At 36.3% G+C, this 243,793-nt stretch overlaps 12 protein-coding genes across 18 annotated transcripts; 7 read left to right on the forward strand and 5 right to left on the reverse strand.

The window, feature by feature from the left end:
* The first annotated feature begins 45,631 nt into the window (after nucleotides 1-45,631).
* LOC135118752 (mannose-1-phosphate guanyltransferase alpha-like) lies at nucleotides 45,632-52,995 on the forward strand. Its single transcript, XM_064041550.1, is given in 12 exon segments — nucleotides 45,632-45,792; nucleotides 46,523-46,666; nucleotides 46,669-46,720; nucleotides 47,185-47,249; nucleotides 47,252-47,352; nucleotides 47,976-48,187; nucleotides 48,459-48,555; nucleotides 48,954-49,074; nucleotides 49,077-49,114; nucleotides 49,602-49,722; nucleotides 50,208-50,351; nucleotides 50,782-52,995. Coding segments are annotated over 12 exon segments (1,236 nt in total). The 5' UTR covers nucleotides 45,632-45,752; the 3' UTR covers nucleotides 50,883-52,995.
* A 4,573-nt stretch (nucleotides 52,996-57,568) lies between these two features.
* Nucleotides 57,569-83,989, forward strand: LOC110377640 (facilitated trehalose transporter Tret1). Its single transcript, XM_021336592.3, has 8 exons — nucleotides 57,569-57,776; nucleotides 71,779-72,008; nucleotides 76,617-76,786; nucleotides 78,376-78,529; nucleotides 79,826-79,958; nucleotides 80,481-80,710; nucleotides 81,103-81,297; nucleotides 81,691-83,989. The coding sequence occupies exons 1-8, from the start codon at nucleotides 57,665-57,667 to the stop codon at nucleotides 81,946-81,948; spliced, it is 1,482 nt and encodes a 493-aa protein (XP_021192267.3). The 5' UTR covers nucleotides 57,569-57,664; the 3' UTR covers nucleotides 81,949-83,989.
* Nucleotides 83,990-88,535: 4,546 nt separating this feature from the next.
* Nucleotides 88,536-89,534, reverse strand: LOC135118788 (uncharacterized). The gene has a single exon (XM_064041660.1). The coding sequence runs from the start codon at nucleotides 89,532-89,534 to the stop codon at nucleotides 88,536-88,538; it is 999 nt and encodes a 332-aa protein (XP_063897730.1).
* A 3,165-nt stretch (nucleotides 89,535-92,699) lies between these two features.
* On the forward strand, nucleotides 92,700-130,969 carry LOC110377625 (facilitated trehalose transporter Tret1). Its single transcript, XM_021336570.3, has 9 exons — nucleotides 92,700-93,235; nucleotides 106,282-106,436; nucleotides 119,052-119,281; nucleotides 120,490-120,606; nucleotides 122,252-122,458; nucleotides 123,289-123,421; nucleotides 127,779-128,008; nucleotides 128,790-128,984; nucleotides 129,419-130,969. Exons 2-9 carry the CDS (start codon nucleotides 106,355-106,357, stop codon nucleotides 129,701-129,703), a joined length of 1,479 nt encoding a protein of 492 aa, XP_021192245.1. The 5' UTR covers nucleotides 92,700-93,235; nucleotides 106,282-106,354; the 3' UTR covers nucleotides 129,704-130,969.
* Nucleotides 130,970-131,539: 570 nt separating this feature from the next.
* On the forward strand, nucleotides 131,540-137,839 carry LOC110377627 (trypsin 3A1). Its single transcript, XM_021336572.3, has 7 exons — nucleotides 131,540-131,666; nucleotides 132,055-132,346; nucleotides 132,877-133,058; nucleotides 133,610-133,707; nucleotides 135,677-135,844; nucleotides 136,934-137,052; nucleotides 137,622-137,839. The coding sequence occupies exons 1-7, from the start codon at nucleotides 131,546-131,548 to the stop codon at nucleotides 137,809-137,811; spliced, it is 1,170 nt and encodes a 389-aa protein (XP_021192247.3). The 5' UTR covers nucleotides 131,540-131,545; the 3' UTR covers nucleotides 137,812-137,839.
* A 2,041-nt stretch (nucleotides 137,840-139,880) lies between these two features.
* Nucleotides 139,881-154,009, forward strand: LOC110377626 (facilitated trehalose transporter Tret1). The gene is made up of 7 exons (XM_021336571.3): nucleotides 139,881-140,192; nucleotides 141,865-142,094; nucleotides 143,188-143,511; nucleotides 145,789-145,921; nucleotides 147,221-147,438; nucleotides 150,317-150,502; nucleotides 152,321-154,009. Exons 1-7 carry the CDS (start codon nucleotides 140,135-140,137, stop codon nucleotides 152,555-152,557), a joined length of 1,386 nt encoding a protein of 461 aa, XP_021192246.3. The 5' UTR covers nucleotides 139,881-140,134; the 3' UTR covers nucleotides 152,558-154,009.
* Pds5 (precocious dissociation of sisters 5) lies at nucleotides 153,423-194,474 on the reverse strand. Of its 5 annotated transcripts, XM_049845934.2 has the most exons (21): nucleotides 194,029-194,141; nucleotides 189,454-189,476; nucleotides 187,114-187,203; nucleotides 173,604-173,798; nucleotides 171,673-171,863; nucleotides 169,460-169,667; nucleotides 166,773-167,819; nucleotides 165,874-166,051; nucleotides 165,052-165,240; nucleotides 164,485-164,578; nucleotides 164,044-164,227; nucleotides 163,222-163,443; nucleotides 162,659-162,796; nucleotides 162,401-162,460; nucleotides 161,164-161,323; nucleotides 160,349-160,467; nucleotides 159,676-159,819; nucleotides 159,078-159,242; nucleotides 158,352-158,450; nucleotides 157,737-157,823; nucleotides 153,423-157,279 (listed from the first exon to the last, which is right to left on the reverse strand). In XM_049845934.2, the coding sequence occupies exons 3-21, from the start codon at nucleotides 187,192-187,194 to the stop codon at nucleotides 157,178-157,180; spliced, it is 3,663 nt and encodes a 1,220-aa protein (XP_049701891.2). In that variant the 5' UTR covers nucleotides 187,195-187,203; nucleotides 189,454-189,476; nucleotides 194,029-194,141; the 3' UTR covers nucleotides 153,423-157,177. The 5 variants fall into 5 exon arrangements, with proteins under 5 accessions (XP_049701891.2, XP_049701892.1, XP_049701890.2 ...); XM_049845935.2 differs by lacking the exons at nucleotides 189,454-189,476; nucleotides 194,029-194,141 and adding an exon at nucleotides 194,212-194,474 and having other exon boundaries at nucleotides 157,788-157,823; XM_049845933.2 differs by lacking the exons at nucleotides 189,454-189,476; nucleotides 194,029-194,141 and adding an exon at nucleotides 194,212-194,474.
* A 338-nt stretch (nucleotides 194,475-194,812) lies between these two features.
* LOC110377637 (retinaldehyde-binding protein 1) lies at nucleotides 194,813-218,912 on the reverse strand. Of its 3 annotated transcripts, none has more exons than XM_021336586.3 (6): nucleotides 218,691-218,912; nucleotides 198,333-198,600; nucleotides 197,329-197,550; nucleotides 196,809-197,002; nucleotides 196,311-196,427; nucleotides 194,813-195,812 (listed from the first exon to the last, which is right to left on the reverse strand). In XM_021336586.3, the coding sequence occupies exons 2-6, from the start codon at nucleotides 198,592-198,594 to the stop codon at nucleotides 195,570-195,572; spliced, it is 1,038 nt and encodes a 345-aa protein (XP_021192261.3). In that variant the 5' UTR covers nucleotides 198,595-198,600; nucleotides 218,691-218,912; the 3' UTR covers nucleotides 194,813-195,569. The 3 variants fall into 3 exon arrangements, with proteins under 3 accessions (XP_021192261.3, XP_063897587.1, XP_063897588.1); XM_064041517.1 differs by lacking the exon at nucleotides 218,691-218,912 and adding an exon at nucleotides 209,795-209,956; XM_064041518.1 differs by lacking the exon at nucleotides 218,691-218,912 and adding an exon at nucleotides 209,791-209,956.
* A 2,436-nt stretch (nucleotides 218,913-221,348) lies between these two features.
* On the forward strand, nucleotides 221,349-223,423 carry LOC110377624 (NADH dehydrogenase [ubiquinone] 1 beta subcomplex subunit 9). The gene is made up of 3 exons (XM_021336569.3): nucleotides 221,349-221,508; nucleotides 222,092-222,234; nucleotides 223,181-223,423. Exons 1-3 carry the CDS (start codon nucleotides 221,357-221,359, stop codon nucleotides 223,372-223,374), a joined length of 489 nt encoding a protein of 162 aa, XP_021192244.2. The 5' UTR covers nucleotides 221,349-221,356; the 3' UTR covers nucleotides 223,375-223,423.
* Nucleotides 223,424-223,691: 268 nt separating this feature from the next.
* Nucleotides 223,692-228,266, reverse strand: Der-1 (Derlin-1). Its single transcript, XM_064041357.1, has 5 exons — nucleotides 227,875-228,266; nucleotides 227,069-227,272; nucleotides 226,533-226,681; nucleotides 225,791-225,901; nucleotides 223,692-225,274 (listed from the first exon to the last, which is right to left on the reverse strand). The coding sequence occupies exons 1-5, from the start codon at nucleotides 228,025-228,027 to the stop codon at nucleotides 225,139-225,141; spliced, it is 753 nt and encodes a 250-aa protein (XP_063897427.1). The 5' UTR covers nucleotides 228,028-228,266; the 3' UTR covers nucleotides 223,692-225,138.
* A 236-nt stretch (nucleotides 228,267-228,502) lies between these two features.
* On the forward strand, nucleotides 228,503-232,746 carry LOC110377630 (probable enoyl-CoA hydratase). The gene is made up of 6 exons (XM_064041356.1): nucleotides 228,503-228,749; nucleotides 229,045-229,277; nucleotides 230,742-230,892; nucleotides 231,342-231,491; nucleotides 231,854-232,051; nucleotides 232,413-232,746. Exons 1-6 carry the CDS (start codon nucleotides 228,587-228,589, stop codon nucleotides 232,541-232,543), a joined length of 1,026 nt encoding a protein of 341 aa, XP_063897426.1. The 5' UTR covers nucleotides 228,503-228,586; the 3' UTR covers nucleotides 232,544-232,746.
* Nucleotides 232,747-233,074: 328 nt separating this feature from the next.
* On the reverse strand, nucleotides 233,075-236,509 carry LOC110377629 (proteasome subunit beta type-5). The gene is made up of 6 exons (XM_021336573.3): nucleotides 236,278-236,509; nucleotides 236,093-236,194; nucleotides 235,571-235,670; nucleotides 234,749-234,942; nucleotides 233,695-233,833; nucleotides 233,075-233,275 (listed from the first exon to the last, which is right to left on the reverse strand). Exons 1-6 carry the CDS (start codon nucleotides 236,419-236,421, stop codon nucleotides 233,112-233,114), a joined length of 843 nt encoding a protein of 280 aa, XP_021192248.3. The 5' UTR covers nucleotides 236,422-236,509; the 3' UTR covers nucleotides 233,075-233,111.
* Nucleotides 236,510-243,793: the final 7,284 nt, after the last annotated feature.

The following is a 243,793-nucleotide window of genomic DNA, read 5'->3' on the forward strand; positions in this document are numbered from 1 at the left end:
GTTTATGTAGTACAAAAACTAGACGAGATAGAAAATAAAATGAATAGAGTTGCTATTGTGATGAAAAGTTGCGACGTTATCGCGTCTCGAAATTATAATAAATTTTGTTGGCTTAGACTAGTTCACCAACCGGAGACGGTCCGAGCTTTCATCTTTACCATTCAGTCATGCTCTGTAAATGTACTTTACGTAATTGATATGGAAGCAACTACATGTTCAAGATGTTCTAAGAAATTACTATAAGCGACTTACGAAGGGTTTTACGTTAGTAATTTTATCGTAGGTCGTTAAATGAGCACTATTTGTATTCTTGTTGGTTCGTTTTGGTTACACGCTCTAAGCCTAGAGAAGAATGGCTTGAAGCAATCAGTTTAAGTATGCGTACCTATTGTTATTTTTGTGCTAAGTAAACCTACGTGGGGAAGCAAGCATTATTCAAATTCGGTTAAGCACCTACTAGTAGTAGATTATCTAATAAAAAAACAAACGTCGGGATGGATTTTGTTAAACACGACCGAATAAAACATTTATAAACATGTGATAACGTCGCACAGAGAAGGTGGAATAAGAAAACATACTTAGCCAACAACAAATCAAAATTGGGGCAAGGCCAGGACCGCACAAAAATAAATACCTATTGCAATTTCATTGCTGCGGTTTTATGCCGTTTCTATTGAATGGTATAAAAGCGCCTTTAACCATTTAAATCCCTAGCAACGATTACTTCAAACGAAATCCTACACCAAGTAAGCTAAAAAATAAACTAAAGAGCTAAAACGTCGAGTTACTCGATAACTGCGATACGTATGGCTTCACCCCAGTACTACGAAACAGAAGGTTTTTAATCTCCTTTGTGGGACTTGCATCCAAAGCAACCGACCCTGTTTACCTGTGCCCTGTGCCCCAGTTTCAGCCACACCAATGAACTTAGCAGGAATCCGTAGTAAGGATTTGTTGAATTTTATATGGGGTGACCTGTAAATATGTATATAGTCAAACCAAGCGTAACTAAAACTAATTTGAATAAGTAATTTAGAAAATAAGTTAGGTACGTTAAAGAAGATAAAGTATCCTGAAGGTTCCTAAAAAAGTATTATGCTATATCTGACATAAGGCAAGGCTATTCAAGAATGCTTCTGTACATCTATAAATGGTAAACATTTGCAGCGAAGGCTTCGAAAAAACCATAACGGGAGAGAAAATGGTAAACTTCTAAAAAAAATATATAGATATAGTTCATTTTTAGGTTTTGTTTTCTGAATGTTTGTTCGCTGCAGTATGATAAGCTAAAATTATTTAACTGGCTTTCATGAAACGTTTAATGTGATTTCTATAAAGAAATTTTTTTATTAAGTTCTTAAATTACAGCATACACTTAAACAAATTTTATTCTAGGTACTGAAATTGATCGAAAAAGATGTCTGCCCAAAGACTTATAACTTTGTCCACTTCCAAAAATAATCCTGTATTCACCTACATTCGTGCGAAGCCAGGTTCGATTACTAGTTCATTTTAAAAGAACAATGATGTTCTAATGGAAATGTCAAAAGCAGAAACATTTAGCTATAGGTACCGAGATGTAAGTTCTTTTCATTAATATTGTATTGTTCCAATAATTGAACACAGAAATGGAATCGGAAAAATATATTTTTCATTCGAAAAAAATTTGGATGGATTTTGCTGAATGATTTTTAATGATTTCTTTCTATAAATAGGCACTTTTATTCCTTGGTAATTTTCTGCCAAACTAGATAGGAAATAAAATCGCGCTTAATCTTAGCAGACAAAGGCACTAGTCCGCCTGAATATTTGCTTTGACAGCTGATTATGATGTGTAAGTATTTTATGCTATGTAGCCGGCATATAACTTGGCGAGGATTTGGGACCTTTAACAAGTTTGAGCTCCCACATAGTGCACTAAATAATACAAAAAAGTGGTGCCTGTTATTGCCTGTGCATTATTCTATGGTTATGGACATCATTTATTGGCGATTATGTTTGCTTGAAAAAAATAGGACCTGTTTTCGTCTTACGATTCATGCCAAGTTACGTGCTGGGAACTATACTAGCGACTTGCCACTGGAACTGTTTACGGCAGCTGGATTAAACTAATACTAAAATTCAAATCGAACAAATCGGGTAATTCTTTAGATTAATTTGTTTGCTTTTTAACGACGCCAAAATCATCAAATGACCCTCCCGCTGTGGGTTAGCAGCGGAAAGAGTGTCAGACTCTTACTGACTAAAACCGTCGTGTTCCGTCGTAGGCCTTTTACGTGTGTACCAGGGCCGCGGTAACTTTTCAAACAATCTCGTAGCCCACAAATTAAGCAACTAAAAGAACAAACTCTACAGCTTTAACGGTTTAGTATAAACTTTGAATAATTAATATTCATAGAAATATATGTATGCCATAGGTATGTAGAGGATCCATATTTTATACCATAAGCTTATCAATGAGTGACATTTGCAATTCACAGATCGATATTATGATATCTACTTAATAGCAAGATTATTTTGTTGCTGACATTTTATATAGGTCACAGCTTATCTGATTAATAGGATTTCATTATTGATATTGTGGATCGAAAACTCTGTTAAACTATGCTTCAAAATATACATTTTAGATTTAAACAGAGACATTTAAATAATCCTTTTATGCAAAAGTTTAGGACCCCACACAACAAACTTTTAATCGGCTGATAGTTTTAGTGGTCTGTGAGCCAACCAGAGGTAACTAAATTTTTGGATCGTTATAACCTTAAACCTAAACGTGTGTTTGACGCTCATTCTTTTCTGTATAAAAGAGCCCTGCAATGGGACAATAAAAAGGCTGATGATGAAAATACTATCCATCAATTAGGCTCATTTAGCGGGGTAAGGAACAGGACAAATGTCTTTATCGGAAATTGACATAATCCAACTGAATAAACAAAAAAAAAATACGTCTAAAATCCTCCAGGGAATACAGGATGAATCTCTTATAGGTCTTAAGAATATCGTGTTCAGGTAAAACAACATTGTAAGATAGGCACATAAAGGTAAGCTTGAAGAAATATTTGTTTTGCTGGAACCGGCTTAGGATCTCCTTAGTGGGAACTGGAAGGAGCTCTAGGGAAATAAGGAGAAGGCTGAATACCTGGCCATCTATATGTAAGTATATCTACGGTAATATTTTTGAAGTAGATTCTGTTCATTTGTTCAGAAATTGAAGTTGAATTTTTGAAATAGAACAAGGTCTATCTTGTCTAGATTGTAAGAATTTACGAATTCTTTCTGTTTTCCCAAAGGGTTTGTGGAAGAAATATGATGTCTTTGAAAATTGAAAACTACTCTGTATCAGTTGGTACAGACCCAATTTTGCTAAGGACTGCCCGAACTGCTGAATAAAGGTATTACCTATCTATATATCTACGAGTATGTTTGTAACAATAGCTACCTACATAACACTACCCCATAAAGAAAATTGGTGGAAATTCTAATAATGATTTCCACCAAAAATGATTGATGATATGTCGCGAAACTATGGGGGTGACTTATGAATACAAGTAGACTATACAATGACCATTTTATCAAGACCCATCTCTGCATTTCAAACCCTTGAAAGCAGGGATCAAGACATATTGAATGTCAACTATATGATGACCTATCTACCTGTGCCAAATGTTTGTAGAGAGAGGTCAAGATACGTTGGTTTTTGGTATATTCGGCCTTGTGAAAACTTATTATGTAGAGGAGATTCCGGGGTCACGGCTTAACGGTCAATGACCTTGCTCAGCTAGGGAGGGTAGGTGTCTATTAATAAACGATTTTACCTCATTTTTCGTAGAATACACAGATTTATATTGCTTACGAACTCGGTAAGGTATTCTTTTATTAGGTGCGGAGCTCATTTTGTTTGTTTGACAAGTTAATTTATTTTTTGGGCGAAATAACAGGGCTCTATATTATTTTTTACACTATTTATGTACACCTAGGCCAGTGTTTAAGTGATGTAAAAGCCAACATGACAACTTGAAGAAATGTACATAGATAGGGAAAAATACTTCTATTTTTTGAACGCTCAATTCTCAGAAACTACTATAGTGATTTGAAAAATATTTTCAGTGAAAGACAGCCTATTTACCTAAAAGGCTACATGCATGCTACAGTTTCATTTAGAACGATTTCCCGCGGTTTCACCCGCGTCCCGTAAGAAACCCGTACCGGGATAAAATGTAGCCTATGTTACTCTCGAAGACTGTAACTTTCTATCAGTGAAATAATTTTTCAAATCGGTTGAGTAGTATCATAGTTTTTAGGATAAATGAAATAAAAAAACGTTTCTTCTATAGTATATTAGTATAGATTTTTTGCAGCCACTGCACGTGCTATTAACAGTTGCAGTTTGCTTCAAAGTCACAGCAAAATATTTTCTTCAACTCCGCAAAAACAAATGACTGCTGCCTTACTGCATAGGGCCTAACGAGACAGTTTTGTAGTATTGTTGGTTATAATTAAAGAGCCGGATTCTGAAGACAAAGGTGCCATTGAAGACGTGGACTTTTCATTGGGAACCTCTTTTGTCTCAGGTGGGAACGGCTCTGACGTTGAATACGATTCTTGCAGGGTGCAGTTTTGAATATACTTTGTATTATTGTGGTTTGTTTGGTTAGGGTTTAGATCATTATTTTAATTAAAATAAAGCTTCATATTTCTTCTTATAAGTGAAAATCCATTCCTAACGACGAAGTGTCTACGCAGCGAGAAGGATTCAAACTTTTAAGGACTAAAACCTATGTGTACTTTTTCAATTATATAAGTACCTAGATAGATAGATAGATAGATAGATATAAGATAGATAGATATAACATTTATTCAGACAAACGACAAGACACCATAAAGATACACAATAAGAAATAAAACAAAACAAGAAGTGGGTAGAAAGACAAACATAAAATACAAAAATTAACGGCGTGGTGCAGTGTCTTACGCTTGCACCGAATGGGAGTCCAGCTCAGCATGTGTCAGGTAGAATACCTGACGCTGGTATTCTGCTGGATCCCGAAAATGACGCACGGACGTCGAGTAGATGATTGGTGTGTGCTGTGTGTATTTGAAATAAGTGTTTTATGTTCTGTGTGTGTTGTGTTTGAATATGAACTATGTATGATTAATAATGCAGTGCAAAAATGTGTAATTATGCAATCTGCCAGTACTAGTTTTGTCAGAGTACAAGTCAGCCGGAACACGGCAACGAAACAGCATCACGGCAGGTACCTGCTACCGCTAGATTATGGAGGTATTTGAAATCGTCATACCTAGTTTTTTTTGTGATGTAATAAGGAACTTTCGTAAGTGTGTTCTAAAGGTACCAAGTGTTTTGAGATTTCTTATTGGCGGGGGAATATTGTTCTAGCATTTAGTAGCAGCGTACCTAAAACTGCCTCTGAAGGCCGCAGTGCTGTGCGGTTCCGTGGAGAGTTGCTGTGAGCATTGTCGTACCGGGCGATCTCTCTTAGTAGCAATAAAGCTGAGTTTATTATACAAATAGGATGGCTCTTTGTACTTTGTAACCCCAAAGAGTAGGCAAGCCAAGTGCAACTTGCGGCGCGACTTCATCTTAAGGATGGAGTGTTCATTGATAAAGGGAGTGACGTGAGTTCTTGGTGGTATTTTGAAGCAGAATCTGGCGCAGGCATTTTGCACTCTCTGGATCAGGCGTTCCGTTCGTGCCAGCAATCGAGGACCGTAAACAGTGTCTGCATAGTTAAGGTTAGAAAGCACAAGTGACTCAACCAGCTGCACACGCAATTCCTCCGACAAAAAAGGCCTTATTTTATAAAGGATTTTAAGCCGGTAGAAACACGTGCGCACCGACTTTGCCACGTGTGCCTCATACCTCAACTCCGCATCCATGGTCAGACCCAGATTACGTGCTTCATTAACTCGGTCAACCGACTCACCCATGAGTACAACGTCTATTGTAGACGGCAGGGCACTAATCTGACATTTTGTACCAAATATCATGTACTTAGTTTTGGCGGGATTAAGTACCAAGCCGTTGACCTCTGCCCAACTTGCTATCCTATTAAGGTCTTCGTTCAAATCTCTCAGAGCGTTTAAATGTTCGCCAGGAACAAACGAGACGTAAACTTGTACATCATCAGCGTAAATGTGATACCTACACCGCTCCAGCGAGTTTACGATGTCAGCACAGTATAAAATGAAGATCAGGGGGCCCAGTATTGAGCCCTGCGGAACTCCTCTATTGACGGGAGTAAGTGACGAGGTCAGGGTTGACCCATTGCTCAGTCGCACTTCAACACGCTGCTGCCGATTGCTAAGATAGCTCCTAAACAATTTTATAGCATTATCGTCAAATCCGTAATACTTTAGTTTGCTAAGAAGCAACTCAATATTAATGCAGTCAAAGGCACGCGAAAAATCTAGCAAAACCAGAATTGTGCACATGCCCTTGTCCTGTGCAGATAGGATGTTATCCGTCACATCCAGCAGAGCGGTCGAAGTGCCACGTTGTTTACGAAAGCCTGACTGCAACTCCGGAAGCATATTGTTTGCATCCAAATACTGCGACAGCTGCTGAAAGATTGCTTTTTCAGCAATTTTGGATAGGCATGGCAATATGCTTATGGGCCTGAGATCTTTGAGTTCCGTCGGGTTGTTTATTTTTGGGAGGGGTCTAACACAAGCAATTTTCCAGATGTCAGGGAACGTTGCAGAGGCAATCGACTTATTAACAATATCTGTGATTATTTTTCCGACCCAAATATCGACCAATAGAATTGCACCATTCGACGTCACGTGGTACAACCTACATGGTATTATACTGAAAATTTTTTGAATATTTTCTCTGGTCGTTGCTACGTCAAACTGACAGGTTGTGGCCGACATTTGGGACGGAAAAATAATCTCCCGAATACCACACGAGCTTCATAATTATCTGGCATTTCCCTCAAGGTTCCCTGCAAACAAATAAAGTCGTCAAGTTAGAAAATACCCGATAATTTTGAAGCTCTTGTGGTATTATAAGTGATAACTTCTATTGTATGCGGAAATGTCAGTTTAAGCATGTCAAGTGTTATTCCGTCACAACCCTCAGCATTCGATTTCAACTGACCAAAATATCGCAAAACCTGTTCGGTACTCACCGGGTGTAGTGAGAAACTCGCCTCACTAAAGCGGTGAGATTCAAAGAAGGTACTTACAGTTGCATTTAAGTTTGGATTACCAGGAACATTCAAAAAATTTAAATTTATTTGATCAGGGTCTCTAAAGTGAACTGGAAGGTCATTGAGTGGTTTAGGTGGCAATATAGTACTTTTCAAATTTTTCCATAGTGTTTTTGGGTCGTTAATTTTGTTATTTATGTTTTGTTTAAAATATGCAACTTTTTCATAAAATAAGGAACTGGACACGAGTGATTTTAATTGTTTGTAATATACCTTCTTTGATTCCGACTTAGTTGTACGATACTTGGCGAGGGCCTCGTTACGCAGATGCATCATGAACTTTATCGTATCTGTTATCCATGGGTATGAGTGGTCTTTGATCAAGCAAGTCTTGACTGGAGCATACTCATCGAAAACAGACACGACATTCCGGTTCAGTGCATCGACCATGTCATTTACATTTGATAAGTCACGAATGATTTCCCAGTTTAAACGCGCCAAGCAATCATCGAAACTTTCCATATTAATTTTTGAAATTGGTCTGAAAGCCACCGTGTGAGGTTTATACTTACTACGCTTTATATTAAGTGTGCAATTTACCAATGCGTGACCATGTATTGAACCGAATGGTTCAACACAGACAGATATGTTGTTTATGGTAGTGCAAACAAGGTCGATTAGCGTCTGACTATGATCCGTGAAATGGGTGGGGGAGTCAACTAATTGCTTAAGGTTCAAGCAATTTAAAAATTCACTGACTTTCCGAGTTTGGCAACTGGTGATCAACATATTAACATTAAAATCGCCAAGCAGTATATAGTGGTCACATTTTGCTAGTGAACTGATGGTGTCGGTAATTGAATCTAAGAAGAGGTCCAAATCAGAGCGAGGGGGACGATACGCTGTTCCTATAGCGAGTTTGACTCCATTCAAAGACAGGGTAATCCACATTTGTTCGATAGACTCGTATCTGGGGTCAGTTGGTGTAGAACAGGCGCGGACAGTCAGACCGCGCTTGATGTAAAAACCCACACCACCGCCACGACCCCCGCGCACAGTCGCAGGTCGCGGCGTGTGACGCAGACGGTAGCCCGGCACCGTGGGCGCGCGACCCTCCTCGCCCGCTCGTAACCAGGTCTCATTGACTGCGAATATATCGAATGAATGACTTACCACTGACGCCACAAAGTCATCGTGCTTCGTACCGAGGGAACCCACGTTTAACAAACCAACTTTTAAATATTTATCATGCATTTATAACACAGTGTTTTGTTGTTAAAAACAAAATCTAAGAGACGGCAGTAACTTTTCAAACAAGACCGTACTTAGTATTTTTTTTTATAAATATACGGAAGCATACATTTATGGTTATTGTCCCATTGAACGAGAGGAACTCAAAGACATTGGCTGGTTGGTTCACCCGTGTCATATAGGAACTATTTCGTTCACTCGGATAGAAGATAGCCTATGTATAGATTCCCAACAGTGTTTTTCTTTTTAATCCGTCCATTGATTCCTAAGATAGCGCGTCCAAGCCAATGAACTTCAGATATATAATATTAGTTAATATATAACTCTATTACACAAATATTAGTTGAGAGAAGATATTCGTGTAATACCCCAGAGACAATAAATGTTCATTATATATAATTAGTGGAGTCAGAAAAGCCGTAGAGACTATTTTCTTAGCAGAACATTTAATTATACCGACCAATGAAGCTAAAGAAAAGCTACTACAGACAAGTTTATTCTCTGTTAAAAGACTACTTTTACGTTTAATATCAATTAGCTTTCGACTATAACTTCGTTTGTGTGAAATAATTACTAAGTTAAATAAAGGTAGTAATGATACTTACTTTGTTTCCCGAAAGAAATATTTGTATTATCTGGATAAGAACTAGCCTATCCTTGTGTCCAAAGTACCATCTGTTTTCGTGCAGCCGTTTTGCGTGAAAGCCTTACAAACAATCAATTTCGATTTTGCATTTAAAATATACATACTTACAACACTAAATACACCTTCATCTCTATCTGATTTTTCAGTAAAAATGTGGACGTCGTTAAAACGTCTTTGACTCTTTTTAGTTTTTAACGACTTCCCACAAATTATATTCTACATTCAGATGTTTGTATTTCTTAAGTCTTTACTTCTTGAGAACGCAATAAGATTACACGAAATATGAATATTCGTCACCTAAACATGAACCATAAAGCCATGTTATGAATAAAACAAAACACTACACGTAAGTCTAACTAGTCTAAGCAAGTATTATATTCTCCTTACAAGGATCCTTCATGATCTTCGAATATCTCATCCTTGAGAGGTCGATCCATGTTTACACAGGTTCAGAGATCAAGCTGTTGATGTTGGCACGTGTTTATGTTAAAAATGCACGTGCTGTTATATTGTAAGTAATTTAACCTAATACATACCTAATGCTATAGCAAAGGATTCGGTTTCATGTTTGTTTTGGATAGATCTATTCTAATATTGTGCTGAAAAGTTTGTTCACTTCCTAATCTCAAGAACTTCTGTTCAGATTCACAAAACCTTTCATCGAAGAAAACGTAAAAGCTTTTGCACGTAAAAGCGGTTGAAACCACTGACGGAAGCTTGATTTCATATAACTTCCAAAACAAACATGAATCTGATCTACTAACATAATAACATCGTGATTTGTTCTTGTATTTATTTTCTTAGCCAAATATTCCTATAGGTGTACCCACTTGCATCTAGCTCTCGATTTCTAAAAGGCACACACTCGAGCATTCATTCGGAAAAGTGCACCACGTAAGAACTTCGCTATTGAAAATGGTTTATCCACTTCGCCGTGTTTGTACAAGATATTTTTATTGGAAAAACTTGCTGAAAAGGTCCTTAAATACTATTTTTTTATGTTGATTGGCAAATAGTAAAGTCACTCTATCTTATGCTGCATTTTCATACGGTGACACAAGTATGAAAATCCGTGCAGTATTTTTTGAGTTAACAGACAGGCAGAGGACTTTGATTTACAATACGTAGTAATGCCAATAATATATTGCAATTGCCATTACAAATTGGTGATGAATAAATCACACACGACACGTGCAGCCATGCAATCAAATATTCTAGGAAAAACCACAGAGATAAACGATGGAACTACGCAGAGGTAGAAACCACAGTTTTATACGAAATTGCCGCTTTTAGGTCCACATTAAATAAGTCACTACTACGGTTTTATTTATTTATTTTAAAAGAGAATCATCATATCAGAAACAAATTCTAAAATTAAAAATAACATAAAATTACTTAAATAATGGTTACGTTCATTATACTTATCTCGAGAGACGACTCCCGGTCACCGCAGACGTGGGTCTGCGGGCGGAGAGCTTTGAGTGACTCATCATCCTTCTGTTTCTTAAAAAGACTGCAAGCCATGCGCCCCTCAAAGACCAGTCAGCAAACTCAGCAGGCACTTATAGGCGAAGCCTACCAGAGCTGCGGTGTTGTTCGAAAGAGTTACCGCGGCCCTGGTAGGTACACAAAGGTCTCCAAAACTCCAGAAGGAATATGCACTAAGATGACTATATCTGAAAAAAAAAGTATAAGGTCCAAAGTAAGTATGGTATATTCCTTATATTTTCCACCCTTACCTTTCCCATAAAAATACAATTTCAATAACATCTAATGGTGTCTCCCCAGGAATAACAATCATGACCAACATATAATTTGTTATGAAAGAACGCAATCAGAACGGGTCCCACTGCGTAATATCATGAAAATCACATCAATTTTTATGTATTTTTTCATGGGTGTATTGCGGAAGACAGGCTGGACATACAAATTATTACCTGTCGACCTAGTGGTATTGATAAAACGTCATATTTTACGTACTTCCTTATATTTTAATTGCGTAAAACGTGTGTATGCGTATCGATTTCAATTATTGTTTTCAAGGAAGGATTTAATTTACTGAATAAATTAAAACTATGAAGCTAAAAGTAGTAAATGATGCAAGAAGATTTTTTGTTATGTATGAAATAGTGTTAGAAATAAGTACTACATAGTATAAAAATGAGTAGCCAGTTTTGACATACTTTTGCCTAACTTATTATTTTCATAATATTAAATACTTACTTTAACCTAAAGTCAGTCATAACTAGCCAACAGACTTAAAATGAAAACAAATCCTCCTCTTTTTGAAATAATTTCTAATTTATTAACATTGCAAAATTTCATTTGTTAAAACGTTAGTATGGTATTAATGATTATGCCCTTTTATATTAAATTTAATGCTGAATATGAGGCGAGATATGAAGAATCATCATTGTATTTTTAGACCTAATTGTAACCATATTTCAAGCAAATTCTAATTCTAATTCAGAAATCCGAAAAAAATTAAAACAACCAGCAGTCCAAAAGATAAATAAACTTACTTCTATCACCAACAAAACAATGTAGGTATCTGTCTGTCGTATTACATTATGACACCTGTTGGCAGGACTCCACTCAATTATATTTTATTGTCACCGCTTTTATTTCGCACTACATGTGTCAGAAAGTCTGACAACTAGTTCTGTTGGGTATCATGTTATGTTGACTTGTGGAGGTCAGTTAGGCAGTATGATTGGAAAGCTCGTGATTTTATAAATTTGCGTCTTGTTAAATTGTTTTCTGTTCTATACATGGGTGATAATACTTAGTCTATATTTTAGTAGTTACCACGGGACGCGGGTAAAACCGCAGGAAACAGCTCGAGCAACACTATAAAAATGAAAATATTTAAGTGTGTATTTTTGTTACTTCTTTACACGCAAACTGTTGAACGGGATTTGATGAAACTTATCAGTAACATAGCTTATTGCAGTCATATAATAAACAGGCTTTCTATCCGGGTGCGGGAAGTAATACCTTCAGAAAGCGGCTGAAACCGCTGGCTAAATCTAGTAAGAAAATAAGTCACCAAAATAAAGTCATCTAAAACGCCTCTACCTTAATTGGTAGCACTTTTATGAATAAATGGAACCTTTTTGGCGTTTCTCCCGAAAGTCCGGGGGAGCATATTATAAAGGCTAACAGGCAGTTTACAGGTGGAGTGTCAGTGTAAACGAATGCCGAGTAATTGCCGTGACACTAGTGCTGGGCTAGATGTTTCGCGAAATTCGAAATTCGGTATTGCGAATTCTGTTTTCGAAGTTTTGGTATTTTTATTTTTAGATGTGTCAGATTTTGGTTGTAACGAATTAGTACGTTATTTTTATATGGATGATGCTGCCGTGGTCTTTAGCAATTTACTTACCTGCTATTTATTTTTAGTTAACTACATTTGTTATGATTTCTCTAGAATTGTTGTTCGCAGTTTTGTACATTCTATTCGCAGATTTTATATTATTTATTGATTTTAGAATTTTCGTGGTTATGTCGGACATGTTATCTTTTGAGTTTTGAGGTCTTACTGCCTATCTTTACAGTCATTGCTCTTTGTGTCAAATACAAAAGTTGGAAAATACCACTCTTCCTTGTCCCATCCCTAAGTTGCCACAAAAAGTCCATTAAAATCCAACATAACATGGCAGGCCCACTTCTCAGAAATTAAATCTGTTTGCAATAAATTAAGTAATTGTTTTACCGAAGTTGCGAGGGTCCCGGATTAAGCGTTGTTAAAAATATTGACACGACAAATATTTAACTTTGTTAACCCAATGTTTCTTTATTACTTTAACTTATTTATTTATGTACTCACCTATGGATTTTCTGTAGGTAATAAGTAAAAACAGTGTTTTTGATAGTACATAATTAACTTTTTACATACTTACCGTCAGTTACACAAAGCTCCATTAAAGTTAAAGCTTCTTTTAATCTATTGCTGACTCTTTCGTTGTCAACAAGATAAAAAGTCTCAGCGATAGATTTAATGAAGCTTTGTGCAACTGGCGATTAGTCTGATATTGGTCGAATTATCGGAGACAACTATTGCGCTAATTGAAATTATTTGGGCTATTGATTAAGAAATAATATGAAGTGTAGTTAGTTAGCGTAGTGTTTTCCTGAGAGCGAGATAGTAAAATTGTTCACGAACAAAACATGTACAGGATCAACGCGAGGCCACAGAAACAAAGTGCATAATTTTAGAAATATTCGCATGCAATTTGTTACTGTTCGCAAAGCAAATATACCAGATGCAACATTTGTGTGGAATCTGGTTTTAATAATACGCCTGCAGTTATATCTAGATGCAGCTAGCGTATCAACGATATAAAAATATTATGTTTATTTTACGACGGCCTCTGTCGGTTTTCTAACAGACACAGAGTAAAATATGCAGTGTGACATTTTATCGGAACCTTAAGTTTTTACCAAATTGCACCTATATCTTTTTCACACAAGCACACTTTGGTATATTATAAACTTGAAATGGATGTAGGTATGTTTTGTAACTCTTTGTGTAAAAACTACATATGAATGAAACTAGGTAGTAATGATGCTTATCATATATTTTTTAAGTAAATTATTAGCTAAACAATTTTTTAACGACCAGTTTGAGCAATGACACCAAAATACAAGAGTGTATGTGCGACAGATTTTAACTCTGAGAGTAGACCAATCGACCAAATGTATGCGCTAAAATCTCTGACTGTTTAAAAGGGCTGTTAGTTACAAAATAAATTGTGGGTTGACTCGTTTTCGAAGACTAAATAATTTTTTCTACTGCATTTCTTACTCTGCGACAGTGTCATCAAGATTTTTTAATATGAAGAAATTGTTGCATTTCTAGAACCCGGCTGGCGGCGTTTTGCTTATGAATCTGACATTTTACAATATTATGTTTTTACTACCAGCTTACCGTGGCTTCGACTGCATTCTGGAAAAAACTAGGTTATGCACCCGGATATAAAATATTAATAACCTAGTCGAGTTTATAAACTACACCAATTTCATACTTGGTTAAAAAGTGGTCAAAATCTCAAAATAATTGGTTCAGCACACTGACAATTACTTTCTAATATATAATCTTACAGTGGCGAGGCGTCCTTATAAGCCGATTCCCATCGGCTTCCCTTTCGAATTTCAAGAAAGAAGCATAGGTATAAGTTATAATATAGGTAGGTATAGGTATAATTAATATACTGCCACACTCAGAATGGATACTTAAATTAGTCCTAATGAGTTCTTAACTAATTATCATTAAATCTGTTAATGAACGATACATCCCAGAGACGAAATTTAAGGGTTCATTAGTTAATGACAGCTTTAAGTATCCGTAGGGCAGAGTATCGTCAAATTGTCTTTGATAATGCTTATCGATAAACGAAAGGTGTAGCCGCACCTTAAAATGTGAAATTATTAAGTAGCAAAAACTGTTATTTAAATACATTAAAACCTTGTATATCAACAATAGAAATAAGAATTTGTTAATTTCGGCATCGTTTTTACGTAAAACACCTATTTTCATGTAAATGATATAAAGTACATGGAAACTTTTTTCTGGTATCACTGTCAATATTGTACTGTCAGTGTCAAGGTTACGTTTAAAATTCTTGTTCCGTTAACCGTCAGGAAAGAAAAGTGTGTGGAAAAATGTGATAAGCTCTGAAATAAATAGCTTTATCTTAACATATTATCATGGTAAGTTTCGTTTCTATGTACATAAGTAGCTGCACATATGTATTTGAGATATTTAACTTGTGCTTGTTTCATTTTAGGAGTCTTCAGGAACAAGAGCCCCATGCAAACGTGTGGCTGATTTCACGGCGGACGAAAAAGCTTTGTTAGCACAATTAGTTAAAAAGAGACCAATCGTGGAATCTTAAATAACAGATGGCAAGTCAGTCGCCAAGAAACAAGCAGCATGGGATAGTATAACACAGGAAATCAATCAGGAATCAATCACCAACTTCCAGACTACGGGCTGCTTTGTGAAAGTTTAAGAAAACTCAAAAAGCGATTTCGGCCCGACCTCCGACCGGCCTCGAGCACAGCAGCCGCGCTTGCGACCACTAGATCAACGAGGAAGTCAAATAAACTTTGTACTACATAATTGGCCTCTTGTTCAACAATTAAAAAAGTATTCCTCTTATTTTATGGATTTTTATTTATTAAAAATTATATTAGGTATGAGAAAAATCTATCAACTATAGATTGTCGCACCAAAAATCCATTGCTGTTGGTTGTGCTTTCACGCCTTTCACTCAGGACAACATCATCATTCTCAATATGAGGAGATTCCCAGTTCTTTGGAACCAAATCATCAACCTGTAAAGAAATATTATGCAATGTCGCACAAGCACATATAACAGCCACAACTGTATCCATCTTAATGCCCATGCCAAGTTGGAGACAAGGAAACCTTCTTTCCAAATGCCAAAGCATCTTTCCACAGTATTCCACATTATATTTTATTGGCTTCTGTTGTAGTTTTCTTGTGCAGTTGAATTTGGTGATAAAAACGGTGTCAGTAGCACATTGCTAACTGCATACCCGCTGTCCCCTAAAATTATACCTTTTAACACACCAGTATTCAGTCTTTGTTTACTTGCACTGCTGTTATAAATAAAACTATCATGGGTACTGCCAGGCCACCGGGCTACTAGATCATAACATTCCAAGTTTGTCCCAGTGACTGCTTGAACATTGATAGAAAAATATCCTTTTATATTCCTATAGACTTCTAATGTTACTCCTCCTGGGCTTCTTATTTGGCCCCACTACTCTAAACCTTCTGGTATAGTCTACGAAATCAATAAAGTCAAGCAAATCACTCATCTTTACTTTATTGTTAAAACATTCCCATTCCTGAGACTTTTTAAAATATTTTATTTACTTTTATAACCTTAAACATAAATGTCAAAATCAATCATTAGAAAGTTAAGTAAAGGTTTTGCTTTACTTAACTTTAATTGTCATTAAGGGATGCTAACGGATCATTAATTGTCTCTGAGAGTGAGCTTTTTTAAATCTTTACTAAGGAGCCACTTAAGTAACCATTAACTGACTCTGAGTGTGGCAGATCATTTAAACCACACAATTTAAATATGTAGGTATAACAAAACGCCTACCACCGTAAAAATTGTCTATAAATTACTTGAAACATTTTGCTCCTACTAAACAAGCCGCGGCTTCCTCCTCCATACAAAACTACGCTTGCGTGACGTCATCCACGCCGCGCCGCGCGATGTTCGCGGCATAAGGGCGAGCGGTAAGCCGGCTCACGGAGCGGGTTCCAGCCAATCAAAACTCGCGAGTGAACGAGAAAGAACGCGTCAAGAGTAGAGTAGCTATATCTGTCTACGCGCGAGTCTCAAATATGTAAACAAACAAATCAGACAAATTCACTCTCATTCTTCTTATTTTAGATAATACCAATAACAATTTGTTCTTTGTACTACTTAATTGAATTTATTAGTGTGTGTATCATTTAGAAATAACATAGTTCGTGTGTGTACAATATTTTATGTTAGTTTAAGTGTTTTAGTTACATTATGTCAACATAGATGGCGTTGTGCATTTTTATGCAAATCCTGAATCGCGGTGTTAAGATTCTCCGCGATTTAATGACCCTACTTGGGAATTGATAATTTTTGTGTTCACCACAGTGATGCCAGATGGGGGGGATTCCCCCCAAATTTGGGTGTATTTTCTGTCCACGGGGGATTTTTTGGGGGGTGAAATCATTTGGGGGGTGAAATCATTTGGGGGGAACAGCGGGGGGATAAAAAATTGGCTTGGAGGGAATTGGAGGATTTTTCGAAAAAGTTTTATGACTGAACGCAACCAAATTACTTTTTTACTACTTAATTTGAACGCACCATAGAACCACACAAAAACATACACACAGTACCACAATAATGCTGCGTGCGGAGAACGACGATGAACGATGATACTATATATTTATTTTACAGAAGAGCTGTTCTCTTAGAGAGAAATTCAAAGAAATAAATATTCTGACTGTTGCTTTTCAATACATTTTTGAAAATTTAATCTACGTTCGTAAAAACATATCTAACTTTGTTCAAATGTGATTATGACGATGTTCATAGCAAAAATACTAGGAATAAACATAATCTTGCTGTACATGCTACTCGCCTCCACAGAGTAACCAACTCGTTCATGGGTCAATGTATACGCTTTTACAATAAACTTCCCAAAGCTTTCCAATTAAATATTTTTTTAAATTACTGGGGGTTTTTTCTCAAAAGACTAACATTTTGGGGGGATTTTTGGTGAGAGTTGGGGAGAATGCTAGATCACCATCTGGCAACACTGGTTCACCAAGTACATAATTTTGATTAAGTAGTTGGCAGTATCATTACTCCCTACTAATCCCCGCAATCGCACTGTGACCTGGTACTCACTCTCAGTACAAGTACAGTGTGTGTAGTGAAAAAAATAGAGGGACCTACGTTGAAATGAGTTATTTTGATACGCCGACAGTTTGCATCAGGTTTCTTTTTAGTGTACCTACTTTTAAAACTTAATTAGAACATGTTCAAACTATCAGTCTAGTCAGTGCTAAAAGGTGGACTGAGAAATTACCTCCATTATCTCTCTCCCCATCCCTGAGTACTCCCCCCCCCAGTTTTTTTTTGCTGCGGCTTCCCTATTTCATTAAACCACCCTTCGCCACTGTAATCTTACCTATATGTATGTCTGTACCACACCACGAGACTGTAAAGTTCCGGATTTTTGGGAGGCGAACATGGGGCACAAGTCAAAACGCTGAAGACCTTTTGAGATAACTTTAATGAAATGATGATACAAAACCGACGATCATTCCTGCGAAATGTTTCCTCGTCATTATATTACTAGATTTAGGATTATTTCAACAGTTTTTAAAAGACTAAAGTAGGAAGGTAAAGCCAGCATATAATAATATAGGTACAATACACATTTTCTTTGAGATCCTCGTCCAGTACTAGCTATCAGCTATCGAAAGCGATGCAAACTAAATATTTGTGCACCACACAGCTCAGTCGCGATGTTTGTGCATCACAGATTGCTGTTTGCGATATCTCGCATGATAGCTATGCAAGGAATAAAAACTTGTATATTGAGGTTTACTTCTTGATAACTGGGTAACAGCTCGGCTTTTATCAATAGATCATACTTAACATTTTTCATTTTCATTCAATACCACGTAATACACTTTCTCAGGTCGTGGACTGTGTGTGCAACAAAGAAATCTGTTCAGTATTTTTTATTTGAAAGTTACTTATTTATATTCTAGAATTGAATCTGCATACTTGAGAGACTGGTGCTTTAACTACTTCTTTACCAATTTCTTTTAAATCGGTTCAGTAGTTTTTACGTAAAAGTCCACCAGAAAAGCTGCCTCACCCGATGGTATATAAACGTAGACTTAAAATGAAACCAACTAAACTCCAGCTAATTTTCCCATTACACTCAATTAACAACAAATTGGGTTCTTCTCAAAAAACTTATTAAAGTACCAAATCACCAATACGTTAAAAACTTCGATTGCTTCGTACTAAGAAAAGTTACGATCAGCAAGTTTCTCGACCTTTCAACAATTTTTGAAAAGCAAATATACTTACTTAATCATAAAGTTAGCCGTTTAAGTTCAATGGCATTCATCATGTAAGGTTGGCAGACGAAATTATTTACTGACTAGCTGTTGCCTGTGGTTCCACTCTCATTTTAGACAGTATTTTTCACACACTATCCAGTCTATATCCCCAAGTTTGTCTCTGAAATGAGACTAATCTATCTAATATAAAGCTGAAGACTTTCTTCGTTTGTTTGAACGAACTAGTCTCAATAACTACCGGACCAATGTAAAAAAAATGTTTCAGCGTAAGATTAGTGCATTCAAACAAACAGACTCTACAGTTTGACAATTCACTATATAAGTGTACTTACCTAGATTTGATTAGGGAATACAAAATGCTAAAATATTGCAAAACTAAGTAAGTACATACCTAACTAATTAGCCCTTCATCTTTAGTTTAACTTAACTTGAAACTTCAAAGACTGTCATTCATAACAGAACAATAAGTTTGTCAGAAGAATAAACAGACAAACTGACAGACAGATAAACCTGCCTCACCAAGTGACATCCCTAGACATAATTCATTACACTTGATATTTTTCCAATAGAAGTTTCGTCAACTTTTGATAGAATATTAATCTTATTTAACATCTGATTACAGAGCTAAACATTTAACGTTTATTGTTAAAGTTAATTACTTACTTGTTTTCTTCTTAGAAGTTTCAAAAGTCCTTTAATAACAGGGTTTTATTATGTAGAAGAGCCGCATTGAGCAAGCGTGGTGATTAATGCTCAATCCTTCTCCGTGTGAGAGGAGGCCGCAGCCCAGCAGTGAGATGATAAAAACGCTGTAACAGTATTATGTAGATGAGTTTTTCTCAGGGTTTTCCCGCTCTTCATGACTTGAGATTAAATTAATAATTGTACCAAGTGATTCAAAATAAACATTAAAATATGGTGTACAGGCTGTCATTTGAAAATTGACAGTAGTTAGAGTCGGAAGCTAGAAAGTCAGTTTTTTTCTTAATATAATTTTATTATAGATCACATAAATCCCACCCGCACCAAGATGTGATGTGCACTCTTAAATCTTGCAAAAAACCTAATGAGAGTTCGTACAGCAGTTTTAAGTTTATCGCACACATACAAACAGACGTGTCAGAGGCCTTTGTGTTAATATTATGATATACGGAGAAAAATATAACTTATTTTACAAATCGTTAAAGCCCTAATTAAATCCAAACTAATATTATAAATGCGAAAGTAACTCTGTCTGTCTGTCTGTCTGTCTGTCTGTCTGTCTTTCTGTCTGTCTGTCTGTCTTTTCTTCACGCCTAAACTAATGAACCGATTTGTGTGAAATTTGGTACAGACATAGTTTGAAACTTGAGAAAGGACATAGGATAGTTTTTATTACAAAAAAAAATAATAAAAATAAAATTATTCCGGCCATATAGCGCCATCTATTGGTCAAATCAAAAATCTGCTGGTAGTCACTATTCCACGCGAACGAAGTTGCGGGCAAAAGCTAGTATTTTAATAAAACTAATGAAGGTACTATCTGGTTACTTTTAACATTTATTTAAATGTCAGTGTTTTTAACATTTAAAAATTTAATTATTTTCAGGGATAAAGTATCACAGGCTAACGAATTAATTATGAACTAAAAAGATATTACAATGATCTGTTGCTATTAATTTTAATAGCTTAGTTGAAATAGTTTTGAAGGATCGCTAAACCCAAAAGGCCCAGTAATTCCTGGGGCGCGATTCTACTAATTTTACTTAAGCGACATACGATTCACGTTCGACCTAGATCCAATCCCGACTCAATTACGATTGAAGCGCATTCTGCTATTTTTCTTTGAAATAAACGTTTTATCCTTTTCTGTCACTGAATAATGAATCACTTTGTCTGCAAATGATTCACGATTGCAATATGATTGTAGAGCAACCTACCGAATAGACCAAAATAACCAAAATAAATGGCAGACTGGCAGAGGCAAACCAATCGAATGTCATTGGAATACGATTAGTCTTATATTAGTAGCAGAAAGCCCGATATGGTTAAAAATGCTATTGCGATTCAATTTCTATTCAATGTTGACATTATTAACTTAGGAGAATCGGGCCCCAGAACGTGGAATAATTATGATGAAAAATTCTTCTTCTTCCTCCTGCAACGTTCCCATGAAAAATGATGATGCTTTATTTATTAATTACAATTCGCAAAAATAAATTAAAACTGATTAAACATACATTAAGACGAGATGTAATTAACATTCAATGTGCCAGATTACAGCATACGTGTTTGCCAGAGAATGGGGCGTTGCTTTCCAAAGAGTATAAATTAAATTTTCACGGCACGCCATTCGGAAAATCCTTTCAGAGCTCCGGGCCTGGCTAATGGATGTATTTTAAAAGTAATTAAAAATGTGTTTTAAATAGTATTTCGATTTCGAGTTGATTTTAAATGTTGAATTCGAGTTTGTTTTGGAGTTTTAGATTTGTTATGTAAAGTCAAAGTCGTTAGAGAAAACTTATACAAATGCATGTTGAGAAACTATGGATCTGCGCAATTATTTAATTCTGTTAAAGTTGTATATAAATACAATGTAAGTAAGTAATAGTAAAAATTAAGTAACCTCTACATTAAGCTTAAAACTTTTAACATTAGTATGGTTTGGTTATTTAATTTTATCTAGGTATTTTTCTCTTCAAAAACGTACATACATCTAGGATAATGTAATTATCAAAATCTTTAAACCAAATGGCATAAAATTACTTTGTTCATGTTGAAATTAATATAACTTACACAAACAACAAGCGTTTACATTTATAAAAAAATCTTGCAAACTCCGCTGCCGCTGGCAGATAGTTTTATTTTATTAGATAAATCGACAAAAAGTAAAACAAAATAAAACAACAGCATAAGCTGTTTTACATATAGAAATAACACTTTGTTCAATACAAGTCTAATAAAAATCCACATTTATGTAACAAATCCGTAAAATTGGATATAAAATTGAAAGCTTATACGAAAAACTAGCGTGAAAATATTATTCAAATCAATCATATTGAGATGTGAAAGCGGTCACCAAATCATACAGAATCCTTTGCAGACACGTCAATAGATATTACGAGGGTCTGGGGCCGACCCGGCTTACAAGTTGGACATACATGGTCTAAAATTGGCCCAATGTTGGTGACCCTTGAGTAAGTAGAGTACCTACTCTTTATGAAAAGTTGGACAAGCATGGTCTAACGTTTGGCCAACGTTAGTGACACTTGGGTAAGCTGAGCAATGTTTACGAGAACGTTTGACAAGCATGATCTAATATTGGGCCAATGTTGGTTCTTTGCTACATAGAGCACTGTTTACAAAGGGACTTTTTGTACAGTCATGAAGTATAGATGTGATACCGTTGAACTGAATCCAAGAAGGAGTTTATAAATTCGGATAATCTATGGTCATTTATATCTGTGGTCATTTACTACTTACCGATTTTAAAAAAATCTTCATTTGTTTGTAAAGGTATAGGGTCTGATAATGGAAGCCCGGATAAGTCGAGGTACATATATCTGTTTTAACATATTCAGATACAAAGCATCGCAGCTTTATCCGAATTAAAATCAGCAAGTACAAACGTAATGTAAAACCTTGCTCGCGTATTACCAAATAAAAACATGATCGAATGAATTTCATTTGCAAACAGACCGACATTGAGTTAGGCGGGGATTATGAAAATCGCATGGAATATGTAGGACATTGTCGCTAACATTGTAAGCCGGGAGCCGGGATGAATATCTTAAAGCCTTGTTCAGACTACGCGTCCTAAGAACACATCGCGGTTACACTATTTTGGGTTGTGTTGCCGCTGGCCTAACCATATTGCAGACACCAACATAGTTGGGAAAATCCTGAGAAGATGATGATGATAAATAAAAAAATAGATGATGATAGCTAAACCATAATCAACGTTAAATTTGCCGCTCATTTGTCAAATGAGCGATTTGGCAAGTGGATATAATTCGGTTATTGTTATTTATATGTAGTAAGTTAAATAGTGAAACCCACTCTATATGCACTTCGCACCAAACTTGTTGGCGTCTTGGAACAGGGTGAGGGTCGCTATGTAGAATCCAATTTCAGGTATCAGCGGGTGGCGGAGGTTTTCAATTAATATGGGCGACATTCACGATATTGTGTGTGCTGCAAGGCGCCACTTTGGGGAGAATCATTTGAATACGCGAACTCTTTACCTACATTGTACGCGATCATTTTAACGCTCCGTCCGAACAAGACTTTACTGTCATCGTTAAAAGACCTTTTCGGGCATTATTAAATGAATATCAAATAACGGACGCTTTTTAAGGTTTCTGTGGCAAGTTACTGAAGCCTTAGAACATTGAACTTTATTAAATGATCTTGCTTTGTCTTCGTAGTAGAAAATTACAGTGTTTTGTTTTGTTTAGATTATTTTTATTTATCTTAAAACGCATTTGTATCGCTACTTTCAATTTCAAAGTTATGTTCATGAATCAAATTCTGTTTTGTGTAAGTAATTATGTGAATTTGATCATTTTTGAACAGTTTAATTTCGATAAAACCATTCACAGGTTGTATGCAATATATTAAGGTTTCAATTGATATAAATGGAATTTGATGCGAAACAAATAAATAGATTTACTAATAAATGTGTTTGATGTGTCCGTCTTTCAGCTGAAATCGTATTCAGTAATGGACAAACAGACCTGCATGCACGTGTTATCTTGTGCACGTGTAAAATAAGTTGATTCTGTGTTGTGGGCGACGTTTAACGTGCTATTTGCTATTTCTGTATAAATAAACTCTATGGGGTTCCTGCATTTTCTTGGTAGAGTATTTATTTTTCATTTTGATGAACTGTTATGAGCAATATTAAATTTAATGAGAATTTAAATAGGAAGTTAAGTTACATAGACGAGAGGAGACGTTATAGGTACCTATATAATAAAGATAAAATAATTTTAGTGTGTTTGTTTGTACCTAAAGCTTCCGAAACTACTGAACCGATTTGAAAAATACTTTCTCTGTTGGAAAGCTACACTCTTGCAAAGTAACACAGGCTATATATCATCCCGATTCCCGGTGAAAACCCGCGTCCCGTGGGAAAATGGCTGGTCTTACAAAAGCCTTTTAAAAACACAATGAAATAATATTTTCAAATCAGAACTCAATTCCTACGTGACCCATTTGGTTAAGTAAATAAATCAATGACGTGAATGTATGACAACTGAAACCGTTTGCTTATTCATAATTTGTTATAATCGGATAAGTCGGTAAGCCTTTGCCGAATCCGGGATTAATGGAATCGGTACCTATTGGATTTAACAAATGTTCGCTTTCAAGTTACCTATATGTACATTGAAAATACTTGTGTTTGGGAAATTAATATATTACTGTTATGATGAATATGTTATAGATTCGGCTCAGAATATGTCGTGGAATTGGCGCAAAAAGAAAATGTATAAATGAGGTTCTCAGTTCGACTGTGTATGTAAGTTTGTGCGTGATTATCTCGCGTTTGGCTGAACAGATTCTGATGCGGTTTTCAGTGTAGTATATGTCAGACGTATGAGGTAGGTATTGGCTGATGGATATGCGCATGGAGAATGGGCCTCATGTGAAATTAGATGTCAAAGGTCTAAGACTAATTCTACCTTAAACGGAGCACCAATAGGAGCACGGCTGTTATTAAACCACCAGTACTTCAATAACGTATCATTAGATAGTCTTCAAACATTCTACTATTATAACAATTATTACACTACTAAAGCACAAAGGGGCTAAACACCAATGAGCCACGAGCCACGAGACACGTGTAACTTATGAAATGCGCTGTAATTCTGGCGTAATACTTATTTACCAATTTGATATATAACATGGAGGAAGGAAAGATGAGCGGAGATGCCATAAGGCGGGTAGGTCAGGCACTTTCTCGTAGGTCAAAACTACTGTACGGTAACGGTAACTGTCATGAACCTTAACTCAATGGTAATAAGTACGATTTTCCTATAAAACTGTTCCCACTGGCCTGAAGTTGAGTGTACGTTGGGCGTGAACTAATAAACTAACAAAGCATTCAGATTCCTTGAGACATCTGTCAAAGATAAGTCTTGATTGATTGGTGATTTCTTTTTTTTAATGTTCGGGTCCCAAACAAAGTGTATGAGGGTGCAGCCAGTAAAATTTGTCGTCCCCCGAACACCCGCATTTTAGCGACGTTAAATTGTTATTGGATATTCCATTATGACATCTCCACACGTCATTTTGTTCTCCATGCTATGTACGGTGTAAGTTTTCCCATTCCCCGAAAATAAGATGGTGAATTTTCCCGCGATATTCGAAAATCCCACGCACATTTCCCGGTATTCTGCTATCGATCCCGCGGTGCAACACTAGTGTAATTGCTTCCTGCTTTGATTTCACGAAACCATAGCGTATTGTGTTTGTCGTAGAGTGAGAATGATTTAGACTTGTCGATCTTATAATAAAGGGAATTTTAGTGCCATTTATTTGGGGTTTGTTTACTGCGGTTTTCAATAACCGACCCATTCGTGGTTGAACGATTGCAATTTGTATTGACATTTGCTTTATATAAATTATGTATAATCTTTAGAATTAGTCCCAAAACAACAGATGACTCGGTTATTGAAATCCATAGTTAATGATTTACACCATGACGGCTTGGCACCAAATGGAAGGGGATGAAATAAACTATTGCTGCATTGTGTAAAAGACAATATGGCTGATTAGACTGCCGTTTGTAAGATGATATCAAACAGAGTTTGAAAGGAGAAGACTTGCTGAAACAATACTTTTAGGTTATAAATAGGTGTAATGAATTCAATTTATAATTAACAAATATCAGTTCGTTCTCTCAGAAAAAAAATACCAATAATACTTAGGTTCTCTATAGCATTAGTTCTATCCCTCTTCAAAATACGTACATATTTATAACTTCATAACTCTGCGGTGTTCCCCAGTAATATTTGGTGTGAGAATAATGAAATGCGTGGCCTTTGTTATGAATGAATATTGGTGCTGCTGTCACTATTGTACTAGCCATGAATGTACTGACAATATCTATGATTAATTACCTATCTATCTACATATATTTGCCTACTATTAGTGGAATTCTATAACCGATCTTTTGTTCATTTGCGATTGACTAATTGATTTTGCCACTAACTCTATATGTATAAATTATTTCAAATTTTAATCATTTATAGACATGTTATAAAAATCTATCGTTTTTAATACTGTTGCGGATTTGTGTAAACGAAAACAATTGAAAAAGCATAATTCTTCGAATTTTAACTAGGCCAGTACATTTAAAATAAAACAATTTAATTAAAGCATAAAGGAATTTCTTTAATAAAATTGCTAAAAAAATACACGGGCCAGCAATACAATGTATGTAAACAAAATGCCTAGGAATTCTTCATGACCTGAACCCGATAACACCCGAACATTGCCGAATTTTCCCGAAGCTATCGGGAACGGTTTGTTCGTGCATGTCTCCTTGACACTACAAATGTCAGGGATGCTACCCTTGGCATTAATGTAGTTGCAATCGTTTCGAAATATACTCGTATGTCCATCGAGTTATCCATAAATAGTACATACACATATTTATTTGTAATTTGCATGCATACTTTTCGGGAAAATTTTTCGTATTAATTAAACATATGAGATACTTGTAAATAAAATTTTCTAACGATTCATTTTCGTGCTTCATTCTACTTTTTTTTCTAAATTCAAATATTAAGGTATTTTACACTTGAATTCAGTATCTCTAATCCGCATTCGATATTCAAAGCATAGGATTGAAAACGTTGATTATTCTAAATCTGGCTTTGAATAAATATTTCACATACATGTGGCCAATTGAGCTACTTCGCAATATTGTAAATCGGTTGGAAATTAAGCCCTTATCTGTGTGGTTTGGTCAAGTTTCAACATAAACAAGTATTATAATGATGTTTAGACCTTTTTGTTTGTAAATAATATTATGTAAAATGTACTATCGTCCTCGGTTTCTCTCTGTTCGAAAGTTATTATAAACTACAAAGTTGGTAACCATGAAATGAAATGATGAATTATCAAAATGAATTTGGCAGTAACAGGTGCGGGAAGTAGTTAGCTCAGGAAGCCATCGAAATCCTTATTGGAATCTAGTCTAAATAATACAAGTAGCGACTGACTGCTAACCACACAGCATATCAAAATGTACAATACGGATACCAACATCACACCACAGTGGGCTGGCTATTTTCGTACCAAAAAGACCGAAAACCGCGTTTAAAATTCACCAGCCACTTAAAGAAACTACCCGCGTCATCCGTCACGTAATTAATGATTAATACAAAGGTACAAAGGGAGGACAATTAATTTTAATGTTTACAAAGAGATTGTTTGAATGCTAGCGTGTAAGAAAGGGTGCTGGGTTCGAAAGCGTTGCGTTTTGTTCTCAATTTAAGCTACTTTTACCCTGCTCCTAATCGTATCTTAGTTACAGTTGCACAGGTCGGTCGATCACAGGTTAAGAGTAAGTGGGTTGGCTTTACGTGGTCCGTCCGTGGATGGGTGACCATCTACGTTACAGCGTTTAGCTCAGGGTTTTGAAATACAATGTTATAATGGGACGGCTGTTACTGGTATCTTTGGCAGTCGTTACAGGAAGTTATGAGCCAGAAAGTCTGGCAACCAGTCTTACCAAGTGTACCTACACGGCTGCAGCCGGGGTAACTGGTTTGAGGAGGTCAGATAGGCAGTTGCTGCAGCTAAAACAGTGGTACCTACTCAGCTGCATCCAATAAGCCTCCTGAAAGCCGACCAGAACTAAGAAAAGCCATCACTTAAAGTTTGACATTTTGACGGCAAACACAAAATAAATAGCATAAGATCACAGTAACCACAACATTATTTCATAAGATTACCACAAATTACACAAGGAAACATGAAAAAAGGCGGACTGACCTTTAGCTAACCACTGCACTCCGTGGGAGCTAATGGAATTCTCTCATTACACGATATTATTCACTTAGCTATAGCTTCTTATTTATTTTATATTTAACGGCATATTACGCCACCATATTGGATTCTAAGAAAGAAACTCGTAAAGTTTACTTGGCGACTGGCGTTGTGTTATAGAGAATTTAATACTATAAAGTTTCTAAAACTGTACGGGAATAATCTTTGGATCTTCTGGATCAATTTTGAAAAATCTTGGTTTAAAACTTAATTTATTTTAATAACTTTAGATGCACTTTCACACTCGCGGATCTCCTCCCTGTTTGTACAGTAAAGTTGTACGGTGTACAAACAATTGACAAATACTGTTTGAAACGAACAGTTGAAATCGCACCATAGATTTCTTGCCGGAAAATCAGCTAACGAGAAAATGGTCTATGACATTTTTGAAGTATTTTTGAAACGCTAAAAGATTTGACTAGGTATATTTTTTGCAGCTTACGCATATGCATGCTACATCCTATATACTTAGGTATCGTGGAAAATAATAAAATAAATAATAAAATTAGGAAATGCAATCTTTTGCCAAGATATATAACCAACCTAATTTCAATAAACCGAACAACCAATAAATATGCTTTACACAAACAATAAAGTAACTTACAAACTGGACTGATAGTTACATACAGCGTCTGTTTACACTGTCCTGCCCTTTGCTGGGAACAGTTAACTCACACACAACTACATATGTGCAATGTACAGTCGCAGTTTATTACAAAACCAAGTCAATAATGATACTTAAATAGCTCTACGTTATATATATATATGTATAGGACTTTCTACTCTACTCAAATACGTGTTTCATCATCATCATCATCATCTAAGCCATAGGACGTCTACTGCTGAACATAGGCCTCCCCCTTAGATCTCCACAGATACCTGTGACCTTTATAAGGTCGTCTGTCCACCTTGTTGGTGTATACGTGTTTAACAGATTAAAACTGCTTAAAGTAATGGTTTATTAATAGATTAAGTAATTGTTGATTGATTCTTAAGCCACATTTACTTTTAAACTCGTAAATCGATACCATTTGTACGATCGGAAATTAGTTGCAAGTACAAAGAACATAAAATTCGTCAAACAAAAGAGTTACAATATTGTGAAAATTCAATTGATACAATTAACTATAGTTAAGACACTTTATATTGATTTCATTAAACTCAATTTCTGAGAAATCACGCACTTACAAGAGAAAATTACTTTCGATTAACTTCCCAGTTCCGGGAATTAAAATTACCGTATCTGATGTTTAACCCAATATTCATTTATTACTTATTTAATACTAGCTGTTGTCCGCGACTTATATACTGCTTATATACTAATATACTGCGTGAGCAATATAGAATTTCCAATTTCGTTTATTTAATCATTCATTGCTCAACCCCCGTAGGTGATAGCGTGATAATATGTAGCCTATGTGTTGAACCGGCCCCCAGGTAATAGTCATGCAAAATTTGTTTTAAATCCATGCAGTACTTTTTGTGTTTATCCGGGAAAAACATACAGGATTATGGATCACCCCCAAGTATTCTTTTAAAAATATTCAATGTACAGTTTTGACTTTCCTTTCATTTTATTATATGTATAGATCACAAACGTTTTCCAAGAAGTGGTAGTCTACGGATTTGTCGATTTGACATTCCCACATTCTGCAAATTGTAAATGTTATGAATGTAATGAATTATCCAAATTGTACAGTACAAAGAGCATTGTTACTGAATCATTCAATTTTGCTTCTAAAATGAAACACCAAAGAATCTACATTTTAATCATGAATACTTATATGGCTCGTAATATGTCTAATGAGTTTTAAACAATTGTTTTTCTTTAAAGAGTGTCTATGGAGTTTCTTGCCAGTTCTTCTCCATGAGACCCACTCTTTGGAACCGTGCAACTAGCTTGACGTTTCGAAAGAACTGTCATAGGCCTATTTGAAATAAAAAAATACTGACTTTACACTTGAGTTGAAGCTAATAAACGCATAGATTAAATGAACACATCCTTTTATCACCATTCCATAATTTCAGTGCCAAAAATCGGTGTTACCCACCCAAAATCCGTCAAAGCTACGCTCAAAATCCATGTAGCAATGTAAAATCGTACTAACGTCCATTTTCAATTCCGCAATACCACGTCCTAGCCGGATATATTCCATGTTACATACGAATGGAGCTCTCAAATCCTCTTACGGATTCAGCCGATGGTCCGATAGGTCATACATCGGTTTATTTTAGCAGGGAAATAATATGTGACGGGTGTAACGGTTTCGTGTCTATGAAAGACAGGCTTGTTGGAAAGGACTAGTGTTGCAATGTTTGAATAGGAATTATTTTATGCAGATAATATAAAGTATGTTCTTCAGCATACGTGGAGCCTATGTATTATTATTTAATTTTGAGTTTACTTCGATGATTATTCTCAACATATTACAGTAGGAAATAACGATAGAAAGATCACCCGCAAACCTGACATTTACGTGCTTTCCGATGGTATGTATCAATCACTAACTTCCAGATTCCTGCTGCTTTGTGAAAGTTTCTTTAAACCCGATAGGATTTCAGTCCAACCTGGGAATCGAACCCCAGATCCCGTGCACAGTTGCCGCGCTATGCGACTCTTAGACCAACGAGGCAGACATTACAGTTATTTCTAAGAAAAATTGACGTGATATTTTAATAAAAGGTCACAAAAGTGACACATTCCCCAACTTCAATTCACCGTCAAAGACCAACTTAATTACAGGCCAAATTATTTTGCTCCAAGGCACTCTCTAAACAAAATATATCAATTAAAATGTTAACTGGTTGGGTCTCTATTAATTCAATTATTTTGGGCCTTTATCGAAGTCTCTGGTTTTGAGGTACCTATGTGTACCTCCTACGTACCACAGAATAAAGATGTACAGTTGTGAAGGTACGTACTAACGTTCGTAAAAATGTCACTCACACACACATGTGCGTTGACGAGCTTTTACTGTGCTGTCAGCAGGTACTTACAGAGTGTCGTGCATTGAGCACACGAGTGTGTAAGTGACATTGTTACGGGTGTTATTTATTTATTTAACTTAATGCAATTCTACAATTACAAAGGCGGACTTAATGCCTTAGGCATTCTCTTCAGTCAACCTTAGGGATGCGTGTAGTGATGCAGAGATAACGTGGTAGGTGCATTAATTACTTAAAAAGACATGTATAAGACAATTAAAGAATAACAAAATTGGATACTAAATAATACTACACACATTAAACATACAAATTATATATTATAATGGTGATTCTTCTAGCAATTTATTAAACAAAATCTTCCGTACGGCATTTTTAAATGACTGCCTGCTTGCTGGTGGGCTTCCTGATTTCTATGGTGTTAGTACGTAGCTTCATAACTGTTGAGAAGACAGTATATTTAAACTGTGCTACATACATAAGGTTAGGAAACTAGGAAAGGGTGGAACTGTTTTAGACAATGAAAGGCAAACTCCTTTGTAGTGGAAGGTGAAGAATAAGGTTCGTGATTCTGAGTTCGTAATTAATTTTGATGTTTGTTTGGTTGGTCTTTTGGAGGTACGTAAGTGTTCTATTTTTAGGGTTCCGTATCCAAAGGGTAAAACGGGACCCTATTGTTTTCGCTCCTCTGTCCGTCCGTCCGTCTGTCACCAGGCTGTATCTCATGATAGTAAGTGAGCTGAAATTTTCACAGATAAAGTATTGTTGTTGCCGCTATAACAACAAATACTGAAAACTAGAACTAAATAAATATTTTGGGGGCTCCCATGCAATAAACGTGTTTTTTGTTCGTTTTTTAAATAATGGTACGGAACCCTTCATGCTCGAGTCCGACTCGCACTTGGCCGGTTTTTTACGTATACGTAACTTCAAACAATGTTCTATATTTAAATCATATTGTCACTATCATTTCTTGCGTGCATTACCTAGTCAAGATAGGCTGTCTACAAACATAACAACTAAATGGAAACTTCTTGGAAAACTTTACTTAATCATAATTAAGCAGTTAGGTACCCTTGATATATCACAATATTAATTACTTAGTGCCATAAAAGTGGCAGTTATTTCTTTTTACACAAATTATGGTTATAATGGTATAGTTTTCGAATATTATTTAAAACTTTTACCACAGACCATTAGATACATTTTATTTTTACTTTTTCTCACCAAAGAGACCGAATCAGTGAACAGTAATAATATCTACATAAAAATAAATTTACCGTGAAAGGAAAAGTACACATAAAACCAATCTCCCTATCCGATCTAAACTCATAAAATCCTAGGAATACACGCAGATATAGGTGGGTAGGTACATTAAGACGTGGCTAAAGGTACTATCTCACTAAAGCGCTCATCTATACATATAATAAATCTGTAGAAAAGTAATTTTTGTACATTGAAGAAATTGACAAAAAAAATAGCCAGCATGTTAAAGGATAACTAACAGAACCCATTTCCATCATTTTTGTCATTTTTGTCTGTTTGTCTGTTTATCTGTTTGTTTGTTCGGGATTTACGTAAAATCTACGAATTCAATGCAGACAATGCTTATATACAAAAATTCTACGTAACTTGGGGTATTACTTAGTTTTTGCTTCATCGAAATCGATTCACTCTATCAAAAGATATGATTAATTTTGTGAATTCAATATGTAAAATATTACGACACGCAACCTGTTTGTCAAAACTGTACATTTGAATGTTGTACTTATATTAGTTGATCGGCCTATTATTAACCTTTACACAGAAAATCACACCTTCATAAGTAACTTGGGAAGAAAAAAAAAATGAAAATTTCGTTTAGCCAAGGTTAAAGTAGCTCCATCTGTGGTAATCTGTGTTAAATAAAATACATGAAATTTGTCAAAGGAGAGAGGTGGTAAATGACAATAAATTACCATACATTCTTTATAGAGGATTATTATTTCAACAGATGGAGTTGTGTATTTTCCGTAATTCACCATATTTTAACACGCAGTGTAATTTTTCGATAGACATTTCAATAGAGTTTGTCAGTTTGCCGTGCCACATCAAAATCCAATTATAATTATTACCTTGATGAAAGGAAAATTAATAGTTCTCAGCCAAATTTAAAACGGTGCCATCTAAATTATTTTTTGAACATTATGTCAACAATTAATTATCATTTAAAGTTACAGATGGAGTTCATATCAGGATTTTTTCATAAACATAGTTTAGCTTATCTTCCACTAATGTGGTGGCCTTAAAACAAATTACTTTGAGTGAGTAGTATTAAGTAGACCTTAATTATTTTTCTGATGCAAAATATGTAAACTTAATCCTAGAAGAAAGGAGGATCTGTCTCTCGCAAGCGCTGCTAAGCGTGAGGTAGGTAGGTAATGTAGGATTCTGTAGCTTTAAGAACAAACCCAAATACAAAGTGCAGATACGAAATGGGAGCTTTCTCGATTTAATACCATACACACGTAAAATGCTTTATGCGTCTGAAAACGTACAAATTGCGCGTCGCATACCAGAGACATGCTTACTTTCAACTTCTGATCGCAAATACACTGGTCACGATTACGAACAGTCTCAGTAAGACCCGAGCCAAGTCTAAAAACACCTTTATATAAAACTACGTTTGATGTCATTCAATCACAAAGACAGAATTGTTTTCTGTTGCAAATCCTATCCATCTGTATCATATCCTAATCCAGCATGCATTGCAGGTGTGCATTGCACAAAAACCAATGGTATCCTATTCGAGAAGTCAAAAGAGTCGACCTGCCAACGTCAGCTTCTGCGCTAAGCAAGTGTTCTTAATAGTACCATCAGAATTACATTCATCGTTGAATGAGGTGAATAAATTTTCAGAAACCACAATAACAGTAGGAGCCAAAGCATATGATCGCTTCATAGAGCTCTGATTGGCCCCAGGTGACCAAGTTAGGTCTGATTTGTTCGTTCATCAGATCTTTGAAAGTGTTTCGGTGGATACTTACTGTCGTCCTGTGTGACACAAAATATGGTATATAAACGTCCTCCGCAAGAGCGAAATTTTCCCGGTGTGCGGTAGTGACGCACAGTATACAACACTTATGTTACTTTCGATTTGCTGGCTCCACCAAGAAATGACAAATTGCAAGCGTACATTTTGAAAATCTTGGCAAAACTGCAGGTTTCAAGTACGAACACATGAAGTGGACTCTCACAGATACGTACATTTTGCCTATTCGTAAACTAATGCAAACATTTCGGTGGAGTCCCGGCTTAGGCCTCCCACATTAGGCGTGCGCGATCCTCGGGCGTGTGAGTAGCGCGGGCGCCGCGCGTGCGTCGCGTTTTGCTGCACGCGCCGCTCTCCTTGACGTTTAACTGCTAAGGCGTTTAGCGGGCGGCGGGGATAGCGGGCGAAGGGGTAAGAACGCAACTCGAGCGCCGCGAGCGCGTCGCTTGCACTCTTCACACATGCCGCAGGGCAGCAAAACGCGACGTTCATACAGCGTGCTCGCGACGCCCGCGCTACTCACACGCCCGAGGATCGCGCACGCCTAATGGGGTCAGCCTTACCATAGTGAGTAAGTGCACAGAAAATCCCCGTCATACAAGTGTTTCTCCCCAGTAGTGAAACTATCCTAACCCTATGCGCCTGCTGATGATGATGACTCATTTTATCATCCATCCAGCTATTCCCCAACTATGTTGGTGTTGCCTTCCAGTCACCGAATCTGTTTGAGTACCAATATTTTACTTGGAGCGTTTACCTATCTACCTATCTTCAATCCAGTTTCACTACACTAGACGATATCCATGGTGAAACTGACAGACTTTCTGGCTTCTGATTAATCGCAGCAGCTGCAGAAAATGTACAAATGACAGCTTTGTCAGACTCAAAGCATATAGACATAGATCTGTGAAAATTACTTACGCACCATACGTAATAATTTTCCAAATTGGCTGACTAGATCCAGAGATATTCACAACGTCACAAACTTTACTTCTTTTGTTTAGATAAATGGTCACATCCACAACACAACCTTGATCAATGAATCTATGCTACTGCTAAGTGCTAATCCTAATTATACTGTCACGTGAAAGAATGCACCTACGGGATAAGTAGTATTTTGACTATTCTATATTGCCTACGCAGACGAAGTTGCGGGCAACAGCTAGTCTGTAATAAGTATTAAGCACTAGCCGTTTTCCCGCGGTTTCACCCTCGTTCCGTGGCAACTACTGTCCGCACAGGGATAAAATATAGCCCATCTTACTTCCTTAGAGTGTAGCTTTCCAACATCAAGGTCATAAATACATTTTTAGTTCAGCTTGTTCACACGTAAGTTTAGATTTTTCATTCGACTTCCTAAAAAGGAGTAGGTTTTCAATTCGTCGGGGACTTTGTTTTCATCTTACCAAAGCGGGTGAGCCAAACTTGTGTGTGTAATATACGTACATGCATATCTTCTTCGTACGACTCTGCTACTTGACCACTACTAAGCGGCTTCGAGATTACGTATGCAAAGACAACTTGCATATGTACAGTCAAATTTCTCCAATAGATTTTCAACCTTATCACAATAACTTAAGATTTATGTTCGATTAGTAAAATTTGTCAGGTTCATATAGGTCTGGCGTCTGTACTTACATTTAAAGACACAGCTCACCCGCATTCATAAGACGAAAGATATATCCCAGTGAACAAACACCTTTGATGTTCAGATCCCTCCGGTTTGACTATTTCAGTCTAGACGGATAGTTGTCTAGACGTTAAAGCAGACTGATTCATATCGTGTTACAGCGTCGGTTTTATTTAGATGTCGCTTTGTTTGAAGATTATGTTGGGTAAGTCGTTAGTAGGTATGTGTTTTTGTTTTGTGGTAGATTTGTTATAAAAGGTAGTTTCAGCCCAAGGTTTCACCGGCGTGTTCTAGAATTATGTATACTTACCTAAAATAAAATTTTAAATTGTTTTGTAAAGGAAGGGATATATGTTGTAGGGATGTATGTTTATGCATATAAAAAGACATAGGTAAGTATTTCAGAACTAACTTTAGATTTTAAGTACCTATGATTTATTTGTGTCAATAGAAAAATGTATAACTACCTACAACTTCTTTTTTTTAAACATTTTCCTCCTCACCTGTCTTTTTATTTGGGTTGATCAAAAAGTAAGTAGGTACTGAACGGATTTTCATGCAAGCCGGGTAGGATAGCGAGTATAAAAAAATATAAAGGAAAGAATGGACGGAGATTGCGGTAAAAATGTTGTATAAGCTCCTTGGAAGGTTAATTAGCAGTACCAACCTATTATGAGGTCAACGAACCAGATCAGAACCGGAAAATCCCAAAAAAATAAGTAAGCATGACCAATTATAGGAATAAGGTGTAAGTACTTACGTCATGTTTCACTAGGAAGATGATGGGTCTTCAATTTTGAATTTTCTTGTCAGATGTACTTATTTAGTTACTAAATAAAACGATACCCCGCGTACCTGTCACCCAGCAACCGTTATGGATTACTGAAGATTCAGAGACCTTCAGCCAAATATTCTTACCAATTGAATGTTTAAATATAATATTTTCAAGATGGTAAACTGCTCGAATCTTTTTACGATCACAAGCAACTATTAGTTACTTAAAACTGTAGCTGAGTTTGTATCTAGCCTAACAATGACACGCCATGAATATTTGACAGTTCACGCTAAGTTACAATGGAAGCGCATTACATGTACAAGGGACATCCATTTACAAGCCAACTTAAATGTTAAGTCACTCTCCTATTTACTTGTAACTTAGAGCGTTTAACCAACATAAACAGGAAACAGTAGTGCTGTGCCCTTTCCTCTGCCAAAGGTATGTCACATAGGTACACTACACGTATGATGAAGCGTCGACATTCTTTAACCTGCTAAGTCTGTTTTGATGCAGTTTACAGGAGAAATGAATGATTTAGCAATAAAAAATCTGAAAGTCCTGTTGATTTCTATGATTTTTCTTTATTTAGCAGCATAACTACGTATACACACACATCAAACATGCTTGTAAAATTTTGTCATCATCATCATCATCTCAGCCATAGGACGTCCACTGCTGAACATAGGCCTCCCCCTTAGATCTCCACAGATACCTGTTGGAGGCGACCTGCATCCAGCGTCTTCCGGCTACCTTTATATGTAAAGTCGTCTGTATTTGTATTGTATTTTGCCATGTGTATGCGAAAACATGCAAACAAAAATGCATGACTGAGCTTTCACTAAATAGGTATAGGTTGGGCTATCTCACGCTAACAGGCTGACTTTGTCATATAGAGACATATGCTCATAATGGATCCTGATGGTTGAATGCTCCAAGACTTACACAGTTTGGTCACTTAGTGGCGACATTGAATATAAGTTTGAACGTTATTAATCTTTGCAAAGGATTCAAAGTTGAAAGTCATTGGTTTTGAAATTAGTTTTAAAGGGTAAGTAGGTATATTGATGTTCTTGTGGTTCGAAGATGGTTAAAGATAGACTACACGAGGATGTATTTCTAAAGCTAGTAGATACGTAACCAGTTAAGTATTTACGAAATGTGTTTCTTAAAATAATTACCTAAAATGAAGTAACTCGGACTAATTGTCTGCCTATCACGCTATAACTGATTCAAATGTTTGGTACACATACTGTCCTACGAGGGCCGGAGAAAGGACAGAGGCAAATTTTTAACCAGTTGAGGGAAGTAGTTGTCTCGTGCCACAAACGGAAGCTCGGAGACCAGACAGTGTTGCTATAGCTTCAATCTAATAATTTATAAGCTGTTGTGCCAAAAAATTGCCATGTCCCAAGACGCTCTGGGCACTCATTACACCTAAACCTAACAAAAAATATAGGTATCTTTAACTTTAAAAAAAAGCAACTTAGTACCTTACCTACTGGGAATTAAAGGTTGCCAAGGCTTCGTCTCGGCCAGACTTTCAGCATTAGCATTTGAATGTCTGGACTGAAAACTAATATTTTTTGCTGCTCGGGTAAAAGTTTTCATCCTGCGAAACTTTGCCGTCATGGAGAGTCGAGGGGAATAAGTAAAGTTTTGCTGTAGATGCAGTTATTTTAATTTCGGTATACATTGTGGTTATATTGGTGGGACTATTAAATGGCGAATTAAGGGGATTGAAAATACTTAGTGCCAAAGTGAGCTTAAAAAAGTATTATATGCAACTTTTTCACAAAGTCGAATTTTCCGCGCGACACCGCTCAGCTCGTATGGGCGATGTCCTCTATTCCAAAAATTCGTCAATAGTTAATGATTTCAGTAATAGTCATAAAACGCTTACTTAGGTAAAACCCAAGAAGATATTTCTACATACAAAACAACTAAATAAATAAAATAAAAATAAAACTAAAATGACCCCAGCGCCACAAGCACTCAATAATATTAGTTCTGTCTATTAACCAGAGGTACCAGGCAAACATGATTCCGCAGCGTCCAAGCCACAATCAAATTAGCAAACGGCAGAGCCACTTACCGGCCACTTCAAGTAGACCCCGACCACTGCACATCGGTCTAAATTACCCCTAATAGAAAGAAAGAAAACCATTTATTTACACACACAAATGACGCAGAAAACAAACACACACAAATACAAACAAATAAATCTAGGGACAAAACAAACAGTAAACCAAAAGAAAAAAAGCGCTGCAGCTGCGTCACTTATGCGCGAAAAGGGTGGGTCCAGTATAAATTTATTAACACAGAAAAATATATTTCTACATAAAAATAAACTAAAATGACCCATTACCCTACAAGCACTCAATAATATTAGTTCTGTCTATTAACCAGAGCACAGTGATTCACTCTAAGGCCATAAATCGAAAAATGTCATTAGCTTATCCTCATTAGATCTACTTACTAAGTGATTAACAAGTTAAGAAACTTCCGAAAACTCTAAATATCAGTGTCATAAGGTCAACTTATTATTCACTTTTGTGCATCGGAAGTAAGCGCATCTCGAGTCGAATTATCGCAACGTGTGAGTCATCAAAACTTAACACTTTGTTTTTGAGTGTCACTATTCCAAATCAAGTGTTTATGGTGATAGTATGGAGGTCCAAGACCAAGGTATGTACTTCTAATATCAACTACTTTTTATTTATTTTAATGCGTTTAATATTTTATTTTATTTTTTATTGAAGGTAGCGTTTTTGTAGATTTGTTTAGTATACTTTGATTTCATTTGGACCTATAACTTTTGCTGCTCAGTGCTGCACTTGAGGCAAATGTTTTCGAATAAAGAGGATGTTCTTATAAAACCATGTAAGTTTCATCTGCATCTTTCTGCCCTTCTTGGGTTAAAGGAGTGTCAAAGTATGCATGTCCATAGTAAAGAAAAAACTTTATATTTTAAGTTCAGCTTTCATGTTGTTTTAGGTAAAGTTTTCAAATGTTCTGTTTCGAGGACGACTATTTTTGACATTTAGCACTCTAAAGAGGGTAGTCCAAATGAAAAATGCAACATGTCCTGAGTACTTTGACAGAAACATCGTGCCTTTCGGATGACATCGAAAATATCAAACTAGAGACTTTAAGTAATAAAATTATGAATGTATGTAAACGAATTTCTCATTATTGGGCAAAATCAAATCGTAGTAGGTCTAAGTTTATAGAGAAATATTCAGATTGGCTGAATGCAGTTGAAAATATTGATGTAGAGCGAATTGAGTAACATGTATCTCAGAGTCTGACAAAGTTGAACCATCCACTTCTTCATTCAGATCCCTTCCTAACAGGTTTACGAAAGTTACCTGTCAAAACAAAAGGTGTACTATCAAAATTTGTACTAGATTTGTTATCTGTTTGTAGTAAATACTTTTGAGCTTGAATGTATTCTGGTATATTTTGTGTTTTGTGTGTATTTGCAAAAAAGGTTGTTTATGTATTTTTGTTGTTTTATTTTATTCCTTTATGGTTGTTTTTAATATAAATAACCATTATTTATATAGATTTTTCATTAAAAGTCGCAGTATGACATGTTCTAGGTTTATCGTCTAAAACAAAATTACAGTGAGACACTTTTACACCTAAATAGTATGATATTTTTTTTAAATGAATGTGGTTATGTTTTAATTTTAATAATTTACACTTATCTTAACATATTTCAACGTGTAAAATAAATTAATCAAAAGTATTTGTGAGTTTCGTATTTATGGCCGCCTTTGTATGGAACGTGAATCACTGTGCAGAGGTACCAGCTACCAGGGAAACATGATTCCGTAGCGACCAAGCCACAATCAAATTAGCAAACGGCAGAGCCCCTTACCGACCACTTCAAGTAGACCCCGACCACTGCACGTCGTTCTAAATTGCCCCCTAATGGGATAAAGCATAAATTTATGAATACAGAAAAAGATACATATTTCCAGATAAAAATAAACTAAAATGACACACAACCCTACAAGCACTCAATAATATTAGTTCTGTCTATTAACCAGAGGTACCAGGCAAACATGATTCCGTAGCGTCCAAGCCACAATCAAATTAGCAAACGGCAGAGCCACTTACCGGCCACTTCAAGTAGACCCCGACCACTGCACGTCGTTCTAAATTGCCCCCTAATGGGGTCCAGCATAAATTTATTATTATGGCTCTTCATTGGGTGGTTGATAATGTCAAGGATGCGTTTTGTTTATGTTTAAAATAAATAAAACCGTTTAAAAAGCTGATTTTGTTTTTAAAAGAGGTTTTGCTGTTGGAGAATTTTCTATTGTAGCTGTTTTTTGGGATTAAAGATTCATTTGGGTTGTGGAATTTTTGCTTTGAGTGTGCCTAAAAGACTGCTACGATTTATGGCATTTAGGGTTTCGTTAAAAACGCACTAAGTATATCTTCTTCTTCTTGGCGAGATGATGGCAATTAATTTAAAATTTTAGTTGCCCAGTATGTCGCCACTCACACGGCATTTTCAGTGGCGGCAAATAAATAGGTCTTTCAATGTGTTCAGGCACTACATAAAAATGAGGTAGTCCTATAAAGACTTTAAATCGTTTTCTAGTCTTGAATCAAAATAATACAAGTAGTTTTCTTACAATGTCTTTTATATACTTAGAGAAGAAGGTCAGAAAATAACTCAGTGAGAGGAAAACAAACTCATTGGCAAACTTAGTTCGAATTTATTGCAAGTTTAGGTGTCCATAAATTGTCACGGTCCTCCGTTATCTTCACCCCTTTTTACTCTTCTGAGGTTCTATAACAAACAAGGTTACACTATTTTGTTTTACAAAGAAATATGAATGACAAAGCATCAGTGTACGTATTTTCTTTAATAGGAGGCAGGATTGTACGGTCTGATCGATTTTGATGAAAAAATGAAATAATAAAAGTGTGCCTTCCTGAAAAAATAATATGACTTTATTTTAGTTCATTTTAGGATTAACGGCAATACAAATTACAAAATAAAATCTCATTTAATGTCGAAGTAACCGTCACGATTATGAAACATTTCAATGTACATGTGTTTGAGTATAATTTTGGTCGTTTTGATGAACATTTGTTGCCACTTGATATCAATCTACACCCAATTGTTCAACTCCCGATATCAGAGGAGTAAAACAATCTCCTGGCTTGAGCACCGGAGCGAAAGCTAGATTAGTTTAAACTATCGAGTTAACTCAACTGAACCAGAAACTGAGTTAGTAATGAGATGAGATCCGACGCGGCCTTGGTTACATTTTACTGTAAGTTTAGTTTAGATATTCATCTAGTTTATGACCTTATTCTATTTTGTCTATCTGTGCTTCAGGGAATGCTCTATAATAATTGTCGTAGTTTGTTCCTTTTATATTATCACTCAGTAAGTACATTAAAAGTATATTTATTTCTGTACCTGAAAGTTGATGATCTTGTATTTTTTTTTAATCATACACATTCGGGGAGGATTTTTGGAAGAACTAGGTTTGGCTTGAAGGTACAGGAGGTGCCTCCCTACGAGATCAAATCCAGAACGTATAAATTGCAAACATCTTTTTAGGAGACTAGAAGCATAGAACAACGAAAGGAACCTCCTCCTTTTTGAGAAGTCGGTTAAAAATAGACCAAATACCTTATTTCCTGGTCGATATAATCCATATTCCATGGGCCGATATTTCGTTCGTTGTCAGGGCGTAATAACGAACGGTCGACAGTTCAGATATTTTATGAGGTCATAAAATTCAAAGCCCACATTATAGGATCGTACATTCGTACAACCTGACCTCTTTTGTATTGGCATTATTTTGTTATGTTGGTCTTCCAATGCTGGTGCCAATATTGGTGAAGCTTGGTGCCGATGTATAGAAATCTCTGATGGAAACACAGTCATGTTGGTTGCGCCAAATAGGTAACTTGGATTCTACTGTAAAGTTATTTTATTTTTTACTAAGACATAATTAATAACACTTATTTATTACTCTATTTACTAAGTTAAAATGCTTACTTCCTAGCTTTTAACAGCGGTCGATAAGTCAACATCTGAAGATTTAGATTGGGTACCTTTACCCAATTTTCTTTTTTTTTCTATTTGTTCCCCTTGTAGGAGTGAAAAACTTGTCTAGTATCCAAAGCCTCAACCTTAACCGTCTCGAGGAAATTAACGATACATATTTTTTCCAATAAGTATTTTATGTCAAGGATTCCATAATTTTCCAAATTCAAATCACAAATAGTTTCATACCATAAAGTTTTCTCAGCAGTATTTTCCAAGACTGAAGACAAGATCGAGTCCTTCAAGTCGAAACAATTTCCTCGGCACGGCGCCATGTTTCTACAAAGTACGACGAAGTTTATAATTTCATTTTGGTGTCTGTTGCACTTTCTGTAATGCAATCAAGTGCAGTGATATTATACGTAGATACAATAGATGTTGATTCACTTCTATTTACTGAGCGAGTTCGCTTGGGAATTTGTAGGTAAAGATAGTTCAACTCAGATTTGCGCGCGGCCCTATGTGTGCGTCGGCTTGTAAATATACAACTTTCATTCGTGTGACAGTGATGTCGTCCGAGGATGACGTGTTCTTATCGCTTTTTGTTATGGGTACAGTCGTTTACAAAAATGTCTAGTTCTTCACGGAGAAAATGTTTCAGGAGTCAGGTAGCGTTTCAAAAAATGAAACATTCAAAGCTTTTTATTATAACATTTTACAGTTTTTCATTATTTTCTCATACGTCTTTTCAAATTGACATTGACAGTGTCTAATAAATAAATGACGTGAAATATCTAAGATGAATTAAATACTCCTTACATATTTTCTAGCTCGGGGTACGCGGACAATAAATAAAAGTGTGGACTAAGAATGTAAAAAAACGTAATCGTGTATAATAATGTAAACAAAATGTGTGGGGAATTTTAAAAAATTATATTACTTCGCATAATGTCGACCAAAATAAGACGGAAATAATGAAACTCATAAATGAACGTTTAAATCAAATTGATTAAGGGATGTGGGGTAATACTTGTCGACATGTACAAAAGAATAAAAAAGAATACTATAGACATTTTGACATGGAGTCAGAATTTATAATTCACCTTGGAAAGTAGCGAATCCAAAATTCATCATTTGATTTTTCAAGTAGCGATTCAGAATCGTTATAAAAAGATTAACACTAAATTACGTTATAACTATTTTTCTTAAACACCTGTATACAACCCCGAAATAACTGTATTTGTACCTGACTGTACCTCTTGTCACGCACACAAAGTCACTGTATATGTACAAGGATTACCCACACAAAAGGCCGCGCGCACGACTGAGTTGAACTTACTATATGTATGTAGTTATAAAGTTTGCTCCTGTGTTGATTTATTATGTCCTTGTATAATAATACTATGTATGAATATCTATACATATATTTAACTGCCATACAGTTTGATTACAGATAATAATGGCGTCCAAGCCGTCAGCCACGGCGACTGTTCTCATATAAGATCAGCCAACTGTGTAGATCATACCATGTGTAGGTAGTGCACGAGGTGCACTCACTATTCCTTTACTCTCATAGCCCGATGGGACTTCAATCCGACACTACCGGAGAGAAATCAAGCGCAGGACCGCTTCGATGCACGGGCGTATCAATCAATCACAAACTGACATGAGCTGTCTTGTGAAAGTTTCTAAAATCCACAAAGCTACTTCGGTCTGACCCAGGTATTGAACCCGAGACCTCGTGACAACTAGACCAACGAGTCAGTTGATTAAAGATAATGATAGATGAAATTTTCAGCGCTAATATTTGTTCAACCGTAAATGTGGTTTGATGGTTGCATAGAACCAATTGATATAATGAGCGTTTCCAATAACTAGTGCAGGGAAAATCAACAGTTTGTGATGTCGGTATAATGTGGCTTTACATACATTAGCTTTTGTTCGTTCGTTCGATACCTATGTAGGTATATGCAAGTAGGTATTGAATTTGATACCATTTTCATTGCATGTTATGAAACTGTCCTGTCGCGTCGGTCTGTTCCCGATAAATCCAAAAAGTACTGAATAGATTTTCGTATGAATAGGTACAGTTTTCACATTTTCTGACTTCACAAACTGATTCCTGAAGAAGATTTAGTTGTAGGTATACCTATAATGCTATTGTGGAAACAATCTAGGTGCATTCCTTTAACCAACAGAATAGTCTGAAGAGCTCTAAGCTCTCTCTATCTACGTTTTTGAACTCCAAACCTTACCTTACCTACATAACAGGTACCTACATATTTTTGGGAATTAGCCTAAATAATAGGCAGTAACATATCATCTTGTATAAAACCCACATTACATATTTGTATACAGGACTTATCTGGCTGTCAAAACATACAAACAGTTAAAAGGATTACGCCCACGCTTGTTTTAAAATGTTTGGATAATACTAGATTCAGCCACCGACTTCACTCGCAGGTGAATTAACAACTTTGTTCACTATTACTCTACAGTTTCAAGGGTTACCGCTGTCCTGGTACCTACACTAAAGGCTCAAGAAGGAATATGGTGGGTTTTAGTCAGTAAGAGTCTGACACTCCCTCAAGCTGCACTCACAGTGGGAGGGGTTAATTGATGATTGTTTCAGGCTGAAAATAAACAATGGTTTCTTCTCATAGGTTGTATTCAAGAATGTTCGAGCGGGTTGTTTTATATTCCTGATTCAGATGTGACATGCAAACATAGATAAGTATATAGGTAGATTGATCATTAGATTACGTAAACATTGTTATGACCCTAATCAACATACAATTTAATCTATGTTAACTGCTATTGTAGGTACAAATATGATTCGTTAATCTCAGCTTTACTGCATGTTACAATTTTGACGCGGATTTTAGCCAGATACCTGTAACTGTGTGGCATAAAACCTAAATCCAGAACAGCGAACAGAAGTGGAATAAATTGTGAGAGATCGCACGGATGTATTTTAATTTGAAAATATTTGTTTGGTTGGATAGGTCAACCTCGGCTTAATACCTTTTTTTACAAATAACAAAAAGCTATGTGAGGTATTTTTTATTTGGGATTGGGAGATGAGCTAAGTGGACTTACTTTTGGTAGGAACATACCTACCTACTTATAAAACCGAAACGATTTTTCTATAAAAGTCATGTAGATGTAAGACTTCTTTTATTATCCAAGTCACATATTGCAATGCCTGAAAGGCCTGGAAGGCAGCATCAACATTGTTAATAAGATTCATTGAATTCTGTAACAAACTCGTGCTGACAAACTTACGAGCCTGAACCTACTCATGTATGGTGATACGTATATGAAAGTGGTTGTCTTTCCACAAAAATCATCTTAACACAATAAATCATCCACAAACTAAAATAATAATTGTCTAGTAGTGCTCAAAAACCATGTTTTCAAAATAAAAAACTTAAACTCCTGAAGACATAGACCTGTCAAATATGTCAATTGAATTTGACATTAAAAACTGACGTGTTGTTTGTTGTGTACGCTACGCATAGAAAACTTAGATAAAAACTCTAAATAAATAACAACGATTTAGCTACAAAGCATTTACTCATTATTTAGCTATACCAAGAAGTGTTAACAATGCTGAAAGCAGTAATTCTTATTGGAGGGCCGCAAAAAGGTAAAATATCTTGCTTACAGTCGACGTCACCGGCGTTTCTTATCTATAAAATTGTTTTCTATAATTTATTACGTATATTAGTTCATTCTATAAATAAGAAATTGTATATCTAAGTATGGTTACGCTACAAACTTGCGTGAACTACTGATATTTCTGTAGAAATTATTGTTTGCTAGTGTGAAGGTTATACAAATATTAAGACAACATCACTTTAAGAATTACGGCAAAAATACACGAAATAATTCATTTCTAGACCTTTAGTAGATGAGTAGGGACTTAAAGGCAACATGCAGGCCCCCTAGGGGGTTCCTCCAATGATTTAATAGTTCCTTTTTAAATGATATAGCTCAATGACTCATTTGTATACAGTTGTTCATCAAGGATGTGTGATTATTTAATCTAATAAATCTTATCGTAAGTACCGACTATAAAACTATACTGACTGGAGTTCTATTAATTAACTATCTACCAATTTTTTTTCTTGTGTTATCTGCCTGGCCTTTTCCCAAGTTATGTTGGATTTGGCTTCCACTCTAACTGGAATCAGCTGTGTTTTACATCAAGCTACTGCCTATCTGACCTCCTCAACCCAGTTACCCAGGCAACCCAATACCCATTTGTATTGGTTGCCAACATTGATCAATTTCTTAGAAACACCTCACATAACCTGCAATTTCTTGAGTTAACTCATCTGGATATAATCCTTAAAAAAATATATCTTTTATTCCAGGAACCCGCTTCCGCCCCCTCTCTCTGGACACACCAAAGCCACTGTTCCCCATAGCAGGATTTCCACTGATCCAGCATCATATAGAAGCATGTGCCAAGCTGGAGGCGTGCAAGGAGATCCTGATCATCGAGCATACACCACAAACACTATGGCACAGTTTGTCTCTGATATGCAGAAGGAGTATCATGTTATTATCAGGTATATAAATAAAAAATACTGGCACGACAACAGCAAAGTATTGTAGTTAATATTTTATGACCAATAATTTGTTGACAATAAAAAAAGTGTGCAAATAATTTGCACACTTTTTAGTTTAAGAAATGATAAATGATATAAAAGGCAAAATTAGTTATTAAAAGTTACTAAAAATATAGTCTATCTTCCATATTTTTTAAAATAATTTATTTTACAAATTGGTTCAGGTGTTCTTAAACACAGCTGTGCTTATTTTTGTAATCCTTAGTAATATTATACACAAATGAAGGCAGGTTGTTTATAAATAGATGTTTTAAAAATAGAGTTGACACTATTTGAGCCTATTAAATATTTCTACAAATCTGTAAATCATCTTAAGTACTTGTTCCCTATTTTTCCAACATCATAAGTACTTATTTATTTCATTATTTTTCCAAAAAATATACAGGCTTCTTAATAACTTACAGATACCTGCAAGAGTTCACACCTTTGGGCACAGGTGGTGGTCTGTACCACTTCAGGGATCAAGTGCGTGCGGCAATCCTTCTGCATTCTTCCTGTTGAACGGAGATGTCTGCGCTGACTTCCCGCTCAAAGAGTTGTGGCATTTCCATGAAGAGAGGTCTAATGCTTTGGTAAGCATTTATTTATTTAAACACTCAATAGAGAAAAACAACAGGAAATAAATAATTAAGGTTAAGATTAACACTCAATAGAGAAAAACAACAGGAAATAAATAATTTACAAAGGTTAAGGTTATTTCTAAATAAATCTCTTCTATCCAATGGTATTATGTAAATATTGTCACTTTAGACTGTGTATTTTAATTGTCAATTAATATAGAATGGCTGGATTTCACATTCATAAAACCAGGGTGATATTATCAATATTTTGATACATTCTGGAGGCCATTGTAATTAATTCAGGACAAGCCATTGTCATCAATGGGATGAGAATGTAGAATGTCTATCTTGTTTACAATAAAAATGCAAAACTATAGATTTAAGTGATAATAAACCACATACTGCTAATTCAACCAAACCATCAGTCTAACCAAGGGGTATTGGGTTGCCCGGGTAACTGGGTTGAGGAGGTCAGATAGGGCAGTCGCTCCTTGTAAAGCACTGGTACACTGGTACTCAGCTACATCCGGTTAGACTGGAAGCCGACCCCAACATAGTTGGGCTTGGAGGATGATACTGACCTGCTAATTCAATTTAAAGATTTCAAAATATCAAAAATGAAATGGTTCTTTCAGGTAACAATAATGGGCACTGAAGCGACCCGCCAGCAATCCGTCCACTACGGTTGCATGGTACGCGAGGGTAGCACCAAGTCAGTCACCCACTATGTGGAGAAACCCAACAGTTATGTGTCCACGCTCATCAACTGTGGCGTCTATGTGTGTTCCTTGCAAGTGTTTCATACTATGGCGGACTCGTTTCAGAAGAAACAGGATGTTTTTTATAGGTACATATTTATATCACTTTATTCACATTCACTATTTTGACCATGTAACTATATTATGATATGTTCTTGCTTATAATGAACTCCCCGCACTCTACTCCCAAAGTCAAAGTATTTATTTGCACATGAATACAGTAGGTTCATTAGTTGTTACAAAATTAATTCAGATATACTTTTTTCAACTGTCATCTTATTCATATTGATTATTATTTATTTTCATAGTGTAAAAGCCGTTATTAGGTAATAGTAAAAAAAAAATACTGTAATGTTTTAGTGGTAACGGCCAGACCAGTGCTCACCCTGGATACATGTCATTTGAGCAAGATGTGTTGATGCAGCTCGCAGGAACTAACAAGTTATATGCTATGCAGGTAACTATCATTTATTTATTTACACAATTTTGTACCTACTTTAGTACAGTATTAGAAACTAATAAGCACAAATGTAGTGGGTTCTGGCTGTCATTTGAACATCATTGGCAGTTGTTACGGGTAGTCAGAAGGCAGAAATTTTGAGTCAGGGAAACTGAGTCTTACCAAGGAGTATTGTGTTGCCCAGATGACTGGGTTGAGGAGGTCGGATAGGCAATTATTGTCCATGTTACATTGGCACTCAGTTGCATCCGACTCAAAGTCAAACCCAAAATTAAGAAAAGGCTAGGGAGATTTTGATTAGATCAATGAGAAAGAACTTGGTTCAAGTGATTTTCTCAGTACATGTACATACCTAAGAAATTAGTTAACTACTAATATTTCCTATTTATTTTTAGATAACAAACTGGTGGTCACAAGTAAAGACAGCGGGCTCGGCTATCTACGCGAACCGTCACTACTTGGAGCTGCACCGCGACCGCGTGTCTAAGGACAAGCCCTGCACCATACTGCCCGATGTTTTGTACACCCTACTGCCGTTGTTGACTCTACTGCTGTGGTAAGAATATTGTTATCCCTAAAAATTTCATCATCATCATCATCTCAGCCATAGGACGTCCACTGCCGAACACAGGCCTCCCCCTTAGATCTCCACAGATACCTGTTGGAACTAACCTAACAATTTAGATGTTAAAATCATTTCTAGGGCTGCCGTTTCTCCCGTAAGACTGTTGGAGGTTGGTGCGGAATTAGGTATTATTATTGCTTTTGTGAACATGTTATCTAATGAAATTCTAATTTCTCAATTTTTATAGGAATCAGACCCTAACTTTATCGGCCTACTGTTTGCGGCGCGAGGCGATTAAGTTTTGATTCCGATTAGTGAGCGTTCCAATGGAGTTTCATATAAATGATACTGAAAGGCTCAAGTTGATACGGTGACACTTCTCCGAGTGCATATGTGACCCCAAAAGCACATGTGATAGCGCAGCAATTATATTCCACGTATTGCCTTTTCTAATATTAATATGACTGCTATCCCACAGATTGGTCCCAACGTGTCCATTGGTGCGGGAGTGACGATAAAAGCAGGCGTGAGGATAAAGGAGTCTATCGTACTGAACAATGCTACGGTGCACGAACATGCACTCGTCATGTATTCTGTTGGTAAGTCTACTGAGTTTAATTAATCACCTAACAAACCCATTTTAACCTCTAACGCAAAAAGAGGGTTTTGATCCCTATAAACCCATCCCTAATCCCTAGTCACCTTATTGCGATGTTTTTGCTAATGTATTTTCTTAAACCATATGAAATTGCTAGAATGACTGCTACTAATGTAACAACGTCTATATTATACGTGCTCTCCTAGACTCCTAGGCCTACAATTTGGGCAAAGAGATGCCCGTTTAAAAATAAACAAGATAATAAATTCTACGTTATTTACTTGATTTATTATTACCATTTTCCGTATTCGTTTTGCTATATGTATAAGAATTTCACACTGAGCTAACTGTAAAACAAGTTGTTTTAAACAACTGAAAAACTGTATGTTAATCATTAGCTATTAGTCAGAATAGTCAGTCTGCTCGATATATTTTTACAAGCCCAACCATATATCTCATTATTAATTAATATCCAACTCGGCACAGTCGGCCAAGAAGCGTCAGTAGGCGAATGGTCCCGAGTAGAAGGGACCCCGTCAGACCCTGACCCTAACAAGCCCTTCGCGAAGATGGATAACACGCCACTGTTCAACAGCGATGGCAGGCTCAACCCTTCTATTACTATATTGGGTAAGTTGTATCAACAAGTACTTGCCTTTTTAATAATTACAATGTAATAATTAGTAAAGTTATTTAAGAAATATAACCGACTGCATCAAAACAGATGTAAACAAGTCGATCAATCGTTGTTATATAGAGCACTTATTAGCTAGTTGCTAAAATGTTAGAAGACGACAAAAAATATAAAATACCTACTTAACTCCCCATGCGATATTATGGTTTTTCGATTCTTTTTTTTATTTATAATGTTTAAATTTATTCATAATGTGGCCCCCAAAATTGGCTCGATTTTTATTTGTATATGCTACTTCTAATCAGCTACACTATCTCCGGGTGACTTTATTTATTCGGATACGATAACCAGAGCCGGAGACCACGAATTTTTTTTTCCATAATAGCAGTCGTTATCATCTCCTTATGTATTAATTTTGACAACCAGGTGCGGGAGTCGTGGTGCCAGCCGAGACCATCCTTCTAAACTCCATAGTGTTGCCACACAAACATCTATCAAGGAGTTTCAAGCACGAAATCATATTATAGTTCCTGAACTGGCAACACCGCGCAAGCTTTAATACAGATACAAAATGTTTTGGCTTAGATAGACTTTTAATATAATAACGAAATATTGTGAAGCCTAAGATTTTATACATTTATAATTTTTAAATATGTAATTAGCGTTAGTTGTAAAATAAGAAATTGAATGAAAATATTTTTATTTAGTACCAATTGCTTACATAAAGCTACTCCAATTTGTAATCTCCCATTCAACATTGAAGCTTATACTTGAGAGATAAGGATGAAGATCCATTGTCGATATTTAACAAATTGTAGTAGCTTGATATGCTGCCCTCTTTACATCACACAGAGTTTATATGTATAACTAAATTGACACTTACGTTGAACCTACATTTATCAGAGCGGAACTAAAAAACAAATATTTAGAATTATCTACATCGAATCTTGTAATACCTCACACTCTTACCACGTTTAATCACCCTATTCGGCTGTTTTATTATATCCCTAGTCGACAGGTGTAAGGCCCAGAGTTGACCTAATTGGATTGGACCAGAAAAGTTATAAAAAACAATACCTAAAATTCCGTTCTTATTCAAATATCTTGTCTCTGGCCAGTGAGTAGTATACCTGAGCGGAGGAATTCTATTGGTTAGGGTATATCTACACGGTGCATGTAGCTGCAGCAAGTTAACATGCGCAAGTGACAAGAGCACGCGGGTGGGTATTTTGCTTTGGTACATGCGCGAGTCGCTGGACCCTCGCGTTTTTAAAATGCATGTACATGTAACCTGCGTATGTGCCTCGACATGCGCAAGCTACTTGCACCCTGTAGATGTACCCTTATTTATTCTGTGCAAATTAGTAATTCTCGTTCTTTATTATTTATTAGGTTTATGTATGTATATCTTACTGATAAAAAGTCCCTTAATTTATAACACGCGATACTTTTGGCGTTATCATTTCCTTTCATTAGTATGTATCAATATAATTGTACGTTTAACTTAACTAAATGTTTGATTCGAAGGTTGACAGTTTTTTACAGGGTTTTACACGAAAAAAAAGATGTATGTATCATTATGTTCCACTTACATCTGTTTTCTTTTATTCTTGTGCAAAATATTGTCTTGATTGAACGTGAAAATCACCGAGCTAGCTTGATTTGAAAAAATCTTTCAGTTAAATACCCCATATGTTGAAGAAAGTTTAGGATGGGATACTTTTCCTTTATCCGGGTGTGCGGATTTGTTCACACGGGACACGGGTGTGAATGTTGGCGGAAGTTAGTTATCAATAAAATATTCCACAAAATTCTGAATTTTCGCTGACATTGAGCCCTGCATTCACTTTCGACCATTTTAATTTTATCTTTGAATTTGTACAAGTCCAGCCAGTTTTGTTTTTAGCTATGTTTTATACGTAAAACCTTCGTTTCCGCTGTTTCCTTATTCCGGTCGCCTTTCTGGCTAAGTGTTACTTTTAATGTTATATTATGTAACTGTTTGGTACTATTGTCGCTAAAATGATTGATATAATAATATGTATATTTTTGAGAATAACTAAAGTCATCTTTATTATAAAACTGGGTTTGCTTAAGCACATCTAGCTACTTTGGAGATTACTAAAAAACACTGTATTTTCATCAGAACTCAGAGCGTGTGCAAAATTTCATCCTAATCGAAGACCGGGAAGTGGGTCAAATTAAGATTCCATGATTTTCTTACATAGGTACATAGTTACAAGTGAAGCTAACATAAGCGTGTTTATGTTAATAAAGAAAATCTATTGAAATTTGACAGATTGTAGTTGCCTGAAGAATCTAATAATTTGGACTTTCTTCAATATCCCTTTAAGCCGCTATAATGATTGAAAACCAAAGCTTCCAATAGTGTTAAAACATTAGATATATAGTTATACATTATATACATACTTATATTGTGACGACAATATTTGGTAAGCTGCTATTCTCTGATATTTTTTTTGCCGATTTTGATTCAAATGTTCGACCAAATAAGGAGTAACAGAAGCACATTATTTTGTTAAACATATTTGTAATATTTATGTATTTAAGATATATGTAAATAAATGTAATGTATAGTTCTAAGTTTTGATGGTGCTTCGAATAAACTGATTGAGCACATTTATGATTTTTATTTAATTATATGGTTCAAATGATTTATATCGTCAAAATCTAGGTGTAAATCTACAGAATTGTTGGAATAAGTAATAGGGCTTGGTAGTTTTATACGTTTATTTAATACTTTGCTATTAAAAGTATAAAAATATGGGCCTGTGCATCGATTTATACACATAATAAGTATACCTACATGTGTACCTAATTTCATAAGGTTGCTAAACTTAGGCACTAGGTACTTAGCATTAATTCACAATTCTGCAAACAGTTTTTCCTATTTTTATAGCTGAGAGCTAAAATGACGAAGTTCTAACAACTATGATAGTCACGCAACTAACGTGATCTATGACGTGTGATGACATCAGGAAATCGTGATATCTTTTGATCTAATTGTCACCTAATTTGATAGGTTTTGGCCATCACGCACTCACGCTTTTACCTTTGTTGCAAAGATTTATTCTTTACAATACGTGAAATTCAGTGACTGTAATATTAAATGGTGGAGGAATTCGTGATGACGAGATGACGGTCCAGGTGAGTACGCTCCTTGTAAAACACTGGTACTCAGCTTGATCCGGTTAGACTGAAAGTCGATTCCAACATAGTTAGAAAGGACTCGGCAGATGATGGAGTCTCCAAAAAGTGTTGGAAATAAGCATTACATAGAGAATCTATTCTGAAACGTTTGTGATAACAATTGAGTTATCACACTTTCAGTCATTATTTTTCACAAAATTCTAGCCTTTAATTAATTTATATACCTACTATAGCTAATTGGTTTATGAGTAACACACAATATTTGCGCACTAACTTATAGTGCGGTTACGGATTAAACCGTGTCTCTCTATGGAATGTTCACGGTTAACTTATAATTTGCATTTTCAAGTGCAAACCGTGTACTTAATTAATTTCTAAATGAAGGTGAACTTTTATGCCCAACTGTAAAATAGTTTGAATAAAAAAATAAGCCCGTCAAAATAACTTATGGAATTCAAAAGTAAATTATGTCCTAAAATACTAAAAATATATATAAATGAGTAGTTATCCAACCAGATTTTAGAAGACTGCTTTCACTAGGCACGTGATAAGGAAAATTTAGAAAAATAATAGTTCATAATTGAGTTATTATACTCCGACAATCATTGTCATTAAATATGATAAAATATTAGCTTTTGTGTTAATTAATGTTAAGTACAAAAAAATCTTTCTCAAACTATCTCTTAAATCTAGATGTCGCATAGAGCGATTGCTGTGCACCAGTTCTCGGGTTCGATTCCCGGGTAAGGTCGAAATCGCTTTGTTTGTTTCAGAAACTTTCACAAAGTAGCCCGGAGAATGGAAGTTGGTAATTGATACACCCGTGCCTTGGAGAGCACGTTAATGTCGGTCCTGCGCCTGATCTCCGGTTTCCGTCCCATCTTGCCATCCCATAATATCCCATCATGTGAACAGCCACCGTGCTACCAATTGTCTTGGACATGATACCGAAGAAGGTAGGTACCTAAGTATCGAAAACTTTGATTAATTTTAGGGAAATTGTATGCAGTCGACTGTGCCATCACAAATAAGTCATCTTAATATCCTATAATGTGGTCATTGAACTGAAAGCGAAAATAAAAAAAATCCACAAGAAATAGGTAGGTAAATAAAATGTTTAAGTAAATAAAACATTATAAGACAATTCCCTGCCAAAATAATCTACGATAAACCGCTGAAAATACCTACAGTATCGAAACTAATTGAATAATTATTTCCGACACAGAATACTTACTTACTAAAATTAATTTACTGTGTAAAAAAAGGTTCCCAACATAAGTAAATTAGCATCAGGGCCGCGCCGCCCCTGTGTGCGAAGTGTGCGGCGCACACAGGCGCCAAGACAATCGGGGCGCCGCGCCGCCACTGCCACCTAAATTATTTTTGTTACCTATATGATTGTTTTTTGTAGTGGAGTATCGACAAGTAAGTACAATACGCGCAACATAGGCCTTGTAAACTACAAAACATCTATAACGCTTATTGAACAAGTCTCTCAATATTTAATGTTTATTATTATTCACGTTTATGGTTTCATTTTACGTTTAGGGTTTTAGTTTACATTCCTTACGAGCTCAACGTTAAAACGGCGGCAGTTCTTTGAACCAGAATAATACTACGAACCAGAATAATTCTATATAAATAATACTACGATCCGTTGCGTGCGATACGTCCGTTGCGTACGATACCGACAAGTGGACGCTTAGCTTTAACAAACAATTTTAAAAAATTCGCGCTCGCTACGCTCGCGGCTGTTCACTTGTCAGTGCCTACCGTTCATTCTAAAACCCAAAGTCCCAAAACTCAAAAATTTTCGCGCTCGCTACGCTCGCGGCTGTTCGCTTGTCAGTATAGTTCTTTCTAACATGATTAGAGTACTTTCATGTCCCTAAAGTCAAAAATTTTCGCGCTCGCTGCGCTCGCGGCTGTTCGCTTGTCGGTACCGTTCCTTCTAACATGATTAGAGTACTTTTATGTCCCAAAACTCAAAAATTTTCGCGCTCGCTGCGCTCGCGACTGCACCTTGCACCGTTCTTTAATATACAAGTTTAGGTGCTTTAGTGACCCAAAGCTCCAAAATTTTTGCGCTCGCTACGCTCTGCTTTATTTTCCACTTCTTTTATTTTTTCAATCCTTTTTTAGCCGAACCTAGAAGGTAGCGCCGATTGTAAGTCCTTTTATTAACAAGAAAATAACTCCTAGCTCACAACAGACTTTTCACGTAGAACAAAGGGCCTCGCATAGACCTGCCGCACGTAGCCTCGCAATGGCTAGGGCCGCCGCTGACTGGAGAACATTTATTTCAGTCAAATTTAACAATTAAAAATATTCATTTAAAAATTAAATTCGTTTTATTGATATTCGTTAAAAAAGAGGCGCTTCATAGGTTTCGCACACAGGCGCTGCCGGGGGTCGGCGCGGCCCTGATTAGCATCTTAATTTGTATAGACTAACATTAATATTATAAACATAACAAATAAAACTGGAAACCTAAATACTTGAGCAAGGTTGACGATACTCATAATTAGGTAGGTAGGTAAATGCGTCAAAACAAAAACCAGTCTAGAAAAAATCTGACTGACGACCCACTTATTATAATACCTACTTATACTTTATACCTACTTTATGTAGGGATTTCCAAACAAAAGACGTACAATAAATCGAAAAATAAAATATACAGAACTACAAATATAATGAAAATTAGGTATAACACTATCGTAGAAAAACCTAAATCTGAAAAGCTTCCTTATCGCTGTCAACTGGGAGCGTTCCCATGAGGCTGGAAGCATTAAGTAGGGAGATGTTCCCAAAACGGGTAAGCTAAGGGAAGATGTTAAATAAAATAACCAAGAACATTACATGCGACTTGTATTTGTACTCATAGGGTTGTTTATATAATAAACTTTGGAAAACATAAGATAGTCTTAGTAATCTTCTTCAAAATTCAGAAAAAAATCAAAAAAATAAACCCCTTCGAAATACCCGCTTTGCCCTCGGGGGTCCTAAAACGGGTAGCGCCTTTGGGCAAAGCAGGTAATGAATGAATATATGTGATAAATGAATTAGAAAACTTATCTTAGCCTCCTGTTATCCAGGAAATCTTTATCGTTAATTAGTCTCCTTAATTATGTTAAACAGTTTTCTTATTTTGATCAGTCTAGATCACTTTTATACTTTATTAAATGTTACATTTGAAATTATAATCCTACCAGCAGATAATTTTGTAAAAAATCAGAGAAAACATATTTTAATTTCTTTTTCACGCTGTTCCTGTACTTCTTCAGCTCTCTGTGGCTTCCTTTGTCTTCGATTAGCTTTCTGTGGGATCAATTGAGGAAGTGGCCCCTTATTTCAAATCGGGTAGTCACCCGTTATGCCCCTACCCGTTTTGCCCAAAAGCACGTTTTAAATTTCAACTACCTTAACCTTAAAATAGTAAACGAGGAGTACACTAAGTATTCACAATTAATAAGCATATAACATGCAAAATGATAATACAAAACTGCGAAAACCGTATCTTGCACCATATTTGAGTAGTCAGCACTAGCATAATCCGATTTTTTTTAATAAACTCTGCAAAAAACTTTTTTTACATCTAATCTCGAAAACGCTCGTTCTAGGCGCGCGAGCCAACTGACCCTGATCGGCGGGGTGGTAGTGCACCGCTCTACACTCACAGGTTCACACTAAGACCTATAATATACGAATGGCAAAGCCTACCCGTTTTAGGAAGGGTACCCGTTTTAGGAACATCTCCCCTACCTCGGACGGCCATGCTAATCCTTTGTCTACATTTTTGTCCAAGGTAATAGCCAGTCTTTTGGTCACAAGAAGCGTCAAACAACCGCCAAATATAAAAATACTATTACCACTAACAAGATACTTACCCACCTTCCTAAAATAAAAATAAAAAATCGTAACCCGCCAAAACGGTGACGCCATTTTCTTTCAATCAACACAATGAATACAACCCAACCAAAGTCATTTATTTACGTTAAAATTATCGAAGTTACGATTTAAAAGTTTGTAAATAATTGTATCATATTCTAGTTTGAAGTGTCGTGTAAATAAAACATTGATTGTTGTGAATCCGATCGCTGCTGGCAGTTCGTGCAAAGCCTTCGTCGTGCTAGGCTGTATGCGTTCCAGACCTGTGTCAAACAGTGTGTTTTTTAAAATGAATTTCTTAATAACGAGAATAACATGGATGAATGGGACGAGGATAAATCAATATTTTTTCGCTACAATTAGTGAGTAGTTTTTTTTTATTTTATTTTTTATTTTTAGGGTATTTTTTTCTATTAGTAAAGAAATAAAAATTAACTGTGTTGTGAATCATAGCAGGTACAATAATTAAAATTGTTGAAAAATAAAATAAAAAATAAAAGGATAGTATCGCGAAGCTAAAATAAATAAAATCTAAAGTTTTTGGAAGTCTTACCTATCGAAATTAAAATTTTCAAATGCACTCAAGTCCAAAAATATTCAAAAATTCAAAAAATACGCTAACATTGACGTCAGCATGTTTTAAACGTGATCTATTAAAACCCGAGCATGCAGAAATAAATGCAATTGACATTTTAAACAATTTAAAATTCGACACTAAGTTCGTTGTAAGAATACTAATAAGTTTTTATCTTTGAAATACTTATCTAATACTTACTTAAATTTTAAAATACCTGAACTCGTATTCATATGATTACCTGCAGGTCGAAAAACACTCGAAAAACAACTTATTTTAAGAGGGTATTTAAGGTATTCTCCTACTTATAAGATATCTTTATTTAAATTACTTAATTTACCTACTTGTGGGCAAAAGTATTTTCACTAAAATAGAAGTTTTTTATCCTTTATGATTGAAGTCCATTTCCATTGACAACATAAAAGTTTTCTTAAAACAACTGTTAACTTTGATACTTGAAAGTAAAAAGTCATAGTATTCAATTGTTTTAAGAAAAGTGACGTTTATTGTTGGACAACAAATGAATCTTACCTTTTTATATTGCACTCTATTATTTTTATATTATTTCAAACAGAATCTTATCAATGCAAGGTTTTACACCATGCAAAATAACAATCGATATTTATCCATTATGATTCAAACAAATGAATCTTAATATTTCATTATTATTTTTTATCAAAACAAAGGTATGAACTTGTCATATTTACGTTTAAGACAACCGGACACTCACAAATACTTTTGTACGCAAATATAAATAGAAAACAATAAAATATTTACAAAAGGAAAGGTATACGATAAGAATTGTAATACCCGATACAATAAAAATCGAAGTATCGATGAATGAAGTCGAACGGAAAAACAGTTTTATGAATTTCTCATTCAGAGCAGTGGTTTATCTTAGGCACCTTTGTTTTAAGACTACAACTTAAAATTGGAATATGTGAGAAAATTTGAACTCGTCTAACAGTAAACGTTGTGATTAACGCTCACTCCTCTGTATGAGGAAGTATCCTGCAGTGAGAAAATACAAAAGGATACTAGACTTATGATGAAATTCGTTGAAAACTAAGCTCAATGATGATTTATCAAAAGTTATGCCTATGTGTTCACAATTTTCTGCCTGAATTTGATATTTATTTCAAGGTTTTTAAGTGTGTTATGGTAGATATCCAGAAGTTTGCTAAATGCTTCGCAACTTTTTTTTATCGCACATGTGTTCCCGAATTAAAAAAAACTGCCGTTTATACAATTAGGTACATCATTTTGAAAATAATAACTTAATTCTACATATTAATATAAGTATTTGATGACAAAAATACCAGTGTAACTAGTAGTAAATACATATTAAAATATTATAAATTATACAAAACTTTTTGTTTAAAAATGACATTAAAACTAATTATGTAGAGGTACTAAAATTACTTGCTTCCTTATTCACTTATAACTTTACGAAAAATTACCAACATGTTGGTGGATTATGTAACAATATTCAGATTATATTTAAATAAAATAAGAATACATTTTGATTACGTGAATAATTTAGAATAAAAATAGTGGCGAAAAACCCAAAAACAATAGGAAAGTTTTCGGTCTGCAAGTTTTTATTGAACTTTGAACTGCATAATTTTTCCTTTTATTAATCCTTTTCAATTTTATGCATTTTTAGTATTTACTAATTTTATAAAGTATATGTACGTATTAGAGCGATTTGAAAAAATCTCTTATTGAGAGAAATAGTCCATTTATCGAAAAAATTTAACAACTTTTTATGCGAGTGCACGGAAGCCAGATTCTTATGATTTAAAAAAAATCATACGTGTAAAAATCAAACTAATCAGCCCAGTTTCACATCACTTAAAAGTCTGAAACGATATAAATTCATGAGCGCTCTGTAATCAGTAGTTCATTAATAGCTTGCTTTAATTGCTTGCTAACATAACCTGAGTTCAAGAGTACGATCAAGTTCACGGCAGAATAAGTACGGTAGAACATTACCGAAGGTTTTAACTTGTCTATACTATACTTACCTACTAATATTCAGAGGTGAAAAGTTGGTTAGTTTGAGACTTTTCAGGGAGCAATCTGTGGATCTAGGTACTAGTCCAATTTAGAAATTCTTTTTGCCAAAATAAAGTATATTTTAGGAGGATTTCTTATCCGTGTACGGGAAGTGGTTCTCTCGGGACGCAGAGAAAAATACGGGAAGAATTTGCTTGCTTGCTTGCTTAAATGCGCCAAAGTCAGGAGCTACTGGTCCGATTTGCAAAATTTTTGCAGTATTGGATAGCCCATTTATCGAAGAAAGCTCAAATTGCTTCTGTAAATGCTCAAAGTGCTCCCAACGGGAGGCAGACTTAACGTTTGGACGGTTGGAAGCTTATACTTTACATATATCCATCCAAGGAATTTAACTATAAGTGGAATGGATCGCCATGCTTACGGAAATAAGATGCCATGGCCTTTTATAGTAGTTTATTTAAACCATGAATTACTTAACTAGATTGATTTCTATGTAAATATAGGTAAATAAGGAAGATTTAAAGACCCTGTAAAGTATAGGGTCCTTGACTTAACTGACACAAATAAACATTACTTTAGCTAGGTTAAGAACAATATGTCTTAAATTGATTTAACTGCTCGTATAAAGCTAATTAAAAAACAATAGAAAATCAATTGTTTCGCGTACATCTAGGTACGCTTCTACTTAATTGCTCATAAGTGCTGAGTAAATTAAACTTAGTTTAAAAAGGCAAAAGTGTAGGTAGGTAAGCTTAAAAAATATATAAAAGAAAGACTTGATCCCTTGACAGTTTTCAAAAAGGTTGTACTTGTCATACTACTACGTATAGGTAAAGTCGTAATATTAGTCCTGTATGGTTTTTCAATCAAAAGATCATCGGTACCCTCGCTACTGCATTTTACCGATCACGTGCCGTTTCCGCGAACACACTCAAACCAGTTACAAAAGACTCGCAAACTAGCGAAAACCTTACAGACCTCAATATTATAATGTAGGTCAATAATTAACTGGTTTAAAAATGCCTGTCTTCGAATTTCTTCGCATAATGTCTTCATTAATCGTAAAATATCGTACTATCTTCTATCAAGTGAAAGTTTTTGATAATCATAGTTTGTTTTATGGGGAATTCTTTATAGTATGTCATCTATGGTTTATTTATAGAGTTAATGTAAACAAATGTCCGGGGTTAATGACCTTGGTTTTCGAGTGTCAAAGTCTGGTTTCGTTTTGTTTTCTCTTTTTTTTTGTTTTTGCTCTCTAAGATATACGATAAAAAAATGAAGGAAATTAAAGTTACCTACACTATTTCTTATCATCAGGGACTAGAGTAACTGGTAGGTAAATAGTCGTCTATATTTACCAAATGTTAAGACGTTTCTAGACATGTAAGTCTTATTTTTGGAAATATTTTACCTCTTCTTTTCTTACCAGGTACCTAGCAGGTGTCTATTTGTTTGTCATTTTAGCTTGGTTTTTCTCACTGCATTAATATATTATTAAAACGAGTTCATCGCACTAACTAAACGTAAAATCAAAAATATCCGATGGCGCCAATTTGCAGGGACCTTTCCTTATCAAACCAAACAGGTTTCAAACTTTATTTATTGTCTTTGACCAGTTTTTTGTGCAATAAACTGGCACGAGTTGATTTTATAACGCATTTTTTTGGAAATCTGACGTTGTTTTTATATTTTCAAAAAATGTTGAGAACACCTGCTTGGGAGGCAAATGATAAAATAGAAAAACCAGATGATTATATGTTTTTTAATTCACTCGAAATGTTATTTATATAGTCATACCTAATATTAAATTGGTAGAATCTAAAATACAAATAGTCCCATTGTAATAATTGTCACACTTCCTCGTTAGATAAACGAATGTTGAGTAGACGTGAAAAATGACGAAAGCTATAATATTGATAACTTAAATAAAACGTCACTGAGGTCATAGAGGGTCATATTTTTTTTTAGTACTTTAGACTTTGGACAAACTTGCTACACTTGCCAAAATTTTTGTCAGCTAATAAAAGTTTGCCTTTGGTTTAAAGGACTTATTCGTTATCTAGATTTTGATTGACTACTGAACTTGATAGATTGGCTACTGAACTCCAACAGTAATTTTGAACTTCAGATAATATTTTATGTAAGTTCTAGAATGTTTAGCCAAACTGCTCTTTTTCAGGTGTAAGCTACTATCATGATGATTAATTACACAAAAAAAAACAGTAAACGTTAGGAAAAAAAGATAACATAGAAAAAACAATGTTGATATGAAAATTACGGAAAACTACAAGAAATCGCTGAACATACATGGGGGTGATTCGGATACCCCATAGCCTAGAGCTTCAAAAATTTTCTTTTGGACGCCTATGGTTGGGCCACCCTGTATTTTGGTAGTTGATTTTTACGGGATTTGTACCCTGTAACTGCATTAAATCACATTCATACTTCTACGATCTTGTACTCAACGATTGTACTTTACTGTTCAATTCGTAAACAATTGCCACTCGATACCAGTGGAAACGCATTCCGCAAGGCAACGCATCAACAAACGTGGAATGAATCGTGTATCCGTGCTGTTGCTGCAACAAATATTCAAATAAGTCGAAAGAAATTAAACACTTGTATATAATACTGCTACGTATAACTTAAGTATTAATACTTACTATACTTAGCATGAATAACTTGCTAAGTAGCCTGCATCCCATACAAACTTGCCAATTTCATCGCACACCCGGATAAAAAGTAGCCTATAGCCCCACTTATTATGGAATATCTGTTACTGTTACAGTCTTTGTATCGTCCCACCGCTGGGCACAGGCCTCCTCTCACATGGAGAAGGACTATCTATCATTGAAATAACAATCGAACAAAAGGTGCATGAGTTAAAAGTAGAAAATTGAAAGAAATTAAACTTATTCCATTCTGTTGTCTGTACCAAATGTTAAGCCGGCCTTAGATGTACGGGATATACCTAATATGCTATGTCGTATTTGTGGAAATATTTTACCTCTTCTTTTCCTACAAGCAGGTGCCGAATGTAATTTTTACTGTTTCGATTTTGTTTTGTTTTTTGACTCTACGCTTTAATCCAGCATAATAGTAGGCTAAACGTTGGATTAACTCCGTGTTTATTTATAAATGTTACTTTAAATAAAGTGAGTTTTTTTGAGTGCAGTCTGTCCATCTCCACTGCTGGGCTGCGGCCTCCTCTCACTTGGAGAAGGATTGAGCATTAATCACCACGCTTGCTCAATGCGGGTTGGTGCTTTCAGACTTTACAGTCCAGGTTTCCTCAAGATGTTTTCCTTCACCTTTTTATCAGCCATTGGTGTCCAAGAAACAGCTTGTCCATCTATTGAGTAATATTACTTATTTATCGTAAAATCGCGTGTCAAAACCAAACTTTATAGTGCATTCGTGATCTCTCACAATATCTGTCATTTTAAAAGCAGTATTTATACCTATTTTTTCATAATTTTCTCATCCTTTAAGTACGATAGTAGCCAACTATAATGCTATTAGTCAGTGGATCATTAGGTACGGTTATCATTGAAAATTGTTTGGTTAACTATTGCATTTTCGAACTACAGTTAGGGATTATAAAAGGCTTATTAAACAATTATTAAAATTGACTGTCGTTACGGAAATTGGATGTGCAGTTTATTCATTGGTAGGTACTCATTTGACTATCAGTAAACTGCCATTTAAAAGTCCTATTCATGGAGAACAAAATGACTAGCGGAGATGACATAATGCAAAATCTCTTAAGAATGTGGGTGTTCGGGGGCGCCTTCTATGGAAACCACCCCTGTTTTTCAAAATAAAATCACCAATCAATCAAGATTAATCTCTGACAGATTGGTTTTGATTTGACCCGAACGTCTGCTTAGTTCTAGTAATTGATCACGCCTACCGTACGTTGCCTGACCTACAAGGAGATTTTAACGTTATGACAACTCCCGCTAGTCATTTGTTTTCCATGGTGAAACCGCTGGCAGGAGCCAGAATGATATATTTAAGGGCAGTTAGGTACCATGTGACAGACGACCTTATAAAGGTCGCCGGAAGACGCTGGATGCAGGTCGCTTCCAACAGGTATCTGTGGAGATCAAAGGGGGAGGCCTATGTTCAGCAGTGGATGTCCTATGGCTGAGATGATGATGATGATGAGGTACCATGGTTTTCCTCAATTATAATAACATAGCATTAAAGTATAAGGGAGGTCAAAACAGGTTTAAGGTGCGTCATGGCTTAAATCGTCCATGACAGTCAACTTGCATAAAAATACGGTTTAAAAATCGTAAACAAAGTTGTTTTTTGTTTTATTTTGAATGCAAGCTATCACGTGAGAAAAACCCTGCATAACAATTTTATTGTGAACGACATGATATGTAACGCATCCAGTCCTTTTAAACTGGCTTGATCCTACTAGCTTGCGTAGTAGCTGACACATAGGTAAATCGAATTTGTTTTCTCAAAGAAACGAATGAACAAATGGCGCTACAATGCTCAATCCATCTCCGTATAAGAGGAGCCAGCAGTGGGACGATAAAAAGGTTAAAAACAGGAAACAAACTTGCTCAAATGGAACTATAATTTAAGAAAAATTTGCACTGTGGGTTGTTCTTATGAGTATGTATACGAGTATTCGCTTACATGCATACATGTAGGTTCCTATTACGTTTCTAAAAACATGACTTCCTGAACGAGGACTTTTAATAAATTCATAGAAACTAATCTAGTTTTCACAAAGCAGTAAGGTAATCGCCATTCTAACCAAGGTTTGCTCTTTTACCATAAGAAAGTCCACAACAGTATTATCTTCACTTCTACCAAAAAACTTAACCTCAATACTTATCAGTTACCTTTTTACAAAGTACCCTGTTTTACCAGTATGAATGAACAGTTTCACGACAAAACGTCTTAACATCAACTAGTTTGAAGTAATTAAGTCCCCATTCATTAATATCTAGTTGTACAGCAATTCCAGTTTGTCTGATGTAGGGAGAACAAAATGACTAGCGGAGGTGCCATAGCGGACAATTTCCGAAGAAAGTCATCATCCTCCGAGCCTTTTTCCCAACTATTTTGGTGTCGGCTTCCAGTCTAATCGGATTCAGCTGAGTACCAGTGCTTTACAAGAAGCGACTGCCTACCTGACCTCCTCAACCCAGTTACCCGGGCAACCCAATACCCCTTGGTTAGACTGGTGTCAGACTAACTGACACCGCCTTGTATTGACCCGCCCATTTTTTGTAATACCAAAAATCGTTGACAGAATTCCTAGTTAATTCACTCATAAGTGATCGTTTAGGTCATGCCCATCACACGTATTTGGACCTAGATGAAGGTCTACCTGCAATAATGGCATCTCCACTCATTTTTCCTACCTTCGTGGTCTGATGTCAGGTGGCATTCCTAGCTACAGTTTATTTTTAGCTTCGAAGATAATCAGCCGATTGCAACGAGATGGGATTAAAATAGTTTGAACTTACAAGGTTGGTAACTAAGCAGGTGCATTAGAGGCTGTATGTTAGATTGTCTCTGTCTGATAAAAAAAAATTAAGACCATAATGAAATGTCATTATTATTTACCTAAATATGGAATCTTCTTTTTTGGATTTCGTTTACTTAAATAAGCTTCTAAGTTATCAAAAACGTTTTTGTTTGATTTGGGTTTTATTTTTCCTTAATTTTTAATCAGGACTACCTACCTATTTCCAGTTTCAAAAACCAAAACAAAGTAATCATTTAGTTAGGTTCTTTATAAGACTGACGAAGGATTAATTTATTTTTATTGAACATAGTCGTGTTACCGCGGATTTACCCGCGTCCCGTGAGAACTACTGCCCGCACCGGGATAAAATATAGCCTATGTTACTCGCAGATAATACAGCTTTTTAATGGTGAAAGAATATTTAAAATCGGTCCAGTAGTTTTTGAGTTTATCCATTACAACCAAACAAACAAAGTTTTCCTCTTTATAATATTAGTATCTGCTCCCCGTGGTCCCACCCGCGTCCCGTGGGAACTTTGTGCTCCTGTATAAAATGTCAAATGGCTAAGTTCAGAAATGTAATCTAGTTTTTTTTTTTGTGAAAAAGTCATCATAAGTTACTCAACTCACTGTTGAGATTACTTACTAAGTGAACATTATCTCAGTTAAGATCGGCATTGAACTTGAACTGATGCCAACTTGTGTATTTCTAGATTATAACTACGTTTCCTGTATTTTGTATGTATATGCGTAATACCGTGAGATAAATAAGTTGACGTTACGTTACACTGTCAGCTCAAAAACTACGTAACTGATTTGTTTTAATTTCTTATTTTAATACTGGATTTCCAAGGAAAAAGTCTCTGTGTTATTACCGATAATTCAGTAATTTTAACGACTACCATTTAATTAGTTCTGAAGAAATTTATGTAGGTATGTTCATAAATTATTAAGAATAACACAGTTAATATTACTAGCTGAGGTTACTAGATAATTAGTATTTTTTATTACATACCTGCATCCAGCGTCTTCCGGCGTCCTTTATAAGGTCGTCTGTCCACCTTGTTGGTGGACGTCCTACGCTGCGCTTGCTAGTCCGTGGTCTCCACTCCAGCACTTTTCGTCCCCATCGGCCATTCGCTCTGCGAGCAATATGGCCTGCCCATTGCCACTTCAACTTGCTAATCCGTATCTATCACTTCAGGTATCTGTGAAGATCTAAGGGGGAGGCCTATGTTCAGCAGTGGACGTCCTATGGCTGAGATGATGATGATGATTACATACCTACCTGATTTTATAGATTATCCACAATATATTTATCTTTAAAAAGAATATGATATATTCGCGTTATGAGACACGTTCTATTACGTCGACACGTTATTCTAAAATTATGACTTTTTAGAAAAAAAAAAATGTGTATATTACCCTTTTTTTACTAAAGATGATTCATAGCTAATTGCATTGATCTTCGATCTAAAAATCAATGAATAAAAATATTCGTGAAAAATCACCGGCGCCTGCGTCGTGCCCAGTCGTAAAATTAACATGCTTATATAAAACTAGTTACAATGTTATGTCATATTTATAAAGATTCTATTTATACATACATACTGTAGATAAAGAAAGAATATATACAGAAGTTCAACGAAGAGGGATACTCAATAGCTTCCGGGTATGTGTGGTATGTCTGTTCCTCTTTGTTTATTGTTAACCGAACCATTTTCAATTGTCAAGTCACCGTTTGTTTAGCGGGGCCCAGTAGGGCCAAGGCCTTCTTGGGCTGAGGGTTGTTCGAAAGAGATACCGCGGCCCTGGCACATAAAAGGCCTACGACGGAACACGACGGTTTTTGGTCAGTAAGAGTAAGAGTATGACACTCCCTCGCCGCTGCTAACCCACAGCGGGCGACGACGTCAAAAATCATCATTTGGTGATTTTAAACGTCGCCGCGTCGTTAATAAAAAAGTCATCGATTGTTATTGTTATAGTATAATTTTATTACAGAAAAACTAAGTTACATTAAACAATTAATAAGTCATCATCAGCCTATAGCAGTCCACTGCTGGACATAGGCCTCTCCAAGTGCACGCCACTGAGATCGATTTTCGGCTTCTCGCATCCAGCTCCTGCCAGCCGCCTTGCGCAAGTCATCACTCCACCGTGCCTGAGGACGTCCTACACTACGTTTGCCGAGGCGTGGTCTCCACTCTAGAACGCGTTTACCCCAACGGTTATCGGTTCTTCGGCTAATATGGCCAGCCCACTGCCACTTCAGCTTGCTGATTCGGTGGGCTATGTCGATGACCTTGGTTCTCTGACGGATTACCTCATTTCTGATGCGATCCCTCAGAGAAATGCCGAGCATAGCCCTTTCCATAGCCCGCTGAGCGACTTTAAACTTGTGAACCAGCCGTACCGACAGTGTCCACGTTTCGGCTCCGTAAGTCATGACAGGTAGGACGCACTGATTGAAGACTTTTGTCTTTAGGCACTGTGGGATCGACGATGTTAGGACTCGACGTAGCTTCCCAAATGCAGCCCAACCCAACTGAATTCTCCTATTCACCTCGTCCTCAAAGTTGTTTCTACCTAACTGCAATGTCTGCCCAAGGTATACATATTTCCGAACAACTTCGAGAACGGCGCCGTGTATCGCAATCGGTTCCGGTAGAACATGTTCATTGAACATGACCTTGGTTTTGTCCAAGTTCATCCGTAGGCCAATGCGTAGAGAAGATTCAGCCAGGTCGTTCAGCATCTGTTGTAGGTCCTGCAGCGTTTCCGCCATGATGACGATATCGTCAGCAAATCGCAAGTGAGAGATGTGTTCACCATTGATGTTGATGCCGCGTCCTTTCCAGTTCAGCGTCTTGAACATATCCTCCATTGCATTAGTGAACAGTTTCGGGGAAATAACATCCCCTTGTCTCACTCCTCGATGCAACGGTATGGGCCTTGTTTGCTGATTCTGTACTTGGACGGACATTGTAGCGGCTTCGTAGAGACATCTCATCACTTGGATGTATCGCCAATCTACTTGACAACGCTGCAGGGACTCCAGAACAGACCAGATTTCAACCGAGTCAAAGGCCTTCTCATAGTCCACAAATGCTAGACACAGGGGCTGATTATACTCTTCGGTCTTCTGTATAATCTGCCGCACTGTGTGGATGTGGTCTATGGTGCCGTATCCGCTCCGAAATCCAGCCTGCTCCGGTGGTTGGAATTCGTCGAGTCTTTGCGCAAGTCGGTTCGTGATCACTCTTGAGAACAGCTTATAGACGTGGCTTAGGAGGGAAATGGGTCGATAGTTCTTCAGCTGGGTTTTGTCTCCCTTTTTGAAGAACAGGACGACAACACTCCTACTCCACGCCTCTGGAGTTCTCCTTCAAACAGGACGGCATTAAAAGCTTCTGGAGCTCCACCAGTAAGGGTTTCCTCCTGCTTTTAATAGCTCTGTTGTAATGCCATCCTCGCCAGGGCTTTTCCATTTTGAGCTGTCTCAGAGCGATCTCGATTTCGCCACTGCTGACTTCTGGCAGGTCTTCGGTGAAATGGCGTGTTAATGTGGCTCTAGAATCCTCATTTCCGGGATCAGGTCGAGATGCATGCGATGCGTATAACCGGCTATAGAAATTTTCCACTTCCGAAAGGACTGCCGGCACCGAAGAAACGACTTCTCCACTTGTTGTGGTCAGCTTCGTCAAGTGGCTTCTTCCAAGAGATTGTACGAACACCTTTGACCCCCGATTCAGCTCAATTGCTCTTTCAATGGCAAGAGTATTGGAGCACCGGAGGTCGCGTCGTACGTGCTTGTTGATCTCTTGGTTTAGAGCCCGCTTAGCTGACGAAGTGACAGGCGGGTTTTCACGTCGTTTCTTCATAAGCCCTAATGTCTCTTCCGAAAGCTTTGATTTCTTGCCCTTACGCTGCATGTTACAGAATCTCGAACCTTCCTCCCTGAGGATCCGAACCACATATTCGTGGTTCTGGTTAACGTCTGTTGTGGTTTCCACGGCGGCAAATTGGTTCTCCAAATTTAACTGGAACGTTTCAGATCCTGTCATGGTTTGGAGCAGTGTTGGTCGGAGCCTGGCCTTCATCAGACGGAAACGTTCGGCCTTGAAGTTGATATTCAAAGAGCCTCGGACAAGTCGGTGATCGCTCCCGGTATTAAACCTATTGATCACAGAGACGTCTCTGAATATATGCTTCTTGTTCGTCATGATGAAGTCAATCTCATTTTTAGTCATAGTGTCGGGGCTTTGCCACGTCCACTTCCTTTGGGGCTGCTTTTGAAAAGGAGTTCATCAAAAGAGCCCTCGCGTTCGAGGAAGTTGACGAGCATTTGCCCCCTATGATTCCTGCTTCCAAATCCATGGGATCCTACTGCCGATTCGCCGCAAATCTGAACTCCCACTTTAGCGTTAAAGTCCCCCATGACAACGGTGTAGTGGGTCTTTGTAGTGAAGTGGAGGGCCCTTGATATATCATCAAACATATCCTCCACTTCATCGTCTGAATGTGTCGAGGTCGGTGCGTACACTTGCACTACCTTGAGGCTATACCTGTCGGTGAGCTTTATGATAAGGTACGCTACCCTGTTCGACACACTAGACACCTCCACAACGTTATCAGCTAGGGACTTATTAACCAGAAACCCAACGCCACCTTGGGATTGTTGGTCTCCCTCTCGGAAGTACATTAGGTGACCTGATTCGAGGGTTATGGTGTCCTCCCCCTCTCTTCGAACTTCACATAACCCTAATATGTGCCACCTAATCTTCCCAAGTTCCACCTCGAGTTGCGCCAGATGCGAGTCAAGCCGTAGCGTGCGGCCGTTGTACGTCGCAAGAGTCAGTTTATTTTGGTGGCCTCCCGTAACCCGGAGATTCTTCGCACCCCCTGTCCCACCGTAACCACGGTCGCCACCGTGACCGGGAATAGCGGGACTGCCGGGAACTAGGGGCCGTGGCTTTTTTGTGCTGCTCATGGAGGTATTTAGCCTACTGCTATCACGCTGGCCAGACGGGTTGATAGAGGGTTTTTTTCCGAGTTTTCCTTCTCTCGCACTGGTGTTCGGTGCATTTTTTTTTACTCCATTAGTCAACTTCTACGACACCCACTGGAAGAAGGGGTAGCGACATGTGTATTCTTAAGCCGTCGCTACACGGCCGGTCAATTAATAAGTCAATTTAATTTATTTAAAGTCTTATCGAAATGAACACAGACATACCTAAACAGCGAGAATCTTTCCTTGATGTCTAGTGTAGATGAAACGATTTGAATGTAGGTACGGTAGACTGCACATCAGTGGTAACTGTCATGCCTCTCAACTCAATAGTTAATTAGTACGATTTTTCTATAAAACTGTTACCACTGACCTGAAGGTGACTGTACCTAGACTAGATAAATAGGGGAATAGGAAACCCCTCAATATTCTTATATCTACAGCTGGATCTTCTGCTAATATTTTTATCAACTGCTTAGTGCAACCTCGCGACCTTCTGCACACAAACTAATTTGAATTCTGGTTCCATTCATAGTTAAATAAACAACTCTGATATTAATATGTAATTGTTCTCATAACTGGTTAAGATGCTCATAAAATTTAGGTTTTACTATATTTTTTTGAAGGTACCTAATTCAACTTAATTACGCTGGAAAATATTGAGAATGGACGTTCAATCATGGGCTACATATGTACGGTAGACCGCACATCAGTGGTAACTGTTATGCACCTTAAATCAATAGTAATAAGTACGATTTTCCTATAAAACTGTTACCACTGACCTGAAGTTGACTGTACATAATAGTACCTGTACCAAAATAAAATCTGAAACGATGATTTGGGATTTCATCAATTCATTAAAAATATTGTGGACTGTCATCGTCAGATTGTAAAAGTAGACTAGTTTAATTCCACTATCAGAAAACGGTCTACTCTGATAATATACAGCAGCTAATATAACCCATGTCCTATCAAAACTACCTACTTATAATTAAAATTCTGCATCGGAAATCCTGCCTATGTAAAGATCGTAATAACACGTGAGTTTAGTTATCGGCACGGATATTGAGCTCTCGGCGGAAGAGTGAGGATCGCTTTGCGCGCTGTACACATAAGGCAATAAACCAATAAATCGCTTCTGCGCAGGTGAAGGTCAGGGCTCAATATCCCTACCGATGATTATAATAAGCCTTCGAAGATTCACAAAAATGCATACTCCATTCTTATCTACAACTAAATAAATGTTCCATTTGTCCACAGTCACCATCCCGCTGCTAAGCTTCGGCATGGTACAAGGCTGGTTGTCCCCCATGATATCAGTCCTACAATCAGCCGATGGACCGTCTCCGGAGCCCTATACCAGCTCCGACATATCCTGGATGGCTTCAGTCACATATATCACGGCCATCATCTTCGGAGCTCCCATGGGGTATCTGACTGACCGGTTTGGGAGGAAACTTATGACGCTCGTCACAACGCTGTCGTTAATTGTGAGTTTTTTGTTTTTATTTATACTTTTTATTTATAATTGCTAGTCAAGAGAAGTTCAATGTGGAGGTAATCATCCGTTGTGTTCCGCTGAATTCAGGGCAGCAAAGGTATGTAACCTAACCAGAAGCAGCTGCGTACGAATCTACCAGTGTTTTACATGGAGCGACTATCTATCTGACCTTCTACAGTCAGTTAACTAGGCAACCCGATACCCCCTTTTTTAACGACGTCAAAAATCATCAAATGACCCCTCCCGTTGTGGGTTAGCAGCGGTGAGGGAGTGTCAGACTCTTACTGACTAAAAACCGTCGTGTTCCGTCGTAGGCCTTTTATATACCAGGGCCGCGGTATCTCTTTCGAACAACCCGCAGCCCGTCCCTCCCATCCACATGCCACACCTCGCCAAGACTTGCTTTGCTTAACCTTAGACTTGAACTACGTCTGTTATTTAGCTCCAAGCTCCAAACCTTGACAAATTACAAGATTAAAAAACTTAGCTGGTTTATCGTCGCTTGCGCAGCGATAAGAGCGAATATTAATGAATTAAAATTATACGGTGCGCGAACACAATTGACGCGCATTACAAACACGTTAATTTTTGTATGCCAAAGCTAATTTGTGATTAGACGTATCCGATACGATTAGTATGGAAGGAATTTTAATGCAATCAATGAATTTTAATTGAATCTGCAGTATAGTGAATCAACCAAGTAGGTAACTATGTTATCTCAGGCTTCTTTCGTTACGACTTCGCAACGAGATATTTTTTTCTGATGACTGAGGTAAATTACCGTACAGTTTCATCAAGATCTGTTAAGAACTTTTTTGTTTGAAATAGTAACAAACATTCAAAATTAGGCATAGGTATTCGTGTGTTACCACTACATAAAACAACATAGAATTGTGTTACAAACTTTTGCAACGCAAAATATTAATCGTTTGGTTTTTCCATACGCGTCCACAAGAGGTTAATTACAGAGAGACTTCGTTTGAAAATAAATAATTACAGTCAAATTAAATACTACTACTACCTAAGAACGATGAATCCGGATTCTGTTTAAAAAATCGGCTTCACCTAAAAACAAATTTTGCACGGGATAATTCGAGAAGTTTAGAGTGCACACTGCTAAATTTTAGTAGATCGATAGTTGGTTTGAGCTCATAAATCAGTAGGAAGATAAATGCTAGTATGCACATTACAATCAAGTACTTAGCCGATATCAGACCAACTGAAAACTTTGATTGGAATCAGTATTCTCTTTAAAATAAAGTTTGCTAACCATTTAACGAATACTTTGGCGATTTGGCCCTTTGCTCGTGTACCCACAGAAAATAGATAAATATAAAGCAATACTTAAATTAAGAACGATCTTCCATTATGAATAGACATAAGTAATTAAATATAGATATTAAAGAAGGGATTCAAAACAAAATGACTTTTAAAGAATAGACGTGGGCGCTGCCCACATCTTTCTCGTCATCTTCTTAAATTTTCAAACCAACTTCATTATATTTGTATGATCCTTTTCAATACCAAATCCACATGTGTTAATGTTATGAATGTTATCAACACGACCTGTTTTATTGCTATTCATTTTAATAACAATAAAAATTACGTGAGCTACACAATGTCTAAGCACAAAGATAGTTACAACTAATTTGAATGTATATGCTTTATCTTTTATGAACTTGATTAAAATAGGAAAAATACATCTAGTTTGTACTTTATTTAGGTAGTTTTGGATTCTAAATTTTGTTTGAAGTTTTGGTGGGTTCAGTTGATATACAGAATAGCTTTAGCAGTTAGGTAGATAATATATAGAATAGCTTTAGCAGTATAGATTCGTCCGCGTCGCTCTCTTGGTTCAAAAGTAGCCTTATAGCCTAGCTGTCCTCGATGGATTGGCCTAGTAGTTCCTAAAATTGTTTTTTTATTTATTAAATACTAGCCGTTTTTCCGAGGTGTTAGCCACGTCCCGTGGTAACTACCTACTGCTCGTACCGGGATAAAATATAGCCTATGTTACTCGTGGATAATGTAGCTTTCGAATGGTGAAAGAATTTTTTAAAACTGTCCAGTAGTTTTTGAGCCTATTCATTACAACCAAACAAACAAACAAAGTTTTCCTCTTTATAATATTAGTAGATATAGATTTCTTTCATTTTGATCCCTAGAAATTCTTTTACCTTTTTCTTCGAGATTCTAATAATTTCTCAAGCATTTTTCCATGTATTTATTATATCTTTTACATTCTTTTCTTTCCACTTATTCTACAAATAGCTCAGTCTATCAGTCGTATGTAAATCTAAATATAAGCAAAGGAACTTAACAGCACGTAGTTCGATACCGTTGTCCGTTGACGTAAAATTGGTCCTTTTGTTTTACTATCAGTAGTATTAACAAGGTTAGGTTTGTGTTAAAGAAAGAAAATTGTTAATAGCTACGCTATCTATTAATAATGCGGGTGAACATTGTTACTAATTATACATATATGTTTATTTATTTCAACTAATCTACTACTAAATACTAAAGTACTAACTAACTATAGTAAAGAGGATTTTTTTGGTTTGTTTGTAACCTAATGGCTCCGAAACTACTAGATCGATTTGATAAATTCTTTCACCCATCCCGGTGCGCGAAAATGGCTGGTTTAATACAGATCTATAAAAAGTCTAACTAAATCCATGTGTACCTAGTACCTATGTTTTCTCTTGAACTATATCTAATGATATAAACTAACGGGCTATTTGCTTGAACATGCCAATTTCAGGAACTACTGTTTCAATGTGAAAAAAGATTTCAGTATTACATAGCTTATTTATTGAGAACTGCTATAGAGTAATTTCATTCGGGTGCATTGCAGTAGTTCCCTTTAGAATTTTGTGAAACCGCGGAGAACCACTACTTTTAATTATAGGTAACGTCACATTATTAGGATAGTCTAGATAGACTAAAATTTCACACAATTATGTAGGTACCTATCGTATATATTTACTAAAATCACGTCATCTTATTTAACTGATTTAAAACGTCTACTGTTTATCCTAACAATAAGCTACTAACCTAACTGAATAAAAGCATTATGTCATAAAATGTTGATCTTTTCTATAATAAATGTGTTAACTGTATCTGATTTGGTATTCAATACATTTTGGAAATGTAAAGTAGATACTTAGTCATTACCATTACGATAGGTGTCAAATTATTGCACCGTGTTATTTAATGTTGACAAAATCACGGGACAGAATAGTGACGTAGACTTTAGATAATGAATTACGATACTACTAAATTTTAAATGCAAAAGCTAAGGCAGGTTACACTTGTACACTTTCACGCTAAGAGGGGTACTAACATTACAAACTTTTTAGTCGGCCGATATTTTTTTTGGTCTTATAAATCAGTATGAAGATGAACGGTAATATCTCAAAGATTAGCCGATTTAGCGATTTTTCGATTTAGTCGGTATCAACACGACTGAAAACTTTGTACCTATGGAAGCGCTAAAGCTACTAATACTGCACAGATTTTGATGATAAGTATTTCGCAGTAATTAACTTATGTATCAGAAAAACATAGGCTAGATTTTATCGATGTGTGGGAAAAGTTCTCTCGGTATACGGATTAAACGTTTTTAAACTTTTAGATTTTAGATACAAAGGTACAGTAGATAGTTTACATACCTACATAGCAAAAGATAGGTGCAGATAATATTATGATACAAAAATATTTTGGTCACATTCTTAAGAGTCAATGACTGCAATCATTTATTAGCCTTCTTTTTGGTACCAGTCACGGTCAGGTAGCGTAAACCACATAATATGCATATTTATTGACCTTGACCTATTAAATAAATACATAAATTAATTCTTTAGTTGTTGGTGCTGTTTTTGTTTGCTGATGATGATCACTCCTTCCCGCTGCTTCTCATAAGTGGGACTCAAAATGATCAGCCAGTTTTTCTCTAAAATCATTCGTGATGTGACCAAAAGCAGCCTTAGTTTTAATTAAAAAATTGGTCATTTGACTTACTTCTCTAGATTCTGGCTGTTAAATAGAAGACCGGTCTTTTCTACTTTTGGGCAGTCTAGGTCAGATGCTAATGTTACCATAAAATACTCAACCACATCTAGCCTTTCCGCATTCTTGTACCTTTTCTTTAGCTAATTAGTCTAAAACCAGCTTTGCTTCACAATGTCAAAGGCCTTTGTTAAGTCCAAACACGGAATTGTAAAGATTCTGTCTCAGTTAGCCCTAAGTAGTGTTTAGAAGTAATTGCTAGTATTATTCAAATCTCATCAAGCGTAGGGTGCTGAAAAAAGGTAAGTGTATTGAACTCAACAGTTTCCTTCCTTCCTACGTTTACTAGTATTGTCCGATATTTTTTCGTCTCCCTTTTGGGTGCCTGTTTTATTGTTATTGTTTTTTGTCTTGTGTTTGAAAGCTATTTCGCTTTTTACGTTCACTTGTTTTTTGCGATTTTCTTTACTCAATTTATGAATGAAAGTCATGGCCATTTACAATATTAAATCATAATCAAACTCGTAAAAACAGCTTCTGGCTTAGAACCTTCTTGCTCACCTAATAATTTATTTTCTTCTATTTTCAGATCTACTGGCAGATCAAGCTCCTTTGCCTGGAACCCTGGGCCCTGATCTTAGCTCGTGCAGTGGCTGGCATACCTTGCTCGTCATGCTACATAGTCCTGCCTATCTACTTGAAGGAGATCAGCGATATTGACCTGAGAGGAGCCCTGGGATCTTTGCTGATTTTAAATAGGTGAGTTTGGACTTTCAAACCTGAAATAAAAAGAACACATAGTTTCAATGGACCCATATTATGTAGGTACATACAATCATAATTGTGATCATAATTCGAAAAGGTAACCAGATATAGTTTTAAAGTTTATAAAACATGAAAACGATTCTTATACCGCTAAATTACCATGACGTTGATGAAGTTAGTTTAATTTGAATAAAAATAAAACTAAATTGATGATTGTTTGTCTGTTTTATTTACTGCTTTTATTATTCGTATTTTGAAACTTTGACATAGAAAAGTGTTGGAACTGACAGAAAGTATGACAAATGAAGTTGAGGGGAGCAGATGGGTCATAAATAATATATAAACGATATTGAACAATCAATGATCCAGAATATTCTGTCCTACACCTAGGACACATTCACGACTCAATGATTTACCGACAAGAGGATAATGTATGTCTTGTATATTAATTAATTAAGTCACATGATTCAATTAATATCGCATTTTGTTACCGTGTTTTCCTAGACGACCACTGACGTAACTAAAGATTGCTAATTGCTTATTATATCTATGAATTATAATGAGATTATACCAACATTTTTTCTAGAAGTATTCAATAATCATAACTATAACATGACTAAGAAATATCTAAGCTTATATCATGAAGCTGAAGTGTTTATTTGTTTGTTTGATCGCGCTAGTCGCAGAAACAACATAATATTTATATAAATAGGGGTGCTGCGTCCTCGGGTTCGATTCCCGGGTCGGACCGAAATCGCTTTGTGGCTTTTAGACACTTTAGGAGCCTGGAAGTTGATGATACACCCTTGCATCGGAGAGCACGTAAATTTAGGTCCTGCGCCTGATCACTCTCCGGTCGTGTCGGATCGGATGGTCTTCCCATCGGGCTATGAGAATGAAGGAATAGTGAGTGCACCTGTGTTTGCGCTAATCTCCTTATATGAGAACAGCCGCCGTAGCCGATAAATCGGCTAGGAGCACATCAAATAGATAGGGAATACTAAGAATAAAGATATAATAAAGATCACAGTACAGATAATAGGTAAACAAACACATTATTATGCGAACAGTTCAATGAACATACTTGACCAGGCTCTGTTACGTAATGACCTCCGCACCGCTTTTAGAATAATCATTAGATTGCACTGCTCTTTTACTATACAGTACTATCTATTTTGTTTATCTATTTCAAAAAATCTGAAGAGTCTCCAAGTCCTAAAGATATATCAGTATATGAGCCCAAACTTTGTGAGTGTATGCATCTATGTTTGTCTTTTTTAAGCGCAAAGAATTGGATGGATTTTTATATAGAGAAGAAATTCTTAAAAAATCTAGGAAGGCTACTTATTATCCGGACGCCAAGTTAATTCCCAAAGAACTCTGGTAAAACCGCTGAAGGAAGAAAGTAATATTATAAAGCTTGAGAGTTTATTTGTTGGTTTGAACGCGCTAAACTCAAGACCTACTAGACCATTTTGAAAAATTATTTCTTTCGTTTCCAATTATCAAGAAAATTTCTAACGAGGTTCTGATGAAACCGCTTTCGGAAGGCTTTTTATAACTAAGAACCGATATTGTTCCAGAAACATCGGCTACTTAATGAGCTACATCTGCGCAGACGTGCTGAGCGTGAACACCATGCTGTGGCTAGGCCTGCTGGTGCCTACCGTCACGTTCTTCATCTTCCTCGCCATGCCGGAGACTCCTGAGTACCTTGTGAAACAGGGGAAAGTTGATGTGAGTTGTACTACGTACATACTAGTTTCTAAGGTGTTTATTTGCACCTAGAGGAGTATTTTAAAAAATAAACTGGAAGAAAGGTTTCTGGAGGAAAGCTTTTCCCAATTTTGTTGGGGTCAGCTTCCAGTGTGACCGGGTGCATCTGAGTAAAAGTGTTTATATGGAGCAAATGAGCTTTGTGACCTACTCAATGCAGTGACCTGGATAACACGATATGTCGAGCAAGACTGGCTATCAGACTTTCTCGCTTCTGACTACCTTTAATTACTATCAAAGATGTTTAAGTGAAAGCTGGGACCCACTAACGTGTCTTCCAAAACTGAGGAATTCCTCATGATAGGATGGTCACTCATTCCTGAATCGACTGCGCCAAGCGTTACTTAACCTTATGTTCGATCGTCACATTCAGCTATTATTTAGCCACGTGCTCCTCTAAATAATAAGATATTCAATGGTTTGGTGATACAAGCATTTTGACTAAGAATTCATTGTTCAAACTCCGCGTAGGTGCCTTTGTAGTTAAGTAACATCCTTCACATAAATATTACTTCGATAATAACCATATGAATCACCATTCTAAGCTATTCTCAAGTTTATCGATATTACTATTATTGTTTTACAATGTATCGATAAAAGCATTTGCATAAGAAAACATATCTTACGGAACTGAATAATATGCATTTAAATTAGTTTTTTACTATCTGATTTGTGATGAGCCAAGTTCCGATAAAGCGAGGAAGCTGTCGATGTGTTGTGATACTTTATTACTATGTAAAACAATATAAATAAATTTTGCATTGCAATGGAAATTGATTTTATAAAAGCATGTAACTGACCTTAATAGTAATGCGGTTAAAGAAGCTTTATCATAATCATCATCCGCCTAGCCTTTTCCCAACTATGTTGGGGTTGTCTTCCAATCTAACCAGATGCAGCTGAGTACCTACCAGTGTTTTACAAGAACAGACTGGCTCTCTGACCTCCTCAACCCAGCTAACCGGGCAACACAATACCCCTTCATAAGACTGGTTGTCAGACTTTCTAGCTTCTACCCGTAACGACTGCCAAAGACATTTATGGCCTTACTACAAAAACTTAAACCCCTGTTTTACACTTGTCAAAAAAAATTTTGGCTGCAAAATGAACCATATGTCAACGTCATAATTTGAAATTTTTTTAGACAAAGCGTAAACTGACGTTTAAAAGTTTTTGTGGTAAGACGGTTAATGACTGGGACCCAAAAGTGTATCGTGCCTTACAAAACCTTTAAAATATAAATCCTTAATGTTTCAGGAAGCTAAGACCGTGCTAGCATGGCTTCGAGGAGTGAACGTAGTAGATCGAGGAGTTGAACAGGATATCGAGAGCATCGTCCGGGTTGAGAAGCAGACGCAGGCCGACTCGCAGTCCGTTTGGAAAATTATAAGTAAGTCTTATTAATATTTGCAGGCCCAAATAAAGTAGACCTCCGATAAAGTGTGCATAGTATAGGTATATAAACTTCATATTGTGAGTTTGTACATGCATTGAAAAAGCAATAGCAACATTTTGTTGTGCGTAACGATATTATTGCTATTATTTTTAACCGGCACGGAACACGGCAAACTTTTGATCTGCCTGTTGTCTGATTTTGCTCACAATCCATGGAGTTCTTTGGTAGTGTCAACATTACAATGATCAAGTATCCGGTTTGTATTAGATCTGGTGAATGGTTGAAAGCAATAATGGGTAAAGGTTAGAGAATTGGTGACTGAATTCAATACAGACTCCTTAGGGTCTGACTTAGTCCACACAATGTACCCAGAATAACTCCTGCTAATGCTGCTGCCATAATATTGTCACAACTTTGGCAAAAACATTTTACATACACACTTTGATTTGAGAGGCCATTTATTTCTGCACCAAGTTACAAAACATACGCCTAATAATTCCTATCTTTCTCCCACAGTGCAAGACAAGCCAACATTCAAGGCCTTCATCATCACTCTCATCATCAAAATCACACAACAATTCGATGGCTACCTGATAGTGCTGATCTTCGCTGGCGTGGTCTTCGAGAGGGCCTCAGAGTCCATCAGCCTCAAGCTGAGTCCCAACAAGCAGGTCATGATGATAGGAGTCGTTCAGTTGCTGGGGTCTATCGTCGCTACTTGTATTGTTGAGAAGACTGGTAGAAAGGTGAGTTTTGACGGAGCTGAAGGTTTACTTTTTGAGTATTTTGGACATCATTTTGATTTGAATTTGATTCTTCTAAATCATGAAGAAACGAGAATGGTCATGAGGCAGTAATTAACAAAAATAAAGAATATTGTTCTGGCGAGAAATCATCATTTGCCTAGTTTTTTTATTCCATTTAAGGAATGAATCTTAAAAATTAATGTAATCCTGATTGTAACAAAAGGCTTAAAAGATCATGGACTGATGACTGTAAAGATGCTTACTTTCAAGCTTATGACTTAAAAAACAACTCCGAAATATTTTGGAAGATCTGAAGACAAAGATGTTACCTTACATTGGATGCCTTTCTCACAAAACCCACAAGTTCCTAATACCTCTTTTTCTCATTCCAGCTTCTTCTAGTAACAACATCCTTCGCGGTCGGCGTGGGTATGCTGATCCTGTCAGCTTGGTTCTACATGACGTCATCAGGCATGTGGCTGCCGGGCTGGCTGCCGGTCCTCGCCATGTGTATGTGCATCTTCGCTGATGCTGCAGGGTTCCAGCCTATATCGTATATTATTATTACGGATCTTTTTACTTTCCAGGTAAGTGATTTTTCTTTATGATATGGTAATAATGGCGTGAGGTTTGCTTAGTGCCTTAGTTTTATGTGAATTTCAAATGCCAATAAAGAGGTTCGTTAGGTACTTCGAAGAAATGCCAAGATTCAACCCTTCATCTACTATTCAATCATTTAGACTCTGCCTTTTGACATCTTTACAAATGTCTCTATCTTATATTAGGGTCGTCTTATGGCAGCAATTTTAATACAGAAATCTCCAAATGACAGCCGAAAACAGCAAGAGGTCTCGCAAAAAAATGACTACATGAATGCCCCAGTAAATGCTCAAATTCAGCGAACGATCTCCTGCAAAACCTTCTCCATTTAAAACACTCAGTTCTAGTTAATACTAATTAATATATTTTCTCCCTTCCAGCTCCGCGGCACAGTATCAGCATTCGCGAACGTCTGTGCAAAAATGAGCAACTTCGTTCAAACGAAATGGTTCACCATCCTCTGCGAACTCATCGGCATCCACTGGACCTTCCTATTCTTCGCTGCCGTCTGCTTTATAGCTTGCTTCTACAGCGTCATCTACTTCCCTGAGACCAGGCAGAAGACCATTGATGAAATATACTCCAAGCTCTCAGGTAAGGCGAAGAAGGATGATAGTAGGATTGAATCAGTTCCTTAGTAGTAGCTTTAGATGTTTCGTGTAGTTTTGCCTTTGGTTGTCCAAAAGCAGCTCAGTGTAGACTGTAGTTGTTTTTATATGCAGATTGAAAGGAAATTGAGAAAAGGATAAGTCCCTGTCGTCTAGTAAATCGATCTCTTTCTCTGGGTCTTCTGCATTAATATTTGTGTCATAATGAGTTTACATTATGACAGTACTTCCAAATTGCCAAAATTTTCTCATAATGTGGTTTTATCGATCTTTCTAATATGGAACCATATTGTGATCCACTTTTATTAAGTTTTCTCTGGGATTATCAAAAATTAAAGGCCCAAAATATACTGTAGTAATGGGTCCAAAATAATCTTTGGCTAATAAAGAATCTTAGAAATGGTGCCTTAGAATCCGTCCAGTGTTTTTAAATATAAACCCAAAAGACGAAATGTCTATGGAAGTTTTTTGTTTTAATTAATTGTTGTGATTTTGTAATGAATTTATTTATATTGTGTATTCTAATTATAATTGTATTAAGGTCTTTGTATGTGTGTCTGTGTGTAAGTGTTATTATATTTCTTGAATACACTGAGTGTATTCAGTAGGTATGTTTGTTTGTGTGTTCGATCGTATTGAATATCTTCTAGTGTCATTATTAGTAATTAAGACACTTTGTGTGTGTCCAGCAAGAATGATTATTCAAAACTTAAAATGTCTCAAATAAGTCTATTTAAGTCTTCGTAAGGCCATTCCGCGTTCGCTTTTAATCCATGACAGTTGGTTTAGTATTGTTTGTTTGCTTGGTCATCATTTGCTTCTTGTGTGTTTTCCATTTATTCGTCAGTAACAGCTGAACTTACAATAGCTTCTTCATCGTCCACTTCTGCTAAAATATGGTCTTCAAAGCCACCTCCTAAGTTTGAATCCTCAAAATTAAATGCAGCGTCTTTTGATTGAATATTATTATAATCAACAAACTGCTCACTAAAGTAAAAATGCAGTTCGTGTATTAAATATTGGTCCTTGATTTTAGCTGTTGGTACGGCAAAACAACCTTGTTTTGTAAGTCCTAATTAAGTTATTCACATTAATTATAGCTATAACGTCTTCCGTATTGTAAAAAATTAAGGACTTTCCAAATGTCAATTGAAAGAACAGTACAGAACAGAACAGTGAGTAGTTTCATGATGTTCCTCCGTGATAAAAAAATCCAAGAAAGGACAGTCAATTTATTAAATAAGCAGGCAGGTCATAAAACAGTTTTCACTATTCCTATTTGGTCATCCTTTCTGGTTGTAGTACCTACATTGGAAATCAGATATACGCGAGACAAATTGATGTTCTATAATTGTTCTGTAATTAGCGACATACAAAGTGATCATGTTTAAAAAAATAGAAGGGTGATCAAAAATAATTATTGTCTTATTTAAGCAGTTGACTGTCTTTCTTACTGTGTATAAAAATTGATATTGTTTGAATATTTTTATGTACTTTGATGAGATGTGATGATGCATAATTACATTGTTAGCAATTAACAATTATTTTTTGTAAAATAAATTAATGATTTGAATCATGTCTAAATAATTTTACGAATACTTGAATGTCGCAATCTGCACTAAGATACCAATTCTTTGAAAGTATTGTATTCGTTATTTATTTTCAATTACAATTTTCGATTGAAAATAATGTTTATTATTTTTACATTCTTCATAACAACTGACATGACCGACCACACACTATTTTATTTTTCTGATCTGACATTATTTGAAATCTATAATATTGCTGGAAAATTCCGACAGGAGGCGCTGTATGTAATGACGTCAATTTTGCCGTTAAAGCAAAACAAAAACACAAATTAGTTCTTAACATTTTCACTAGATGGCGTTAGTCACTTTAGAATTAAGTTTGACAGGCTTCTAACAAGAACGCCAGTATATTATGATGATGCGTTTTGAAAACGCACAAATATAATTTAAAAATAAAATGTAAATATGTGATAATGATAATAATTTTAAAATAATATATTGTAAGATCAAGACTTGTTATTAATAAACAGTTATCAAATGAGTGTTATTCTTTTAATTCGTTGGTATCAATCTAAGTATTCTTTAGTCTTCTCCATTACATAAAAGTAGTATTAGTATATACATATTAATAAGTGGTTCTGAAACTTTTCACATAAAAACTTTTTTATTGCTTTAAAACGAGAGAACCATCCGTAAGTATTTCTGTTATTGAAACCAGGCCCTATTCAACAAAATAATACGACGCCTTCGTAAAATGTAGTTTCAAAACTACTATGAACAAACTATTGCTCGTTATAACATCTATATTGGTAAGGTTTATAAACATCTATATTCAAAAATTATGAAAGCGGGAAGCTTTCTAGAATTGCTCTGTCCACGGGCCCCTCATAACATAATTTGGGTTTATTTTTGTCAGTAAGCGTCTTTAAAGTCGAGCTTAAAAAAACTGAGCACGGAATGCAACGCAATAGCTCCACATTGCGCAAGACGGCTGGCAGGAGCTGGATGCGAGAAGCCGAAAGTCGATCTCAGTGGCGTGCACTTGGAGAGGTCTGTGTCCAGCAGTGGACTGCGATAGGCTGATGATGATCATGATGAGCTCCACATTGATTGATCAACAAGCAATGCAAGAGACTACATTCTATACCTACTATAGATCATGTAGGAAAACGGTAAGTATTTTTATCCAAAGGGAGATAAAGCAGTTTTAAACATTAAAATCTTGTTCACCACTTTCTATGTTATACCTACTTCTATAATGATAGAATAAATAATCCAAACTATCTCAACCACTAAGAAGTTTGTTTACTGCAACACGTTACACAATGTGAGATACCGTCTGCCATCAATGCCACCCATGGTATTGCTACATAAGCCTCTTACATCACTTGATCTCACACGTTACCTATGTAATGCTGCCAACAAACAGTTTTGTAATCAGAATCACAATCAAACACGAATATTAGAACTTGAACTAAGTCAGTTTTGTGAATTTGGAATCACATATGTTTGGACTTTAAAAGTGACTGTGATCCTTGAGTTTATTTCAGTGGTTCTACTGAAGGTAGTCAAATAGGAAATACTGAAAAATTGACGTATTAAAATGTTGTTCACAACCTTTTTATTTATTTATTTATTTATTTATTTATTTAGGGATAAAAAACAGTTACATAATAAAAACTTATCGGATAAATTATATTAAAACTAAGTTAACAATCATGCAACCCATACCATTATCCACAAGTTAACAAAAGAAAAGAAAAAGAAAGTATGAAAACTGATTACACTGACAAAATTAAACAGTAAAAATGAAGTATATAAAAGTACTTAGTAGTTAGTAGTTAGTAGATTTGCGGTTGATTAGCCTATAATTACAATTTCAGACAAAAGTTTAACAGCTTTAATTTTAAACTGATTATGAGCCAGATTAAATATGTCAAGTTGTGTGAAATGCGAGTTATATATGTCCGCAAGACGGCGAAGAGGCACACGCACTCCAGCATTCGTTTTGCAGGACTCCAGATAAAACAGATGAAAGGCGCGCACTCTGCGCCGGATGACAGTTCTGGGTACCGTATAACATAATTTGTTGGTTAAATCAGTACAGTCGAATCTATTGTTACACAAACCATGTAGCATCATAACAGACAAAAACATTCGCCTGTGCTGTAGGCTCAAAATATTATATTTTTCTAATAATTGTGTGTATGAAATTTTTGAGTGATAACACCTATAGTTCATAGAACGCAGAAACTTTTTCTGCACCATTTCTAAACCAGAAATATACTTTTCGTACAAAGGATTCCAGATGGGAGAAGCGTATTCTAACTGAGATCTAATTAATGTTTTGTAAAGCAGTAAGAACGTAGAGGGACGCACAAAGTCACGAGAGGATCTCATGACAAAACCGAACATCTGAAATGCTTTATTTATTATTGCATCATGGTGAGCGTCAAAGTGTAGACAGGAATCAAGTATTACACCCAAATCACGTACAGATCGCACAGTCTTAAGGGGTACGTCGTTAATGGAATAAATGTGGTTGATTTTATTTTTGTTCTTAGTGAAGGAAATAGCATGACATTTTGGGAGACTAAGAAAGAGCTTATTAATAGTACAATAAGTGTGCAACCTGTTTAGGTCATCTTGAAGTAGTAAGCAATCTTCTATAGTTTTACAAGGATAATAGATTTTAATGTCATCTGCGTACATTAGAAAACGAGAGTTGACGAAACATTGTTTAATGTCATTTATAAATAAGTTAAAGAGAAGAGGACCCAAAATGGATCCTTGTGGAACTCCAGACGTAACAGTTACAACCTCAGATTCATAACCATTAACGACGACTTTCTGGGTTCTGTTAAAAATATAAGACATAAACCAGCGCAGTAAGTTACCGCGTATTCCGTTGAAGGCTATTTTATCCAATAGTATTTTATGATCCACCTTATCGAAAGCCTTCTGAAAGTCTGTGTACACGGCGTCTACTTGAATTCGTTGATCCATGTGTTCAAATAAATCATTAGTGAAAACCATGAGGTTTGTTGTGGTGGAACGACGTTTAACAAATCCATGTTGCTCAAGGATAATATGTTGATGAATATGAGGATATAATGATCCGTGCACCAGTCTCTCGAAAACCTTAGACAAGGTAGAAAGTATTGAGATAGGGCGGTAGTTCTCCACATTACTTTTATCGCCACTTTTGTAGACTGGAGTAATAAAGGCTTTTTTCCAGACAGCGGGAAAAACACCTTCTCGTAGACATTTATTAAATATTATGTACAGGGGTGTGCAGAGGCTTTCATATAGTTTAATGAAGAAACTAGGTGGCAATCCATCGGGCCCAGCTCCTTTGGAAGGATCTAGCGACTTTAAAGACACACTTATGGCATCTTCAGTCAGGTGAATGTCTGATATGCTTGATACATGATCCAAGCACGCAGTAGGTGGCTGCCAAGTATTTGGATTAAAAGAAGAGGGTTCGTAGACGGAACAGAAGTAGGTTGAGAATAAGTTGCAGATATTAGTGGGGTCGTCGGAGGTAATAGTTCTAAAGCACATGTTGGAGGGTAGTTTGGCCTTGCACTTTCTAGCTGATATAAAAGACCAGAAGTACTTAACATTTTGGGAATGTTGTTTTCAACAGATTCCATATACTTCCGGTAGCATCTAGCACAATGATTGTGGAACAAATTGCGATAGTTGGAGAAGGTTAAATAGTCTGAGAGATTACTATAGATCTTCCATCTGACCCATGCACGTTCTTTTTTCTTTAAAATACGTATCAAAGATGGAGAGAACCATACCGGATAGTTAGCGTTTTAATGCGAGTTAACGGAACGTGCAGTTTTACAATGCCGTATACTGTTTCATAAAAGGTATTGACAGCTTCCTCAGAGGATAGGTGGGAAAGTGTTTTAACCCAGTTGATTTTATCTAGCACAAGCTTTATTTCATCAGTATTTGCTTTATGGAAATTGTATCTTTGGACGGAGTGATATTTCATGGGAGCAAATAGCATTCCCAGACTAGTCAATGTACAGAAAGGAGGATGGTGGCTGTCGGGGTCTAGTAGAGTATTACAGGATATTGTCTGGCAATCTACGTTAGAAATGAGCAAATCCAGTATTCGACCTAATTTGTTTTTAGTGGCGTTGTATTGAGTACCATTAACCAGCCCCATAAAATTTAATAAGCCGCGCCCAATCGAACTTGAAGCTTGAGCAATAGCATAACCATCTTGGTCTGACCAGTCCATATCCGGGATGTTAAAATCTCCAAGAAAGAAATATGAGTCACAGGTGGTGTCATTAGCCAGATCTTGTAGCATGTCGAAGTACTGTAAATATGTGTCTTCTTGTGTTCGTGGCGGTATGTATGTGGCACTAATAATGTGGTGTGAGTTTTGTCGTGCTGAAGGCAACTGTATCGCAATCTGTTCCACTTCAGAGTGGACAAAGTGTGTCATTATTTTGGTGGGTCGCAGCTCACGAAGGACGGCCACTAAAACGCCTCCCCCCTCGCGTTTTTTAGTCGCTAAGCGGTCGCGGTCAAGTCTGAAGACGATGTAACGGTTGTCAATAAACTCACTGTCCTCAATGCTAGGAATAAGCCAGGTTTCCGTCAACACAATGACGTCATAAGAGCATGATAATATATTCATATAAAGAGTATGTAACTTTGTGCGTATTCCTCTACAATTCTGGTAATATATCACGATATTATTTAAAGCCATTATATAATAAAAAACAATAAATCTGTATAACATATAACAATTTTATACACTGTGATGGTGCACATCTTAATATAATTATAAAGGAACAATCCAGCAAACTATTAAAATGAAAACAGGACCGAACTATAAAACAGAAAATGTACTGATTTATCCTTTGTACATACGGGTAAAAGTTTTTAACTACTACACAGTCGCTTACTGATGACATAAGGTAAACAATTTCACAGTACGATAACAAAAAATCAAATAAACAAAAGTATAATAATCTTAATATGTAGGCGCGGATTAGTACTTCTGAAAAAATTGAAAATAACAGGCAAAGGCGATATGTCCAGCAACCATTAAAATATCTAAAGTTCCTTAGCATCAGTATCAGTAGGGGTTTTCTTGCCACTAACAATTTTACCCAGATCAACATTAGAACGTATCGCAAATGCAGAGGTTCCATCTTGCTTGCGCACAAGTATCGTAGCATTTCGTACCCAAACATATTTAAAACCACATTCATTAGCGAGCTTTCTTGCCTCACGAAATAACGCTTTATTTTTCAATGTCAGATGTTCATTTAAGTAAATTGAAGTCAAAGCGCCTGATATTCCTATTTGGTCGGTCTTAATGCATTTACTTTTTCGGTAGGCGCTCAGTAAGTTGTCACGAGTTAACAGTGATTTAAATTTTACTATAATATTTTTGGGCTTGTTGTCATTCTGATGTGCATGCGGGACTCTGTGGATAGCGACAATGTCATTTTGTGACACAGGAAATTTTACTGCATTGCCTATCGCCTCGATAATTGTGAACAAGTTCTCATTCCGCTTCTCAGGCAAGTTACAGACTTCGACATTACATAGCCGCGCCTGTTGTTCCATCGAGTCGATCTTCGCCTCAAGTTTGGTTATCGTCGGACCACTGCTGATGTTGATCATGTCGTTTATGCGCTTCTCACATTCCTTATGTTCCTTTTCTAATCTTTCAACACGTTCCCTCATGTCTTCATAACTTTTATTGAAAAACTGAATTGTTTTCTCAATCTCTGTATTGGTCTTTTGAATACTGAGGCCCTGTTGTTTAAGCTCAGAAACTTCAGCAACCAGTTTATTCAAGATGATATCTTGGTCGGATTTCCACGAAAGCAGCATATTTTTCAAATCTATAAACTTGTCCGGTTCCGTCCAGCTGTCATCACCTCGAAAACGTTTGTTACTTGGTCTTGTAGTAATGTTGCCTAAATCATGGGAACTAGATTCCGATGCCACGACGACAGGTGAGAGATCAGGTTCCGACTGCGTTTCCAATAGTGCACAATTGCCGGGTGAGCTTTGCGGAGGCGAGCGCATCATGCGGGGCATGTTGGTTATGTGTGCGAAAAAGCAACTACTCAATAAAGCACACTGACAGACGTGGATACGCCTTAGCAAAGGATAGCAGTTAGGTATTTCAAGCGCTTAACCAAGTGCACTGGTGGTCGAGTTCAGACACACACCGCCTCACGTTCAACGGACCCAGGTTCGAAATACATAGGTATATCATTTATTGGTCATTCTAGATTTTTGTTTGTTGAGTAAAATAGATGTTTGGTGCTAAAATTACACAAGGCAGGTATACAAAACTACTATTAATGGAAAATTTCAAGATACAAATTGCCAACCTTAGCACGTGAAGGACCCTGCGGTTTGTGCTGATGAATATTTGGGATATTTAAAGAGAAATGGTTTGTTGCAGTTGTCTCTTGTTTTCGCTAGATACAAAATTGTGTTCCCACAGATACTAGGCCGGCCATACACGGACCGAGCGGTCGAGCTTGTCGTGTACCTATGTATGTGCATCCATAGAACTCTGCAGTTCTCTGTGCAGTCGACAGCTTCAAGCGGTCCGTGTATTGTCGGCCTTATTGTTTACAGTCTGATACATATCAGCCGCTATTTTCTTTGTTTTTTGTGTTCAAAATGTCACCAGAAACAAGTTCTGTGTTTACACAAAGATTATTTTGATAGGCAGCTTCACGCGTAGTCCTAATCAAAGACTGTAAAACTATATATTTTATGGTCCTAATACAAAGTAAATTAAGAATCATGCTTCTGTAAACTAGATAAGATAATTTGGAGAAAATGTAAATTACGGCAATTGAAAAACTAGTTATTACTCTGAAGAAAAAGACTTGGGATTCCCTCAGAAGTGTCGACAAATCTTTTCTATAAGAATTAGTTACTAACCGAGTTTTTTAATCAAAGCAATAGGCAAATGGTTTCGTATAAGATACTGCACTATATATATGTGATAGAATAATTTGTTCCCACAGTTCTAGAAAAACAACTTTTGGTTGTTCAAACTGAACGATTTTTCCGCTCCGAGATTGGCTGCAAAACACTATCATGCGTAAGGCATTTTAGATGGGTAAGCTAATAAGTGAATTGTACATCGTTTATGTGTCTGACTGATTAAGGTCAAGTAGGTGTGGCTTGCACCAGTTTTACCTCTGTCCCGGCCCTCGAAAAATGCTTTTTCCAATAAACGGGCTACCTAACACTGAAAGAATTTTCCAAATCGGACCGACAGGTCCTTACATTAGCTCCTTCAAAGAAACAAACTCTTCAGCTTTATAACATAAGTACCTACTTGTCGAATAAATAGTAAGTAAGACCGACAAAGACCATAACTGCACAAGGCTGGTACAAGGATATCTGAGATCAGACGTCGAGTTTACAAAGACCACAACCTTCAAAAACCATCATACATACAAGTTTAGTCCTCTTCACACTTAACAAGAGGATATTATGCAGACGAGGAAGGAAATAGGAACAATTTAATATAATTCCTAGCCGTCTTCCTGTAAGGAATTTGTGAATTATTGTTTTGTTTGATTGCCTGGTTATTCGTGAACTTATATCCTTTGTGACTTAGAAAAACAAAGTGTACGAGTTTTTTTAGGTTTTTCGAATGGCATATGATATGGCTCAGCTCAAATTAGTATTGAGATTACTTGTATTGCAGTGACATTTTAAACTGCGCTTCGTAAAATACTTCTAGGCAGGTAGTTAATATTTTCAGTTTCATTTTGTCATGATTATTCGAAAGAATTACACCAGCTCAGAAGCCAAAGGGTTGCAAAATTAACATTTGTGGGTTCAGGGCAGTTTTGTACGAAACCACTGCACCCACAGCTTGTGAAATTACTTGATTGTGTTTTGGTAAAATAATAGTCGCAAAGCGCAGAATGTTGGCCATACAAGATCATTCATATAGTCAAATCGCCAAGAATCGGCTTGATCAGCTAAAATTTGTACCGTGTATGGGCGTGGTTTATCATAGCTGTCATAACTGTGATTGGACGACAGGAAGGATCAGGTAGGTATAACATATACCTTTAGATACATAATTAAAAAAATAATAACTATCTTAGTAATGAATACTTAATATAATATTCCACAAGCATTGAGACAATAACATAAAATCAAAGATTTTTGCCAAAATTGCGTATTTTAAGGTAAACAATATTTACTTTAGAGTTTATGTTACGCATCTTAAATTATTTACATTGTAATAAACATTACTTGCTGACAAGAGTACCTACCTATTTAAAGTTACATACATAATAGGTAAGTTATAGAATTTATCGCACTATATATTTGTAGTCTTTTAGACTAAAATGTGAAGTTACTTGGTGAGTATGTATAAGTAACTAGACCTCCATTTGATCACCACCGATCGCCAAGAAGAAAGAAGAAGAAGTAAGTATGCTTACGAAAAGCCCCGTCCTCCTCCTCAAATGCAGCCTACAGAGTCTTGTAACCAGAATATAAAAAAAGATAATGTAAAGAATTTCGAGCGAAACAGTTTGCAGCTTGTACTTATAATAAAGAGAGTAGCTTATGCCAGGGGTTTCACTGGCTTTCAGTGGGAATTTTTCAATCGATATATGGGCTGTTTAAAACTGAAAGATTTTTTCAACCGGACCAGTAGTTCCTGAGATTAGCGCGTTACAGCCAACAAACAAACTTAAGTTTTATAATGTTAGTATAGATTAATTAGCTAGATAAAGCACTACTGACAAACTTGCCATGTGAAAGCAAGATGATCTTCTTCTTAGAATACTAACTCAATCCTTCCCTTGTTGCTAGAGGTTTTATCTGGATCCCGAATGAACAAATTTTCACCCGGATAAGAAACAGCCCAGTGGGCTATTCTGATGTATCTATAAGCAGTGTTGTTCTAAATTATCTGTAATTTTTTGATCCAAATAATATTTCATTTCATCAAAAAGAAAAAAATATCGTTAAAATAAAAATTTCGGTAGCTTCATCATATTTAAGTTGCACGCAAAAAGTCTAACTAATGTTTTACGTTTACCGCATCCTGTACTATGAAGTAGATATTATAATATAACCTTTATTCTATTTACCCATGAAAAACAACTCATAGGCGTTGTATCACACATACTTTACCCTATTTTACGCGAGCTTTTGCAAACTTTTTTTTATTTTTATTTGTTTACATAGTTGATTTAAAAGTGACAGAACGTAGCATTTTGTTCAGTGCGCGGACAATGTTCGCGAACGACGCACGCGCTCCGCTACCGCGATTCAAATATCGAACTCAGTAACGGGAAGCGAAACTTTTTTAAAACTTTAAATTTCGAATCTCAGATTTTAAAAGAGTGTGTGATTTTTTTTTCTTTATTTAAAAGTTTTTGTGGCTGCGTACTTAACAGTTTTTTAACGTTACATGTTATTTTAATTTGACTTACTTATTAATCTAAATTTGACATACGTAAAAATAACCAAGTGACTAAATACAAATTTAATATTATTAAAAAAAGAAGGTACTTACTTAAAAATTATTGACAAAAATATTTAAAACTTATGCTTAACAATTTTAAGATTATTTAAACATTTATAAGCACATTTAAAAAGTGATATATAACTGTGATATTAAAAATTTTGTGACCAAACTACAAAGTGGTTTAAAAATTTTAAAAATAAAATAAAAAATATTTAAAAAACTGTGAATGTGCCAGTATCAAGTGGAACTTTCGTGAACCCTTAGTGAAATCGTAAGTTGTTGCTTGTACTACATTTCAACGATGTCATTATAAATCAGTTTTATACGTTTCTTGAATAGAGATCGCCTTTGATATTCTATCTCCTTGGTAGTAATAGTACGCCATAGACAATTTATGTGTTTATTTTCAATTCAAACTTGGAATGTTCATTCAACTTTTTAAAGAAGGACTGCGTAAAAAATTTCGTGTTACTGTTTTTTTTTTCAAATGAATGGGTCTCGTGTTGATACAAGGAGGTAGGTAAAATAAAAAGTTCCATGGCGTGAAAGTTTTGTTTGTATTTTGAAAGTTAATTAATCAAGCCTACACAGATTTGGTAATTAGTTAGTGGAGTCAGTGGAGTGTTCCATGACCTGGATTAGATTACTTTCAAGTCAATAAGTTATCATATTACTTATGTATTTTACTGAAATGGTAGTTGGGTTTACATACAAATCTGTCTTAGCTGGGTTTCTTTCTATACTTATGTAAGTACCTAAATGTTTTCTAGCTGTAGCTTCATACATAGGTAGTAAGTATAATAATGTATTTGTAATGTATCATTAACATGGTGGTAGGTGCTAGGTATACCGTTAAGACTTCATAGCTTCATACCTACCTGGTCTAAGTGGTCTATGGTTTAAGTAATTTAGTTTTACTCATAGGTATGCGTTAATTTTAATACTGTATTGCAGATTAGTTAAATTCATTGTAAACTTTTATATTCACAGAAAACGTACTTAATAATGTGAGGAGAACATAGGTTTTATAGGTATTATTTACGCGAATTGAAACGATATGAATTTTTATGTTTCCTTTGGATATTTTATATTTCCTTTTGATAAGGAACTTATTTTTCTTTATTTTCTAGAAATCTCTTGCTTTCTTTTCAGTTTATGCATTTTTTACTTAGGTATGTAAAATATCGAATAAGTCTGTGGACTGACCATTTAATTTAACCTTTAGCGCAGCTGTTCAAATACTTACCATCAATTTATTATAGATCTGCAATTAGTCATTATAAGGCTTGACTCTATAGGTACTTTGAATAACGAAAATAATCCACTGAAATAAATAAAATATTACACCTACCTACTAAAATAAAATTGTTTACAAACAATAAACTAAACACATAGGTACCTAGGTACGTAAGTAAAAAAAATGGAGAGCAAGTAAAACCCCTGATCAAATCTCCGCAATAGTAAAAATAACTATAACCGTCACTCTTGTTACGTAAATAAACAAACTAACTAACCAGTTATATTCCAATGAAGAAAAAAATAGCAATAAATAACTAACAATTCTAACGAACATACAAAATTAATAGCGGTAACTTCCATTGATTTTCGCTAACAGTTAACATTCCATTGCTCTGTTACTGAGAACTAAGTCAATTCTTGGACATATAAAACAGCAATGAAAGAAATTCATTCCATGATATCTAAGAGCATTAAACCAATCGGAGACGCCATTGCCACCCATGTCTCAACGAATAGTGATACGAAAATACGTGAGAGATTCAAAAGTGTCTCGGTTGTTTCCTGATATACATAGATTAACCGTTAAAAGAGTAAAAAAAGAACTTTTAAAAATATATGTTTATGACAAACAACTTTTACAAAGATTACCTAATGATCGGGTCCTGTAGCGTTTGTTGCGTGGCTTCAACTATTTGTGTAAATTAGCAGACTTCTGGCTGGCGTAAATCAGTACGAGTACAAATCTTTTCTAGTTGGCTAAATGCTCTAAGAATAATATATAGGTGTTACGTTTATTAGAAACGCGGAAAATTTTATGTATTTGTACACAACTGAATGTATTAGCAAAAAAAACTTACACAACTTGTTTATGGTCTATCGTACCATAGACGTGGATAGAGTGACGTATATTACCAGGGATGACGATCGAAAAATAATTTAAGTCATTTGCAGATCGCAAAAAATTTAAATTGTGACCTATTTCATTTAGTGACTAGTTTTCTCTAGTGGTTTCTCTCTCCTTTGGGCCAGAAATAGCTTCCTCAGCAAATGACTCAATACTATGTAAAATATTGTTTTATTTTGGTCTTGGTACCTAAGATTAATAAGTCCAAGCAAACCGTACCATTGACACTATTGCTCTTAAACAGATGAACCGATTTGGACGGGGTATTTTAAATTGGAAGCTGATTTCCCAACGGAAGTTCTTAGATACGTTTCATCAAAATCGACGTAGCCGTTTTAAACTTACTTATTAGCTGTTTTGCCAACAACGGTATGGATAGGCAAAATAGCAGATACCGTACATATTTCGCGTTTGAATTCGTTCTGCAAAATGGTAATTAAAGAAAGCTTTTACTAATCTAACAATCCTATTAAGTCACAAAACGCCATAATTAAGGAAATTCGAATATCTGTAATACATAATTAGTAATATTTCTAGGTTTTTCTACTTCCCAGAAATAATTGAATAATCTTCGCAACGAACTCATTGAGAAATGTCAAGGTTTAGCAATAAAACTGAGATAAGCAAGAAGATAAATGACGGCACAAGCTCTGAATTACATTATTACTATTAGATCAATTTTAATGATTAATGACTGTGTTTCGGATGGCACCGGCTGTCATTGAACATCCTTGGCAGTCGTTACGGGTAGTCAGAAGCCAGTAAGTCTGACACCAGTATAACCATGGGGTATTGGGTTACCCGAGCAACTGGGTTGAGGGGGCAGTCGCTCCTTGTAAAGAACTGGTATTTAGCTACATTCGGTTAGACTGGAAGCCGACCCCAACATAGTTGGGAAAAAGGCTCGGAGGATATTAGATCAATTTTAAATAAAATTATTTACCTAGTTAACTTATCAAGCTGATGAGTGTGTGAGCACGCTTATCTCGGGAACTACCAGTCTTATTTGGATGTAACTTGTTCGTATCATTCTTGAGTAATTTCAAGTTTATCAATCACTAGCTCTTTTCCCGCGATTTCACCGGCATCTTGTGGGAACTTCTTCCCGTAACTGGACAAAATATGACCTATGATACTCGGGAACAGGCCTCGCCTCCAAGAGGTATCTGTGGAGATCAAGGGGGAGGCCTATGTTCAGCAGTAGACGTACTATGGCTGAGATGATGATGATCATGTGTCGGGGACAGTATAGCTTCCCAACAGTGGAAGAATTTTCAGTGTGTGAATTTTCAGTGAATTATCAAATATATTCAGTGGTTTCGGAGCCGGTTTCCTCTTTATTATATTACAATAGAATTATACATTAGTATAAATAGATATTCCACTTATACTAAGCTTGTTCTTAGAAGCTTAGAATTCTGAGCACATTTTAGAGACTAGAGTAGATTTCCTTCCTTATTTATATAACTTAACTACAAAGAAAAAGTACTTGTAATGACGAGTTTAAGTATGTAATTAAACTTATAATTAATCACTAACTGAAGCAATGTTAGATACTTTAAGGGTGATTCATATTTTTTCTGTGAAAGTTATCTAAAGTGAATTCTCAAAACTAAAGTAAGTGAGGTAGTTAACTAGTTTTAAAAATCATGCGAGTTTTAATTATGAATAGTTTTCACAGTTTTCTTCCATACAAATCTACGCTTTTAAATGATATTTTATTTTCCTCTTTAAAAGCTTCAATTTATTTTAGGAACTCACGTTTTCTTCATGGTCTAAAATAGATTATTAGAATTTTATTTACTTTAAAGACCCCAAGTACTTATAGTTAAAGCTCTACAAGGTTTTTCGTTCATGATCTAGAAATGTACCTACCTGCTTATAGGGACTAAAGTCTGAAATCACCAACCCGCATTGAGCAAGCGTGGTGAATAACGCTCAATCCTTCTCCGTGTGAGAGGAGGCCGCAGCCCAGCAGTGGGACGATAAAAAGGCTGAATATGATCTAGGGACGTTCCATTGTTCAAAAAACAAAATAGCAAATAATACTGGCCGTCAATATTTGAGGTCGAATGTCTGATTAATGTCAACCACCCAGAGCTATTTATATTTCGTCTGTTCTATCTTTAAAATTGTCTAAATTGTTTTTATTTTAAGAACAGTGTCATTCCAAATATGAATGTCGAGTTTACACAAGTTATTATCGCGGGTAGACAGAGATACAGTCGGAATTAATGAGTACCTATTTGTTTACTTGAAAATGTTTTCAGAATCATTCGTCAATTTGCTGTGAATTCATTGAACTACTGACGGACTATTTGACTCTGTGAAAAATAAATAATAAACACCTACCTTTAAGTAGGTATGTTATTTTGCCATTTGGTATGGAACATACCTAAAGCACTTTATAAATAGCGCTGTTACCTATTAAGGGCTATATTTTTGTCACGTTTATTAAATTAAACTTTTTGTGTCAGAAAAACCATCTTTGTCCTTCTAACTTTTCTATGCTCCAAACAAAATTCTTTAAAACCATTCATACAAGCATAACTTCATAATTATTATATTACAAGTAAAACGACTCTGTTTTGGTCACTGTTCGCTGTTTACATTCCAACTACCTACCAGACATTCTACCTTCATTGATACGTACCTCTGCTACCTATAGAGCTAGCTACACTCATTCATAACCATTGCGTTATTATGTCAATTCAAATTAACTGTGTCAAAGCCAAACATTGTATGCGCCCAGATGCGGTACAAGAAGGTACAAAGTCCAATCTTTATTGATTCCCAAAACTCCCAGACATTTTATTAAAAAGGGACCCTACTAAGAACATTTGTAAAGCCCCATTATAATATTGACAAAGCAAAATTCAAACCTTTCAAATTCAAAAAGGAACACACTTTTTTTTAATGCAGGTGACACCTGCTTCTTAAGAATTCTTCCCGGCGTTCTTTTTTCGAACAAACCTGTTAATGGATTAATAGGATTATAATGTTGGCTAACCTGTTTTTATTTCGTCTTAAAATTATAGGCCTTGTGTTGAAATGGAACATGGATATAAAATGGTAAAGTAAGCTAGGTATAAAATTCCAATATATAGGTAGTCAAAGGGACTCAATGTATGAATGTTAAAAGACTTTTTTTACATTCAGTTTCTTCTAAAATGTCAACAAAGTAGGTACCTATTTAAAATTAAATAGATTGGTATGACGCATAGACATAAACGTTAAGTTTTTTCCACGAAATACATATTAACACTGACAACAAAAAAACCGTGTTAACAATATAATAGCCATCAACAATTCAGCAAAAAATGCATAATGTGACAAATTAAGTACCTACCTATGCTGTAATTTAGTCATAATAAAACAAAAAAATCTTTGCATGACGATCGAGTCATCTGCTTAGTCTTTTCCCAACTAAGTATGTTAGAGTCTAGTATTATGCTTCCAATCTAATCGGATGCAGCTGTGTACCAGTGTTTTACAAGGAGCGACTGCCTATCTGACCTCCTCAATCCAGTTACCCGGGCATAAGGATGTTCGTATGCAGGTATCTTTCCTATATTCAAACCGAGAGCATCTATCTATCTCTCTATCTACGCTATGATTCGGATGCTGCACTAAGTACATACGAGGGTAATCTGTCATCTGCTACCAAGATAAGGCGGCTGATAACACTCATTATGTGTAACAGATAGTCAAGGTGAAGATTAAGTCTGAGTACTTAGTTTATAGTTATATGTTCAACAGTCATTTGATAAATAAGAATTAATATAAGTAAGTACCTCTAAATACCCCAACGTTTCTTCTAACTTCTTTGAAACTTAAGTTCTTGTTGAAAGAGTTTCCTTATGTATGAATCATGATTAAACAGTACTTCAAATTGTCAGAATTCTGCTTTTAGTCGTTTCGCACACTGCGTTAATGTATCTCGATATCAATCAATTTGTATTTGAAGTACCTAGTAAATGTAAGCAAGAGGAGGTTTTCTAATTTGATTACAATTCAAAACCACTTTAAATGTAATATACCTAAAGATGTATTTTTTTATGTCTCTTTCAACTAAAATCTTGAAACTACTTTTTAACTCCATAAATTAACTGTCAGAATCCTATCTATAAAACAATCGCAGATACCTCTTAACAGTAATTATTGTTATTACAATAGTACCTACTTACTAATAAATATGGATAATAAAGGAACGTGTCTTACCTCAACAATTCATATTATTACTTATCACCTATTTACATGCATTAGAACAATTACATATTTTAATGTTAATGAGTGTATTAATCATCTTAGTTACACTGCATGACAATACACGATCACATACACACGTTTTATAATCTATACTGATATAATAAAGAAGAAACATTTCTTGTTTGTTTGTAACCTAAATGAAAGCTTCGAAACTACTGAACGAAAAAACATTTCACACTTGGAAAGCTATACTCTTCCCGAGTAACATAGGCTATATTTTATCCGTCTACGGAAAGTAGTTATCACAGGACGCTGGTAATACAAGGGGAAACGGTTAGTAATCCATACTTCTAAACTAATATTAATATTATAAAGATAAAACATATTTCATTTGCTTGTCTCCCAAAGCATGCGAAACTACTGAAATGATTTTAAAAACCATTTCACTGCCACACTACACTATCCCCGAGAAACATAAGCTCTGTTTTAACCGTCTGCGGGCAATAGGTCCCACGAGACTCGAGTGCAGTCACTGGGAAACAGCTAAGTAGTTATTTATCACTACTCACTACTTTCTCGATAAATGGGCTATCTAACTCTGGAAGAATTTTTCAAATCGGACCAGTAGTTCCTGAGATTAGCGCGTTCAAACAAACAAACTCTTCAGCTTTATAATATTAGTATAGATTATACTACACCAACCATAAAACGTAAGGTGCAAAAATATAACCGCCGTTAAAAGAGACAGGTATGACCAGTCGTAAATCTCTCGATACCATCGATATATTCGATGAATTGTGTTCAATCGATTTTATTTGACTTCCAGTATCGATTATGACCATATCGAGATGTATTGTTGGTTTTTATGGGAGTTTCTTTTACTGTGTGTATTTTATTCGTAAATTATTTTATTAGTAAGTACTGTATTGTTTAGTTTTTAAACGGTTTTATATTAGTAGGTAATAAATGTGATTGCTGTGTTCCGATTTAATTGAGAGCGCATAACGAACTTTTCCCGTAAAATAATATAGGTATAGTTACCGGCACGGATATTGAGCTCTCGGCGGAAGAGTGGGGATCGCTTTGCGCACTGTACACATAAGGTAATAAACCAATAAATCGCTTCGGCGCAGGTGAAGGTCAGGGCTCAATATCCGTGCCGATAACTATACTGACTGATGTAATTATGCAACCTCTGTTGGCAATCTAATAAATAAATAAATAGGGTATATGTTTTCTAAAGGTGCTTATTTAATATTTTATTTATTTATTTAACAATTTATGTACACAGTGAAAATATAAAAGAAGTAGACATAGTATAAAAAATAGTACAAAGGTACTGCTTATTTCTAAATTCGAAATTTCTTCCAGCAGACCCGTAGTAGGAGAGTTAGAATAAAGAGAAGTAGATAGACTGTGTAAAAGGACATAGTAAAGATATATAAATTATACACATATATATAGGTATATATAAAGCAAAAGGTAATACATACATACAAAAATACATATTTTATAAAATCTCTATGAAGAAGAGGAGGACAAATAGTAGCTTTTGAGTTTCTGTTTAAAAGTAGCAACAGTTTGACAGCTCCTTAATTCAGGCGGCAGCGAATTCCACAACCGTACTGCGTTTACTGTGAAGGAGAAGGAATAAAAGTCAGTGGAATGGGAGGGGATTTTAAGGAGAGATTTGAGATGCGTTCTACAGAGCGCATCAGGCGAGCGAACAAATGAAAAGCGTTCTCGCAGATAGGAAGGAGTTTTGGGATTAAAAAGGATATTAAAAAGAAGACACAAAATGCGAGTGTTCCTGCGAAGACGAATAGGGAGCCACTTGAGTTCTTTGCGAAAATGAGAAACATGATCATATTTTTTGAGATTGAAAACAAAACGAATACATAAATTTTGCAACCGCTCAAGCTTATTTAAGAGCTCCTCTGTGGCATCCAAATAACAGGCATCAGCGTAGTCTATGATGGGTTGAATGAGAGTCTGAGCAAGAGAGATTTTGGTTTTCAAGGGCAAAAAGTACTGGAGGCATTTCAGAGTGTGAAAGGTGAAGTGCACCTTGCGACTGACTTCATTGACCTGCGCAGACCATGATTAATGATAAATATTTTGATAAACGTTAGTAGAAAGAAAATGCAAATATCTTTCGACGTGTCAAAAAAACATTCTAATGTGAAAGAGGTGGCTGCCAAAATAATGGAATAGAAAGACACTTTACGATCCCAAATAAAATGAGAATAGAACACAAACAAGAAGCATTTATATATCACTAAAATTCGCATCTTCAGAATTTTAGCACATTTACAAGGAAAACAAAACAATAATGATCAATATTACCATTAACCTAAGAACCACACCATGCGTAGCCATCATTTTAAAATTATATTCTGGAATAATTTACCTTCCTCGTGAGTAAAAACGTGTCGCATAGGAATATCTTTGTTTACATACATATGTACTCGGCATTATATCGAGTGCGAACCGCTTTGTAACAATGGCACGTTCCTTCTGATAACATAAGTCATTTCCACTATAAGTCTAAATAAATATATTCTATGATACCTTTCTCGGTACGTCCGTGGATAGGTGACCATCTTGTTTTAACGAGTTCTTCCGTATTTCGGAAGGCACGGTAAACTGTAGGCCTCGGCTGTCATTGAACATCTTTGGCTGTCGTCACGGGTAGTCATAAGGCAGAAAGTAAGTTTTGCCAATGGGTATCGGGTTACGTGTGTAACTGAGTTGAGGAGGTCGGATAGACAGTCGCTCTATGTAAAACACTGGTACCCAGCTGAACGCATTGAGAAGAGAAGCACCCAACATTTTTGGGAAGGAGGTAGGCAAACTGATTGATGATTGTGCTAATATTAAGAATGCAAAATCAATTAAATACTAACAATAAAATAAGATGCAAAATCAGTAGTGGAATGTTTTAAGTGAGGTAGAATTTACATAGTAAGATAAGGCATACACAAAGGCTATTTGGCTTTACCCTGGTAGACAGAAGACTCCGGAAAGAAAAAAGGTCTTTTTTAGTCCATATAAGTCTGATACTCCGTCCCGTTACACCCACATCAGGACATCGGAACATCTGATAGTTGTAATTGGATGAAGCCAAAAAAAATCTATACTATAGCCTATAATACAAAAACCGCATCACGTTGCGAGGTGGCAAGCTCTCACAAAAACATGGACAATATATCGATACATACGATCAATGAACACAAGACACTTATGATATATCAGTTAGCTCCAATCAATCTGACTGGTTCGATCGAGTCCTAGCAAGGTCAAGCAGATTTGTTCCGAGTTTCGACCATATGATCATATGCATACCTTATGGTAAGACCACAGATAAATTAAATATGTACTACGTAATTATGATAATTTTAAAGACAGAATTAAATAAAGTAGATATAAGTGTTAGCTTTTATAGAAAAATACTGAAAAAACTTTTTACATGAGTACGGCATGTTAGAATAAGCGTGATATTAATAAATGGATTTAGGATATAAAATAAAGGAAGAGGAAGTATCCCTTTATCAAGTATTAACACCACAAACTTAAACATACATTAGAAAACTGAGGTGGTCAATGAAATACAAGGAACTCTAAAAATAATATCAAGGCAAGCTAATTTTCTATCTCAGTTCCCTTGAAAGTCTCAAGAACTACTAATTAGCCGACCTACATTCGAAATTCGAAGAACATTTCAAAATAAGAACACTTTATTTTTCAAACGTTTGTAATGCGACCTCTTTTACAACTCTGTGCTCTATTATCTATTGCCAAGTGAGATGCGATGATTATCATACTCCTTAGACGTGATTTGCGCATGTATCTAGTGCTCTATGATTAATTGCTTTTAAATTGTTATCTAACCGGCATGTTGTAAGCAAATGTTGAGAAAATGCCGTGACTCATCGCTGGAATGCTGAAAACAATGATTGACATTGATTTGAATGGGCGCGTGTGATTGGCTGTTGAGAAGACGTGCGTATCTTTCACATTGCGCGTTGTAATTTTGTGATGTTGTCACATAAGTTCGTTGTCTGTTTTCGGTGATTTGAAAAACGAACCCATGTGCTTTTTTTAACGTTGATATTTTTTCGTACCTTTTTTAATTTATTTATTTATTTATTGGGACTCGTCTTTGTTGTAAAGTTTACTTTTAAAACTATACCTAATTATACAAATCTGTAGAGAGAAATATCACAAATGGTTGAAATGGTAATATCTCGCAGATCTAGACCCAAGGCTGGAAACAGAGAGAAAAGATATCTTCAGACTTTATAATAACTTCCAAATCACTCCTCATCAAAATCTGGCAAATGCTATCCCATTTTTTTCTCAAATATATGTACACCATAATAAAATTAATTAACACATTTTCAAATGCTCGCCTTATCTCTCCTTGTATCATTTTGCGTACACGTCTCAGATATAATGAGTTCCGACGTGACCTCTAACATTGGTTCGTACTAGACAGATGATAAGCTTTTAACATCGTGTGTACTTGAAATCTAAAGATTAGAGATTTCTAATAAAATTAGTGTGATTTTAACTAAGTTTAAGAAAATTATTTATAATATAAAAACTAGTAGGTATATTCTTTGTTTTAAAGAGTAGCTGTGTTTAGGCGTTAAACTGTGAAATTACAGAACTCTGCTGGTCTGAAATGAAGTACTATAGTGACTGCTGTAACAGTCAAAATAAGCTGTGAGACGCGCATGCGTGAGGCATCTTATCAAATGGATGGCTTCATAGATGAGAACTGTAAGATTTTGTTACGTACATTTTATGTATCGTGAAATCTCTAGCAGCCTTCAGAGCGGCATAGTTATGAGCTGTAGAATACCTCTAATTATTTTATGGATATTATAGGTACCAATGATCCTTTTTGGAGAACGACAGAAAGATGTATTATGTAATCGACATCAAACTATTAAGTTTTCAATTTCATTGTGCTTAGCCTTTTCCTAACTATGTTGGGGTCGGCTTCCAGTCTTACCGGATGCAACTGCGAAATATTTTCGTTTTAATTCACATTCCTTTGTTTCTAAGTTTAACGCATGCTTTATCAAATCCAGTTTTTACCAGTTAACAATATAATCAAATGCAGTCTGTATGACATTATTATCTCAATAGCTGCATAAAATATAATGCATTAACGTGTAGTGAGCGGCGTGTCACTTAGTTAGACCTTGATCAAAATTGGCTTAGCAAGGATTTATGGGGCTTAGAATGTACTACCTGGTTCCTTTGACAACAAAGACTGGTTATAACTGTACTTTGTAGTAGATACTTTAAAGTTATGGGGATAAAGTTTGGAATACTAAAACTGGATTAATGCTTTCGGGGACGATAGTGTGTGATTTATTTGTTTTGTCAAAAATGAGCTTTATGTTAGCCCTAGCTTCCGTCTGCAGTTTCTCCTGCGTTGTATGGGAACTACTCCGCGCACCTAGATAAAAGGTAGCCTTTCTCGATAAACAGTCTATCCAACACTGAAAGATCTTTTCTAATCTGATTAGAAGCTCCTGAGATTAGACCGTTCAGGCAAGCAAACAAACATTCAAACTTTGGAATGGAAACTTTTGCTATAATGACCATTGTTCAAGTTCCACCACCATACCAAGCCATCATTAAAGGTCACTTTTGGCCGCAATGCAGTCACTGATGACATCAATTTTTGCATTGTGCACACAACATGGCGATCAAAGTGTTAAATTAGCCATTAAGTACACAATAGTTGCATGTCGATTCTTTTCATACCACATCATTTGATCACTATTTACTCATATACCTAAGAGCTCCCGTACACTGCAAACTTTTAGTCGGCCGATAGTTTGTTTGGGCTCATAAATCAGTATGAAGATGAATGATAGTACGCACATTACAAAGATCTGCCGTCTTACCACAAAAACTTTTTAACGTCAGTTTAAGCCTTGTCTAAAAAAATGACAAATTATGACGTTGACATATGGTTCATTTTGGAGCCACATTTTTTTTAGACAAGTGTAAAACAGTGTTTAAAGTTTTTGTAGTAAGCCACTGGTGTTTAGCCGGTACCAGACCGACTGCAAACTTTGGTTGCAATCGAGACTTGCTTAGAGATTTTTGTTTGCTATCCATCATCGGGTCAACTTTCGGCCAACGATTTAGTCTAAAGTGTGCGGGTATTCAAAGTACAATTAGAGGTCATAAAACTACTCTAAAACAATGAACACATTGTTAAAATGATCTAATTGTACGCAAGCCGCTGACCGCTTGCTAATTTAATTTTGACAGCCCATAATAGAACGGAAACGGAAAATTATCAAACTAGTCATCTCGTTATGTTTTGTGTTCATTTGCATGGTTGAATGTGGTCCTAATATGGTACCCATGTTAAATAGAAGACCTTCATTTGTTTATAATGAAGGATTGTGACGAAATGTGGGTCACACGGAAGGACGTATTGGGTAGTGGTGAAACCTGACTAATAGACGTCCAACTACACGCATAATTGTCATATGGTTTAATGCTCAAAACTGAGGCAAAACCAGCAGATGAATTATTTAAAAACATTTCGGACACAATAAATCTGAAACTACATTTTTATTTATTCATATTTGTGACACCATAAAATTATTGAAGCTGTTTGTAAAGTCAGGTTTACGAGAAGTTTAATAACAAAACAGTACCTACGAGTACCTAGAAAGTCGCTGCAAAGCTAGAACACAAATACTAAGTATTTACAACTATTCAAAATTAATGAATCCCATATTTTTTTTTTTATTTTTTTTATTTAAGAACGAAACAGCAGCTATTTATTTGACTAGGATTTTTTTTGCTATTACTTTATAAGTTATTGACTACTAACAATGTGGATAAATGTAATCTGAAGAGAAACTTTTTATTTATTATGTACCTATCTATTAATTATTTACAAAAATCCTTTCTTCCCTCCACAGTACCTTCACCCAAAGAATGCACGCCTGACCACAGTCTTTCCTAACTCCGTCAGCGCAGAGGCGCGCGCGCACCATGCTGGGGGTTCTGCCCGTCAAGTGGGTCGCCAGGCTCAAGCATGGAGGAGTGGTCAACCAGTTCATCATGGCTACCATGGGTGAGTTAGAAATCTTTATTCAGTTATTGTTAATATTGATGGTAGGTATATGAAGATTGTAAAGTATTATAAAAAGAGATGATCCAGTTGACATAATGAAAGAAAGAAGTGTTTTAGACAAGGGGGTTTAAGTTACCCTAGAAGATCAAAATGTTTGTACCTATAGTTCCATAAAAATCCATAAAATATTATGGATGTTTCCTAAAATATGACACTCTTTTTATACTAACATCGCTCCCCAGCACCGAGAGTAGGGGCAAATTCCAGTTCGTTGAGACGTTGTTCAGCAGTAGACAGTTTTCCGCTGTGACGACAACATAACTTACCACTATTGTAGCGGAGATATTATGAATAAGAACTAATAAGATTTTTATAAGCACAGCCCATGTTCTTTACAACCGCTTTTACTGTCATTCATACAAACAAAGTTCCTCAGTAGCCAAAACAAGAGACAGTCTACAAAAATTAACCCATAAAATAGCTTCATACCACCACAGCAGCACATACAAACAAAGCCACACAAAGATATTATCACCTGTACCTATTGACATAGGTCGCAGCAACAGCACATTCTCCTTACTCGACAACATTCCGATAATACTTACATACCTACCTCTATATACATATATACGTACCTATAAAGTTTTCTGAGATGTGTATAGTGACGTCATAGTCTCTGGAAACGTTACTGTCACGTATGTTTTGATAGTGATAGTTTTGTTACTGCTCTGTGTTAGTGTTACATAAAAATAACAGAATATGCCGAAAACCGATCTCAGTGGCGTGCACTTGCAGAGGCCTATCTCCAGCAGTGGACTGCGATAGGCTGATGATGATGATGATGACGATGCCTAACGCAGATCACAGTGACATCGAGATCTATTTTCGGTCAATGGGTCTGTTCTTGAAAGAGATTAGCCAGCTGTGCCGGACATATTTAAATATTTATAGTATAAATATATATATAAAAGCCTTATGCACACGCGCTGATGCAGGGCAAAATACAACTAGTAGACGTAAAAGCCATGTAAAACAAAAGTTCAATAGTATTTTCAACAATAAATGACACATTACATAAGTATTCCATACACTGGCTTTGTCATCTTTACAGTTTTCACAAAAGGCCTTGTAGTAGATTTAGAACCCGGATAATCCGTGTCGAAATACTCTTTCACCATTGCCACGGGCAAAAGCCAATTAGTGCCACAAATTGTTGTCAATAACACCGAGGCAATTATTTACACGTGATCGAGTACCGTCGTACGCACCGACTGCAAACTTTTAGTCGGCCGATAGTTGGTTGGGGCTCATAAGTCAGTATGAAGATGAATGGTAGTGCGCACATTACACAGATCAGAGGCGCGATTCTACTTATTTGACTTAAGCGACATACGATTCACATACGACTCCAATCACGACTTAATTAAGATTGAAGCGTATGTGGCATTGCGCTATTTTGTCTTTTAAATAAACGTTTTTATCCGTTTGTGTGATTCAATAATAAATCATAATATATATTGTCTGCAAATTATTTACGTTTGCAATATGATTGTAGAGCAAACTACATGGCTAACCTATCGCAAATAGACCAAATGGCAGACCAATCGCAAACCAATCGAATGTCACTGGAATACGATTGGTCGACTCAATTTCTATTCAATTTTTACATCATAAACTTAGCAGAATCGGGCCCCAGGTATTTAGCCCGTACTCGACCGACTGAAAACTTTGGATGGAATAGATGTTCTTTAAAGATTTTTTTTGTCAGCTATTGGGTCAACTATCGGCCAACTTTTTAATCTTCAGTGTGCGGGTATTCTTAATTGACACGAGTTGTAAAATGTCGTACAAATGGAGTTCGAAAAAAACTGTTCATGATAATGTGTTGTGTACCTATGTGACATAGATTTGATTGATTGACAGATTATTGCGGAAATTTTTTTTACGTAGTTTAGTCTATGGAATGTTTTCATTTTTTCTACCGAGTTACCTATGCTACTTTAAATATCGGTTGAGCATAGGTACCTACGGGAAATCTGTATCTGCGCATGAAAATTATGTGATTTTATATGGTTATTAGGAGTTAACTACGAGTTACCTATGTTGCTTTAAATATCGACTGAGGATAGGTATGGGTAATCTATAGATATCTACTCATGAAAATTATATAATTTGTTATGGTTATGAGGAGTTAAGATTCGTTTCTATGTAACAAAAGCACCTAGAAGGTACCTGCTGGGGTTATTTCAATAACTCCTAATTAGGTGCTGAGTTATGTTGAAGTATCAAGTAAACTCTTAATTATTTTAGGCTACATTTTTTTCTGATTAAGGGAAGTTGTTCCCCAGGAACACTAGTAACTGCTCGACTTTCTTTAAAGAATGGTTGTAAACTAAGCTCTACTTGCACTCACAGTACTTTAATTACTAAACTTACCAATTGCGCTATGCAATGGCGAGATCATAATTTAAATTAGGCCTCCAATTCTTAAGATAAGATTACATAAACAAACTTTCTCTTTTCTACTACAGTCACACATGTGCTTACACGTGATATTATGTAACAAAGCCTCTTTGAACATTCCCAGAAACAGTGATCTTTCTATTATTTTCAGTCCTGTGACTTGACACTTTATAGGACATAATATGAGACCTTTTTTAAATTCGTTTTTCATGTAGGTATACTAATTAAATAAAAAGGATTTTTTTTTGTTTGTGAAAGGTTCCGAAACCAGATTGAAAAATAATTGAACTTTTGGAAAGCTACAGTCTTCCTGAGTAACATAGGCTATATTTTAAGCCGTTACAGCCCACGGGACGCGGGTGAATCAGCGGGAAAACAGCTAGTTAAAAATATTAGTACTCAAAATGGACTAATGGACCCTGACCACAGGACACTAACAACACTTACATAGAAACCAATAGCAACAGTAATAAAATTATGACGCAACTAATTAAAAATGACGTAATTCTGAAACTCTGACGGTAGTGTCTGACTTCTGACATCCCGATAAAGATCCCTGATAAAGTTTACACGAGTAGTTTCATGTAGGTAATTAAAAAAAGGCGTGCCAAGTTAAATTAGTTGATTAGACTCTAATTTATACATATATTTACCTACTTAGCTTTAACTTCAGCCACAACATTTCGCGCACCCGGATAACGAGTCTCTGTAGATAAATGGGCTAAAATTCATAACATTTTTTCAAATCAGACCGGGAACCGGGGTAGATCGGGAACTACTGTTCCCGAGATGAGATGAGATTAAAACACCAATCAATCAAGTCCAATCTTTGACCGAACGCCTCATTAGTTCTAGTAACTAATTTCATCTGCAGTACGTTGCTTGGCCTACCTTCCTTATGGCATCTCCGCTATCTTTCCATCTTCTGTGGGTACACAATACCCCTAAAGTGATATGTTACTCACTCTTCATAGCTTAAGACTTCTGAAAACCTCAATACAGTCAAGATGGTCTGTTTAATGTTTCCTACATAAAAAAACTGAGGTAAAAACCGAACTCCAACCTGCAGTTAAAATAATAACAGTGATTATTATAAATAGGTAAGTACTTAACCTGTAAACTTTGAGTTAAATTGTACAATTACTTTGTATGTAAATTGTCTCAGCGACAACTATTATAGTTAAGTTGAAAAAACAAACGTTTTAAACTTAATTTTGTATGTAATTTGGTAGTATTTAATGGCTGTAAAAAATGCCATATTTTGCAGATTTGTTTAAGACTAAGCATTTCCGCAAGCTATAACTGTAGACTGAACAAAGCGTACTATCATTTATCTTGATACTGGTTTATAAGCCCAAACAAACTAATCTCTGACTGAAAAGTTGGCTGTGTAGGTACTCTAAGAGAGAATTGGCAAGAAACTGATGTCGATCATATGAATAGATGTCTTCATCACTGTGACTCATTTATACAAGCTACTGTTCACTATGAAGGACCCTCTCAGTAACGCCAAAAAAAGTGTGAAGGAACCAGAGCTTAATGAAAACAACCACAATCACGTGTAGTAAAACAATAGTGGTTATGGCGGACTTATTGGCAGCGCATGGTGCGATCAATGCTTTTCCTTATCATCAGCATCATCTAGCAAGCCTTTTCCAAACAATTTTGTTAGTAGGTACTCGGTTTCAGATCTAACCGTATGCAACTGAGTACTTTATGCTTTACATCGAACGACTACCTATCTGACATGCTCATCCCGGGCATTCCCGGGCAACCCCATCTCTTTTCTAAGACTGACTTCAAGATGTTCAAATGACATCCAGGCGCAAGCGATGCTGAACCATACGATAGATCCACATGTGGGACATTTACTTCCACGAACTCTTCAAGAGATTTTCCTCTAATCAGTGGTAGGTTAAGATGGCAATAGCTCCTAGTAAACCACTGGTACTCAGCTACATCCGGTTAGACTGGAAGCCGACCCCAACTTAGTTAGGAAAAGGTTCGGGAGATGATAATGGTAGGTCAAGATGTAAGCATACCATTGGTGGTATTCGCCAATGTTTAGCAACAACTAAGATAGTAAATTAACAGTGTAGTTTGAACTCGCTTGACCTCCCCGATGTCACCGCGTGTATGAGGGAACCAGTTCTCAGCTTTCGAGAGAACTGACTCATGCGCAGGTTTTGCAACATTTTGTATACAATTTGTTTGTATTTGCATGTTGTTAATAATATACTTATATTTAGCACATAGTTACTGAAAGTATTGCTAAGTCATAGATGTTGTCAGGATTTTAACTGCCTCCATAATTCTTATAAAATCTTATAAACCATGTCAGCCCGTGAATTTTCGATTATTTGTTAATTACTTGTATGGCAATATTGGTACGGAATCCCATGTTAGAATGAGAAAAATGGGGACAGAGGGAACACGCAGGGACCTCTTGAGAAATAAGAAACTTATGACCAGCGATTATTCCTTACTTAGTATAGGTCTACATTTTTATAACTGCAAGGATATACATTGTTCTTGCCGTTCACCCAAATGTAAAAATGCGAACTATAGACCAAACGAACATAGTATCATTTTCACATAGCATTTTGCCAAAAATCTCTGTGATGTAAACAGAGCATTCTTTCATTGTTTGTATTAGATGGGAAATTAATTTTACTCATTGGTGTGGTTAGTGCATTCTTTACAAGCACCTACTATGCATATGGCTAAGAAGCACGTGCAACGTAAGCCCCTCGAGTAACGTGGGCGCAATAAATATCGGACCAAGATATGCCACGACAGCTACAGTCTATGATTAATTAATTATAACCACTTAACTGTCGTATAGAGTAATTGCAATATCGCCAGTTATAATCACCAGATCCTAGATAATGTGGATCTGGAACGCACATCTTGTTGGACGCACGTGACATGGCTATCGTGCATGTGGCTTCAGAAGGAAGGAATTTAATTTTAGGCAAACATTATGCGCAAAAGCAAGAGAAAAAAACTATATAAGATTTGAGCTGAAACTGTTAAAAACTAAAAAAAAAGACTATTTAAGATTTTTGCTGAAACTGTTAAAACTAAAAAAAAAATGAGACTTTATAAAAAGCACAAAGCAAATATTCACGCTGATGATTTTAAATGATTTTACATCGATGATTTAATATCATGAGGCGTTAGTAATGTTATTATCAGAAATATTTTTCCTATTATAGACAATTATTGATTTTAATTAGAGTTCCCGCACACTGCAAACTTTTAGTCGGCCATATTTTAATCGAGCTTTTTTTGCCATCAAGGAATATTTCAACAAGATGGTTTAAATGATTCGGTTCACCTTGCACGCTTAACTTTAGGAAATAATAAAAATAATAGTTCAAGTTTTAACCTGTTGGTCTAGTCATCTAGCTGGAGCATGCCTATGGACAATCATAAGGTATGCATATGATCATATGGTCGAAACTCGGAACAAATCTGCTTGACCTTGCTAGGACTCGATCGAACCAGTCACATTGATTGGAGCTAACTGATATATCATAAGTGTCTTGTGTTCATTGATCGTACATATCGATATATTGTCCATGTTTTTGTTAGAACTTGCCACCTCGCAACGTGATGCGGTTTTCGTTCCAGCTTGGAATTTAACCAATATTAAGGTTTATTTTTGGCTTCCTTTAAATTGAATTTAAATTAGGTATAATTGTCCTTTTTTTGTCATTGTAAACCATCAGATGACTCTGTATTCCGTTGTGGGTACACGTGAGGGAGTGACACTTCCGACAAAAACCCACCTTTCTTCTGTAAATGCCTTTTCTTACCGTAAGTGTCTTGCTTGTGTTCATTGTCTACAAATCGATATATTGTCGATGTTTTTGTGAGAACTTGCCACATCACTGCTAGATGTTGTAGGTTTATCCGCCATTGTTTTGAAAGCTTATTGCGCCATTTGTATGTGGTAGAGAGAAGATTGCGCCATTTCTGTTTACTGATACCTACGTAGGAAGATAAATTGAGTCTAAAAGCTCTTGACTTGATGGTTTTGTTATGTAAAAACTACATCTTTGGATAAAATAATTAAGCGTATTGAATGATTATTTTTGAAATATTTTTTTTTACGATTTTGTAAATGTTGGAGAAGATTGGGAATAGTTTTACTTTATTTCGGTGCGTTATATTTCCTACATACCCATAAATTCCCTCGTAGCGGTAGTAAACAACTTTTTAGAACAGTTATTTTAGAATCTGATATATGTATTTTATTAAATCTTTTAGTGCTAATTTTTAAAAAAAGTGTCAGATAAATACTAGATAACTGCGTCTGGTCCATTAAATAACAGAGCTACATGCTATGTTTTTGCTGTGTCACACACACAAAAAACTATTGTCAGACAATCACTGATTGTCAACAATTGTTTTATCGTCTCTCTGCAGTTTGCACCGGTTTATAATGATACAGGATACAGACATCATAAAAGAGTTAACATCAGTTGTCTATGATGTGTTTTAAGAACAGAATCATTATTATCTAGATGTAGGTACTTTATGGTGTAGTACGAATATATTCCATTTTTATTTGTGTCGATCAGTTTTCTCGCACTTTCTCTGGATATTAAACGTGATCTCGGGCTCGGGCCATTTTTTTTACGCTTTTATGGTAACCTCGATTCCAATTAATTTAGATTTAGCGATTGGTTAAACTCTAGTGTCAGTCATAGAATATTTTTCTTACCGTAAGACCCAGTACCATAGATTATACACTAATACTCCCAGTACCATCAAAAGTAAGTAAAGCTCTGACTGCTCTCCTTTATCACGTCTGTAGGCACCAGTGAAACCGCTGAAGTACCCACCAACAAATCTAAAAACTACACGTGTGAATATTTTCCTTCAATTACAATAATAATCTTCATAAAATCATATGTTAACGATGGGTCTTATTTTACTAAGTAACTACAAAATAATGGGCATACAATTATTCTGGGAACCATTCGAACTTCTTTTGTTTTGTCATCAGTGACTTAGCTATTGCAATTATTTGTAAGTGGCCACTTACGAACGAACATAGCTATTAATCACCTATATTTTATATAACATGGTAATTATGTGTTAGATCGTATGTACGAGTATAATAACTTACGTAAATCTTAGTTCAAAAACTAAAACATTACTTACCTATAAACTAAAATAAAAACTTATTCTTTAATACTGGTACTGGCTTATAAAAGCACATGAGTTTACATTATTTGTTTTGCCTTACTTATAAACGTGAACTAATAATAAGTAATACTTAAGGCTCTATGTAGTGATTAGTTAAAATGTTGCATAGAAGGTGATTAGAGATTTTTGTAAGTAAGGGGGTTAACGTATTTTGGTCGGTAGAAATAAAAGCATCCCAGAAATAATTTAGAAGTGGCATAATATTTATTGTTTCTCATGAGGGTAAAGCTCACATTTACCAACCATAATAGAAGTCTTAGCTCCAGACTAGCTGTCTAGGTGGTAATCAAAAGCGCAGCAATTTTTAAATGTATAAGTAGCTTAAAAAGACCCATTTAATTGCCGGTGTAAAAAATATCTAAATTCATTCTACACGTGAAGTCTTGAAGTATTCCATAGATAATACATAGTTACCCCGGGTACTACCGGGGTAAGCTACTAGTTAATCTCAATTTACGTATAAAGGTCACTTCTGCATCAATAACCTTTAAATGCGGAAGTGAACGTTCATAAAATTCTTAATAAACGATGAATCATTTGTGCCGATAACAATAAAATAAATACTAGAGATAACTCACGCAGTTCAAATTCTTCATTAAAATAAAAAAGCTACATCTTGCATGAGTCAGACATTATGGCATCTCAAGGCAGTATACTCAAACAGTATGCTCATTTGCATATTTTCGGTCTACCACAATGCAAAAGGTTCGTAGGTAACACTGCAAATATTTAAATGAGTAATTCAATTATCTAATAACTAGCTAGTTGCACCCGCTTTCTGACAAAACTACTTTTCGCATCCATATAAACGCTTAAGCTAAGCATCTTCCAATTTTCATCAAAATCCACTCTGCAGTTTTAGCGTGAAAGTAACACTCATACATACCTTTCATACAAACATTCACGTTTATTATATTTGTAGTATTATTTTTTTGTTTCTTCGGCATGAGACATAAGTTCCATAGAAACAACTAAGTACTTAGTACCTACAGTTTTACCATTCGCTCCTATTTTATAGAAAATTTTACAAATTAAATAACAAGCTAGTACCTCTTAGATCTTCACAAAACTAGATAAACATTATATAAACCATTCTACAGTCTCATAAATAAGATTTCACTCCAGTACTCGCACGCTATTAGGAAATATCATTGAGGATTCAAATCACGCCTAACATTGTGAGGACCCCTAATTTATATTCACTGACGGACGGACGGACAGACAAACTTGCTTAGATTTATATACTGGAAGTGAAGTGGTAATTTTTGGCTATGGTTTGGATTAATTACGAGGCTTTAAAAGTATAACTCTACCAATTGGCGAGTGTCATTATATATCAGCTTGCATCCCACGTTTCACTCCTTTGCGCACCCGGATAAAAGCAGTCTACAGTAGCCTTCCTTGTTAAATGACCTATCAAATATTGAGGTAGGCAGTTTTGCAAATCGATCCAGTAGTTGCTGAGATTAACGCTTTGAAGCAAAGAAAAAAATCTTCAGCTTTATAGTATTAAGTAAGTAAAAATTATCTACCATCGTCAACACGGATTTGAGAAGAATAGAACAGCACATCATATTCAGAATTGTTACTAATGTTGCTGACCTTTATAGTTCAAAGTACCCACATGGATTTCTGAGAAACATCTCATCAGGAAGTTCCTTCTACATCCGAAGTATTTGCGGAAGTAAGTTCCAATGAACGTCACTGTACCTTGGTCTTTAAATGGTCATGGTGTAAAGACGAACTCTCTATTAGTTAGCCCGTTAGTCCTGTGCCTGATCTCTCTCGAAAGTTGTCGAATTGCCATCGGGATGTAAGGAAAGGAATAGAGAATACACCTGTCTGCTCAAAACTTATGCACTACAGCCACTACAGGTATTGTATAGGTTGAGCAACGTTACCACGATTGCGTAATTGTCACTCCCCCTCCCTCACACCCCCTCGAAGCAGTAAAAGAAAAATATTTTTTCTTCTCAATCAAAAGATATACTTACTACCCATTGCATACTTTTCAACTACTTAATACTAGATGACTTCTTGACAAAACTTAGTACTTCTTAAATATTGTCCCTAACTAGTAGTCTCCACTTATTCAAAGACATCGTAGATGCAAATACATATACATAGAAACAAATTACAATCGTCTGTACGTCACACGGTCCAAAACATGGCGATCATAAAGTTTTATTGGTTTTTTATCAATGGCCGCTGCTTGTTATGCAAACTGATATGGAGTGTAATTCATTCCTTTTTCTATTGTTTGTATGTACATATGTTTGGATATCTTGAAGCATTGTATTAGAGATCTTTTTAATTGCTTTCTAAAGATTTCCATTAGTCTATAATTCTTTATCAAGTTTGCAGGTTTGAGAAAACCAGTTTATCTTGGCTCTATAAGTCTTAATTCGAAGCACAATTTAAATATGGAACATAACCAGCAAAGCGTGGAAACTTTTTTCAATATTTAGAAATCATTTCAAAACTGTTCCATTCCTGATTTGAATTTGGTAGTCCTTACAATGTTTTCAATCTATGACCAGCCAGCTACAAAAAAGGTTCTATATACCAACCTCGAACCTCCATAGTCTATACTTAGGTTTACTAAGTATGTCCTAAGTATTTCAATGTACCAGGTGTAAGAGAAACACGACTGGCAAGCGAGGCTCATTATTATTTAAACTAGCTGTAATATTTATAAGTTTAGCGAATGACATAGTTAGCTTATACTAACAGCTTGCTTGTAATGGCTGACTGGAATTATTAATGTTCTTGGGAACCAATTATTTTGATACTCTATGATAAGTACTTGCTCGTTTGAAGGAGCTTAGGCTAGGATAGGCTTTGAACCTTAGTGATAAACGTAGAAACTTGTTATCAATCCTAGGAAAAATAATGTAGGTACCTATATAGGCTCGGAAAATGGCGACCACAGCAATTTTTATACAATTTAGATTACCTTCCTCAAAGAAAATCATTGGAAAATTCTTCCAGTAGTCAAAATGCAATGATTATTCACCTCTTTATTTAAAACCGGTTTAATTAAATCGAAACAAATTAACTAAGTACCTATTTATAATGATCTGATTAATTTCCTCTGCATAATTTCCACATTTTCCTTAAACTCATAAATATTAACGACTCAATAACAATTATATGTATTAAGTTCATTAATATTTAGATTGCCCATCAATAATAATGTCATTAGACTGCACACACACTGCAAACTTTCAGTCGGCCGATAGTTTGTTTGGGCTCATAAATCAGTAAGAAGATGTATGGTAGTACGCACATTACAAAGATCAGGATATTTAGCCGGTATCGGACCGTCTGAAAACTTAGACAACAGACCCGTGTCGGCGGAGCTCGTTGTTCCACGCGCTCTTCAAAGACATATCAGCAACCCCAGTGGGGCCTAGCAGGGCCAGGGCCTGTCGGGGCTGCGGCATTGTTCGAAATAGTTACCGCGGCTCTGGTATATAAAAGGCCTACAAAGGAACATGATGGGTTTTAGTCAGTAAGAGTCTGACACTCCCTCACGCTACTAACCCACAGCGGGAGGAGTCATTTGATGATTTCCCATAAAAAAATGGTATCAAGATTTTTTTTTAATTTTTGTCAGGTCAACTATCGGCCGACTATTTAGTCTGTAGTTTGCGGGTTAAGCAAGCATGCACTCTACATGTGGCCAAGTTCGAGTTGTATGCATAAACACAGGTTTCTGTGCAGTTATTGAATGGTTCGTACAATAATATTATGATAATACTGTACTGATTAGCACGCCATTACATAATCATAGCGGAATGGCTTTGTATTCATAAATATTACAAGCTTGTGAATAAGCGTAAAGAATTTACTTTCTTTCTATTGATAAACCTAGGCTTAGTTATAACAGTGAATGAATAAAATTAAAATACGATATCTTAAAACTGCAAATTGTTTTATATTGCTTGATGATGAAAGTATTGCCCTCTAAATAAAAGGTCACTGAAATATTTTTATTACATCGAGTTCAACTTTTTCAATAATACAAAGAATAGATCAATTTCTAAATTAGGAGTCCATTACATTACAGATTTATGCACATAGAGATATGCTATTTTAGACATTTTCATTTTCAAGTTTTTGCTTTTTATTTCTGATTTTTATAGATTTTCGCCTTGATAGTGCAAAAAAAACACTACTAAACCTTTTGCGCACTATATTTTGCGGTTTGACGTACCTAACCCATATAATTTATAATATGTACCAACAAATGCAGATTAAACTATAAATCAATGCAATCGATATCAATCAATATGTATGACTTATGTACAACCAGTACCATGTAATTATAACCTTATATTAATATAAATTTTAACCAGGTATTATATGCAATGTTAATGACTTAATGTATCGTGCGTCAATACAAACCGGATTATTATTATTATTTCGTCTGTGGTTAGCAACTGTTACCTCTGACTCCATGATGCCATAGGTCTTTGGAAGGCAAATCTATACTAATATTATAAGAGGAAAACTTTGTTAGTAATGAAAAGGCTCAAAAACTATTGAACCGATTTTAAAAACTCTTTCACTATTCGTAAGCTACATTAACATAGGCTATAGTTTATCCCGGCGCCGGCAGCAGTTCCCACGGGACGCAGGTGATACCGCGGGAAATAGGCTAGTAGTAAATAAAGCTGAACGGTAGAAAGTGCTCATTTCAGGAACCACTGAAAAAAATTAATGTTGGATAGCACTTATTGGAAAGTAAGGCTACTTGCTTTTTACCCACTTTTTATCCGGATGTGCGAAGTAGTTTCCACGGGACATAGGTCAACCTGTATCTATTACATAAAATAGCTAATCTCCTAAACCCATATACCTAAAAACCTTACCTAGCACCCTATTCTTTGCCTAATCATTTAAACCTACTTATCTTCTTTGTTACAGTCACCATCCCCGCCCTAAACTTCGGCATGCTAATGGGCTGGCAGTCGCCTATGACACCCATCCTGCAATCCAAGGATGGGCCAGCACCGGAACCCATCAGCGATGAGACCATATCCTGGATGGCAGCCATAACGTTCATGCCGCCGATATTCTGCGGGTTCATGGTGGGAGACCTGGCTGATCGGTGGGGGAGGAAGTTCACTACGCTGTTGACTGCGCTGATGCTTGTGGTAAGTTTGTGAAATTATATTTTTAAACTTAATTAATAGAGAGTCAATTATTTAAAACATTTCCATTCGGGTAACATTCACTTTGGGCGTAGGATATTTATTATCTACATATATAATAGAAAGTCGTGTTAGTTACACATTTTATAACTCAAGATTGGCAGAATCGCTTAAGCTGGAAATTAAAGGGGAGATAGCTTAGACCCGGGAGAAGGACATGGGATAGTTTTTGTCACCTTTTCCCACGGGATGTGGATAATATCGCGGGATATGGATAATAAACAGCTACATGTCATTTATTTATTTATTTATTTAAGAAAGGAACACCAACAGCTTCTGTGTACAAATTAACAAAATAGGAGGTTTTAGGTAGTAAAGGGCTTACACAGTCGCCAATCATACAGTCTTAGATGATTTTTTAGCATTTGAATTATTTTTAGAACCTTTACTTTGGAGTTAGCTTTCTGCCAAAATTGAAATCATGAAAAAAAATTTAAACATATATAATAACGATGATAAAATGAATTTATTAAATGAATTGCACTCCGATATAAACTGTAAACACACTCGAACTACTTAACCAAAAAGCGGTTTCAACCACTCGATGCAGATATGATCTGTAAGCGGCAGATATTGTTTGCGGCTGAACCAATTGTCGCTCGTTGAGACAATCTGCTGTTTTAGGTTAGAGCACTTCGATCAACTATCATATGATGTACTAATCCTTATAATTATTATTAGCCTGGTCAAACGCTGTCAAACTGATTTTAACTTTAATGCTTACACGTTAGGGCTTATACTGATGCGTGGGAAATATAATGTAGCATCCAACAGCTGTATTAGAAAAAGTGCAGTGGTGACTCACTAATCAATACCATTAACGAATGAGCAACGGGTTATTTAGTGTACTTAATGCTAAGGAACCAAGAATTTCACTAATCAGAAAATCGGAATTTTAAGGCAAGGTCTAGACTAAATCCTGCCGGTGCTGCATAATTCCGCAACAATTTTTCGAAAGAGTTTCCGCGGCCCTGGAACACAAAAAGCCAGCACGAAACATAGATCTATAGATAACAACACGCTTAGAACAGTCACAATACTTATTAGGGAAGACTGCCCTTGCAATATAACCTGAAAAGGCTCTTTAAAAAAGTCAACGATATCACCTCCAAAGCTTCTTGCACCTAACTAAAAGCCTTTTCCTTCAACAGATCAGCTGGACAATAACCCTGTGCTCGCTGGCTCCGTGGGCACTGATCACATCGCGTGCTGTGGCTGGGCTGGCCTGCGCTGGATGCTATGTCGTCATACCACTGTACTTGAAGGAGGTAAGTTGTGCACTAACCTTTTTTTGATGCATGAGTAGAGACACGTTACAAATTATTTTAGATATAAAAAACTACATGAAGATGCAAATATGGGTCACTGGCACTCAATACGGTAGTCGCTCAGCACAATGCTGCGACCCTGGGCAAAACAGAGCCCAGACAGATTGTATGTTTCCGTATCCCAAAGTGTAAAATGGAACCCAATTCTTCTCTCTCCTAAAACTTCGGTGTCCACCCGTCTGTCATCAGGCTGTACATCTTGAACCGAGATAGTTGGACAGTTTACCTAAATTTTCACTGATAATGCATTATTGTTGCCGCTTTAAAAACAAATAGGTACTGAAAACTCAGTTTAAGTAATTATTTTACCACGTCTGAACTGCTCCATGAGCATAAAATCACACGAAATATATCTCTCGTAATTTACAATAGAAGTTAAATTACTCAGTGACTGAGTAATAAAGTAATTAAATTAAAGATGTCAAATAATATACATTCTTTTTTATTGAAAAACTGAATTTATAGGTCTCTTATAGGTAAACAATCTCGCTAGAACAATGGTTTTATGACAGATCAGAAAAATGGCTCTATTCATTTAAATAGTCATCGAGGAATATCCTCTCATTGTCACCTGACATTTATTAACTTTAATACTTACTAAAGTAAGACAGGTAATTCAATTAATAATAATTACCTATTGTTGTATTAATGCGAACTCAATTCTCTCTATGACAGGTTAACGATGTGTCATTAGCCTTTTCAGTGATTTCAGAAAAAGGCTTATTAAGATGGCGGAAAATAATGAGCCACGTGACAATGTAAATTTTATTTATTGTTTAATGATGATAGTAGTAATCTTTGCATTGTCTTTTGGCATTTATAACTTCCATAATCTATGATGCAAGGAAATATATTATAAAAATTCTAGAGAAATCTTTTTATTTGTCTTAAAAGCTCCTAAACTACTGAACCGATTTCAAGAATTCTTTCGCTATTGGGAAGCTACATTATCTCCGAGTGACAAAGGGTATATTTTGTCCGGGTACGGGAAGTTGGTCAGTACAATTTTCGCTGTAGGAAACTGACACTATTGGAAATTCTGAATGCTTGTCTGACGTCTAAGGAAAGTTATGACGTGTATAAACCTAGTTTGTTTGTTTGTTCAGGTTTGCAGTCCACCTGCTTTAGTCAAACAATCACTGCATTCCACATATGGAATGCTGAACTGTCAACCTGTTGTGACAGTTCATGGAAAATGGGATTAGTCAGTTTATGATGCTAAATAACTTTTATTAAAATACAAGGGCCCTGATTGATTAAAGATTAATTGATTGACTGCTCTTAACAATGGATTTCATAGTTTTGCAGTAGGAATCTTGCAGTAGGAATCTCCAAAAAAATGGCCTTTCCGTGCTATAAGCTTTTTGAGCAAAATTTTGACATGTTAAGAAAATGTAATTTTTGAAAGAGTTGCGAAAATCTATGAGAATAGGGTGATTACAGAACCATGGCAATACGGACAGTAGCTCAATTTTATTCAGTTAAATTTACTCCACTCATAACTAAAAGAAAACCTCACACACCTACTCCTAAAAAATACCAATTCAATCAGGACCACAATCTAACCACTTCATTTCTCCAACAGATAGCATCGGACAACATCCGTGGCGCCCTCGGTTCCCTCTTCATCCTCTCCCAGAACCTGGGCTACCTGGTGGTCTACGTGGCTGGAGACCTGCTGTCCTTCGCAGCAGTTCTGTGGCTCTGCACTGCGGTACCGGCCATCTTCCTCGTGGCCTTCATTGCTATGCCAGAGACGCCCGTGTTCTTGGTGAAGCAGGGGAAGATTAAGGTAAGGGGTTGGCGAATTTGGATGTTTTCTTGTGGTGGTATTAAGTGATATAGGCTGAAGTTCGCCGACAACATAAAAGACAGCTTTCTTAGTGCTTACTATGTTTAGTTCAGATTTCAAATTTAAGAAAAGCGGAAATTAAGATATTGGTGTCCTTGTGCTTTAGAGTTGACGAAATAATGTTTTTTATCGCTTGTAAACTTTGGCACATTATTTATTATAAAGTGAATAATCGTTATTATTAGCTCACTTTAGACCACAGTTATTTTCAACCTTTTCATTACTTCTATGATCTGTGTGGGATATTCCAATAATCATCTAGGTGACTTAAATATATGATTAAAATAATATATTCATGCGGGTCGCTTTGAGTAAGTACTTATAATGAAGCGGGATTTCCGAACGAAGCCACTTTCCCCGGTGCAGTGGAAAGTCCAGATATCAATTACGTCTTTTTAGTACATAGGATATGAAAACATTTTAATCATTATCTTTCCTTGACGCTTACATATGATAACTATTGCTTATGCTAAGAGTTTTACCAGAGTCCGCGACACGACTCAAGTCCAACGGAAAATTGTCGACCTTTATTATTTTTGCATCTAATTGGCATCTCGACTCCCCTGGGTAATTTAATAAAAATGCTATTGAAAATATAATTACTTACTTAGCAATAAGCACAAGCTAGGACTTCATTTCTGGCCTTTTAAGAAATAAGTTGCTTCTAGAATATAAACAGAAGTTCGTCCAAATAAACTTAACTTAGAACTTTACCTACTTACTTCTGCATTTAATAAAAAATGATGATAAAATCTTCAATATCCTTACAGGAGGCCCGTGCAGCGCTAGCCTGGCTTCGGAACACCACCACCGATGACAAAGATTTGGAGGAAGCTATTCAGCAGCTCGAGAGGGAAGAGGAACACGCCAGGAGTATGAAGAAAGCCACTTGGAAGAGCATAGGTAAGCTACAGTCTTAAGGAATATGAAAAATTTTGTTTCACAGCTATGTCTGAAAAACAATATTAAACAATATTAAAACTTAAACATCTATTGAACGCTTGTCTAAAATAAATATGGCTGCAAATCGGACCTTATTCCAATGTCATAATCCGACATTCTCGTCATAATCTGCCATTTCTTTGACGAGTGTTCAACAGACGTTTAGAAGTTTATGTGGTAGGACGGCATATGTTTAAACTGTATGATATGTAACTGCGATCAATAGTAGCATATTCACCGACAACATAAACGTCCGTTTTCAGTTAAACAATGACTGCTTACTTCGAAAATGAAATGTGAAAAAATCATCAATAGCAAACAGTGTTTAATATTGTCAGTGAAGTTCGGCTTACAGTCATAAAATATGCATAGCTGTATCACTAGGTGGTATAGAAAAACAGGACGAGACGGCGTTAAGAAGGTGATAACTGAGGCCATGCTAATATTAACCCAGGTTCGTAGGGATTTTACTGAGCCTGGTCGAGGTTGACAAAAGGCAACAGTCACTGCACGTAAGATCAAAATCTTAGTCACCTGTAAACCACAAGATAGTAATTACATCTCAGGAAGAACATGACCACAACAAGTTCCCCGCTTACGTTCGTGTTAAATGGCGAAATTGTTAATACCTGTATCCTTAGGTATATGACGCAAAACTGTGAATGAAATCAGGAACTATTGTTTATTTTATGAATGGGCGCAGGTAAGTTACTGACGTACAAATCGGCCAGGAAGGAACCTAGGTACATGTAAAGTCACCAGTGTTTTAACAGACTTCCCAAAGAGTTTCTCAATTGATTTATGCATTTACCAAAATTTACAATAATCCAGTCAAAACCTGTTGGTATATAATATAGGTGATGATGTTTACGTTGTCAGTGAACATAGGCCTTATAAGGAACATTCTAGAATTCTAAATAATCAACCGGTCGCCCGGTCGGTGAAGACAGGCTTCATTTAGAAGCCTTGTAATGAAATATTATGCGGTCACAGATTATAAATGGATGCAAGCTTCACTGCAGATTGTAAGCCCTTTTGGAATAATTCGAGTGTGCCTTGATTGGGATCAGGTTTTGATCGTATATAGAGTGTTGTTTTTGAAAAATTTTATATTGAAAATAGAAGCTATGAAGAAAATGGTTGGTGCCTACTAAAAATTTGAAAGCTATATAGAAATATACACAAATAATAAAACATTAAGAAGGGATTGAGCAATACGATTATGTTGAATGTAATTCAAAACACTAACATAATAGTGTTTTGAATACCTAAGGAAGCATATTTACGATAGTATCGTAACACTTGAAATCAATACTTTCACACAAACAAACAAAAAAAACAGACTGATTTTTAAAGATACATCAAATTAAAAAGTTACATGAGGAAATGACGATACAAAACACGAGCTAAACATTTCCAACAGCTGTGTTGAATGTTGACACAAAAAGGTTGCAACATAACGCAGCTCGTCGCGTGCCACAGACTATTAAGCAAGATGGCGGTAAATATATCCCGCCAAGTGAGAGCACTTCCAAGAAATACAGCCTCCAGGGGATATGCGTCATTCAAGAACCGGCTTTTTGTAATTTGTAGGGTTTTTTTTTTCAAAATTATGGACCGTGATATGGTTTTGTTAGTCATGATTGAAATATTTTTTTGGGGTCATCATCTACTTATAGTATTTGAAGGTTGGAGGGTTTGTTTTGTTTGAACGCGCTAAACAAAGGAAAAATTTGAAATATTTTTAGGGGCAGATAGACCATTTATTAAGGAAGGCTTAATTTTATCTGGATGCGTGAAGTATTTTCTAAGGGACGCAGCTGAAACTGTTGGTAACAGCCAGCGTATATTAGTCAACCCAACAGGACAACTACACCTTGAAAATTTTGGAAATGCATAAGTTTGAGTTTTTCCTAAATATTAAAATTATATAAAAAAAAAATTCCTTTATGGGAAGTCGGATAAAACAATGACCATCGGATGGTAACTTTACGCGTAGGTTCCTTCCCGGTAGATTTTTATGTACCTACGTCAATTATAATTTACCTGCGTCCATTCATAAAATAAACAATAGTTTCTGACGGAGTTTTGCTTCATTTAATGTAAGGATACAGGTACCTATACCTTCCTTGATAAATGACCTTTCCTAATTTCAACAGGAGTAATAAAATTATATAGGATATTTGCTTCTAAAACAAGAGGTACCTAACTAGACCCTTATTTTCCCGCTTGTAATTAGAATAAGTAAAATGGCAATCCCAGCAATTAATCAATTTTATTACCATGTACATTTATCATACACGAAGAAATAATAATTCATAATTATTAATATAAGACATGCAAATAAGAAAACGGTGCGTGAAACTGGTCGCAAGGCGTTCGGGGCTTTTCCCGCCATTTGCCGACACTTGAGCGGTTATTATTTTATGACAGTTACCATGTTTTGGTTATAACTAAAACGTGATATTAAGGAAGGAAAGATTTAGTCTATGTATATGTATGATTTTAAAGAACTTGGATAAATTAAGCTTTTGTTTCTTTTCTATGAAGTTATTGAATAATAGGTATCTTGAGTTATCCTTAAGTGTCTATTATTTTGTAATTTTATTAAAAAGAAGCGCTTTTACTTAGGGCATATTAACCACATTTACGAGTACCTACATTCACGTTTTTGTCTGTACTTTGGTTACGACTAATCTCTGAAATGTCTGGACCGATTTTGGCAAAACTTTCACTAGCAGATGGCAAAGAGTAACTTAAGCTTCTAACTTATCCGGGCATTATAAATAGTTTCATCAAGACACGGGTTAAAGAAAAAAATAGTTAGTTCCCTTCAAGACGAATGAAGCAATGAAGCCGCGGAAATCAGCCAGTTCTGTATTTGAAAAGAATTTAAACGATTTTATTTAAATCACAGATCATAGAAAGCTATTAATCGAATCGTATTTCTTTTTTATTATGCCTTCATTCTGAATTCAAAAATACGTAAACAAGAATATAAAAACAAAATACTAAATGTCTATCAACGAAAGATGTTCCAGTTTCAAACCGGTCAATATGTGCAAAAAAACATTTGAAATATGATGTTTTTGCTACGATTTCGTATCCAATTAGGATTTCTTTAAATTAATTAAAAATCTCTCAACGTGTACCTATTTATATTTTTTTGCTATTTTACGTACGTATTTTACAGACTAACCACAAGATGTTTTACAATTACTTACAAGAAAAGATTTCCTTGTGAATTAATTTATTTAAATCTCTTCTAGCTAACATGTAATATTGTGATATTGTATCTATAATTAATTGGTAAATCATATGTACTCATATAATTTACAAATTATATAAATATTTATAAAATTCGCGTCTTTTATTTTCCCTTAAAAAATCCGTTTATTTTTGTCTTATGCTTTGACACCCTAAACTTGTTTAAATGCAAATTGATATAAACACAATTCAAACTTAGAGCTGATCTTCAAATATCATATATTGGCTGGTTGCTTAAAAAACACAGGCCGAAAAACAACTAATAAAGTAAAATTCCATATTATCATTATATTCTTTCTCTAGGCCATCTCACACGTGATAAACCCGTGAAACATGAATATACGATTAGAATTCCAAGAAATACATAAAATTAAGCAAAAAATACGCCAAATCAAGTTCTGACATAAACAAAGTTATTGCTATTCACTCAGTTCTGAGAAGTGGCTTGTTTTTTAACATCCATCTTGTAGGGGGACTTACCCAAATAAATGCAGTATACTGAGTACCAGGTCTTTTGAAATGTTGTGTTTAGATCATCATTTTGTTTACACACTTTGAGTCAGCCCATAGTTTGATCGGGCTCATAAATCTGTATATTGCAACGGTATCCAGCCCATTACAGACCATCAAAATTATAAAGAGTGTGATTATCTTCAAAATAAACTACCAGCCAATTGTTAGCTAACAGTTTAATCTTCAGTGTACATTAGAGCCTTGCACATTCATCAGCGGCGTAAAACACAACTTTAGCTGAAAAACCATGGGGCTGCGGGTTGTTCGAAAGAGATACCGCGGCCCTGGTACATAAAACCCCTATGACGGAATACGACGGTTTTTAGCCAGTAAGAGTCTGACACTCCCTCACCGCTGCTAACCCACAGCGGGAGGGGCCAAAAATCATCAAATGACCACTCCCGCTGTGGGTTAGCAGCTGTGAGGGAGTTCCGTCATAGGCCTTTTATGTACCAGGGTCGAAAAAGCTGAAAAAACATTGCCACTGCATAATCTATAAACACCCACACAATAATCATTCCTCCTTCTGTCTTCACAGTGAAAGACAAGACCACCTTCAAAGCGTTCCGGATCTCCCTCAACGTGATGCTCTCCCAAGAGACCTGTGGGTATCTCGTAGTCCTCATGTACGCCGGCTCCATCTTCGAGCAGGCTTCAGAGTCTATCAGCCTGAAGCTCAGTCCTAACAAGCAGACTATTGTGGTGGGAGCCATTCAGTTGCTTGGCAGTATTGTAGCAAGCTGTATTGTTGAACAGACTGGGAGGAAGGTGAGATTTGAACACATAGTTTTGATGATAGTACTATTGTTAAGTCATGCTTGGGATTTCGTTCTAGTTAGCTTTTGGTCATAGCTTTTACATCTAGGAAAGATGAAATAGAAAAAAGCATTACATTACAATTTCAGATTCATAGACAGGGCAAAGATATTTAAGTTTCACTTTTAATCAGTGAGTTCTGACTCAAAAAATGATAAGTCAGCATTAAGAACACACTAGGTACAATACCCGTTAATACTCTAGTAGACCAAATTGATATCAATGCTCGTGGTCTAATAATAAACATTTGATCAGCTGTAGATACAAAAAATGCAACCCTTGCTACAGGTACCTTGCTACAGGTACAGATAGTAATGGACTGAGTATGATTTTTAATGATACCACGTTGATATTCGAGAGATTTGTAACCCGAGCGTAATAGTGTTGTGTCTTCGAAGTAGCAGACATAACAAATTCTTATTGCATTCAAAGTCTGGTCAGGAAGTGAATTTTGAAAACTTTTTAAGAAACAAATAAGTAATTTAATAGAACGAACCATGAAATCTAATCTAGGAAATAGGTTTCTTTGTAATGGCAATTAGGTCACAAATCAGAAAAACAACTAAAAACTAAGACAAGAAATGCTTTACATATTTTTTCAACAATCCGCAAATTTCTCGGTGAAAAAAAGAACTGCTGTCACAAACTCCCAAGCCTTCTCAAGTATTCTCTTTCTCCAGTTTACATAATCTTCTTCCAACATAAGCTATAACAAACCCTCATTTTCTTCCAGTGGCTTCTAGCAGGCACGTCTTTCGCCACCGGCCTCTCAATGCTGGCCCTAGGCGCGTGGTTCTACATCACCTCCATGAACATCTGGCTGCCGGGCTGGCTGCCAGTCCTCGCTATGTGCCTGTGTATCTTCGCTGATGCTGCAGGGTACCAGCCCGTGCCATATGTTATTACTTCGGAGCTGTTCTCCTTCCAGGTAAGGATATATGACTTAAAATCTGTGTAGGATGTTCATAATTTTTCGCGTCATGGGACGGTTTGAATTTGGACTTCGAAATAATTTTATTTAATTAGTATTAGTTTTTATATAATCATTATTAGTAGTAGGTATAATTCTTAAAGTTTTTGAGTTTGCAATGCTTTTTTCCAGTTATCAATTAAAGCATGGGACTGATTCTAGGAAACTACACTTATTCTTGAGTAACCTGTTTTGTCAACGATATTTATGCAAATATCATTGACATGGATCGTTCCATGTAAATCTAATAAAACACCCAACTTTTTATTGTGCCCCCTTTTAACTTTTCTAACTATGCGGAAAAAAGTTTCCAGTACATTCTAAACTGCTTCAATAGCTGTTATTTTCTCAGTTTCCTAATCAACCATCTAACAACCAATTCTCTCTTCCAGCACCGAGGCATGGTGACTTCCTTCGTGAGCTCAGTGGACGCTCTCAGCGACTTCCTCCAAACGAAAGCCTACGACCCCCTCCTCAAACTCCTGGGGATCCACTGGGTCTTCATCATGTTTTCCATGGTTTGCTTCCTGGGTACCTTCTACACCGTCATGTGGGTTCCTGAGACGAAGGACAAGACTGTGGAAGAGATATACGCTCTTCTAGAAGATGGGAGAAAGAAGGAGAAGAGGAAAGGGAAAGAGGATGTGGAGAATGGGAAAGAGATGAGTAGGTTATAAGTTTTTTGGTAGGCTTGTCGAATTGAAGGGCGCCACAGTCCTGTAATGATGACCTTTATGTTTGTAACTCTACGTTTACATTTAGACATCACTTTTGCAGCCAGATCGGATTTTTGCAGGATACGTTTTACTTAGTCGCAATGTAATAAATATGTGAAATTTATAAGAGATTGAAATGAGTCTATGAAGATCTGTTTATTACTGTATCCTGCAAAAATCTGATTTCGTTTAGTTTATGTCCCGTTTGAACGTAGCAGAGGTGACAAAAAATGATTGAGAATCCGTAAAAAAATATCTCAGTTTTTCCTTTTTTTCCTTGAATGTAAAATTGTGTGACTTTCATTATAATCGACGAAGGTCCATTTTCACTGATAACGTAAACGACTGTTTTTCTTAAAGCAACTGTTTTCTTAGCAGAGAGAGCCTGAAAATTACATTAAATTGAGCGTTAAAATAAACAGCTTGAGAAAAACTGACATTTATGTTGTTAGCGAATTTGGGCTCTGATTGTAATCTTATTATATGACGTAAGCTTGAAATATAAAATAATTAAGGCCTGACTATATTTACCACTTAACTAACCTATGTAAAAAATTGCATTGTAAAATTAAACAGAAAATTAATTAAAAGTAATAACAATCTGACAATTTTAAAGAATAACAACAATACATAATAATATTAAGATTGTATACACTTACATTCATAGTACAAAAAAAATGTTAAATTGTAACACACTCTAAACTAAAAACTAAAAATGCAATTTAATTAAAAACAACACAATTTAACAATGTATTTACTTAATTAACTTATGCTTATACAAAATATTGTAGTATTTATGAAATCGACAATTTTTATTAATTTTGCAGTGATTTAAGTACCTAATTTTATATCTTATTTTTTAGTCTTCCACTCTTATATAGTAACGTTTGACTCTTTCTATGACTTGACGCGGCGTGACTTCAATTCGACAAGCGTTATTACATCAAAAATGTACAGAAAATACATTATTATAAACAAAAGACAATAACACAATTGTAACAATGAATTTTCTGAACATTCCAATTTCAGTAAGAACCAATCCTTCTGCAAACGATTTTGTACTTTAAACTCAACTAAATAAAGTGCATTATCGATTGCAGGATGGTCGTAATACGTGCCTCCCGACTACCGATTGTGATATTATGACGAATTAATAATGTTTAATGTTTTGGTATTATTAGTATAAGATGTCTAAATGACGTTAAAAAAATAATTTATATCAAATGGCCCTTGGGTTTTATTTAACTATCCCAACTGAAAAATATAGATAAGTGAGTGACCTGCATACCTTTCAATGTACCTGATATTGTCTATTTAAGCTATAGTATGGGGAAACACCTATTTAGGATAAGTATCTAAGAAAATAGGAAACACAGCAGTAGACACAACAGATTTTTATAGGAAAACTTAACCACATAAAAAAACAACTTTTAGAAATTCTACTATATCTATGAATGATGGCGATAACCCTACTTCCTAATAATTTTATTTACATTGAGATACACATTCGGAACTCAAAAGTTGGTAAATGACCATGTTCCATTTGATCCACTCTTCGAGGGGCACTTTAAAAGCACCCTGTATAATACATACCCTATAAGCACCCACAAAGACTTATTATAGGTAGGTACTATTTGTGGTACTAGGATTGTTAAACGACAGAAAGTATATTACCAAGATTGTAATCTCTACATCCGGTACTCTAAACATTTCACAATTTTAAATAAAACATAAAATAACAATTCCACAATAATGGTTCAAAAGCCATAAAATTTATATAGTTATATATCCATACATAGATGTATGTACGTAGGACGTAGCTTTAGTAATAATTATAAAATGTGGAATAATATTTATTTATATTTATTAGTTTTAACTATAGCTTATGCGAAATCGGGCGTAGTTGGAAGCGATGTTTCTGTTGGTAAGTTAGAAGGTTATAAAATGTTTAGACAACATTAACAACATTTGTACAAAGTATGTACCTACTGTCGTTTAACCACAACCAAGTAAAAAGCAACCCCTCGAATTCTGTTCCTTTATAAGAGCCCTCCAAATTAACCACATCATCTGTAAGAACTAACCAGTCACTAGTATTGTACATAAACCGACCCATCTGACCTTCTCAACCCATGTGATCCGGGCAATCCTCAATCTCTTCGATAGCCATCTTATATTTATATGGGTATGCTTGAACAGATTTCATATGTAAATTTATTTCTTTCCTCTCGACTTCCTTCATTGAGTGTGCACAAAAATAATAAATCAGAAAAATAATCGTAAAACTCCTCTTGATTATTCTTCCACCCAAGATCTTCGCCTCGGCACAGACGATGACATGCCACAACTGCTCAACGAGGATGGTCGTCGCCACCACCACCGCAAGCATCATCGGAAACCAGCGGGAGGGGCTCTGCGCATACGGAATGAACATCAGACCTTCATCACAGAGCCGAAGACTAACCTTAGAATAAGGGGGGGTAACGCTACGGATACCAAGAACTTTCCTTATATGGCTGCTGTCATTATAAATGGGAGGTTGTGGTGTGCGGGCACTATTGTCGATGTGAACTGGGTTGTGACTGCTGCTCATTGTTTGAATTAGTAAGTATTTGTCTGTTTGACATAGCGAATAATAGCTTATTTATGCCTTATTTAACTATATATAAATAGAAGCACCTAAAGTTAAACCTCTGATAAATCACAAGATCTGCCTTCTTAAGCTGCACTTTTGGTAGAGGTATGTACGAGGCTAAGACATGATTGCACTGATAAATTACAAGGTCCGTTTAATTAAGCTGAACTTTTGATAGATATGTAAGAGACTAAGTCATGACTGCAAGAAAATGCTACCTTCTGGATTCATAAATAAGATACAAACTGTAATTTCTGGTAGACTTATAGTAAAACATGGTCTATGTAACTTACTCCGAATTCCTCTCTTCGGATTGGTAAACGTAGTAGGACGTCCATCAACGAGATAGTTGAATCTGAAACAAGGTCGCACCTAAGCATTATTAAGTTCCGACCGTAACCTTTGGAAATCAATATGAAAGTCCTGTGTCATGGACATCCCACTTTTAAGGACCTTCTTGGTAACGATATGTACCTACTAACTTATAGTCTTCCTCCAGCGTTCTCCACGTATCTCCCCTCAAGACCCTGGGGCAGTACGTGAAGGTGCGCGTGGGCAGCGCTCGCCCCCACGAGGGTGGCACGCTAGTGGACGTCGTGGGGGCAGTGAGGCACCCCAAGTTTGAGGAGGAACCCGTCCCCCACGCCGATGTGGCACTGTTGAAACTTTCTGAGAATCTCGGTAAGGACACTTTAGAACATACTTTGAATAGTATACATGGATAATAGTCATATTATAAAGCTGAACATTGTATGTGTTTGAACGCGCTCTCAGGACGAAACATGATTTCAATGTCAGATAGACCCTTTATGGAGAAAGGCTTAAGCTTTTTATATATAATAATGATATAATAATGCCTCTTACCTACACTTAATTACCTTAAAATGATTGGTCAGCTTCAGATCAAAATAAATGAGCACAGAGATTTGATTCATGCAATATTTAATTTTTTCATCAAAAACACGTAGGTATCAAAATATTGCAAAGGAAGGGCGCATAAAATGCGGAACGATTGACGAATGATTTAAATATTTGTTCCTGATTATCTGTGGATATTTTTCGAACCACAGGCGAATCGTCTAAAGTACTAAACAGTCCTCTCTTCGTCTACGTTCTGTAATACGGATGACAGAACTATCCTAATTATCGTAACAAACCAAGATGTTTTTAAGTCTGGTTTAAACCACTACTCGCGGCAGTTTTCATAATAAGGTGGAGTATGTTTGTTGTAGAATTCCACAGACAAGTGAATCTTCTGAAGATCTACGAGGGCATCAAGGAACCGTTTGCGCAGAGCTTCATCGTCGTCACGGGCTGGGGAGCTACCAGGGTAATACTAAGCACAGTTTACACAAAGCCATCACTGGCTGCCAAGAAGACTGGCAGCCAGCGTTGACTTGGTATAGTTATCGGCACGAATCTTGAGCTCTGACCTACATCTGCGCAGAAGTAATTTATTAGGTCCCTTTTGTGGTATGAAGTGAGCTGGGGCGGGCTAAAGCGGTGATTGGCGTCATAGCCGTCACTCGGGATTGGTTCTTTGCTAATAAATCTCTTCTGTGCAGATGTAGGTCAGAGCTCAAGATTCGTGCCGATAACTATATTTGCCTAGTGTAAACAGTTTTTCAAGCTTAGCCAGTGCTGGCCGAAAACGCTGGTGACAAGAGCTCTCGTCTATTTTTCTAGTCATTGACCAACGATGGTTTGTCTGCAGGAATGTCACCATGGGCGTAGCCACAGTGGGGCAAGCTGGGGCACTTGCCCCACCCTGGGCCCTTGCTCTGACTTATAAGGTGTCTGATTAAACAATGTTTTTTTTACTAACTCTAACTAACAACATCGACAATCATATGTACTATCCGTAAGTAATTGCACAAAAAAAAAATGTCGACTTTGGAAAGAGCGCGATCAAAACAAAATGCACGCTCGAGTTCCCGAACGTGTGCGGTGCGCGCGTCATTTGAAAGCGAGCCGTATTCCCTAAAAGAATAGGTACTATGTGGCGTAGCGAGCCGAGCCGTCCTTCTAATCCAAAAAATAATGTATTGAAGGAGATGGAACTGGTAGAAGTGATCAAAATTTCGGAAATGCAATTTTATCCTAGTGTAAAAACCGCGCTCGCTATTTTGCTTGCCCAGCCATGTACGACCTGTACAATAGAACGATCGTTTAGCACAGTGGTTCTTAACCGGTCCGCGGACCACTAGTGGTCCCTGGAGGCATTCCAAGTAGTCCGCGGAGCTTAGTTGCGTGACGTTGCTATACGTTATCTAACTTTATTTTTATCGACTTATCTATGCAAGCGAGGGGGTTTTCGTATGGACGTATATCGGGTATATCGTACCTAGTCCAACATTCATGAAAATGTATATTTGGGCGACATTTTACGTAGATTTTGGTTTTGAGTCTTAAAAAATGATTAAAATTTCGCGCTCGCTTCGCTCGCGTATTCAAAAACTATATTTTTTTGTATTTGTCAAGAAATAAAAAGTTAAGTACGTTTGGGCTAAATTTTACGTAATATTTGATTTAGTCCGATAAAAATTGCGCGCTCGCTTCGCTCGCGTATTTAGCAACTATATGCCTTTATTTTTGCATTTGTCAACAAACAGAAAGTTGAGTACGTTTAGGCTAAATTTTACGTAATATTTGGTTTAGTCCGATAAAAATTGCGCGCTCGCGTATTCAGAAACTATATACCCTTATTTTTGCATTTGTCAACAAACAAAAAGTTGAGTACGTTTAGGCTAAATTTTACGTAATATTAGGTTTAAGTCCGATAAAAATTTCGTTTTCGTAATTTTTTTTTCTTTATTTGCATTTGCTTATCTGTACCAAAAATTCAGAAATGAGTAAAGAGAATGCAGTCACAAAAATCTCATTAAATTAAAATCTGTAACTTTTAGTTTTTTGCTAAATATTAAAGAAATGGCTCAAGATACAAAAAATCGGAGGGTCGCCTCCCCTGGGGGATAGGTTGACTGCTGCCCCACCCTGAGCCCAAAGCTGGCTACGCCCATGAATGTCACCAGGCTTCGAAAAGATTTTAGTAATTATACAATACGGCAGTCATATCATGCCACATTTATGAAATAATTTTTAAAGTGTCTTTTGTATCGTCCAGAAACAGTTTGTACGCAGTGTATGTTTGGAGCCCAGGTACGTATAGCCAATAGCCAAATTACCTATGCTGAAAAATGGGATTTTCGGCGTGATTAAAAAAATAATCATGACCTTAGAAAAAACTTATGACTCCTACTCAACATAAAAAACTTGGAACTCACTGTTCATCATCCCAGGGCACAGACACAGCATTCAGAGAGTACACACCAGACCTGATGACGGCGCGTCTGAAGGTGCGCTCCCACCACTACTGCGTGGACGCGTACCAGCTCGTCAACGGCTTCCAGTTCACGCCTGACTTCTTCTGCGCTTCTCTCAGGAACGGGACTAGGGATGCTTGCTTGGTAAGCTGGTGTTCAAAATATTATTCTATTATATTAATATATTAAATGTTAATAAAAGTTTGATACAACATACATAACATAACAGTTTGGAACATAACATTTGATATGAAGGAGAGGAAAGCAAAATAAATTATAGGAACCGCGTGAAATGGCTGTTGACTTAGCATGTTCAATTATGGAGGTAGAATTCCGTGGGTCGCGGCTTACGCAGCCGCGCGCGGCTTACGACAGTCGTCGGCCGCGCGCGACAATAGTCAACCTATGAAAATGTATGGCGCCGCTGCCGAGGCTCGCGACAGTCGCGCGCGGCCGACGAATTTCGTAAGCCGCGCGCGGCATTGTGTTGAAATTAGTAGATTTTGTTCGTCCGCTCCCTCTAGTCGAAGTGCTAATTGATATCCTTGAAGAAGAAGAGGATGACGTATTGCTGTGGCTGTACTATGAAAATAGATTACCAATCGACCCTATTTTTAAAAAGTAGAAATGATGAAGGATACTACCCAATACTGATTCAAAAGCATTTGTATTGTAATGAAAACAAAAGGAACTTTTGCCGACTAAATAAAAAACAATTCAATTCTGGTTTTACTAAAATTATATAGATGTTACTAAGCGCTAGACCATGTTGAGATGCATATGGCCGCGCGCGGCTTACGAAATTCGTCGGCCGCGCGCGACTGTCGCGGACCTCGGCAACGGTGCCATACATTTTCATAGGTTGACTATTGTCGCGCGCGGCCGACGACTGTCGTAAGCCGCGCGCGGCTGTCGTAGCCGCTATCCACGGAATTCTACCTTAAACAATAAGGCATACTCTCAGCAACGTCTGATGGAATAATAATTATCCACTGGGTTAGTTACATTAGGCACATAGCAGGTTCACAACTTTATATGCTGTAGTTTTCTAAGATTTGGAAACTGATCACCGCTCTAAAATTCTTTCATCTAAAACCAACGTTAAAATCAACTACTTACAAAAACAAAACACAATCGGCCTATCTAAAAGGTAACAGCAATACACATACGAAAGCCCACCTAACAAGAAACAATATATCTAAACATATTTCTCACACAACACGTTGCTATCAGTTCGACGCAGGCGCACCGGCTGTACAACAGAACCGGCTAATGGGCATCATGAGCTTCGGTCCTGAGCGATGCGGCCATGAGTATCAGCCTGCGGTCTTCGTCAAGGCTTTCTACTTCAGGTAAACTGAATCTACGAATATTTGGAGTCATTTTTTCAGGTTCTGGGATCAGTTTATCAAATGCTGTATTGGTTGCAAAAGTTATATATATGTCAGGTACTCAGAGAGTGTTCAGTTTGGTCATTAAGAATTAGCATCGTTATATTATAGTTATCATTAGCATAAATTAGGTACTTACCTAATTAGTAAAAATGTTAAAGCCATTAGCTTTCGAATTCTAAACACTGTGTATTTTGATATCTCTTAGTACTATTATCAAAAATATTACAAAGTACTATTTTTTAATGTGATATCATGATGATTAACGCTCAATTTTTCTCCGTGTGAGAGGAGGCCTGTGCCCAGCAGTGGGACGATAAAAAGGCTGTAATTACCGTGATGTTCGTAACTGATACTGAAATAACGAACAATATGTAAGTGGGTAGACGACCATATAAAGGTCGCCGGAAGACGCTGGATGCAGGTCGCCTCCAACGAGTATTTTGGAGATCTAAGGGGGAGGCCTATGTTCAGCAGTGGACGTCCTATGGCTGAGATGATGATGATATAAGTTTTTGTTAATGACACAGAGACTTCGTGAAAGCAACGATAGCATCGTACAAGACGACAGCTGAGCTGGTGGACGCCATCCAGGAGATCCACCCTGAGATAGTACCGCAGATGCCTCACGAGGGTCTGCACGTGGACTTGCCGCAGAAGATGCTGGATGACATGCACGCGATGGACACCGTCACCAAGCCGGACTCCAGGCACGACTGAGAGATGGTGTCTTAATAAAGAGTTGTTTCTGGAAGTTTCTTTATTTCAATTTCGTTTTCTGAATTTCACATATAAGTTTGCCCATTTAATGTATTTAATAAAAGATACATTCAAAGCCAAAAAAAAATATTAAAATTAGCACTTTTTCATGTCTTTTCGGCACTCCCAAAAACGCACCTCTATCTATTCTGGCTGGAAAGAAGAGACGGCGATGAACTTCCCAAATAAAAACTTGAACTGGTATTTAATTCGAATCGATTTTCTTCTGTTATCAAGAATTTTATACATAATCAGCTGTCTGTCCGTTTTTTTGATTTTGGTTACTAGAACCAGTAGACCAGAACAAACATTTGTGTGCGTCACAGTAACGTAAGGTACATACGAGATTTACATATTTGATGCACTACCAACACCACTAACTCATGATGACGCCTAACTTCTCCTGTCAATATTAACTTCATCTTTTATCACATAAACAATATAGAAGATAGTCACGTAACTCTAATCAAAGTTAGTAATATAGTAGTAGCATCCGTTTGCAGAGGAGATAAGATCTGATATCTAGACGCCACCGTGCCGTTCTCGTACAGGCAGCATCCAAAGTCCATTGGCAGTATCAAAATTGCAAAATACAAATAAAAATATGTGTACTATAAAGCAAAATAACTTAGACATCAAAGTATGCTTCAGCGAACACAGATTTTGCATACTGTATATTTTGAGACTTCAGTCAGGTACTTTGTAATTTAAATGGACTTTTGTCAGCTGCAAGCATCCAGACAGGGCCCCCCCCCCTGTCTGGATGCAACACCGTCGCTTAGAAGATACCACAGGATAGTCACCAAAGACCGGGTATTATATATACCCATTAAGTCAGGGTAAGAAAAAAAGTGACTTTTGTTGGTGATCGTACTTTCCTTCATCGGCCCAGGTATGTAAGTGCTTCCAGTATATTGTACCGGTTAGGTTACAGTTCCAGAACTTCCTGAGTTAAACATTGAACGACTGCATAACGGACTTCATAAGACTTGTTGTTGGTACTTGGTAGTTGTTATAATTTCTGGCTTCTATGTGTCTTGTAAAAAGTTCAAAGATTTACTAACGAGAGTTGAGAACCGCGTGCTTTTTAAGGCTCTAACTTTTTGTGAACTGTAAACAGTAAGCTGCAAAAAATGCCGGTGAATGCCACATCTACGTCATGGTACAAAGTCTAATAAATTTTTGTGCTCTGGTACTTGTACCATTGCAGATGTTTATTTATTCAACATGTATGTAATTATAACTCCATCTTCGAAAATTCTTTCCCTAGGTTATTCTAATGATTGGGCAATCAAAAACCCCCGTACCGGGATTTTCTAATACTTGCCAAATCAATCGACCAAAATTACAAAGAAGCTGTGAAAAGGATTTCAGGTTTTTCCGCTTGAGGTTACCTGAATAAGTAAATATTTAAAACATTTCACAAAGAAACCCATAGAAATTATTACCGGGCACGGTTCCGTACTAGGGACTTTCAAGAAAATCTGCATCCAAAATTAATTCAATCTGACTCCCAGGAGCCCTCACGATAAGAAACTCCCATCTAACAATATGTAGATCTATACCTTTATACATGCCTACTATCTATTGTCTTGATCAATCGTAGTCAAGCAGGCGCCAATTCCTGGAACAATCGAATTAATTCCAATAACTGCCAATACAAACAGGAAAACTAGCCATTGATATCAATGAAGACATCTAATATGGCACCAACATATCATGTACGGAATCATTCATGTCTTCTGTGAAATCAAAGGGAAACCCACTGATCGAATGCATTACTACCAATATTAGGTCCTCCCCTAAACAAACACAAATAACCTTTATGTTCAACCTTTCAAGGTCTATAATCGCTTAAATCATTACCTAAGAACGGTCAACGAAATCGGTCAGCCGGTACGACGCCAAAACTTCAGAGCGCATGATAAAATGTATGGCACGTGATTTTCAATTCTATTCCTGGGTATTAGGGATCATTTAAGGAAAACTGATGGGTATGACATAACGTTGTGTCCGCATAACTGTTAGCGTACACATGCTCATGATTATAGGTTATAAAAAGTAGTCGCTTGACAGACGTCAATTGAAACGCAAGCGCACCAAGAATAATCGCGAAATTTTGACATTTTCAATGAAAACGTGAACCGCGAAATACGAAAAGTGATAACAGAACATCGAATTCTGTCATGAATCTATTTTTAGTGATAGTGTCTAAAAAATAACCTACAAGCGACTTTGTTTTTTTTTCGTAATACCTGACACGGCGCCCGGAATATATTCAGCCATGGACCGGCGGAAAAACGAAAGTAGTTCGAAAAAGCAGATATTGACTGCTTTAGTTGGTGAGTTTATTTCAAGGGTATATTAATTAAAATATGTATTACTATTATTGTATTGTTTGAAGAATGTCTGGTTGTAATGGGTGTCACGTTCAACTGACGTATTCTACCGATGCCATAGGCTGCAATTGCTTACCTACAATGTCAAAAGTAAACCGACCAATGACAGAGCAATGCAGTCAGAATATTTTAATTATAATTAGGATTGCACTTTAGATGCACTGTGCAACATAACACCGTTGTAAATGGAATGTAAACAATTATTTATTTAGAAACTTTGAATCAGCTGAGCTTAACGTATAAACAAGTAGATTATTTATTTACTTACAACTAACACATTTATTTAGAAAGGTACTATATAGGTAATATCAAGTTATACAGATAGTCTAGGACAGGAAAATTACAATATTAAAATAATTACAGAAATACCTAATGATCAAAACTAAAATCGTAAATCATGAAAGCCTAACGTTAATATAACATAACGTTCTACCAGGAAATAATTAACTATGTAGGTAGATGCTTCCATTTTAAAAACATTTTTACCATGCTAGAAAGGTACATTTCTACCTAGCCCTTTGCAAAATCACCATGTAGCCGTTACATACTTTACAATTTACGTCCAATCACTGTGTAAGCAATAACCTTTCAAAATTTAACACCTTCCTATTAGGCTTTCTATTCTATACTGAAAACAATATAGATATTGCAATTTGAACATATCTGACAATATTTGCGTAAAAAGAAGGCCGAAACAATGGTTTAAAAGATCTCTTAACTACTTTCATGTATAACCATGCTATCATCTTAAATAACTATGAATTGAAATTGCAACAGTAGTTAATTTAAACCGGTATCGAACTGGGAGCCATCCTCAAAAATACATAAACCAAAAACATTAAAAATAGGTAAGTATAAAATAAAGAAAAAGGTATCTGTTGGTAAAAAAAAGCATCTCCAACAAGCTTTTCTTTTTTTGTAATATCTTACGACCTTGCTGAAGGATTGAAGAACCGAAGTAAATAAATATTCATTGAAATTAAATGAAAAGTTAAACAACACAGCAATTACCAGAATAAATAAACAATTTATTGTAAAAGGCATACATGTCACTATTAATTATCAACTATATAAGATATTTTATTTCATGAAAACTGAAATAAATGCAAGTCACGCCACTGAATCATAAGCAAACGCAATATTTTCAGTAGTTGCAGCATAGTTCCGCGTAATTTATCATGAAAACAATAATAATTGCACAGCTATGTTACACCATTTTAACAACTTTAATGGAAGAATTAATTAAAACTAAAATAATACCTACTACAATAGTACCGACCCCGTGATTAAAGCTCAATCCTTCTCCGTGTGAGAGGAGTCCTATGCCTAGCAGTGGGACGATAAAAACGCTGATGACCATGATAGTACCAATGTTTTTCGAGATAATAATATGTTGGAAGGAAAAGCACAAATCTTTTTAACCCAAGATTCAAAAAAAGGATTATGTGTGTGTCTACCGCACCTTGTCTCTTAAACGGCTGACCTATTTGGATGCGGATTGTAAGCTGTTTTGTCAACAAGGACAGCTTAGCATTGATAAATACGTTAAAAGCAGATACCTAAGTAGAAATGTATCCCTAACATTTTTAACTCAGCCTCTTTAAAATTCTTCCAGCAACCATCCCAACGTTCACATACGGCATCCAGATCGGCTGGCTATCTCCCATGGGCCCACTGCTCAAGTCTGCATCAACGCCTGCTCAAGCGCCGCTCACTGATAGCGACATCTCGTGGATGGCCGCCACACTACCGCTCGCCGCCATTACTGGGATCCCGTTCTTTAGTTACGCGTCTGATCATATTGGGAGGAAGATCTGTGTGATATTGGTGTCATTGTTGTCTTGTGTAAGTATTTATTTTATGTCAAAACTGTAGACAATTTATGCAAGAAAAGATTTGAAAGTCCAGTGCTTTCACACTAGTGGATTTTCCGTTTGGCTTTTCCGAACGGATCTCACGCGCGTCACAGTAAACATTTGACAACCACTGGTTAAAAAGCTGAAACGGGAAAACATGAGACAGGTTTTTCTCGCTCGGAATGTGTCGCGCGTAAAATAAACGCGGAAAATCCGCTGGCGTGAATGAAAGCAATGTTACTGCTGTTTCATCCGCACCCCATCGAAAGTACTTTAGGCACCTGGATAAAAGTAGCCTCTAGTTTCTCTATCGATAAATAAAAATCTGCTAAAACATGTAATTGGTTTCTAGTTACTTGTAGCTTAAGTAGTTTTTGTAAAACTGTTTGTTTTCCGAATAAAATAAAATAAAAAATCTCAAACAACGAAAAAAAAACAAATCGGAAAAGTGACTACTGCTTTTAAGCAAACCAACAAACTCTTCAACTTTATAATATGTATAAGTGTAGATAAATGAAAATACCTATACACATACGACGTGGACGATAAAACGTAATCTGCTGCATCGAATATTGTCTAAGTAAATACAAAGAACTAAGCCTTACGTAGATCTTCTAAGCATACTTACATACATAAGTACTACGTAGATAAATATTTGTTTTACATAATAAATGTTCGACAAACTTGTTTTCGCAGAAGATAGTCGGAAGGCCATGTACTTGAATATTGTAGGTGTTTCTAATAATGAGTATCGTTTAAGAAATTGGCTAATTAGAAGGTAATTTATGATGCATCGATGCTTGAGTGCTATACCCTACAAATAGTACCTATAATACAATTTGTATGAGACTAGATTGTATTTTGTCTTAACATGAGCTATGCTTGCAGAAGCGTTTTGAAATCCTAAAACTTTAAAGACCTATGGGTATTATAGGGCATTGGGCGGTGATGCTTCAAATGGTGCCATATTTTAACGAGAAGGCAAATCAATAAGTAATTGACGTTTTAGTAACCTAACAAAAAGTATCTAAGTAATTTAATACAGTAGTTATAATCTAAATAAATCTGTTCTCCCATTACAGATATCATGGACAATAAAACTAACAGCGATCATGCCATCAGCGCTCATCGCAGCGAGAGCAATAGCCGGCCTCGCGGCAGGGGGGTGCTTCGTAGTCGTGCCAGTCTACGTCAAGGAAATCTCCGAAGACACACTACGAGGGGCCTTGGGGTCCCTGAACATGACTGTGTGTAAACTAGGGGTCATATTCGTGTATGCCGTCGGAATGGCCGTCTCGTATCAAGTGAATCAAGCTGTGTATTTGGCGGTGGCGTGCGCACATGTGGTCGTGTTTTGTTTTATGCCGGAGTCGCCGAATTATTTGTTGAAGATTGGGCAGGAGAAGGTAAATACTGGGTTTATGTTTTATTTTAGAGGTCTTTCAAATTCATAAATTAACGAATATCTAAAGATTTATTGGTATTCTTTCAGCGTATTTACAGTATATACATGGCTAGTACGCAAGCGTGTGAAACTAGTCGCGAATAGATTGGAATTCACTTTTTATACAAAGTCTTCCGATGTATACAGCAGCAGTACGCAAATACTCGCATATATTTTGTAGTGGCCAAAGTAACTTGCTTTGTTCCATACTATACAGTGCTAGTCCGCATGCAAACTAATCGTGTACACAATGGAATAGGCGCGAAAAACTTTACGATTCCAATCTATTCGCGAGCAGTTGCATGCTGCCATTTTGATTAAAACACGACCTAGCATTTAATGTTAATTTAAATATTAATAATGCTCGTAAATTCAATTTCTTTTTGTATATTTTTTAAACAAGTTGATTTTTTATGGGAAATATAAGTGCAGCCACAAAATTATTTATTGAACACATGATTAAGCTTCTAATTTTACAACATTATTTATACATTGTCATCTAATTTACTAACTTTGCCATTTATAACCTTCAATTAAAAAACATTGTATTAAAAATTGAAGTTAGTGACGAAAACGAATCGCTGCGAAACCGACTCCACGTAGTCTTGTCTGCCCTACCCCTAGAGTGCAATTCAAAACCGCGTAGGCGCGGAGGGGCGAGGCGGCCTGCGAGCTGAGCCGCAGGTAGTTTTAACGCTCGCCGCCGCGGCTGAGTCTGGCCGGCAGAGCCGGCCAGCAAGCCGAAGCTGCGGTGGTGAGCGTGAAAACCATCTGCGACGATAAGCTCGCATGGGACCGCCGGAGCCCCGCAGCACCGGAGCCGTGACAGCAGCTATGCTTGTTGCATGTTGCTTGCTTACATTTTAAACGTACTGAGTTAAAAAAAACCGGCCAAGTGCGAGTCGGACTCGTGCACGAAGGGTTCCGTAAATTACAGTTAAATCAACCTATCTCAAAAACTATAAGAGATACTTTGATCAAACCAAAAATCCTTGAAAGAGTTAATTAGCATGCATCACCTCTATTTTTTTTAGAATTTTATACCCCGTAGTTATAAAAATAGAGGGGGGGGGACATACTTTTTACGACTTTGAGAGCTGATATCTCAAAAACCGTTCACTTTAAGAAAAATGTTTTTTAGAAAACTTTATATCATTTTAAAAGACCTTTCCATTGATACCCCACACGGGTATGTACATCGAAAAAAAAAATTTCATCCCTCAGTTACATGTATGGGGGGCCCCACCCCCAATTCTTTTTTTTACTATTTAGTGTCATATTTTTGTAGCGGTTCATACAACACATATTCCCATCAAATTTCATCACTGTAGTACTTATAGTTTCCGAGTAAATCGGCTGTGACAGACGGACAGACGGACAGACGGACAGACGGACAGACGGACAGTCGGACAGACGGACAGACGGACATGACGAAACTATAAGGGTTCCGTTTTTGCCATTTTGGCTACGGAACCCTAAAAAATTGGAAGCTAATTAAATATATTTTATGGTGTCATTTAATAGTATTTTAGAAGTTTACTGTTAGAATGCATGCTACAAATTTAGAAAATATGCTAAAAAAAATACAGCCGAATTGAGAACCTCCTCCTTTTTTTGAAGTCGGTTGAAAATAACCATCATGCTGAGTTGTATTTAGAGTGGTTTACTTAGAAGATACTAGTGGCTAAGATAGTATTATTTAGATGCTCGTTAATTGTGGCTGACTTAGTAATTTAGAAGGCAACATACATTTTTGGGGGCGAATAATGATATCAAAAAGAAGCCTGTTTAATTAGCACCCTAATAAACAAACCGAGATTTAAAAGTCTTTTTTATTTAATGCTTTACCTAATATAAATTTTGTATAGTTAAATTTGACCGTGTATAAATTGGAATGATGCATGTGCACGTCTAAGCTACGAATTATACTCGAGCAGTACGCAAAATTCGTGTATACTTTGAAATCACAAATTAAAAAACAGCATTACAAAATATCAGCGAGCAGTTTCCTATGGATGCGTTTTGGCTATGTACACTCTGTAAATACGCATTCTTTCATGAGAAAATTTAGACAACACCAGTCACTAGAGGTTTATAACAATAACAAAACATAACAATAGCCATATAGAGGTAGATTAGATAACAAAAGCGTATTTTACACAAGATGTACTCATAAAATATTTAATTCGAAAACACGCATCCTCTTTTCCAAACCTCAAATACTCCGACGTTGTTCCAGAAAGCTGCCAAAACAATATCCTGGCTGCGGAGCCTGAACAAGAACCACAAGGTGGTGGTGGAAGAGATCCTCAAGCTGAAGGAGGAACAGCGCCAGTTCGAGGAGACCTCCCGGGTGTCACTGCTCAGTGTGGGTAAAGTACGAACACAAGCAAAGGCCAAAACAGTATTACTTTGGCTGAAGATAATAATGTGCCATTAGACAATAATAAGATACAGGTTGAATAAAATATGACATAAATTGTCGTAGATAGAGCTAAGTGAAAAAGAAAAATTAAGAAAGCTGACCCCACCATTATGTGACATACAGCAGGTATAGCAGGAAAGCAAGAAACAAAATAAGAAGATAACAAAAGCGAAGATATTAGGAGTTGTTTGAGTTCCTCTTTCTGGTAACAAACATAAGGGCGTAAACACACTTTCAAAACATGACGCCACACCAAGTCCAATACTGAACACATGAGGGTACTAACCTCTACCATACATTTAGTAGGTTCACAGTCATATAGACTAATCGCTATGTGATCATATGCGACACTACGGGTTTACATACAGTTGAGGTAGATCGACGTGGCGTCGCGTTTTAATAGTATGTTTCCACCCTTACGTTTATCATCAGGAAGAGAAACCAAACAACTCCTCACATCAGTCTCATATCTTCTTATTGTCTAATACCACATAATTATCTCCAGTTAAAGGCCTATTGTTTTCCTAACTACGTTATAAAACTTAGTACTCAAGACTCTTGCAATAAAATGAACAAACATACTGGCTAATGGCTTAATTGTTCTTCGCACATTTGATTAGACTGGTAATATAATCTCGTCGTTAAGATTAACTCTTGCCAATCTGTGTTGAGGTATCTGACCATACAACATGGCAGAAAATTCTAAAGATTAGGTGTAGAAATAGAACAATAGTATATTATTTCCATGAAGTACAGAAGCCGACCACTACATATGTATGTAGCTCGAAAAAGGTTCGGGGCATGATGATGAAGTACAGAAGCCATCACGTCAAGATTGTTCAATCTGTAAAATATTCCCAACCAACATTGAATCTTATACTTTGGAGAAAAAGTTTAAAATCTTTAAAGACATTTGTCAGATTGTATTAGGTTGTTGTGCTAGGGATTTTTACTTATTAAATCGACGCATACATAAGGACCATTTTTACAAGTCGTTACGGGTAGTCAGAAGCCAGAAAGTCTGACACCAGTCTAACCAAGGGGTATCGGGTTGCCCGGGTTACTGGGTTGAGGAGGTCAGATAGGCAGTCGCTTCTTGTAAAGCACTGGTACTCAGCTGAATCCGGTTAGACTGGAAGCCGACCCCAACGTGATTGGGAAAAGGCTCGGAGGATGATGATGACATAAGGACCATTTTTCTCCCTAAATTAATAGCAACTTAAATAACTCCTTACTTACTCCACAGTCCGCGACCGCACGACATTCTCGGCGCTACGCATGACGCTGGTCCTCATGGCGATGCAAACGCTCTCCGGGTGCTTCGCCCTCATGAACTATGCAGCTGATGTGTTCCACCGCGCCGGCACTCAGTGGAGCCCTAACACGCTCGCGCTGGCGGTGGGCTCACTGCAGTTGGCGGGGTCTTTCTTTACAACTGTCTCTATTGAGAAGTTTGGGAGGAAGGTAAGATACATTTTTCGTTGCGGTACAATTTTTGTAACTTATAGTTAGTTACCTACCTGTTTGAACATAAGTGTTATCTATACTAATATTATAAAGCTGAAGAGTTTGTTTGTTTGTTTGTTTGTTGGAACGCGCTAATCTCAGGAACTACCTACTGGTCCGATTTGGAAAATTCTTTCAGTGTTAGATAGCCCATTTACCGAGGAAGGCTATAGGCGACTTTTTATCCGGGTTCGTGCAGAGGTTTCCACGGGATGCGCTTGAAACCGCTGGCAGAAGCTAGTTACATATATGTATTATAAACACACATAACGAAATTCCGGTATGTCTATAATGTCTAGACGATATGGTGGTAATTGTACCTATAACAATGACCACGCCTTTTTAAATTAACGTAGGTACTCTTAAAAAGTAAATAAATTAGTTAAGAATACATGATATCAAAGTTGGGTTCAATAAAGATCAAGTCAATAAAAACGTGATTACTAAAAAGAACTTTAATACAGGGAAACAATTAACTAGCTAGTTTATTTATAAAATCTGTCCAAGGACAAAAGCCGTTTTCATCTGTGTTACACCACTTTAATCGTATTAATACAATTTCTGGAGGATATTCCAAAGACAATTTAGTCCCAAGCCTTAGCTGTGACCAGCTTGGATATACATGTTCTACTTTCAAATAATCTTTTGTACCATCCGTCCATCTTTGAAACACGAAACTCCCGCCAATCGGGTACTTTTCAAACTGATTTGGTAAAACTACTTCTTCAAACCCTAAGTTATTTGCAATAGAGTTCATATTATAATCATGACCGATCATCAGCACCAGCTTAGCTATTTTGTCAACGTTCTTAAACGTATCACTCAAATACTTCATGAGAGGCCCTCCGATATCTTTCGCCACCGTTGTATATCGTATGTAGTGGTCCTGTCGCGTAATTTCAGTCAATAACTGCCATTTTTCTGGTGTCGTAACTTGTCCCCACGCAATGTTTTGTAAAGGTAGACCATCATAGTAACTCATTGTGAAAGAATCTAATACAGAGTTGGTAATAAACAGTGGTCCTTCGACCCACATTTCCTTACCAACTGAGTAACTTATTGTGTTATTAGCTGTGCTCAAGTCGCATATCCCGTCATTCTTGCAAATGTCCGAACTTTCAATCTCCAAAATCTTATTCATTTCCCTAAAAGCTGGTATCAGTTTATGGATGCGTTCCTGTAGTTTCCTACTCACTTCTTGAACCACTTTTTCTCTATACTCCTCAGTGGTGTTACGTATAATAGGTGTGAACATAGGATCGGAGCCTGATATGTTTCTATGGTGAACAGGCACGTTGCAGCCTTTGAACATGGAGTCGAGAAAGGCCCGCGCGGTCGCCTTGGTCCTGTTGATTGAGTTCGTGAACGCATACACTGTGTCCTCACCTGGACAGCCTTCAGGAAGAAACTGTTCCTGGTCAAACCACTGTCGGAAATATTCTCCGATGTACCCTTCTAAATGGGCTCCTTTAGGGGTCAAATCTCCCCTCTGACCTCTCCACACTGGCCAGGTTTTAGCCGTAAATCGCGGAAGGAATTCACCCAAAGGATACCGCACATTATGCCGACCGAATATCAAAACTTGTTTCAATTTCAACTTCGTCACATCTAAACCTTCACATAAAATGAACAATAAAACTAAAAATTGTAACTTCGGCACCATTTTTATCAACTTTTGTTTATAGTTCGAGCACTTGGTTCGTAATATTTTTATTCTTAATTTCAGTAGTAGGTAGTTCACATGTCTGGAGGTTAAACAAGACTAGTTTATCTTTAATATGAATTTGGCACGGTAGGCAAACTTGTTGTTCAATAGCGTGACTTTAGATCTTAGATATTATGTATTATAATTATTGGGAAGCCAGTTGGACCGGATCGTTAGAGTAAGACGATACTGATTGGTGACTAATGAAACTGGTTACCGCCTAAAATACGATTAACTATTGTTCAATGATTTTCCGCCAATTCACACGCAATACAAAGTTTTAATTCCATCCACGCGATGCATTATCTTCTTTGAGTTAATTAGGTACGTTTCACAGTGAAAAATGGAAACTGAAGAATACACACAGTAAAAGACTAGACATCTATACTAATATTATAAAGCTGAAGAGTTTGTTTGTTTGAACGCGCTAATCTCAGGAACTACTGGTCCGATTTGAAAATTTATTTCTGTTTTAGATAGCCGATTTATCGAGGAAGGCTATAGGCTACTTTTTATCCCGGTACGGGAAGTAGTTCCCACGGGATGCGGGTGAAACCGCTGGCAGAAGCTAGTTCTACATAATTAGGTAGTTTGAGTAGACACTTGTTCAAATCTTGATAGGAGTTGATAGGAGATTTTATGTAAAATATCAGTTTAAAAATAAAATGCGACTAAAAAATCAATGTAAATATAGTAATAACAGTTAATCATTTAGAGCATTACTTAATACTTTGATATGTACCTATTAGCGTAAAAAAATTACCTTTAGTTAAGAGCCTATTCAAATGAAGAATGGAGTATTCCTACTACCGTTTCATTGTCTTATTAGTTACGTCAATATAATTATAAATATTAATAACTATTGATTAGGTATATTGATTTGAAATTGAACTAATCACAAAGCAATTTTTCTAATATAATCATCGGCACGAATCTTGAGCGCTGACCTTCACCTGCGCAGAAGTAATTTATTTGGTCCCTTTTGAGGTATGAAGTGAGGCGCGGGGGCGCTGTAAAGCGGTGATTGGCCTGCAGCGCATCGCGTCATAGCCGTCACTCGGGATTGGTTCTTTGCGATTCGACGGTAAAAAAATGCCTGGAATGTCCTAAAATACCATTATTTGCTTTCAGATACCCCTAGCCTGCAGTTCCCTAGTGGTATCAATATGTATGACAACCTTAGCCACTTGTTTCTTACTGGGTAGCGGCGTGGCTAGCTGGCTGCCGGTCGTGGCAGTGTGCGTCTGCATACTGGCCTATGGGGCTGGACTGGCCCCGGTACCTATGGTTATAATGGCCGAGGTTTTTACGTTTCAAGTAAGTTTGAGACTTTTAACGAATTTTTCGAAGATTAATAAAATACTGACTTACAGCCAGTAAGTTTCTTCATCAAAAGTAAAACCCAAAGTAATGTTATAAAGTAAAAGTAACGGTCAAATTCGTTTTTTCAAGGCTAAAGTAACAGCAAAACTAATAGATAAAATCGTGAAAAAACTAATTTGACCGTTAGGTACTTTTACTTTATGACATTACTTTGGCTTTTACTTTTGATGAAGAAACTGGCTGTTAATGATCTTTAATGAAATGATTTAAGAAAATCAATAAAACATTTATAGTAGGTACCTATTTAAAGAACAATTCGATAAATAAATAGGTGTGCATCTATTATAATTGGACATACTAAAACAGTACCTAACGCAACATTGCATGATAATAATGTAGCATATAATTGTACCTATAACATTGAGCTGTAAGGAAGTTCTGTTTGGTGAATTATATTTCATGTCAGTCCAATAACCTGCTTTTTTACTGACAGAGCCTTCCGCAAATTATCCGAAATTATTTATTTCTGAAGATGTAAATCACTAGCTGTTTCCCACGGTTTCACTTACTTCAAACGGGACTTCACAGAAAAAATATAGCTTATGTTGTTAAGGGATAGTCTAGCTTCCCAACAAAAAGTGAAATATTTTTTCAAATCGGTCCAGTAGTCAGTAGTTTCGGAGTCTTTAAAGTACAAACAAAATTAATTTTATTTTTAACCGACTTCCCAAAAAGGAGGAGGTTATCAATTCGGCCGGTGTTTTTTTTTTTTTTTTCTATGTTTGTACATCGATTACTCCGAGGTTTATAGACCGATTTACGTGATTCTTTTTTTGTTCGACTCTGAATAGCTGCCAGTTGGTCCCATAGTCATCAGGTCAGGATCTGATGATGGAAACCCTGAGAAATCGAGGGCAACCTTCGAAAGTTGTAGGCATACATAGGGTAAAAACTTGACACTCAGGTGTACGCCTAAGGGTCAATTCCCACTGAAAGAGCAGCGGCCGGCAGCGGCCGTAATTGCAAGGGATTGAGCGCGAGCGCGGCGGGCCGCGCGGCGCCGCACCGCGCCGCGCTCTTACATTTTCCGTGCTCTTACGGCCGCTGCCGGCCGCTGCTCTTTCAGTGGGAATTGACCCTAAAAGCACTATTCAACAGTGAAGATTTGGAGCTGATCTGATGATGGAAACCAGAGAGGGTCGAGGGAACTCGACAACTGAATATGTAAACTACCTCGTGTTTGGGCTTAAATTATTTGTATCGACAAGACCTTTGCAACAGTGCCGGTTTGGAGCTGACCTGATGATAGAGACCAGAGAAAGTCGAGGGAACTCGACAACTGAATATGTAAACTACCTCGTATTTGGGCTTAAATAATTTGTATTGACAAGACCTTTGCAACAGTGAAGGTTTGGAGCTGACCTGATGATGGAGACCAGAGAAAGTCGAGGGAACTCGACCACTGAATATGTAAAATACCTCGTATTTGGACTTATATTCTTTGTATTTATGAGAACTTCCCACTTGTATGGATAGTGACAACGATTCGTATCACTGAAAAGCTTTAAATAAATAAAAACTTTTTTACAAAAAAATTAAACCGGCAAAATAAACTTAGTAACATCCATTAGACACCGACTTCTAGGCCGATGCACCTAAAAATAGTTGTTTTTTTTGCTTTTTAGTGTTTTGGGAAGTCGGTTTAATTTTTTTGTAAAAAAGTTTTTATTGTTATACATAGTATAATTGAGCATAGAAATATAGATGACCAATTTCAGCAAAATATTCAAAAAAACACTCGCCTAATTCCAGGTGCGCGCACGCATGGCAGGAGCATCAATGGCGTTTTCATTCTTCTGCAGCTCAATGACAGTTCTCTTCTACACGCCCATAGCCAACCAGTTCGGGGCTTACGTCGTGTTCTATACTTTCGCGGCTGTCACTCTATTTGGGGTGGTCTACACTGTATTATGGGTACCAGAAACTAAAGGAAAAAGCTTGGAAGAGATACAGAAGTATTGGAAAAAGACTGAACCTGTTTTTGTATGATTACCTTCCCTTGAATTTTTCTTGTAGACTTTGTTGAAAGGTGTAAATACATTCCTTATTTGAAAGTCCTTGGTTGGCCCAAGCGTGTTGTAGGTATTATGAAAATTTTTATGATTTTGTAAAAAAAAAATGATGGTGTGTGTGAAGGTTGAGAAAATATCATAGTAGGCCAGTCATTATTTCCTTGTACCTCACTCCTTGTATCTCATAATTCTTTTTCGTTATTTTTTTAAATATGAATATGTTAGTCCATTTTTAATATGTATGGGTATTAAATAATTCTAAAAGTATTAAAGAATTAGGTAAACTACACTTACCAGTATTTTGGAGTACAAAAGAACTTTAATTGGATAAGAATAGAAAGATAAAGTACCTAAGTACTTGCTAATTATTAAATTAACCTTTTGAACGCCAATGTCGGCTATAGCCGACATGAGCAAGCGTGCCCTGTGCGCCAACGACGGCTATACTCGACAAAAAACAGGTCGCAGAAAAATACAAAATAAACCTATTAAATCATTACTTTTATGTATTTTTTAGTAGATATTTAATTAAGATTTTCGGGCTTGGCGTACAGGGCATAGGAATACCGATATGGCGTGGCGGTGAAAAGGTTAAAATAATGCAATCTCATTAAACTGGTTATTATAATGTAAATTATGAAGTTACTATAATATGAATTTATTTATTTGTAAAAATGTAGTTCTTACAGATAAGATTGAATATATCGATTCCTAGTATTTTTTATACACATATAATATCAGTTTTGTAAATATAGAATTGTATGGTGTTTGGGATGAGAGGATGAACTTTGTATATTGTAATGTTATGGGTTAACTAAGACTAATAAAATGAAAAACTTGCGTATAATAAATGTATGTCTATTTATTGTTATCAGTGAATACGAACTAAACCTCTTAGCATAAAGGTTGTGACAGGTAAACCAAATGGAACTTTTCAAATGGAAAACCACCAAGAAATGTGTTTATTATTTATTTTTGATACATAACTACAGAGAATCACTGCGACAGTGGAGCGAGCGCTGTGTCGCTAATATTTTCCGTTTTTGGTACACCTTAAATTAAATTTTATGAATAAAAAAGTTATGAATTAATGCCGGTCTTGCACGAATGTTCTGGACATCGGAGCGGGGTGAGCGAACCCTATAGTAACTAATCAAATAAATGGTACATGTCTTTACTTAGAATAAATAAACTATTCAATATGTCCTTATCATCAGATCATACAGGGTAAATGTATTTCAAAAATCTGTGACCTTATTGACCTCAAGTTATCAAGCAGACGGAGCGCGTGTGTAGCTACAGGGTTCAATCTCCGATAAAAACCTACAATTGATATTTAGAATAATATCACGAAAAATTAAATTATTTTAGTTGACGAATACCTAAATTAATAGGCCGGTATCTGAGATACGTCACACGTAAATAAAAATACAAAAGGCATATAATTGTTCAATATTTGATTGAGTTTTGTGTCAACGTAATTTAAAACATAATCTAGAATTTTGTTGATAAAAAAACGTGTTATAAACAGTCGTATCTCAGAGACAGGACAAAATCGACAACACACATAATTATAACCTTAAAATTAGCCGCTACGATGACCACAGACTAACCGAATATGTCCAACTGTCATTACAAGATACTGCAGTCAACATTCGTCCTCTTTCGAGGTCCAAACTATACATTAATCATAATAATGAAAAAATAAGAGACGCTCATCGACCAGCCGAAATGAAAATTATAACTAAAAACAACGAAAAAACAAACATCAAGATATTAAACTTATCGATTAAAATCTATAATACAGACTCATTATCTCTATTCTTAGATCGTTTTAGTTTTTCAATCCTGGATAAGTCCGATCAGTTTTAAACACCACAGCTTACCGGCTGTATTTTCGATGATACGATTTTAGGAGCATATTATAAGACCTATTAACATTATTTTTAACTTAATCAATTACCAAATGTATCAAGTGTAAATAGGTCTTTTAATAGCTATTTATTCTTAGTTTCGGTTTTTATTATCAGTCACATAATAAAGAATTGACTGCCTATTATTGTTCCTTTCATTTTGCCAATACTACCCAAACATTTATGTATATTGGGAAAGAAAAGAGAAAAGCAAATTAGGAACTCTGAAAGGACTTTAAATAAATATCATAGCGATAAATAGAATTTATTATTGATGAAAAATATTAGTTTTTTTATGCATGACGTGATAAATATTATGCGAAGGCCATTAGAAAATTTTATTGAGCAATTTATTAAGAAAATTATATGCATAAACACTTAGGTATATTGCAAATGAGCTGTCAGATTTTATTTATGTGTTCAATAATTACATATTTCATTGTTAGTGAACGTCATGTTTTTTTATTGCACTAATTATGCCTCGATTCATTATTTGTGCATGTATAATAATTTGAAGGGCACTAACTTTGTAAATATTTATAGTGTTGATTTACCTGGATTTTACAATTCTGAAAACAGCTTTTGTAGAATTAGAATGCTGTTATGCGAATCGATCTAGCTTTTCAGTTATTTGCAGATCATATTTGTCGTTGGTTTTATATTGCCATTTGAAAAATGTCTACCTGAGGACTTGATTCTTAACCAAGAGGCAATGATTTGTAAAATATATGTTTTATGTTTGAAAATCGTTCATAATAATGAATATTTACATTTCCATGATAACTTGTTTTATGCAAATGGTCGTGGCATGAGATATTGAAAAAATTAAAGATGATGTAAAACTGGAAAATATTTTAAACATAGAATAAATTTGCAATTAGTTGAACACCAAGATTTATTGGTATGGACTACTATTTCTTTTCCGAATCTACGACTTATTTTACAGGAAAAAAATAATTACTGAAGACTTGAAAAACAACGAAGCTAGTTTTTATGAAAGGAACAGACACCCACAATTAAATTAATCCCACGCCAAGGCCACAATATTATACCCGATTTAATGGCACTTTCCTTCAACGATATTCACACCACTTAGCCACTACAAAACAAACCTTATTCCTAAAGAAATAAAGTTTATTTCACAATGGTGAAATGGCTAATATATTCCTACAATAACGCCAAGTGAAGTATTAATATTGAATGAGTAACGAACGATAAGTTTCCATTCACTCGTTCAATGGTTAGGTGTAAATACGAGTAGCCAGTCTTCATAAGGTTAGCTTATAACATACATGACTCGAGTTTTGTCCTAGTTTTTTGTCTGAACACTCAGATATTATGACGATATCAATCTCTTTTCATCTCTCTCCGGTGGTGTCGGATTGTCATCCCGTCGGTCTATGAGAGTGCACCTGTGTCTGCGCAAATGCTTGTGCACTATAATGTATCCTGCGCAGCTGACTGATCTCCGTAGAGAGAACGCCGTCATTATTATTACGACTTAGTCTTATCAACATTTTCCACCTTCATAATCTCTTTCTCTCTGTCTGTGTAATTCTGTACGTGAAAAGGCCTTTCCACATACAAATTATTGTATGAGAGAAAAGCCAGCAGAAAGCAAAAACTGTGTATAATATCTGAGTGTAAAGAACTAAGGTAGCAGTTGAATGTTGAATACCTATAAATTGTGTTAATAAATAATGAACTTGATTTACAAAAATGTTAGTTTAGTTTATGCCTCATAAAAAATTCTTAATTGGCAACACTTCTAGAAAATGGCAAGGTTTGTATGGGAAAAAATACCGACGTTAGAAATATATCTAAGCTGTCAATCTAGTATGAACCCTATCAATCTCAGAATAGACTTCCAAATACAAAAATCCATTAGAATCTTATTTTTGTTTGACATTTCAAATGTCAAGGAAGTCAGGCCTGAAAGTATTAGATTATAATGCTTAATGAGTATGAATTTAGGTATAGCAACGCAACTACTACCTCGTTGAGAATTGTCGATATAATAAAACGTCCATTTAACACTTTAAATGAGATTTGTATATTGATGAGTTGTCTACAAAGATTCAAGTGCCAACATTGACGATAGATAACCGTGACAGTACAAATGTTATTATCAACTATGTATTGAACTTTATACAAATGTAATTCATTAATTCAAGGGAGCTACATGGTTTAATTAATTTATTATATTTATATTAGGCTTATAGACCTCATAGTTCTATTCACCATAAAAATACAAACAGCAATTCAATATACATTTTGCTGCAGACATCGTAAGACACACATTTTACTTAAAACAAACAATATAACCAAAAAGACTAACCTAACATCAGCTTAATCAACTGTCAAATTCAACTGACAGCTGAATACAAACGTCAAAATCGATTGACAGTTTCATTTTTTCTTATTCATACAAATGTGAGTTTACTTTTTAAATTTCGTACATCTTATAGCTGGTTCTGACCAGCCAGCATGACGTCAAGAAGCTTATTGAAATGACTGGAGACCTACGTAAAGACCACATTTGTGGACATTCAGCCAAGATTTTTGGAACGAAATCTTTCTTTTTTTGGTCTGTAGTCGTTTCTAGAAGTTTCTTTCGTCGTAGGTATGGTTATCTATCGCTATGCTAGTACTTACTCGCTGGAAGTTCCAGCGGACGGCGGGTCTCAGTCGGTGACCGCGCGTTTCGCTTGAGGCTCTTCTAGCTCCGTTTCAGGGGGGTTCTCTAGGCCTGGTAGCTGGATCTGTGTGTCTGACGCTTCTGAAGGCTGGAGGAGAAAATCAGGTTTAGTTTGTGGAAATAAGCTGGGAGTACTGTATTGTGGTATGAGGTTGACAACTAAGAAGCCTTAAGAAATTAAAAAAATATGAAAATTATTTATCAATAAATTGATATTCGCGTCCACACTCGTAACAATAACAAGTGGTGTTACAAGAACCTATCTATTAACTTTCAAAAGCATTGCGTTTAGTGCACTTTTAATGGAAGTTTTTATTCAATTTGTACTAAAACTGCGGGACTCGGTACACGATATAAGCTATTTTACAAAAACTACACGTGACTCGCAAATACTGCGTTCACGAAAAATCCGTTAATTTAAACGAACACGAGTAACATTTATCTGTAACTGTTTTTAAAACTGATTCAAAGCCATAAAAAATAAAGGAATGGGTCTGTATGTGTGTTTATCGTCAAAATAAAGATTCAAATATATAAATACTTACATCAGTTATCATATATGTGATATCTAATATACTATTTTCTACTGTGTTTACCTTAGCATCAATACTCCCCGATCGTCCAACGGTATGCTTGGAAAACATCGTACAAGTAAATACATATACTATGTAGCTTAGTAAATATACATTATAAAGCAAACAGAGACAAACGGGGATAGCAATGTAAGTAAAACCTGCTATTTTAGGTACATTTCGATGGTGTATGTGTACTTGGAATATATTGTAATAGTTATTTATCAATGGTGCGTACTTGAACCCGAATGATGTTTTATATAAATGAGACAAATATATTGGAGTTTATACCTGTGTTCTTCATTATTTCTAAGTATATTAGTTAGAAAAGGGCTCCAATTAGTACATGACAGATTACAATGCTAAATGGAGCCAGTGCCTGAGACATAAGCTCTCCTTTTAAGGTAAAAAGAAATACAATCATCCGAATTTCGAACCTCCTCCTTATTCAGTTAAAATCCCTTTTTTATCGACCATGCTTTGCAACTTTTTATAAGGTTCAAATACACACACAGACAGCTGTTTGCCAACACATACAAGCACATTACATATCATTATAATACATAGTTATACTGTATGAGTGCTCACCTCAACATCGTTAGCGTTCTCTCGCTCGGGCAGCGGACGCGGTCGCTTCTTCAGCCGCGTGTTGTTGCCTTCCGTCGCCGCCTGGCGTTTCGGTTGGAACTAGGGGGAAAATAGGAGTAAAATTTAGTATTTGTTGGGAATTTCATAGGTAATTTTAGAGTTACCAGACAACATAAACGTCAATTTTCTTAAAACAACCGTATACTATAGTCAATTGTTTTAAAAAATGGGCGTTTGTATTGTCTGAATTTGTCTGTGAATATGGGTCGAAGTTCGTAATGGCTTCCGCAAGTGGATTCTTGTGAAACTGAAACTGCTTCACGCACCAGTACAAAAAGTAGTCCGTAACTTTCCTCAATTGTAGGCTATCTGATAGGTGTATAGTGATAGGATTAGAAGTCCCTGCAATCAGCGCGTTCAATTGCGGACTGCACAGGAGAAAGACTGACCCATTCAAAACCACCATATTCATGGAAGAGGTCGTATCTACGGTATCCGGTATTATAAACCGTCCCCAACATAGCAGGGACCCAATATAAAGGCATCCCCACACGTACCTGTAGTTCAGTAAGTTCAATGATTCCGCAATTGCGGATGGTGTATGACGAAGCACAAGACTTTGACCAATCCAAAACCATCGTATAGATAGACGGAAAAGGTCGTATTTACAGTATCCTATATTACGTATACTGTATCGCATATAGTAGCGACGTTCTCCAAACGTACCTGCAGCTCAGGCGGCAGGAAGATGCGCGTGTTGACGAAGTAGTCGGACTGCGGCGCGAAGTACATGCGCGGGATGCGCGCGTCCGACGGGAACTCGCGCAGCTCGAACGACGACGACCGCGCCCAGATCACCGACATCGCCAGGTCGCATACTGCCCACAGTTTCTGTACGGAGAAAGAAGATTTATTAAATAAACACCAGAAAAAAACATACAAAGAATAATTTTAAATTTCAAAGCACATATATTATAACATTAACTTTTAGAGAATGACTTTCGTTTTAATTTCGCGAGACAACAAATTGAAAGAAAAAAAAGATAACTTATTTATTTTCATCATCATCATCATGAGACTTGAATGCAAAATGCAATTCAACCAACACATATGCACATTATGCACATACAGAAAAAATTACACCATCTAAACCTCGTGCATATGCATAAAAGTTGACATGCCATAGAATGTCATGTAACGTTTCGAGTATATGGTTCGAGGTTGCATAAAATAGCATATGCATGAGAGTAGCATGCCATTTTTCCCCTACGTAACACGAGACAAAATCCTACACTGACTATAGAAGTTTTAAAGCTATACGTACATAATTGACAGTATCATCGTCCTCGTTGAGCGCGTCCTTGTGCGTCTTCATGCGGTCCACGAGGCTCTTGTAGAAGCCGTAGCAGTAGAAGTCGTTGCGCGTGATCAGCGGCTCCAGGATGAACCACAGGCAGTTCTTTACGATCTGCGGAGGAAAAAATTGTATTATTGAATGGTATTTAACAAAATAATTATCCTCTTTAATGAAGAGTAAAAACGTCATTATTGATGTGGTAAATTTAAAAATGAGGATTCGTGTGCACATCATTATTCACTACGCTTTTTGCGCCAAACCTAAATCATTGACAGAACATTCCTCTGCAAACATTTGAAAGGATAAAATTGCAACAACACTCCCAATTATCTTGATTATTTATTTTATTATGGTAAGCGGGGGGCGGTCCAGGCAGCTGTCATAACGAGGACCATGGGAGTGTCATTAACGAGCTGAGCTGCCTGTAGTATATTGGGCTAGGTTTCCGAACACAAACTATATGTTACCTTTTTTTTATGGTTAATCATGAAATGACTCCTCCCCTTCCGCTGTGGGTTAGCAGCGGTGAGGGAGTGACAGACACTAACTAAAACCCATCATGTACCTCCGTAGGCCTATTATGTACCAGGGCCGCGGTATCTCTTTCGAACAATCCCGCAGCTGGGGAGCTATGTGTTACCTTGAGCTGCGCGACGCTGTCGTAGGCGGTGAAGGCGGGGTCGTGGGTCAGGATGGGCACGGCGAACACCAGCATGTAGTCCGGCAGGATGTGCGGCAGCTGGCTTACTGCTCGCTCCACTATGAATGATAAACATACGTTAATATACAAACAATTTAGTATCGATTGATGATAACGGTTATATAACAAAAATAAGGCAGTCTATTTTATGCAGAACTTACACTTATAACAGGAATAAATCGTGTTGGCCTTGTGGGTAAAGAACCAACCTCTCAAGTATGAGGGCGTTTGTATGTTCTTTTTAAGTATATTGTTTTGGATGGCACGTTAAACTGTAGGTCCCGGCTATCATTGAACACCCTTGACAGCTTTAACGGGTAAGCAGAAGTCAGCAAGTCTGCCACCAGTCATAACCAAGTGGTGGTTGCCTGGGCAACTGGGTAGAGGAGGTCAGATAGGCAGTCACTCCTTGTAAAACACTGGAACTCAGTTGCATCCGGTTAGATTGGAAGCCGACCCCAACATAAATGGGAAAAGGCTCAGGAGATGATGAGTTATACCCACTAGGAGGTAAATATATTTATTGTGTTATCTAGTTGTGCATTTAGTATTATTTTTTAATCTTTTTATACACAAGTTATTTTGAAGTTCATTTTTGTTTTGTTTTTGTGTTAGATGTAAGTTTAGTTTTATTCATATTGTATGTGTAGGTATTGTGTAATAAGTGTGGACACCACTATTGAATTAGGCAAAACTGTAATGTTAGTGTGTATGTTTAAATAAATAAGTGTGTCTCTTCTTGTATCTGTAGTTACCTTTAGTGCCGACGGTGATGTTCCGCACGTACTCGCGGCGCCGCACGACGTCGGCCAGCATGTACTGCCGCACCACGCTGCGGATGCGCCGGTCCGGCTCGCGGCCCGCCAGCGCGTACATGCCCATGAAGTCCAGCGGCAGGCACTTGTTGGGGATGCCCTGGGAAGATGATAAACAGTTAAAAAAGTTCGCGATACGAGATAGCATCGTGTTCGATTCATTAGGAGGGTTGTGAAAGAAAGATACATGTATAGTCGCGGCACCACGTCACACATGTGTCGTCGTGTCGTGTGGGAATAAAAAAACTAGCAGAGATAACATAACGCAAGAATCTTCTAACAAAGTAGCGCGCCAAAATACGGATGTGGAACGTTACTGGCTCCGCCGTTGTACGCCTTCTTTCATCGATATATATGTACTACGTACTAGATAGAACGTTCCGAACAAAAAGCTTACCACACTGAACTGCACTGCAGACTATGCAGTGCCCAAAATGGCAAATCAGAGCGATTTTGACACCTGCGTCAGATGGATGTCTATGAAACGACAATTATAAAATAGAAAATACATATCACGGTATAAACTTACACATATAAACTATTCGAGAGTCAAGTTAGTAAAATTACACGCTGTTCATGCTATTACAACGCTTGTATATCATACTTTTCATTTATAATTCAATTTTACAAATATGCATTAATTTGTTCCCGCCCGCCATCTTAAATTATGGATTAAGAAAATCGTGCAGAAACAGATGTGCCATAAAACTGGCAGTAGGTAAAATATCAATGAAAACAGACTTCACTTTGTCATGGTATGTATGTTGTTACTTTCAAGAAAAAATAATTAAATTCGCGAAAATTTGTGATAGCCCTCTTAAGAAAAAAAACATCGTAACTAATATTAAAAACTCTAAAAATAAGTTCCTGGTTTTAATATATTACATGATTTTGCATTCAATTAGATATAAATAAACTTTTTGATATATTACATGATTTTGAATTCACTTAGATATAAACTTTTTGAGTAATGAAAAATGTAGGCAAAATACGAGCGACACTTCAGCAATTAACATCAATGAGGATGACTACATGTCACAATACGTCAACGAGATGTCAACAGACGACATAAGCGGGTAAATTATTTGTATGGATGTTCTTGTCTATCGCTAGAATATATGTCAATGCCTTCTTTAGACATCATGCATTACAATTTGTAAAATTAATTAAAACATACCTTTGACAATCCCTTGTGTAATTTTGTAGCGAAAGCTTCTCTGACTTGAGGTACGTCATCCTGAAACAAAAAAATAAAAATTAAGTAACACGCCTTCGACTCCTTCAAATAAAAATCCATACCCTGCATAACATCTTATAATTTTAAATTAAGGTATTTTGATATTTCCTTTTCCTTTATAACTTCATCTACTTAATATTTTATGTATCTGACCGATTTATTTGCAAGAATATTAATGAAACTTAAGTAAATACGTACAATCATCAAATGCGACAGGTTATAGAACTGTTCGGCGGTGAACTGGTCGCCGACGCCCTTCTGTTCGCAGATCTTCAGCATCGCGGCGCCGGCTGCCAGCCGGAGGTGCGCCATCTCAGCTTTCGATAGACGGTTTTGCTGGAAGGGAGAAATATAATAAGTTTTTGAAACAGTTTGTTGATTATTTAGCTATTTTCAATAATGCCTAATGTTAATATATAAATTGTAACTTTTCATGCAGTTGATAAATGACAAAAATATTATGTAACAAAATGGTTACAAACTTATAAATTGAAAACAAGGATGACATAACTAAATGTAGACAGTTCGAAATCCAGAGAGAAGCAGATGCTTTAACAGCCCACAGCTACCATAATACGTGACCAAAAATAAATGTACCACCCTATAAGCAATCTAAGAAACTATCACCGAACAAGCGTCACTTGCTTATATTTCCAGTAAAACTAAATGGTACATTTCATGTTTATTCAGTAATTTATAACCATTGTATCTAACTCCTATATTAATTCACAACATTAGCCCATTTTATACTACAAACAGACCTGTAACAAATCTCCTTTATGCACGATAAAAGCATTCAACATCCTGAAAGTCTTCTGCGCGGACAGTTCATCCTTCTTCAACCCTAACAGCCAGCGAGCCATGCACTTGAGTCCTTCTAGCTTGCAGCGCGTCTCTTCCGGGAGCTGGTCTTCCGGGCACCAGGGCTCGTCGGGCACTGAGGAACTGCCTCCACCTTCGCGGACTAGTAGCTCTTTTACGATCTGGAACAAGTTGGTACATGTTTATAGTGTTGTTATTTACAAAAGTATATGTATAAATGGATAATGATGAGGTTAAATAAGTGAGATTTATAACAACAAATCTATATATAGAAACAAAATGGACTCGTCTATGATTCATTGTGGTTTATGGCAAAGGTCAAGATCACATTTTTACACATCAGCTTCTTTGTGTTCCCCAGGTAAAAAGCCTGAGGAGGCCAGATAGGCAATTGCTGCATGAAACACCTTTATGTACTTGGTAAAAGGCTCCGGTCGTGTCGGATTGCAGTCCGATCGAACTATAAAAGTCAGGGAATAGTAAGTGCACCTGTGTCTGCGCAAATGCTTGTGCACTGTAACATGTCCTGTGCAGCTGGCTGATCTCCTTAGAACAGCCGCCGTCGGCAACCATTGGTATGGAGTATCTTCATGATTATATATACACATGTATATTACATTTCCGGAGACGATATTCTCCAGTACCTCCGTGAGGGTCTGTACACGTGGATTGTGGACTACATAAATTGCTGGAAACGATGTTCTTGATACCTTCAGGACAGCGTCGCCAGTACCGTCCGCGAGGGTCCGTGCAGTACATACCTTCCTGGAGACGATGTTCTTGATGTGCACGGGGAAGTTGTCGGGCAGGTTGTGCGCCACGTGGCCGAGCGTCACGATGGCGGTGCGGTAGTGCTCCGAGTGCGGCGACAGCGTCGCCTTCAGCGTCTCCAGGATCTCCGTGAAGATCTGCGTACGCTGTTCTGGTACGTTCACGAATAGACATCTGTGGACAATACGTTTAGTTAAATAGTTAAACCCACTATGGTTTAATGAAAAACACCTCGCTTCTGTATCAATATCTTCTTATCATCTTTAAAAAAAATGCACCACGCATCTATCATCAATCTAGTACCAATTTGCTTACAGACCTTTGTATAGACTGAAATATTCGTAGTGATTCAAGCCAGCAACTAAAATGGTCATATGTGCCCTTAAATTTCTGTAAAAATACATAACTCTGTATGATGATAGGTTTGTTACCTGACTGCATTCTTGGCTTGTTTTGGTGTGCCGACCTCTGCGTACGCTTTACATAGGGTGATCAGCCGCGGGAACAAAGCCGGACACGCTTCACCTGCAGATTAACATTTTATTGAAAAAATATTCGCTACTTTCTTGTAGTCACTTAAACTATGAGATATCCTGTAATTTTGGCAAGAAGGCACATTTTATTAAAATTGGGGTAATTGGGTGAAATTACGAGAAATAACTTTAATATGTAAGTTCTAGCTTCTACATGCGGTTTGAGTATTTGACCCACATCTAGAAAGAGCTACTACTATCCACAACCGTACATAATTTAGCAGTATAATTTATGAGAAAATCTGGGGGTCTAGACTATCTGTGTACCATTAGAATCAGTTCAGCTTAAGCATGAATCTTCATTCTTCAGTCTTGCCATCCTTAGCTACAATCATCTTACTGACTATTGTCTTTTCTGTACTGTCTTGTATTGTCTGTTCTGTCTATCTAGGCAGCAAGTTACTTTCGCATTTATTATATTGGTAAGTATAGTACAATTTGAGCGAGAGTAAAAGCGATACATACTGAGCGGCCTATATTTCCCGAGGAAGGTGAGCGCGGCGAGTATATGCGGCGCCACCGTCTCGTCATCTAACTCCAGTAGTGACGTCAGTCGGTTCAGGATGTCTTCGTGTAGGAAGTGGGAGGGGAACACGAAGGACAACATCACGAGGAGTTTCAGACCACGTTCTGCTGCTTTCTTCTCGTCGATACCTGGGAAATTGAGGCTGATTTGATATGGTGTTTATCAACATTATCACTACATAGTATAAAACAAAGTCGCTGTTTCTGTCACTATATCCCTATGTATGCTTAAATCTTTAAAATAACGCAACGGATTTGGATGCGGTTTTTTTAAATAGACAGAGTGATTGAAGAGGAAGGTTTATATGTATAACTAGCTTCCGCCCGCGGTTTCACCCGCGTTCCGTAGCCGGATGCTGACAAAAACAACCTATCCTAAAACCTTCTCCCGGGTCTAATTCACCTCCCCTCTAATATTCAGCCAAATTGGTTAAGCCGTTTTCATGTTATGTCGTGACAACGTAAAGCGGGTTTCATTTTTATATATATAGAAGATAATAGTATGTATTTAAATTCAGCATTGCGCCCGTGCAAAGCCGGGGCGGATCGCTAGTTTTATGTTTAGTAAATCACTCGTTGGCGTTCTCATAGTCACAAGGTGACAACATTTACGGCCGAATACTGGAATGCCGCTTAACTTTGAGAACTGCTCAAACATTACTCTCTTGCTTTTTGGTTAGGCTGGAACCAACCCCAATATAGTTGGGTAAAGGCTAGAAGACGGTGATGATTAACTCTCCTGTGTATAACTGAGCTACATACCACACTCGTCAGCCAGCGAGGCGTCGGTGCCCTTAACCGTGGCCTCGACGTAGCCGACCAGGATCAGCAGCGAGTCGTGGTCAATCATCACGGAGCTCACTCGCTCCAGTAACATCTTCACTGTGTTATAGTATAGGTTCGTCATCACTGGCTGGCCCAGTTTCTTGAGGACACTTGACTAGAAAGAAAACGATGGAATAAGTACCTAATATCAATAATAAACATAGTCTTTGTCTCCTGAAAAATCTATGTAATAAAAAAAGTCGATCCTCGTGCATTTTTGGGTATACCCATTGAAAAAATCGAAACATACTGTAGGCATTATCATATTAGTTATCAGCATGAAGTAATAAGAATTTAAAGAATCTCATATTATCATAATGAATATTGATTTCCATGTTTGTAATGTTGATGACACAGAGATTGATAAATTGATCAGGGTCAACATGATAGCAAAATTACTTATCATTATGAAATGACGTGGTATGAACTCCAATAAAGTTATTTTCATTAAAAACGAATCACAGAAATAATAGCCTGAGAAACATAGCTTCCGTTACAGGTTAGTAGGTCACTAGAGCAACCCTAGGTCACTGAAGTAAACCCAGCTTAACTAATTACATTACAAAACAATGCTTATAACATTCATATCGATATTTATATCGATATGAATGTTATAATCGTATCGATTATTCTTCTTCTTTTTTTTATTATTATTTTTGTTATGCATAGTTTGGTTTAGTTTAATTTAAGTTATTTTTAATTTGAACGTTGTGCGCACCTATAATTGACATATTTACGCAGGACTTATTACAATTGTAAACGTATATATGTGAACGTATTTGTAAATAAGTTGTTGGTGTGCCTAAATAAATAAATAAAATAAATAAAATACTCACTGTCGTACGGACGCAAACTTCACAGCTCACGTTAGGATTCAATATGGTCTCCATTCCTTGTAACAACTCAGGTGCCTGTTTCATATGTTGAGAGAACTTGTTCAAAAACTCCTGAGATTTAACCGATTCGGGCAGGAATTTAGAGCTTATGTGTAAGACTTTAGCTATCATTTCTTTCTGCACGGCTGGTGTGGGGGGTTTTCTGTGCAACTCGATCCATTCGCCTACTGTGCGACGGACCACTAATTGATGCTTCTGTAGTTCTATAAACGCCTTTGTTGCGTTGTCATCAACGTTAGACATTAGATAGAACAGTTTCTTCATACGAATGGGGGCTGGTAATGTGTACGGAACCAGCGACGTGTTTAGAAGCCGTTCGACCAGCAATCTGTCTTCTAAAGCCGTCATGTAGTAACCATGAAGGATTTTATCTTTGATCCATTGTACCGCTTTCTCTGTAGCCGGTGGTACACTCTCTTCGGTTAAAAACTTTTTGTAGATGAGTGCTAGGCCGGACATAGCCTCTTTTCTAATTTTGAATTTCTTGTCGAGCGTTCTTTCTCGTACGAAGTGTAGGAGATCTTCAGACTCGGCGACGGCTTGGAAGTCTCTCTGTGCCGTCGCAATGATGGCCATTACGACTTCGTAACGCACTTGTTCATGGGCATCGTGTTGCCTTAGTTTTAATGTTTCTGTTATGTCTTTTCTGAGGTCTGGATGGTGTACTAGGAAGTGCATGCAGTATTGCACGCATTTGATTCTGATTGGTACTGAGATGTCGTTGAATCTTCCTAGGAAGGCCCGCCATAGTGCTGGGTACTGTTTGGCTAGTTCTGAGCCCGGTTCGGAGAACATTCTAGCAAGGAGTGCGACCCCGCTGAGTCGTTCGGGGAACTGTGCGGATTTGAGCTTGCACTCCAGCTGCGGGAGTACTGACAGAAGTAAGGAGGGACAACATTGATACAGCTCGTAGATAAGCTCGTACACTTTCGAGTATATGAGGAGATTCTTCTCCTCTTTGCCCAGGATTAGCACGTGGTTGAAGAACTGTGGACAAGATAACAAAATAAGTATACCTAAAACACCATTACTTTTGAGATATAATATTTTGTCAATAAATAATACACTATATCTCAAAATTAAATAGTACTAAGATAATAACTAAGTAATTTTAAGACATTAGCAAAATTATTTCTAATGCACGAAGAAATTGCTATACCCATTACCTAATGCGATTTCAAACAACCAGTCTATTAGTCAAAATACATTTTTCCTAACATAAGTACGTAGGTAACAAAGAAACTACAACTTCACACATACATATGTACGTTGTGGGAGTCACAAGAAACTGCGAAACATTTTTCATATAAAGCAACTCCCACGTGCAAACTAATATTAAAATAAATAATAGAGTGTTGCTCGCTCCAGTAAATACATTTTTAATCAAAACTAAGTCGTTTGCAGAGCAGCCCTATAAATGTAGGTAGGAACATTCTAGACGGGGCGCTCGTCGCGAACAATAACGTCAATAAAGATTTGCTTTGAAAGATTCTAGCGAACCAGACTGCGTCGACTATCAATTTCTATCTCTTGAACATTTATGAACATAAATAATTAACAGAATTCCTCGAAGTTTATTAAGGCGTTAATGAAAATTAAAATAGTAAAATCTTCCTGATTAGCCATCTGAACTAAGAAATGAGGTAGTTTCAGTGATTTCAATCCTAGAAAAACAAAATACTAGCTATGAATCGACCGCAATAATTCTTCTAAAAGCGTAGCTCTGCGTATTTTACGAAAGTTCAATTTGTTTAATTATTTTCCATTCCTAAAAGGCTTTCGATTGGAAAATGATTTAATAATATCATAAAAAAAACATCACGAGCCATACCAAAAAACTGAGGCCACAGGCCATTATTACTACAATACTAGCCTCCGCCGTGGTTTCGACCGCGTTCCGACATAACTGCTTCCCGTTGTAGGATGGTGACAAAAACTATCATGTCCTTCTCCCGGGTCCCCTCAAATTTTTACCTTAATTGGTTCAACTATTCACACGTGATGGTGTGACCAAGGGATATAGGAATTCATTTTTAGGGTTCCGTAGCCAAAATGGCAAAAACGGAACCCTTATAGTTTCGTCATGTCCGTCTGTCCGTCTGTCCGTCTGTCCGTCTGTCACAGCCGATTTACTCGGAAACTATAAGTACTACAGTGATGAAATTTGATGGGAATATGTGTTGTATGAACCGCTACAAAAATATGACACTAAATAGTAAAAAAAAGAATTGGGGGTGGGGCCCCCCATACATGTAACTGAGGGATGAAATTTTTTTTTTCGATGTACATACCCGTGTGGGGTATCAATGGAAAGGTCTTTTAAAATGATATAAAGTTTTCTAAAAAACATTTTTCTTAAAGTGAACGGTTTTTGAGATATCAGCTCTCAAAGTCGTAAAAAGTATGTCCCCCCCCCTCTATTTTTATAACTACGGGGTATAAAATTCTAAAAAAAATAGAGGTGATGCATGCTAATTAACTCTTTCAACGATTTTTGGTTTGATCAAAGTATCTCTTATAGTTTTTGAGATAGGTTGATTTAACTGTAATTTACGGAACCCTTCGTGCACGAGTCCGACTCGCACTTGTTATATATTATTATGTAGTAGTATAAACTTAGTACTTACCGCCTGTATAGTAGGTTCAAGCGTCTCACTAGTCTTGATAATGAGTTCCTTAGCAAGCGAGTACGCGTGCTTGTGATCCCTCTTGTTGGGCTCCACTAAGTTCAGGAGTATCACGTTCAGCAGCTCGTTGGAGACCACGTCAGACTCCGTGATGAGCGGGCAGAGGACATCCAGCATGAAGGACTTCACTTTTGTTGAGTGTTCCGTACTGTGGACAAAAGAAATATATTAATATCATCATCATCAATTTTATTTTAGGTCGGCGCAGTATGGTTTCTTCAGCCATTCTCTTCTATCTACCGTCATCTTATAAAGTAACATTCAATTTAAGAAATATTGATAACTATACCTACTATTAAAATAAATAATTTTTTCATCATCATTTTTTGCTGCACGGATTTGATTTTTTTTTTACTGCTGGGAATACACTATCCCCAGGTAACAGTTATATTTTGGCCGAGTGAGGAAAGTATAGTCCCCACGGGACACGGATGAAAACAGTGAATAAAATTGTAGTGAATTATAATAATGGTCTCTAGCTAGTACAGAGGTTTTAAAGTCGATAATTGAACAGTCTCAATTGAAAATTCGTATAGAAAAGACGGGTCTTTCAAACACTTCAAATAGCAGTTTGAACTCAATGAAACTTTTGATTGTTTGTTGCTCTTTATGTGAAAGTTATATCATGAGGTTTAGCTAGCATTCCGCACGAGTTCGTAAAACTATGTAAACTATTAATTAAATCTATTGGACCGTATGTTTTCCATCCTTACAGCTCGAGGAAAATAATAAAGATAATCTCTCATCCAATAGGTGCCTTCAGAGTCGCATAGTTATTTGACCAGAGCTGTAGTGTTTTTAGCAATCATTGACTTATCAATTCACTCATACATAACCAACTTCGGAGTAGCAAAGGTATTTGATGAGATTAGTAGAAGTATTTAGAAAAATGTAATCTGTTACTAATGTCGCAACATGTCACCACTTAGCACCTTCACATTAATTACACTAATTGATTAGGTAGTAAAGATCTATAGTATAGATCTTTACTTTTAACCGACTTCCCAAAAAGGAGGAGGTTCTCAATCCGATATTTGTGTTTTTTAAAGCCTTATAAAGCACATATTCCTGAATTTCGCCAAACATAGAAATTTTTTGTACTAAACTTCAAACACATTTCACTGAAAATCCTTACAAAATTGAAATGGTATTTTCGCAGAATTCCTACATGAATGAACTAGATGCCTGTAAAGGTTCCGAGAAACCTCGCTTCTAACTGGCTTCAGCTGTATGTAGATAAGTACAGACTCTAACGTAATAAAATTTAACTTTCAGTAATTAAATACATCTAGTCTTTTTTTATTACTTTTATTAGAAGTGGGCTAATAAAAAATCTGCATAAAGTTCTCTGGATTAAATTTATTCGTTTTAGATTCAGAACGTAACCAAATTATTTGGGACCTTTATACAACGTGTTCATACAGTGCGTAATTTTAATCATAATAATGTGAATGATCCATCAATTAAATCTAAATTTTTGAGGTTAACCACAAATATCACTGACGGTATTAATTTTGAAAATGTAAATAATTCCCTAATTAAATTATCTGGAAAGCATAGTTATTATTTATTGATTGAAGAGCAGTCGGGTGATAATGTGATAAGGTTTCCTGTCTCGATTGATATCGTACAAGATTTTCTTTCAATACAACGATCAATCAAATCGTCCATATGGAAAATCCTCCAAAAATGATGATAAAAGACAATAGGTGTTTAACAATCGTTATTCAACACATCCTCAATCCATTACTACATTATTTATTACAGATGTTCTCTCATTGATTGATTTCATTAGCAACATAGATTTTTCTAAAGGACCAAAAATGGCGTCCAGACTGTCTGGCCGCCCCGGCAGCTATTCTTTCTAAAGAGATCAGTTATCAGCTGAACGTGTGTTCAATAAGTCTGCCTCGATACACTCGATGATGATGATGAGGGGTATTGGGTTGCCTGGGTAACCGGGTTGAGGGGGTCAGACAGGGCAGTCGCTCCTTGTAAAGCACTGGTACTCAGCCATATCCGGTTGGACTGGAAGCCGACCCCAACATAGTTGGGAAAAAGGCTCGGAGGATGATGCAGACTGCCTCGATACTTCCTGAAAAGAATAGAAGGATCCTACACGTGAAGCAGAATATTCTAGAAACATTACTTACTTGACAATCTTGAACATAAGCGCGAAGAGTGCGCAGAAGATCTCCTGACAGTCTTCCAGCTCGAAGCACATGTTGAAGGACTTGACATACGCCAGGTTTTCCAGCAGGTAGAAGTAGCGCTTGAACGCCGGGTCCTTGGGGTCTCGTAGACCTCTCAATTGATTGATCAGGAACAGGAATATTGTTTTTACCTGTTGGGGAGAAGGAAACATTAACATAATGATATTCATAGTATAAAATCTGACTAGGATCTTTTCATATGCGTATTTCAAAATGACGACAAAAAAGTTTTTAATATACTTCTCATCTGTACTTTTTTCTTATTAACAGCATTTTTCTTTTACAGACTGAGATACTACGATTTTAATAGGCAAGCGACGCGTCGCCCTATTCTCGAAAGATCGACGACCTTAAAAAGGTGGCTGGGGAATACCTACTTACATATTACATTTTAAACAGCAAACCTAAGTTCTAAGACGTAGGTAAAGGTACTCTGATAGTGTAAATAATAGTAGTTACATAGTCTATATCCTATACTAAACTATCTACATAAATTGTATGAGTAAATTCTCCACACGTGGTATGCATATCGCCTACCAACAGACATCCCGTATTAACAAATTAGCCACTTGACTGACTGCACAAAATTGATACGCTCGTATCGAGCACAAAGACTACGCCCATGAAATGCAATCTACGATTCCTCTTAGCGTTCTCATTCGCCTACAAAAAAATCGTCTAGACGCAGGCTTAATTCACTTTGAGAAAAATTCAAGGGACCCTCAATTCAACTACCTAAACGAAAATTCGGGAACGATCGGAAATTAAACGAAGTGCGTCCTCTAAATAATTTTCGCGGTAGATGTCCGTAGAATTTAAATGACAAACAATTGTCATTCAGCCGACCGAATGCTAAAAAACTTGCGAAATATTGATCTATTTTTTTCGCTGATCAGAATAGATCCCCAGTTTTTCTCGTCTAAGTAGAAACACGTTAAGTACTCAAAGTTTAAGCACTAACTCGCTATATCCAATTAAACTTAGTAACTTTTTCCTTCAGTTGTGTTAAAAGGTTCGCCGAGTTTCGCGTCCATATTCATGAACATGAATAAATATCAAGGTACATATTCTAAGCCGTCATGGACCTACGTGGATTTCTTTTGCAATGAAAAAATGTACTGCATGTTATGAAATGAAATTAAAAACTTTGTAGATAACTCTATTCTGAAAGAAGAAGAAAGAAAGAAAGAAAATAAATTTTAGTTCTGGTAATTAACACTTCAAATTGATATGACCCCCATGGAATAACCCCAATCGTTTCCGAAACCTGGGATTAAAAATTAATGATCATCGATCACTTAAAGGGTGCCTACGCATTCAGTAATTGTTGATGTCGCGTCAAAGGGACGCCTCGACTACATTACGAACAATATTAGTCCTTAATCGAGGATCTTTTGATGTCCTAAGTTTCTTACTTAAAGACTGCATGCGAGGTCAATGCCATTCAAACTTCAAGTGTAAAAACTCTATTGGCTACTTTTATGAACTATCTGCGTGCTGCGATAAGGCACGAAGATAAAAGAAACTTAAATTTGCAAAGTTCAGTTAAAAATAAACTTTTGAACTTGGGGTCAGGTCTGATACGTGTCCGAAAAGTTCGGCAAAAGATAATCACTACGTTAGGAGTTATGCAGTGGATACAAAAGTGCTAAGTCATAATTGAGCTACGGAATAAAACTAAAGGCATGGACCTAAAACAATTGATGTTGCTTTTCACCTGCTTTCACTTAGATCTATCTTAATATGAGAGTTGAGATACAAAAACACCTATACTACATATGTATATGTACAAAATTAAAGAAAGGAGTTAAGTTACCACATGATGACACAAAAAAATATCACCCTTATTTTTGGAAGATTCAAAAGCTCACCTGTTCCTGATCTTTATAAGGCGCCTCCGGGGCATACACCCGGAGGACATCAGCGATGCAGCACGCAATGAGCAGCTGGACATCTCTGGAGGGGTGCGTGAGGAAGAACTCGTCCGCGAGGTGGAGGGCCAGGGGTATGTACTGCTGGTACATGCCCTCATCTTGGCCGAGACCTTGTAATGTGTGCGCTAGGACCTGCGAAAGAAAAAATACCATTAGTTTCTTGGACAACTGACGAAAGTGGTGATTCAGCGGTATATTTTCGATGTAAAATTCCAAACATCGAAAACTTCAATGCAAGTATCGTATACCTTAGCTTTTCAATGCGTCGAGCCCTGTCATGAGCCTCAAAGATTAGGTGGAAACCCGAATATCTAATATAAAATATATAATCCAATTTTCTTTATGATACATGAATACTATAATAACGATGACGCAAATCCAATCAAATAAGCAACTAGATTAAATAGGCTTAACTCCATTTACTGCATTGTCCCATCACGTGAACCAATCTAGGCCAGGTGTCATGTAGACAATAGAACAATTTGTTCGGTGATTAGATCTAGATTCCAGTCAGTCTAACGTGACCAAACAATGTATGAATGTTGGTGAGCCGTGGAAAACGGGAAATTATAGAAAATGGTAGTAAGACGAAGACTGCCTATCAATTAAAATTTACAAGTCTTTACCATAAAAATGTCTACACAAAAGACGATTTTTCTAAATTTTTGGCTGTTTTCTTGTCCAATTTTGCCGACAATGAATTGAACCTTGTTTATCGAGAGCTTTATGCTCATCTAGTACTATATCGCATAATAGAGGTACCTATTAACAGTCACAACGGGAGGGAATTCGTGACCGCAAAGTCAGCTCTCTCGCACCACTGACATTGTCATTACCCGAGCTATGTCCCGGCTATATTGGGGTCATCCCGCACAAACCAGCAACCATTTAAAGCGTGAATGTTGCATTTATTTAAGCATACTATAACTTGGAACAATATACCAATAACTGATGGTAAAAATCATCAAATGACCCCTCCCGCTGTGGGTTAGCAGCGGTGAGAGAGTGACAGACTTTTACTGACAAAAAATCCATCATGTTCCATTGTAGGCCTTTTATGTACCAGGGCTGCGATAACTCTTTCGAACAATCCCGTAGCCTAATAAACCAATAACTTAGGTACACAAAAATATATCAGTCTCGATGTTAAAAGTATTGCTCGGGCAGGCACAAACGATAAGCATGGATTAACATGTCAAATCCATTGATCCATAATGCAATTTAACACGAGCCTCGAGCTCTCTGATTAATATCGTTACATAAATGGATGTATCACGCATATTTATACTCGAAGGACTTTAATTCGCTTTGGAAAGCTTCGGAACCTGGAAATCGCATTGAATTTTGCTATCTGAATTGGATTTAGGTTCTAGGAATCCAGGTATTCCAAGCCAATTTTAGTCTGATGATTTCCGACAGATGAGTTATAAAGAACTGAAAACTATAGCAAGTCGTCTCGTATAACATACTCTCATAAAAAAAAGTTAAACACCCAGCACAAAGTAAAAACAGTCATTCATAATATCAGTCTACGTTTAAACACAAACAAAGTGAAGGTTGCAATAAAACACCCCAAACATTTCAAAGTCGAGGGTTAAAAATAAATTGTGTAAAGTGCGTAGACAGGCGTCTAGGTAAAAGCTCCCCACTTTAGGTACAGCGAGAGCACGGTTAGGCATGTACATTGTTCAACTTCATTCGATATCATATCGATTGATTGCGATTGCGAGTAACCCGCACCACTCCTCCGCGAACACTCGAGTAATATGCACGTCCCTTTAAAATAACACATTGATACACTGCACATACGAGACTACAAATATTTCTATCTATCAGCCACAGCGGAACTAATTTATCTGGCTCTATATTTAGTTCGCTGCAATGAAATTACATTCGATATAATTATATTATGTGATAATTGATGGCTCTTAGAAAGCAGTTAAATATCAATTTTATATCAAGTGATAACTGCATTGATTCATTGTGAATTTAATGAGTTTTATACCCGATTTAATTGCATTTAAGGTGAACAGAGTGTATCTCAAACATTCATCCAAGAGAGAGCTTTATTCACCCATTTATCATTTGAATTCTGCTCCTACTTCGAACACAATTTAGGTGTATTACCTATCTAAGTTCGGGGCCTGTCAATTCCTCAAACCAGATGCATAGTATTGTATCTTATCGTAACATTCATAGCTTTCCGGTGACGTCACAAAATTGAAGAGGCCATCCTATTGCCTCGAGGCACGACACGGGCACAAAGGCGTACACAGCCTGCCTTGGGTTTTATTCTACCTGAGATAGGCACCAAACATAATCACTATTCGACGTTTTACTATAACGAACGACCCTTATATTGAAATGTCAATTTTGACTAACGCTTGAGCAATTTCGTAGCTTATGTCCGCTTCAAAGTAAGAGTGCCAGAGATAAAAGAAAGTTATTTGAGTGACATTTTAATATTTTCTTGGGAGAACTCAGTGTGGTTATTTTATTTTGTTACTTCGAGAAATTGGGGTCCAGCAGTTGAATTGTGCAAACCTACGTTTTTGAGTAAAATTTATAAGAGAAACTGTTTACACATATTAATATGCGAAAGGCTAAGAGCCGATCACAATTGAATTACAAATCCGACCTTTATGTCAAGGTGATAAGGAGCCTCATATATCACACTGCGTACCTACATACATGTTTATTTATGTATAAATTATGTTTTCACTTGGCACACTGTTGACAAATCCCCAAAGAGCTTAAAATGATATAAGGAAGTGCCAGGATATAAGTCAAGGCAAAACATTCAAAAGAAAAAATAATTAAAGCTATGTGTAATATACCATATGCCAATGCGGTACCGAGGTTGGTAAAATGGCAGCTATGCCAAGGCAGGCGCTTTTTCGACGACAGGAATTTGCGGTCGCAGCTAGGTAAATTCTTTTACAAAAACATCTTTATAAAAGCCGTAGTTAATAAGAAATAACGACCTCTGAAACCTCAAGTAGTAAAGAAAAGCAATCTAAGAAATATGATATCTTTCTATCATAACGAGGCATTTCTCAATCCCCGAGGGTAGGCTCGTAAAACACAGGGTCAGTTCACTTACAAGTTATGGCATAGGGTATATAATTCTGAAATATTCCCGGATAACTGATCAAAACTCGGAAACTTTAAAACATGTTTTTGAGTATATTAATTTACAGTAAAAGCTTTAAAAATATAAACGGTAAGTTCGCATAAAGTATGTAATTACTCCGGGCGTTTACTGTAACCAAGTCTCCTTACTTACACGTATTTGCGCATGTTCGCAAAAAATGCGACAGTCATTTACTGTAGAGAAAAAATAGACATTGCATAATAACGGTGGCTGAACTTCCTTGCATACACGTAAAATAGGGTAAACATTGTTACAAAACTATGATGTACGGAGAAGGACCACTTCGTACAAATTGTTCTTTGTGAGGTTGCATGAGCACGCATTTTAGAGCACTAAACTTTTCTACTTTTTGTAGGATACTTTGATCATTTGTTTTCAGCGTCAAAATAATGTAAAAGACACCACAATAAAATCTAGGAATTTCTGGGTACATTTTTTAAAAACTTTCTGACATCACATACGAAAAAGACATAAGGACCTACCCAATAGGTCTGTAGTCTATACGGAAAGACCGAAACTTCTGCACGTAACTCCATGTTGTAATAATGTCGTATGTGGAAATCACAACACTCGTAGCAACCGCTCGCATTGATTACAAGTTGGAACTATTAATAGTAGTACACAATATGCAGGTAGTTACTAGTTACCATGTTTGACATGTTAGTTAGCTGTACATTTTGTGTTCAAACAGTTATGTTAATATTTCAGCTTTGTGTTATGGTTTTTGAGGAGCTTATGGCCAAATAACAGCCACGATGGAAAGATCGTAAGGTTAAGCCATGCTTGGCGCGGACGGTCTGTAGATGGGTGACGAGATTCTCCGTGTGTCGGCACGATAAATTAGTGGGTCTCGGCTATTATTTGGACATCTCTGACAGTCCTTACAGTTAGTCTGAAGCTAGAAATTCTGACAACCAGTTATACAAAGGGGTATCGTTTTGCCCGGGTAACTGGGTTGAGGTGGTCAGATAAGGCTCCATGTAAAATACTAGTTCTAAGCTGTGTTCGATTTGACTGGAAGCCACCCCAACTTAGTTGGGAAAAGGCTAGGCAGATGATAATTTGAAAGTTTTTATACTCTCATGTGTATAATAACTTAGATGGGTAGCTTACAGCGCTTCAATGGCTTCAGTTTAGAATTACAATCGCATAAATTAACCGGTAAGTATTTGTTTGCGCATTTTCCAGGAAGTTATTTGAACGTGACAGGCAAGATTACAGGGAATTATAAATATTCCTTTTGACTCTTTGTTTCATGGAATAAAAAACACAAACATAACAGTATTAAGGGGCAGAGGAAGGCTGATGTGTGTTAGGTAAATGATAAAATCATCAAGGACGGTGCTCAGGTCGAGTATAAATCTTTAACTGCAACTATAACTGAAGGACTCCTATATTTACCTGAGGAGCTTACTCTTAATATGACACGAGAGAAGGCACTACATATTTCAAAGAGTCTATTTTCTACTACAGAATAGTTTTAATGCCAAAGGTTCTATCTATTTGCAGCCTTATGACCTTTAGCGAGCAATATCCTGTAGTTTTATATTTGTATTTTGCTCTAAAGTAAATTAAAAGCGCTGCAAAACGGGAACGCAAAAACAAACCAGATTTTATTACTGTAGTTTGTTAGGACACTGTATTCATGTTTACAGAGATGCAGCAGTGTGTAATAAAAATGGGTGTGTTTTCAGAGTTACAGTAAATTAACATAAATGGCAGTTGAAGTATTTTGCATGTTGCATTTCAAAAATTACAGACAAAGGCAAGTGAGTGCTTGTTTTTACAAATTTTAATAGAAGCAAAAATTTGCAATAGCAAACGAGCAAATGTGTCATTGACTGAGATGTTTGTGTAATCAGCCCAGGCAATAGGTACTTTCCACAAGTTCGATATGGATTTCTTGGACCCAGTTGCACCATTTAACTATAACAATCCAAACTATAACCAGCCGTAGGTATACTTGACGGCCATTGATCAAATTGGCCATTTGACAACTGAAAATGGTTCAGTTATAGTTAAATGATGCATGCAACTCATCTTTAATAGGCTAGTTTCCTAAAAAATAATAATTAGTCCGTCTTGTAGATTGTCCAAAATTAAGCGATACGTATTTTTTCTTTTTTAAATTGGATCAGAACTTGTTAAGATATAGCGTGTTAAAGTTGAGTGTGACGTCACAAGTTGCTACAATTTTCAGGACACTGTGACGTAAAAGGCCCCCACTCCTAATTTTTGAAGTGTATTATCTTTGTCATTTTATGTTTAATTAAAAAAAGAAAAAATACGTATCCAATATTTTTTGATTATCTAAAAAGCGGACTAAATATTATTTCATTATTTCGACCCTGGACACTACCCTATTATATGTAAAACTAAAATCCTTTAATTTGAATATCCAATCGATCTTGAAACCGATACAACTAATTTTAACTGACAGCCAACGCGACATTACACAATGAAAATAAAAATTAGGTCAGCAACAATTTATTAATACATGTGCATGTCCATGTTATGCTAGCTTTACTCTTTCAACGCCGTTTAAAAATACAGCGTGTTTATTTTGGCACTTTACCGTGTAACTAAAAATATATACGGGTTGACTTTTTACGCTATTTCAGTGCGTTTCGCAAAGTGATTGAAGTCACATTAGTTCGAACTAGTTGGAAGTGCTTTCAGTGATTTTTCAGTACATTTATCAATCTTTTTTCATGAGCCAGCGTGTTATTGGCGTTTGTGGACGAAATGTGAATTTATTTTCCACTTCTCTTGGGAAAATTTATTGAGTTTCAATTATATTAGAAGCGTTTCACGTGAAAAATGTTCAGTATTTTATCAAACGGAAAATGTAGTACTTTTTCTTATTTTATTATGTTTTCCTTGTTTCATTTGAACATAGAAAATGGCCAAAGATATAAAACAATTTGGAATTGGTCACTAACATTGCTAACCCAAATACTTACGCGAAATAAGTTGCGAGTTGCGCCAGACATTTCCGAAAACCAGACAACAGTTGTTCAGCGATATTATCTTTTCGCTATACAACTGTCGTCTGAATTTATTAATGTCTTTAACTAACTACTGCCCACAGTCTTGTCTGTGATGTGTCATGTCGGTGTATTTTAAGCTGAATCATAAAGAATAACCAAAATCAGATATCTATTAAGAATAAAGAAACATAGTTTATTTATATTGTAGTTTTTATAGGTTGAGGAGGTTAGATAGGCAGTCGCTCCATGTAAAGCACTGGTACCTACTCAGCTGCATCCGACTAGATTCGAAGCCGACCCATCATAGTTGGGGAAAGGCTAGACAGGTGATGAGTTTATAATTGACCGCATCCATATTAATAAACTAACGCCACGAAATAGCCAAAATTACCCCTAAACTTCAGTTTCCAAAACAATTAACGATTAAAAACAACGGTAACACCATTAACCAATGAAACCTTAAGACCAACACACTACCAATATCATGAAAGAACCAAACCCCATAAAAACACGCAAAGACCAATTAAACACACAGTTCACAGATCCTTCGCCGATTAACCTGTGAAGGTGACAAGTATGTGCCCCGGTAGCCTGGCGAGCCATTTGACGGAACCCGTTTCCTTTGGAACACCTTGCGGGAGAAGCAGATGTTTCTTGTAAAGGATGTTATTGCAATATGTGTAACCTTGATGAATATGGTCTTTAGTTTATTAATTGGTTTGATTAATTTATGTTATCATTTGTGAGCCATTACGAGTATTTTCATGAGGTTATTTGTTACTACTTTCAATTATTTGTATGAGATCTAGCTTCTGTCGTCGGCTAAGCCCGCGTATCGTGAGAAGTAATTCACGCACAAGGATAAAAAGTAGCTTTTACATTCTATCGATTAACGACCTATGTAACACTGAAAGAATTTTATAATCAAACGAATCCTTCGGCTTCATAATAAGGGTAGGTTCAGATGACAAGCGCTCAACGCGCGTTTACAACTACATACATTTTATTCAGGCCGTACACATGCTATCGCGCGTTTTAGTAACGCGCGCGTTCAACGCTGCGCTAGCGCTCGACTGTTGTCAGCGCGCGTCAACGCGCGTTAACGCGCGCTTTGAGATCATTGGTTTTCTATGTTTCCGTTCAGTTGAGCGCGCGCTTTCGACGCGGATAGACGTATTTTAGGGTTCGTCAAGTTCGTCCGAAAATCGTCCGAAATGGAAACCGAAGCTTTTAATACGGAATTATTAATTGGTGAAATAGAGAAACGTCCTGCTATATGGGACATGACAAGTAGCGATTATTCAGATAAGAATTTGAGAAGACGGGCTTGGGAAGAACTCGTCCTTATATTTTGTGAAGGACATGACAATGAAGAAAACGCGCGTTTAACGCCTGACAAGCGCGCACCATGTGAACACTATACAAAAATTCAACGCGCGTTCAACGCGCGTTGAGCGCTTGTCATCTGAACCTACCCTAATAGCATAAGGTATCTAAAGTGTCATGTCTCTAAACAATGGTAACTTGTATAGATTAAGTTAAGCCTAAATTATGTGATTCTGATGTTACATAATCTTAATAATCTCAATCAATTCAATCTCCTTCCTTTTACCATCCGCATTGAGAAATAGATACCAACATCCTATAGATAGTGGTTTCATTTTGTATTCGTAGTAAATAAGCGAGACTTCGACAAGGGATCGAGAGGTCATTTGCTGAAGTTCAATCACATTGATCATCTGCTATTGCGAACTAACAAGCTTCGAACGAGCCAAACAAATTACTATCAAAGCACATCAAACAAAATTGAGTCTCAATCATTTAAAAGAGGAAAGCATAAAATATTTAATAATAAAAATGTTCGCTATAATTTACGTGCTCGGTTCGACGAATAGAGCTGCGCAGTGTGCCTGAAAACTTTATATTTCACGTTATTCAGAAGACTGGCAGCCGTGATTGCGGGAAACAGGATCAATATTGCACCCTGGATGTTCTACAAATAAACTATATACGGACGTAATAAACAAATATCAGGTTTCCACGTAAAATCAATATACTGCGAGGTTCAGGAGTGCTTGTTAACTGTGAGCGATAACTGGGTCAGAACTAAATGTTTCTCTCTTCATGTTTGTAATTGTTTCTAGCATAACATCACGCCTTTGCACGAAGGCTTAGGCAGAAATATACCTTTACAAGTCACCCATATACTGTCCTCAATATTTTATTACTATATGAAGCTACATGGTGGATCTATACATCTAACGGCAATGGCTAATCATCTTTGCAAATTACCAACTTTCTGTATACTGCCTCGTGTATCGTAACTTATACCCACAATCAATGAGAAACGATCCCAACATAATAGGCTATCGTTAGATAAATTCTATTTATGCACTATAATCGGTATGGAGATTAGACCATTATCGATACAATAAGCCTTGCAAGTGAACCGCTTAGGCTTCTTTGCATTATTATTCTCATAATAAAGTAAAGCAAACTAAGTGCAGAAAACAAGAGCTTAGTAACACGTGCCAGCTCTTTGCGAAACAACATACATAGTTTCATCCTGTGAGATAGATGGAAATATATGTATACGTCTGAAGTGTTTGTTTTTAACATCAACTTCACAGCTTTTCACGAAATGCATTAAGTTTATGCGATAGATTGGTAGGTAAATCCTGCTGTTTTGGATAAACTCCAAAAAGGCTAGACCCTAATTTGACAGAACTTGCTAAAGACACAACTGACAAGAAGTTACCAAGCAACACTTACTAAAACCAAAGCCAAGAATATACAAGGAGTGGGCAACGCCGAAGGCATAAGGTAGGTAGTAAAACGATAAAATGGCAGATACACCACCTTAAACGTCTCCCTAACTCGAAAGCGGACGCCGACAGGATGTTGTGAAAGTCGATATAGAAGACGACAAACTACGGAGGATGCAAGTCCAACAAAAGCAAAAAGAACCAGCTTCCAATTATTCCGGGCGGACTAAGGTAGCGTGCTAAACGCACACAAATTATACGTAAGCATAGATGTTCATGTTTAGGAACGACTAACAAAAACCTATAGATTCGAAGGTTCTCGATTGAGGCGGAGTATAGCCAAACATTGTCTTTTGAAGGATTTGGAAAAAAAAATGTACGTGAGAAACTAAGACTGAGTTTTCAGAGTCAACAAAAAAAACAATAATAGTACATTACTGTGCATATTTTAATCAGTATTAATAAAAGAAAACACTACACATGGTAGTAAAGTGCATCGCCAACATTGTTTATCTTCGGCCACGTTGCAAAAACGTCATGTCAGTAAAATTACGTCATAAGCACATCTGACAAGTCCGCTTGCAATATACCCCGTATATCAGGACCAAAAATAGAGTACAGTTAGAACCATATTAAAGAAATGAAGGTAATTTAGTAGCTCTTAATGAATGAATAAGAATGTCTTTAATGGAGAATGCGGAGATTGAATCATCAAACAAGAAACTTTTAGGAGCAGTGAACCAAGATAGTACGTCCAATAAGGCCAATATCGAGCACATATCTGTCCATAACCGTAGCTCGGAAGTTCATGAAGATTAACAGCGGCAAAGTTTCCGGAATACGAGTAACTCGAACTTGCGGTTCCAATGTTACGCCCCGTATATTATATTATCTTGTGAATCCCAAACAATGAATCAGGCGATCGACTGTCTTATTTGGTCATCAAAGAGTAAACAAAACAGCTCGTTTATGTGTGCAGATCTGTTTGTTATACAAATATTTTATGGTTTGAACGTGAAATAAATTCCTGGTAACGAATATTCTGGTTACAGGGGTGGTTGAAGGTGGGAGTTGAAGAGCTCGCTCACAAACGATTTATTTACCAGCAGCTTTATTACGTAACAAACTGCTGGGCGGTAGTTACCTAGTTTTATATTATTTTCCAAAAAATAATGTTTAAACAATGAAATAATATTACATTTGATCGTGTGTGGATGACAATCGATACAGCCCAACCAACGCGGAAGTTGAATGCCAAAATACTTAAATTTTAATAAACATGAGTGAGTCGTTTTATCTCATCCACCATCGGTGATAAAAACGAGGACTTTTCTCTTATCCGTTCTCTACCAGAAATTAATATCATTATTGTCTGTAAAACCAATTATGCATTGTGAATAAGACTACGCATGACGTATACGTAAGACCAACCAATACGAAAAGTATGCTGAAAACAATAAAAAAAAAACTTATGTGTATTGTTACCGTATGTAATAATTGAAACAATTTTAACCAAACCTCTGCTATTCCCATTTGTCTTCATTTTTTCCTATTCACATTTGATAATGATCGGTGACCGATTTTTTTGTAAGTGAAAAATAGAACACACTGATAGCAATAGTTGAACGCACACATCCTACAAAAAGTCGGTGAGAAAATCCTACTCAGAACATCCTAAATAAAAAATCGCCCGATTAGTCCTACATAAAGTCTGACGTGAGCGGACATCCTAAACCTCGCCATCATAAACTCGGCCACTTTCTATGTATGTACTTGCCCCTTTTACCATCAAAAAATTCAAACGCAAAAGCTTGATATTAAAAACGCAAAAAACAACTCTCATATTGCGACGATCTGTTTGACGAGCAGAGTAAAGAGAGACAGATTGCAAGAAAAACAACAACAATATATCGATCCAGTGTACCGTCAACGAGGTTCGTTTGTGTATGAATTGCGAAACGCAGTTGCATGCGTTGCATCACTGGACACCTGTATGCATCGCGTCCTGAGGCGAATAACTCAGGCTTCCGATATCAGGCTTTGATCTTAAAGAGCCCAATTACGAGATTGAGCGGCTGTGTCGAGATTATTTTTTGAGTGAAATAACAGAACTTGTATGTATACTTTTAGTAAATACTGAACATTGAAATATATTTTATTTTCTCATTTTTCTTACTGTTACAACCTTTTTATCGTCCCACTGCTGGGCAAAGGCCTTCTGTCACATTTTTCTTAAATTGGATTTATTTATTTTTAAATAAATAATAATTTACATACCTATGTTTAAGTATTTATGTTCATAAAAAAAAAATTGATCGTTAAGAGGCGAGAGACCCATTGCCGAAAGGATTTATAACATTCGGCAAAGCAGATAGAATAAACCCTTTTTCTGTTCCGATGTATGTAGATATGATCTTACCTCCTCCGTATTTAGAAGTCGGATAAAAGTCTATTATTTATGTGGACAACTATCAGGAGGGAAAGGACAAACCCACGTAAAATGTCGGTTCCACAACCCCATCAGATTTATTCTTGGCAAAAAAGCTCAATGTGGATGTTAGTAGCTAAGTTTTCACTTCGTAAACCATTATTTATCTATATCAAAATGTGCTACATCTACATTTCTATTACAAACACTCACATGTGATATGACATATATAATTTTCTAGATAAGCACACTAAGGGAAAGCCTGCGCGAGATATCGGATGATAAATTAAAAATGACACTCGTAAGTACGTATTATAAATAAATAATCCCCTGCATTAGTATTGATTAAAACCAGTTTCATAATCGTATCAAGATAGCAGAGAAAAATAATGGAAAATGTCTCTTGATTCAGTGGCCGAAAGATTGGCTGTTGCTCTGCCCATAACGTGTTCGATTCCAGGACGCGAACAAATTTTTCAGATATCATATTTCATTAAACGAATTGTCCGGGTAACTGGGTTGAGGAGGTCAGATAGGCAGTCGCTCCTTGTAAAACACTGGTACTCAGCTGCATCCGGTTTGACTGCAAGCCGACCCCAACATAGTTGGGAAAAGGCTTGGGAGATGATGACATTTCACTAAGCAATTCTTTCAATTAAAATTAAAATATGAGTTAAAATTCAAAAGTTAGTAGATTGAATAATGTAGTTCTAAGATAAGATCTCATTTGATAAGTGCACGATACCTCATTATAAGCATAAATGTTTGTTTTTTAACAAAAAGTCATAAGGGCCAGGTTATTAATAACGCATGGTAATATTCAAAATAATTAGTCACGCGATTTAGTATAAAATTAACCAATGATGGTTGCCACGTGTTATGGTACGAAGCATGCGCATAGGTGCCCAATTATACATAGTGTTGCCATAAATATGTTCTATCTTCCCAGTTCTCTGCTTTGTCTTAAAATTGCAAAATTAAAATAATAATCACATAACTACAATATAAATATTTTTTTTGCATTTTGATTACAATCGTTGTAGACGCGCTTTAATTCATTTCCTGGCCATATGTTAAAGCTGGGGCTGCGGGATCGTTCGAAGGACTGACCGCGGCCTTGGTAAACAAAGGGGTCTAATAAGAAGCAACAATTAATAAAGGTATATTTTAGTCAGTAAAATACTGATACTCTCGCATATATGTATTAAAAATCAACAAACCAACAAACCGAGATACACTAATCTAATGACTATGCTTCCCTTACACTGACGACTATCGTAAATATTTTTGCTCGCTTAACCAAGACCCGTAAAAAAGGTATGGGGGCAGTGTTCCAACCCGACTTAGTAACAATAGACCCAAAGACCACTTGATGGTTTTATCTGACAACACTACCCCACTCTTATCTCGCCCTTCAATCCGGGGATAGCCGACTGTCGAGTGGATTTACGCTATCTGACGAGTTTCATACTATTTTAATTAAATCAACTTATGGAAATAAAAATAATAATAATTTTGTCAACTAAAAATAAATTAAAAAAACTATTTTATGTTATTTTATTTATGTTTATTAATTAACTGAAAAGAAAAAAAATATTTGTAGCCTTTTTCAATATTGTACATGCAGACCTCCTTTGTAGTAGGTACATGAAGTACATGTCCTGGAAGGTCCCACAGATCATAACTTAATATTATACATATAAGACAAAGTGCAATATAAATATAATGGTATGCTTGAAAATTAATATTTTAACTTTCCTGCGACAGACACCTTCTGGCATACTAAAAACCTGTATACCTATATAATATGTCAAATATAAGGAGGACATAAAGAGTTTGTTACTAATTTTCAGTCCTATGGTGAGTTGCACCATTTAACTATAATGATAACCAAACCAATGTATGTTACTAGTTATGGTTTGATTATCACTGTACTTAACGTGTAACTCATCATTAAACTTATATTAATATTCATTTTGATATTACACTATTTGTACTGTTTTTTTATGAATAAGTTTCTCAGTAAGCATCACCCAAAAGTGGAATAACACTTAAAAACTTTCTTTCTCTTAAAACCTATAAAGAAGTCCTAAAAAACAGTGACACTTACCTTAAGTCTCCTCACAAGCTCATCTGGACCGAGGTCATCGGTGATTGGACGGCAGCCTTGCGGGTACACTATTTCCGCCATGCTGCCAATCTGATGACAAACATTTTATGTTCTAGAGCATAATTAAGTAAAAATTGTTTATTCTAATTAGGCTGATAAATATTTGCCTAATAAACAATTCAGATTTGTGATGATTTCAGCACTTTTTGAACGTCAAAAACAAAAGGCAGCCCCCAAAACGCCCAATCGTCACTACTTCCTATGTGATTTGCTGGGAAGAAGTAGTGGCACAATCTTCTTACTAACTAATACATGCCTGACTGCAAAGGTTTGAAGAACCATCTGTACAATTATTGTAACACTAGCTTTTGCCCGCGACTTCGTTCGCGTGGAATAGTGACTTGCGGCAGATTTATGGTTTGACCAATAGATGGCGGTATATGTCCGGAATAAATTTTATTTTTATTTTTGTATTTTGTATTTCTTTGTAATAAAAACTATCCTATGTCCTTTCTCAAGTTCCAGACTATGTCTGTAGTTTAGGCGTGAAGAAAAGACAGACAGACAGACAGAAAGACAGACAGACAGACAGAAAGACAGACAGACAGAGTTACTTTCACATTTATAATATTAGTTAGGATCTTGACAACTTACACATACACCTCTAATGTACAATAATTATATGATAATTTTCGAATTTACTAATTGGTCATAATTACTGTTATAATGTATAGTTAACTACTATACTATGTATAATACTCTATACTATGTTTATTTGAAGCCTTATTTCACCTTTGTTGGTGTGGATTTCTCAAGCCTAATATTTTAGAGTCTGGTTATTTATAGTTCCTTACTTGCTGTCCCCGCAGTTTCACCCTGTTCTGGGAGAATCACTAACTTCAACCTAAGTAGCAAATCTTCTTTCTCGGGCTCAAGACTATCTTTATACTGAAGATTGAATGGTGACAAACAGACATACTATCGCATGTAGGGTGTAATATTAGTATGGGGGTACAGTTCCCGGCACGTAACTTGGCAAGAATCATGAGATGAAAACAGGTCCTATTTTTCAAGCAGACATAATTGCCAATAAATGATGTCAATAGAATCAAAGAATGATGCACAAGCAATAACAGGGACCACTTTTTTGTATCATTTAGTGCACTATGTGCAAGCTCGCACTTATTACAGGATCTAAATCCTTGCCAAGTTATATGCCGGATACTATACACATAACACACAGCAATTTGACTAGCCACCAAACGTTACAATATGTCATCTAAAAACTTTTCCTTGTTCAAATAATAAGAAATGATGAGTGATTTTTCATAATACTAAGAAATAGAATGGATTTTCAGACCTACTATGTTGGTATAACATAGACACACTACTTTTTGAAAGTGCATTTAGCTGTAAACCTATCAATGAGAGTTGTATATAATGGATATAAGCGCTGCGCTAGTTGTTTCCCAAACCATAAGATTGGTAAATACCGTCACACATCTCACGTAGGAAACTAACTCGCACATCTGAATAAAAACACTAATGATTGTTATTAATCAGATCAGTGGTTACTCAGATTAGTGTTTGTCAAACAAATAAACTCTTCAGCTCATTAGTATAGTTTACCTGCTCCCAGTTTACAAAGCAGAATGTTAAAAAAAAAACTCAAGTAAACAACCAATGTACATTACTGTGCCCTTCTTGATGATATAAACATCATGCAAAGCAGGATAAAATAGTTTAAAATGCAAGAAATCATGCATTTTTCTCTCTTCTCAAGTACAAAAATAAAACATTCATGATTTTACAAGCATAAGTTTTACTTAAAAAGTAGGTCAAGGCATTTAAATAGGGATAATGCTTTACAGATTTTCAGAAAAACACTAAGTAGGAATGTGTAGAAAAATCTAGAATGTGAGTTATGGAGTCCCTATATGATAAATGTGTAGGGCATTTAGGACAACCAAAGACAAACCTGGTGTTCAGGTAGTGCCAGATTTTAATCAGAACATGAAGGTACAATGTTTACTTGCTGGGTGCCATACTGTCACATAATAATGCAAGATGATGGTCATACAAAATGTGCATCCACAACACAGGGAACTACAAGCAAACAGTTTTTGTGTACATTGCATTATCTGTTCTTGACCTAACATGATTCTGGCCGCTTATCACGAAAATCTTTATTGATTGAGTGCGATCGTGAAAAATAAAAAGACATCGTCCTCAAAACAACATCATTACAATGTTTAGAAACATAAAACATGACGTGTCGATCAAATTAAGTCATAACTTTTGCTTTTCTGACACAAATAATATCGCAAACGTGATATTTACCCTACCCTGTTGCTGTGCTCGTGGTTTATATTGTAGGTATTCAAACTTCTGGTATTCTTGAAAGTCTTTATTAATAGTTAAAGAAATACAATCACATTTTGTTAGGAATTATAACATTGTTCTCACTGGTTTTTACATCATGACCAATCACACCACCGTCATTCTTTTTCATAGACCAACAAACCCTACATTTTTAAATGTCATAGACTATAAATTCCTAACACCTTCTCCTATTTTTAATATATGAACATAAATTAAAAATACCTTATAATTACTTCAGAAACACCATCAGTTTTCAAAACATTAACTTAAACAAGTTTTCAAAACATTAACTTAAACACTTCTAATTATAACTCTCAATTTACACAACAACTTTATCGCAATGAAATTTAAATTTTTCTTTATATAGTGGTTTCGTCAACATATCCGCTATCTGATAATTTGTAGGACAATATATAATATCTAAATATCCTTTCTTATAATTTTCGTGTATAAAATAAAATCTCACATCTATATGTTTAGATCTCTTGCTGAATGAACCTGTTTTTATCAATTGGATAGCACTCTGGTTATCAATATTCAAACTAATCTTAATACTGCTACCAATTAATTCACTTATAAAAGTCTTTAAGTATAAACACTCTTTAACGCAATCTGCTGCTGCTATATATTCAGCTTCAGTTGACGATAGACTTACTATCGGCTGTCTTTTGGAGCACCAAGCTATAGGTCCACCTGCCAACATTATTATGAACCCTGTTGTACTTCGTCTGGTCTCTGTACAACCTGCATAATCTGAGTCACAATATGCATGCAATCTTGTAATATCTTTCCCAGCATTATACAAAATCCCTTTATCTCTCGTTCCATTCAAGTACTTCAACACCTTCTTTACTGCTAATATGTCTTGCCTTGATGGATTTTCTACCTTTTTACTTGCTTCATTCACAGCTTGACTGATATCTGGTCTTGACCTGGTTGACAAGTACAATAATCCACCAACTAGTTCTCTGTATGAAAAATCTGACGTAGCCATCTTAGATTCATTTTCCTTTCCCACAATGCATGGAGTATCTGCAGCTTTGGAATCATACATATTATATTTTCTAAGTAATTTTTCTGTATAATTCTGCTGATGCAACAAAATGCCTTGTTCTGATCTTTTATTTCAAAACCTATATAGTTTTGAGGTTGTTCATATGTTTTAAGATAAATTCTTTTTCCAATTGATGCAAGATCTGTAATAACTTTTCCTTGTCTTTTGATATGGCCAAACCGTCATCAACATATATAGCCAATATTATAGTTTTGTCTTCGTTAAAAAACACACACTGATCTGACTTTGTAGCTCTCAGTCCAAGTTTCCTTAAAGTTTCTGTAAATCTTTTATTCCATGTCATTGGTGCCTGTTTTAGCCCATATAGTCCTTTCTTTAAACGACAAATTTTATTAGGCTGTCTTTCATATCCTTCAGGAATATACATAAATATGTCTTCCTTTAACTCGCCATACAAAATGCTGTTTTCACATCAAAGTTATCATTTCATATTCCTTTGAAGCAGCAATTGCTATTAATGATTTTATTGCTGATTGACTTACTACTGGACTATATATTTCTTGATAGTCAATGCTTTGCTGTTCGAAGCCTCTCGCTACAAGTCTTGCTTTGTAAGTACCATTTTCTTTTATACAAAATACCCATTTACTTGACAATATCTTGTGTCCTTTTGCTCTTCCTATATCAACTATTTCCCATGTATTGTTACTTTCCAATGATTCCTTCTCCGAATTTATGGCCTTCTCCCAATTATTCTTTTCAGCAGATTTCATGACTTCATCATACGTAAGTAATACATAATCTTGCAGGTAAGCTGGTTTTTTCCGTTGTCGTTTTGTATTTATAGTTTCTATCTCTGCAGTATTACTTTCTTTATTTTCATCATTTTCTACTTCATCAATAATATCTGGGATGTTGTCTTCTATTACATTACTTTGTTGTTCTAACTCTTCTATTTCATAATAACTGTCATCACTTTCTTCTTCTTGATTTATTTCTTCTTCATTATTACCTGGTATTATTTCTGTTATCACCGAACTTCCTGTTTCTTCATATTTTTCTCCAATTTTCTTATTATTATTAATTATAACAATATCCCTTGCTATTTCAATTCTTCTTTCTTCTTTATTCCACAATCTATATCCATTATTAGTATATCCAATCATGATTAACTTTTTGCTTCTTGGATCTAGTTTCTTAATATTTGAATGTAATTGTTTAGCATATACTATTGAACCAAACTTGCATATATTAGATATATTAGGCCTTTTACCATGCCACATCTCATAAGGTGTCTTATTCTTCAATGATTCACTTGGTAATCTATTTATAATATAAGTAGAACAGTATACAGCTTCACCCACATTTCTTTATCTAACCCTGAATCAAATAGTAATGCTCTGATTTTATCTAATAATGTTCGATTTAGTCTTTCTGCTTTACCATTTAGTTGTGGTGAATATGGTACCGTATAATCTAGTTTTATTCCCTTTTCAGTACACCATTTTTAAAATCATTGCTTGTGTATTCACCTCCATTATCGCATCTTATGGTAGATACCTTTTCTGTTCTCTCTCTTTCTGTTTCTTCTATATAATGTTTTAAATTTTCTTTAACTTCATTTTTATATTTAAGCAAGTATATTTTTGTAAAATGAGTATAATCATCCATGACGGTTAAAACATAACTATAGCCATCATAAGTTTTGTTTTCGAACGGTCCACATACATCAGTATGTAATAATTGAAGTGGTCTACTGGCTCTGTTTCTTACTGTGTTAAATGGGAGTCTTGTTTGTTTAGCTTGTGTACAGATTTCACATTCGTCTATTTGCCTTAATCCATTTATTTTTATTCCATCTGCCACATCTGGTAATATATCTAGTATTTTCTTTCCTGGATGTCCAAGTCTTTGATGCCATTCTAAGGCAGTGCCATTTTCTTTCATTAACAGTGTTTTTTCTTGCATATTATTATCATCCAAATTAATTTTATATAAACCGTTTTTTCCTGTTAATATTAATTCTGACTCCTTATATATTTTACATTATCTTTGGTAAATATAACCACTCCTTGATTGTTTGTAACTGCATTAACCGATAATAAATTTTGTGATAAGTCAGGAACAAGCAGGGTATTATTAAGAGTACATTTATTGCCAATGACTTTACCAGTCCCTTTCACCTCTATTGTTTCTTCATTTGCAGTCAAAACAGATGATGGTTTACATTCAAAAAATTTTAGTATGTCTAAATTTTTGGTCATGTGTGCAGTACACCCAGAATCTACAACAAATTCTTTCAGTTTTGGTTCTTGAATTTCACCGTTTGTAAAAATGCCTTTTCTATTCTTTTGTTACTTTTTCTTCATTCTCATTCTTATTCTTATTTTTGAAAAACAATTTTCTTCTCTGTGATTAATTTTTTACAGATTGAGCACTGTTTATTTTTAAACTTACAGTCTTTATCTTCATGGTTGTCCCTTTTGCAGATATTACAGGCTCTACAGTCTTTCTTCATGTGCCCTGTTTTGTTACATTTGAAACATTTTATTGTATTAAACTTTTTCTTAGATGTAGATGAAGATGTAGCTTGAAATGCTAGCTGCTTGTCACTTTCTTTTGCTTTCAACATTCGATTTTCTTCAGCCAGAAGTCTGTTTGTTAAATTTTGAAGGGTTTTTATCGTCTGCCATGCATTCCCAAGAAGTTATAAAATAGTTTAAATTATTTGGTAAACAGCTTAGTATTTTGGATATGACCATTTCATCATCTATTTTTGTTCCTAGCTGATTTATACGAAATTGTAAATTTTCTATTTCGCTTATTAATTGGGAAAGCGATTGACTGTCCTGTTTCTTATATGTGAAAAACTCTTGTAATAGGGCATCTTTGTTTCTTTGCTCAGAACCTTCGAATATTTCACATAATTTTACGTACATTTCACGTGCACTGTTGCAATTAATTATGTGACCTTTTAGTTTCTTATCAATACTGCTTATGATAATTCTTTGCACCTGAGCATCTTTGATACTGAAGTCACTTTTCTTGTCATCTTCTTTTATTTGTGCAATTGTTTTTGCAAGATTTGCCGCTTTTAAGTGTATATTGAATTCAAATTTCCACAATAAAAATGTTTCCGCATCTTTTAATTTTTCTATCTGTATTATCTCAGGTTTTTCCATTTTTTAGTTTTTCACCGTTTTTTATTTTCTTCCTTGTTATTACTGTTTTTTAGTTTTTTTCACTTGTTTTTCATGTTGGGTTTTTCATTACCCAATCCCGGTTTTTAATTTTTTCTTCTCGGGCGTTCTGGGCCCATAACCTATTGTAGGTATTCAAACTTCTGGTATTCTTGAAAGTCTTTATTAATAGTTAAAGAAATACAATCACATTTTGTTAGGAATTATAACATTGTTCTCACTGGTTTTTACATCATGACCAATCACACCACCGTCATTCTTTTTCATAGACCAACAAACCCTACATTTTTAAATGTCATAGACTATAAATTCCTAACAGTTTATACAACAATCAAAATTATGTTAGATTATGGCAGACCCAGTTTTTACGACCAAGCAAACAACACAAACTTAAGAGGTTAATCCATCATAACTGCACCAAATTATAACAAAATATATCGAATATGCATCTTGATTGCGCATAAACAGACAACTAAAAACTATAATGGCTAGAATACGTACAAGAATTCATAGACGTGGGCCTGCGTTCACGTCCCGATGTTTACAAAATCCACCACAATATAACAACTCAAACAAACTGTTCACAGTTATAGCATAATAGTTTCATGAACACGTCACTGGAAAACAAATCATAGGGGTTGAATAATGTCCTATTGATCTAAATACATAGAAAAATCGTGCTAATAATTTTTTTATCAATCTATGTGGACGCCAAACTGCGGGAAAAACTACAGCGAAGTTGGCATCATATTGCTCGCAATTCAAGGCCGTCTATAATCTATGGTCGTGGTATCGGTTCTCTATGCCAGATTTTTGTTTATGGTAAATCTTTATGGTAAAAAATATGTTTTAATAAATAAGTACATTCGAATACAAAATTATTATTTCTTCGTAATAAACTGTCGCATATTTTAAATTATATAATACGTATATAATAATAGGGATAAGCCCTAAGAAGAAGAAGGAGATGATATTAAAAAACAAACAAGGATTCTGATTGATTTTTAGTTGATCTGTCAACCAATTTCGTGAATAACGTATGTACACCATTATGATTTATTTTGGTCATTTAATATTTTGCAGGGAAATAAATAGACAGGAATTCAACATACTTTATTTATTTTTTACAACTTACAACATAGGTACTCTACCCATTTTTCGAATGACTTATAAACCAATGATGAATTAATACAAAAATCATTACAAAGAAGCGCTGTTACAAAAGCCCTTTTTCATTACAAAAGGTGATCAATTTAATGCAGCAGTCAGTTTGTCATGTTGGCAGTTATCTTAAATATACGAGAAATCTAATTGATAAACACACATCGCAACAGATGGTAATGACAATATTTTTCAGAACCTTCCGTTAAGAATGGTAACGTGACACCACCGACGGCTGCCACAAGCTCTCTATAATAGTTACTAAAATAAACGAATAAATGTAGGCTTATAGAATTAACATTAATGTTGTTTCAGCAAGATTATATAACTTCAAAAGCATTTCTATATAGTTCATACCCATTTTTCAAAAATGCTTACCTAATAACAGTGAATGAGATCTATTTGCATACAGTTATATTACTGAGTACATTTGATATTGTTTAATTAACAATAACCATCACAAAATGATTAATTAGCTAGTGAAATTAAATGTAAACCCTAATTAAAATATTGTGAAAGCAAAGCAAGGTTTGGAAACGTAAAAGTTAATTATAATCATATTAAAATCTAAGCTAATAATTATACCAACAATTGCCCAGCAAACTTCGAAAGGATTGTAAAAGTTTCGTTCACAAAAATATTTACTTTGAAGACATTTCGTTAAGGCTGCATTTTAGAGCAAACTATAATATTAGTTCTTAATCTAATTCAAGTTTTCTGAAGGAGCCAGCTGTCGAGTGTATATCTTGAGTTAAGTCGTTTTTCTCCAAGGCGTGTAAGTCAACACACATGTCATCTAGAGAAAGCAAGTCATCTCTTCGTTTCAGAAGGTTGCGTTTTAATTCTTCAATCATGTCTCTGAGAGGGACGGTGCCTCCGTACTCTTTCGGCAGAATTGCTGGGTCTACGTGCTTCATCAAATCCTCGCTGGTCCGGTGGAACTGTGAAACGTATTGAAAGAATTAGAAAAAACCCAAAATTGGGGATTGTAATGTATTCAGGTAAGAGTTCAAAGGGCAATTTGAAATGTACAATTATGTATGGTTTTTTCTCCAACAAGTTTTGATAAATTAAACGAAGAAGGTCCATGAGCTTGCGTGAATTTTGTAAACTCATTTGCATTTCATTATAAATAATGTAACTTTTAGATATCAATTTTAAAATATCTACTTATTTTAAGTAATAATTAATCATAGAAATTACTTAAATATTTAAATTAATGCATACATTTTTAATAATTCATTTCTGTCTGCGAAAAAAATAAAGTTCAATCGTCTAGACGAATTAAATTTCTACTTTTCTTTGCAACTGTACCAGCGTTCAAAAAGTGCACTATGGTTTAAAAAATCCCTTTTTTAGATAATGGACCTTTTTATATGCAAAAGAGGTAATTTAACAAATAGGTTTTATTAATAAACGTGAAAAGTTAATGTTTTTACCATCACACGGTCCTTCAACTTATCACTGAGCAGAGAGACTGCGAACTCAAAGAACTTGATGCCGTAGGTTGGAATGTTCACGAAGTGGGTGCGCTTGTGCCGCATCGGGGTGGAGTTCTGAAAATGAAACGAATAGGTTAAGAATAATGAAATGTCACTCAAATAAAAATTCTACAAGAAACTACAGAAACGATGCTATTTACATAATCATACATTTTCATTTTTTCACATTCTGCCACGTAGGTATAGGACTAGGTATAGGACGTTTTTACGAATTCCATCAGTCCGTCGGCAAAGCAAATTGAAAATATGAAACCTTTCGAGGTACCTATCTTTTTGGTCTTTGAACTTAGAAAGCGCTTTCTTTCAATCGTCAAATGCATAAGACAACAAACTGGCTGGAGCTCCACTGTCTCATAAAATGCAAAAGGAAAACCTTCATGCATGGGCTATCATAGGTATCTCAGATACATAAATTAAATTATTGCTATTCCTCACCTGTATACAATTAAGCATGATCCGCACATCAGTCAACGACCACAGAGACACATGAGGCATCTGCATACCAGCCTCGTCATTCACATGTGTGTAGCCCAGCAGTTGTGAACGAGGCTCGTCCAACAGCAGTTCCACTATCATGGAGTGCACGCGCGCCATCACGCAGTTGTCGAACTGGTGGGGGTCGAAACGACCTGGGCAATTGAAGATAGGGTTTGCAACAATCAGGGGGAATAAATAAGGAAAGATTAATTTAAGAGCCAGCCTATCGCAGGTAAAGCTAGTTGTAGTACCAAACCACGGCCCGTCTCTTTAAGCATCTATATAAAAGATTTAAGTTGGTCCATGTATAAAGTTGAAGGATCACAGTCTCAAGGACTGAATGATGGGTAGATACAAAAAGGGACGGCAGTCAGTTTACATCTTTTAAGCTCCATCTTTCTTCAGATCCCTAAAAACACAGGTAAAATCCCGGAAAATTGCACAAAATTATCCTTAGGTAAGATCTTCTGAGACTTACCCATACAAGACAGCACCACCCGTCGTCCCTCAGCGTCCCTCTTAGGCAAAGGCACCAGGTAACCAGCGTCAATCACCGCCGCGATCTTAGGGTCCAATGGGTCCAGCTTCTGGAACCACTGCGGATACATCTGCCGGATGGTCAGGTAGCGCTCCAACATGGAACATGCTTGAGGGATCGAGTACTTCTTGGTTCGGAGGAAGCGGAGGAGGAATGGTGAGTCTGTGAAGAAATAGGCATAGTTTAGAAATGGCTTGTGCCTACTTTAATTAGTATCAATAAAAGATAGGGGTTCTGGTTGATCTAATCTAGTCTTTTGCCCGAAGATCACAAGAATAGCACGGAATATCAATTTTCGAATTCTCAAGGGAACACTTAAAGACGTGTTGACTTTAAAATACTAGGGAAAGATTAGACACCAATGTTTCGAAGACGATGGCGGATTCAATAGTAAAAGTTATTTGTATGTAGTACAAAATTGGGGCCATCTGGTAATCCCAGACCCACGTCCTAGAACATAATAGGTCCTTTAGCCATTTTGTATTCGAGAGATCAACCCAAAGGGCTTCGCGATGAAGTAACGGATACACAATTTACATACACCACGTGATGAGAATCGCAAGTGGCCTTATAGTGTATCAGTTTATTATAACAATTTACCTTAAACCCTTGCTATAAAACTTCTTTTACCTGGAGAAATGGAGGTCAAAAACCTTGGAAAGCAACTGGCTTGACATCGAAAGGGATAAAATAAAACTTTTATTTGGTTAAAGGTACCATATTTTTAAAGATATCGGTTAGGTACATTATGACTTGAATACCCACATAAAAGAGTCCTTTAAAATGTGGAGTATTTTACGACTTCAACATATTTTCTTGGCATGAAATCACTGCTAAAATCGTTACAAGAAGTCATCTGCTTTGATGACGCCATTTAAACTTATCTTAGGTAAGTCCTTTAATAATGAGGTAAAATGAAGTTACGAGGATCATATGTATCTTACCAGTTCTACATTTCTTAATAGCAGGATGCTTCTCAATAAAATGTCTCATTTGTGCTAAAGCCTGTTCTCTAAGTGCTGGTTCTTCCCTCAACTCAGTCCTGGCTTTCTCTCTCAATTCCGGAGGCAGTTCACCAGTCTCCCGCTCTTTAGCTTCGAGGATATGCATTCGGTCATCATCGGTGAGCCTCGGTGCTTCGATGATGTCCGGCTTGGGTTCGTGCTCCCTTCGGCAGTCTTCGGGTTGGAGGACGGATGTCGCCATCTTGATCTGGATAAAAGAAAATAATTTATAAATATTGGTGAAACAATTTGGGCATGAATAGCTCTGAAGAGAATCACCAAATAAATAGAATCTGCTTATCCTTTTCTTATGGTTAAGGTTGGGGTCGACTAGAAAGACATTTTTTGAGAATTTGGGATAGACCAGTCTCAATATTTTGCATTCAGTTTTCTTAGTAGCAAGGATGTTAAGTAGGTGATGAGATGTATGGGTGAGGCCCTTTACGCAACATGTAGGTGTGACATACCTAACTCCGGTAAACCTAACATTTATCTACACAGGATATAGACGATAGGACCACTTAATTTTCATATTCATATAGACTCAAGATAAAATCTAACATATCAACGAAATCCCTAACAAGGTACTTATAATTTATTTAAAATAAACATTGTGCGACCTTCGAAGTTTCACAATATACCGCGAAGTGTGCAAACACGCGAATATAAGGATTTGCTAAACGGGTACTGCGAGTAAATAGGTTTTAATTAGCTCTAATGGAAGAAGCCTAATAATTAATACTCATAATAACTTATTATCTAGTGCCATATGCTTACGCAGTCAAGAAAGCTATTTATTCTAACGTAGGTAGGTATTAGACATAGTAAGGACTAGCAAAAGTGGTTACCACGTAACAGTAGACCTTTTATTTATTACTTAGATAGAAACTAGCAAGAAATAAATACTTGGAAAGAAAAGCCAAACGATTTTTAAAATATATTTGCAAATGACGACCATGATCTCAAACGAAAAGAATCAGAAGGAAGCTATTGTCTCAACTACAATGGAGACAAGACATTAAGCCAGCTCCAGACAAGACAGTCACGCGACAGGTGCGGGAAATAAACTTCAAGAAAAATATAGAAGTGTATGTGTCAGGTTTGATATTTCCTTCCTAGGAAGTCCTATGTACCTACAGTTGTAGAGATACATTATTTTGTCTTTCTATCTGTGAATTTATAAGTGGATGCTCTTTGCTCTTGTCTCAAGTATTGACAAAGTATTGACATAGTGAAAAAAAAAACTGAGATTAGACGGAGGGCTTTCCTCGATACAAATTCCTTATCTCCGTAGGTATATGGCTCCCGGACTAATGTCAATTAAAACTTAGCTCTTTGGCTAAGTAAGCTCCCTACATAAATTGTGAAAAAGGAAAAATACTCTGTACAGGCATTTATTTCTCAGAAAAAGATCAAGTTTAAAGCCCATGTTAGCATTGATCGGAAAAACCAAACAAAAGCGCGCGAAACCCGAACAAAACGTGCCATAGACAAACATTGACTTAGTTTTAAAACTGGCTTTTGTTCATTACATAACTACAAAATAGTCGTGCACTTGACTTCAATACAACGAATTTAATAATTCTACAAGCCTGTTTGGAAAGAATACAATTTGTTCAGAGTGTAAAGAGAATTGTACGTGAGCTGCATTACAAATGCAGTAGAGTAGATGACGAAGCGATGTTACATTGTAACGTGGGTTCCATGTAGAGCGAAATGAAGGTGTGCCCAAAAAAGGATTTATACCTTTTGGAAACTACCACCAACTGATGGTTTCGAGAAATATTCCTACATGCAGGCTGTGAGCCTGTGATGCAGGTACCTACCTATCATTTTTGATAGGTCTTGAATTGTGAAAGTTAGAAGCTTGTCTTTAAAAATTAGATTTGGAGTCTATAGACCTACATTATATAAAAATAAATCCCATATCCTTTGCTCTGGTTATGACGCGTAAATGGCTGAACCTTTTAAACCTAAGAGAAGGTTATAGTATAGTTTTGTCACCATCCTGCAACGGAAGGCAGTTATCTTCGGACGCGGGTGAACGCAGGCGGAATTATAAGAACCATGAACCATCAGATTTTTTTATTACCAAAAACAGCCTATAACCACATTCCGTAAAAAAGCAGTCTGCTAAAAATATCTAAGTAAGTATTCTAATTTCTATTCGTACGTCATCGTGACCTTCAGACTGGTTCGCTAAAAGTAAACTTTCACTCGCCACTTTCCCCTTTAGATTATTATGACTTGATATTATTACTGTTTATGATAGAACGAGAACGCCATCTTGTTTCTGTCTAAATAAGAGTTTTAGGCAATGTTTTCACTGCCATTTTTGTTACAGTTAAGGAAATCTTTCGCGATTTTATGGCTGTTGCGTAAAATTTGTTGCGAAAAGCATATAAAAAAAAAGGAAAAAGCGCATAGTCATTGTCGTTTTTTATATCATGGCTTATAGAGGGCCAAGTTAAACGGCAACACAAACGTCCGTTTCTCTTAAAAAATCTAGGTATTTACTTTAAACAGTGAACGTGAAAATTCTTAATAGGTAAACAGTTGTTTTGAAGAAAACAGACGTTTATGTTGCCGATGAACTTCTGCTTCTGAGTTTGTTTGGTATTAGAACCTAGATAAAATGTCCTTAGTAGACTCACAAGGTCAACTACTGGATTGAACTCGCAACCCCTTAATTACAGCAACAACTATTTTGCCCTAGTTAAAGTGACTCTTTAAACGGCACGGCACTTAGGGCCAGTTACTAGTTTACAAGAAATGAATATTCAGAAGTATTGAGCATGCTTAGAATATTGACTGACTAGTCACAACACAATAAAAAATACTTCATACAAGTAAAGGAAACCCCAGTTACTGTCACGAATATAAAAAAAATAACCTGGACATCAGTCAGTAAATTACAAAAGTCGTTGAACACAGGTTTTGGTGTTCAGGCATTTTGAAATTTTAATTGAGTTACGACTTTTGTTGCTGGCAGTACTTTTGTACCTAGTTTTAATTATCATTAATTGGTAATCTTGACTTGGTAACCGTTACTTACATCAAGTCGAATAATGATTTTAATTTCAAATTAAGTATAAGTAACCCATTAAATAAAAATTTTATATCGAAGATAGTTTCTCAGTACTTACTTTCGTACAATGCCTTACTTCTAACAACATCTTAGCTAAGTGAGTTAAGATGTATAAAAGTGTGTTTAAAAATACTTTACTGAAAATCGTGACCACAGTGCCACAGCGGAGCAACTTGGAATTTAAACTTTTTCGAAACTCGCGAAAATACGGCAGATTTAAAACGTGATTGCTCCTACATTTGGACTAGCAATCTGCGGCCTACTTGAGTAGAGACGTCCATTGCTCCACTAGCAAGTACATGCTATCTTCACGACCAGTTTTACACAGTAATGGACTTAAAAAGGGTCAGTCGTACAAGCTGCAATTGCTTAATTTAACATTATGCGATGTCACACCGGCATTGTTGCAATACTGCCGATTTCTTAAGAACAACGAGCGTAAACTGTTAAGACAGCCGTTTAGTTTCTCAATCTTATAAATAAAAATAAAAAACAATTTTTCTTTTATCAATACTTTTTTTTTTTATGGCAATCTGCCGTATTTGACGGCAATTTCTGCCAGACTCGCGTAGCTAGTGACGACACATGGGAAAATATGAAACAGAAAAAGAAAAATATATAGAAATTAGTGTAAGAAAATAATTCCAACTTTTCTGGTGGAGGATATCGAGCCTGCAACAAAATACATACACTATAATTAATGAATTTGCTAAAATTAACTTAGTACACAAGTAATTATATACACATTACATATTACCATTATGAAAGATATAAACACTGTTACAATTTAATATTATTAGAAGAAATAAATCTAACAAAAGCATTTACCATTAGAGGGTTAGGAAAGAATGAAAGAAGATGACGAACATTTACCGGGTATTGAATTTTTAGTTTAGCAATGACACGATCAAAGAGAAAGCATCATTCAGGGGCAATTAAGAAAGATATGGTCAAGCGTGCCTTCATCTAGACCACATTCACAGAGTGAGGAGTCCCGAACTCTTATTTTGTTTAAGAAAACTGGGGAGCAACAGTGACCAATACGTATTCTGCAGATAACGGAAATAACGGTCTTGGATACTTTTTTATGTTTATAAAACCAAGGCTTCGCAGGAATGGATGGTTGAATAGAGGCAAACAGACCACCTTTCATCTTACTGGACTCGGACCAGTCAGTTTGCCAGGACTGGAATAGGTCTGATTTAGCTTTATGAGCCAGGTCATAGATCTGCACCGAGTAGTGTTTTTTATCAGCCATGCTGCTACTAATCGCACCTTTGGCTGATACATCCGCAATTTCATTACCTCTAATACCAACATGACTAGGAATCCATACCAATACAATCTCCACGCCCTTTGTAGAGCACAAAAGCAATACTGATTTAATTTCAACGATAATTGGGCTACGGAGATGGTCCTTAAACGAATTTTTAACAATCGCATCCAGGGCACTTTTGGAATCAGTGAAACCACTGCTTTTTAATAGCAGGGTGAGAGGAGATAAATAAACATGCCTCGAGGATCCCAATGCACTCTCCCGTGAACACCGATGACTCAGGAGGACATTGAAATTGGAGAAATATCTGAGAGTTAGAGTTGTATACGGCAACACCAGTCTTTCCATCAGTGGTTAATTTTGAAGCATCCGTATAGAATTTATAATAATCAGGCCACTTGTCATTTATAGTGCAGAGAAAATGGGCATTTGCGTTTGCAGTATCTTTCCTAATGTCAATATAGGAGACATTTGGCACAAAGTTACACGTGTCAAAGGAGCAGGAATACAAGGGAAGTTTATCTTGCTGAGAGATTAAGGAATTATCCTTAATTTCAAGGATTTTCGAAAGGAATTAACTAAAAGAGGAGGGGCTTTATGTCTCCAGTAATCACTCTGCCTGCATAGGCCTTCAAGAGTTGACAGCCTAGGCAGAAGCAGGTGCTCACTGAGGAAATAAGTCTTGTAAAGAAACTTGTCGGCTAAATACTGTCTACGGATGAGAAGAGGGGTCGCCACTCTCCACTTGCAAGGTGTTTTTAGGGTGGACCTCATGCACCCTAAAACGATTCTAAGAGATTTAGCCTGAATGGCCTCCAGCTTAGCAATAGCAACTTTATTACAGGGTTCAAATAAGAAGGAGCCGTAATCAAGCAAGCTTCTTATTGTAGCATTATATACCAATTTTAGGGTGAAGGGGTGAGCACCCACCAGACTCCTGCTAGCGCACGAAGCATATTAAGTTTCTTCTCGCACTTAAGGCTAATGTAGTTGAGATGAAACACCCTGACAATTTAGAGTCCAATATAACCCCAAGAAATTTCACATTATTAACAACTTCAATGGGAGATTCTTCAATTTTAAGGTTGACATGAGGAACAGTACGCTTACGTGAAAAGACAACCGCAGAGCTTTTTGGAGCAGACAGTACAAGGCCATGGTCAATTAACCACTGATTTAAGGAATTGAGTGATATTTGCATGGACTCACTAGCTCTTTCAATAGATGAAGTAGGGATGTACAAACACAGATCATCCGCATATTGAAGAATCTGACAATCCAAGTTGAGGGAAACATGAAGATCCGAGGTGTAAATATTATAAAGTAGCGGACTAAGAACGGACCCCTGAGGAAGCCCACGCCAGACCGTTCTACAATCGGAATCTTCTCCAGGGATACGAATCTTGACCCTACGACCAGAGAGCAGGTTACATGTACAATGCAGCATCCGTTCAGAAACACCCAGCTTCCGTAGTTTTCCCTGAGAACCGAAAGAAGGACATTATCGTATGCCGCTGTTATGTCTAGGAAGACCGCTAAAACCGATTCATCTCTACTGAATGCTATCCGGGTATCAGTTGTCAGGATGCTAACACTGTCCATGGTACCTGCCCCCTTTCGGAAGCCAAACTGCGACTTAGATAAAACACCTCGGCTCTCCACAAACCACTCCAATCGGTTTTTAATAAGATGCTCCATAATTTTGCCTATGACTGGAGAAAGGGCAATAGGACGAAAGTGATCTGGACTATCCGGGGATTTCCCAGGTTTCAATATGGGGATGATCAACTGTGTTTTCCAGCTATCAGGGATATATGACAGAGTGAAGCAAGTATTCATGATGTCCAACAAGTATTGGCGTCCGCAGGCACCCAACTTCTTATAAAAGAATATGGATGGCCGTCGATACCAGGTGCAGTGTCCTTGACATGCTGGAGCACGGCATTGAGTTCATTAATGGAAAAGGGGGCTTCCAACGGGTCTACCGACATGACCTCACTACTGGGAGCAGAAGGGCATTCTGTTACAAAAGGGACAGACGAAGGGGCTAACTTGTAAAGAAAAGAATCTGCTAGGTCAATGGGGATAGTTGAAGAATTTTGAACAGAACAACCACGTTTAAATCTTCTAAAGTTTTGCCAAATCATGGAAGAAGGAGTGGAGGGGGAAAGCGAAGAACAGAATTTTTTCCAACCTTCATATTTCTTTTTCTTAAGTAGGCGTCTGGATCTCGCAACAATCCGGTTATATTCCACCAGGTTTTCAATAGCCATGTTGAGAGCATAGCTCTGTTCAGCTTCATTGCGGAGTTTGATGATGCTGGTGCATTCGCGGTCCCACCAGGGCGGGGATGATATTTTTCCAGAAGCCGAATTCTTAAGAGGTATGCTCTCATCAGCAGCTGATGAAATGGCATCAGAAAGTTGCGAAATACAGACGTCAAGGTTGTCAAAAGACACCTGGGGCAAGGTATGGATTGCGTCCTCAAGGATCTGAGAGTACAGGTCCCACCTAGCATCAGACAGCCTGTACTTTAAAAGAGGGGGGCTTTCCTTTTGCGGAAGGCACCTAGTGGTGAGAGTAGTACATATAGGATAGTGGTCACTACCATGTGTTAGGTTAAGCCTTTTCCATACCATATCAGCGGCCAAACGGGCTGAACACAGTGTTAGATCTAAACAACTTAGCGATTGTCCAGGTCTAGGAAGGCGCGTGAAAGATCCATCATTGATAACACATAACCCCAAGTCATCCAGCAGATTCACTAATTCATTACCCGCACTATCACAATGGTCAGATCCCCACAGAGAGTGGTGGCAGTTGAAATCACCTAGAAAAATTACAGGATAAAATAAAGAGCAAATAGAACGTATATACTGGAAACAAGAGGAATCAGGAGAGGTATATAGACAGAAATAACATTAACACCGACAATATTAACACCTACGGCATTAATCTCATCTCCATGTGGGGGAAGGGATAAGGGGGAAAATGGGAGAACATTATTAACCAGTATAGCCGCTCCGCCATAACCGTCAAGACGGTCATCCCGAAGCACGCTATACCCAGCCATATTAAACACGAGATGTGGCTTTAGCCATGTTTCAGAAATTGCAAACAATGCCGGTTTGTACTGATTAATTAAATGAGCAATTTCATTTTTTTTTGGGATCAGACTTCTGGTATTCCACTGTAGAAGATGGAATGTGCTGAGATTTAATGGAGCTTATTAAATTTGTGGCAACGTGGTCAGGTAGAGGAAAGTTAACGAGTAGAGAGGATAGTAAACGTATAATAGATTGTATGGTCTGTACATGATCTTTTTCAGAAGGAGGAGAATCCAGAAGAGCACAACCATTAGGCGAAGGGGAGAACGAGAAGCTATTAATAATGTCCTGGTGAGCCCTTCGGTCATAGCCAGGCTGCAGCGAGGGGTGAGGTTTAGGGCGGGTGAAAATAGTTTTTTTGTAGGATGATGAAGTGGAGGGTTGGGAGTGAGAAATGTAATTAGGGGAGGGGACGTGGGGAGCGAGGTTCCTGTGTGAGAATCTGATGAATAGTCTGAGTGATAGGGGTTGAAGCCGTAACATCTGCAAAGGAACGGAAGGAAGGGGCATGAATTCTGGCAGCTTCAGAGTAGGAAATGTTGTCTTTGGCCATGGACGCTTTGATATTTTTCTGACGGATAAACTCTGGGCAGTGTCTGCTATTAGCGGGATGAGAGCCAGAGCAATATAAACATTTGGGATCCTCAACAGAGCAACCGTCCCCAAGGTGATCCCCACCACAACGGAAGCATCGTGGCTTAGACCTGCAATTGGGTCTAGTGTGCCCGTATTTGCAGCATGCATAACATTGAACAGTGGGGTAGTTATATGTCTCCACAGGGAGCGAATTATAAAACAAAGACGCGATCCGGGAGGACCTGACCATCAAATGTGACGACCACGCTTGATGTAGGGACCCACTCCGACTTACCTTCATTGACAACCCTCCTATTTAAGCGTCTCACCTTCAACATTTTAGCATGGGGGGACTTAAGATTATCAATGACCTCTAATTCTGACCAATCAGTTGGTACACCCTTCACTACCCCCATCCTTGTGATGTTGAAGGTGGGAATAGTAGAAACAAAACCTTTGAGCTTAATAGCTGGGCTTTCAATAAAGATATTAGCATCCTCATGACTTTCAAACTCCACCGAGATCTTATTTCTGCCAATTCTCTTGATCCCGCCTAATTTAATATTCTTAATGTTTAATTTTTGCATTAATTGACCAAATCTTATGGGGTGAAGGGTGGATCCAGAAGTGGAGTCTGAATCCGTAAAGGAAACATATACCAGATATGGCTCCCTATCTAAGTTGGTATACTTGGAACGTGACACCAATGATGGAGGGGTGACTCGGTCGCGTTTTGTAGCATTAACATTATTAACATCAGTAACATCCTCGTCCTGACTAGGATGCTTTCTCTTATGAGTTGAAGTTTCCGCTTCCATTGCCTCAAATTTAGACAATGGGACGGTCATTACTGTTTCAATTGCAGAAGTACATGAGGGGTCGGGAGGGCGTCCCGGCGGCCCCTGTTTGTCCGCCATGTTTATTTATTGGCATACGCCGACGTCGCACAAAATTAATTAAAATACAAGACTACTTACAGATGAAATGATGAAATGATGAATAATGAAACACAAATCTACATATAAAACACACTCAAAACTAAGCAGGCACCACAGAAAACACCAAAAAAGCACAAATATAGCTCAAAATTTGCGTTGAGAAGAAAACCACATGTGAACACCACCAACTCAAAATTCGAATCCTACTTTTTTCAAATTGTTCCAAAGATAAAAGGCGCGAAGTGATTTTTTCTATTTGTAACATTGCCTGCCATCTGTCAAATTTCAAATATGGAAAGTAGGGTGAAAGCCGCAGTTGTCGTCCTATAAGTTAGAGTACAATTTCTTGTATTTATCGAGATACAAAGCACTGTTTGATATGCCACTGACTGTTGTATCGTTATTATCAATAAACCCATTTGGAGTCGACAAACGTATCGCGTACCTACTCATGTCTAACGTCATTGTTTTAGTTCCTACAAGATGTTTTGGACCTAAGTTGTTTGCTTTAGGGTTTATTTTCCTTTGTTCTCGGTTTATAGAGTGTCCGAAGTAGACTTATAAAAGACATGGCAATGTACTTAGCTGTGATCACAGGATAAGGGTTTCCTGCCGTTTGTTTAAAGCTTATTGTATTTTATTTTATATTTTAAAATTTTAAATCAGTGTCTCTTGTTTATTTACTTTTCTTCCAGATTGCAGTCTTATTTACAGAATTGTATACCAAAATTGGGTGGTACAAAACACGATTTTTTTTTCGTTACTATCAACGAAAAAGAAATATTTAAAATTTTATTATTATTAAGTAAAATATTATTAAAATTTAGTTAACGATGCACTACACGGATTATGTAGTTATGCAAATTTTACAGCAGCTACCAACTTATTTGTAGATCTCGCTCAAAATTATTATGTACGTGTAAAGCAGATATCGTTAGTAAACATTACATCAGCAAAGGTATTAAATAATAAGTAAACATCAAACAACATTCTTTGGAGGTAATTAAACAGCAATTATACCAGTAGGTATAATTACTAATTATTTTGAGTTATTCCCAATTTGTCATTAGTACCGATTGGTCACCAACTATTTTTTCCATACACCAAATCCCAATTGGTCATTCGAGCAAAATAAATAATTTAATATTTAAATTTTGAGTTTCGATTCGTCACCCGCATAAAATTTCACGTATCAGAGTACCGTCAGAAATAAAAGTGTTAGAAGAAATTTTAAATGAAAAACTTCGATGTAGGTAAAGGTTGTGCCGGTAACAAAAGTACCAGGGGCCCATAACTAGCAAAGAGATTGTATACATAAAAATGATGAATGATGGTGTAAATTGGTATATTTATCTACAATTAGGAAAAAAACGTAAAATCCTGACACTCTTGACTGCTATACTCCTGTAAGTTATGCGGTCCTAGTACACGGTGGGCAGTTCCATGGACACTCGTTGATTGGTATATTACTCATCTCATTTATGCGATCCTGGTATTTTGGTTTTGGCCGTGCGGTGTGTGACGCCGTTGAAATCGCGATTTTATTAATAGCGTCTTGCAATATTCGGAAAAAAAACGTAACCAAAATAAATAAAAATAAAACATATTACAATATTGTAATAAAAGCTTATCTTGTTGACAGTACTTTTTACAAAATAAAGTACGGATGACCAATTGGGACTAAGCAAAATAAAATATTTTATTGAATGACCAACTGGGACACGTTTTTTATGGATGCCAAATCACTAAAATGACGAATCGGGCATAACTCATTATTTTCACGTTTAAGTACGCATTGAACGCGATCATTACATAGTTCTTTAATTATTTTGCATGTTAGCTCGATATTTAGGTCAACGCATCATGAATTATTTAAGTATTGTTATGAAGATCATGCTAGTATTCCTTGCATATGGACATGATTATTAATTTTTAATTAAAATCCCTTTTTTGGATCTTATGCTATTCCTTCCAAAATCTGCTTATCATAGTTGAATCTCTTCTAATGTGTTTTCAATATTTAATAAGATCTTGTTGGAACGCACGCTTCGGCGACATAAGTGGCATTACTCAAAGAAACGTTATGCAGCAAGTAGTAAAAACAAAACAATAACAACGCGGCATTTGTGAAGATTTACTGGTATGGTAGCTTTTCGTGTTCCACCAACACACATAATCACTCAAGAACACGTTTCTTTCTGCATATCCAAAATCCTATTTAAATTATCTTAAAATTTCGCATTTTTCGTTGAAAAAAATTATCTCCTTTCATCTTTTTCATAATAAGTAATTTCAGTCTAGATCTCACAATTAAAAATACTAATTAGGTGCAACAACTGCTACAAAGAAAGCGCGCCAAAACACAATTAGACTCCATCGCATCGTACACAAAACAACGAATAGGCAAACGCACCAACCATGAGTCCAGCGTCACATTTTCAATAAACCCAAGGGTTTCACTGTTGTCGGCACGTCACACGATAAACGTAGGCCAAGTCGCACTGGCGCTCGGTCGATGCACCCGGGCCTCACCGTTAGCTCCCGAAATATTGCGACATACGGCCAGCCCTCCGTGATTCACGGAACAAACTACCTTAAAAGCCCGACTGCACTAATAACGTAATCCTCAGTTTTCGAAAAACAACTGTTTATTAAAGCATCAAATTAATTCCTATTTAATTTATAATATACAAACCTATTCAATTTATTAAATCTATATATTTACAATTTCTAAAAATATACGAAAAGTTTGAACTAAGTATCAAAAAATTCACCCGCGTCGCTGTCAACGGGGATCGTGCCCAAAAGGCTGGCTGCATTGCCACGCTGGATGGCAATGCATGTACGAATTTTTACATTCAATTTCCAAACTAAACAGTGGTTTTAAGAAAAACGGACGGTTATGTTGTCGGTGAACTTGAGTCTGGTAATGGTATTTTTATATGCAGGGTATTGCCCTGGGGTTATGGTAAACATGGTGGTTAAAAATTGTCTTATTAAAACCACCTTCAGACTATCCAATTGGAACACTATTTAGTGGTTTAATGATCATTAATCACTATTTTGGAGTTTTACATATTTTCAAGTTGCTCTTAGATTGCATCTGAGGATCGAGCTCAACATTAGGGTTTGCACTTGAAGCGAATGATTTTCTTCCTTCCTCCACCTGTTTATTTCGCGGTTGCCAATTTGCCTCCGATGGTGTGAAGAATTTTTCGAGTTTTCAAGGCCCAAATAATAATATAATGGAAGGGCTAATAACAGGCCGAGATTTATGAACCGAAATATATTATGTCTGTTGCAGATGACATAAGCAACTCAGTTCGATCGATTCCCACACTCTATTTCTTACTACACTGCTGCTGACAATGTCTATCATCACGATCAGGTATATCAGGATAGAAATATAAATTGGTATTTATTCTAAACCATTTGGCATCAATAAAATTACAGTGTTTAGAGATAAGACAGATTTCTAGAGATAAGCCTTGAAGATTTTATTTGACCATCATAAATTAAAAACATTAAAAAATAAAGTCTATCAATAAAAATGCATAGCCAAACATAACCAAATTGCATACACGCTAGCAAATAATAAATAGAATAGTAAAAGTTTAATAAATAAAATGGGTTAATGCACAACATTAAATCTAGCTAATAATATTACATAAAGCGTACATAACAGCATGATGTAAACATTTGCTTTCCAGTGGGGTATGGTTTTTGTAACATTCACCCACTGTTATAATGTATCAGCGTAGAAACATCAGTCCAGCCGTCGGCTATAAAAGTAGAGTTATCTACTTCTCACGCGGAGAATTACGGATATTTTTAGAACAGTTTGGTGTATTAGACATGAGTATATACTGATCTGGGCAAACTTTTACCTTGCACCTTGAAAAGTTTAAATTCTTTTGCAATTTACTGCAGGTAATGTTTGCATGTAGATAAACAAATTTTTGGAAAAAGAAATAAAGCCTATGAAAGTAATAAAGTGTGCAAATTATTTGTTTTAGGTATCTGCATTTTCTTCCCATTTTCTCGTAACTAGCTCAGTCATTAATATACAAATAAATAAGCAATGAATAGGTAAACAGCGTTTTTCATGTTGGAATATCGTCTGTCATCAGCAATCTATGACGTCCTCTGTTATAAGGCTGAAATAAAAAAAATATATATCCAAAATTACTCATTGTCGTCAAAAAGGACCTTCAGTATAATAAAGTACTTTGAGTTTGTCCCCATTTGCTATTTTATTTTTTTAATTTAATAACTTAAGTGTTCTTAACAACAGGGATTTACATGCACATTGTGTTTAAGTTATAAACCTAATAACTATAAGAATTTAAAAACAAAAAATAAATTATAATCGCACTTTGCATAATTATTCCATTAAGCCAATGCAACACCTATCAATTACTCCATACAACGGTTTTTAAGTTGTTTTAAAATTCTGATTATAATCGATGAACTCAATTTTAAGACCAATTTAGGTAGGTACTTACTTGTTAAATGCATTGAATTGCATTGTCATTTTTTTATTAATTTAATTCAATTTAATTATATTGTTTTCCCTGACATGATATTAATCTGCATCATGGAAAAAACTGCGTGATTCAAACTCAAAAACAAAATGAAGTTTGATAGTAAAATACCCCAACTTTTAAGGCTAAGACACCAATTACCGGCCCCCAAATACGATTGATTGACATTTGTTCACTACAACGCATGGCTCATTACTGACGCATCTTTGAATATGCATGGAAACTTACCATACCGTTTATTTATGACATTTCCTTCACCATCAATAATGCGAAGTAAAAAAGTTTCCAAAATTGATCGTGAAAAAAGTAACCTATGTTTGGAAAGTGGAGCTCGCGGTCGATGCACTTGGGTCCCGTTAGTGCCGAATCGCGACGTCCCGTGGGACATTATACCTGTTTTGGGTTCCTTAGCATTATCACCCGTATGGAAACCCTTACGGCAGATGTACGCGTTACCAATATGGAGGTTTTTGCACGGCCAAGTTGATTGTATGTGCTTATAAAAAGTTTATGGAGTTTTGCAACGAATGAACGTTTCAAGTATGAAATTGGTGCAGTTTTCATAAAATACTAGGACCCATTATAAGTGGATTGCAGATAGGATAACTTTCATTATTATTTTCGTATTACGAGAGCATTATTAAACACTTTTCAATGGAGAAAAATACCTTTAATTTTCCATATCAACAACGTATGACCACTACAAAGAATTCCATTAACATTTACCTATCACCGTAAAAAAACTTACATCGAATCGTCCACATAAAACGCGGGCTCACTGTCAAATAGATCTAACATTTTTTAGTCTACGTGATTCACATATTAATCCAAAACATATTGAACTCATCCATTTACTCACACGTCCGCCCTTTTGTCACACCGTAGTTAGCCTATTATGTACCATATAGGGAACCAATTATATAAAAACAATGTGTAGTTAACAGTTCTGATAGGAAAACTGTCGTAAACATGATTTGTTTGCGTGTGTTATTATTTGGGGACCAGTTCCTGATGGCATTGACTTTGAGGAGACACCGACTGATTTAGGAGGATTGTGCTTATTGTTTTGAATGCCTGATATAGACACAGGAATTGTAACTGTAAGTAGACCTCATCCTTGAACATCCTTCGCAAGATGATGAGGTCTGCTACTATTTAGGTATTGCCAAATTGAAAGCTAACTTTGGACTACCGAAAATCCTCAGAAAGCCTAGACCCATTCACTTTACACCTACTCTATTATTTTTCTTAAATATTATATTAGTAGCACAGTTTGAGTTTAATTACTAAATTACTTCAGATTCCGGGTTCATCGCCAGGAATTGGAACTATGCCCGGTAATAATGACGCTACACTAGCCTATGCATCAGGTTCTATCATTAGTAGGACAACAGCTATTTAATGCACCATGTTATTGACTTATTGTGAACGCTTATTTAGACTGCATAAAACTCATTATGTATTGCTGTGCCTCAAAAGGTTCGATACAAAGGGCATACTATACACAAATATATTCCTGCATTTAAAGCTCTATTTATTGGCTTTTGAAAAAAAACAATCAGTTTTCATATTCTGTACACATACTGTGGTCTATTCAAAAATTTATCAAAAAACCCTACACTTTTATTTAAAGCCTGCACACGTATGAGCATGGAGGACGTCAGACGAAGCTGGTATCCGCTAGCAGATAGCAACGAAAAACGAATCTAGAGCAATATACCACAAAACAATGATACCTTAAATTTTGGCACAGAGCGTGAGAAACTGGGTTAAACATCTTTTTGTTCGTCGTTAAGGTTAAAGCTAAAGTAAAGTAAATTAAAAAGTAATGGCTGAATCTTGTTTTGTTGAATTCAAACAATTGTGTGAAGCGTGTTGATTGACATTGCATTCTCAAAGCAAATAAAAGCGTAGAAGAATAAATTGATCAACGCCTGACTGTGTGAAACTTCAGAGAAGCTTTTAAGACAATAGTGTCTATTCTTAAAACACGTGTTATCTCCATATGGAGCCCCGGAAGACAGTTAATTCTCGGATTTATCCGCAGCTTCAACTTTGTCAGTAATTTACTCCAAGTATCTAACATCAGTGCGTCTACAACGCTGTCTAGATACCAATGTGTTGGGTTAAAGCAATATATTGCTGCATTGAAGTTCACACGGTAAATACCGGCTTTCGTCCATAAAGTACCTTATATCGACGTCTTTAAACTGATTAGACGAAGAAAACGCTACGAACGATAAATTAATCAAATTCAAGAAAGATTGACTGTGACACAGTTTTTGGAACTGGTTTTTATAATTTTGTTGTGCTGCTTAGGCTGGTGTTTGCATACTTTAATAGAAATTGGACTTATCACCACCCAAGTTCACAAAAATTAATCAGTAGACGTAAACTTCAAATATCTTCATTGTAACCATACAGCCAAGAACAGAAATTTTCGAAATTATGTTATTAACCTACCTAACAAGCCGTTTAGATAAACTACAAACAGCAACCACTTTTCCCAGTTAACTAACTACATGTTTGTTCAGTTATCTTTTATTATGTCACGCAATATAATCGAAGGTACTGGAGGCTAACAGGTAGCGAACACCGAATGTTTTGCGAAACACCCTTACTGAGCAAGCGGTTACGTAAATATTCACCGACTAACCGACTTAGGTCGATTTTATCGTTTTTCCCGACAACTGCAGTCTCCAGTGCTAATGGCGGACTTTCTATAGATTTTTTTTCTGAAAAAAGTTGTATTGACGCAACGCATGATTGTTGTTTGTGAAAATTGTAACGTGATTTTTAATATTATTTTAATAGATGTTAGATAAGCTTATGTTATTTAGGTTAAATTCGGACATGCGACAGCAATCAAAGTTTTCTAAATAAATAAGCCTACATAAGAGCAGTACATTCACACAGAGTAATACATTCTTAGTCTTAATTATGATCTATAATTTAAATGAAATACTAAATTACCGATTGACGTTTAAGAATAAATCATTCGCCCACATGCCAACCTAGATACAGAGCTTCTATATGCATGTAAACAAAGATTGATGAAAACGCTGTTTGCCAATATTGAAGAACAAAGAGATATGTTGCAAATAAACACACAGACACACATACTTAAGTGTTATAATATTGCACTTTATTATGATGTCCTTCACATTTCCAATAAAACTTGATTTTTATGCACCAGCCGCGAAATGTCACTTAGGTTTTGGTAACCTATCGCCAAGGTGTTGCACTTTGAAAATGCAAATGTATTATTACCTATTTTTCTTTAAATTATTGCTAGAAAATACTTATATCCTTACATAATATGTATTATTAAATAACTTGGTAACAAAACAACATATGTAACATATGAACTGGTTTGGATGAAATTAGGTATAAGGAATCCTCCAGTCTATTGTCTACACTCTGTTATGCTGCTACAGGACACAATGTGGGCAGGGACACACACTGTGTCCTATTAGTCCTGTGTCAAGCTAGTCCTGTCGACATAAAGAAGAAATATATTCCTTCCAGGGCCTAGAGAAACCAGTGAAAACAAAATAAACAACAAATAGAAAACGCTTCAGCCTCCTTGTGTCAAGATATTCAAGTCATGGTACGTCCACGCCATATTGACACAAACTATCAACAGTATTACGCTAATCATTGAGTAAGAGTCTCCATCAGAACCTTGAGTTCTACTCTTTAGGCGCATGCGAACGACATTAAGCAACGTCCAATGGCAAATTGTATTGGTACACAGTTCAAATTGGCTTAATTTATATTTTAATGGTTTATTGGTGTTAATTAGATTTATAAGTACTGTTTTGTGAAATCTTTTTTGATTAATTATCTAGGTACTTTTCCAATCTTATTAGTCATTGCCGATACTTATTAATTAGCTTGTTTAAATTTCGAAATAAGATGATATTTAATTGTATTGAGAATTGGGCACAATGGATCAATTTTTAAGAATATTTCTATAGGCAGTGTTCTATTTTATGTTACCTCTACTTATTTCATGTGTTTACTGTGTATATAAATGGTTAAATTAATAAATAAGTAAATAAATAAAAACGCAGATATATCAATACGTTAGGATTGGTAATACTCGTAACTATTTATTACCTCTTTCATGAAAGTTTCATAATTTCTTGCTATTGTTCATACACTAGTGTTTATAAGTCGTAAACAGTTATTGTTTTCGATATAAAACAGATAGTAACTCATACCGCTACATAACTTACCTAAATTCCTCTTATAAGTATGTATATATTTTTTATAATCGGGTAAATGTGTTTATATTTTCTTTGTAAATAAAAACTATATAAAAAGTTCACTCGAATGAGTGAACGGACGATATTAAGGACCACCACCCCACGATCCAAGAACAAAGCTTAATCTTTTTTTCTCTGGCAACAATTACAAACGCAGTTAACCAAAAACAATAAAATGATATCTAAGTAGCTCCCACGAATGAAAGTAAGCTAGTGAAAGAGGTTTCACTCTCAAGTTCTGAACAATAAGACGAATCTGGACCGTTTGCAACAATCTGATATACTTACTGCCATTCCTATTCTCTATCTATCCGTAGTTTTGGTAACTACAGATAGGAATTTGACGTTTCTTGTATCGGGGTAATGTCAAAATTCTTTCTCTAGTTAGCAAATGAGTAGATAGATAAGATATTGGAAACGGTTAAACGTCGTACTTATTTAACACTTTTTTTGATGAAGATATGCTTCGCTGCACATTCTGAATTTGCTGTTGTTTAAAACTAGGTCTTAGCTTAGATTGTTGCAGACGTTTTAGGCATAGTTTATGAGAAAATATATTTTTTGCGTGCTCTAGATTGAGTTGTTCGAAAGTCTTTTATGTTTTTATCACGTTTTAGACTTTCCTGGCTGCCTGGTTTTTATCATTTCGATGTATTTGGCGACTTCTGAGAATGATTGGTGCAATCAGATGCGTTTTCCAACAAATTAAAGTTGTACCTAGTAATAAAGACAATTATACAAAGTTTTTAATTAAGGAAGTAGGTAGGTATTTCAGCTCTGCACGTGAAGCTACATACCTATTATTCCGGCACTGTAGCGTACTATGCGAAAGTCCGGTTAAGCAGTACACGGCCTCCTTGGCTGAACTGCGAGATGCCATACCAAAAAAAAATGTGCTATGCGCAGGACTACCTTAATAGCTTTCCATCGTCATAAAATTCAAGGAAAACCCACCATTTTACCAAAAAGGTCACCAATTAAAAGCAATCATGGTAGAGGAAGTAATATCAAAAAGTTCCAACCCTTTAAACTTTTATAGGGTCAGCTCCGCGCATGCGTTCGGTAACTTAACTTGAGATAACTTGTATACCTTGATCATTCACTTTTACATCAAGTTTACAAGTTGCCTTACTTTTATTCCGAAGGTCTACGCAATCAGTTACGACATTAAACCTTATTATGATTTACAATGGACCCTACTTTGAAATTGGCCCAAAAGTCTTTAGGACGAGTCAAAAAAAAAAAAATCAATCTTTACCTACCAGATAATCATGAGTAGGGCTGCCATTTCGAATTTCGCCAAACCCGGACAAATATCTAAAAAAACCCGGACATTTGGCGTAAATCGCATTTTTTCCCCGGACGAGTCCGATTTTTTTGTTTAGCAAAACAAGACCTAATTTTTAATATTACCATATTACTTAAATTCAATGAGGTCCTTCCTTACATGAAAAGTCAGTGCCTTCTCTAGCTCATGTAGTACCTAGTATTGAAAGATTGTGACTTAATGTATTTCGAAGGTCATAATTAAGAAAGCTCATCTGGAAACTAGGAGTTATATACCTTCTTGATAGGTTAGACACAAAAATGTTGAAAAATACAAACAACTGTAAAGTGAAGTCGCCGCGAGCGCAGCGAGCGCGAAAATTTTTGAGTTTTGCGTCACTAAAGCACCTAAACTTGTATAAAATAAAAATATCCGCAAGCGAAGCGAGCGCTAAATTGTTTGAATATTGGGATATTAAAGTAGCTTAACGTAAAAAAAATTGTGCCAAGAAAAGAAGCCGCGAGCGAAGCGAGCGCGAAAATTTTTGAGATTTGTGACACTTCGACTTCTGCATTATTAGGCGCCCGGGTTATTCGCATACCCAGGCACCATAGGTTAAGATGGCCCTATGAAAAATGTCCGGGTTTTCCCCGGACACTTCTTGAAACCCCGCCCGGACGGCCCCCGGACGGCCTCCAAACGAGGACAAATCCGGGGAAACCCGGACGGATGGCAGCCCTAATCATGAGTATCTATTTAATTACCTACATAATTTTTGGGTCTTATTGATGACGTTTTGATTAAAAAAAGATTCCGACGGATTGAGAACCAAAGGGGGGACCTTTGGGGGACCAACGTATGTAGGTACCTATAATTGATGTATGTCTTAACATTAGCCCGCCGGCATGTTTATATTTGAACGTTACATTAGCACTAGAATCGAAATGGACTCTTGACGGGGGAAATATTACGTATTTTCTTGAAAGAAATATTTTTCTTGTTATCCAGCGTAATAGATGGAAGTTTTTTATTAACTAAACTACTATAGACTTTATGATCCTCAACATCTGCCCAGCCTTTTCCTAAGTATGTTGGTATCGGCTGAGTCCAGTACAGAACAAGCACAAACAAAACAAGAACAAGTATGTATATAAAAAGTATATAGTAAGTATAAAAAATACTATCTCGCTCCTGGAAAATATTAAAACAAAGAAGAAAATGACTTACTTACCTATCTGAAAGTTTGTAGAGCGACGCAAATTCCAACTGCAACTTTTCTAATATCCCACCAAGGATTTTACACTAATAAATCTATCTTATTGAATTTATCACTGAAGTTAACACAAAAAAGTATTTATATTGAAAAATAAAATTCTAAATTTAAAATTCGTGCGATGGCCGTACCCACCGCACCGAGTGTCGCTTCAACACTGAGATAGGTACCAACAATGTACGCTGTGTTTGTGCGGACCAAACATCCAGCTACGCCAAATGAACGCAACACCTAGCATAATAAAACTTCCTAAAATATGCAACTACTGATGCATTAAAAACTTTTTGGAATCTATCTGGGATCAGTGGCCTATTTTCAAAAAGATGGCGCGATTTCTCTGATTGGTCGAGCGTCGCGACCGGTTCTTATCGATTGGTCATCTCACCGCGCGGTTTCCCTAACTTTCTTTGACCCCGATAATATCGTGTCGGTATATTTTTTTCGTGATTGCATTTTGATAGAATTTTAATGCAATATAATTCAAGCGTTGCTTTTGTGATTGCAGGGTACGTCGCAATAAAAGGTTGTGTTAATGATTGGTTGTTTCATTAGCATTCGATTTTTTTTCTGCGATGTTGGGTTGACGACCCAGCCTATGGCATACCTACTTGATGATTAATTATTAATGATAGAGTATCATAACTACCAAGTAGGTGGCTATGACCTATTGCTATAAGACAAATTCCTTAGGCAAAAAAATATGTAAAAAGGTAACGAGAATAGGTACGTAAGAAGACTTAATTTTCGAAAAGTTCCCTGTCTGGAGGTTGGATCTGCATATTTATCACAATATAAATCTTCTTCAAGGCCAGCGTAATGGCTACGTCAACTGAGGCCATCCAGTAGCAAGAACTCTTTACTTAATGGCCAACATTTATTTTATTATTCAGATACTTCCTCACAAGAATATTTCGAAACGCTCAAAATTCTCAACTTTTTTCCATGTTTAACTTAAAAATCTTTTTAAAGTCCCACTACTAGGCACGTGTCTGATCTAAAGTATATATTTTCGACATCGAAAGACCGATAATTTTTTTGTGAAGGGAAATAATCAGAAAAGCTCTGTGAAACAACAATGTTGCAGCAGCATAGTTTGATCACAGCAAAAGTCCCCCAAATGTTCGATCAATCTTATGTAGGTAGCCTTTTTTTCTATCCAATTAGCGAAACCCCCTGTCCTATCTCATTAATGCTATGAAATATTTTAAACTGCACAGCCTACTTCTCTGTAGACCCGACCTTATCAATACCTAAGTAGGTAAGCACTTAGCGATTTGAATTTAAATTCACTTTGACTATTGCGTATATATTATGATAGAGTAAGTTTAGTACTTAGAGAGAGAGTGTCGTAAGGCATGTCTTTAGGGTCAAGTGAGCCTTCTTCCTCCTTATCTTTGTACTGTCAGGACCAGGAAACATTGCACTGTGCATTTTATAAGAACCTAGAATGAGCAATCATCATTGAAATTAAGTTCATAAAATGTCGTAGGAATTAATGACATTTCCGTCTTCATCCGTTAATTTTTACTTACTTTATAAGGGTTGATGAAAGAGCCCACCTCAAGCCGTTCTTTTAACGAGCTAATATCAAGAGCTAACTGACTTCCTTAAAAAACATTTAGTTTAGATAAACTGGAAGCTACAATATAATTATCCGGGTGCGCGTGTAGTTTCCAAGGGATATAGGAGACGCTGGCAGAAGCTAATATTAAGTATAAATTAGAAGGATTGTTATCCTATACTTCTTCTGCTATCTGTAGCGAGATGGGTCAACAGAAAATATGATGACCTCCAGCTGATGATGCTTAATTTTAATACAGTGACCACATATTACGTGCAGAGGATGCGTTATTGAATATGTATAGGCACTAGGTAGGTAGGTACCTACACGAATTTGACTAATGACACGACAACGATGGCTGTGCATACAATACGAGAGATGTTGTAATACTAGCCCATAAATTGCAAAAACCTTCAACGCAAATTGTGTTTTGGTAGCTTCAGAGCATAACCATGCAATTTTTAAATGACAGATTATTGAACGGATGCGTTATTTTACTGCAGATAGATGTTGCATGTATTGTGGCGTGCGTGACGACCTTGTAACAGATGTGAACAAATCTTTGACGACCGCGGTTCAAGGCTCTTCGGATATTGTTCACCAAATATGTATTAAATTAGTGCGAGCAATCAAACTATGCTAGTAACCAATAGTAGGTAATAGGAAAACCCAACGAGTCCGTAAATAGTATAAATATGTAACTGTTGTGTAAATATGATAAAAAAATGAAATAGAGTGTCCAGCTGCGGAAGGTTGGGCTGGGAAAGGCTAATTAAAGGAGAAGATGGAAACGTCGATTGCACCAAGAAATAAGGAGCACGTTTTGGAAGGGTTGGATTGTTTAATCAACATAACAGATGTTCAAATACAGCATGCGTCCGGTGCACGCTTTGCATCCCCACACACGGTGGGCCTGAGTTTAAGATTTGCAAGCATTTCTTTCCACCACGAAAATGTAAAGATAAACGTATGAAAATCTTTATCTAGCAAATAGGAAAGTACGTAGCATAAACTAGGTTTTGTGGTTTCTGAGGGTCTATGGTCATCACAAAATATCTGTGCCATGACATTGATTGATTTGACAACTCAGTTGTCATTGCAGAAAACAACAAAGATGGCGCACCTACCTCTGCTCGGTGTTAAAACTCATTCTCAAAAAGTTTGTTCGCTTTACAAAAGAGCTCTACGCAATTTAGAGGCGTACTATGATAGACGGTAAAGTTTACTACATATTTCTTTCAACTGCGTACTTTTATTTCCTTTGTTTTCCCCGTTACGTAATTCTTAGAAACATAACCAATCTAACTTTTATTTTTCAGATACCTTTTTAATTTTTAAAGCTTTTCTTGGCAAATAGCATGCCCGCTTGAAGTCTCATTCAAGTTCCAATACCTGCAAGGTTGTTAAAGTCTTGTTTTCAATACACAGCCCCAGTAGTGTTTGGATAAAATGAAACAGTGTACTGCTTTACTTTTAAATGCATTAAAGTCATTAGAATGTAGCTAAAAAGTTTCTAATCATCTATTTAATTCACTGTAAAAGTAGGAAATAAGGTAGTAAACATTGATCCCACACAATGTTGATATTTAAAGTATAAAACATGTATTTATTATTTACTTATTTGTTACTGATACCTAATGTGCCAGTAAGGTATTCAGTCCACAATTTCTCCTTCATTGTTTTTAAAGTCAAGTTATTGACTGACATAGTAGAGTAATATCATTCTCAGCTTCAAGGAGGATGAAACCACCAAACAATTAGTTGCCAAATAAATAAAAAAAATTCTATACCATTCCAGCAATGTGTACCGTTACCAAGCGGTGCTCCTCCGCGACAGGTTCGACAAGAACGCCAAGGTCACCGACATGAGGAAAGCAGTTGAGCTGCTGAAGGAGGGCGAGAATGAATTGTTCATGTTGCAGCATCCTATTCCCAGAAACTGTAAGATATTCTCCTTTTTATTGTTTCTAAAATACTGATATTTATTCTGAAGTAATGCTTTCAGCTACATGGGATAGCAGGCAGTATTTAGGTGTAAAATATTCTACAAAATCTTGTTATTTTTATTTAAAAACTAGCTTTCACCCGGTTCAAGTTCAGTTTATCGCATTTCCAAGGGAACTCTTCAAAAGTCCAGGATAAAAACTATCCTATGTTCTTTCTCAAGGTCAACTCTATCTCTGTCCCAAATTTTATTAAAATCAGTTCAGTGGTTCAGACGTGAAAGCGTAACAGACAGACAGAGTTACTTTCGCATTTATAATATTAGCAGGGATATTCTACAACATCTTATTATTTTTATTTCAAAATTGATGCCAGTTATTGTGTACCAATGTGCAATTGAAAATAAGATACTTAACAAAGTATATCTGTAAGATTAGACCTTGCTCATAACTGAATATTCTGCATGTGGTTGGGGGGGAGGGGAGGGGAGGCTGCCTTGCCCATCACTGGAGCAGAATAGACTATGAAAATATTGCTCTTAAATGCTGATGTCAGGCAGCAAAATACTAATCTTTTTACAAAATCAAAAGTTTCTAAAAAAATATTAAACTTTTTGCAGAATACATCTATAGATTTGAAAATATTCTGTGCCAAATCAAAATCATTTTTCAAACTTGGCTGCAAGACTGCACTTTTTTAACGTCAGGAATTTACAAAAGACAGCCCCCAAAACGCCCACCCTTCACCACTTCCTTTGTAGGTATTTTTGCTGGGAAGAAGTGGCGCAATAAACTTGCCAGCAACACATGTCTGTCTGAAGAAAGACACTTAAACATTGTTTGATATATACATTTGTAGACAATGTGATTTGTATATTACAGTATATAACATGTACATTTCATAACACACCTCTAGATATTAATCTTCCTTTTATCATCCACAGTCGCTACCAGCGTGGGAGGCGTGGCCCACGAGCGTGTAGTAACTCCCCCCGACTGGGTCATTGACTACTGGCACCCCCTCGAAAAGGCTCACTACCCCGAATACTTCAAGCGCCGAGAGGAACGCAAGAAAGAGTTCATTGCCATGTGGGAGAAGGAATACGGCCCCGCCGACAAGAAGGATGAGAAGCACTGATGCGATGTTGTATAGTTGTGTAATATAGTGAATTTTCGTTTATTTATAAGTGTCGTTTTATTGCTTTTTTCACAAAATCCAAAGAAATAGTTTATTTCTGGCAGTTTCTCGGGCAGTCCCAAGGAAACTTCTTACTGTACACAGATAAAACAACCCATGTTCAGGGCAGATAGTAGTTTAACTTTCTGAACAGTGAAATTATTACATATTCAAATTGGGTCAGTAGTAACAGAGCCTATTCGATTCAAACAAACTAATAAGCAAATCTTTCCTCTTTATATATTAGTACCAACGGATAGATAAATAAAACCAATCTATAATCCTTGTGTTTTATTGTTAAAACAATGTTGACAATTTTGTTACAGAAATATATCTAATCTATGATAATAATATTTTCAAATCTTCGTCAAAAGACTAGGAGTTGAGAGTCAATTCATGAAATTACAGGTACCAGTGAAACTGGATGAAAAGTGAATGGGTGACATAGAAATAAAGGCCTAACTCCTTCTATATTAGTCTTTTTGAAAAATAAATGCAGGGCTCAGTGGAGATGCGTAATTCTAAATGAATATCTAAATCTAACGTAAACTATGAAAATGGGAAACGGGTCTTCCCTAATAGCAGAAGGTTTTGATTTTTTTTTATGTTCAACTTTATTTATTCCATTTCCATACAAGAGTTCCCGAGATTCGCACGTGAACACCTGGAGCTTTTATAAATTCCCATTTTCAACCCATTCGTTGATTGTATACACTTATATACACAAATGTGTGCATGTTACCTTATTTAAAAAAATAATTACATTCCAGTAAAATAAACTTTTCACACACAATACCTAGTTTCAAGTGACAAGTGTTATATTATTGCATATTTACTATACATAGTTGGTAATACAAAGGTATACTGAAAATGCTATCTTTAGATAAAATTATATATTGTTAATAGATTTATTATTACAAAGTAATCTGTGTGCTTCATTTCGGAGCCATGTGTTAATAATTCATTTAAATATAGCCTTATGCATCAGTAACAAAAAATAATGTAATTAATTAAACAATAATTCGATTTTGAATAACATAGAAACCTTTGAGCAGATTTAAAACATAGCATTTTCTTAGTTCCATACATATCTTTTTTGTGTATTCAGACAGACAGTAGGTACCAAGTCGATATGATTCTTGTTCAATAAAAAAAACTTCATCTATATTGCACTAAATATAATGAAAGAAAAATTTCATCTATATTGCACTAAATATAATGAAAGAAAAATTTCTTTAAGCGGTACATGAAGTCCATATATTACATAGGTAAGTGATAGGGAATAAAATAACAGTCTCGGGTCTGTCTGTATCCACATTTTAAATATATTTCTTATTAAAATATGAACATGAAGAATCATCATTGAGTCTTTACATACTTATACAAACACATTTCAATGAGCACAAACCCTATTCCACAAAATGAACTCCACTATAAAGTTAATATAAAACACCACCAAATAAAGCTTTCAGAAAACAATATGTTTTCCAAACATCGATATTTTTAACTTTATAGTAAACATTCGTATCTCTAACTTTCAAGTTGTGATCATGAACATTACTTAACAAAATAAAAACAAAGAAAAACGCAACGTATTAATAATTAATTTATATTATACAAGCGGTTAAAAATGACAGTAGTGACTCCATAATCACATCTTGAAACCGGGACACTTGGTATTCTCTAAGAAAATGTCTCTCACTATATGACTTAGACGTTGTTCAATCAGTTCCCGCCGAGGGCTTGGCCTCTGCCCCAGTTGTGTCCGCCGAACACAGTCCCGCCCGGCCTCGCGGGCACCCTAGCCTGGGGCGCGGTGCCGAAACCACCCACGTACCTTGTGTCGGGGAATATCTGTTTTCTGTAGAAAGAATGACTAGTTAATTTTCTTATTTATTTGGTACACACATTAAAACTCAATAAAATAATCATAAAACTTGATACTAAATCTAAAATCTTCGAAATATATAAACAGAATTCAGAGTGACAGACAAAAGGTCTTTCACTATTTCTAATGTCTGGCAACCGGTCTTAATAAGAGGTATTAAGTTGCCCAGGTAACTAAGTTGAGGATTTAAGACAGGAAGTAACTCCATGTGGCACACTCGTACCCAGATGCTTTCGGTGAGACTAGAAGCCAACCCCAACTGCCGGGGCTGCGGGTTGTTCGAGATACCGCGGCCCTGGCACATGAAAGGCCAACGACGGAACACGACGGTTTTTAGTCAGTAAGAGTCTGACACTCCCTCCTGCTAATCCACAGCGGGAGGGATCATTTGATGATTTTTGACGTCGTTAAAAAAAAAGCCAACCCCAACATAGGCTAGGCAAATGGTGATGGCCTATCTTTCCAGTAATAAAGGCAAGTAATACTTACAAGAAAGCAGGAGGTGTAAGGAGGGCTGGGCCACCAAACTCTTGCGGGTATTTGAAGAGCAGGAAGAATGACAGGTGACCGATCAGGATACCCAGCAGTTCCATGACACCACTGTAACAATACAAAGACTTAGAATACAGTTTCAATGCCTCGTGATAAATAAAACACCATAAAAAAAGTGGTGTTATAAGTTTAGCAGATAGACATGTTGGTCAAGCCTTTTGAAAGTGTGACCTTTGTTATGATGATACATCATATTTATTACTGTTAATAAGTTTGTCAAGAAAACTAAAACTAAATTTATTCATTTTATTATTTTATTTCTATCGGTGATACTGTTACAATCAGTCATTGTGAGCGACAATATCGCCCACGATATAGTTCACGATAACCTCGATAGTGTTAACTCATCTCTACTAATATGTAAATCCGATAGTTATTTAGTCCTTAGGTACCAATTTGGTATCGAAACTGCAATCAATATACAAAGCATACCCATTTTACTGACTTTGAAAAAAGGGGTTTCAGTTTGACCTGTACGTATGCGCACGATTATCTCACCTTTTGCAGAACCGATTTCGATACGGTTTCTAGTATAGAATTTGTCAAAATTAAGAGAAGGTTTAAGCTAAATTATAAAAAAAAAACTGTTTATTTTTGTAAATAAGTATTTTTTTTGCTTTAATAAGCAGTATTCTATCACCACCAGCTACAGAGGTTAAACTATAAAGTTTACACTCACCCGCCGCTAATGATAAGGTTGAAAGCAAGAAGTACCCATGGCAGGTACATAGCCTTGAACCGAGTTCCGAACCAGAATGATACGATGACATCCTTGTTCAGCTGGCACCAGACATACAGCACTGACAGAACCATGGGGTCCATAAGAATCTGAAAATAAAGGAAAGGAAGGTAATTAAAGCTTTTTTTGTAGTTGGTATGGGTGTCCAGTCTTTGGTCTTCTAATAAATATTTGATGTTCTATTCACATTGTATTATCTGATAGATAGCGTCAATTATTTACAAAAAAATGTGGAATCATCGGTTTGATTCTGGACTATTTTAGCTACAGTGATATAGATCTGAGAGCTGGGTTATTTAATATTAAAGAATTTTCAAATCCTGTTCAAATGCCTAATAGCTACTGCACTGAATTGTATGATCTCATCTCAAGATCAGGGCTTTCTAACAAACAATATCTCTAGCTTTATCACATTAGTATAGCTTTCCAAGATGAACCATAATTTTTTAGCTTTATTAGAATATTATGATACTCACAGGCAAGCCAACAAGCAGTCCAACAAACACACAGCAAGCCCAGTTAAACAGCAGCATATAGAAGTAGTCCGCAGGTTTTCCGGCAAACATTCCCATCTCAAGTCTCTGCGAGTAGTTGTACAAGAAGTAGCAGTTGATCAGGAAGTGGAAACCAGAGCCTGGACTGATCGGGTAGAAGAATAATGCTGTCAGCGGCCGCCATATCTGTGGAAAGAAAAAAGTTCCATAATTGAAATCTTATTGAAGTTTCAGTTTTATTTAACTTATTCCTTTGGGCTTTATGGATTCAATTAAAAGTTATGAATTCAAGATAGTAAATAAATAAGAGAAAACTTTAAAATAAACCTAAGAAAGTAATAAAAACTATGACAGACAGTATGGTTGAAAGACTTTAGCCTAGCTTACAGGCAAATAAAAAAATATAGGTTAATAAGAATGTTATAACTTCAAATAAGGTGAAATCTAAAGATATAAAACTCAAAGTTGCTTGTTATCAGTACATTCAAAAGCAAGTGAGGCAAATTTTATTGTCAGAATTACAATGTTTTTGTGGCATTCCATTGCATTTATTCTGTTAGTATACTGTTTGAACATTAACTACTACTTTTTAGGACTGTTGAAGATGGTTACAGTATTTATGCTTTTATTGACTAGATGACTGGTGTAACTTTTAACTTCTTTTATTTTGATGAAGTCATATCACAATGTAATTGCTGTTTTTATGGTGTAATATACAAACACCATAAAGATATTGTTAGGTATATAAATTGGATAGATTAAGCTAATTATTTCAACATTTTCCTTACCTGGAAGTTATTGACTATGGCATAGAAGTCGAGTACCAAGTGGTAATAGTTTAGCAGTCCAAAGCGGCCCAATAAACTAAGTCCTATTGTCAAAGTCAGCCAGTAACGAGTGAAGAACGGTACACTCTGGTACCAGTCCCGAAATTCAGACATTTTAGTATGTAAACACAAACAATTGGGTCACAAACGAAAAAGGTTACAAACAGTTTCCACAACACTCTAGACCACAACACTCAGCGATCTTTTGACCATAAATAGATACTAATGATGAAATTATTAACATTAAATTGTAGGTACACGTGTACTTAGAGAATTTGTCGAGAATATTCAACCAACAAGACAAGAGGATGATTTTGTTGTTTTTGACAATTCGCTTCGGTGTTGCTACGTTGCGGTTGCATTTAATATTGAATTTAATACCTGGCTTGTTTGTTGTTATATCATTTCGAATGTTATACTCAAGATAGTGTCAAGAAACAATTAATTGTTTTATGTTTTCAGTTTTATTTACTTTAACACTATTAAAACAATGCAAAAAATATGTTTTGTTTCAGGACAAATGACACTGGTATGTCTAATGTCAATATGTCAACTTTGTACTATTTTGACATTGACATAATTGACAATTGTTCACTTTCTCGCTCGCATCGGATGAGAACGACGAGGGATTTTATTGTTTTGTTTTGGAATTGAATTGCTGATTACCGACAAAATGAGAGTTCTTCTGAAAAGATTAATTTCTGTAACTAATATATCTATGCAACGGTATGCAGTGCGATTATGTTCCAGTGATTCTCAAGCTAAAGCAGCTGTAAAGGATAAACCGGAGGAGCATGAACCAAAAGAATCGGAAAAAATTGAAGTACAAAAAAAAAGTGAGGTTAAAATTATATATTTTTGTAACAGTATATTAAACTTACGTAAAATATTGTCATAACAGTAGAATTTAAATTGTGTTTTGTATCTCAATTCATAATTTAACTACATAATACTCTATACAAAATACATTAGCATGATTAACTCTCTAATGTTAAAACTTTATACATTATACACATTTTATTTTACTTACAGTCTAGCTTGCTAGTCTTACTGGCACTAGACGCTAAAGCTGAACTACAATTAACATCATCATTAATGTATAATTAATATAAAATTTTAAATATCTTGCAGACGTTGTTGTCGAGAAATTTGGGCAGATCACGACACTGAACATCGACCGCCAGCCAACACGTAACAGCCTGGACATCGCCACTCTTCAGGAAATGACAGAAGCCATAAATGCTTTTGACAAAGATCCGGAAGCAAAAGTCTTGGTTTTCAACGGAGAAGGTGGATCCTTCTGCTCGGGCTTCAACATGAACGATATTGGCACAGTCGGTTACCATAACCTTAAAGACGCAGCGGTGAGTAAACTAAAAAAGCTGTACAAAGCACCATCCTGAGCCTTTTCCCAACTATGTTGGTGTCGGTTTCCAGTCTAACCGGATGCAGCTGAGTACTAGTGTTTTATGCACAAACAAAGCACTATATATTTTATGGCTTTTTAAATAAGCCACGGATCGCTCTCACAAATGTTTCACAGTAATAATTAATGGTATTTATCAGAAAAATTACATATAGAAAAACTCTAACACTAATTGGCAAAGTTTCACAAATATTGGTTATTAGGTTTTCACTGCTTGCGATAAAGTTTTGCAATAAAGTAAGTAAAGGGTATACAAAGAATTTAACACTGTATTCCATGTTTCTATTTTTTGTTAGAGCAAGTGAATAAATAAGAGTTAAAATGAGTTTTTATAATGTTTCGGCTATTAGCTCTTGACTGAATGCGTTACAAAAGTTGATTTGATTTACTGATTTCTTGGTTAACCATTTATACTCCTACTTGTACAATCTTAATAGGACTGTTAACACGAATTCACATAAAACAAATAAACTACTGCATACAATAATGATTTAATTGGTTTAGTAATTGTTATGTACTGTATTTACATACATTTTTGACTGTATTTTATTTTAAAAGAAGTATTTTAATAAAAAGTTACGTGAATATTGTTTACCTCTAGTTAATTGTCTATTCAAATGGAGTATAAAAACTAGGTCCTTATGATAAGTGAAAAGAAAATTATTTAATATCATATTAATGTAGAGATCGAGGATATTTTTATTTGCATAGATTTACTGATGAATCACAAGGCCTTTCTACGAAGTATTGATCATTAAGAATAATACATCAATGTTTACAGTTAATTACTTGATGATATTATAAATATTTATTGATGATGATTCATTATCTGCCTTTTTACTGTCCCACTGTGAAGAACAGGCCTTTGCTCACACAGAGAAGGAATATCCGTTAATAACCACCCTTGAATGCAGATTTACAAATTCAGACTTTAAAGTTCAGGTTTTTTCAACTATGTTTTCGTTCAGTCATTTGTGTCCAAGCCAAGATACATTTAACATTTAAAATATACATATGAACTTTACAAATCTAGGTTACTGTTACAGCCTATTTATCGTCCCACTGCTGAGCACAGGCCTCCTCTCACACAGAGAAGGATTGAGCATTAATCACCACGCTTGCTCAATGCGGGTTGGTGATTTCAGACTATATAGTCCAGGTTTCCTCAAGATGTTTTCCTTCACCTTTTTATCAGCCATTGGTGTCCAAGATATACTTAGAAAGTACATACAAACTTAGAAAAGTTGCATTGGTACTTGCCTGACCTGGAATCGAACCCAGGCCCTCATACTCGAGAGGTTAGTTCTTTACCCACTAGGCCACCACGAATTTTTGACAAATCTAGGTATATTTTAATATTTTGGTTTTCATCAAATTGATAAACCTTCTCTTCATTCACCAGATGCGCCTAGAGCGTCGTCCTCTGTGCGACAAGATCACAATAGCTGCGGTCTCAGGGTATGCGGTGGCTGAAGGCTTTGAGCTCGCACTCTCGTGTGACCTGCGTGTTATTGAGGATACAGCCATACTGGGATGCCTCGGAAGGAGGTTTGGTATGTATGTTTGTCTTTTCACATAGATCATATGGGCTGGGTTTTTGGTGTGGGGTATAACATATCTAACTTATACTATAACAAACAGAATATTCAAATCTGACTTTTTGGGTGCCAAAGGGTATGTAAGGAAGTTCGCTTACAATAAGAAAACTAACATTTATTAAATGTTTAGATTACTAATTGGTGCAATGTAATACATTGTTTAAATATCCAAGAAAATCTGACTAAATTACTACATTCAAGATGTGATATAACTGTAAAAAAGTAACATTCTGCCATCCACCTCTTGCCCAAATGCCAATTTTATTTGGATTCAACGCAGCGTTCGTCTTCCACTGTAAAACATCAGTATCGTCCTATAAAATACCTCACGTCATTGAATGACGTGAGGTATTTTATAGTGTTAGTCTTGTTGTCTTGTCTTACTCATTTACAACAAATTACAGGAGTCCCCCAGTCGTTATTTGGCGCTCGTAAACTGACGTCTCTGATTGGGCTGTCCCCTGCACTGGATCTGCTCATCACTGGCAGACTGATCACAGGAGTAGACGCTCACCGGCTGGGACTGGCTTGCAAACTCACTTCTACTGGCACAGGTAAAAATTACGTGATAACTAACATGTATTTCTGGTACTCTACTGTAGACTGTACAGTTTACTAGAAAATTTGAATAAAAGAATTGTTTTTTTCTTATAAAGATCATCATCAGTTGTTTTGGTTGTCCCTCTACTGGGCATAGGCCTTCTCTCGCACTCAGAAGGATTAAGCGTTAATCGTAAAATTATTTTAAATTAAACTTAAACTAAGCTGAAATTAACATCATCTGTAAAAATAATAAATACATTATCCACAACTGCATAAAATATTTTCTATGGTTTATCTATATCCTACCAAATATTCGATGATAGTAAAAATTATCAATAAAGGTTTAATCCAATTTTAAATATATTATTTTCAGCTCTAGGCGAAGCAATAAAGCTAGCCAAATCTCTAGTAAAGTTCCCTTCAAACGCGATGGTCATGGACAAGATGGCGGCCATCAACTCTCAGCTGAACCCCAACAGTGAGGAGAGCATGAGAGACGAGGCTATCATGAACAGCTTACTTGGTAACGCCATCGAAGATATGAAGGAAGGAGTCAAGAAGTTTCAAGCAGGTTTGTAGTATTTGCACGGTAGACTGTGGTCTTCAAATTGAAGTGCGATGACTATATTCTTTAGAAATAATCATCTACACTTAATATATTTTTTTATTGGTTTGTTTCTGCCCTTAAGGCTTCGAAACTATTAATTCAATTATTTCCAAAATAAAAAAAAAACCTTTTTACTGTTGGGAAGTGAAGACTATCCCTAGTAACAGGTTATATTTTGACCGGGTATGGGAATAAGTTCCCCTCGACAGTGGGGGAATCTGCGGGATAGAGCTTACTTGTATATAATATACTTCATATAAATTACAATATTTTACATATCTTTGGTCTTCATTTTAACATATTCTTTTATTTATTCTTTTCCCAGGTATAGGCAAACACGGTAAATTCTACAAGCTAACAGAGGTCGAGCTAAAAGACTGGGAGCTCGAAGAAACTTCAGATGAAGTCACCATAAAAATAAAGCAGAAAGAAAAAGAAGATAATATTAAATCTTAATAGTTTCAAGTGTTGTAAATATAAGACTGTTTGATTTATAAATAAGGTTGTTTACAAGTGGACAATAGTAAACCGCTTGGCCAAAGTTGAGCCAAAGGCATTTGTATTGTTAAGCTAGTCATTCTAATGGTTGATTTTAAGTATGTAAATGTACTAACTGCACTTGTTTATTAAAATATGTTAGCACAAACTTCTAAAACGGACTTTTTGGTTTCATTTCTCCCATTCAGTATGCAAACAAGAAGATTAGTTGAAGTCATGTAATCTTTATTGATTGGATTTTGTAAATACAGATATAAAATACATAGGTACAGCTCATTAGGGCATCCAATAATTCAGGCAGCATTTCACAAATATGACTTCACGTTTAAATCGTAAGAACCTTCGAAGTAAAACAAAGACAAAAAATTACGCCAAAGTATATTACAACCGCGAGAGATAAGACCTATCAACTTATTAGGTAAAAACTTTTATGAAAACATTTAGCATTCACTTTAAAAGGGTTGCCAGTGGGGAAAAAAGAACAGCTAATTACAAATAGCAGTTTTTTATTATTTTAAATTACAACCTAAACTTCATTGCCCTTTTCGGCGGCATATTTGTAATGCAGTTCGGAGCAGTCCTCGTTGGAGATGTTGACCCATCCCTTCTCGCTGATGTGGTAGACTCGGATGATACCGCCTGAATACGCGTCGCGGTGAGTCGCGTGGTAGATGGCGCGGCGCCCGAGCTCTGGAAGAAAAAATAGGATGCACATCGTTTTTTACATAAAACCTTATGAAACCTCGCACTTGTCACGTGCGAGTGAGCGTTAAATCTTCCAAATTTGGCAGAAATTACAGGAATATGGAAGACCGTCATCAGATTCCGATGTCAAGCAAGATGTTGTCGCATCTATACGAACCCAGCGTTGTCACTCGAAACTAAACGAGTGTCAAATCCGCCAGTGTAAAACCGCTGTAAGTGTGTTGCATTCACGGAGAACAAAATGACTAGCGAAAATATCATAACGCAAAATCTGCTAAAAAAGTTACGCACCAAAATGTTCGGATGGAGGTGTTCACACATCTCCATTGAGCATTCCTCAATCTGGTTACATTTAACAAAGTGAAAAATATTCTTTTTTTAGAGAAAGGGATGTTACTAGTTACCTTGTGCATCCTTATCAGACAAGTCCCAGCTGTATCCGCTGTCGAGCACACCGAACGCGTACACGGAGCCCGAGCCCACCGAGAACACCTTGCCGGGAGTGCGCGTGCCTTCCGAGTCCACGTAGTACAGTTGAGCTCCCTGGAAATAATATTACGAATATAATATAGTATAGATCAAGATATCAATTGATCTGGAAGAGATTGATGGAACTTAGATCAATGGATCATTGTTGTGTTCTTCAAAATCGAAGTCAAAATTTTTTATCACAAATAGGACTTTGTAGGCTCTTATGCTACTGCTCCACCTGCGTTTTAACGCGTAAAATTTTGGCGTAACGCAGATGTGGCTAACGTTTTAATGGCATTTTATACAAATGGCATTATTAATAGCATTAAACGTTAAGCGATAACTCGGGTGTCGGTTTTTTTGACACATCAAAGGGTTTTAGTGCGTAGCTTAGCGCGCTTAGTCGTGTTGGCTACATTAATGCCATCTCATTGCACGCATGCAAGGACAAGTGTAGATACTTTAAGTTGTAACTGCATTTTACGAGCACGATAATGGAATGGTCAAATGAGAAAGCTTTAGTTTTTAGAATTATTTTGTGTGTCTGAGTTTAACCTCTTTAATGTGTGTTAACGCGTTACTTCATGAGGGATTAACTCTTTGCGGAATTGTACCTAAGTGTAGCCAACACGCATTTTTAATGCAATAAGTAACGTGTAGTTGGCCATTGACATTAACGTTAACGCTAACGCAGGTGGAGAAGGAGCATAATGAAAAGTCAGATACTAGTTGTAGGTACAGATTATGTCAGTGCATTATTTTTTGACAAATACTGCTTGAGTTGTGATTCTCAACAATATTGACTTTTGAAATCTGGAGTTTTGTAGCGAATGTGCGATAATTTAATAATTTTGACGAACTTAGGTTGGCTCCAGTCTCCACTTTGAGTAAAATGATGTAACATCAAAAGAGTTTATTTACTATAGTATAGTGACTAATCCATATTTTTTATTTTTGTATAAAAAATTTGCGAAGACGAGAACTCACCCTCTTATCAACACCAGCGAGCATCATCCCCATGCTAAGCCCCATGCCCTTGTAGTTATACACCATGTTAGCCATCAGCTTGCTGGCAGCCGCCACAGAGATACGCTCCCTATTGCGCAGCTCGTAGAGGCGACATTGCTTTGCGAGCACGCGGTCCCAGTAGACACAGTCGGCTGCACCACCGGCGAGAGTACCTGAGTGATAATATGATTATGAGAAATGTTGGGTGCAGGTTGACCCCAACAGGTATCTGTGGAGATCTAAGGGGGAGGCCTATGTTCAGCAGTGGACGTCCTATGGCTGAAATGATGATGAGAAATGTGGAGCTGATTTTGGACTCTTGTAGGGCTTGTTTATTAGAACGATTTTCTGTCTTAATTCAGCCCTTTTAGTGCAAAAGCATAATTAACTTTCACTAGATAGTGGTGAAGTTTTGAATTGAATTGACAAAGATTGAATTGAAAAGGTGGTTCAGTTTTGTTTAAATTGATTATTTCTTGTTGTTTAGTTGTTTATGCCAGTAAATCTCATAATTAAATAAAAACAATGTGCACGACTAAAACAAAATCGGCTTTTGTGTAAGTGTATATAATTTTACAGAACAGCAAATTTCAGTTTATGTACTGTGAAAGATCCAAACATTTATATAATATGTAACGTCACAACACATGATACATATTGCAGTTTTTTATATGTATTGCAGTTTTTGATACATATTGCAGTTTTTGATATATATTGCAGTTTTTGATACATATTGCAGTTTTAAATCCATATCTATGTATTCATGTATGTATTTAATTAATCTGTAGTGATTAAACTTACCAAGCAAGTAGTCATTGATCTCCACAATCTTCTTCATGGACTGTGAGCCGATGAACTGACCACCGGTGGCTCGGGAGTCTACGGCCAGTAGTACTCCACCCTAAAGGTTAAAATAGCTCTTCTTAATGCACTGTACAATTGAGTGGTAGACCCTAAATTTGTTTGCCTTGTGAATAAGGTATGCTAAAACAGTGATAATGCATATTATCCACCTAATGTAAATTAAAGTGACAGGAGTATGCACTCAAAATTTATGTGACTAGATTTGGATGATGATGCATTTTAGCATTGTCATGAATAGTTTTATGAACATTTTTAAAGTTCTACTGCAAGATTCTATGATGATAGAACATGATATTATGTATAAAACAAATTTTGTGGCAGACTTGCTTTTGTTGACAAAGTACTAATCGATTAAGATAAAGTTGACTGTAATTCTTAGTTAAGTTAGTAAGTAGTTTTGAGATAATGAACATTTGAGTGCAAGCTATTTCTAAATAATAGTGAAATTGTGAGTTTTACCTTGTAACGGAAGCCAAGAGTAGTGGTACCGTGATCGAAGTTGATTTTGATCGCTTTCCCAGTCTCATCTTTCTGGTTGAACTGCGCAAGGGTTTCTACAGGCTGCAAACAGGAGAAAACAACAGTAATACACATAAAACAAAGGAAATTAATACGTTTTTGGAGCACCATAACCTTCTACTTACGTTTGCAAACGGCGGCGTTGCGAGTTGTGCACTGTTCAAGAAGTTTTCGCTGTATCCAACGACGTCATTTTGGAAAGAAGCGAGAGAATCGACGGGTTTCAAGTTAATTTTCTCGTCTAAACGGCAGAAATCAAGTAAAGCCATTTTTGTTTTGTGAATTCAAGTAAACTTTTCTGTGTTGGATGAATGACAAGCGATTTCTTCAAAAACGCCGATTTGTCAAGTTTGACATTTAATGTTTGATGTTGAATTCATAAAAAAATACCACAATTGTTGCCACTACAAATGAGGAAATTAATGAAATAAAGGTATTCTAAAATTGTCTTTTTTCTGATGAGATAAATCTAAAATGTTTAACAGAAAATTATATATTAAGTAGAGCTTGTTTTTTACTGTGAATTGAGTAACAGTATGTAACCATGCCTATTTAATGCCATCTAGCGTCACCGAGGTGTAGTTAGAAAATTTGAGTAGTAGTGCTACTCCCTAATAGATGTCACTAGCAGCTTATAAAATATGCAAAGTTGTTCTTCATCGAAATTGAGGTATGGAACTGAAAAAAGTGTTCCGAATTATTAGAATAAACAATACTTAGATAGATAAATACTCAGATCAAAGAAATAACTGTAAGGAGAATGGTGTTTAAGATGTTATTTTATTTTCACAAACCTGAATCTTCTCTAGACCATAAACTGACCAACACACGTTTAATTTCAACCAATAAAGAAACTCAACAATCGAATCTATGGCATAATTCGTTAATGAATAGTTCGTCCACAAAAATTATCAGTTATAAACCAATTCAAAGAATCGTTCAGTCGAAAACATTATAAAATTCACCGAATACGAACTGTGCCTAATAAATAGCGTAGAAGTTAGCAAAGCTATCATTACGCTATGAGTCAGAGCGATAGGATCAGCTTGTCGATATTATTCGAAGCTCCTCAGTTTAAAGTCTGTCATTATATCTAAGATATAAGATAGCGTTTGTATAATTTATATATTAGTCAGTTGTTGGTCAGTTTGGAAAGTTATCAAGATGTTATTGTGACGCTGTGGAATGTTTATCATATATACGTATTTTATTACATAGCATTTGTATGGAAGAGAAAATCCTCTATTTAGGTTCTATGTTGACCAGATTTATAGTTTTCTGAGAAAATCACAACATATCAGGTGCCTTCTTGTGCAGTAGCCTATTGGGTACACTGACGGGTGTCAACGATAAGGACCCAATTTCGATGCCCTTTATAAGCTTTAAGTTTTATTTATTTATGTTAATATAGATTTTGTTTTATCCAGCATCTAGTATAATGTCCCGACATTGTCCCGACATTATAGGTACTATGTTTTTTTCGTCTTTTATTTGGTTCGCAAACTTATTCATAATCCGACAATACCATTCCTCGACTAACCCGGCTCTGACGACCAGGACTATAATTTAAAACGTTTCGAACTTTAAACCTTCAAGTTTAAAGGGCGTTAACAGAAAAAATACATCTTACAAACGTACATTTATCTCAAATCCAGAAAATTATGTGTTTTGTCGAAATTTGTGGCGCCAACATCACCCACATCAAAGGTTTGCGTCAAATAAATTCAGAAATCGTGTTGTGTATCGCGGGAGAGTCACGACTGGGGATACGCACCTAGCGCACAAATGATAGCCCCGAAAGTTGAAATTGTGAGATTTAGAGGATCACTGTCACACCGATGAGGATGCAGAGGTCATGTTTGGTGAAAAACTGGAAGTAAATGTTTAGTACTTATTATTAGTTTTTTTATTGTGGTAAGCCTGTCTTCTTAGAAACCATCTATGATAATCTCAAGTATTGTCGTGAGGCACTGAGATGATCCTTTTTTTGAAGTTGGTGAAAAGAGCTTTTCATTAAATATTTGATTGTATTGGATATTATTTCTCCTAGAGTGCTAAGTAGGTATCTATCATCATTCTCATGTAATTTGATTGGCATTGAATAAGGCTGGCAAATAGAAGCCTTATATTTGCTGTAATACTTACCTCCCCACTCAGAGACATTTAATGATTACTTAAGTCACTCCTTAGTGACGGAATGTCATACAAATCCTTCACTAAGGAAAGGCTTAAGTAACCATTAAATGACTCTGAGTGGGGAGGTTAAAATTAACATACAATAAAAATAGTCAAACTTCCTTTCTGTCGTTGCGAGCAAAAGTTTTCGGCGAACAGACGCATCGCGCTACATTTCGGTGTAACACACACCCCATTTTAGGACTGATTAACGCATTCCCGCGGTGCATGGTTGCAATTCGTCAGTTCTCGTGCCTAAGGCCGTCAGAAGGTCGGGCTGACAGAGGAGGGGTGAGGGGGGGGAGCAGTTTGTTTCCCATAGGAAACGGCGGCGACTCGGCCGGTTGTCACGCGACACGATACGGTTTTCGGTAGTCCATGGTGGTGACCATGAGATCTGGGGTCGATAGATCCGATAAAATATTGTGAGAAGGAGTAACTAACTGAGATTGTGAAGAAATGTGTAATTTTTTTCTCATTTTCATAAGCAGTTGGTAAGGATCCTAGAAGTTTCCTTAGAAAGATCACCCTTCCTGGAATACCATTGATGTGCCAGGTTTCTGGACACTTTTATCATTTTCCGAATCTCTTTTATATATTTTCATAAGGTAAATGTGTATGTAACGATTTTGAGGTCGTTTTTTACTAGGCACAGATCTTTGCTTGAATCCACGTTGGTCAAGAATTTAATAAACTAATTACAAAGAACACTAAACAATCCACCACAATCCAACCAGATACAGGTAGGTAGACTGTCCCAAAACCCCACAAAACCACAGTACCCCTAACACCAATATTTGTGAGTCCACCCCGAGGCCAGCAGTAATGTTACAAATTTCATAGGCATCTTAATGATATCAGTAGTATCACTTGACAATATGATTGTAGTGGCCCGTGAAATTATAGCGTTTTATAAGGAATGCGGGACTAATGTACTGTGGATTGGCAAACGATTAGACTCCTATTTGAAACTAGTTAGGGCTTAGGAAGAATAGTTTTGACTAGAGAAACTTTTGGGTCATATGGAAATGTTATCTAGCGATGGGAAGGTTAGATTTGAGGTGATTCCGTCATTACAGCCTAAAAGCGTTCACTGTAGGTACTGCTGCGTCCCCACGAGTAAGGAGGTCTGCGTATGTTTACCTCGCTGGTCATGCGTGTTGATGATTGAAATAGACTAATACCCAACAAAGCTTTATTGTATAGTTGCTGATTTGCGTAATTTCCCCCGTGTCACGAGGGAACTGCTTTCCTTACACAGACAAGATATGAAAACTGTGGATAACGTAGTTTTCTATTGGAAAAAGAATTTGCAAAATCGGTACACTAGATCCAATCCAGATATTACCCATATTACAACTTCACTAGCTCATAACAAAATTAGTATCACATGAATAGGTACAATTTAGGATTATAAAATCCTAAATGAATAGGTAGATTTTGTTATTGGATTTTATAATCCTAAATGAATTTTGACACTTCTTCTTCAAACTTGAGTCGGGTACAAAACGGTGAGCATTATTCTTCCATCAAAAACATTTGCTTTACCGTGTAAAATCTTCGCATCTCTTTCTTTTTAATTAAATAACTCAATTGGATCAATTACCGACTGCGTCAATAACAGTCGCATGCGCATATTAGGCGTCATATAAATCGGCGGCCGGTATGTTTTGCACCTCGTTAGACGCAATCACATTTATAGCTTCATGCTTTAACACTTCGCTAGAAATACTTCGTTTTTTTATATTGTTGATTGTGTTGGTTTTGAGGTGTTCAGAAGAACGGAGGTTTATTGCGGTTAGCAAATGCTTAGTTATAACTAAGTAAGCCGTTGAGCTACAATTAATCGTTGGCATATTTCTCCATATTTATTCTCGATGTCATAGATAGAGGGAAGTGGAGAAGAAAAATTAGGAACTCACGTCTAGTTGAACTCACCACCATGTGGAATACAGGAAATAGAGAGATGTTTCTCCATATTATCCATTTTGCCAAAATGCCGTTCTCATTTTAGATGATTATCGGGGCGTCTAAACCACTTGTGTGCACTATGTGTGCAAGGGATGCTTTGCTCTCGATGCTAGACATACCGACACTTCTATTAAGATCTGAATTTTATTTCGCAAGTAGCAAGCAACAGCGAAAATCGATGCTCTAGCTATGAGCTATTTCTGATGAACCCTTCGGGTAAGCGGAGTCATGATATCTTTAATCAAATGTAATGTCCACCATAATTTTAACGCGAAATACTTAAAGTACATAATTACATACTTATGTACTGAAGCAACTTTATTTCTTGATACACCCACGATACACTCATTACATATTTCCCCCACTGAATGAGTTATCGGGCGAAGGTAGTAATTACATACAGCCTATAAATATGTATACAGATAATATATAAGTCGTTATAGAACTTAGATAAATCTCCGTTGATCTACCATCTTGCACCAAAAAGGTCGTCATTATAAGATTTTCGAGCATTAGAAGAGTTAAGAGATATAGTTTTTGTGTTAGATGAAGGGAGAAAGGATATAATGATGTTACCCAACGTGAAATACGGTGTAATGTTGCACGCTCCTTATTAATATTCGAAAATAAAGAATGTTGCCATTTGCCCTCCGGGGTGGGGAGTATATTTTTATGCTAGTGATGACTATTGTTGTAGAGTATCGATGTTTTCTTAATAAATTGGATTAGCTTTGAAAAATAATATTGCGGGGATCATCATCTCAAAGTAGATTTTTCATTTATGTAATCTAAGTAGAGCTCGGATGATATACATAGGAATAGAATACGTTATTTCAAATAACATGTCTTCCAAAAGGTACCTAACGATAATTTAAGATTTGTCTTGTCCATTAATGAAGGACAGTCTTGAAACTGCCCCATCATATTACTTACGTTTCTGTTGGGAAATGTAAAATCATACCTTACAAAACTGTGGTTCCATTGTTCTAGAGAAGTAGGCAGTACGACTGATATAAATTCTTATATCGAATGACCACATTTACCGGCCCACAATAAGGAAAACATTAAATTCATCGGGATTAGAGATTATAGAAAATCGACAATAAATCGTTGTCACAACACTATCGGGAGCGGGCTCGATGGTGAGCGATAGTAGTGGTCGGGCCCCGGGCTGCGTGCGCGCCACCCTTTCATTTTCTAATTATATAACTGGCAACACCGGCCCGTGCGCGACCGGCCATCGTAACTTCTTCAGTTTTGAATTTAGAATTATTATTGCGCATTATGCTCTCGCCCGCCGCGATGGACGGACGTGCGTGTCTTTAAGTCGTTATTGTTATTTGTGAGATATGTCCCATAATTTTATGCTCGCGTTCTGTATTATGATTGGGTTTATCGTATAAGTACTGTGATTAGGGAAATATTGCAGTTCAGTTTTATATCACATAGTATGCTAATGATAAAGGATAAACGGGCTATATTAGATGTAATTTGCATGTGAGTCATCGTCATTCTCTAGTAATATCTACTTTGAATAAAGTAGGTAATCATACGATATCCAGTAATATAACTAAGCATTACCTTCAATATTAAATTGGTGTCCGATTTCGGACAGTAATTATGGTCATTGCACTATAACTCGTTTAGAAATCTAACATAGGATTCATTCTATTTATTTGTATCGACATATATAATCCACTAATGTAGGTATATGACGCAGTTGAATCAATAAGAATTAAGTCAAAAGAATTTTAGTTTCTATAAAACAAAAACATTTATTATCTGTCACAAAACCAGAAAGGAGTTCGGATACAAATTCCATAGCCAACAAAACTAGTTGCTAAAATGATAACACAGGAAAGCAAAGTTTAACACTACCAAGCGTAGCAGATTGACGGATGCACATTATAATCCTGTAGTATAGTTTAATGGCTATCCGTGTTATTCAAATGCCTGGCCCGCGGCGGCCGGGTGCCGAGTCAAGTGCGCGCGCATTTGACACTGACAGTTCTGACAACATGGCCGATTGGCGGGAAAGTGGATTATATTTTTTTTAATGAGGAAATGATGTTGTTGAGTATTTTGTTCTTATTACTTAAGTCTTCATTTAAAGTCCTCTTATTGGTAATTTGTTATAGTTACGTATAAGGATAGAAATGCAGCTGACGGTTCAACCAGAACCTACTGTGAACTTGGGATAAAAAAAAACAACTTTACCGAGACTGAAGCTGGGTACCATTCCAAAAGTAATTTCGGTTACTCTGTGACTCATCTTACTATATGATTGGGGTACCCATAACGAATATCTATCTCAAATGCATCCTTAAAACTGATGACAAAATGATCTCCAGCGTTGGTGAGAATTTATCTTACAACTTGAACATTAACATAAATAAATGCCTTCTCCCCTTAAATGACTGGAATCACATAGGAAGTATATAGGAAAAGATAATGGGCTTACGTATACGCAACTGCCACAAAAAAAAAAAACTTTCAAAAAGATTTACCGTATTCATATTTGGCTACACATAGGCATATTATTTACTTTCAAATCACTTGACCTTTTCTATGAAAACTCAATCTATAGAGTGATTAATCGTTCGTAACAACTGTAATTAAACATTTAACTAAACCATTATGGATTACATTTTATCACGTATGACAAGATGGCGCCTGAAGCCGTACACTAAATGGTGGTTTAAATTCGGTCAAAAGCTCCAATCAAGTTCCTAACGCGATAACGAGTTTATCTAAATGTTTTTGTTGTAATTACTCTCATTATTTTGTACAATTAATTGGTGTAATTTGAGGGTTATTAGCAGATTCATAAAGATATTAATAAGAATTATTTGTCTTCATAACATACCATGTAGTTGCATATTCGATTGGTATATTTAGACTTAATTTTATTTTCATAATTGTCCATCTCGGCGGCATGAAATGCTCCAGTTATTCGATAAAATTTAGATATGTATTTTAAAAAAAGTTAATCTATCGTTTTGCTCTGCTTTTAACTACGAAATAACTAACAAAAATCCATCAAAAACAGAACTTTCTAATTTGACGTAAAAAAGCGCGCGAAGCCACAGATGATATCTGCATGTAGTCTATGGCCGTTCACGTGACCGCCGGCGGGAGGCCACGTGACCGTGTTTACACTGTAATGCGCCCTTTATTAACCCGCACTTGAGGGTGGGGTGGTAAGCTAATAAGTACTAACCCTAATAAGGTCGGTTGTATATTAAATTTTGACAGTTTGGGGGAGTTTTCTCGTTTTTGATAGTGTAGTGCGAGTGTGGGTATCGGAAGAGTGTAGGTAGGTACATGAAAGTGAGTAGTTCTTTTGGGAGGCTGAAGGTAAGTCTAATTATTGCTATTTAAACTAAAAACAAAATGAGTCGGAATCCAATACCTAATACAACGAAATAAGTAATCTTCTCTATGTCAACGTTAATTCTAGAGCGTTTTTATTACGGAAATCTTTTTGCTAAAGAA

Source organism: Helicoverpa armigera, chromosome 25 (assembly GCF_030705265.1).
Source record: "Helicoverpa armigera isolate CAAS_96S chromosome 25, ASM3070526v1, whole genome shotgun sequence".
In the NCBI taxonomy this organism is placed as follows: Eukaryota; Metazoa; Arthropoda; class Insecta; order Lepidoptera; family Noctuidae; genus Helicoverpa; species Helicoverpa armigera.

Excerpts from the sequence above, each read along its gene's own strand:
- LOC110377640 (XM_021336592.3), top strand. The coding sequence starts at position 57,665 with ATGCGTTCCAGACCTGTGTCAAACAGTGTGTTTTTTAAAATGAATTTC. Across the intron at positions 78,530-79,825 it reads TGAAACAGGGGAAAGTTGAT|GAAGCTAAGACCGTGCTAGC; the intron begins GTGAGTTGTACT and ends TTAATGTTTCAG. Across the intron at positions 80,711-81,102 it reads TTGAGAAGACTGGTAGAAAG|CTTCTTCTAGTAACAACATC; the intron begins GTGAGTTTTGAC and ends TTCTCATTCCAG.
- LOC135118788 (XM_064041660.1), bottom strand. The coding sequence starts at position 89,534 with ATGCCCCGCATGATGCGCTCGCCTCCGCAAAGCTCACCCGGCAATTGT.
- LOC110377625 (XM_021336570.3), top strand. The coding sequence starts at position 106,355 with ATGCTGGGGGTTCTGCCCGTCAAGTGGGTCGCCAGGCTCAAGCATGGA. Across the intron at positions 119,282-120,489 it reads TGACTGCGCTGATGCTTGTG|ATCAGCTGGACAATAACCCT; the intron begins GTAAGTTTGTGA and ends TTCCTTCAACAG. Across the intron at positions 120,607-122,251 it reads TACCACTGTACTTGAAGGAG|ATAGCATCGGACAACATCCG; the intron begins GTAAGTTGTGCA and ends TTTCTCCAACAG.
- LOC110377627 (XM_021336572.3), top strand. The coding sequence starts at position 131,546 with ATGTACGTAGGACGTAGCTTTAGTAATAATTATAAAATGTGGAATAAT. Across the intron at positions 132,347-132,876 it reads GCTGCTCATTGTTTGAATTA|CGTTCTCCACGTATCTCCCC; the intron begins GTAAGTATTTGT and ends GTCTTCCTCCAG. Across the intron at positions 133,059-133,609 it reads GAAACTTTCTGAGAATCTCG|AATTCCACAGACAAGTGAAT; the intron begins GTAAGGACACTT and ends TGTTTGTTGTAG.
- LOC110377626 (XM_021336571.3), top strand. The coding sequence starts at position 140,135 with ATGGACCGGCGGAAAAACGAAAGTAGTTCGAAAAAGCAGATATTGACT. Across the intron at positions 140,193-141,864 it reads GATATTGACTGCTTTAGTTG|CAACCATCCCAACGTTCACA; the intron begins GTGAGTTTATTT and ends AAATTCTTCCAG. Across the intron at positions 143,512-145,788 it reads TGAAGATTGGGCAGGAGAAG|AAAGCTGCCAAAACAATATC; the intron begins GTAAATACTGGG and ends ACGTTGTTCCAG.
- Pds5 (XM_049845933.2), bottom strand. The coding sequence starts at position 187,194 with ATGGCGGAAATAGTGTACCCGCAAGGCTGCCGTCCAATCACCGATGAC. Across the intron at positions 171,864-173,603 it reads CTTATAAAGATCAGGAACAG|GTAAAAACAATATTCCTGTT; the intron begins GTGAGCTTTTGA and ends TCTCCCCAACAG. Across the intron at positions 159,820-160,348 it reads ACAGCGTCGCGCAGCTCAAG|ATCGTAAAGAACTGCCTGTG; the intron begins GTAACACATAGC and ends TTTCCTCCGCAG.
- LOC110377637 (XM_064041517.1), bottom strand. Across the intron at positions 197,003-197,328 it reads GGTGGTGCTGTCTTGTATGG|GTCGTTTCGACCCCCACCAG; the intron begins GTAAGTCTCAGA and ends TCAATTGCCCAG. Across the intron at positions 195,813-196,310 it reads AGTTGAAGGACCGTGTGATG|TTCCACCGGACCAGCGAGGA; the intron begins GTAAAAACATTA and ends TACGTTTCACAG.
- LOC110377624 (XM_021336569.3), top strand. The coding sequence starts at position 221,357 with ATGACATTGATTGATTTGACAACTCAGTTGTCATTGCAGAAAACAACA. Across the intron at positions 221,509-222,091 it reads GAGGCGTACTATGATAGACG|CAATGTGTACCGTTACCAAG; the intron begins GTAAAGTTTACT and ends ATACCATTCCAG. Across the intron at positions 222,235-223,180 it reads GCATCCTATTCCCAGAAACT|TCGCTACCAGCGTGGGAGGC; the intron begins GTAAGATATTCT and ends TATCATCCACAG.
- Der-1 (XM_064041357.1), bottom strand. The coding sequence starts at position 228,027 with ATGTCTGAATTTCGGGACTGGTACCAGAGTGTACCGTTCTTCACTCGT. Across the intron at positions 227,273-227,874 it reads CCATAGTCAATAACTTCCAG|ATATGGCGGCCGCTGACAGC; the intron begins GTAAGGAAAATG and ends TTCTTTCCACAG. Across the intron at positions 225,275-225,790 it reads CTTACACCTCCTGCTTTCTT|AAAACAGATATTCCCCGACA; the intron begins GTAAGTATTACT and ends TTCTTTCTACAG.
- LOC110377630 (XM_064041356.1), top strand. The coding sequence starts at position 228,587 with ATGAGAGTTCTTCTGAAAAGATTAATTTCTGTAACTAATATATCTATG. Across the intron at positions 228,750-229,044 it reads AATTGAAGTACAAAAAAAAA|ACGTTGTTGTCGAGAAATTT; the intron begins GTGAGGTTAAAA and ends AATATCTTGCAG. Across the intron at positions 230,893-231,341 it reads ATGCCTCGGAAGGAGGTTTG|GAGTCCCCCAGTCGTTATTT; the intron begins GTATGTATGTTT and ends AACAAATTACAG.
- LOC110377629 (XM_021336573.3), bottom strand. The coding sequence starts at position 236,421 with ATGGCTTTACTTGATTTCTGCCGTTTAGACGAGAAAATTAACTTGAAA. Across the intron at positions 234,943-235,570 it reads GATCAATGACTACTTGCTTG|GTACTCTCGCCGGTGGTGCA; the intron begins GTAAGTTTAATC and ends ATTATCACTCAG. Across the intron at positions 233,276-233,694 it reads GTCTGATAAGGATGCACAAG|AGCTCGGGCGCCGCGCCATC; the intron begins GTAACTAGTAAC and ends TTTTTCTTCCAG.